Below are 288,358 nucleotides of genomic sequence, written 5' to 3' on the forward strand. Positions count from 1 at the left end.
AATATTTTATCATGCTTATGTGGATCAAAACAAAGAACATTGAAATCAGCACCGGTTGTCCCTTTTCTCTGTTTTTTTTTTTTTTTTTTTTTTTTTTTAAACAACAGCCTATCTGTTAGTTAATCGTCATTCCTGTGATATTCCAGAAGTTGATTTTTTCTATTTTCTGTCTACGGCTGAAAAGGGAAGTGTAGATTTTTTAGTAATATTATACGTAAAGATTATTAAACCACGTATATACAGTATATCTTATCATATAGGTATACAGCGAATGTTGATGCCACGCAAAATGGTTATTGCTATTAACGGAACGCTGGTTTGCTGAAAGACGCACAATATGCTGCCATGATCAGGTCTGCAAACGACCTCTTCGGCAATACAAAGCGTTGCTTGTCTCCGCCTATTCTGGCTTCAACCTCTCAGCCTACTCGCTCGCTACAACGTCTACTGGTTCCATCGTATCTTTCCTCACCCCCTCTCTTTATCTATCTATCTATCTATCTATCTATCTATCTATCTATCTATCTATCTATCTATCTACCTATCTATTCATATAGCTCTTCAACTCTCACTTTATCTTTCTTTCTTTTTTCTTTCTTTTTCTCGTTTACTTCACCTAATCCATGATACGTGCGACATACCCTTAAAAAAGCCAATTGTACAGATGATATAAGTGTTATATCAAACTGCACCAAAAGGCAAATATGTCAATACAAAAAATTGTTAACTTTTTCAGCTTTGGTGTTTGTTTGTTTTTCACTCCTTGATAACTATACCTCATAAACAAGTAACCACACGAGTTCGGTATGTTAAAAGACTGAACAAGAAGCTCCGTTAACCGAGTGTCGTTATATAGTCCATAGTTCATTGTTCATGTTTCATCATTTTGTCTGTGGAAGGGCAATCGACACGTCATTATAGGTAATGCTCCTCATGAGACACATTTGACAGTGATTTGCCATCAGAGAAATCTACTGAATCGGCACCGCCCCCTTCGAATTTGCGTCAACAACGGTAGGGACGGTGGTGGCAGATGCCTGTGGCGCCATTATGGTATTTTGCTGTACTGCCGATGGATAGGGGGCATACTGGGTCATGTGAGGAACTTGAACCCCACTGCTGCCCGCAGCGTAGACGACGGCGGTGTAGCTGGGTGGTGGCGCCATGTTGGTAGCAGTGGGCTGAGTCGGGTAGCCCACTGCACCCTGCTGGGTGGCTGACGTGGAAGTGGTAGTGGTGGTGTTCACATTTCCGCTAATGGCGGCAACAGTTTGGCGGCCTGTCCTCCTCACTTTCCTATTCTTCGAAGAGCAGACAGCTGATATTAGGATCAGGATGAAACTAAAGGCAACGAGCGAGCTCACCACGATGACAGCAATCAACCATCCCTCCATACTTTCTTCCACTGGAAATATAAATAAAATCTTTCTCAAAATAAGAAGCAAACGGAAAGAGCCAAAACAAAAAACAAAAAAGAAAACAAACGTAAGAACCATGTTATGGCCGTTGGTTTTCCAGTGTTTACATGATTCTTCTAACTGATATTTTCCCCGAATGTTACACTTCAATCATAATTATGTTCACATCCTGCCATCGATATCATGGTGTTCCACAGGCCACGTGTAAGAACAAAGACCATAGTTGTAGTTTCTCACTGTCTTTTTTTGTGACAAACAGGAGAAATAAATTTTCGTTACACATTGTCAAAGGACTTCCGCTCATCACTCTCATTGTCAATACCCAGAACGAGTCTTGGGATACGAAACGGTCTATACTCTACACACGTTTACGTAGATTTGAACCGTCCTCATCTAACAATTCGCTACGCTTGGAAAGCAAATATGTACTTTTTGAAGTAAGATATTATCAGTTGTTACTGAACAGTTGTCAACATCATTGTTTAAACCACTTCGTTGTTATAACATTTTATTCATTCAAATGTTGCCCTGTGCTACAGTTAGTATAGTTGGATCGAATAATGACTACTTACTAGATGGCGAAGCTCCTTACCTTCATAATAACTGCACTCCACTCCAACGTCCTGACTATGATCGCACGTGTTGATATTCCACTCGGAGTCCCTCACGCAGGATGACAGCTGCGACTCGTACCCATAGCAACCAGGGTCGCTCAAGTGGATGGGTCCGAAACCTGGCGAAGTTGTCACCTTATAAGAGCTGACGGATTCATACCCAAGCTGCCGGCAGACGACTTCCGCATCGTTGTAGCTCCAAGACTCGTCGCAAACGGTGCCCCATTGGGATCTGTGATAGATTTCAACTCGACCCGATCTCGACGTTGCACCGCCAACCAGACGCACGTCTCCTTCGCTAGCTGATCAGACGTAATACAAAGCGACGGAAAACAGACGTTAAGCGATTAGCAATATACCAGTAAAGTATACTGTAATGGGTGTAGTAGCTAATGATCAGTAGTTGCTTATCTTAACGGTAACACTTTGTTTCTAACCCATGCATGCATGGTACGTGTGTTCTACAATTCCATTTTACAAGTAAAACAGTAACATGCAGAAAATATCATAAAGCATTTTTTCAATGCTAAACTAGCATGATTATCTGTATTCAAACCGAAATTACGTTACGGTTCTGCCCAAGTATGGTTGTCATTGAGCATGCGAGCAGAAAATGTAAAAAACGATTGTAGACGAAGCTGATAAGCACCTGTAGTGCGTAAGTATTTTCATATCCCTTACTTGTTCGCCATCTTTCCTAAATCCCTCTACGTCTGCACATTGTCAACTCTTTGACAATTAAAGAAATAAGCTGATTATACGCGGTTACCATAAGCACAGAGTTAATGCTGATACTATTCTATGCATTGTTTGTTTATGTAGAGGTTATGGAGGTAGATTGCCAGAAAAAAAAAAGACAAACTGACGTATGTTTAAGAAGTCGGATATTTAATGAAGTGATGTCACACTAAAAGTGATTGGTAAGCGAACTCTAGAAACGTACCGAATAAGTCGGGAGCTGGAATAACGTATTCCTCGCACTCGACATCGACATCCTGGTAGTGTGTGCAATCGTAAACGTTGCCCCACCCAGTGCTAGGGCAGTCTGTGAGCTCCTCCTCGGACCCCAAGCAGCCTAGGTAGGACAGGTGGATTGGCCCATCTCCATCTTGGACGGTGTTGTAGAGGTAGGAGACGCCCTGGTAGCCGAGCTGGCGGCAAGTGACTTCCTCCTCTGTGCTATCCCATCCATAGTTGCAGATGGTGCCCCACTGAGAGCCATGGTAGATTTCGACTCTTCCTTTGTAAGCCTTCGAGCCGTCTTCCACACGAATCTCCCCTTCGGAGGCTGTACGTCATAGATATGTCGATATTTCAGTGCCATTTCATATCTTATTTTCAGAGGATTTCACAATTCCGCCACTGACATAACTGAGCTAACTTTGGCTTAGCAACATTTCGAGAAAATGTTAAAAATTTTATTTACCCGAGCGAATAACGTCCACTAGAATATTGGCCCTGATAGCGCGATATGGCATTTGGATAAACGTTACGGCCAAAAGAAGTGACAGTGCTACCCAGTATTTGATGTGTATTGTTATTCTTGTGCTGACTTTTCTTGATCTTGAATAACAAATATAAATAAACATAGACATGTGTACAATGATTTTTCGTGGTTTCGAGAGTTTTTTTCTCTCTCTTCTCTTCTCTAAGCGAGGAGTCAAAGTCGCTCAGATCTCAGTATTAATGTTGTGTGGGAAAAAATGGGTTATAACCAAGCCTTTGAACGTTTACTTTCTATTACCTTCATGAGTGCATATGACTCCTGCGTCTTCGCTGTGGCTGCAGTCGTTGGTTCCCCACGAGTTGCTATTGCAGTCGGTCAGTCTGTCCTCGTCTCCCGTACAGAAAACGTTATCAAGAAGAATGGGCGTAGCCCCGGACGCTTGTCCGAAATAAGCACTTGACTCAGCGCTGACGGCATCATGATATCCTAGTTGTCTGCAAACAACCTGGGCGTCCTCAATATCCCAGTAGTCGTCGCACACGACCCCCCACACGCCATCATGGAAGATCTCGACCCGCCCCTGGTGGTTGCCCTTGCCGTTTACCAAACGCACTCGCCCCTCCTCTGCGGTGTTGCCGATAAAGCGGGTGAATGAGAGGTAGGGGAGGGGTGAGGGAGGTGGAGAAATAACAAAGTACAGCAGCCAGATAAATATTAATCGGCCGAACCCGATTTGAACATCTTCCTCTCCATGGCTTTTTAGGGACACACTTCACACATGCAAAGTCGACAATAACACACACGGACACACACACACACACACCAGTCACGCACCGCACACACTCACATATATGTACTGGGAAGACACACATACGGAATTTGCACCAAATTCTTTGTCAATCGTTCAAATACATTATTTCAGTAAAGCGTTGCTGGTTTTCCGAGAGAATTCTTTTCATTATGCAGTGTCTTAATACCGGAAATGGACGGTATCATAATACCAATCCCTAGCTGCAACGCATTTCAACAAAGATTATTCATGTTCCACGTATTTCTCGTGCTTCACGTTGCACTGCTTTTTCTTTAATTATTGTGATAATTATTACTGTATTTGGGAATTTTTTGAACTTGACGAATGCTAAAAAAAAGACCCCGTAAACAATAAAAAGCAAAACAAAACTGAAATTTCTATCAATTTCATTATCAAAGAATTATCTCTCTTCATGTCTTGATCATTCTTGTGAATGTTTGATTGCGTGAGAATTAATGTATTCGCATGCATATAATATATGCGTATGTGTGTGCGTGTGTGTGTTTATGCAATACATAAAATACAAGACATAAAATTCTATCTAACTAAAATAAATTGAAGAATAGAAATGCGCTCGAATCAATTCGCAGAGTACTCACCAGGATCTGAACATCTCACTCCCGCATCTTCAGAATGTTGGCAGTTATGATCGCCCCACCCCCAGAAATCGCAGTCGGCCAGTTCTACTTCGCTACCGGTACAGTCCACGTTGTCCATGAAGATGGGCTGGTCGTCCTCTCCGCCGCCGAAACGCGCGCTACTGGTGGCTTCTTCAGCCTCTTCATAGCCTAGCTGCCGACAAACCACCCGCGCGTCATTCATACCCCATGCGTCGTCACAGACGGTGCCCCACACGGAATTGTGAAAAATCTCTACCCTTCCTTCGCTGTCCTCACTACCGTCCACTAGACGAATACTGCCCTCTGTCATATAAAGGACATAAAATAATCATCGATGATACGATGACGAAAATATTACAGCATTCATCACTATTACAATTTCCACAACCTGTCTGCGCTAATATTTGCGATGATATTATCACCATTGATTACATACTGTTGTTATAATCAGTACATAACCATTAAAATCATTTTATTCTGATCTTTTTATTGTGATTACTATTAAATTTAGTTTATCTGTACCAGTAATATGTGTAATGTGGCTTTTTATGATTAGCAGCCAAATAATTGATGGCATAAAATCAGAGAATAAGGGGCTTTGAATATCATGTAAACTGCTATTGACTTTATCCTAGATAAACATAATCAAACATGAATTGAGGTATAAACATGATATTTTCTATGACTTTGACCACTTAGCTTTAATGTTTCAAATAGATACACGAATTTGGCTGTGAGAAGAAAAAGAAAACGTTTTACCAAATTTGGCTGCAAAATAGACAGAGCTTGACCAAGAAGACGACTTAAAACCCTCGAGCGGCATCTTGCTTAGATAATCTCTACTGAACAGAAAGCATTTACTTCCCTTTTCAGGACGAGAAAAACACACACAAAATAATTAATGTATGTATACTCGATACATCCGATCGGGCACCGAAACATATATTATAATCTTTTAAATAATGGTGGTCCCGGCTCAAAGCTATCGTCGAGCATTGTATATTTTTATTATCTATCTCTATATTTGTTTGTGCATATTATGTAACAAATATGAAATACTCTACAATCTGCACACGCACATACACACACAAAAAAAAAACAATAATTAGGGATAAAAAAAGGAAACATTACAGAGTGAAAGATGGTGATTTTCCTAGTATATGATGCTTGTCTGTTTGATACTTCATACACTTAATCCACTTTATCCATGATACAGTCACTCTCGCATATGGTTACGAAAGCCTGTCCTGCTCGCGAAACGCAAGAAAATGCCCGAATTGTTTAGTAGCCTACAATTACACCAACAATAGTGTCGAGCTCACCTAGTTCGGCCTGCACCGCTCCTATAAAGAGGATCAAGATTAAGAAGGCTCTGAAAATCTTCGCCATTTTTTATGTTAGCTTCTTTCAGTACTCTCCAGAACTGGAACTGGACTGTTCAGACCTCAACAAGAACTGATGTGGTAGGAGGAGATTTTTCGCTATGATACGTTAACAACCGGAGGGGGGGGGGGGGATTGTTTCAACGCAGAGTTAATAATTTTTCAGCATGCGCACATCACTATAAATATCTAATCACTTACGTGCCGCTATTTATGATTGTACCCGCGTACCGCGATAACCTTTTAGACTTTTGGATTTACGTATTTCTCATGAACGTATGAATTCAACGTCTGGTACTTGTTCTCTAACGATGATGGCTTCTTTTCGAAGTATTTCGAGCCATTTCGTTTATACTTGCAAGTTACAGTGAGTAAAACCGCTTGCCAGTGAGTGCCATAATTTCTGCAAATTATAAACTTTTTGGCATCGAAATAAAGTTGTTTTTTTTAAAAAGAGAGAGATATACACAAATCGTCTAACAAGACAAATGGAATATACAGGACCAAATATTGCTCGCTTAGCTACCAGTAGTCTGCTTTGTGCGTAACAAAAAAGGAAGAAGAAGAAGAAGAAGAAGAAGAAGAAGAAAAGAAGAAAAACAACAGATTATGGAGCAGCTCGCTTGTCCTAAGTTAATCATTTATTTTTCGCGTCCAATGTCCCGAGGAAAATGTCGCAGCATCCATAAACCGCTATCGACAGCCTTTTGGACCTTGGAATATGCTTATCATTATCTTATACATAATTATAATATCCAAAGTTGCTGAGCAACGCATGGCTGGGTACTAATACTGAATATGTCGTAAAGTAGCTTGTCATATATATAATGCACTCACGGTTTTGTAGGAGTCAGTCAGCCTCCTAGGAACATGACAATACATGTATTTACATTTACAATTTCATGACCTTATATAAAATATTCATTATGATACAATATTCCATAACTACGACAACACTTGGAAACATTTATTCTTACTCAATGTGATAGACTTTTGACACACTATTTATGATAATTGTGGGGAAAAAACAAATGCGGAAACTTCCGCTGGTATATCAGTACAAGGCAGTATTTCAGCAAACAGAATTACCTTATTTAACTTAATGGGGTGCTATAAACATATTGCAGTCAAATAACCGATACGTTCGTCGAGATTTTCTTTACTACACAATGAGCACATATATAATTATTAATTATATCCATGTATACAGTATAAAATGATCATTTACCTAAAGCCGCCTGAAGCTACAATTGGAAATGTATATTGCAAATGTTATGGCTAAACCATACCCCTTCGAGTCAGTTCTCGATAATGTTATGAATATGACAATATTTTATACCGATCGGATTTGAGGAACCACTTGACCGAACGAATATAAATTGGAATAAAATTCAACGACTTACACCCTTTACCTCATGTAATTAAACAAGTTCGCATCGCCATAATAATAGCATATACCATATACCTCTTTTTTTCGATATTAATGAAGTTGATGAATTGCTAACAGAAAGTAAAGTACAAAGAAATGCAGACTGTATCATTATACTTAAAGACAGCAGTGTTGTTAAAATTGATATTATGTAACGATAGCTCGTTATTCCGAATGTTCGTAGATCCGGAAAAAAGAAGAAGAAAGAAATAAGGTTTGTAATTCCAAAGTTTTGTTATTACACACCTTCTTTTCATTTTTTCGTATTAACAAACCTTCGGAATAACGAAGAATATTTCATTTTCAGAAGTACGAACCTTCGAAATAACGCAAGAAAAAAATGTTCGAATTTTTTTTTTCTTTGAAGTAGCGAATATAATACATACGCATACGAATTTTGTGTGTTTCAGAAAAACGAACCTTCGCAATAACGAACCTTATTTAATTTTTGGATAAACGAACCTCCGGAATAACGAATATCACCTGTAATATCACGTTTAATACATCAGTGGCGGATCCAGGGGGGAATGCACCGGGCATGCGCGCCCTACACCCCCCCCCCCTTCTTTATTTTCTTTAACAAAAGAAATAAAAAGACAAAATTGGGGGTGCGTGCGCCTCCTCCCCTTTAATTTTGTAAAGGCGCCTCCTCTTTTTGGAATTCCTTGATCCGCCCCTGATACATGCACTTCTTTTTATAGCATTGAATGTGATAATTCAGATTATTGTATATTTCTTCGATTTTTGGTGCTTTGGGAGCAATAAATACTCTTATGATGAGTATCATACTCGAAGACCCCTGCCCTACACGCATGTACTAATGACAACTATGTGATCCTTGTTTACCCTTGAAAGATGAAGTTAAAGGTGTTATCTATAAGACATAGAAAAAAATGTCAATACAACAACGTGGCTTATGAAATAATCATAAATGGCGATCAATTTACTGGAATGCAAGTGAAGTTAGCTCGTCAAATTCAATTCAAACTACATGTTATACCTTACCTTATAGAATACTATAATGTGTGTGTGTGGTATTCATGATTCTGAAATGTAACGAAATCTCACGATGTACCTTTATCTGTAACCTTTGGAATTCACATTAGAGAACTTAAGAAAGTAAAGTGCAGTATATATCTTTATTTCATGCCAATCATTTTCATATTTGCCACAAAGGAAAATCAAGTCAACATTCACTATTCGTTATGGTTGAATTTTTTCTCGGTCAACACATGGGGGCGCTATTCATTACACTATAAAGAAATACACGTATATGAGACCTATGATGTATTTTTTGGATAGGTACATAATATTGGTATCACATTTCATATTTCCATAATATTGGAATTTTTAGTTGGGTGCAGATAAAATATGATAAACAAATGATACTACAGGCAAAACTTGTGTGAAGATGACACAAAATAGAAGAGAAGTGTTTGGAAAATGCTGTATTTTCAATTATTTCTATTATTCTAATAAAAATAAAAGAGAAGTGTTTGGAAAATGCTGTATTTTCAATTACAATGTATTTCTATGACTCTAATATCACATAAAAGACAAGGGAAATAATAAAAAGACCATTTCAGGGTAATTCAAGGTCATGATTACTTCACATTTTGGTCCTTCAGCAAATTACAGCGAAGAAAACCCCCACTAAATCCATTATTATATTGCTAGTTGAAATTGGAACAGAAGAACATGCAAAATCTGACGGACATGGTTTGTCAGTTTACTGCTGCCATGGCAACCAGCAATATTGGACATAGTTAAATTAAAATTATATCCAACTGTTCGCAAAAAATTTAGGAAAAGTCACCAAATTTGGTTGAAATTGGATACAGAGCGTAAGAGTGGCAAATGAAAATATGGTAGGGGGCACAATGTGTCCCCCCCCCCCCCCCCCCCGGGCTTTATAGGGCTAACTGTCACTGCATCAATGATATTCTGTATTGATAATATAAATATGAAAATGATCATGTCAAAAGTGATCATGATAATGTTGATAGTGATTTTAATGATAACATAAAAATATAAATGATGGGTGATGATAGAAAAAAGACGCACAGTAACTGTCTTTAGTGTACTGTCATTATTTCTATCATTATCATCGCACACATTTTAGAAAATGATAATGTTTACCATGAGCAAACAAATTAAATGGCGCTGGCAAAACACGTCACACAACCAACGGTACACTTTGAAGAAGGACAAATGAGCCACGCAGTTCTCCGTCACAAAGAAAATACTGAATGTTTACTCTGTCAATAAAACATTCTAATATCAATATCAAATATCAGTAAATCTGGAAACAAAACTGCAGTGCACACACTTACATAGAATTGAACAAGAATCATATTATTTACAATCGAGGACAGGCTATAATCATGTATATAGAGCGCCTCCCAAAAATGGCCATCTTCTAGTAATACATTGTATTTACAATAAAAATGAACCCTTACCAAAGATACCATCGCTTCCATGATTATACAATTACCATACAAATGACCATGATATACAGGGTTATGCAACGTACCCACAAATGTCTCCTCTTACGTAAAATCATTCGCCACATAAAATCACCAGGATTGTATATTTCATACACACGAACGTTCCGAACAGTAGTGCCATAATTTCGCCAGACATAATCTCAGTCCTATATTATATTCGCACTCGCTACTAAACACAAATCTGCAAGAGTGCTATGATACTCCCAGCCTAAAATGAAGCAGAGAAGGGCATGGAAGATGAAATGTTGAGACAAATACACGATGGATAAGACCATAAAGGTTAAAATTTATGTTCAACTGTGCATAATCTTCACTTTGGCTCGAGCGGGGATATTATTCGTTTTGATGGCATCGACTTCTTCGTGAATTATCCCATTACTCAAAAACAGCGAATTAAAACATGTAGAGTGACCTCATTCTTTTACGAACGATATTTGAATAATATCCAATATACATACCAATCTTTCAAAAGAATGTCTCCTATGCTGAAAGATATATTAATTCTTCCCTTAACAAAAAAAAAAAAGGCAAAAGAGAATGGTGAAAGGTCAAATACTAATTGCAGGATGACTCAGGAAGAAATGTCAGTTTGACAGTCGCGAAAAGAGCTATTGCTGATTAATCAATGAATAAATAAATGAATAAATAAGTGACAAAATATGAACAGATTTTTAAGATAAAGTTAGTAAATACATGAAACATTGCATAAATCAATAAATATGGAGATACTTGGAAAGATAAATTTGTCATACCAATTTTGGTCTATTACCTAATTGTAGTGAAGTATTGAAAAAAAAAAGGGAGCTGATTTCTCTTCTTTGTCTCAAACCTTATAAGCTAGGAATGCAAGGTTGTTACCCGTGCTCAACTTGGGAGCTACACATTAACAAATTGTACACTTGACAGTTATCATGGTTATATTCATGGACTGTGGACACACACAAAAAAAAAAGAACTATAAAGGGCGTTTCTTCTATTTCTTTTTCTTTTCTTCTTCTCCTTTTAGCACAGTGAGCAATTCATGATTTACAAAGTACGCACACATTCAGTAGGCCTGTCAACGGTTGTGGCAAACTATTTGTATAATCTGTATATTTCTCTCTCACTCAACAGCATCTTGTGGTAGTGACCGTATAATACTGCAGGCTATTGCCAGTGCTTTCTAAGGATCCTCGCAACACCATTTATACCAGCCTGTCATTTTGTGGTCGTAATTCTTGGCAACTACTAGCATGGGAAAACCTTGCAGTGATAGCGACAGAATGGAGAGTGACAAAGCTGAAAAAAAAAAATAATGACTTCATAGAATCAAGAATTCAATTTTATGACAAAAAAGACCCAAAATGATGACAGTGAAAAATGATGAAAAGAAAACCGATCGTGAGCGATAAGTTGTTTACAGCAAGTGACAAGAGTGATAGTATAAGTTGAATAATACAAAAAGTGATGCAATAGAAAGTTATTGTAACAGGAATAATCAGTGATAGCAATTAGAGGGGTTGGTATAGTGGATCCAAGTAATGCGTTAGTAAAGAAATTAAATCATAACGACAGCAAAAGAAGAGCAATGGAAGCAGGAGAAGAAAGAGTGACAGTTCCAAAAAAAAAATCAGAGAGATAGCGCAAAAGTATCAATCACGTTAGTGTACATTATGCTTAGCAAGACAATACTGGGAACAGGAAAATGAGGACACAGGAAAATGATAGTCAAATACGGAGAAGAACACACTCGAAAGCTTACAAGCTTGAGGCTGCAAAGTTTGGTTTCATGGAAGAAGTTGGTTAGATTTTATGCACCTAAATGGCACTCCTTTTGTTACCTCAAAGCTGAATATCTGCAAAGCGAGAATTTATTTATTTATTTATTTATTTATTTATTTATTTATTTATTTATTTATTTATTTATTTATTTATTTATCTATCTATTTATTTATTTATTTATTTATTTATTTATTCATTCATTCATTCGTTCATTCATTCTTTATCTATTTATTTATTCATTTATTCTGCTTACACAACAAAATCCCCTCCCAGGTGCTGCATAATTCACTTTTCTTTCTTCGTGAAGGCATGGACAAAAGTGATAATTACTCGTTATTCAAGATTGAGAGATGCACAGGGAAATCATAGTGACCCCTACCACACACACCCATACTTTTGTCAACAAAATCCATATTACTTCATCAAGTAAACTCTGTCACTGCATGTACAGGTCAAGTAAAACATTAGTCTTAATCATATAATAAATCCCATTTCATTCAATTTACCATTTATCATATTATATTACCACCTTCATCTAATATTCAAGCAGTAATCAATCAAGTCTTCATCAAAATACTTTTCAGGGCATCACAAATAGCAACTTGTTAGATAAATATTCAGTCGAGTCCCGATACCAGTAAAGATGTTTCTATCATTTTCTTGCTTTTTTCCCCTGCTTTTGATAAACGACGTTCCGAATTTATTCACCATTATGTTTCTGTTGTTGTTGTTGTTGTTGTTGTTGCTGTTTTGTTTTGTTTTTGCCATATTGCTTCCTTCTCAGCAAGTCAACTAGCAAACATGGCACTCAAACAGACCAGTCTCTGGTATACATGGACATAATACTATTCGGTCTAAGTATTATGTGATTGTGTATGTTTGTTTGTATGTTTTATGTGTGTGTGTGTGTGTGTGGACCTGTATGTGTATGTGCCTGTGTCTGATTACTCTTTGTTTTCTAGGGTCCAACATCTTTCTGTACTAAAGACCCAACGGAGAGAGAAAGGTCATGAGGGTCGAAGTACAATCATTCCAAACAGTACTTGAGCTTTGAAGCTACAACAGATCGCTCAGCTGTGACGCAGGTCTACTTCATGGGTGCACGTGATGTCGCGATGCTAAATGTAGAGACGCCTACTTCATGTGTGCATGTGTGCATGTGATGCTTAATGTTAGTAGAACCAGCAAGGCATAAAGGACGCATGGGGTAATTTAGTAAAGCAATCATTTGAGCATAACAGCCTGATTCAAAATACTGATAAAGTATTTACCAAGTTGATATTGGAAGGAATTGTACAACAAACAAAAAAAATAACAAGGATTCAATATACTGAACACTTGTCACAGAGACATTCCTTCAGCTATGAAAAGTGATGCCATGTCTATGCACTGTTTTATCAGAAGATAGCCACCAATATTTTTCAGTATTGTCACTTTCTCTTAGTTTTTTTTTTTCATATTGGCAAACACCAGATGAATCTTAATATTCTAAAAACAAAAAATATGGCTCATCATTCTGTTCATAAATACCATGATACAACCGTCAATCCCACATAAGCTTACATGATTCATCACAATGCAATACCATATTCATCAAATTGTTTTCATGGAATTTCCACTCCTGATTCATTCTCAACCTCAAAAATATACATCAGTTCTTGCATTACACTTCCTTTATCACGATCAAATAGTATTCAAAGTTCATCATGCCTTCTATAGTAAAGCTAGAGGTCCACTCGTTTCATTAATTTGTTTCCCCCTCCTTTCTAACATGTGGGATACATGCGGACATTCAGTGAGTGTAAATGATTAGTTCTTTCTTTGTATGATTTTTAAAGCACCTGTTCAAAGATATAATACTTGTGTATTAATTGATTTGGGTTTTCAAAATGTCAAATGTGTTTCAGAAGGGCAGGCAAATGCAGCAAAATAATATATCTCACCGCAACATGGACTTCCCGTGCCCTGTACATGGGTGCAACCTTCACAAATGCTACGTCATGCACTTGGGACATTCACCTTCATACTCTTATCACGATATGATTTTGTCGAGTCACACTTCCCTGTGGTCAGAAAAGAGATGTGCAAAGATATATTAAGTGGGTGTTATTACCACTTCCCACTGAATTGACACTCAGATATTCAGTAACTGCACACCCCAAAAATGACATCACAGCTATTACAAGGCTGAAACCACCCATCGACTAGACCAAGCTGTTATGTAAGCATATATATATATATATATAGATACACACATACGATGATATGTAAACGGGTCCTAACATTATTGCTTGTGATGTTTGCTAATAGCATGATATTTGTGATGTTGGCAGCAAAACATCAATGGCACACATCATTACTAAGACCAACTTTAACTTCAAAAATAAAATGGACCATCCATTCTGGACACTACCATATGCGATTTCACAGAGGAAAGCATGAAGAATTATTATCCTTCAAAAAATGTTTGCCAACCTTCAACCTCTACATGAAGATGACTAAATCATTAGGTTGTCCACATTAAGCCCCTCAATTATGTATGAGGTATGCGAATATTGGAGCAATAACTTGTGACACATCAACATTCCGTCTCTCTGCAGGAATAGATCAAATTTTGGTGTGCGATGAAGTTTAAGTAACCAGTACGTCAGGAAATGATCATCACTGCAAATGACAGCCACATTTCAAGTTCTCAGGTAATCAGGACTTGAAATTAAAAATTAAAAAATAAAAAATCCCAAGTATCAAGCAGTCCTGGAAATAAAATGCTGTGCAGAGTTTAAACCATGTGGATAAATACATACACTCTTTGCAAAGTCAAGTACATTCATAGCAAACTTTTTCTCATAGAGAGATTTAATGAAACATGTTGACATGCTTCAAGCACTGAGGAATGGACTCATACCACAACACTACAAAAGAGAAAGAAAATTACAAAATGTCTGAAACTACCCATCATGATTTATCATTTCAAACATAACACTTTCAAGAGTGTGCTATATGGCATGCCATATTTCTTCTTTTTTTTCCAATGCTTTTGTCTACCTACATAACAATTCTCCATCACAAAGGTGACTATGATAAACCTTTCGTTTATAAACCACTCTTTCCTACATACTTCCTTTGATTCCAATTATTTACTCTGCCAAACAGACTGCCTTAAGAATAATCAACTAAGTAGTTACTTGTAGCTTCATCCAATCCAAGCATGTGATAGAATACAAATATAAAAGTTTAATAGCAAGTGCCACATATATTTTGTCAAGCCATGATTGGAGGGAGAGGGGAGTTACAAGAACTCTGATCTTTGACAGAAGTTATGTGTAATATTTTGGCTACAACTTACTCTCAGAACTTACTGTATAGCTATTGTTGGTAAGTGCATAGTGCCCAAATAGTAATAAAACTCCTCATATTTACATGGACATGTACACTATATACACTCTATGAATTAATTCAGCTGATATGAAACAAGCAATGGTACTTTCAAATTCATACAGGCAATAAGAGCCATAAGGTACTGGACATAAAGTCCACAGTCAGCAAAAAAACAGGACATCTTACTGAAGAACATGCGATTGTAAAGTATGGTAATATGTCACAATATTTTAAAGATATAGCATTCATTCGACTCTGAAACACTGGTCATGTCAGGTTTCTGTATCGCTTTGGTCAGACAGAATCATTTGTCAAACAAGAACATCAAAAAAATCAATCAAACAGAAGAACCTCACGGGTTTGAAATTGCCATTTGTCATGAACATATTCATCCCACTTCCTCTGCGCATTAATATCAACAGTCCAACAGGAAGGTGTAGATTACATACCAAATATAGCTATAATTCAACAGCATGATGTACCACTAAAATTTTCAAAAGATGAGGATAATGTGTATTGCCATGATAAATATTAAACTACTAAGCCAAACACGGATATTTCAGGTACAGAAAGAACACTAGCTCAAGTACAGGATTACAGGGTAACACAAATATCAGCCATATTTGGGACAACTCATGGGGGAAAAATAGCAATTATAGTAGCACATTTATATAAATTTTTCTTACTTTACACTTGTTGTACAGGATCTGCAAAAAAGGAATGTACTTTTGAAATCTTTAACAGCAGAGTATATATCTAAGGAAGGAGAGAACACTCTCTCATATGAAATTACTATCAAACCCAAAGTATAGCTTTGGAAATCGAAGCAGAAGTTTGCAAATCTTTGATATTCTTTTTTGATCATATAAAGATAACATACATTCACACATATGACTGATTGTTCCAGGAAATATTGCAGACCTTTGCATTTCTTTCTGAATTATGTGCTTAAAGACATTACAAAGCAAGTAAGGTTCAAACAAGAAATCATTTTGAAACCATTATTTTTTGTTTAAATCACAATTTTTTTCGTTTCATTTTTTAATTCTAAATACAGGTACAACTTGTCTAAATTGTCTCTAGAAATCATATAAACAGAAGTGGATGTAAAAGCTTATTCTGGGAGCACCTGGTTAAGTGCTATTGCTGTTATTTGACTAAAACCTAATTGTATGTATCAGTTGTCTGCTACGTACCCTGCTGATGTACCAGACAATTTCTCCCTTGGGGTTGTGATGAATCATGCAAGTTACCATTACTGCCTCAAATTGCCCAAATTGTGATTTTGGTTTAAGTACAAGTATGACATCATGAAAAAAAAATATCCATGACAATAAGGGAAAGGTGTGCCAATGTTGCATAGAACTATGAAGCAATATTGTGACATTTCCTCTTTGCTATTTCAGCATGTGATGAAAAAAAAAAAGAAGAAGAAATGTAATTCTTGGTCACACAGGGACAAAACGATGTCTTGTTCAAGTCATCGAATCTCTTGGCAAAAACATACTGCATCAGATATAAAGAAGTTTTACAAAAAATGATGTTCTTCTTAGTCCCAGGGCAAAATGATGTTTTGTTTAAGTAGCAGGGTGTTTTGGCAAAACCACAGTACAAACACTGCATGCCAGATGTTAAGCCAGTGTATGCATTTCAATTGAATATACATAGAGAGTGGCTAACAAATACTAGTGTGTATGCAAGCAAAAAACTCTGAATTGATAGCTTAGTATTTACTCACAGCAAATAAATCAGTCTGATTGCCATATTGTGTATTATTGTCCATAATATGCTGGCCTAGAGAGGTAGTTCATTCTTGAGACCCATGCAGGCAATGATTGTTACTAAATACTGTATGCTAAGGGCAAATTACTACAGACCACAGTACTCCGATTCCATTGGAGAAAAATAAATCTGTCAGGTAATCACGCACACATTGAATATCATTTAACTTTTCAATCCTTTCTGCAAAGCACTGCTACCAAGAAATGTAACATTTTCAATAAGACCATTTTCCACATTTATACCTCCGCCACATAATAATATGTAACCAATGATAACCAGTTTTAGAATTACTGAATTATCATGGTAGGCAGAGCAGGCAGCAAAGAAAAACAACAAATGTCAGGTTGAACCACTGTACCTATCCTTCCTAAAAGTAAGTTTGACATGATGTTGTCCACTACAAATTCTCACTTTACAGAGATGACAAGACTTTACATTTGTGCATATCCCTATGATTTTCTAAAACTTTTTTTTTTCTATTTGTTTCCTTTCACAAGGATGCAAAGAGCTTGGTTTCACGTGTTTCCAAAAATATATCCATCACTCAAATCAAGATGAGAATCTCTTAAATGAACACATTCGGAATGAACTCATGCTAAGCTTCCACAGTATCTAACGGGCAATGGACTTTGTGTCGCTCTACGCATTACATTCGTAGACGAGAAATGGGTCCCAGAACATTTTTGATGCCCTCATCATTGTGTTATAGAAAAAAAAAATAAAGTGAAGCAAAGCAGACGATTGGAACTATGGAGTGACCTCGCTAATCTCCATTGCACAAAGGTTTAACCTGTTGAGGATGAGTCCCGAGTATACTCGGGCAAGTGTCTATGGAAAACGTGTGTTGCACCAAAATCTGCCTGTCCACAACGAGTTAATTTTGCTACATCTACATCACCCCCAAACAGGGCACTACCCATCACAGCTAGGCAAGGCTTGCCTAGATGGTCACAAAACCGATCATCTTCATGAGGGAGGACAGAGAAAAGTGCATAATAACTACAATAATTTCAGCTTTTACACGATCCTTTCGGACCACATTTTGGGACTTCAGAATACTTTACAACATTTGACCTCTACTACCCGAGTCACAGCAAATTGACGCGACCCTAAGGTGCACTAACTTCCACTCCCCGGGTAGGACTCCCGGGAAACCAAGCAGTAACAATGGGCCGCAAGAAGATCTCTCCCCTCTCCTACATCTTTGTACACCTGAATGATGCCATTCGCCTCTTTTCCCAAGGGACACACTGTTGTCTACTCATCACACATATATTTCCAACAAGTAGACAAGTCTGCAAGTCATGAAACTGTTCCCTACGGACTGATAATGAATCAATATTAACTTCTTGAAGGGAGGAAAACAGGAAATTTTTGTCTCAAACTGGACTGAAAGGGAAACGCATCTTAACGTTTCACTACATCGATCCATCTGCAAACAAGACAATTAAACAAGTACAAAAGGAAAACAAACTTTTCAAGATATAGATTCTAAAGTGATTCCATCATTTTAAACTGCATGGGTTTGCATACGTTTTTCACTATGACGACGTTCTTGCCGTACTCAAGGAACATACAAACAGATGTGGTATGTAGTAATGATGCAGAAAAGGTCAAACTGCATAAATAATTCTGATACCAGTAATCAATTACCCCAAAACTGGGATTTTTTCAGCACATTAGCAGATCAAAAAAAAAAAAAAGGTCGGCATTTCAGTCATTTTTGGATGTGGCCAGCATTACAAAGATTCTTGCGGCAGTCAGAATGTTACCAGCATTGGCAATCTCAAGCTATAAGGTTGGGTTAGACTACGACATTCATTCCTGATTGCAACGGATTTAGTGCTCGACTGTATTTGCAGTGCTCTCCATGTTACCAAATTACTGTGCTTTTCTTCAGCCTCAGTAAATTACATTATGTCCGTCCATCTCTACTGATGGCTATGCAATGGATACAATGGTAATCTCTGCAACTGGGCATGAAAGAAACTTGACCGTGAGCAGCAGCATCTGCCAAAAGAGAAGCAATGACTACAATGACAGAACCATTAAATTTTGTTTTAAGTACATGATCGCCTTTAAGTCATCTTCCAATACAGAGGGTAAAAACACCTGCTTTTAGTTGAGCATAAAAATTCAAACAATTTGGACAATTTCAAAAAACAAAACAAAACAAACACCACCTGTTAGTGAACCTGTACATTTCATCAGTGAAGAACTGGAAGAGCGTGAACATTTCATCGACTCTGTACAGATTTTCAGCCCTTCTAGTTCCAAACTAACAAGGTCAGAGTAGGACCAGACGTCTATAGTAGACCTACATCGTGAGTGAACACCACTTACTCTGCAGAGATGTGATGGAATGGCAACATGACCTGTCACTCAGTCCTGCCCATTACTCATCACATGCCCTCTGCCCTTATCACTCTTGTCGGAGCACAGGGAGAGTCTATCCAAACAAATTTCTCATGTTCCTCCTTGACAACAACCCTTATACAGCAAGAAGGTGCACACATGTATGTCGTTCAGTAATGCAAGGCACAATCTCGCCATCTCCACCAAAACTTTCTCTTCCTTCCTTGCTGTCATACTCCCACTGATTATTTCTTTCTATCCAGTACAAACCTCCCTGATAAGCAGCCAAATTTGAATTTTTACAGGCCGAGTCTGAGGTGACAGTCTTCTTTTCTAACCATTTAATTACATAAAGAGCATAAAATTCACACTCCAATACTGCTGCAGATTCTTCTTCGTCTTCGTAGTGTAGCACTGGTCCTGGACTCGACCGAAAAGGAAAAAGGAAAATTTGGTCCAAAAGAGTAGTCCCCGATTGACCCCCGACCCTTGACCCTCGACCCTCAGCTCTCCCTCATTCTGCCGCTGAGGCTGCGGCGGCTGCAGCCACTGGTACGGCCACGGGTGGGGCTGCCGCTGCCTCTGAGCTGGTGCCCGCCTGGTTGGCCTTGTGCTCAGAGTGAAGGGAGGTGAGAATCTCACCCATGCCTCCTAACCGCTGCATGGCAATGACAGCAGCTCCAACAGCCTGCAGACAAGGGAGGGAGAGATCAAGATTGAACTCCAAGATAACAGACAGTGCAGTTATTAACCCGTTGAGGACAAGTCCCGGGTATACTCGGGCAAGTGTCTATGGGAAATGCATGTTGTAGCAAAATCAGCCCGTCCTCAACAGGTTAAAATTTGTTTTTATGTAAAGGGACCAAAGAAAGAGAGAAACAAAGAAATATCGACCTGTAGTTTTCTTTGCATCAAAGCAGAAATTATAAAACAAAAGTTCCATTGCATTGCACACTAGAATGATTGGGAAATGTCTGTATTTAATGGTGAAATAATCAACATGCCACAGTTCTTTCTATCTAAAAAATATATCAAAAAAATAAGAGGACCAAAAAAGAAATAAAGATTTTTCTTATGTGCATGCTGGAATCTTTTGAATATCTCTGTATACATGTATTGTGTGATAATTACTAGTAAAATGCCCATGATTCATGCCCTCTCAAAATATGCACAAATGGGATTACTTTGCACATCCACAAACAAAGAGTCAAAATTTATACCTTTAGTGATTTTAAACAAATGTAACTCTTTTTTGAAAGAGTCCTCTTTTGTTAAATCATTACCACTCTGGTGTGATTTGATGCTATCAGTTTCCGATATTGAATTTGTTTTTAAAAAGCAAGCCTACACTTAGTAAAGAGATTGATTTTTGTGTCCACGCCCATGGTAGATTTGTGAGGTGATTTTATTTGCTGTGTGGTCGTGACCAAACTGTGTTCACGAAAACATACTGAAACTTTGCAATTCTTTGACTTTCATAATATTTGTCCAACCAGAATAAACCAGTCAATTTTCTGAATTACTCTTCCTGACCATATTTTTTTTTTTTCATTTCTTATATCAAGCCAAAGTCAAATTTTGTTAATCTACATTTTATCGGTCCCATACCTTGAGTTTCCTGCGGGCATTGAATTCCTGCATCTTTTCCAGTGTGCTCGGTATGTGCTTGGTGTTGGCTGCGCTGTTCTTCTCCCTGACCCATGGATGCTGCATGGCTGCAGCTGCTGTTAGCCTCTTCTTGGGGTCTAGCTTCAGCAACGAACTGATGAAATCCTGACGGAAAGACAAGCATCACACACAAATGCTGTGTAACACTGAGTCCAGTTTGAGGAATGTAAGCTGCATGGCCCTACATGATACCAGATTGGCCCTACATCATACCAGATTTTCTGATACTCTGTAAATATGATGCTTTTAGAAAATTAGGATTAAAAACTAATCATGATTGAGGCTTTAAAAAAAAGTCACAGAGTTCACCACATTCAGTAATTCCCACTGTGAGTAGTATCAAAATAATGCATTCAGTTAATGGTTAGTTAGTAAGGTACTAATTGTTCACAGATCCGTTGATAATGATGATATTATTCTCAAATTTTTGATGCCAAAATATATATTTTTTTAATTGCACTTAAGCATCATCATACAGCTCATTTAGCAAAGTTTGGACATTTCTGAAATTGAGCCACCACAATATCAAACAATATCTTTAATGTCTAATCTAAAGTCAAAGATCAAAACTCAGACGGTAATATGCACACGATCCTGTGAGTAACCATGTTTTCAGCAATATGGTTCTGGAGTTGTGGAATAGTCTGCCACAATATTTTCACATCTGTTAAACCTTTTGCAAAAAGACATAACAGCTAGCTACTGTCTAGAATTGCTTTATTTCTTTGTTCACATATTATGTTTTTCCCCACAAGCAAACTGCTCAGAGTCCTTGCTAGTCTACATTTTAGGGAATTTAACCAACATGAAGTTATATGTTGTTGGACTGCAGTCAGCAAAGTGCTAGAAAAACATCTCCACAAGTTTGTGTCCACTGATATATTAAGCATGGTCATTATTATGCACACAGCACTGCACCTTTGATGATTTCATTTCAAACCACATCAGAGAATCATTTATTAAGAATCCTGTTTATTAATAGTCTTCTAATACTTCATTTACCCTTGGCAAAAATAAAATGTCTATGATTAAAAACATTAAGACGCTCACAATACAAGTCTTGACAAACTACTGATGACTTATAGTGAGAACATTAGCAGAGTTTGGCACATTACTTCACTCTGCTCAACATGATATACTGTAAAAGTGAAAATTTTTGCGGTGCTGAAATTTTTGCGCATTTTGCGCAACCAGGAACAAAAGCAAAAATAAAAGCACACAAATATTTTTGCTTGCCATATGTTTCAGTAGTTGATGTCTTGATTCCACGGAATTAAAAACACGTGAAACTCTTCTTACCCAGCAGAGTGCACTTTTACAGTGTTCTGTATTTGCTTTGTTTAAATCAGCTTAGCAGTAGATGGATGCACAAATGCACGACCCTTCAACAACCAACCGACATTTTCAGTTATTGAGAACTGCTATCCATTAAAAAATAAAAAAGAATGGACATGCTCTCCATAACGCGAAAAGTGGGTCACTACCCCTCAGACGAATGCTGAGTTGTACCTTGGCGCTCTGCGAGATGTCGTCCCACCATGGTGAAATGAATGCGTAGTCCGCCTTCAAGATCTTCTTGTACACGGCCGTGTCACCCCTGTCATCGTAGAATGGCTCAAAGCCGCACAGGAGGATGTATGTGATGACGCCAACACTCCACATGTCCACGGCCTCGCTGTAAGGCTTACCTGTCAGAACCTCTGGTGCTGTAATCAGAATGAAAAATGGGAACACTGTCAATACTAACCAATGATATTCCAGGGAAATCATGTTTCAGATATTATCAGCTTGTTGTCCGACGTGTAAATTAGCACCTTCATTTTTTTCTGTGCATTGTCTGTCTGAGAATGATAAATCTTAATCTAATCGGCACATAGTCAGGACAGGAAACAAATTGACAGCAATTTGTAAATTTGAGACAAACATGAGCTTGCATCTTCTAAAGTGTGTGGCCACTTTATTCAGGAATAACGTGAATGTCACATTCTTTAACATTTTGCAAAACCACCACAGACTATTATTCATGAACAACAAAGACGGGATTGTAATTTGCTGTGTAATCTTACCCAGAAAACATACACAGTAATACTAAAGTAAGGTGGTCAGAGAGTATGTGTGTCATGCCATCCTGTGTCAATATGCCTACCAGTATTCAAAAACTAAAAAGAATTCTCTCTGAGCATAGTTGAGAGATGAGAGGTTGCTCCAAGTAGTCTTGCATTGAAATTACAAACATTTTATCTCCCATCAAATCATTCTTTCTTCTATTTATGTTGTGACTTCACAAATTGTGTATTCCTTTCTCATTAAAATTATTATAACAATTTTACTCAGTTTGAGGAGAACTTGTTCCTTTTCAACTGAAGTCCCTCTTACCTTCTCATGAAATGTGTTGTCTTCTTTTTCTAATTCGCACAGCATATAAAACGCATAACATGCTATTACCCAATGGCCAGATGAAATGGCTTACAGCTCAAGTATCAAAAAAGAAAGAAAGAAAGAAATAAGAGCTGGCTTGCTGTTGTCCATTACTCACTATTCTCTTGAATTATGCAGAACTAGAAGCTTTTAGCATCCCTATAAACCGAAAAAGAAGAAAAAAAGGAAAAATTTGCTGGGTATTGGCATCATGATTTACGAGTGCCTCACCGCAGTAGCCGGGTGTGCCGCAGACGGTCTTCATCGTGACATCCTGGTCAACGATCTTGGAGAGACCAAAGTCCGCTAGCTTGAGGGGAGCCTCCTCGCTCATGTCAGCATACAGCAAATTCTCTGGCTTCAGATCTCTGTGCACTATACCATTACTGTGCAGGTACTGCAGAAAGTAAATGAGAGAAGAAAGGGGGAAAAAAGATTGAGTGAGACAAATTTATTTTGCATAGTATCACATACGTATATTGCTTGCATGAGAGTTTGGATATGAATGTGTGGGTGTGTGGTTCTGCATAATGAATTTTCTACATCAATCTGTATAAACCCGTGCAGTAATTTCGGTTATGGTATATGCCAAGGACATTTTCTGCATTTGTTCTTAAATTCTACTGTAAGTTTCCCAAGCTTTCAAAAACATTACAAACATTTCTACACACAATCTATGCCATTAATGCCAACATGGATATATCATGCATATAGTGCATACATTTTCCACCATATTTCTGAGTGTGCATGTCTACAAAGAAGAGTTAACTTTGAAAGGATAGTGATGAGTTAAAAGAGCACTTTCAATTAAGAAACAACAATCATAACTTTGTGCGGTGATAAAGTGATTATGCTCTACAGTCTATTACACAGCAGAAGGTACAGAAGTAACAAGGTACATATAGTACATGTAGCTGCCATGCACTTACAGGCTGTAGATATGCCACACATGTACTCGGTATGCGTCGAGGTATTCTTAACATCAGCACTGTGCATTTATACGCTGAGCCTTGTCACATTATGCAAATGACTGAAAATAATATTGATTTTCTTGAAACAAAGCCTAAAGCATTTAACCACCAGAGAAGCAATTACAAGTACATCAAATACATTATGCAATCCACTTGCAACGCACTGTACCCCACATTTGCATGCCGCTGTCTGTGTTGGCGAAAATGTATACAAAGAAAAGCATGATCACAAGCACACATTCACGCAAACAAAAAGACGATACATCTCTCTCTTTCAGAGTAGGCACATCACTGACTGAACAAACTGCCAAAATGATGAATGCAGACTGTCAAGAATGAAGACATCACAGATATATATATTCCCCCCCCCCCCCCCCCCCCCCCCCGCATCCCGCTGGTTTCCCTGCTCCTGTCTGTAACATTTCACATATTCAATGCCTGCCTCCAGGCTACAGCTTCACTCAACCAATGGTTGGTGAGCAGACACACACGCTATAAAGTGTAGCATTGCTGGTCACTGACCGGCTAGAATTGGCCATGCGGTGGGCGCGGACCACACAGACATAATTGATTGTCTACTTCTTCTCCAGTTATTTGCTCATTATACCAACCTCAGTCAATCTTGATGATTCCATTAATTTGTCTCTCCAAATGGGAGTGGTCTCTTCGTTTTTTGTCCTCAGACTATAACAAGCAACACTTGTTTCAATTTTGATGAGTGTTTCGTGTCTTGTCCACGCGAGGGGGGGGGGGGGAAAGAAAATCCCACGGGTAGACAGCAGAACATATCAATAGAATATCGGGAATATACAACAAGGCATGTGCCGTGACGAGCAAGCTAATTCACTGAGTGTAGGGTAGACGGTCGCTATTCAATGAAGATTAAGGCTGTCTTGGCAAAAAGTGCCAATGCTGAAGAGGCTACTCTGGGTTAATATGACTACACTATCTGTATCATAATCATCATCTTCTTTGTAAGACACAATGTGCCTAGCTGATTCAGCTTGGTGACTATTGCTAGTAACCTAGGACGAGACACGTGAAGGGTCATCATCATTTGCTTGTTTTGTTGTGTGGGTATATAGGGTGGACCACTTCACCATGTTAGCATCCTGTTCTTTGCAAGAAAGTAAAGTGCAATCTTTTACATGCAGGAGTAATGACTCCCTTACTTACAGGTCATCCATGTATTGTTCTATCTGAGGGACAGAGTGTTCTTGCCTCTTTACTAGTGGGGATGTCATGATTAGGGGACCTACGCACAGCATTGCTCAGCTAGACTCATTGGGAATCAAACCCAGGTCTCCTCCATTTCCTGCAACTTCAGTTTTAATTCAATTTTCATTTACTTTTGTAATGCCTAGTATTGTTAACTTCACATATTTTTCTTTGTTACAACATTGTATTGATATTGTGTTATTTTGTGTATGAAAATATCTTGCATTGTTGGAAATGAAATAAACGAAATGAAATGAAATTCACTTGCAAGGCAGGATCTTTGAGGTGCCACCCACTGAGCAATATCACCACCCATTATTATGACTACTAAGATTGGTTCTGATGATGATGATGATGATGATGATGATGATGACTTGTCAATACTGTATCAGAAAGTAAAATACCAGCACTTTGAATGAGCCCATAATGGGATAAACAATAAGAGCATGGTGCTTACAGAGGGAGATGTACACTAAATCCCATTGTATGCCACGCTCACGTCAAAAGACCAAGGAGCAAACAAAAATTTGATTAGGACATGAAGAACTGGAAGTACATTCATAACATGAAAGAAAGGAACAAAAGCAGAAGGCTAAACAGATAGAAACACAGAAGGACAAAAATAACAAGTACACAGTAATGTAGAAAAAATAGGGAAAATATACAGAAAAAAAGTTCATATAAATATACATTAAAAAAAACTGAAGAAGAAAAAGAGGAGGCAAAAGAAGAATAAAGAAAAAAGACAGAGCAGCAAGTTCTGAGGCAATGTTTAGCTCCACTTACTGCTACGGCTTGGCAGATTTCCCTCACGCACTTGGCAGCGTCCCTCTCGCTGTAGAAGCCGCGCTGGACTATTCTCTCAAAAAGCTCTCCCCCTGTCACCAGCTCCAGCACTATGTACAGGTTCATGGTGTCTTCATAGATGTTGATCAGCTTTATCTGGAAAGGGACAGAAAATCGAACAGCAGATAGAATATCAACATCTGAATTGCAGTGGAGATGAATACTTGCCAAAAGCTGAACGGATCATTTTGCTCAAAGACCATTCATCAGTTCCAATTGGATTTCATTCCACATCTGTCCTTCATCTGGAATGCCAAAATAATCAATTCTTTTCAAGGCCAAACCAGCAAAGATTTCTACAAACAAAGTTTGTTTTGAATGTTAGTGGTAACAAAAAGCAAAAATAAAATATAAATATAGACGACTTTGAGCACCACCATTCCAATATCAAGAAAGTTATGGCTAGTCAAATTTCAGGCGAACCTCAGGATTCTGCAAACAAAGTTGCCTTTATTTACGTGACAGTGACATCACTCGCATACATATGCTGAAGTTAGTTTATTTATGAAATGTCATTCATGCTGCACTTTCTCAAGAGATGAATTGAATTTCCTTCATGACTCCACTGCCAGTATATCAAGGGCATGATGTTATTTCCTCCTCGAGTTGATGATTCAATAATATTTACATCAGATTCCACACCTCATTAGATGAGAATCAGAAATATCGCTGCAAAAACTGTTTGAGAGAACTGTCACTTACAACGTTGTACTGTACTTACAGGGACATTTTATGTCAAGTCTCTGAATAGATCCACGTATACATTCTTTTTTAAACATTCTTTAAAAAGAAAAGAAAAGAAGAAACCTTCCCCCCGCTCTGATCATTGAAACTTCCTAATAAAGTGTGTGTGTGTGTGTGTGTGTGTGTGTGTGTGTGTGTGTGTCAAGAAAATCCCACATTGTTGTGTGAATACATCTCTATCTACCACTATTTGTATAATGCCTTCACACAGGCAGGGAAGGGCATTTTTGACACAGAACTTGTGTAATAATCATCACTAGACCCACACATACAATGCACATGACATCTCTATTGTATATGGGGCACTATCACATACAGAAATATACTGTGTGCTTTTCATCGCACACACACACACACACACACACATACACACACACACACACGCACACACACCATGCACATGCTTTTATGTCACAGGTTTACACTGTCAATGTGTAGTTAGGTATCTCAGTATGTAATTCCGTTTCAACAGCATGTAGTAACTCCCTGACAAGATGTATGGTACAATGTATATCATAAATCATGATGTTTAGTGCCCTTGGGAGTCAAATGGAGAGGGCACATTACATGAAACCGTCACATGCTACACAAATACTTACTGTATAAGGTGTTATTTTTACGAAGGGTTTAATTTGTACAAATTTCACAAATCATTGTTGGAAAATGTCACCATGTGCAAAGGGTAATAGTGCACTTAGGATAGCCTTGGTGTTAATTTGCGAAAATGTGTGTGATATCCTCATTGGAGAAAATATCCTTAAGCAAAAAAATATCGGCTTATACAGTATCTACAGGATCTATGAGTACTGGCAGTATAATGCAAAATTTAGGGAAGTAAAATGCATCAATAATTAAATACAGAAAAGATCTCCTAATCTGAAAGATATCTTTAAGGTCATTATACTACCAACTGCTATTCACAGAGAGCGATGGCTACAGACAAAGACTATTTGTATGTGCATGACACTTACATGTACCTAGCCTGAAATATCTCACACCAAACCTCTGGGGTTTCATCTTTCTCTCTCTTTTCTTGTATTTATCCTTTTCTTTCTATCTATTCATCTATCTCTTTCTGTGTGTCTCTGTCTCTCTGTTCCTCTGTCTTTGCTATCGCTTCTCTTTTGGCCGCTACAGCCCCATATAATGCAGGGTCACGTAATGGTACGTGGCCGACTACATCCTGCCGTGCAGCTGCCCCCAGGCGACGAGCCCCACAAGGATGTTCAGCAGGCAGCACTGTCGAGGCAGCAATCATAACAAGACGGACGGAAGCACCCAAGACCTTCACTCCCCCCCCCCCCCCCCCCGCCCGTTTAACCCTATAGGGACTACTATTCCACAATATTTGTAACATATATGCAGAATAGTGGTCTCTGGTAACAAGAGGGTTAATGGTGACTTTCCTCTATTGGTACTAATAGGGTATTATCTGCACACCTCAGTCAAGAATCGAGCAGTTCAGTTCTGAATGGCGCAGAGCCATCGGCTTGACCTCTATCGCTGGTCACTTACACATGGCCACTGGATCTATCAATGGCTGACTGCACATTATCCAGCATCATGAAAACAGTATCAACAATATCATCTTCCATTGATATTCCATAACAATTCTCTGAATAAAAAAAAAAGGGGGAACATAACAGCAGGTACATTTACTGTTCTCTCTAATGTAGAAGAAACTTTGCACAGCTACATAAAGAAAACATTTCTTATCATAATGGTGCTCTAGCTGGCAGGTACGCCACTTACTTTCATTCACCTCAATGCTTTGTCAGGTACAAATCTGAGTTTATACAGGAGCATTGCTAAATGTGGTTATATTAAGATTATCATAGAACAGGACTGATTTTTTTTTACGATGACGACGCACGCAAACATGATCTGTGGAATGACAATGAGCTTGCCCATACATAAATCTTTTATGTTTAGTTGAGAACAAGAATATCTGATGATAACTGTTATCAATGATATTTATTTTTTCCCTATCAGCCATTTAATGTAGACAATATCACATCAAATGTGCAAAGGTAAAAGCCATTAAGGACAGTGGCATGAACACACAACTACAATCATACAATCTGAATGGTTTCATATCTTCAGCAGATAGCAAAGCCATGGTGATTTAGATCAAGTGTATTTAGAGTGACAATCATATTTCTCTAGGCACAACGGGGAAATAAAGGAATATTGTAAGCATATTGTCAGCTGAGAGCAAGAAGGGCGCTATCGGGTTCAAAGATTTTTGTGTAAATAAAAACGAGAAAATAAGTTTTCATGAAACGAAACATTTATTTAAGCAAAAGTGGGTAGATTAACCCATTTATGAGCATTGTTTCAAATACTGGGTAAAAGAGCCCCCCCCCCCTTTGGTTTCGATTTTTAACTTTTACAGAAAATAAAGTAATTTAAATTGACACCATAGTGTAGATGAGATTGAGCTCTACCGTGTGATATCAATAATTCAATACCCCAGAATTGTGATAACGGCCTTCTGTTTCTCAGCCGACGATGCTTCATCACCTTCACAAACTTAACTAATAAATGTTGTCATTGTAAGAAAGGAAAACAGGGGCCCGTTGCATAAAAGTTACTATTATTGTAACTTTGCCATTCAATGGTAACTTCCATGGAATTCTTGATTTTGATTGGTTGTTCAGTATTGTTGCCAGGTACTTACCACTGGATGGCAAAGTTACCATAATAGTAACTTTTATGCAACGGGGTCCTGGTGGCACAAAATGTGGACAGGAATTGTTCCCCTGACCACTGAGATAAAAGCAAGCTGTGAGACCAGAACTAATGACATGTCTCTTGCCAAGATTATAAGGCTGTATAAAATATTTCGATCAGTTTTTAGAAGCATTAGTTTTATTTTTAACTGCTGAAATTTTCATTTTGTTCACTAGATTTTTAATGGAATTATGTTTCTTCATATCCCATGTTGTATTTCTCTCTTTCTGTTTCTCAGTGTGGTCCCTCTCTCTACTTTTCATATTCATACAAACCTCTTAGACTTCCAAATCTCTTACTGTACCCGCCATATATTTAGCGAGTCGTGAATCGCAACTTCCTGATGATTTTACAAGTGGTTTAATTCGCAACTTTGGAGTACTGTACTGAACGGAGAAATGTATACATGTATGTCACATTCATATCGGGATCAGAGTCAGTATTTTTGCGTGTCTTTAATTTTGCAAATAGCACCAGACTCGCAAAATTCATGAAAATACAGACTTCATGAAATATTCACCGCACACAGTAATTCAGCTGCCTAGCTATCATTGGCCTCTCTCCCAAGCACTATAAAGACATGGTCTGCTGCCAAATTTATGACTATTCCAAGGAATGCATGATCGATCAAAGAAGTGAATATGGCAAATATTGTTTGGTAGAGGCGAATTCAGTCAAGGTAACTGGCAAACCTAGCTGGAGCTGGCAGTTTTTCCTCAGACCTTCATGTAGCAACAGCAGCTTTTGTCTTGTGTTTGACCCTGGCATCTCTTGAGATGAAAGGAAATGGCAGCTCCTGAATTCAAATTGTGGTGTGTTGTCCATTAATGGAATCTATACTAGCTTTTCTTGAACATTCATCCCCAAGCATCCCCACCCTTTCCTCTCCCTCCCTCTCTCCCCCTCTTTCCTTGTCTTTCTCTCTATCTCCCCCCCCCCCCCCTCTCTCTAAATACCCTGTTCATGCTTTCATTTTCAAGCAGTCACATTAACAAGCTCAACAACATGATACTGTATTTGAGGTACCAAGCATACCAAGCATGTCAAAATGCACATGCAGGTTTCCCAGTTCAAGGGGAGCCTTTCACGGAATGACATATTTCATCCACAAGAATGGTACTCATAAGGTTTCTATCTCCTCCCCCTCCCCCATCCCCCCTCCTCCCCCCCCCCCCTCCCCCCCCCCCCTGGTGTTGTTTCTATTGCTTACTCCTACCAAGTCTCCCTCTCTTTGCATCCTCTTTATCTCTCGTAGCCTTGGACTCCCTCGGCGTAGAGCCAACTCGTCTGAGCGCATAATCAAGTACACTGGCTTGGAGAGACACCACTTCTCCTGCTTTTTGTTATCTTTCCATCTTCATCTCTCCCTGTCTCTCTCTCTCTCTCCCTCTCTCTATCTATCTCTTTCTCTCTATCTACATGTACCTATCTCTCTCTCTCTCTCTCTTAGTCTTTCCAAGTCTGAATCCCCTCTTTTTAATGCTATCACTGAATGCTCAACTCCTCCTTTTACATGTAATGTCAGCTCCTTTACAATTTCATTTTGTACAACTTATATCAAAGATCTCACAGTCAAAATGATTTGGATTTTAAGAAATTAAGATATCATCTCACTCTGACATTTTCCATACATGTTACATGTTTACCATTTTGCTTTTCTCTCTCTTCTCTCTCTCTCTCTCTCTCTCTCTCTCTCCCTCTTATCTGAATTGTAAACATTCCGACTTATATATCTACTTATCAATATACCTATCATTTTCCTTCCTTTTAATTAATTTGTTAAGATTTCATACATTTATACAGGAATTTAAAGCATTCTATGTCTGGAAAATGAGACAACCCCCCCCCCCTTTAAGATACTTAAAAAATGCATTTCTTATTACTATTTTTGCCAAAGGCAGTATCTCAAATTATGCATTTCACAGTGATGTCTTCACATACTGAAATACTGACACAGTAATCATTGCTGTGTGTGCTTTTTTCAAGGCAATTCAAAATAATCTAATTCTGGATTTAAAAAAAAAATTAAAAATTAGAAATGCCGGCTAACATAAAGGGTACTTACGATAAAACGGGATTGGGCACACTTTGAAATAGGACACAGACCAGCCAAAGGGTCAAACATGTGATTTGTGTGTACAGCTAAAATACCCAATACAAACTGCTTTTGCTAATTGGTCCATTCATGACCTCTCAATGAGTCAGAAAGTTTGAAAGGAAAAAATGATCTGAGAAATAATACGACTTCGCAGAGTATATTACTATCTGAGCAATACCCTCCCTTTCTCTTTCCCTTCATCACTGTTCATAATGTCCTGCCTATACACTCTAAAAAAAGAAATGGTGAATCCAACATTTCATATGTTGTCTGAATGTCACTCTTTGAACCTTGCATAAAAGTAAAATTTGATACTCAAAATGATGCATTTTACATTTCATTTGTTTAAAGGGTACACTCGAAAAGATGAAAAATTGTACATCCAATTTTTTGAATGTTATATTTAACATTTATTAAAAGGTTCTGGGAGTGCCAACATTAAAAATGTTGATAACTAATATTTCTTTTTTTAGAGTGTAAATACATAGCTCTTGTATCCCATTGCCATCACTACGAATGATGATAAGATATCTTCATGGAGGTGTGCCTCTTTAACCACTATTAAGATCTCATCAAAACTGATACCACTGCATCTGTATAAACCAAGGGGTGTTGATTCCAACGGGAGCAACTTATCACACTGAACTGTGAGCGTTGATGCTCCAATGTCTACAGGGATGACCTAACTCTTCTTCTCCTCCTCCTCTTTTTTAATTCCCCAAGAACTGTATTAATAAGAGGAGGAAGAGAGGATGGGGCAAGTGAGTGTCTGGTGTAATTACATTGTAGATGGAACTGCAAACACGGTCTGATGGAGATTAATGGTTTTAATCCTAAGTACGTTGGGGACTTTGGGGAATTCTTATGACCTAGGGGAGAAGGTGTGTGTCGAAAGGTGATTGGAGAATTGTTGTTTATGAAAATATGCCTCTGTCTAGATTGATTCACGGGCAATTAAGTGCAAATTTTCTGGGGTGTTATGTTTAATATTACATTGTCTTATCTTTTTATGTGAAATAAGCATGTTTTCACATTTTCACCCAACAATCTGTCCCTTTTTTGTCACCTGAAAATACTGCAAAAGTGGAGAGATCTGAATAATTAGTTTTCATGCTTGGCTAACTTTACTGAACTTCACCTATTTACAATTTCTCAAATAACATTTCGCATGAAAAAATTAAATGATTTCCAAAATTTTTGCATTATGCTTATTTTCCCTATAGTTTAGTCTAGCTCTAAATCTATAAAAGATTCGAACTCAAAACTAACTATTCTCAGTCAACAGTACACAGTGGTCTGGAAATCTGTTATCAGTTGACCTCTTTATGTACTTGTTTCACTCATGCCTATAAAATGTATTTCCTTGTTTGTGCAAGGATGCATTTCTTTATATTCAATAGCCAATGACAAATTTCCTTCTTTACATAATATCAATTCAGCTAAAAGTGTACATGATTCCTAGAAATCTGACTGATTTCTGGAAAAAAAAAAACCATTGTTTCGCCAGTACAATAAAACACAAGTATTTGCTGGATGTGCACATGCTGGAGTGAAAAATGATCTGCATTGTATTCTGTTACCCAAACAAACAATTACATGTTAATTTTGATTTAAAAATGGCATTATCATGTGTAGGATACATCAGAGACAAATTGGGGGGAAAAAAGGTCACCATAAAAGATGAAACTGAACAGGAAGAGGATCTGGGATATATGCAACAGAATAATGGAACTTTTGAAATTACATGTATGTCCTAATGGTGGCATTATCATTAGAAATGTTTATTAAAAAGCATAGTTGATACAGTCCTTGTGACAATAACAGTAAAAAGGAGAGTTTTCTGTGATACTTGCATGGGTAGTAGCTCCACATCACATGAAATCCGACTGATGTGCCATCTATACCTGGCTATTAGAGAAGGTGTTTGCCAAAATGGAATAACTGAGCCATCTAGCAAAGAACTGAAAATCCATTTTTCATTGGCTGAGAAGTAGAGACATGCTTTTAATACCATTGACCGGAATAATGATATTCATAATGATGACAGTGTTGATGATGATAATATGAATAATAATGATAACAGTGACACTAACAATACTTTAGCTAATAATCACACTAAAATTGATGATGTGATGATGAAAATGACTATAATGATAATCTTCACCTTCATTACAGCTATACTGTACATCAATTAATCACTGATGTCAATATGGTCTTATTTATCCAAGGCAGCCTCATCAGTTTCAAGATCATTCTCCCAAGGGACACGTCATTACACCAGAAAGACAAGATGCCTAATTAAACACCTGTTATTAGGATGGATATGGCGGGCAAAACACCTCGTTCAAGGGTGAACATGCCAGACACAACAATAAGGTAACAACCCCAAGTCTTCGTGTCAAGCAGTGCTAAGTCTTTACATGTGGTACCATATACCACACACCTCTTTCCGTGTTAAAGTAAATGAACCATGACGATGTTATGTCTTCTAAATGACATTCTGTCCGTCGTCGACAATGTGTCCCTTATTACAGGATGGTATGCTACAATTGTACCTAGGAGCGGCATTCAAGAGTGTCTTAAAGTGGCCGGAAGGGCACCACATGAAAAGATGATTATCATAAGCAAAAGTGTGCGCAGGCAGAGCCATCGAGCGACACTGGAACCTGCAGAGTACGTTAAGTAGGGACAAGTGCATCGTGGTACACCTGTGCTTGCTTTCACTGTACACAGCCAACACTTGCATGGCTTGGATCCAGAACATCTTTAAGCTGGCTGTAGCAAAGGGAGCGATGCTGTTGCTGCATTCACAGCATAATCCTCTCGTCACGAACTTCCTGCTATTGTGAAAACCAACCATGCAAAAAAAAAAAAAAGGGGGAAAAAAAAAGAAAACCCCAATACAAAATCAATATGCAGCTTTCAACACAGCACTTTCACACCAACTCAGAGCACAATACCCCCCTCCCCCCCCCCCATCCCCTTTGGAGTCAATTCTCAGGACCCTTGTGCATGCAAATATGTTATTAGCACTGATTGCTATCCAAGCCATCCTTCATTCATGCAAAATTGATTTCCTTTGTGACAAAGACCTTGACCTTTCTGATACCATCAAATAAAAACATGGTTCCTCCATTAACCTCCTTCCTTCTCTCTCCCTCCCTCTCTCTATTTCTTTCACCCATTCACTCTCTCTTTCTCTATCTTGCAACACTATGTGGTTTCTAAACACTCGATACAGTAAAATCAGACATTTTCGAGAATTTCGCGAGGAGCCATGATTCATGAAAGTAAAATGCATGAGAATGTGTTTGTCTACACAATGCATTGAAAGCCAATTATGGTAATTTGTGAAAGTTTCATGCCAGGAAAAAGGCTGTCAGCTCCAATTCGCAAAAGTCTCATGCTACATATGTTTCTGGTTTTCCAGTATCAGCTAAATTCTGTCCCCCTCCTCCCACAAAAATAAAAGAAAACTTTTCTACCAATATTCCTCCTGTGATATCTGACAGACACTGCTTTCACACCTGTCCTGATATCAATCCACTCATTTTGCCTATGCCAATTTTTTTAACAACCCCAAGTGTTCAATGATGGAAAGGTGGTAAGCTCTAATTTGGGCCTTTTGCACAATTTTTAGCAACAGCAGGCCATCCTGTAATACTCAACTGTGATTGGTTAATTTGAACAAATTGCTTTTTTTTATGTTAGTTTATAACAGTTGAATAGTTCCATCTTCCAAAGCTCTGATTTCTAATAGATATTATTTCTTCTCATTCTCCTTTGGTAATTAATTGGACTTATTAATTTGGTAACCAAACATAATACTCCATTTATCTCTGTCTCCACTATCATAAATCACATTGGAATTTCCAGGCTACAACTGTTACTGCTAATAGAAGTGGTAGGAAACTGTTTCACCCCATTTCCCTTCCTAACTTCTCTTAGTACTGAAATAAATGAGGATCCATGGTGAGCAGCCATAAGCTAAAAGGACATAACTTGAAATGTCATTTATTTCAGGCACAATTCCTTGAGAAGTACTTTTTTTTTAAAGTGTTTTGCTCATTGAGTGTACAGTGCCCTAGAGCATGTGGGTAAAATGAGAATTTTCACAATTTTTTTTTTGGGGGGTGGGAAATTTTGGATTTGACTTCTCGCATCCCAATATGAGAGAAAGTGATACCTACATGTATATCTTCTCCTGCTATACTGGTTTACTTTGATGTTAGAAAATACTACTCTAGGTACAAACACTAGGTTTGTAACAAGAAAAACAAACAAAAACAAACAAACCAAACCCAGCATATAAAATATCAAGCTGCCTCTAGAGATAATGAGTTTTTATACATGAGAACCCTCTCTTTAATACAGAATATACTCTCTTTTTTCTAAACATGTTTGGGTCTTTTTCACACACACAAAAATAGGCCTGATTTTCAAGATGGTTCCCTTTGCTTTGAAGTACCGACAAAAAAGCACATAAAAGATGCAAGACTCATATAGAGAAAGAGAGAGATGAAGAGGGAGGGGAGATGGGGGAAAGGAGAGAGAAAGATAGGACGAGAAGAAAGACAGGGAGAGAAGAATAATGTCAACACTTGACAAATTCCCTATGGATTGATGCCCTGCATTACATTCAGTGCACAGACTCTCTTTCACTCTATACTGTCCTCTGACACTGTGTGTGTGTTTAAAAAAATGTTGTGTGTGTGTGTGTGTGCGTGTGTGTCACATTACATTCTGATAAATTACAGACCAGTTTAATACTGGCCACCAATGCTAATAGAGATCTATGCTATTCGGATATATGGATATAAACATCCGAATAGCATCCATGATATGCAGCGGCAATAGCACGGCAGGCTTGTTTCGTATTTCCTCAGATGCAAAACACGAGGGCATGTTTGTCCTTCTTTTCTCTTTCATTTTTTTTTCCATCGACACAAACACATAAGAAATACAGACTTAAAAGATGCCCACTAGAATGACCTGCAGTCCATCAAGTCTTGTTCCTGAACTAGGTTGATCGTCTCAACTCCACGTGACCTTTCTAGATCAAAACTGACACTATAAGGCAGTGACTTCATGCAGCATCATTCTGCTTTCAAATTATCTAGAAGCTTACATTATAATAGAGAGAGACATGACATAATTATGGTGCATTGATATTTATGGCAAAAAGTATAGGGATAATGTGCTAAAATGCCTACAACTGTACCATGCCAATCACAAGCTAAAGAACACTTGCATATTATATGCTTCATTGCATTTACATGTACACAAAGAAAATTGATACATAAATTACAGTACTGCACTCATGAGCTCCAGAAATGGAGAACACACACACACACACACACACACACACAAAACAACAACAACATTAATCTGTGGCCACTCAGTGCAGTACATCAACAACAAACAAATATCAAATTTAAGATTCACTTCCAGACACAACACATTTTGTGCACTTTGTAGTTTCCTGTTATGTGACTGTGGAAGAGGGGAATTTCCTGACTGATCCTAGTTTAAGATATATGCGGACGGTCACCATTGTCAATCTTTCTTTTTTTTTTATCTATTTAAAATCTATTTTGGGGTTTTGTTATCACACCTAAATAATAATAACTCAATATGTTTCTCCTTTAAAAGTAAAGAAAAAGCAACAACAAAGTTTCCAGCTGCAAAATGAACAACATACTATTACTGCATGTGAGAATACAAGCACTGTTTCCTTTAAAACTAAGGGTAACATAAAGCTTCACGTGGATTTCAGAAATGACTTACACATGCATGGTACGGTGTCACACCATTTTTTTCCACTGTGTCATATGACTATTGTAACCATGTACTGCTTTGCACCGAGGGGTATATGTATATTGTGCATTCAAAACTAATTCTAGCCCTTGTTAGAATTGCTGCAGGGAGGAAGTAATAAATGGCCTACATGTACCTTTCAATAAGTCAAGGTCACTTTTCAGCCCGACTGCATTAATCTTGTTGACAGATAACGATACAATCGAAACAATGGAGAATTATCTGGTTGTATTCTGATGAAAACATGTTAACCTTATGGAAATTGGGGATTCATCAAAATTTCATGAAAAACAGATACTGATCACACATGCAGTGTGCATGAGGGAGTGAGGTGCAGAATGTCATTACGTCATGAACATTACAACCTGACTGTATTTTGTGCAAAAGAAAAAAAAAAACCGCAAAATCTACCCAAAATGAAAGAAAAAAAAAAAACCTGACAGTCATGAAGGACTATGCCTTCCAGGAAAAAGTGTTTGAGTAATGATTAACTTTGTGCACTGCTCTAAAATTAGACATATATAGACTCCATTATTTCACTGCTAAAATAAAAAGCCACCAATGTGCACAATGAATGTTGAGCTGTGTGATGACATCATTAAATTTGCAATCAGCAAACATAAATGTGCTTAGTACGTATATTTCCTCTGATTTTTGCAAACTCATTCTGATTTTCACTGAAACTGAAATAAACTCACTCAAATAAATATAGGGATTTGTCTTCTTTAACAGATGTGAGTGCTTTGATTGCGTATGTATGTATGTATGTATGTATGCATGTTTATCTATACTAATACCTAAATTTTAAACATACAGTGTCCTACAAAGAAAAAGCTATCAAATGCTTTGTGTGTATCTTTAAACCATTCCATATGGGAACCTGGCGGCCTGTGTATTAAGTCTATGGGGATTTCAGAATTCAGTATGGAACAGGTTAATGTCAGTGTTTTGATAAAAGTGGTACTGTATGACAATGCTGAATACAAAATATGACAAAAACTGCCAGCAAAGCTCTGGCGAAAATTCTTTCACAGGAAATTTCGAGGAGTTTCCGTAGCACGAAGGTCAACGTGCTCGTGTCAGGGTAAGATGAAGTAGGTCTGCTGCTTGACGAAAAGCTGGCTGGGAAATAATCACTTTGCAAGGACATCTGGAACCCAAACAAAGTGGCAAACTGGCAGCCAAATACCACTCTCGCCAAACTAAACATGGGTAATTGCAGTAATTGACTGGCTAAATCGGTTATCACTGAAATATGCTAGGCATCCCTCACCCCCCCCCCCCCCCCAGTAAAAGCATGAAACCAAAAACAAAACAGAAACAAGTCTGGCACTCAATCAGTAGCGAAGTCCCCGCGCCATCCGAACAAAGTGATTTTCCGCGAAAATGACGCACCTCGGAAAGAGTGGTATGAAAGTACTCAAGAAGCAACTTGAAAGCCCAGAGCTTTGGCTGATTGCAGAATAGATGATAGATAAATCACCCCATATTGGAAAACATCATCCTATTCACCTGTCCTCCGATTGCCCATGAAGCTGCATTTTAGTGAGACCATAGTCTTTCCTCTCCCACTTCTCAGACCCTGACGAATGACGAGCAATGCAGTCTTTTTCAGATTCAAGCCATCCTTAAAGGTTTTCACTTGCTTAGGCTGACGTCAAAAAAAAAAAAAAAAAAATCTTATCAATCACATGTAATAAGATTTCTAATTTGATATTTCTGTTCTTATTCAAATAACAATGGAAACCAGACATCACCATCTATCATGACATATATACTAAATAGAGCAGCATTTTTCTTCAAGTGACCTTTATGTGAAGCATTAATCATACTTCACTCATTTCTGACAGACTTCAAATGAGGATAGGATTAAACAATGCAGTTAAAAGTTTGGTGTATTGCTTGGGCATACTTCAAAAAAAAAAAAGAGACAAATATATGCAAATTTTGTGCTCATGCTACATTTGGCACACCTGTTTTCCTCATATACTGAGAAATAAAAACATTTATTAGTTAATAAATATTATTTATTTCTGGTCAGTTTTCCTGCTTGCATTTGTTAAATAGAAATATTGATCCAAATGAAATCCTTGTATTGCCATCATCTAAATTTTCTGACAATAACATGCCTGAACAAAACCTCAACAATTCTACGACGATCAACCCATTTTTGTTCTCAATTTCCTCATATAATTCTCCCTGTATCTCAATTTTCATGCTTTTGGAAGAAGGAAAAAATGTTTTACCCATATCTATTTCATATGTATCTAGACTAGTCAAAGGATAAGGTATCCAATATGGAATTCAAGCAGACCAAGCATTGGCACCTCTCACTGCCTATTGGATTGGTGCAAACAATCTTATAAAATTGGTAAACTTAATGAAAGCTCCACATTTACCAAGAAAAGAAAAACAACTTTTCACTGGCAGTGCAACTTGATGAATAATGAGTGGCACAGTTGTGACATGTTGTTATTAACCTTAAAGCAGTCATGAATATATGCAACTCACGGTAAACTGTCGTAATGAAAAGTCACTTTTCTTTGCCATTAGAAGTTTTCAATGTCACTCATAACACTTAGAAAATAAATAAGAATTCTCATTCATAAAATACAACTTGTGTATCCTGTTTGCAAACTGCTTTATGAATATTCCACCAGAATATAATGCTGATCAGAGTTTAAAGAAATTATGCGCTTTTTGCCTAGACATACGCTCACATGCAGTCAAAGCTCCTATAAACAGGGTCTGCATTTCTGTTTTCCTTCGCTTTGAAATCTGATTGATTTTCAGGCTCTGAAATGTCAGAGTAAGTTGGCTCAAATGTCAACTACATACGTAGCTCGGATCTCCCTTATTCAGCTGTGGTTATCTGACATTACTAAACATACCTACACGTATGCACTCCTATGATGCACATGTACATTCTTGAGTGTATGCCTTAGAATATCACTGCTACATTGTACAATGCATATCTATCTGCAGTTAAAACATACACCTGTTTATCCTTCTCTTCATAGATAACAATAAATCTTCTGCTCAAATTGTGATGTTATGTGATTTACATGTATGCCAAAGTAGCTAGGCATCAGGTTATATCTATGCCAGTTGCCTATTCTTTCCAGGAGTAGCATTATGCAAGTTGACAATTGAACATATCATGACTGGCTCATGTAAAACCCATTTAATTTTGATTAGTGAGCCAATGCAGAGAGGCATGTAGCGTACATGAACACCTCCTGTTAATGTCCTGCAGTGAATGTACGAATTGAGCTTGGGAGGGAAACTGCGCCCACCCTGGAGGCTTAATCAGACCCCCTCTTTCCACCCACAATATACACCACTCACACGGTGGCATTCCGCATCCAGAGTTGCGGTCAGTTCTAATGCATACTGCACAAACCCAAACACAGGCAGTATGCACAGGCACAGGCAGTGTGCCTCTCACGTCGCTATATCCATTCAAACTCATACACACCTCCCTTTCCCAGTCCCCCATTTAAACACAACCAGCTATTTTAAGCATCATATCTTGGCCAAATCTAATGGGTCGGAAGAGATGCAAGGCTTCTGAAAGGTAAACAGGCTGATCCTAACCCCGAACTTTCCTACGATTATGCAGACTAAACACATTCAAAGATCATTCCTACATCCAGAATGTCATTCAAATACACGCTGGTAAATCTTTATTCTCAGGAGCTATACTGTACATGTTCTACTCTCGTATACATTGTAGTTTGCTGTTCATTCATGCACCCTTTATCTCACAGCTGCATTAGGATTGTAACCTTATTAGTGTTGTAAAAATGGTTATATTGAATGACAGACTTGCTTAACCCAAGTCTTTGTTGAACGTTCTTGAACCTCAAATGTACTTTCTACTGGTTACTTTTGATTGGCTGCATGCTGGATTCCTTTCTCTGCCAATTGAAAACTATAGCCAAAGAATAGATATTGCCTGAACCCCTTAGTCCTTATTACGCTTCTTCACACACACACTAAAAAGGCACAAATGAAATTGCAATTAATATCATGTTTTGTGTTTTCCACACTCTAGTTGACATTCACAGACAAGAATAAAAAAATAAAAAATTGTGATCAAAATCTAATTGGTTCACAAAGTCGATTGCAAATCAAATCGTTAAAGGTGAAAGCGAGGTCAAACTGCACATGGGCGAGTCTTGGAGTTTGACATGACTTTGACCTGACTGCACATCCTGCACACCTTGCATTATGGGATATAAAAAACAAGTGTGATTTCGTACAGCAAATCATTCACATTTCACATCGGAAATCATTGTGACTTTTCAGAAACATCATACTTTTAATGGTGCATGAATTGCGATATGAATCTCACTAGTAGTCACAACTGGTATGTCGACATAACATATAGAACACATGTCTTCTGTTTTTGTTTTTGTTTTTTGCATCACAATTTGAATTGAGATCCAAACAATTGTGAATATGGGTGGCTAGGTGAAAGAATCTATTGTGTCAACAGGGCCTTTCCCTTGGACAAAAGGCACATTGCTATGTATATTGAAGTGGGTTGGCAATTTAGAAAAATTTCAAGATTGGACGGATTGAAGAATGCTGATTAAAAAAAAAAAAAAAAGAAAAAAAAAAGAATAGAGGGTTAAAGCTCCCATTCCTGGGTTTATAAGGGGTTATCAGGAGAAGTGGATCCTGGTTGCGAGACTTCAAACATTTTATCACACACATTTAAATCTACATCTAGATTTGATATGCATACCATATTTAATATGCATACCATACCTGCTTTAGTTGACAACATGAATTGTGCAAGATATAATTTGCAAACTAGATACTTATGACCTTTAAAAAGGGCATATCAGATGCAAATAGAAATTCCATTGACAATGTAGATATACTGTGTAGCTTTATCTATTCTTTTCAAATGTGATGTACATGAGCATAACATAAGGTATACATGTACATGCGCATACCTATACCATGTAGGCAGGATGAATAATGCCTCCAGCACCCTTCGGGCAGAGGCATAAAAATCCATACTGTCTCTAGGTTAGTTCATGTCCTCAACACAAGTGATTGCTCTGTGACAAGATAAATGTTCTCTGCACACAAAAGTTGCAATAGATACCAAAATCGCAGGTCGTGGAAAAATGGCTGCCTACTTGTAGGAACCAATTGATTGTGCATATTACACAGCAGTCAGTGTGGTTAAATCAACATACCATACAATGTATAATAATCTGCTAAAAGTTTTTCACACACAACCATCCATTTGACAAGTTTAAATCCAAACGTTAGGAATTTTACAATTGTTTAACACTTCAAAGTCATGAAATTGTTTTTATTGAAACTGATAGACAAATTGCCCTACATTGATATATATACATCTGCATAAATAGGTTTCACTCTTAGCCCCAACAACCCATCATATCAGCACAACGGGGTAAGGGGTCAATGTCATTCACCTGGACGGATTATCAGCGATACGATAACATTTATATTGACAACTTGGAACACAACCAACACACATGCACAAAATGACTGATTGGCAATGACATCAGAACATGGAAAATCAAAAAGGCATGCATTTGCTGTGTAAAAAAAAAAAAGCATGAATTTTCTGTGTGAAAAATGACACTTGATATTGTAACAACTGGATCTGTTTCAGGTTTCTCTCCTCATAATGTGCTCTGGTAACATGCTTACATGTATTTTCCATGGGAAATGTGCCAAGTTTGATTCAGGCTTTTATTTTTGTTGTAAAATGATCTTGTTCCATCTATGCCATTCTTCAGGTTTCTATTCACTTTGCAGGCCTATTAATTAGCATGTATCATCAAATAGTCACAGTACAAATTCAAACATACAGATACCTTTATGTACACATTTTGGGCAATGACCTTTTCACACACATCACGAATGTATCTAATTCTCACTGAAATTCCAAACTTTGAGAATCACTGAAACTGAGCATCATGAAAATTGACTATTCACCCATCCCCCCCCCCCACAAACAAATAAATCAATTAAACAATGAATAAGCTACACTGTATAACACCTTTAGGGGGTGCCCACATTCCAAAAAGTTATGTTTTGCAAGCAACAGTGAAATCCAGGAGCCAGCCCAACCCAACAGCACATTATGAGGGAAAGTTCACCTATTCTGTAGTATCACTGCGGATTGGCAGAACACAATTACAAACATAGACAATGCCCCAAAGTGTCTCCACTTTATCAAATCATAAACTGTTGTGTTAAGAACATTAAGCACTAATTCTTCTCAGATTACAAATATTCTATAATTACTGAGGAGCAGTCCCTTTTTCCCTAGATGGGAAATCATCAGAAAAGCAGAAGGGTTGAAGAAATATCAATGTGTCCTTATTGCAGAGTTGATGTCCATATGGCTCTGTAGAGATGTTTTTAAGAACATCAGTACTATGAGACTGTATGTGATGAACAGAACAAATATTGGAAGAAGGAAGCTTCTCTATTGTCATTGGTCATTATCATCTTTCTTCTCTGTTAGAATGGCATGTTACAACAACTTTCAGTTGAAACAAAGATAGTGCTCACTGTACGTTCTCAATATAAGATACTGTATGTTAGCTGCAGCAAATAAAGTCCTACAGAAATGTAGTAATTTGAGGGAGCGCCAATGATATCTTTAAAAAAAAGTTAAGAGGAGAAATGCTGTGTACATTTTAAGTTTCCATCAAAGGGACCATAGATCCACATCAATAATTAACTATGAATTAAGACTGCTTTAGCTATTAATAAAACAGAGAAAACATAATAGTCCACTACTGTAAAATACTCTCAGTTTTAACTACCATGGTACATTTAAATGACACTTCCCTTGCCTTGGTACATGTACTTGCTTGTAATCAATGGGCTACAAACTACATAAAAATGTTATATAGAAAATTTAATAGAATTGACATTAAGATGTTGAAATTGCTGTCTTTCTTGCCCCTGCCCGCCCCCCCCCCCCAAAAAAAAAATAAACAAAACACAGTCAAATATCTCAGCTCCTTGGGGTCAAGTTGGATGTGAGGTGGGACCACTTCACCAGGTTAAACATCCTGCTCTTTGTGAAGAATAAATGAAGCCATTTTGTCACGTGCATGAGTTGTGACTCCCTCACACACACAGGACCTCCATTTAACGTCCTATCCGAGGGACAGAGTGTTTTGCCTCTTACTAAAAGGAGAGGGATGATCACATACAACATTGCTCAGTTAGACTTGGGAATTGAACCCAGGTCCTTTGGATCTGGAGGCAGACGTGCTACCAACTGAGCCAAATCACTGCTCTCTGTCTATCTGTCACTTTCTATCTCTATCTCTGCTTTCAATAATGCATTATGTTTGAGCAAGAGAACCATATGATTTTCACCTGCATGTAAACTCATACTGAGACTGTGATAGAAATTTGCTTATTCTCAGCTGAGAATCAGAAGGACACAGTTGTATTCGAAGTTCTGAGCATAGATAAGAACAAAACAATCAATTTTCATGAAACAAAAAGTTTACTTAGTCAAAAGTGGGTAGATTTCAAAGCACTGTTCCAAATATCGGGTAAAGTAGTGCCCTTGTGGTTTTGATTTTTAAAGTTTTACTAAAAATGAAAATGATTTAAAATTGACACCATTATGTAGAGGAGATCAAGCTCTACAACATGATACCAGTAAAAAAAAAAAAAAAGAAAAAAAAAAGCAATAGCGCCTTTCTGGTTCTCACCTAACTTTATGATACTACATAGTCTTTTTCCCTTGTGCTATCTACAGTAGATATTGAATGACAGCAGTCTTCACAATAATGACGTTCCGGACAAATATTATACAACAGCATATAATGCAGGTGGAATATGATAACAATGGATAACTTATGACACAATGTGCAAGGTTGCTTGATATTTTGCACATGTCTTTTATATAATTGACTGCCTAATTGTCATTGAGAAATGTTGAACACAATTCCTGGATAACGCAGGTAGAATATGATAACAACGGATAACCTATGACACAATGTGCAAGGTTGCTTGACATTTTGCACAAAATGTCTTTCATATAATTGACTGCCTAATTGTCATTGAGAAATGTTGAACACAATTCCTGGATTAGATGATGTGGTTCAAATTTGTTCCCTTTCTGATATTTTAGTGAATTGATAATCTTTAGGAATTCTCCTTGAATACATAAGAATACTATATTTTTTTCACATTTTGCATTTAATCTGCTCATTTATTGATACCTACAATGGGAACCGACTACGGATGTGCAAGTCAAGTCAGAAGAAACTATATCATCTTCCTGATTTTAAACACCTACAACAGAAAATGAAACACCCTACAAGCTCTACTTAAAACTAAATCGTCATTCAATTTTGGTAATTTGAACAATGCATGTTTCCACTTTTTCTGCTGCATTATGCTGGTTTAAACATCTACATACTGAGTGTGCAGAGACACGGAATCATAAGATATTATCAAATGTATGCTTATACCAGAAAAACATTAAAAAAACGATTGAATGCGTACTAACTGTACACATTCCGTCAAGATTTTCCCATTATACACACACATACATACACACACAGTGCACAGACACACACACACACACATACTCACTCGCCACCTGACTGCATAAGGGAATATCAAGCAGCAATTCAAAGGTGGAATCACCTGGGCGTACATCCCCATGCCGCAATGTGTGTGTCGACCCATTGGGCACGCATTATGACGAGAACATTGGCTCACTCTTAAGTGTCTCTCTTCCCTCTTCTCTTCAGTTCTCCATCCCTCCATCTCTCCCTCTCTTTCTCCACACACCCTAGTTACGTTCAGAGAATCGGTGCATTTAAAATGCAGCTCAGGGCTGGAGCCTAACTTCACTTTCCATTCATGACGGTGACCCTCCCTTGGGACCGTGTCTCTGCCATTCATTCGGTGCTTTAAAACTCAACGAGAGAAAAAGAAAACACCTGAAGATCACACAATGCAGGACCGTATGGCTGCTAAGAGAAAAATTGGCTAGTTTGATACGTACAAGGCTCCCGCAGAAGCAGGTGCATCCTGCCATGCTGGTTTTCAGTCCTGTTTCTTCCGCTTTCACCTTGATCTGATCTCGTAAAGTTAAGGTACAGATCACCTGAAGACTGGACCTTTACTTCTATGTGCACAGTCACAGGTTACACAGCTTATGAATTTACAAAAGTACTGTCACATTTCCACTGACTGTAACAACCACATTTATACTTAGTGTAAAATGAAAAGCAGTGTCTGACCTCTGTTGAAAAACCTACTGCAAAACATCACATCATTCATGCTTTATCTGTGTCTTCCAACGTCACTGGTAATCTTGATTTAAAGGCACATATTGGATCTTTTCATAAAATGTGAAGGAGGGCAAAAAGGAAGGTTATAAGAATGACTGCAAAACTTACAAACCACAGCAAGCACCAAACGTCACGTATCCAAAACCAGTCACATACAGAACCAAGAACATATATCACAATCTGAAACATCAGAATGCATCTCTTAAGGAGCAAGCAACAAATCACCGAAATAAGGTTGTCTATTTGATTATAAAGTTAGATATTATTATGGTTATCAATGGATTACATGTACATGAATGTATGTGAGCAGTATGTGTACATGTATGTATACATGTATGTGTTTGGCACACTATAGACAGGCTTGGGAGGAGAATCTGTAGACCCATGACATAAAATTTCTTCCTCTTCAAGCTCTTTGATTTACAAAAAGGTGGAGAGGTATAAAAAAGACAAAAAGAAATGTTTCAAAGCTACCCTTACATGCAGATACATGTATTTCAGCATGAAAAACACAACATGTGTCAATACTTTTATAAAGAACGGTTTGTGGAAATTGAAAGAACTTTGGCATGGAAAATTTGGATATCACTGAAATAAACATGTAGCTATCAATTTTCAGAATCAGTGTTTCATACTGCACCCTTACTGCCAGTCTGAAAAGAAAAACAAAACAAAAGTTCCACAAAATTGAAATTCATGGACTTGGCAGAGAATACAACATACCCTAAAGAAGTGAAACTCAATCTACTTTAAATATATCACATCCTGATAAGATTCCTTTTTCAATTATTCAACACGGGCACAGACACCTCGGCAGGAACAAAGTAGGCATCTGTATTACATCTTGCGGAGTAGGACCCTACGATGATGACGACGGTGGCACGGTCAAATATGCCATTCTCCTCGGGCAGATGTCGAGTCCATTACCTTCCCCCGGTCCTAAAGGTCCGCAGGTACACACAAGGACAACCCTCTGAAGAATCAATTTTGCATGAGTGCTATCCATAAATATGCCAGTGCCATTTTTCACGAAAAATTGTCCACACCCTATCCATCCTCCCCTGCATTGCTACCGTCTTCCTCTCCCTCTCTTCTCTTTTGCTCTTTTTCACTCTTTCTTTCCTTTCATCTGCAATGTTTATCTTTCTGCCCCTCCTCCCTTCACCCATGGCTTCTTCATTCATTCCTTCATGCCATCTTTTTACAATGAACTAACAACAAAATTTGTATGTTTTTTAAATGAATCACCTGCACAAGTAATGAAAATAAAAAGATCTTTGTTCTCCAGCTTCTCCACCTACCGTAAACGTGGAAATTTTGGTGGTGTTGAGATTTTCTCGCATCCAGAAACTAGCACGAAAATAAAAGCATGTGAATACAACGTACTTTTGCTTGCCATATATATGTCCCAGTAGTTGATGTCTTGATTCCATGGAATTAAAAACACCTCTTGCCTGGTTAAGCGCAAAAAATTAGTCACACGAAAGTATATACCTTTACAGTATTTCAATCTGTTAATCTCTTGCCCTCCCTCCTTCTGGGCTTCATCATTATTGTCACCATGCTACCAATTCTTGCCTATATTCTAGGTACTATGAACTACGATATCACATTTGCATGTTCACATCTTTTCACCTCTTTCCCTATTTGTTTCTTCTCTCTTTCTTTCTTCCTCTCTTCCTCTTTCTTTATCTATTTATCAATCCATCTGTCCATCTCTTGGCCCTCCTTTCTTGACTTCAGCATTTGTATGAATTGAAAAACATCCCTTGCTTTTTATACTCTTTGATAAACAGAAACATTCATTCTCATTTCAGTTTCTGATTTCTATATCTTTCTCCCCCATCCTAATTGTCATTGTAATATATCTCCCTTCCGGTAATATCCTTCTGCAGCTTCCTCAATCCCTCTGGCACAAATGCACACACACACACACATACACACAAACATGTTCCATCTTCTGTCATTTTGTCAGTCTGGTATTTCAAAGCATCATATACCCATGCATCACAGAAAAATATTCTTGCCATCCCAGAATTCATACTCATTCGTTACCTTGAAGCGCCATGAAAAATGCATCACAGAGCTGAAAGGCAATCCATTTTTCCCCCTTCTTTCTCTCTCTCAACTTGCCCCAAATTCCACGCTCCATCACTTCTTCTGTCTCCGGCTCTTTTGCTTTCTTTATTTGCATCTCATCTCAGACTACCAGCATGTCAGGTCATTCTATCTATTTCTCCATTTTAATATTTCTGTTTCCTTAATTATTCACAGTTTTTCATCTCCCCCTTTAAGGAAATAGGTTTGCTCTTTAAACTTTTTTTTTCTCTGTATGATAGGGATGCACAATAAATGTCTTCTCCTCGTCATACTTATAGATAAGCTGCTCTACTCAAATTCGAGTTAGCATGCCCTACTGTTTCTTAGCCTCCATGCACACAATGATGTACAACTGTCAGACACATTCTGCTGCATTAGTAGACACAATGATGGACTTCTCGAAGCATAAATGATGTCCATACCTCGAAGGTAAGAAAAGTCCTTTAAAAGTCAGACTGGAATACATCCCTAAAGCCATGGGAAAGAATAGGAGTATGTCAACACCACACTTAATGGCATGCTTCCTAATACCACAAAATGAAACTGGGAAGGAAGGGTGTGTAGGTTTGCTTTCCAGACAATACTCCTGTAACATACATGCTTCCCTATGGCAACACAGCAAGGCAGCACTATAACTCCTGGAGTCATTTGCTAAATTCTGTGGTAATTCACTTCAGGGAGGGATTTAATGAGGAAAAATGTTATGGGAATCAAAGCTACATCTAAAAATCAAAAAAGGAATTGGGATAACATGGGATCCATGTATAAACATAATTATATCAATCTGAAAGGTCGGGTTATTCATCTGATGTAGCTACACTCACACGTACCTTTTCAGTGCATGTGAACAGTGCTGGATTAGCTGAGAATGATGTTGTCCACATTGAATTTGTGCCTTGTTGCATGAAATCTACAAGAGATGTGAATTGTCTTGTATGACAGAATCAACTTGCCATTACATGGTAAGCGTCAGGTATTGCAATCATCTATTGCTTTATCTTATACAGAGTTATGACCTAAATGTAATGTCGTTACAATCATGTTACCACACTTATGGAGAATGTCTGTCACTTTGGAAATGTCAAAAACATGATTTAAGAGTAAGCTGCATTTCCAGCAGTCACACAATGCTGAGACAGCTTGGAACAAGTGCCTAGGTAATTGGATTACATGAGAAAATGCCATGACAGGCGATTGCATCAAGGTTTTATACTTCCTTGGTTGCTGAATCATTCATTATCTTAATACGGAAACGCAAACTCATTTGACAGTGGATTCTTGGATGTAAGAAATTCCAGATCTTCTTTTTCCCCATACAGCAACATCTAAGTTTTAATAATAATGTGGTCATCAAGCAGTTGCCACGACGTTCTTTTGTCCAGAATTAAATGGCTGCATCATTCATGTGCAGAAGTACGTAATGAGGTGTAGTTTTGAAAGGAAATCTGATTGCTTCTCCCTCTCTCCTTCCACTTTCTATCTTCGACCTTGTTTCTTCATTCTACAAAGGCCACAATTATCACCTTGCATTCCCCTAACTTGCATGTATTACACTTAGATAGCTGATGATGGTGGTGATAATGATAATGATTATATGATAATCAACAATGCTTTAATACATAGCACATTTATAACACATAGTGTATGTTCCAATGTGCTCAATCCATGATTTTTTGTAGTCATTTTTTTTAAATGAATTTAATGGGAATTATCTGCATTTAATATATATTACAAATGAAATACAGTCATTCCTTTTTATTTTCAAGACAATAAAACATACAGTGTGTACATCCGAACATAACTGAGATATACGTGTACAGATTGAAGATAAGAATAAGAGAACACGTCAATTGGGAACCACTCGGGATATGGTAGTGAATCAAATGATCTGACTGAATTAAGGTGCATGTATTGGGAGTGTGAATGCAGAAGACTGTCGTCATAAGCATATAGCTTGAAGGTACGACAGCCTTAGAAGAGAGAGAGAAAAAAAAAAAGAGTAAGTCATAAGTCAAGTGCTTTCAGTATGAACTGATAAGGAGCTAATATTCTTAACTTCTATCATGCTCCACACAAATATCAAATACAGAAAAATTGTGTTATGCATCTCGCTCAGATTTTGCCAAAACAAAGCCAGGGGGGAAAAAAAAAAAAACCTCTCGACATGTCTTTTGTATACTCTCCTCATTTTTTACACTTCAGTGCTAAAATATTTATTCCCAATTCTCTGCGTAATTTCGAGCCAAGATCGATCACCACTCTGCTAGCTTTCTATCCCTGCACTGGATGCGGTGCAAAGATTTTCAATCAAGGAAAGAGTTACAGTCTTGAAAGGGCTGGCAGGTGCATATTACTAACATGTCCCAAAAATGGTGTCGGGTTAGAGTGAGGGGAACAATTTCACTGTCTGCATTTCAACCACAGCACATTTCATCATTTTGTATGTTTTCTGCTACCTGTCTTTCAATTGGATTAAGACTGGCACAGCTAAGAGTGAGATACCAATTCTGGCTCCTGAATAGTGTAGCCAATGTAACTGCTTCAAATTGATTGGCACAAATCTTAAATTGCTTTCCTTCCCTTGTAGGATTATGCCTGTCTCCTTCCCAACAGTTTGTTTGTTTGTTTGTTTGTTTTTTAATGGCAAGACTCATCACAATAAATCATGAGATGTTTTTACTTTCCTTTTTGCTTTTAAACAAGTGCTATGGGGGAATAAAGCTATTCAGTGTGTAAAGGTGTTCAAAAATGTCAAAGGAACTTACCTAACTGAAAATACAAGCATGTGATACTAGCAAATATAATGAAAGCCTGCGTAAATATATTGCATAATTAAACTGCAATAAGAAATCATTCATTCTAGCTATGGGGATTGACCTAGTTAGTTTGTCTGTTGATTCCAATTTTCACATTCACAGAAGATCATCAGTGCAAACTAGGATTTCCTTTACCACTGGATTATCATGACTTGCAATCTGTACTGGCAATTGATTCCTCCAAACAATGATTATCAGGAAGTATTTACTGTTTATCGCATGCAATGCCAGCTACAATAACGCATGTTTTAGTGGTAATGTTACAGGAATAGCGATCAATGAACATGAGGTCTTAAAAAGCTGTGGTTTCCAGTCTCATACTGTCCTTTGCATACCTTTAAAGTTTCAGGTCATTCATGATCATAATGTAATTGGTGTTTGGTTTTGTTTGTTCATTTGTTTGTTTGTTTGTTTGTTTTTTGGGGTGTCCTTTCTTATCCTATACTTTGTAATGCATATATTTCAACTATAATAAGAATGAGAATTTTTGATTGCCAAAGTTTCCCAACGATGTGGTATTTTCTCAAGCACCTCCAACTGATTTTAGCTGCACCATCCCTTTAAACTTTGATGGAATAGGCTGGAGCACAGTCAAGGAACACACTGCATTCTGCAAACCGGAGATGTTTGAAAATGATCCATCACTCTATGCCGATAAATTAACATTCCAGGGCTGTGCACCGCCACCACGGGGAAAGTATACAAACAGAGTGGTGTATCGTTTACGCCAGGTGAGCATCCAGCGTGGGATTGATCAGAGTGCGGCGTCAAAACAGATGACTTGGTCACCAGTCAGCTTCCGTTGTTTACATTGATCACTCACCCACAGTATATTCCGACTGTAAATATTACATCCACTGCATGCCTGGAGAATTTGTCCCCAGGAAAAGCAGCAGATTTTGATGAGTAGGATTTATCAAATTATAGCATGAGTACTCATTAAATGCTCCAGCAAAATCTTATTGATACAAGCAAAGCCAAAATTGTAATTTGAAAATCTGTCAATCATCAATTCACCCATCGTATCTGAAGAGGAACACACACAAGAGTTGTCTCTGTCACATGATTCTGACACTGCTCATTATGTAGTGACATTCCTGATGAATTTTGTATGATGTATACGCCCGTCAATGATCTCGTGTCTTTTCGCAATGTTCACATGTTTGTAAAACTACTGTAAACCTTACAACAGACCAAGGAAATTAATAAATCCATTGCATAGATTTTATAACAATTTAAACAACTGTTTGGTGTGCCTGTAGGAAAAAGGATTTATCAGAACAAAAAGACAACATGCAGTCACCTTTTGGGGGGCATTAATGGATCGACATGTTACTTGTTTATCCATTTGTACGAATTTCAAAGTAGCTTGTTCTCATGTCACAATTACTATTGTCATGAATATAATGCATTAATGCATAGTGGGTATGGCCTGTTCGGCCCACGCTGGAGCAGAGGATCGATGGATCAAGACTGGGGGGGATGGCACTCAAGGCGAGGGGAAGAATAAAGTTTTGTTTGTTGCTTAGAGGACAACTTCACCTCCATTAACATAAGGATGGAGAGAATGTAGCAATATTTTTAGTAGTAGAACACATCATTGAAAGTTTGAGGAAAATCGGACAATCCGTTCAAAAGTTATGAATTTTTGAAGTTTTTGTGCAGTCACCGCTGGATGAGAAGACTAATGCAGTGTATGATGTCACATGCGTACAACAATATAAGGAAAATATAAAGAGAATTTCACAAAATTTCATCTTTTGAAAAAAGTACACATTCCCTTGACTCGTTACTGACATACCGAATGATGTTATGGGTAATATCATTCCCATTGCCTTTAGAAAGAGGCAAGTCAGGTGCTCTTTTATTATGCGAAAAAAGTGAAAATATGTTGAATTTTCTTTACATTTTCTTTATACTGTTGTACTCGTATGACATCACGAGCCTTAGTAGTCTCCTCATCCAGTGGTTCCAACTCAAAAGTTTTAAAAATTCATAACTTTTTCATCGATTGTCCAATTTTCCTCAAACTTTCACTGATGTGTTCTACTAATATTGCTGCATTCTCTCAATCCTTATGTTTATGAAGGTGAGTAATTTGTTTGTTGTCATAAAATATGTGTGACACGTTGTTGTGCCGTATCGCCAATACGTTTCCTGATCTAGTATATCTAACACAGTCTCAATTTAAAAATTCTTGGTCTCTACAAGCAGTCAGAAATGACAGCATTCAAGTTTTGTTTAGTATTTCTTTTTCCTTTTTTCATGCATCAGGTATCTCCAAATAGCATCTCAGTGATCAAAAGGATCTAATTTACACTGTACATGATTTTATTGAAGCACTGACACATCAGCTAGGTACCAGACCATATGCTACATTCAGCCTTGTCCTATCCAACACTCTTTGTGTTGTCTGCTAATGGGGGACTGTCTTGCCTGTAGCATACTAACAGTACATCAGAGCCTGATGAGCTGTTACGTAATACATCATGTGATACAGTGTATGGCAGATCAGTGAAAAGTTCATTGTACTTTGCAGAGTCCTGTACCGATAGAGATCATGTAGTTGGATGTAGGCTATGTTGTGTGCCTTTGGGTACACAATCATGCGCATCCTGTATTGAACAACAGATTTTTGTATGCTGTTTGCAAAGTGCAATGTGTCACACTTCCAACACTCAAGGAAGTCTGCATCAGGAATCCCAGCGCATGTTTGGTGTCCAGTTTTATCTACGATTCCCTTTCCCCTTCACTTCTATCCTCTATCTCTACAAAGCGTCAGCAAGGCATTTGCTTCATGTACAATGCACGGTATTCCATCCTTGTTTTGCGAAGACAACACAGCGCTACTTCAACACAGTTCACTGACCATTCTTTTGGGTTAATTGACCGAGGTACTGACAAATGCCACATGAAAGAAAAACAGTTCATAATCCACACAGGATATTCTATTTCCTTGTGGAGAACAGCACTGTTTGAATTACAGCAAACAGATTGACTTTATAGAAAGAAAAAGGGCCACAAAAAAAAAAGATATAAAGAAAGAGAGAAATGGAAAGAAAGAGGAGGATTTTTTTCCACTCCTTCGTACTTTTTATTTTGCTCACTTCGTGCTTGCCTGGGCGTGTCCATTTCTGCGCAACGGGATTTGCAAATAGGGAGGGTGTACGGTTCTATTGTCGTGAGCATACTGTTCAAAGAAAGTAGGCCAATATTGTCATTATATAATATGTGTTTTTCAGGTCTCAATCCTTTATCTCACAGAGAACCATGAAGATTGCCTCCACATACACATCTACTGTATGCAGGCTGCAAGTGCCAAAGTTTGCATACATATCTATTATTCAGCAGCCTATTGAGCTGATTGATTCAATCACAGCCCACAGTGCTACACATCCCCACACTGCAGTCACCTGAAATCTTATTTCACATCCCCGAGATGAAATTCACTTTCTGGACGATGGCAGCATGAATCTTGGCATTTGTATCATCTTGCACTGTGGAAATCCTGAACGGGGCAGACATATTCTCTCATGTCGAGAAATATATCAATAACAGCAATATAACAGCATTCAAATATCACCCTAGATAGATTACTTTGTGGAATGGGAAAAAGTGTCAAATTGAAATAATTAAACAGTTGCAACACACACCCACACACAAATATTATATGACATTTACCCTTACAGCAATTTACACATCTCTGTCTTTGTTTTCTTTTTTATTCATCTTTCTAATTTTTCCTACACAAACAAATGTCTGTATATGACTCTTGATCCAGAGTAATGTTATATTGGAGCTTCATTTGAATCCTATTGAGTAGGAATTTAGTACTTTTACATAGGAGGTTGTGTGAAGACTGAATGATTCTGAAGTCAGTACATGAAATCAGCCAGGAAGATCTGAAGAAAAATATCTTTTTCAACGGTTGTAATCTTTTTCATAAAGATACAATGAATAATAGCATTGATTTAATGATAATAATCATGATGATTATCATTATGATGATGATAGTAAACAACAGAAGGTAATGATAATAATTCCTCCATACAAATTTGAGCACACAGTGGTCTGTATGCATGTAAACAAAATTCAAGATAGCACAATGCAGCTCTCTTCTCCACTTTCAAAGGACTATGACTATTCATTCATAAAAAGGAGATCCACCCCTCCCCCCCCCCCCAAAAAAAAGAAGCAATTTCAGCCATTCTGATTCTAAATGATGGCTCATTCTGTATTCAAAACAGTAACAAATTTCATTCATATGCCCACTGAACAGGAGAGAAGGAAAATTGAACCAAATTGAATCTTTGCAAGAGGAATGCATGCACAGGATGACAAATTATTTCTCAAAGTGGGGGAAGGGGAGGTACATGTAATGTGACATCTCTCACACCATCTGGCAGGGACATCGCAAATGTCAGAAATTTTAATGTTTAATACAAGGGCTACTCGTGTCAGTCTGGGACCCCGTTTACAGTGCGAGGCTCGGCCGCGGCCAAGCCCGCCTTCATTTCAGTGTAAACGCGCAAAAGGCCAAATGCGGGGCCAAAATTGGCCGCGCATTTGGCCATGCTCTGGAGGTGGTCTCGACCGCGGCTCGGCCGCGGCCGAGCCCGGCCTTTTCTCAGCGTAAACGCAAACTGGGCCAAATGCGCGGCCAATTTTAGTCTCGCTTTCAGACCCTCTGCCCGTACTATTTTGCTATTCAGGATATTAACCCCCTCAACGTCGAAAACTAGTATAGTTTAAGGTGGTTTTGTCCTGCGACGGATTTTTCCTTCGGTAAAGGCCTTTGCCCGAACGGTGACTTCATTGCCATGGAATCCAGTTGGCAAAGGGTCTGAAAACCAGACTATACCAAATTGCGTTTGTTTACAAGCAGAGCGCCACTATGACAAAATATTGAAAGGTTTGAATTAAAAGTGCGGCCAAGCCCGGCAGTGTAAACGGACAAAATTGCAGGGCTCGGCCCCGCAATTGAGGCTGGGCTAGGCTGGGCTCGGTCGCGGCTCAGCCCAGCCCCGCACTGTAAATGGGGTCAAAGATTTCGAAGGTGGAAAAAGTTGTGATATTTTGGCTTCAGTTGCTAGGCCACTGTACCAAATGCAACTCAAAACACTCCTGGGAAAATCTTGCAACAGAATGCATTTTTCTAACCTTTTGTCTAAGTTCACATGATGTCTGTGACAATTTGCTTACATCAGGAAAAAAAACCAATTATGATTTCTGTCAGCTGGACTACAACTGAACTTTAATACATCATAAATTTTAAACTGAAGTTTAGGCATGTATGTCATTGTTTAAGTATTCAAGAAAAGGTGAATTAACTCTTCACTCATTTCAAGGTTCTCTAAGAAACCTAAACCAATCTATTTCAAATCCTTGCATAATAAACTGGCAAACTGTATGTTGTAAACAGACAAGGCTGTTGCCTTTTTGTCTACAGTGTATATCCATGTTACATATGTTATATCCTAAATCTAGAAATGGTATAAAACACAATGTTCAATAGAATTTTAGAGCTGATATTAGTATCTTTTTTAATCAATATCAGGCCATTCAGTTGAAAATCAACAAAGTTTCAATGGTATGAGCATTCATTATATGACCTTCATATGTTTATATAGATCTCTGTCCTGCGTTGAATGCGTTACCCCCAAATTTTTCATTTCGGCGAAATTCTAATTGCTTCTGTGAAGCAATTTTGGGGCCAAGTTATCTTTGAAGTGATCATCAGATTCTAAAAGAACATATTGCATTGGGGGTAATGCACATTGGAAACAGAAATTAAGGCAACATCCCTGAAATGTACCCTTCTACTGTAGAAATGCCCATATGATCATCAACATACTGTATGATGGTATACTATTTACAATGTGTACTGTATATCTACAGGCCCGGTCCCACTGCACTTACGGATGCAAAGAGGATGTAAAGCGTACAAAAAATCTTGCCATCCGTTGGAAAACGCTACAAATCCGCTGTGTACCCATCGCATACATGTTTCATCCGCTCTATCCATCGAGCATCCGTCCACTGTGATTTCATCCACGCAAAAAGTTTTAAGCTGCTTAAAACTTTTAGAACGGATGAACTTTCCGCTGTGTACGATGTAAATCCGCGACATATGAGCAACAAACGTTGTATGTCCGTGCGGCATCCCTTAAATGTCCGCTGCATCCTCTCTGCATCCTCTGGGCATCCTCGCAACTCACATCCGCTGTAGCTAAAAATGGAGAGAGGGAGGAAAGATATGGTACGTGGAACGTCTTTACATCGTTAATAGCACGTTAATAGAAAGGATGTAAGCGTATGCATCTCGTATATAAAGCATTTCGAAAGCATCCCCTCTGCATCCACTCTGCATCCGCTCTGCATCCACTCTGCATCCGCTTTTTCTGCAATGCGTCCGTTTTGCAATTATCTCCGGTAACCCCTTCGGAGCTGTCATCCCCTTCCATCCGCTTTCATCCGCTAGGCTTCCGATGAACATCCGTTTAACATCCCCGCTACATACTACCCACGTCCGTTCTATTTCCGTTCTGTTACCGCCAATTTTCGCCAATTTTGTCAATTTCTGGAGCGGATGAAAGCGGATGAAGCCATCCCCGAAATTTTGCTCGTCCGCTGTGTCCTTTCTGCATACGCTCTGTGTCCGTCGGCCAGTGGGAACGGGCCTTAAAGGTTATTTAAGTGCTTGTGTGTGTTGGAGAGAGACAGTGAGATTATGCTGGAGAGCATGATAAATGTTCTATTCATATTGGATCTCATTCAACATCATAGGTTTTACATCGTGTTAGTTGATGCAAGCCTTTCCTTATTTTCCCTCAATTAGATTCATAGGCAATAGGACATTATTGGTCTGCCTTGCATACCAGCCACAACATGCACAATTAAACCACATGCTAAATACCACTTAACCACTCAACCAAGGATCAGTGCACTTCAGGGGGGTGTTTCATCAACGCTTGTCAGCGCCGACAACTGTCGGCGCTGACCAATTTCAGCAAAATCCTTGGTTTTGATTGGCTGAGATGCTCTGGTCACTGACTGTTACTATGGTGATTCAAGTTGTCGGCGCCGACAAACGTTGATGAAACACCCCCCTGATTTACACTGCTTTGCAAATTCTAGAATTTGCAAAGTCACAGATCCTGCATTCCATATTGAATGTGCCTTTAATATCTGGAATTGTAAAATAATTATAATTTTTTGGGGAAAAAAAATGCAATGTTATACTTTATATTGCCTTCTGTTATTCTAGTGAGGGTCACAGTTTTGTAACTGAACAAAGTTATTTATGCCATAATGCATCCTTTTTTATGTCAATTTCACGAGTCGGGAGCGATTTGTGAATTTAACAACAGGTGAAATAGAAGATTGGTATAGTATTGGTCAAGGTGAGAATTCAGCTTTTACTTTTTGTGAGATACTTAGAAACCACTTTGATTTCCACATACTAGTGCAACTGTAAATGCAATATGTACATAACTAACTCCATCTATCACTGTACCCCCTGATCACGAATTTAACCACCTCGCGAAATTGTCCTGAAGTCCCATTTCGCCAAAAAACAGAAAACAAAAACAAATAGACTCACTAAATATGGCATATACAGCAGTTTAAATGGTCACTGCATTTATAATACTGTTGGCCTTTAGTGTCTACCTAGGGAGAAATTCCAATTACCGGATTAAATGCCAGCTACTGGTGCATATTTAGTAGGAAGGGGGAGGGGATGTGGAGAGGGAAATTATTGGATTATGCTCTGTCATGCAGCTGGGAAGGACAAGTGTGGGTAAGTTATGGGGTAGTCCATTTAAAGGGAAACTCAACCTTGTACTTGTGCTGTCATTATCAAAATGTGTGTCCACACGACGAATCTTAACCTCGAGGTTACGAAACCTCGAGGTAAAGCTTCTGCCACCCCGTAACTACGAGTGGGTCCCACTCGTTACCACAAAACCGGAAGTTTCAGCCCACACTGCTAACAAGACGTCTATTTATTCTTTAGTCCAACCCTGTCGGACTCGCTTACAGGTACTCTTGTTCTCTGTCATGGTATGCAGAGATAGCACTGCACTGATGACTTTATGCCTTTATGAAGATATTCGTCGAAAACATTTTTTTTTTTAGCCTCGGAGAAGAATATAGAATACAGTAGCGAGTTCGACGTGTTCAGTTTCAGAGATCAAGCGCATGGGAAGAAAAGATGATGTTGTTGTGTCGTGCATCATAGGTTTTTCACGTGTAGTGTATTTGTGGTGTACGTTGGGAGGTTGACCCGGAAGCAGAGGGAAATTGTGGGGGCTGGAGTTTACGGCGAGGTCACTCTTAACTTCGAGTTCGTTGTTTTTTGTGTCCACACGGTGCTTAACTACGAGTGGGGACCCCCTGCGGCTCGTGGTTAGAGCGCTAACCATAAGATTTCTCGTGGCTCGAAACATAGAGCAAACCTCGAGGTTTGCTAACTACAAGTGCGTCTTCACAGTCCCTAACTACAAGCTCTAACCTCGAAGTTACCTAACTTCGAGCAGAGAGTAACTTATTATGAAATAAAGTGCAAGACCTTTCTGTGCCACTCATGATAGTGGCTTTCAGTTTATTCCTTTCCCTAGGGGGCACTGCTGAAAGGTTTGGTACCTCATGTGAAACAGGTCAAGCTTTTCATAGTGTGAAACTGCTTTTAAATTTAATGGCCATTCATGGTAGGTCACACTTGCATCTGCAGTGCAGCTATAAGGTTTTCATATATTCTGCACAATCTTGCAATATTTGGAGGTTATTTCATTTAAAGGAACAGATGATTTTACTGTACAGTGTATGCACAGTTTTAAAGGAAAAATAGGACTTAGCATGTTTGACAAGTACAGTATTCATCGCATAATCGGGCATCTGATAATCGGGAACCTCGCTTAAATGACATACACTTCCCAGAAACATTTCCAATGCACGTTATTTTCACTGGATAATCGGGCGGGGACCTCTGATAAACGGGACAACTTTTCTTCAAGCGATCTTTGATTTTGTTGATATTTTACACAAAAAAATATACCAAAATACCACAACAATATTTCAAAGATTCCCTGTCAGTTGTCGTTTACATCAAACTTACAAAGCAAGCTTCGGACTGGTGTGTTTTGACCTCCGTCCATCCAGTACATGTACATTTCAGCTCGCTGCCCGCCTTCGCTTTTCTGTACATGTGTATATATGGCGAGCTAGATCGCTACAACACATGTACAGTGCAGTGATCGCAGGCAAGTAAACAATCAAGCCGTGATGATTGAATGATTGAAGGACTTTTCATTGACGTTCCCACATCAGTTCTGGGTAATCATTTCCCATGGTTGTGGATATGCATTTATACACACCCTACGTGTCCAAGAATTCTACGAATGTTTAAGAAAGTGCTAGCTTTTAATCCACATATTTTGTGTTCGAAGAGAGGTTGACAGCAGAAGAACCCGGTTGCGCATTGCGAGAATGCAGGGACAGCTAGAGGGTCGCGCCGAGGGGTAGCGTGGTTGTGTATTCATGTACATGTACAGTACGTCAGTATGCATGTGTGTGTGTGTGCACTATATAATGTACATGTCGTATGCCGTTAGTGTATGGTGAGTGCTCATCGCGTAATTGGGCACCCCGCTTAAAGGGGCCGTGTTTGCTACTCCCAACCTGTCCCGATTATGCGATGAATACTGTATTCACATTCTCATTTGTCATACCTTAAATGCAGTCTAGGTAACAAAAATGATAATAAAAATTGTCCATGGTACTTGTTCGGTATATATCAGATCAACAATTTCAACGCATAGTTTGTCTTCAAAATTATGTGGATAAAGGCATGTCCTCTATTTTAGCCCATCTACAATGTAAATGACAACATGCCCTGCAGATTGCTTTAATCAGAAACCATACCATGAAAGGTCTTTCAGTGTGAATGTGTCCAACTAGTTTAAAGATCTCAGCTGCATTCATAACAACATGAGAAACCATCAGGCATGTTGATGATTTAGTCATTATGCTTTAGAAGAGGTAATTTTAGGGTGCAGATACAGTTAAAGGGCCTGTCAGGCTCGACATCATTGCTATCATCACACCTATTGTGATTGCTGGATAATTCACTTAATAATTAAATGACTGAGCTTCAACCAACCTTGAAATTGTAGAGGGCAAGCTTTCGTCCTCTCCTGAGGACTTTCTCAAGCCTTATGCAGTGTTGTCTTGCTGCCGTTGCCAGTCTTTATTAATCACTGTCCACCATATATTGGTGAAAGGGTATAGCCCGAGTCTCTGTTGAGAGCTGGATTGACCCTTCTGATCCAAAGTGCTTCCTTTATTTTTCTTTTTAACCAGTTGCTTTCAAAGTCAATGATACGTGCCTCATCCCATTCAATGTTGTGTCCTGTGTTGTAAGAGTGCTCAGCTATCGCCGAGTGTGATGGATTGTTTAGTCTCAGTCCCCAGCCGATGAAAGTTTTTAGTATCAATTCACTTAATATTCTCGCAATCCTGATCATGGTTTCATTGCTTTAATTTCCCATTTCCACCATTTTTTTCCCATTTTTTTTAATCAAGGAATTTCTACACTGCCTGCATGGTCATCGCAGCATGGGTGAAATTAGGAAACTATAATTCTCTGTCACTCCTGATCTAGAAATGGAGAGAAATCTGATCTGCATTTCCATGTTTTGATTTAATGCATATCATGTGCAGCACTCATGGCCTACACTGTACTTCGATACAATCAAATTGAATATGATTTTGATAAGATGATGTATCTACACAGTATCGAGCTAAGGAGGCACATATGTGTCTGCAGAATGAAGAAAATACTGCATATACACTCTACAACAAGTTGCCCAGCTTATAAAACATTACTCATCACTCCTCACAATAGAAACCACTAATGTCAAAACAATGGCAACTCATCATTTATCCTGAATTAGCCTTCAGGTTTAATGCTATTGTAGGTCGCCTATTACCTCAACAGATGCAAATGGCTGCATGGAGTTTCACGCAAGAGAACGGGCAGAGTAAGAAATCTCATCGCATCATATGCATCAAGACGTTGCTGCTTAGCATCATAATTGGTCGCCACGGCATCGGGGGAAAAGCAGGCATAATATTTTGAGTAACGCTAGTCCATCAGATACTTTACTATAGAGTCAGTGGGAGCAGGGTACTCAGTGAGCCTTTCCTTTCTTGTTTTTGTTGTTGTTGTTGCTGCATCTTTTGTGATGTAGGAGAGAGAGAAGGAATATGACTGGTATGCATAGTCTGGGAATACAAACAAGCAACAGCCGACACAATTGCATACATTTTTTTTTTCTTGGGTAAAGGTGGTCAAAAAATAGATAAGGCTTATGCGAAGATGGACTGTCCATGAACGATATCTAGGTCAACCGCTGAGGATGATAATACGGGAAAGGGTAGGGATGATTGCATCTTTAAGAAACAAGAGCCATGATTTCCATGATAGCAAAGTCAAAGAGAGGAGGAGCCTGAGCTACTGCAAAAACTGTGATACATATATTCGGTATGAGGAATTTCATCTCACCCATGGCTACGCTCCCCACATGTTGCATAGGGAATGAGATGGTGAGGAACGGGGAATTACACGCCAGACTGAGCATCACTCACATTACCTGCGAGGAGCGCCTCTACGAGACGCTCGAATGCGGATCGCGGCGGAGCATGTTTGCTCCATGAATTTATGTGTCTTTTCCATTACATTTTCCATACATCTTTTCTTTCCTTTTCTTTTTTTTTTGCTATCAAGTTTCATACTTGCAATGTATGTATTGAAAGGATAATGAATGATTACTAAGAGTGATTTCTATGGAAATTCAAAAAACCATAGCCAAGCCAATGAATTGCCCTACTGTAAATGAAGAAGCAAATTCTTTTCTGCTAGGTAAGAGCATGTGTACACATGGACATGTAGATGAAATATCAAGAATCAAGGAAAAGGGTTCAATCTAAAATGCTCTTGAATTTGATGAGTGTTAATTTGGATAGTGCAGAGTAACTGATGATTGGAAGGTATGTGAGGAAAAAAATCAATAAAGATTAGATTAGCTGTTATGGTTGACATTAACACATTTTCAATGTCAGTAAAAGAAAAAAAAAGGAAAATTTGATTGAAGGGTCACAGACAAAGAAGTTGCATTTCTGGATGATTTCCAATACTAAGTATTGTAATATCTGCATGCTCATAAACACTGGAGATCTGTACATATGGACACATTCTGGTTTACACCGTACCATAGGGGTACAGTATACACTTGTACAAGTACATATAGAGCTGAATCCTGTATAGAGATATCTGCATCAATATAACAGGGTTGTGAAATAGTATGTACCAGAAAAAAAAAAATAATTTCAGAGTGTTTATTTGTTAATGTTCCTATAAAGATTATATCACAAACACACAAGATCATCAAAATCTGGGTATTTATGTCGAGTGTCTAAAAGTAATTCATTGGCATATTAAGTGTGTCACACTCATGTACATGTGTCTGATGTTTATTGGAGTTCTACTTTATATGTGGTCGTGAACGAGAAGCAAGCTTTCACAATTTTAGCAGTTCAGGTTTATGAGCTTTTCACAATGGTTTTTTGACTCTTCAATACAACAATCTTGTTCACAAGTCCCTCGTGTATGCATAAATCCCAACATATGAAAACTCGTCTTGAGGACCTGGAAGTCAAAACTAGATCTCTACACTCCTGTGTGACTTATTGTACACTACACCCAGGAATCTGTGACCCAATTTCCTTTCTTTCTTCTTCTTTTTTCCTTTCTTTCTTCTCCCTTTCCCTTTCCTTAGAGCTGCAATCTGATTAAGAGGAGCTTAAATTCTTTAAACTGGTTATTTATCTGAGATACCTAGTATTTCCTGTTTTTGGACAATCAAATTGACCTGTAATGCACTCAGATCCTTTTCTTAAGTAGATATTCCTTTGAGGGTCTGTCTGATTTCCTTTACGGATTCTATCCATAATATACTTTGGAAACGCTGGGTCAACAAGGATTGACAAGGATACCATTTATACAAGAGTTGGTATAGGCACCAGGTAAGTCAGTGATCCTAGAAGAATGTAATTTTGACCCTGGCAAATAAACATGGTCAATGCAGCTTGAGAGGGCACTATAAAAGTGATACAAAAGCTGTTTACTGTTGTGAGGTCTGAGTTGTATCTATGCCTTGTGAAACAAGGAAGGGTTATTTCTGTAATACAGAGAATGCTATGCACAAAACCTTAAAAATGAAGTCAGGTACAGAGATGGTACAGGAACGTTGAAGTACAATATCGAGCTTAACATTTGAATGCCAACATGTAAAGTCAATCCTTCATATTGCATATCAGATGCAAATTTATGCTCTTACCTGCAAAGTTGGGTTTTTTTTTCACAACTGTAGCATATCAATTTTTGTAATCATGCGTTTTGAAAAAAGTAAAGTCAGTGTAATAGAATAATTGATCAAGTGTCATGACATTCAACATCATTATCACATTGTCACTATCACTAGTACTGTTATTTATTGCTAATTACACCCTCAATGTTGTATCCACATACTGTAGAGAATATACACATGTGTATTTACATAATTTTTAAAAGTCAAGATTGAAAGAATTCAAAGGATATGATTCACATTACCTGCACTGAGTATTCCTTTTCAATCCACAAATACAAAATACATATACCGTAATGAGGACCATAGATTTTGTATTAAAGCTTTGACTACTGTCAACTATACTTGCATGCTCTCAAATCTACTTCCCACTGAATAAAATCTGAACCCTCTTACGACCTTTGCAGAGCATGTTCAAGCGGTACATTACACCTGGCATTGCAATCAGTCTACTACGTGGTGCAAATGGGGCACGCATAATTCATTATCCCCTAAATTTACCAGATGTTGAGTCCCCCCACCCCCACCCCCCATGGGTAATTTATAAATACCCCACAAATTCCGCCATGTATTTCGTTCCGAGCTGGGCTGTTGCATCCAGCCGGCCTTGAACACTCTCATCAGTCAGCATTTAGCGACACATATCTTCTTAATTAAATGACACCCCGGCTAAATCGATACCATATATACTCATCAAGCCTCGAGAGAAATGAGACAACTCAATCACACATTAAAAAGTGTGATATATGGTCGATTAAACGCTGTCAGTCCACACAATGCCAATCGTGAAATACAGCAGCTGATGGTAGAACGTGCTGCTGTCATATCACACCACTATCATGTGACGTTCATTTCATTTCGACTCTCACCTGGGAAGTGGCTTTTGTCACGAGTGTTGTTTTTGTTTTCGTTTTTAACAGGTTGTTTACACAGCTTAAACCACGCTGAAAGGAAAAAGATGATGTCAATTCTTCAAAACAATTCACTTGTTATGTCTTTTACGGATCTTGAAGGAAGCATCCATGTGTACGTAATTTGCAAGTGTGGTGTTTTTAAAACGAATTGCATAATTCATGTCCGTGACTGTACACTGTACGAACACATTCAGTATCAGCATCATCAGCACTGACACCAGCAGCATAGTCATCAGGCTCATTCACACTCAAGATTTATCAGATCTTGGATTGCACTGCAAAATTCGAGTGTATATGTCATTGCTTGCACATTCTACCCATTTTCCGTGATTTATGTCGTACGATCACTTCACTTTGGCCTTCACAATTCTCCTTTTACTTTCAGTGATTTTGGTAGTATAGAGACAAAGTCGCTGTAGATTGATAGTATTATTACTTTCTGAATATAGATCTGACTATCACTTTCACAATTTTGTTTTCTTATTTCTATGTCCAGTACTATATATCCAAAGAGGAATTGCACCTTATTTGCTGACTTATTCTGAGATACAACCATGCTGTATGCATCGTATGTTTCTCATTTACATTTTATGCTTTTCATTTGTGTATAGCCGTTAAAAGTAAAAGGCTCATAGGATACTCACAATGTGTGCATGCTTTATGGTCCATAAAACACTGACTTCTGCTGTGAAGACCTTTGTATCACCCTTTAATAGTGTACAAAAGGGAGAAAGAAAGAAAAATATGTTTTTGTAAAAATGTTACAAAGTGACATCATTTATCTTTATACTGTATCTTAATCACTAAAAATGCACTCATACCAACAAGAATCTATTTTACCATTCCAAATTTCCAATTTTGTTTTGTAGTTCACATGTTTTACTTTTATTTGGATTACAGTACTACTGGAAATGTTTGCCAATAACAGTACCATCATTATTTAGAACCAGTAGCCTTTCTGGCCTATCATATCTACCAGCAATCCGTGCAGACAAGAAGACACTCAAAAAATAGGAGGTGCAGTTTACTTCCTTTGCAATTTTGTGATGTAATTCCTCTGCAAATGACATCATTATCATAATATAAACAATTTGAAAACAATACAATGGCTTTTTTCTCACATGAACACCTGTTTATAGCATTCGGTGTGTTTTCTTTTTCTTTATTTTGCATCATACAACACAAGTGATTCTTCTATTTAAATGGGATTTTTGTGCATTCACTGAAAACAAAAATAATTGCAGCAGAAAGACAAAAACATGCACCAATTTTTCATTTACCAGATATAATCTTGGGGGGGGGGGAGGGGCATAACCAACAGAAATCACTTTGAATACAATGCACAGATGTTGTCATAAAGGAGGTTGCTAATAAAAGAATTTTGGGAAGTCACACAAAAATCTAGATCTCTTCCCTACAATTGAGAATCCACTGTTTTGTCAAACCTGGCTGGCCAGAAGAAAACCCCTGAGATACTACACAAGGACACAATTCTGATTTCCCAGAAAATGGATGTAGATTTATTTTTCTCGGGAGGTCATATTGTGAGTTCTCTTTAGGTAACATGAAGAGGCACAGTATAGTCATGACTTCATTAACCTGTTGAGGACGAGTCCCCAAGTACAATGTTTACTCGGGCAAAACGCCTATGGGAAATGCCTGTTGTAGCAAAATCAAACCGCCCTCAACGGTTTAAAAACCTGTCACTTTGACTTTGATTAATGGTCACAGCTGTCCCATGATCAAGCCCTGTGGCATTTCCCTTATTGTATAAAATTACATTTCATAACAAACAATGAAAGTTTGCATCTGTACACATTACTGTCAATAAGGCCATTTTACTGTTCACCCAATATAAACTACATGTACATGCCAGATTACAAATGTGCATGGCTCAGATACTGGGTACCCCTTGTGTTACATTTGGGGCAAAATATGAACTTTGTTTGAAATCTAAAAACACTGTGTTACCATGATCAACACATCTCACAATGTGTACCTATGAATTTTCAGACCTACAGCACTTTGCATTTCCAAGTTATCAGCCATTACGAACACCCCAGTTACCATGCGTTGCAATGGAAAGTAATGGTCACACTCATAACTTAGTGTCCTGTTAAGCCACATTATTATTTTGGTAAATTCATTCAGACCTATAAATGAATCATTAAAACCTTTCAAAACTCTGTTACTAACCAAAATGTCACAGAACATGTACAAGTTAATCAAATATTCCCTATTATTGGAAGGAGAGGATGTCATTCTGCACATATGATTTGTTCATAACATTTCATGTCCACACTGGACACCAATGACAAGAATATTGTTGATTCATTCAGAAAATTAATGAAACCATATAAAGAGGTTGCATTATTTTTCATTTACGTTCATTACTCTTTGGACTTAGGCTGAATTGTTCAATATATTCAATGTTTTTTAAAACTTAAGTCCAGCTTAATGTAGGTGATTCGCTCTTAACACATGGACACCAAAAAAATATGAAAGAGAAAATAGGTGTATTTCAATGATTGTGATTCACTGATTTGCTTCATTTCTCTCACGTTTGTAATTCAAGTTGTTTCCAACACTCTATCAAAACTTAGGAACAATAATTGTATGAATTGTGCTGTTAGTGTCCACTATCTTTTTTTCTTCACCCTTGGACACCAAGCGTTATGAGCATAATCACTCTTTTCTGCAGGCCCCACCCATGCATTGGAATTCCTAATTGTTCAGAAAGTGCTGTCATGAGAAACTTCTTTCTCTTACCAATTCATCACTTATTACTCTTTGCCATACTCTCTCCCTTTAGAAAGGGACAAGGAGACAAATATTTTAGAATTTCACATGACAATTTTTCTTATAAACTATAGCATAAATTACCCCATAATCATCTGCAATTTTGGGGAAAAATGCTAAAGATGGTTTCTGTAGGTTCTTTGAGTAATTTATGTTGACAGACAAGTAATTTTTTATTTTGGAAAACAACAATCATTTTAGTACAACATTTTTTTTTTTGTCCGTGACCTATTAGGGTACCCAGTATCTGAGCCATGCACAAATTCATAGGCCTACACTTTAAACGAATGTAATCTTTCTTATAATTTACATTTCAAAAACATGAGGTGATACTTACTGATTTCTTTACTTTCTTCACAGCAAATGGTCTGTTTGTTCCATTTTCAAAACATTTGTACACCACAGAAGTTGCTCCCCTACCACAGAAAGAAAACAAAACAACAGAATTTTGTAAATATCAACATATTAGTATAAAATTTTTTATGTGGATTTAAAAGATATCTAGAAATACGATATATACTGACAAGATATGACAGATCACCCAGATTATAACCCCTACATCATAGGCTATCAAATTTGTGCTCATCAGGAAAGCTCTTTCAATCTATTGAACTCTTCAAACTCTGTCATTAACAGCACTGGGCTAATTCCCTTTACCTGAGGGTAAGAGTTGTACCTGGTACTTGCAACTTTGCAAGCTCACTCAAGTGTAACAATGCTTTGACAGTAAGTCCAACAGGAAGATCATGGTGGCACAATGTGATGGGCTATGGGATTAGGTAGTCCCTCATTACTGACAGTTTCCAGGCACCTTGCTAATGGGGGGGGGGGCACTCCAGTGGATGTGCCAACCATCGATCACAGGAAATGTGGAAAGAGTTAAATGACCCAAATAGAATAATTACTCATTCAATGGCTGAGCAAGACATTGGAATTATCTGCAACTTTGCTACATTGCCAAACTCACATCACAGGGATTTCAAATCCCTCTATCCAAATGTCGGTCAGGAAACTGTACTCGATTCTGATTGTGATTTTATGTCACTTTTTGACAGTTTTCTCAGGCATTACACACTCTAAAGGAAAAAAAAAAACCATGATTAAATAATGACCAATCCAAATATCTTCCATAATTAAACAAAACACTTTTGGACATAAATAAAAAAAGAACAGTGACAAACAATGTTCATTCATTGAATTTCGATGAATCACTTGAGCATTGCCAAATTTTATATTCTGATACATCTAGGCTCAAACTGACGCAAATTATGAATCAATCCATTATGTCTCATTAACAGCAAGATTTATCTTGCTGTTAATAAGCATTAAGCATTCTGACGATATTTCATAACTCATGATATTAATTACTGCACACAATATCTCACCATAGATGATCCCTTTGTGCTCGAATCAACCCACTCAATGATTTCTAGATGCAATGAGGTTACTTGCAAGTTTACTTCAATTGACTGAATTCCTCAAAGGACAAGTTCACCTTCAGTATGTGAATTGAGAGACTGTTGCAATATACAACTGTATATAACGCATTAGTGAAAGTTTAGGGGAAATCAGACAAACCATTCAAAAGTTCTGAATCTTTTAAGTTTCTGCATAGTAACTGCTGGATGAGAAGACTACTACAGTGTATGATGTCACTTGCATCTCTAGAACAATGACATATAGAGGTATAAGGAAAATATAAAGAGAATTCAGTCATTTTCACCAAATTTCATTTGTTTGACTCACTACTGTACTGACCTACGTTGAGGGTGATAATATTCCCCATGCCTTCTTTATAGGAAAAAAAAAAAGTGAAAATATGTTGAATTTTCTTGATACATTTTCTGTGGTAGTCTTCTCCTCATCCAGCGATGGCAGCATAGTACAGCATTGAAACTTTAAAAATTCCTACTTTTGAATGGATTGTCCGATTTTCCTCAAACTTTCACTGATATGTTACACCATATTTGCCGCATTCTCTCAGTCCTTAGTGGCTTATGTATTTGAAGGTCAACTTGTATTTTGATTACTGTAAAAGTGGATATTTTCGCGCGACTAATTTTTCGCGCTAGGCCGGGTCAGAAGAGTTTCACGTGTTTTTTATTCCGCGGAATCAAGATATCACGCACAGAAACGTATGGCAAGCAAAAATATTCGCGTGTTTTTATTTTCGCGCTAGTTTCTGGTTGCGCGAAATGCGCGAAAATTTCAACACCGCGAAAATTTCCACTTTTACAGTAAATGTATTAAGTGTATTTCATCTTTCTCTTTGTGTGTTTGTGTGTGTGACAGTGTATGTGTGTGTGGTACTTGTAGGTAGGGTTGGACCTACTACTAATCGACCGCCTAATGTTTATTTGCTTGATAAGAATATTTAACACTGAAATTCACGTAAAAAACTTGACCTACGTGATTGAGAAAATCCAGCTCTATCAAATGCCGTTGTTCCCTTTTCGATTCAAAGTTTCAGTGCAAAAATATCGCCGACGAACTTGCGTGGCCTCGTTTCAGCTCCCCGCGGTAAATCGCGTTTTTAGGATCGACCGCTGATTTTGCATTGACAATGCACGTAAACCGAGTTGTATTGAACACCGTGTTGTACGAAGCTTTTTAGAAGCCTTTTAGAAACTTCCATAGACATTACATTGTGCTGTCATTACGATTCGGTGAAAATATTCATTCGAAATTTTGTCCTTGATTAAAACCATTAATGAACAGTGAATTATCGCGTTTTCCCACACCATCCTCATCTACATTCAAAGCCAATCCATTTTTATGTGCTTTGCGCGCAGAAAAGTGCGTACTAAGTGTTCAGTGCGCGAATTATACGCGGTCGGTTTCAATAAGGGTGGTCGATATGTAGTAGGGCTACTATACCATCTGCCATTCAAACAGAAGGAGTATTTATAATTTAGTGAGAAAAAGATAGACTCTACCACTCACCTCATTGTAAATATATATATATATATATTTTTTTTTTTTTTATACAGAACAAATGAGATATTGCTTCATGCATTAGACTCTAACTCTACTCTAGTCTCTAGTCTAGTCCAGGTTGCTGCTCGTTGAGGTTTACATTCAGCAGTAGTGAATAATATTAATGAATTTGTTATTTCATGCTATTAAGGTTCAACTTTTACCTCTTTGATTTCAGTGTAATACTTCTTTAAATAAAATTACTAACGTTAGCTTGGCTCTTGAGGACTACTGGGTTGAGGTTATTGAATTTCAGTATGGGGACATGCACATAAAACTCTATAAAATTTTCTCCTGTCCTGGTTTACCTCGAATTCTCAGCGTCAAGTAGGCCTATGGAGATTATTACGTAGACACTCTATCTACCCTTGGGTCAGAAGTTTTATACAAAATCTTCATGCTTACTTACCTGCCAAGTTCAATGTCAATAGTGTACATGGCTTCAAACTCCGAGTAGGGTCGGGGAGATATCTGTGATGGAGTACACCTCTGCGTGCCGGCGTTCGACGCCCTTACAGCTGAGTACGCTTGGTCGCGACTCCCTCCGTCGGGCGTCGGTTTATCTTTATTTACCGGCATGATGGTACAGAGAAGCTAAAAATTATCGCAATGGGTCTAAATAATACGATGCCACCAGTGTATTCGAAACCTTGCTGCAAACTTGAAGAGTAATCCAAAAGTAAACCACGGAAAGTCGAAAATCTGACTATATTATGCCAGTTGTGTACCTGACGGTGAAAATCCGCAGAGCGCAGTGGTTGCTAGAGGGAGTATGTCCGCATTGGATCGGCCTGGTTGTGGCTTCATTTACCGTACGTTACGAAGAACGGCGACAGCGTACCGAGAAATGCGGCTTTCTATTTGACACAATCACTCACATCGCTGAAAGGGGTGCCCGTGTGTAGCGGCATGCTACGCTCGTCAGCAGCCAGCGTGGTCGTGGGATGTTGACGAGGATTTGTGTATTTATTATGCGGCCGATCATGTTGTCATGATCGACTGCAGGGGTATGGAAAGCTACATGTGCAACCCACATTTTAATAACTCGCGAAGTACTGGTACACTATTCAAGAGTACCGAAGTGATTATGTCAAAGTCTTGGGAATATATAGTGATAGCAAATGGGGGTGGAACCAGCAGGTATTTGCGTGCATACCCGGGCAAGTTGATGATGTTTAGAACCAGTTTCCATGGCAATGAATGGCTATGACATCACACTGTGGTAGTCTGTTGGTACGCCTGTTATGTTGTTTGTTTGTTTGTGTTTTTTTTTTTTAAACCATGCATGGGCCGGCGCCACGTTTTCAAAAGGAGGGGGGGGGGGCAAGGGGTCCACTTCCGGATTTCACGAGCTAAGAAGCAAAAAAAAAAAAAAAAAAAAAAAAAAAAAAAGGTCCTCAGCGCAAAATCAACAGCCTTACCGCGCTCAAAGGTTTCATTCTATTTTTTTTTCTACACTGCAAAAAGTCCGGTGTTAAATAGTGAACACCGAGCTGGTGTTAAATTTTCGGTGCTCATTTATGGTGTTAAATTAACACCTACGGGTGTCATTTCCAAATTTTAAACTGTTTTTTGAAGAGTTTCTTAGTAACTGCACTTCTTGTTGATTTTTAATTTAAACAAGACGATCAAGAATTTTACATTGAAATACTAGCTTTTTGAAAAAATGTGAAAATAAATTTACACCAAAGTAACACCAGCTGGTGTGGTCTCTTATTGAAGCTGGACGGGTGTTAAACCATTGATATTAACACCAACAAATATCAAATCAACACCATGTGGTGTCATTTTTGAATTAACACCAGTACAGTGTCAAAATAACACAAGGTACAGTGTCAAATGAACACCACGAAGTGTCAGGTGAACAAATTTCAACACCATCACAGTGTATTTTTAACACCTGTGGGTGTGGTCCTTTATTGAAGTTTGATCAGTGTTAGATTTAACACCCGTGGTGTTAAATCTAACACCGATGTTTTTACAGTGTATATACTGCCACTTCCTAAAAAAAGTATGGGGGCCCAAAGTGGTGACACCCTATGATTCCTATGAATATAAGGGTGAAAAAAAAAGTGGGGGGGGGGGGCGAGCCCCCTGGGCCCCGGTTCCGCCCGCCCTGAAAACATTCAGACACTAGATTTAAATGGCATCTTGACTGGCTTTTGAAGAAGTGGTGTATTATGATTAGCGATAAGTTTGTATACCGTCCCGAATGTGATGTTGTCACCTGCTGTGTACTGTATTACTTTACTATGCTTGCAAACTCAACGAAGCACCTTATGGTTCAATATATTACATCAAGAGCTTTTCTTTCTTTTTATTCCGTCAACAGGAATTCATGTCAGTCGAGATTGCAAGATATAGTCTAAATTAACTTTGCGATTGTGTTTGTGACAAAAATAAAACTACTTGTCCGACAATTTCAGGCCGGATTAGCATTCGTCACTGTGTATGGGCATCCATTTCTGTATACTAGAAATATTGCGTTTATTTTGTAAGCTGTATTCTAAGGACAGTACATTCCTAGAGCCCTATACAGTATAAATACAACTGCATCATTAAGTTTTCTGTCATTACTCATTAACCCTTTGTGTGCTTATATCAGTATCATAGTGCACGCCGACTGTCATAAAACATAAAACCCCGTTATAGCGATATCATACAAACTCTCTAAAGTCATAGCCGGCAGAACGGGGGGGGGGGGGCATACAAAGGAATACACAAGGTGTCATCACTTTAGGCCCCACTTTTTTCTTTTTTTTTTTTCTTTTTTGGCAAACCCGGAAGTGGAAGGGGAGAGATGAGCTGAGAACCCTTTTCTTTCTTTTCTTTTTTTTTTTTTTGTGCTTGTTATGTATAGCTCATGCAAACCAGGAAGTGGGCACCCCCACTTTTGAAAACGCTCCGCCGGCCATGAAAGTCCCTTGTAGCTGACACTTAAAAGATAACATTTACAGAAATGTGTGACATGAGAATCAATAATGTCCACAAAATAAACCATGAACAATGCCGAAAGCTTATGATAAAGAAAATTTACCATATCGTTTTTAGATTTCTTCACTTCTTTTACTATGATAGGCCTAACGTCATTATAAAAGGTAGATCAAGAAAGGGACTCGAGTTTGGTAATAAAAAAGAAAGAAAGAAAAATTAATACTTGTTCGTAGCAATATGTATCCTATGAACTGATAAGATATGAATAATAAAAGTTGAGTTGGTTTTGAATCCATGGTGATAGTATAGTTATCAAATAAAACTATATATGACAGCCGCCATTACAATGGGGAAAAATCAAACTAATGGACCTTTAAAGTCTTTAAATATGAAGTTTAAGCATTGATAGTTGTATCATTCCGAAATTAAGAAGAATTGAATTGCATTTCACTAACATACAAAAACACACACACACAAAAAAAAGGTTTGTCCCTGCTTTCTTGCTCCTGAATGTGGTTAGGCCTAATGATTTTGCAACATAATATGCTGCATGCTTAAACGATTTTAAACGCAAATGAGATGAGCAGACAATGACAAAAAATAGTAATAGTCAAAACGGTATATATATCGCCTCAAGAAACATCCTACATTAGAATTAATAATTGTTCGAAGTTATCTAATATGTTGAAATTAACATGAATGAGAAGTTGAATTGAAATTTAATGCCGGTAGTTGTTTTTAGATTTAGGTCTAGACCGTTGGTCTACTAGCGAGTATACACTACTGATCAACCAGAAAGAAAAAAATTTGGTGCCCGTAGAGCTTACCATAACTAAATACCGGCTTTTTTCCTCACGGTACGGTTATTGCTACACCCTTGTAATAGAGGAATGAAGCCGATATCATACGCACAGTGATAGCACGCACCTGCGTTACAAGGGCTTCCCAGTACGTGGTAAATCTCTGATTGCAAACATGGCGACTACCAGGGACGCCGTAGCTAAGAAGTCGTCTAGCAGCGATAATATAATGCTAGATCTACAAAACCAGCTTCGCACAGCTAAGATCAATGTCCCTGACTTATCAACCCTTGCTCAAAAAGGAGAGGAAAAGGTAAGCATTGAAATTTGAGTGGTTAGGCCACCGGGACCTCGTGTATTAGATGCCATATCGGCAGTTTAAATCATAAACCTTCGTCCTAACTTCGTCCGTACAAAGCTTACGAGCGTACGGTAGCTCTTGTTGGTCGCTGTATTCATGGGGGGGGGGGGGGGGGGGGGGGGGGAGACCTATCTAGAAACAGAAAAAGGCTTTGAGACCGGAATTGGAAGATCGGTCTGTATCTTGTTGTGTTGGCAATGCCAATGGGGCGGGGATATGTTTACGGAATGTATACGGTATCACCTCTTATAGAGAGCAATAAAAATATTAAGTAAAAAACAAATGATAAAAGATTCCTCTGGACAGACCGACGAGACGATTTTTTTTTTTTTTTTTTTTTTGTCTACAACATGCTGTCTGTCATTGCGCTTCGCACGGGGCGGCACCGGCGTCTTAAAGGGAAGATAAACCCCAAGAGCAATGTGGATTGAGTGAAAGCAGCAACATTAGTAGGGTAAGGGCACCAGTATTCGGTCAGGCACCGGTATTCGGTCACTTATCACTAGTCACCAGCCAGTAAGTTCAACTGTCACAACACACGCAAATCACACTAATTCACATACTTGCACACTCATTCACAACAGGAAACTCCCTTAGCCCCCTCCAAAAATCCATCCAAAACCCCAAATTTTACCGTCAAAAGTGCAGAATCGGCGCTACTTTCCAAAAGCGCGCGCGGATAAGGCCCAGTTTTAAGAGTACGGGTCGCCGAAAAAGCGCTAAAAATCGAGAAATATGCCGTTCTCTCGCGGGATTTTTCGCTTATCGCAAGCTTGGAGTGTAATGGTATCCCCAAAAACGCAAAAGAAAAACAAAATGTCCGTACGTGCCGATACAGTGTCCCAATGTACAAGGGTTGAATGCAAGTGCCGAGGACCCAGTATTCGGTCACCAACGGTCGCCGCAACTTCCCCGATGCAGTTTTGCGCCAACAAGGTAGCGCGCGCGCGCGTTTTTCAGCTGCCTTGAACACGCATTGACTTTGAACGCGCACATCGCGTGACCGAATACTGGAGCCGATGACCGTATACTGGGAACTTTTCAAGGTGAAATATTTCGCGATTTTGTGCAATTCTGTGAGATATTTAACGAAATGAAAGTTGAGATTAAAGAAATTTGATATATTTCACATACATTGCTGTAGATCTGATGTATGTATGTATTATTTTAGTTTAAAAAATATTGCAAAAAAGCTTAAGTGACCGAATACTGGGGATGTTACCCTAGAACACATCAGTGAAAGTTTGAAGAAAATCGGACAATCGATGCAAAAGTTATGAATTTTTAAAGTTTTGGTGTTGGAACCGCTGGACGAGGAGACTACTAGAGGTTATGACGTATGAGTGGACAACAATACCAAGAAAATATAAAGAAAAATCTACAAAAATCCATTTTTCATTAAAATTACAAATTCCATCAACTTGATATTGACATATGTTAGGGGTAGCAATTATTCCCCCTGCTTTCTGAAAGAGGTTGGTCCCTTGCTCTTTCATAATTCTAGAAAAGTGAATTTTTGTTGAATTTGTTGAATTTCCTTTATATTTTCTTTGTATTGTTGTCCACTCATACGTCATATCCTCTAGTAGTCTCCTCATCCAGCGGTTTGAACACCAAAACTTTAAAAATTCATAACTTTTGCATCGATTGTCCGATTTTCCTCAAACTTTCACTGATGTGTTCTACTAATGTTGCTGCTTTCACTCAATCCACATTGCTTTTTGGGTTTACCTTCCCTTTAAAGCACGGGAAATAGGCATAGTGTTGATAGCGCCAAGTTTCACCATACATTTTACCGGTAGGCCCTACGTGATGAACGTGATACCACATTGGCACATAACTTACACTGCGATGCGAACTACCAAAACAAACGGGGGCCGGGCTACCCTAGCCCCTACTCACATTTTTCAAAGTGAGGGGGCTGACTTTTTGTCTTGCCGAAGATGCCCACAAGAAAGTCGATTGTCATGGCACGGACTTTGATTCGTTTTTTGCTATGAATGATGATGGCCACATTTTCTGATTGGTGCCACTTCCGGGGCGAGAGGTGGACACGTTATTCGTTAACATCAATCGGCTGATCACAAAACAATGTTAGACTAGAGTAGAGCCTGCCCTAGTTAACGTTTTATGGTGTCACTTCTGAGGTTAATCGCGATCGGCTGACAAGCAAAAAGAAAACAACTAAGAGTAGTATTCTGAAATCCTTCCTAGGAAGAAATGTCGTCCTATATAACGTGTAGTCGCATTAAGTCGCCACTGCTGTAAAGTCGCCAGACATTCACATCTCACGTAGATCGCGATTCTATTAGTCAGGATTTTTTCCTAAGTCGTATTGTAAAAATCTTCCTCTCAGAAGTTTCTTCCTGTTAAAGGACAAGTTCACCTTCATTAACATAAGGATTGAGAGAATGTAGCAATATTAGTAGAACACATCATTGAAAGTTTGAGGAAAATCGGACAATCCGTTCAAAAGTTATGAATTTTTGAAGTTTTTGTGCAGTCACCACTGGATGAGAAGACTACTGCAGTGTATGATGTCACATGCGTACAACAATATAAGGAAAATATAAAGAGAATTTCACAAAATTTCATCTTTTGAAAAAAGTACACATTCCCTTGACTCGTTACTGACATATGTTATGGGTAATATTATTCACATTGCCTTTAGAAAGAGGCAAGTCAAGTGCTCTTTTGTTATGCGAAAAAAGTGAAAATATGTTGAATTTTCTCTACATTTTCTTTATACTGTTGTACTCATATGACATCACGAGCCGTAGTAGTCTCCTCATCCAGCGGTTCCAACACAAAAACTTAAAAAAAAACATAACTTTTGCATCGATTGTCCAATTTTCCCCAAACTTTCACTGATGTGTTCTACTAATATTGCTGCATTCTCTTAATCCTTATGTTAACTCTTTATGTGCCATGGTGGAAACTCCCTGTGTGCCACGTTATTCTGAGACACGAAGATAGTCATGCTTTGAGAAAGAATTCTACTTTTCCAATTTGTATAACTTCTACGAATTTCTGTTAAGGTTGACATAAGTAATAGTAAGCAAAGTTAAGGAGGAATGCCAAACATTGCTTCGATATAAATTGAATAAGAAATCTATTTTCAATTTGTCTTTTGAATGACCAGTTGCTACATTACTTTAAAGGCATGACTTTTGCACATAAAATCGTGACAGAAACTTGCAATGTACACGCAAATCTGTAGTTGGGAACACCGCTTAAAAATAGTCAATCACCACATAGAATGCAAGCTGTATGTGAGAGGAACAAAAGCGCGAGAAACGCTTTCATTGTTCCGTGGGATTAGCGATTTATCAATCGGTTTTGGCGGCTTTGTGTGTTGAGCAGAATATGCGAAGTTGGCACGACGTCGACTGAGTCGGTCGTGCGAACGTGGCATATAAAGAGTTAATGAAGGTGAACTTGTCCTTTAAAGCCTGTTCTAATTTTTTTTTCCTAATTTAGGAAGAAACGTAGAAAGGGGCGGCAGGAGTATGCAAGTGGGGATGAGATATGCAAATTTCTGATTTAGGAAGAGGTTGGTATTCTAGAATGTACTTAGGAAAGAATTTTAGGAAGATATAGGAAAGCCCCACCCCTGTCCGATACATTGTTAAGAATAGCAAGCTGCAAACATTGTGATAGGCACACTTGTCATTCACTGCGCACACATGTACTTTGATATGCGAAATGAGCGTGAAAAAGGGGACATGCCACGGACGTGGGTGGGGATAAGATTGACCTAATTTGCATTAAGAAGTTCCTAGGAAGAAACTTTGGAATACCAATTCTGTTTTTCCTAGGCACTTCTTAAGTTTCTGACTTACACTGTAGGAAGAAACTTAGGAAGATTTTCAGAATACCACCCCAGGGCTTTATTAAAAAAAAAAAAAAAAAGTCTCACCCTGCCTATGAAATCCTTGATACTATTTTCTGTAAGAAATAAAAAAGTTAGGGGGGGGGGGGCAATTGTGAATTAGTCTACGGTCATCCGAATCATCGTATAAACTATGATATAGAGTCTAGACCCTCTTAGCCTGACCAGACCGCTGTGCAGTCTGACATCTGTTAGTGTTTTACGTCGTATACGACCGTCGCTTTTGATGGCAAAATCACATAAAAATGTCTTTTATTTTGTTTGATTTCACCAAAAAGGTGATTTTTACCACTCACCTACATTGTATTTTGCTGATGGTTGAGTTGAATTTGGTGTTTTGTTGGTATCCAGACCTTTCAATTGTTGAATTCTGCTAGAGAATGTGATCCTTATATCATTTCAACAGTTCAAGGTCAAGATCACATGTTAAGGTGTCTTTCTAGGTCAAGTTTGTGGCCAAATCAGGCTATTTGGGACATTTTTTAATGACCTCATTAGGTTTCTCACATCCTTCCGCTGAATATGTGGATTCCTATTTGCTCTAATTCCCGTAACAATTGGTCCTGGCCAAAAGTGGTGCCCCCATGCCCCAATATTGCTTGTTTCCAATATGGCCGCCATCCTGTTTGCATCCAAGGTGCTGAATCAGGTTACACTTGCAGAGGGTAATATCACCTGCATGATCAGGTTACAACTCTCTGCCAGTGTAGCCTCCTGCTGAAATTGGTTTAGATCTTATGTTCTAAACCCTCGATATCTTTCAAGCCAGGGCAGCATCTGCATCTTCAGTGAAGCACACAGATCTCCACAACTAAACTGGATGGACATCCTGAGGTCAGACCAGCGTTCTGATAGGTGCACAGCCACTGTATGCGATCATCAAAGTCCTCCAATGGCAATATCTAAACAGTTTTGAATAGGTTTAAGACAAGCTGGTCGCTATGTGATGGGTGCATTGCACATCGAGGACAGGATGCACAACATGATAGGGAAGCTTCTTTGTGACTCGGGGTGGGCTGCAATCCTTTCTCAGGCAGAGGTTCTGAATTATCTGGTCTTGTTCAGTCTGCACACAGTGCAGTGAGCACCATATCAAGTGTGCGCAGCATGCCCAACTGTAGGACCTGTATGTCCTACAGTGTGAGCTCTACAGGCAAATATACTCCCCAGCTGTGTCCAAGCACCTCGGAATGTTAATGAACTCTAAATGTCGCCATGAATGATGTATTATGGCATACCCAATATGTACATTTGTACAGTTTCCTTAAATGATGTTATACCTGTAGAACATATCCTTATGGCATCACCTGGGGATATGCCATATAATGGTACCAAGTACAATTGTATATCCTTAATGGTATTACCGTATACAATGTATAACTATTTCTTAGGGAGATCTTACACCAGTTGGAAAATGGCAACAAAATATCATTATCCTGATTTACAATAAGAAATTCACTTAAACAATTAATGTCAGATTTGATTGTATTTAGTAGTGATCTCTTTATACACATGTAGTACTTTCAAATTCACCTCCCTCAATTTTGAAAACCTATAGCAAAACAGATATATTCAATGAAACAAAAGTTGTACGTCCAATTGATTTCCAAACTTTCTTCCATTCCAATATTCTGCAAGAGATTGACAGTTGAGAACAGGGTAATCTTCAGCATTTCCCACATTTGGCACTGCATGACACTTCCTTGTGTGTAAAGAAATGGGAAAAATGGAAAAATCAAAAAAAAATGTTTATGTATTTTATATGGAATCAGTTCCCGTCTGTTGTTTTCCAAGGCAGAAATAAAATCTTGCAGTGTTCTTGTTTCCTATTTTTCCCTCTCATCATGAAGTAAATATGGAATGTGTTGATCAGAGTTGGTGTGATGTCAGAAAATGTGAGGCTGTATAGCAGGTGGCCTTCAATAATTTTTATTTCACATTATATTGACATAACAGACTGTAACTCACCAAGATGACTCTTGAAATGTTTTGAAAACCTTCTGCTTGATTCCACATGAGTGGATGATTATCAACTGTCTTTCATCTCGTGTGAAAGCATTGTTTCTCTTCAAAAGACAGCGTGTCAATTAATCTGCACGTACAGTTGGTGCTCTATACAAGACATTCTAACCCACCTCCACCTTCAGACATCCGTAAGCGTTGTGGTGTATAGAGCGGGATCTTAACATCTCTCATGAAGCGAGACTTTTCTTTTCTTTTCTTTTCTCTTCCCCACTAACAAATAAGCTCAGCAGGAAACATAGAAGGGCAATTCCGCAGTTAGGTGGACACGACATGGATAAAAGAAATGTGCCTCTTTATCTTACTCTTTAATTTAGGCATCAACTTATGCCATGGATGTTCACCAATCATTATGGTCTTTCAAATTCAGTAGATTTTATTTTTCGTATTCACTGGTTTTGCGAGATCTAAAACCATCATTTAAAATGTACATGTGGAACTGGGGACGTTGAAATTCACTTAAATGCAAATTACAGTGGGTTCCTTTGAAAATTTTTCCTCAAAGTTTTGCTAAGGGGTAAAAGATGAATACAATTCAATACTCCAGAAGTCATGTGACATTTTGTCAATTACAAAAGCGTGAAATGACCAGCAGAATTATTCCGGACAAATGTAACGTTACTAACCGTAACGTTACTAACCATGCTTTTGGGGGTCTAGCTAATAAATTTTCAGTCGAACTGCTAAAAATATTTGCATGAACATTTGTCATGATGCAATAATTGAAATTAATGCAGCACTTTGTTTGAAGTGACTTGCATTTTTGCACACTTTTTGTTACAAGACGTTGATTTTTTTGTCATGTCCTTTTTTCATAACGTTACTAACCAGCCCTTTTAGTTGCCATAGCAATTCTAATATCTATTGGATTGTATTCATTCTTTTTTATATCATAAACCCGGGAAGGATGAACATATTTTTAACATGATTTTGACTTAAAATGAATAAATGGTGATTTAGTAGTAAAAACAAATATCTAAATTTGTTTAAATGTAACGTTACTAACCGCGGAATTGCCCAGAAGCATCCGCACATACTGTTTTATTTTCCATCACATGCTCTTAACATTGGAATTTTCATGTACACATTTTGCCTGTGAAAGAATTACCAACAACTTTTCAACACACTACATGTTCAAAACAAACTATTTGGTTCATACATAATTCACTCGGCAGAGTGATTTATACTTATTACTGTCCACGTACTGGAACAGTTTTCGCTAAAGATACAAGTACATTGTATGTTTACAAGACTGCAAACAGTAGAATGATTTGCCCCTTACCAAATCAGACTTCATCTCTTCAAATGACTTCAAACATAAATCAGAGTCATTCTTCTTAAATTCTCTCTTTTTTATTCCTAGTTATTAGTTAAGAGAGGCTCAGGAAACTCAGAAGATAGATAATGAAGTGCAGTGATACTTGAGTACTAGTTCTGAAGAAGAGAGAGACAGAGAGATGGGGACAGACAGACTGACAGACACAATATATGAGAACATGAAGGGAATCTAGGAAAAAAATATTTTCAGGGCATCATGTTTTGAAATGTCTAGTCAATGTCAAAAATAACTTGATGTGCCATCACTAACAGTAAGTTGGTTCAAATCTGTTTGTCACACTTCTGAAGATTGAACCTGTACAGCTCTGTTCAAGCACATTTTTTTTTTTTTTTAGAAGTGTAATGGCAAATACTCATACATGTCCGCTGTATCATACTTCTTTTTCAGCTTGTCGAGAAATTCTTGTCAGAAAGTGTAGAGGTGAAAGGAGAAACTGGTGAAGTCCTTCAAAGTCAGCTATATATTGGTAAGTATTGCGCTCCATGCAACATTACTTCAATTTGTGCTATCGTCGCTTCTTCTTGTGGATACTAATTCCATTATCTAGTAAATATAAAAACTGCGTTTATGTACATTGTAGAACAAAATCAATGTCTTAATTGCTGCCCAGCTTGCTATCTTATCGAAAAGAGTGTATCAATGACAGCCCCAGTTTTCAATACATTTGCTGTAGTCTCTGACTGTCTGTCTGTCTGTATTCTCCTTGTCTTAATAATTTATTAACAAGTGAGAAGAAATATTACCTCATTATGTCTTCTTCTTTTTCTTCTTTCTTTTAAAAATACCTTATAGCTGCTTTCTGGGGATTCCATGATGTCATCAAAGGTTTGCTAGAAGGGGGAGCAGACATAAATTTTCAAAACAAGAACACATTGTGGACACCACTTCACGCTGCAGCATTCCAGGAGCATGGCAAGGTGACCTTTTACATTAGTGAAGTCAGTAGGCTTTCCCATAGGAAGACTAATTGATGGTATCGTTGTTGATAGAGCAAGTTCAAAATTAATGGTGTATTCTGGTGGGGTTTTGGTTTTTTTTTTTTTATATTTAGACATTCTTTTGAACTATATCATAGACATATTATTGAATTTATAACTACGAATTACAGACATTCTTTTAGCTATGTAGAATTGTAGACGGTCTTCTGAATAGTTCGATGGTTACATTCACATTCATTTTGAGTAGTACAGTATCACTGAGAAAGATCCTCAAAGCTCCTGAATGTGCACCATAGTTCCTGCAGCCATAAGGAAATCTTCATAGAGACTGTGTCATGGTAGTTCAGAATGATTCTATAATATGGAGGAATAAAGAACAGATGTTTTTAAAAGCCATCACACTTATCTGTTCAGTTGTTATGGTAACAATCCAGCTATTTTTACCACTAAATGATAGATATAAACAAGTGTACTGCACAAGGAACATTGATGCATTCACGTGACATGGTATTTTCCAAGATATTGCTCTCAGGGAAAATAGAAAGTTGTGATACGAACTGTGAACATTCCACAACCAACTCTACAAAACTGAGTGTGGATGGATCTGTTTTGGCACCATACTAAACCTTATTTCTTGTTTTGTGTTGATTTGTTTTTCTTGTTCTCAAGGTGGTCATGCTATTGCTTCAAGAAGGAGCCCAGCCAGAATTACCAGACAGAGATGGAAGGTTGGTTCTTTAATTCCGATTCGTTGTGGGTGACATACTGTGTGAATGATATTGAGAGTATTGTGAAACAGTACAAGTCAACATACATTTCCAGTGCATGGTTTCTTTCACTCTTGTCCACTTAAAAAGTTAGTGTAGGAGCAAATAGTCAGATTACCATGGTGCTGCTTACCTTTTCTTTAGGAATACGCCACCTCAAAATGCATCTATGGAGCACTTCACTGAGCTTTAAAAATAATGATCAGTACGTGTAGGGACAGGCGCGGCGCTAGGGTGCAATTAACTTGCCAAAAGCTTATGACCTCGAAGCCTCAGTTGCAAAAAGTAGACAGCTTGTGTGCGTAAAACCGCTGGGGAAGTGTTGCAGGACAATCGCAATATCTCACCTCAAAGCCATCAAATGATTAAATCTATACAGCAAACTGAAGAAGAAACTATTCTCTAACTCGTAATGTTAGTTATTTGGGGTTTTATTGAGGATAAACGTGTGAAAATAATGTCGAAACTTAGCTTCCAAAACAGAAAATTTGGTCTCAAAACAAGTGTTATTTTCTCACATTTTCCTTCATTGCACAAAAATGAAACTTCGGTATATGACTTATGGTAGTATATCCATGCTGCTCTCCAAATATCTTTTCTGTATCATTTGGCGCACAGCTATGTCTGGAAAAAATCGAGATCACTGTCACTTGTGACCCACGTAAAATCCATGGCGTAAGGAATACGCAGTCCGATGTATTGGTTTTTGTGCTGCTTGAAACAGTTGAAGCACAAAGCAGGGTTCCTCTCTTGCCCACTCACCACCCTGCTGACCGAAAATCGACCTCTGTCGCATTGCGCCGAGCCTGACACCGCTGATTGGCTAAGCGTGCACTCACCAGTAGAAAACGCATGCGCAGGAGGATGATCTAGTTGTGCATGTCCAGTATCTTCTCTTAAAGTTGGTTGTCTTTTTGCTCTTATTTTTACCTAACTACTAATTGCACAAACACGAGACTTCGCAGGTAGTGAGTCTGGTATATACAGACTAGTAATATGTTGATCAAATGCATATTCATGCAGGCGCAGACTTGTGTCGGGAAAAAATCGTAACCCTTTCCCACAGTCGACTCAAGCAGAAAAATACACATATCTCGAAAGATACATCAGCGTTTTCGCCCAAAAATCATATGAAGGATGATATATTCATATTTGATGTATGTGTGAAGTTTCAAGGGATTTGGTGGTAAAATAAGGGAGATACGAGGAGGTGAACTTTCGAGATTTTTTGTCCTTCCCTCCGCACAGCGCTTCGATGACCGTTAAGAATTCAAAAGCTTTGGCCTCTTATCAGTGAGTTAATTGCACCGTAGCACCGGGGCTGGGGAAGAGAAACTCTTAGTAAGTTCGATATGTACACCATTAATCAAAAATGCCAGGGAGAGTAATAGTCGCCATTCCAGTACCTATCTCATCCACTATTTTTTGCTACAACTGTCATGAATAGAGTGCCAAAACAAACACCAAGTATGTTTTTGCAAGGGAACTGTGATGCTGGTTGAGTTGTTGTTCACGTCCTGGTGACCTCCCAATGACCTTTCCCCAGTATTCATTACCTTCACAGCCATTCATCATACTTAATAATAGTCAAGGTCCTGGAGAATTGCAATTAGGCACAATGCTAAAACTCTCTGTTTACTCACCCAAGACAAGTCATAGAATGAGGCTATGCATGGGTTCTGTCAAAAAAAAAACAACATTGCATGGCAAAACTGGAAGACATAATTTTTCCACTGTAAACTGCAGACTATATCAAGTAAAGATAATGTACCAACTGTATGCTTTATGTTGTTTTTCTAGTACCGGTATATCTTGAAGGACATGTCTTTTTTTTTATGAACAAAAAAATGCAATTCCTGTTTTTAGGCCTATTGCTTCAACTGTGTAAGGAATGAGCATGTGAAGACAGTATATTTTTGTAGTGTTCAATTTATGAATGATTATTGTGGCAACTGCACATTTTGTTTTTCCGGTGGAAAATACAATGTAACTTGAAATATACATGTGCATTGTTCTTGTTACCCCCTTGACTGCTGCAGAACTGCCACAGACTTTGCCTCAGCATCCAACAAGATATGGGCTCATTTTGCTGCTCTTGGCTGCCCTCGCACATCCAAACAAGATTTGATCTCAAAGGGAATCATTAAAAAGGTATGTGGTGGTAAAAGAGGCATACATTTCCAATTTTTTAAGAGCAGCAAGTCCACATGGGAAGTATCACTTTGGCAAAAGAAAAAGCAAATGCAGAGATACTGTCAGTGAGAATTGAGTTGATCATGTACAGGCCAATATGCATGTGTTTCTAATTTCTCTGTGCATGTGTTGGTTAATAGAGCCAACACAGTGCTCCCAATTACCAACAAAGATTTTACTCCTGAATATTCCGTTAATCATCTGGATTATTGGTTTGTGAATGGTTTAATAGTGATGCATTGAAAACAGAAGGAACACACATGATTATCATCATCTGATGAGTAGCAAACAAGCTGTTGAATATTATGCGTGTGGTAGGGCGGAGGAGGGGTGCATAGTTCTTACAGCGTGGTCAAAGACTGACAGTTATTGCTGACCATGATACAGAAAAGTAATGACAACAACAGAACAAGGCGTTGAGGTAGTGGTACCCCAAAGACACTCATTTAAACTCCTATACACACAAGGCCACAAAATGCACCCCACCATACATAATACATTTTGCAACTACGGATATCCATCTATGTTCTTCACGACAGGTTTCCACAGGTGGTAGTCGCCCGGGCAGTGGGTCACGTCCAGGGAGCGGCTCCAGGCCTGACAGTGGCACACGGGTGATGTCTGGAATCAGGATGGTGAGTGATGCTCAGACCCCTTACAACTCACTTCTATCGAGAACAATTACATCATCCCTAAACATCTACATTTTCAAACCTGAATAAATGCACTGTACTTATGTCTTGGATGCATAAACGCTAGCAATTGCTTGTGCTAGCCTTTTGCTTGAATCTGTATCCATAAAAGCAAGCAATTGCTTGCAAGCAAAAGCTTTTGCTAGCAAGCACAAGCAATTGCTTAGAGACCAAGTATTTGCTTAAAACCCGGACCTTTTGCTTGTTCTTGCCAGCAATTGCTTACGATTTTCTAAGCAAACAATGGGAATGTACAGTGGTTAGCACACAAAATGTCATGAGAAACAGGTAGGATGTCTGACATCTGTGGAGAGCAAGGAGACCTCTCTCCACGTGCGACCTGGCACATCTGGGCTACTTTAAGCAGCGATGGGAATCGGCCAGTGCGTGTGTTTGTATTGATGTGTGTGTGCATCAGTGTGTGTGCATATATGAGTGTCATTTCATAGCTCCCTTGCTATGTCAGGAAATGTTTCCGCACACACACGCCCTTTCAAATACATGCTGTCACACCCGCCTTTGTTCTTGTGTTCGCACAGGCGTGACGTCCCTTTTGTTGAAAACGTAAGCAATTGCTTGTGCAGGACAAGCAAAAGGTATAAGCACAATCAAAAGATTATGCATATGGATTTAAGCAGTTGCTTGAGCTAGACCTTTTGCTAGACAAGCTTGTGCTTTTGCTTGAAGCAATTGCTTACAAGCAATTGCTAGTTTTATGCATTTGGCCCAGTGATACAGTATGATGTTATAAATGTCAGAATAGGATATAAAGAATGACATACAGTGTATTATGTACTGACATCATAGCTTGAGCTATGTTTATGCCATGGATAACTTAGGAGGGAAACATTGTAATGTATTTGCAAAAAGTGTGACAAGTTGTGTGGATATTTACTATTATCCCTGGGGGCAGTATAATGATTCCGCTGTGGTAGCACCTTCTGGCTTCACCACCATTACAGGGCACACCCTTCTCTGAAAATAACTTACTAAGCCAGGTAACAGTTGTAGTGAAAAAAAAAAAAAAGTAAAGTTGGAACCAGATATATGAGGGGTGACATACAAAGTAGGTTTTTAGAGAGAACAAATGTACAATGTTAAATAAGATGACCTTCTTGTTCCCATATCGTCAATATTTTCATCATAAGCAGTAGTGTACCAAACAGTATTTAAAGTGTTCCCAGATGGTGAAGTAGGTATATGTTTCAGCAGGAGATTGACCTAGTTTGAAGTTAAAGTGCATCAACCAATCACCACCCCCCCCCCCAAAAAAAAAAAAAGAAGAAGAAGAAATAATTAAAAATAAATCTCACGCTGATACATTCTTAAACTTTGTCTTGAATTATAACAGTTTGTAATCAACCTCCTACTGATACATTCTTAAAATGCATTTTCTCCTCTTGTAGGCATCATACTCGAGGCCTGAGTCGGCATATGCAATCAGGCAGGATCCATTCTCGAAGCAGAAGAATAACTGTGAGTGAAAAAGACAAAATCTAAATATATTACTCTTGGATAATCATTGACAGGCAATATTGAAATTGGTTGTCTTGCTGTTCTGCGTTTGAGCTCTGCATGGCACATTGCATTCAGCACTGGTAGGTTTACTAGAGGACTCGTACATCTCTTTGTATAAACAAAGAAACTACATAGTATGAGTAGTATGGAGGATGTCATGACATGCAAAAGCCAGTGCTTGTGTGTTCAAACTTTTCAGAGTGCTGGGACCCATCATCAAGCCCAGTAAAGCAACAAAATAATCTATCTGATTTGTTGGAACCAGCTTACTTCCAAAGTGCATTGCTCATTGCTTTAAAAAAAAAAAAAATGCAAGACTAAGTAATTGTTCCATCACCAGGCCTAATAGACCTGAGGTAGTTTGTTTTACTGTAGTTGAGGTTGGCCACAGACCATTTTTCATGCTGCTAATGATGTTCACATGGTGACTGAATCAGATATGACTCAAGACTTGCTTTACATAAAGTCTTGTAACAAGTTATGAGCCAGAATCCTCCCTGGGTTGATGTGTACATTAGACAGAAATTTAACTGAATGCTGAAATCCTATAATTTATTTCGGATTTACCTTCAGTATAAGATGTCGCTCTCATTTCGCTGTGCATATGGTATTTCGTTCATTCACACCTCCAAAGACCAGCATTTTGCTTCCATCGATAGCTTCGCTATTCCTCTGTTCTGAGTTCTATCGTTTTATCAGCCTGAGATTTCTCCAACTTGTCTGATTCCACAGCATCTCAAATGGCTGCATTGCTCGGCGGGGACATCCTCGCTGATGAAGACTCCACTTCTCAGGCCAGACAGGCAGACGGACAACCGGCCTTCTCTGTCTGGAGGACATGAACCCTATGGGTGGGACTGAGAATGTACACACCTTTCTCTGTTTCTCCTTCATGTAACACTTTTGTCCCTGGCCCATAGGCATCATTCACCAAAGCATGGTACTATGCACAGTTGCAAGAGAGATGGTGTGAACAGCATGTGAGGTCAAAGGGTGCTGCAGAAGATAGCATTATGTATTAGCACATCACATACATTTCGTGTTGTCATCCTCACTGTTGTGTCCACTGATATGACTGTCATGCTATTTGCACAATAGGAAGTGAAATAAAACCAACGACTTGGAAGTCGCAAGATTGAGATATGAATTTCATCCTCACAGCATCAGGTAATTGTTAGGAAAATCAACATGTGTTTCACACTGTATTAACTGTTCTTGTCACTTTAATGAAGACAAATAATTATGGTACACTGTTCTGTGACAGAAGAGGATTTATACCCTCCCTAGGACAGACTACAGACCTTCAAACCATTATGAATTTGGAAGAAAGACTCCTAGCTTCTGACCGTGTTGGTCCTTGTTGCAGATGTCAGATTTCTCCTCTCTACGGGGGGCATGCAATAATGCACTTTTATGCAAAGCATGAGAGTGTTGTAAATTTCCCACAAATTATCTTCCTAATTACACACTCGGATAGGATTGAAAATCTGAAATTACAGGATAAGAAACATTGAAGGATATACCCTCCCTACCCACTATGTAGTTCTGCTATAGCAGTGAGAGACAAGACGGCGTTTTCAGGTTTCTCAGGAAGTGAAGTCTAGCGGAAAACCAGCTTTCACAGCTTTGTTCTACAGAATGTCAGTTTTCTGATACATTTTTGCTTGTCATGAGAAGGCAGTCTCTTTGCCAGTGCTAAACGCGAGAGCTGGCTGGCTACCATTCAGCAGAAATCTATGAGCCGCTGAGTTCTGCTATTTCTGCGGACAAATCATGGTGCCGTCCAAATATGTCAGGGTATGCATTACAGAGCAGAGGGTTCACTCATAGAACTCTAGCAATATCGATGTCAGCATTTCACCATCTTAACAGCATTTTGGAGCTGCTTTTAGATATGATACACAGTAGATTATTGTTCATAATTCATATTGATTGCCCTACATGCCTTGATTTTTTGCTGTTTGAGATTTGTAGTTTATGGTGATGCCAGCAATATGAATGTACATAATGGATCAGCTTTGGAAATGTGGACACATCTTATTGTAAAACCACCAGGCAAGTTCTGAGCAGATATCTAGGAAGGGGCTGCACTTCTACAACTTATAAAAGATATTTTAATAATAGCAAACTTATTTGTGATAAAACACACAGTTATCCTTGTTTACTTGCATGAGTCTAGCAAAACAGAAGGAAATCTGTGCTTTTAATGTTAATGTGATCTTACCTTGTGTACAAGAAAGTCATGCCAACCTCACTAAATGAATATCACAAGTCTGTATTGGACTAGGGAGGTGGACATACATGTACCATGATACTTATTCTCAGCAGAATGCATGCCAAACGTACAGTTGAACAGGCATTTCTGTACTGGTTCGAATATTCTTATGTCGGAGCACTGTGGATGAGACTTTGGACTATCTTATGGCGGTCCCTGATTTAAATCCTGCCCAGCATGTACATCCTTTGACAAGATGTTTTATCTGCTATGTCTCTCTTGATCTATTTTTATAAATTTGTGGTACTTAAAGCAATGCTGTCAATCACTTTACTTAGTACATTGTGGTCATTGTCATTGAAAAACAAAACTGCTGTGGCTGTTGGATGTGACAAACTTTGATACCTTGAAATCATTCTCTTGTGTAAGACTTTTTTTAAAAGAAATACATGAGAAGGGTAAATTCAATTTCCTTGTATTCATTCTTGTTAATATCTTCGTATCTATATCTATTAACTGGAGTGAAGAGATGTGAAATACTGTTTTCTTGTAAGCATATCTGTCTTTGAAGACAGTGCTTCTGTCACTTTGTGTAGCGTAAGTTTCAGGATATGTGCAATTTATGTAACAAAAATTGTATCAAAGGACCGCAATCTCTGGTTTTGTGTGAACGTAAATAGAATTTGATGCAGTACGTGTTGAAATACTCTCATGCAAATGTTGTTGCACCGTTAAATGCTATGTCTGTTCTACGGAAAAGCTTAATTAATTCAGCCCTGACTTTGCAGGTCAAAGTCACAGAGGATTCCAAAGATATATGTGACCCGCCACAACAAAAGGATCCGAAAGTCGCCAAGAATGACGGATGAAGTCAGAACATCAAAATCGGTCAAAACCATCCAATTTCTGTTTGTGGCATAATTTTGCTGTCTAATGTTTCGTCTATCAACTGCCGAAATTTTGAAGCTGAATGATCCAAGGAAAGGCAAGAAATTAGTGTTTTTCTGGGCCATGATGTTCTGACTTTCAACAGAACAGAACGGGTCTGAAGATTTGGATTTAGCACCACAGATAGACTCCGCCCGTAGCAACGAGGGAGTGATCGTATTGGTCAGTGCATTGCATCCAGGTTACCAATTGGTTGTGTGTGGACCACTGGCGCTAAGCTTGAATGAATATCGTGGAGGTAGCTATTGTCAAGAGGTGAAAATTGGAATACCTTCCCTGATTACGATTGTGTCGGAAAGAAAACTTTGCAGGCAGTTTTCTCAAAGCGCTGATTTTCTAGACCACTCAACATGGTCTCATAAAATCGACAATATCTCCACAACCAAGTACTTTTATGAGTTGTATTATAAATGAAATGATAGCGGAAGAGTAAGGGAATAATGTCAAGTAATTTTCAAAAAATCAACCTCCCTCAACTTCCGGATCGTTTTGTTGTAGCGGGTCACATATGAGGGCAACCTACCATCAATTCTTCACCACTGGTTGTCATCTTGTGTGAATGGTAATTCTGTATACACCATTATTAGCGAGTCTGATTTTTTGCGAATCGGGACTTCCCGACAATTTTACGAGTGGTTAAGTTTGCGATCGTGGAGTACTGTACTGAATAGAGAAATGTATGAGTGCATGTTACATTCGTGTCGGGATCACAGTCAATAATTTTGAGTGTCTTTAGATTTGCGAATGGCAACTGATGTGCGAAACTTCTGAAAATAAAACCCTCACGAAATATTTGGCGACTACACAGAAGGTGTCATGTGCAAGGCATCATGGGAGATCTCCTACAAACATGTGATCATTTAAAGGTGGAAAATGATGTTTCATGCATTGACCTTTTTTTTCCAATGTGCAGATTAAGTCTTCAGCCAGTGCCAGTTTGCTGATTCTTCTGATCAAGACTTATTTGGAACTGATTGTTTGTCAAGTCCAGAAACAAAACAAAACAAAGTAAAACAGATATAACTTTTAAGCAGGAAGAGAAGCACATGCACAGGGGTGCTTGGGCATGACCTCAACAATGGAATCTGTCATGTTTAGGATGTGATCTACATTTGTAGATAGGCAATGAGCACAAGTCTGTGCAACCTGTGAAAATATGTGAATGTAGCATTGTGCTGTATGCAAGTACACATGAGTATATTACTCCGGTGTTGCGCATGAAATGTGGTATGTGAATGAGTAGAAATACAGCTATAAATCTCTGATGTCTAAATGTCTCCATAATGTGATATGTGCACATTGGAAATCTAGGCATCTGGAGACATAGAGTGGCATGAGCAGTGGCATTGATGAGACATAGCATTTGCAAATTTCATCTCCAAATAAAATCAAGCAGTGCAGTTTAGTGTACGCCACAAGCTGTTCGGATGTCCATATTTCACAGACAGTGCCATGTGGTGATCAGATTGGCTCTGGAAAAAGGGCTGCTAATCTGACACTCATAATCATCGTCAAAATTGTAACAGTTTCAGGCTTCAAGTAGAAACATCCCAGACTTGATTCCAAATCTTCTCACACCTGTGGGAAACCGTGAACAAGACAGCATTACACACATGCAGATGATATTTCAGAGTTAGGGTCTATCTGAGTGACCAAGTAGTTCTGGTTTTATACTCTGCTACAATAGTTTTTGTTGACAGAAGTAAAAATCTCCCATTTGTGAGGTTTAGGATCCATTTGCTCTCAAGGCATGATTTGTACTATATTCTAGATGCGAGAACAGCAATCGTGCAAATGCATAATATAACAAAGCACAACATGGATTACATTGAGAATGAACGATGTACGGTTCTGGTTGTACCATGTGTGATGTAGTTTTTCAATCTCTGAAGATAGCTTTGTTAGTGTTTGTATATATTTTTTTTTTGCCAAAGACGGAAGTTTTAATTGATCAATCATCAATGTATAAGTTGAATACAGAAATCTATGTAGGATTATATGTATCTTATGCAAAATATGTTCATAATTTGTCGGCCACTAGTCAATCATATTGGTGTCCTTAGATGTAGGAACCCCGTCTGATTATGTTTTGGGGTTTTTTTGGTCAAATGGGAAGTTCCCTCAAAGTATGCCTTATCTGGTTTTTGTTCACAAAACACTCAAGAAAATTATCCTTTATGTACAGTATACGATTGTAAATAATATATAAGAAGAGTTCTTTATTTCAATATGACTTGTACCATATTTAAGTGCATAAAAAGCAAAAGATCTTCAGATCTCCTGAATGGAATCTTTTGCAAAGTCACGGTGCAAGGTTTTATTTTATGATCTCATAATGGAACCTACAGTGTATCTAAGTGTCTGGGAATAAATGTTAAACAGGATCCTTGGGGCCTAATATCTCCATCCCTGTTACACACTGTGAGATTAATGTACCGTTAATGTAAAACATTTGATACTAGGGATGTCAAGGAATTTTCCTAAAGGCACGTTATCTGCTATCTGCAAAGCAATCGGCTAACTACATGCTTCATTTTTGCCATGCTTCTTAGTTGGTGAATAGGAAAACAAGAAAATAGTGTTGAGCTGTACATTCCAATGATTGGTTAAATTTGGTGCGATGAATGCTGCATGCACATTATCTTTTTATGTCTTTTTTTTAATTGCATGCAGCTTTTATTTTTAACCATGTGACTGCAACTTTTCATGTGCTGCATGAGTTTGCCTTGATGAAATGCATTTTTTTTTTTGGGTGGGGGCGGGTCTAAAATGATACTTCAAATGATGTAATTATCAAATCAAGGGGAAAAAAAAGCAAATGCATCTATCCTATTCACAAGAGTATCCCAATGCATAAAAGGGAAGTGATAAATATTTCTAGGCCATCTTCTGTGGAGATGTGAATTTTTGCAACAATGATCACTATCCCTGTGCGCGATATATGCACATGTACATCCATTGCTGGTAGCTGCAGGCTCATTTTTCACTCGTGCCTTTTGACGCAGGTTTTGTTGATAGGTGTAATGTAAAATGGAGAAATTGGAATGAGAGATTAGTTTGCTATCCATTGATTATCACATCTGTGAATCATTTCACTTCATGTGTATGATTGCTGAAATCTTTGCCCCTCTTGTTTGGTTGTGTGTTTCTGCTGATGTGTACAAGAAACACAATCATTCTATTCGTCTTCATACATTGGGGAGTCAGTCTTTGTGTGTGCGTATTTTCTGCCATGTCTCAGGCTAAGTGTGTAAATTATTTTTATTTCCATAGCTATTTTGAAACAAGAAAAACAAATGTGAGTAGTGAGAGCAGTATTCCTCTTCAAGTTTTCATCTTTTTGTCTGTCAGATTTGCTACCCACATGTGGAAAGATTTTCTGAAATTGAAATCAGTTGACTTCATGGGGACACGGTATACTGTCCTTCCATCATATACAATGTATGTGTAAAACACACACACACACACATATGCATACATGTTATATATATATATATATATATATATATATATATATATATATATATATATATATATATATATTATATACATATATATACATATACATATATATATACATATATATACATATATATATATATATATATATATATATACTCCTAGATGGGTCATTTGGAAGACATTTCCATTTGTTTTATATGCAAATTTATTAATACATGTTCAATGGCAGTTTACGCAATGGAGACACGAAAATTGTCTCCTTAATGACCAGTTGTCTCCCTAATGAAGACACTTCCCCCCAATATGTCTCCCTAAGGTGCCAACTAGGGATATATATATATATATATATATATATATATATATACATATATATACATATACATATATATATATATATATACATATATATACATATACATATATATATATATATATATATATATAATATATATATATATATATATATATATATATATATATATACATATATATACATATATATATATACATATATATACATATATTATATATATATATATATATATATATATATATATATATATATATATATCCCTAGTTGGCACCTTAGGGAGACATATTGGGGGGAAGTGTCTTCATTAGGGAGACAACTGGTCATTAAGGAGACAATTTTCGTGTCTCCATTGCGTAAACTGCCATTGAACATGTAATAATAAATTTGCATATAAAACAAATGGAAATGTCTTCCAAATGACCCATCTAGGAGTATATATATATATATATATATGCATACATTAAAAAGAAGAGAAAAAGATACTGTTAAAGTGGAAATTATCGCTCATTTTGCGCAACCAGAAACTTGTGCGCAAATAAAAGCACTTGAGTATTACAGTGGAAACCTGGTATATCCAGATCCTTGGGACCAATACAATTTGTTCTTTAAATCAGATACAATGTATGTTGTTATGGCAGTAGTCAATAAGCAATGCAGAACAAAGGAGATAATTTCATTGAACCAGAGAAATTAGTTTGTTATTTCAGTAAAAAAAAAAAAAAAAAGTTACATGTATATTGGATATCTTTGTAGCGAGTTTCTACACGACTGTATTTCTTACTATACATTCCGGTAGTTTATGTCATGATTTCATGAAATTAAAAACACGTAAAACTCATCTCGTCTGCCCAAGCATGAAAAATTACTAGCATGAAGATATCCACTTTTACAGCAGACAGATGGATAATTAGATATGCTGATACAGTCAAAACCTGTCTATAGTGGCCACCCAAGGGAGATGAAAAAGGTGGCTGCTATAAGGCAGGTTTGACTGATTATATATTCATCTACCCATCTGTCTACATAATGTGAACACATATCTTCAAAATATGTGTATGTGTGCGAGTTTGGAAGCCTTGGATATGATAGTGTGAGAGAGGAGCATGTTGGTAAACTCTCGGCAGAGGTGAAGCAGATGTTTTTCCCTAGAAGACAGCCAGCCCAAGTAGGAGAGACGGAACCACTGGGTCATTTCATCAGTATGATACAATAGCCCAGATAGGCTGATGAAGTGCTTCAGGAACAGCTTTCTGTCAGTTTTGCAACTTTGCCATATGGAGACACTTAGCACCACTCTCCGACGATGCCGAGGATAGTCTCGCTCATACAGACTGTAGTGACATAAACATCCTTTTTTTTCCCCCTTTTTCTAAACTAATGCTGTGCTCATGCGCTCACTTGCCATTCTGTCGCTATTTCATTTGCGTATGGTTCTCCAAAAAAAAAATTAGATGCAGAAGATCCATCGTTTTGCTTGTTTTTCATTTGAAATCGAACAAAAATTAATAAAAAATTGATGAAAAGTAAACTTGCGAGGGAATAACAACCTCACCTTTTTGCACATGACTGTTTCTAATAATTTTTCTAGTAATTATGACTTTGTTATGAATCTGTTTAAAGTTCCATCACTTGTACAAGTTCGAGTCCAGATTTTAGTGAACATTCTGTCATTCCATTCATTTGCTCTTACACTAAGGCTACCTATGAAAGGCAAGTTGAATAAGAGGTGGAATTGCCCAAACTGTCACAATGAAATCAATATTGATACTTGGCACGACACTGGGTGCTATTGGGATCTCAGCTACGTGTACATACATTTTTGTTCAGATGTTCCTTCCACTAATTGTGCACATTTAAAACAAGGCCATGTACTGTCATGGGTAACTAATTGAATCTTGAATGTTCCATCATCAAGCATACATGTAACTACTGGCTTCTCACTTGTTACATGCAGCAGGGCCGGCAGAACCAGGGGAAGGGTGGAGGGGGCTGAGGTATAAAAAAGTTAGCTGATAAAACCTGTAAGTGGCAGAAGTTGCTGTTGAAGGCCCTTGTTTTCAAATGTATTTATTTTTTGCTTGTCAGTTGATGAAACCCTGAATTGGTACAAGAAATATAAAGCCCCTCCCCCCCCCCCCCCCCCAACTTTTCAAAACATGGCACTGATCATGTACAGTAGACCATTTTGGTAATGTATACCCACTTGTATTCTAATTCTATGCATGATTGATTTTGTTCATAAAAGTTGCCCTTAACCACACAGCTCGACAGAGTCTTGCTCTATCTAGCAACAACTATGTGATTTCCTGCCTAGATGGAACTTAGTGGGAGGTAACAGGTGAATGAAATCCTTTGTTCCTGGGCCGTAGGAAAAGAATGAATTGAAATGAATTTTGATACATAAACAGAAATGGTCTTTGGAAATCATCTTGTCTAAATAGAATGAAAGCATTTTATGATAGTAAGATTTAGTAGTCTTATCTTGCAGTGTCAGTCCTGCTGAAAATTGGGGGACTGATTGCAGTGCTTGCTTTTCTGAAAACTCGGGAGTGCACATCACTGAAGGCTGCAGAGACGAGGCAGGCTGGGCGACACAGGTTGGAACACAAAACTACACCATAATGATAATGCAATGGGCAGTGCAGCGAAGTATTCTGGAAAAGACATTTTTATTTACTTTGCAACACACTTCTAGAACGCACCATTGTTGCACTACATGGGGTACACTGAAAACAGACAGTCATTCCGTTTCTGCATAATTTCACATTTCAAAACATGACTACATGTACTTACCGATTTTCTCCTCTTCCTCTCTCTCTCTTTCTCTCTCTCTCACACACACACTTGGAGGGTGCTCTAATGTAATCATAATTTTCATTTCATTCTTATTCTGATTTAAATCATGACATACAAAAAAAAACATGTGAGTTTTACGTGATTAACCCTCATTTCTGCCCCAACTACAGTGACTAAATTCTGGATAAAAGACATGTACGAATATCTTATTTTATAAAAAAAAAAAAAGATCTCTGCCTACAGTCAGATCTATACTCAAAAATTGGCAGAACAATAATACTAACAATAAAAACATAGTGGAAAAACAAAATAAGCTCACTCAGTTGTTCAAAATCTCTCTCCTGGTGCTAATGTATGCCAGAGGAAATGCAAATGGTGACAGCCTTCATGATTTTCAGTAAATTAGAACAAAAACGGTTATTTTTTGATGTAGCACTGTGCAGTACATGTTGTACCTGTTTGCTTCTGAGCACGTGATTTTACACTAATTTTTTTTTTCTTTTTTTCTTTTTTGTAATGGTGGTGGGTGTATTGTGCGTGCTTTCTATACATCAATGGCCATACTGACGGAGTGGCATGTAGTAAATTAGGCTGGAGTAATTAAAGCTATGCTCTTGTTTCCCCTTTCTTTACTTTCCTGGCAAAGAGAAAATAAAATCTTCTTTTGGGAACTGTAGACCAGGAGAAATAGCACAACTTTGTGGCTTATCAAAATTCTTCTCTCTTCATAGCAAACATATCCTTCAAATTCAGAGCAACTCACAGATAAAGGGTGTACATGATGTAGGCACCTCCGACCCAATTTTGAAAGGAGATGTATACAAACTCCCTGCCTGAGGAAAGATCTGGGAAAACTTTTGTCTCCCCAGAGCCACACCTCCATAAAAAAAGGAGAAAAGAACAGAAACAATGCAGAATGACATTTAGCTACGTACCTTACATATACCTGCTAAGAATGGGATTGTCTATACATTGTAGACACTCGTTCAAAGCGGATTGCAAACACACTGGCAGGAAAAAAAAAAAAATTGTCATATCATTGATATCTGTGAAGAATTAGTTTGTATAGATGGCTGGTACTCTTATAGTAACTTCAAAGCTGTTATGATCAAATGAAATAAAAAAAACGGCAACAACTTTGACATAATACTGTGCATGTATTCAGGAAGGGAAAAAAAAAAGCAAAACTAAAGAGGCAGCAATGTAAAGAACCTGAGCTTTAAATTAATCACTCTCAGGTAGTTGTGTTTGGCAACAGCAAGACGGTTAGTGTAATTGAGGAGTTCTTTTAGTCCAAACCTGCTGCCTTCTTTTACGTAAAGAGTGATTTGCAATACTTGACAAGCTCTGGAGAAGTAAATACAGAACTATTTGAAATAATGGTACACATTGTAGTAATGAAACATTTCTCAAAAAATCTGAGCTGAACAAGCCACAGGCGTAATGGGAAACATCAATACCAATTATTATATTGTGCTGAGGACATTGACAAAAAGATGTTTGAAGAGCCGGGAAGGCAAGTTGATTCGCTGTGCGAAAATTGAATCTCACACTGTACACTGTGGCCATATGGCAACAAAAATACTGATAACATTTACATTATAATGATGGTCAACTGCAAACCTGTTTTCTCGTAAACTTGGTCCATAGCAAGCCTTCAAACATGATGCAATGTGTAGTAGTTTAATTTTGATAGTCCAATATATGATAAGATATTTTAGGAAATTGTTTGAATGTAAATTTGGAAAGTTTTTTTTCTTTTATTTCCCTCAGCCTTTAGGCTCTAACCCTCTAAATCCAAAAAACTGCATTCTGTAATTTGGTGCTGTATCTGTTTATTACAATTCGTAAGGGAGAGTAAAAAATAAATAAATAAATTTTTAAAAAAATCTTGTTGGTTAAAATTTATGAAACTATGACCTCCCCTTTGTATTGCATCATACAACAAAAGAAGGACTAAGGTGACTAGTAATTGTCAGCAAGTGTTTAACCCAACACACTGCGCTATGCAAATGGATAAATGGGACTCTTTGAATTTCATATATGATTGCTTGTTTTGGTTTAAGAATTTGCAAATTGTTTGAAATCCATGACTTAATTCTTAGATTGGCCAACATATATGAGAAGATTAAAGTTTGTGTGTTTCTCTCTGAACTTGGCAAATCTTTTGATTATTGTTTTGTCTAAATGATTTGTGCAGATTTAATAGATTGAACCAGTTCCATCCTGATGTTCCTTCAACATAGGATGGGCAGTCAAATTTCAGAGGGCCAATTAAATGAGGACCAGGGTCCCGTTTCATAAAACTTGTTATCAGTGACAACTGCCACATTTCTATGACAAATTTGCTCTCAGCCAATCTGATGCAAGGATTTCAGTAGCTTATAACAACTATGACAACTTGTCACTGACAACAAGTTTTATGAAATTGGTCCCAGGTGATAACTTCGGCAGCAAAATTGCCCAATGACCAGATGAGTTAACCAGAATTCTAGCTCTTGCCCTCAGTGCTAGTTTATCTTGCATCTATTAAAAATTTTGTCCCCTTTCACATGACATACCTCTCTGACTTCAATATCCGGTGTGTATAGTTTACAATGCAACGTGTCACAGAACAAGGTGCCCTTGGGGTAAAAAGACTCCGTGAGAACCTGCACACCTCAAGAGCATGTCTAAAGATAAGAGCATTAGTGTCATTTTCCTTGTTCAGAGACAACTTGAACACTGGGCAACTTAACTAGACATGAGAAAGAAAAACAAAATACAATACAAACCATCTATGCTGTATTCAATCTGCAAGATGTCAACTATACACATGGTTTGTGCTCTCCAACAAAACAAAAAAAAATAGTAAAAAGAAAAGGAGAGAAATAGATACAAATAAAAAACAGATAATGTGACTGAATGCAGTCAGTGTCCCAAAACATCTTTTTTTTTTTCTTTTTTTCAGACAAGGCAGACAAAACAGAAATATGTTGGAAGATTTCAGATACATCGTAATGACTGGCATTGTCCTTCGGGACGCATACTAGTCATGACTGGCCACAAAAGGAAAATTTCCAGAGACAGAGAGATGGACAGACAAACCATTTTCAGTCTGAACAAATAGCACTTGCATTTGCACTAGGTTGCACACGTGTCTTCTCGTTACAGGGGTGTTTTGCTACATACATACCCTGCTGAAAAGACTTGAAACGATATCAAGGGGGAAAAAAAATGTTCTCTATAAAGGCAGAATGAGGTGTAACTTGCACAGACAAAACACAATAGTTTTATAAAAACTGACGAAGCACCTCGTAAATCAAATAACAAGGATGAGGTAACGATCTAAAATGCATAACAGAGTCTGGTCCTTGGTAATGTTAAATATCTCATACAAAATAATGGAATACAAAGGAAAAAATGTAAAAAAACAAAAACAAAAAGAAAATGTGTTGGTAGACTCCTTCGGTATAATGGCAAGACATGTGATGTTGCAATGGATCAAAAATGTAACAAACTATATGAACTACACATAGAATATTGACGTTCAGCTAGACATACGTATTTAAAACCTGTGCAACTACGTATAAAGTCTACAAAATACTTTTAAACAACAACACAATAACCCAACAGAATTCTAAACGTAGGAAAATCATAAAAGGCTGCAGTATACTACACGTAGTATTCATCATGCTTGTGTAGCTAAGACACGCGCAAGCACACAAGATAAAAGTCTTTGCGTTTTGTGCTTTGACAATGAGCAGAGAAATCATGTGAAGGGATGCACAGACGGATCTAGAGACCGGTGAGACTGGTGAACGTAGCAGATGTACCAATATGAGCCATCGTGGTTTTGCTTCTTGCACTTTTGGGCATTTCACACATAATATTCACTGTCGATCGTAAGTTGACCAAAATAGTGGAGAATTCATTATGGCCTCCTTTCCAGGCTGGTAAAAAGATCATACTACACTGTCAAAGACAAATAAAATATTAAGTAAATAAAACATACAGTGGCGAACATCTGTGTGCAACAAATGTATTGTTCAGTGCCCATAAACATACAATTTCCTCATAAGCTTTCAAGAAAAACAGACTAGCATAGTTAAACTTAAAGCTTCATATACCATTAGACATACAAGTAACACTTCTACAGGAGCACAATGACATACATGTACATAAACACACATGTACATGTATACTTAGTTTAAACTTTAACATTATCATTCTACCAGTAGGTGTATGTAGCATGTCTATTACAGCTAAAACATGATATTTCTTCATGTCACTAACACTTACACTCATACACAGTGTACATGTACATGTAAATAACTTATAAAAATGCCAGCATTTTTACATTATAATAGAGCAAAAGGCATAAAGTCTCTGCATGTATGTACATCATCAATGGCACAAACACATACCGTGTGTGCTTTGCATAAGGACACATATTCATATATATTTGCAATCCTCTCTTGCTTCCTATTTTTGCTTTCTAAAATAAATGAGTTTATGTATCTCTCTCTCTCTCTCTATAATCTAATTTCATATAAAACATACTCTAGCTACACACGAGATTCTCTGGGAAGAAAAATAGGATTTCCTTTCAAAAAAACAAAAATAGACTTGCTTCTGAGTTTCTATACCGACTGTTCAAAATACAGAGCGCCACTCGGTACTCGGCAGAAAAGTTTGCAAATGACGACAGGACAGAAATGTCTTGAAATGTGAATTAGTCTCTGGGTGCACTGGCCATTTCAGTTTGGTTTTTAAAATACATAATTTATGAGCAAAATTCTTCCCACTGTGATCTTCAGTGCCTGCTGGCCCTAACACATTGTTGCATTCCCTCATGAAGCACAGCTTTGCGGGAAAAGCTATTGCGTGGCATGTCATGGAGACATACAACCAAATAACTGCACAAACACGCTCTGGAACTGCCCAAAGCATCATCTTCTGGGGCAACTCCAAATTGCATAGCAACTACCCACAAACACTAGAGCCAACACGTTCGTGTAACATAACCTTCACCTCCCAGGCAGTACATGCTAATAGTTCTGGAATGCAACAGATTGTGGGGTATTTGACACTTGACCGAAACACCTACAAAACAACCGAGGTTGAGGCCTAATCAATTACCCTCCCCACCTTCACAAAGCACACCACACTTTATGCTACAAACTTTGAACATCAATACATTCACATGAGTTCACGTACAGTACAAACATTGTCAAACGCAATACTGGAAAAATTCGCCTGACTGACATATTCTTTGATGGATTCATTGTAGAACTGCACATCTTTCGGTGAACCTTGAGAACATTACCACTCTAGGGATAAAACTGGCACTTTAGGAGTAAACTGGTCCGGCATGCATGTTACAAGTCTTTTGTTGGATAAAGTGCTAGTGAATTTTTTTTTTTTCCCCTGCAAGTATCAACAATGAAAAAAGAAGAAGATATAAATGATGGCAAACATTCAAATTCCAGTGTGTAGATAAATACTTTGTATTCAATCTGTCCTAATAACACAACAATGTTCACAAATTCCACGAACAGCTGGAACGAAGGAAGCACAAAACTAGAACATAGAATTGCTGGCATGGCTGATTACAGCAGTACCCAAAATGAATTGCACTCATTTTATATCTTTTTTTTTTCCTTTTTTTTTCAATTGCCAGTTGTGCAAGTCACCTTTCCCCTTTACCATGTACACATGAAAAAAAAATATAACCATAGGCGCGTTCAAGCGCTCTCCTAAAGCGACCTGTACCATACCGTACCCGCGCCAGAGGAGCCTTCGAATGCTCCTAAAGTCTACCATACCAAACTGTCCCGAGCCAAAACTGGACAATTTCCCGATGTGCTCCAAAAGAGTACCAACAGTTCGTGCGTGAGAATGTGCATATATAATGCACATACATCATAATGCAAAGCGCTCATTTTGTTTGTTTGGGACAGCTGTAAGTAGTTCAAGCACACCAGACGAATGATCCTCTTGCTACACAATGCATGACCTCTTCTAAAAATAACTCATAAGGTACGTTTCTCAACAGAGCGCTTGAACACTCCAAAATTGGCACAGTACAGTATAGTACACTTTAGATCAGTTCGCTTTGGTTCGCTTTAGAGCGCTCGAACGCAGCCAATGTGATAATGCTGTACCACACACACATACAGTGACAACAAAGAAGCAATTCTGGCATGATATCAAGCTTTTGTCCCTCGTAAAACTGACAGTGGTAGCTTGCAGAGAAAGCTGGAATGGTCCACAATCTCTGGATGCATTTTTAAAGAATGCATGTATTTAAGCACCATGTCAAAATGGGGCTATTGTAGTTAGCACAAATGGTAAAATCCAACAGTGTAATTGTTGATATGGTTTTACTGTACATGTAAAGGAGAGCATGGACCCTATGATGATAAAGATAATTGAAGAACAGTGGAAGAAATGGATCCTCAAACCTTGCAGCGGAAATGCCGAGTTAACAGGAAATGGAACCACACCATTTTTTAAGGGTTTTGTGATGCACAGTACACTTCAAATACACATAGCTTTGAGTTTGTAGGATCGAGTATCATTTCTGTCATGAAGACTCTTTGCTTTTATCTCTTATGATTTATATATCAGGAGTCAATCAATATGATCACTTATTCACTCATGTGTAACAGCAACATCTGTGTCATTCACATTTCTACCAGATTTTAATACAATTGTTCTTTTTGCCTGTACGGGTCTTGTAGCAGTAAGTCTTGTATTCAAACACAAAGAGTCATACAAAGAGTCATTAAATACCAGTGTATCAAATACACTGTTGACATATTGCGAAAATGATACCAAGTAGTAGCAAAAGGAGAGTTGTAGCAATTCTACAACCCCCCCCCCCATGCAACTTTGTTACCAAGCACTCCCTACTTTGAAAAAGATATCAAAAGCTGTTTTGACATATGTCACTTTATACAGTCTTAATTCTAAAGATGTCAATATTTCTTCAATGTTTGGACCTCATTGTTGCAAGGTTTTCAAGTTGGCAGCACACCCAGAATTACTAAGACAACCATACCTTGGTCGCTTGACCGCTGCTACAATGCACTTACTTCAGCACATGATGGCGATAGAAACATAGCAACAACAGCAGACACATACTATCGTTTGGATGACGTGCATATACCCAGAGTGAAGTGATATTCCATTCTCTGAGGGCTTCAATCACTGGACAGGAAAGGTCAAAGGAATGTATGGAAAAACCACTGATCTCCATAGGAAGTATGTAGATATCTCATTGGCCAATCGCTTTGAAGCCACCATGCCGCCATCTTACCACGCGCAATGCCCATACACTTGTGTACAGAGCTCACAACATCAAGTGATCTTTGTGTCGGTCTCTCCTGGAAAATGCTTTCAAGTACCCATAGAGTGTGCCTGGCAAGATGGTGGGGCAGCGGCTTCACTTGTTTGTACAGCGCGAATGGGACGATGAGATATCCAGATACTTTCTACAGAGATCAGTGGGTAAAACAAATGGACAAACTGAACCTTTTGTAGCAAAGAACGAAAAAGGAGATGAAACACTATGCTTCGACCAGGCATGCATGTTCTGCACATGTGTGACAGACACTGTCGTACCAGGATTACCCTTTATACCAGGATTACCCCTACCAGGATTACCCTTACCAGAATAACCCACAACATAAAGGACTTGGTATCAAAGGCACCGGCCTCATGGTGAAACTTTGATTCCTTCAAAGCCAAAATATTTTTTTCCAGATTGTGCAAGCAATGTGAAAAAGTAACCATCCCGACCAAATGCCACCCATGTCCAAGCAACAGAAGTAATAAAGCGTGAGGGTTGCAAGTTTTGTCAAGTCATTCGAGCTGTGCTTGTCAATCTTTCCAGAAAGCCAATCATTTAGCCTTTATCAATGACAACTGCTTCTGCAAAACTGATTTTGCCTTAAACAAATATCCACATATTTTCTGCACTTTCTACACTGTACGCAAGCCAACATTCAGAGGTCCCGTCATCCTTTCTTCTGTTGGTTTCATTTACGTTTTATGAAAGTTGAATTGGACACACTAATGAACAGGTTTCAACGTGGAAAAAAGAAGGTGAGAGATAACCTCATAAACTGCATATTTGCATGACAAAGTTTGTCATGGAGACAAAAGAGTCCCTAAAATGCTTGTGCATGACATCGTGGAAAAAAAAGCACCACCTTTGAGACATGAACTTTTTAAAAGGCTACAGTGCAATATGCTACCATGTGACATAGCTGCCAATGGTATCTTACTATTGGAGAGATAATGGTGAGTCTAGGGCATACACTACCTACTACTTAGCATTACCACTGGACGATCCAACAAAATACATATGGCAGGCAGCCAGTGATAGAAATACCATTTGTGATCTGGGTACTTGTGCTTACTTACAATCATTGCTCTGTGAGTCTTTAAACAGTGCCACAGCACACGCATGTGCTCACAATACAATTAAGGATTACAGATGCAAGCCAGAAGCGAGCGTGAACCCCCACGAGGGGTGCGGCAAAAGGAGTTTTCCCACGTCGAAAAGCAACGACACCATTCGCCACATTGCCCCGGAACCTTTTCCGCCGACACCCCCCACCGAGCGAGAGTGCGCTCACCGCGACATGAAGTGGTTGAGCATGGTGCGAATCTTGGCGAACGTCGGCCGTTTGTGGGCGTTGATGTCCCAGCAGTCCTTCATGACTTTGTACATGTAGTCCGGGCAGCCTTCCGGGGACTCCATCCTGTAGCCTTTTTCTACGTAAGCCACCACTTCAGACAAGGGCTGGGTGTAAAGCAGGGAAAGGATAAAAAAGATGGGAGGGGGGGGGGATAATTTGGGGGAAATAAGAGTGATACATGTACCAAACTTACTAATCTACGAACAGTCAATGATAATACAAAATTTCAAACAAGGCAAACGTTTAGATGCTGTTTCAATGAATTGAAACCCAGTAGCACAGAGTATCTTATCTATAATGGAATGTAAACTTTTTGTTCATTGCATGAATGAAGAATCATTCATTATTTGTTTTATACAACACCTCAGATATAGATGAGCCTTGTCCAAGCCAAGGCCTGAATGAAATTGCAACCCTCTCTAGGGGAAGACCAGCATGGTAAAACTGGTCAATTATTGCCTGTGTTATGGATTTTCCTGTGTGCATGATTGTTGAATGGGAGCAACACAACGGCAACACAACCATCAAATTTGTTTTTTGGGGCATTCCATGTAATACTCCACAGATTTCTGCCACAATATTAAAGAGCTTTTCCAGGACTAGGTCAAGAAATAATCACACTAAATGTAACTCGGAACATCTGTAGTTCATACTGACAGATAAGGAATGAGTTTAATAGGAGACCAGAAGTTAGAAAAATCAGATTTTTGTTTGGTTCTTTGTTTGCTGCAGTTTTGTTGTGCATTTGTTTGTTTGTTTGTTTGTTTCAGGGAAGAGGGCTAGTCTTCGTAGTTTAAGAACTTGTCAAATATCCTTACCACTCTTGGATATGGCACTCTGCCAAAGGAATACAGCTCCCATAGAAGGATTCCGTAGCTCCACACGTCAGACATGGAAGAAAACTCCTAATCACAAACACAATAGAAGGGGAAACACGATTACAAAATTGCAACAGAATACAAAATTATAATGGAAAAAAGAAGAAATCATTCCAAGAGCACTATTACTACCGCTTACCAATCCTGTTGCCTTTGAGCTTTTAAAGGGTCGCCATTTTGTTTCATTACATTTTTGCATGTTTGTGCATTTGCACTCTCTCTTGCAAATTTGATCTGTTTTCCCCTCATAGATGGAACAGTTTTGGCATTGCTTGCTCAATCCACAGGTAGTTCAATAGGTCAGTCTGTAGTGGATGCCTTATACTGAAATTCACTGGGTCGAAAACTTATGGTGTCATGGCATACACCTTGAGCTCTGTTCATTCGTTCTATGAACGGAAACACTGGAACTCACAATATAGAAAGCATTTATCGTGTGTGTACGAGTGCACACACAAAAAAATTTCTCTTCATGAAATGGCAAAAGAGCCAATATGGGGAAAAATAGTGAAATTGCAGCATTTCCCTTGACCTTTGACCCATAGCCTAAACCTTTTCCTATGGAATCGCTGTGCAGTAGTACATTTCAATACCACTTTCTATTACAAGGATACATTTAGTCCTTTCTAAAGCATGGAGAAAATAGTGTAATTTCAGCACTAAATACAATTGTAGTAAGACTTTAGCATTTCAACCTGAACTTTGACCCTCAACCTTTTACCTAATGACTCAAAACTTCCAAAGAGAAGCACTGTCAGGCAATACATTGTATATGTACTAAGTTTCATGGAGATACCTTGAGGTATTTTGAGATAAGGAGGAAAAAAAAAAGTGAAATCTTTAGCATTTTCAGCTGGCCTCTGACCCCATGGCATGTAACTTTCCCTAGAAAATCTTTATCTGGTAATACATGTATACAGTAAGTTTGATGAAAATACTTTTAGACATTCTGGAGATACATGCATGGGAGAAATAATGCAATTTTAGAATTTAACCTTCACTTAACGACCTTTGACCATAAGCATGTGCGACTACAAGTTGATAGGCACAGCTTCGTTCACTCATACATACATAGGCCAAGTTTCATTTGGATACCTCAAACGGTTCTTAATTTAATATAAAGTCCACAAAATTGATTTCAGATGAATGGATGGATGGACAACACAAAAGCATAATCCTCTGGCGACACTTCCTGGCGGAGGGATAGAAATATCTTATTATAACCTACTCTTAAATGAACAGAGCCTGAAATTCATTTAAATTTACTGTCCTACATGTGTACATTTCCCTTCAAATTTCTACCAAAAATTTGAGCAAACTCCTGGCAGGCACTTCTCGGCCTTCTTATGCAAACTTCTTTTCTTAATATTCCACATTCCGCAAGATGAAGCCGAAACGACGCGCCCACCTTCTTGCGCAGTGCTTCCGGCGAGGTCCACTTGATGGGGAACTTGCCCCCTTCCTGGTTAAGGGTGGCCTCCTGGGACAGGCCAAAGTCGGAGACCTTGGCCACGTCCTGCTCCGACACCAGGATGTTGCGGGCCGCGAGGTCCCGATGCACAAACTTCTGCTCCTCTAGGTAGGCCATGCCATTGCACACGTCACTGGCAGATAATGTGAAACAGATGAAATGATTATTACCTCTGCCAGGGAAAGATGAGGTTTAGCGATCATCGGGGTTGGTCTGTCTGTTTGCAAAATAACTCAAAAAGTTGTGAACGGATTTGAATGAAACTTGCAGGAAAAGTCGATAATGACACAGGGGAACAGATGAATCAATTTTGGTAGTGACCCAGGAATTTTTATAAGGTGTTTTTGAAGGATTTTTGCTCTTTTGGCATATAAGGTCAATGAACTTGGGAGTTCTAGCTGCGCGTACTGGAGGCTTACATATGCGCACTAAGTGTGTGCTCTGCTCAGGCAAGGCACAGCACAGCTGGAGTCGGATGACATTACAAAAGGCTTCTATATTGGAAAATTTTATCCGTGTATGGGTGGTTCCAATTGTTGGCTTGGCAGAGTTCTGCGCTCTCCAAGTGCTTTTCTAGATGTGTAAATTCATGTGATTTATCAGAAATATCACAATACTGAATCACGCAAAATGTGCACACATACATACTTACAATGTATATTTATCATCACCTGGCAAAGCACATAATAAAGCATATTATACAAATAATGACTGCTATTAGGGGCACAGTTAAAATTATGGGCCCAAGGTGATGGTTATGGTTTTCACATCACCGAGGGCCTACATAATATTAACTGCGCCCCAAATATCAAGCAGTCATTATTTGTTTTATATACCGAAAATATAGATTCCGAAATATAGATACCGAAAATATAGATTCTAGTCTCTTTTACAGCACTCATAATCAATGTTGATCGACAGCGCGGCGGTCATATCATTGGTGCGTACATGAGTGATCATCTATATGACAATGTGTACATACAGCTGAACAGTGTACGGGGTTGCGACTGGCTCCAAACATATTTACAGGGCACAGTGACCGCTAGTCTCTTTTACAGCACGCTGATCGAATGCGCGGCGGTCGTATCATTGGTGCGTACATATGAGCGATCTATGTGTACGGGGTCGCGACTGTCTCCAAACCTATTTACAGGGCACAGTTGATTTACTGTGCCCCGGTACCGGGCACAGTAGATCAAAAATGGGGCACAGCTATTTTCATGACTCCGCTTTTAACCAATCAGATGAGAGGATTCTATATATGAGGTATATAATATACAATTGTGCATGCAATATCATGCACTCATTGTAATAGTACATAGACCTCTTGATCTGCATGCATTTTCATAGGCCCCACTAGAGCTACACTGTATTATCGATTTGTTCCCCATGCCAAAATCAACAGTAGGTCCTATGGGGCACGGCCATGCCCTACATGATCATGTGATGCAGTCTAATCACTCACAATGCATTTCGTACTTATTTACTATATCCATACATGTACATGCATGTACATACACTAGCACATTAGAAAATAATATCAAATGTTCTAGCACTTTGATACATAGATACGTATTGGTATGTATTGAATTTCTTGAAAAATACAAAACAAATATTGTACGTGTTCCTTTCAAGTTTAGATGTGCTTTTATAGCCATCCTGTTGTTGTTTTTTTATTAGTTCCTTTTGTCCATACACACTGAAGATACATGTACATTTCTGTTTTGAAGACATAAAGAGAATACAAAAAAAAAAAATCTAAGGCGTCATCTAACTCACTTTCTATTTCTGAAAGTCAGCCATAAAAGCAATTAGCCCATATAATTCTGTAACTGATGACAACTGACATTAAAGGAGATGGCTAGTAACTGATCAGTAGGAATCAGTGGGAATGCTGGGGGATGATTGTTCCAATCCTTGTGGCATTCATTTAAGAGTACATTATATATCTATTGTGTGAAAATTATTTGCTTCAGAATGGTCTCATATTTAAGTAATGTGCAGTTCAGTGTTTCCAGGTTAGCATGCCTGTACAGTGACTGCGCGATCATTAACGGGGCCATTAACAATCGCCCCAAAAATCAACTTTGTAATTTCAACTCTGCCTCAGGCACTTGACACAGATTTCACTACAAATATTAAATCCACGCTTCACAATACTTTGTTAAATCAAAGTGCATTCTAGCCTGAGAAAAAAAAAATATGTGTGGTCAAACAATTCCAAGGATATACTTCAATCTAATTTTGCCACCACTCTCTCTGAGGTGCAAATCGACCATACCAAACCCTTGAATAGGTTGTCCGGTCTGTTTTCATTGATATCTCACCTGGCGAATTTGAGTAGATGTCTCGGCGTTATTACATTGCGACCTCTCGATCTTAAGTAGTCAACCAGATTGCCCTGAAAGAGAAAATACCAGTTGATCTTGGATAGCCATCCACAACTGACCCTTCCTTTTGTCATTAGCAGACAAAGAAAGAAAGAAACAGGAACTGCTCCATAGCATGCCACTTGTAATTAGTCAGGCACTGCTATGTTCAAGTACCTTGTACACATTGTTCTTGTACATTGTACAAAAATGAACAATTTCCTCATTTCTGTGCAATCAATTTCTGAATGTTATAGCTATTAAAGGAAACCAAAACCAAAAGAGCAATGTGGATTGACTGAAAGCAGCGACATTAGAAGAACACATCAGTGAAAGTTTGAGGAAAATCGGAAAACTGATGCAAAAGTTATTAATTTTTAAAGTTTTGGTGTTGTAATGACTGGATAAGGAGACTACTAGGATTCATGATGTCATGTGTGGACAACAATATAAAGAAAATATAATGAGAAGTCCACAAAAATTCATTTTTCATGGAAATTACACATTCCATCAACTTGACACTGACATGTTACGTGTAGTAATTATTCCCCCTGCTTTCTTGGAAAGCGGTTAGTCAGTGCTCTTTCATTATGCTGGAAAAGTGAAAGCATGTTGAATTTTCTTTAAACTGTTGTCCACACATATGTCATAAACTTAAGTAGTCTCCTTCTCCAGTGGTTCCAACACCAAAACTTTAAAAATTCATAACTTTTGCATCGATTGTCCGATTTTCCTCAAACTTTCACTGATGTGCTATACTAATGTTGCTGCTTTCACTCAATCCACACTTCTCTTTGGGTTTTGGTTTCCTTTAAGATATCAAAGTCAAGAATTCAGAGACTCTGCACAAGTTTACATGCTGGATGCTGTTAAGTACACAGTTCCTCTTACTACCATTAGTGACTACAATGTGTATCATCATCAGTCTCATGCCTTCACTCACTTCCAATACATAGTTCAATTTTGAAGAAATACTGTGCAATTTACTGTTGCTGCTGTCATTTTTCTATTCTCTTCTTCTCTGTGTAATGATTTACATTTTCATATTAAAGGAAAACATCAGCATGCATGTATGCTGCCAATGTCTTTATTCTCAATTATAAAGGGTGTAAGGATTATGAGCCTTGGCACAAGCACGTGCCCATAAGTGTTGATGGAAAACAGGCTCTGATTGGCATCATATTTCACACTTCGAGTGTGGTGCCTCTTATTTGCATCTAATAGTTCCTTCAATGAATATGTTTTACTTCCTTCTACCATTAATCTTAGGTACAAGTGAAAGGATACGCCCAGATAAACAAGTGCACTTACCAAAAAGCACAAACAACAAACAAGTTTTGAAACCAATGGTGTTATAAAATGATTGAGGAAATGTTATAAGAAGTAAGTTCAATGAGTTTTGCTTTGAAAATGCAATATTTGGGTTCTCTCTTTTTAAATACTATTTCATTACAGTCTATCTTCCATTCTGTGCCTTTACATCATATCCACTCACCTTTGACATAAATTCCAGCACAATGTACAGAGGATTTCCCAAAACAACACCTAAGAGTTGAACCAAGTTTGGGTGTTTTAATGTCCTGAAAGAAAAAGCAAATGAATAAAGTATAAATTAAGTAGTTAGGGAAATAGTGCTGATATAAAAGTGACAGGGTCTTGTCGTGCACTCAGATGAAACTATATGTTATATATGATAACCACCTGCAATGCATACTAAGGATTCTAATTTTTTGCAATCACTATCACGTAAACATAGTGACAATCTCAATTACAATCACAATTACAATTATAATCATTATTACAATTAAAAATAGTAATCGTGGATAGTCACGTTCAAAATTGCAATCCCTATCACTTCATCAGAATAAGAATCACAATCATTTATCACAATCACAAACAAAATCACAATCACAATCAAAGTTACAATCACAATCACATACGATCAGGATAACGACCATGAGCATGACCGCGACTGCAACCGCAACCATAACCATAACCTTAACCAAAACCTCAACTACAACCAAAACCAAAACCACAACCACAACCACAACCACAACCACAACCACAACCACAACCACAACCACAACCACAACCACAACCACAACCACAATCACAATCACAATCACAATCACAATCACAATCACAACCACAACCACAACCACAACCACAACCACAACCACAACCACAACCACAACCACCATCACCATCACCATCACCATCACCATCACCATCACCATCACCATCACCATCACAATCACAATCACAATCACAATCACAATCACCATCACCATCACAATCACAATCACAATCACAATCACAACCACAATCATGATCACCTGTCTATCATAATCAGAATCACAAGTGCAATGACAACTACCCCATGCTTCCAGTCAAAACATCTGCCTACGGTGGCATTTATGCTCAATTTGCAAAGGTAGAATCAGCGTTTTAAAACGTCGATCCAAAACGCCATTCACAGGGTATCGCTTATGCTCAATTTTTGCACGCTGAAGAAAAAGCCGATACAAGCTAACATGCACTGTGCACTGTTGAAAGAAATACTATTAACCCCTATTGTAGCAAGCTGTTCAGCGTATGCAATGTTGTGTAATGCTTCCCCACTGAACATGATTAGATAGAATCAGCGATCGTAAACATCTTTTTGTGAATCTTTGAAACAGCATTTATAGCACAGAGAGTCGGAACGTAACCATGTTTTGCACTACTGTAAAAGTGGATAAATTTCGCGTGATTAATTTTTCGTGCTCTGCCAGATAAGAAGAGTTTCGCACGTTTATAATTCCGCAGAATCAAGACGTCAACTACTGGAACATACGGCAGGTAAAAATATTCACGGACTTTTATTTTCGCAAAAGTTTCTCATTGCTGAAATGCACAAAAATTTCCACTTTTACAGTAATCATGGTTCACAACACTGATTATGGCCAAAAAAAAGCTTCACACAAACACACCCCAAGAGATTCTTGCCCCCTGGGTACTCACGTCATGACGGATGCCTCTGCTAGGAATGCCTGTGCTGCTGTACTGTTGTCTTTCACTTGCTTGATGGCTACTTTCTTGCCTTGGTATGTCCCCTCCAATACATCTGTATTTCAAAAAATATACATATACAAGTATATGCTTCTCTTTCCCAACTCACGAATGCATCTCTTGTAAGAGGATGTAGGGTGCGGTTCTATGGACATGTACATGTAAACAAATGCAAATACTCACATAGAGTATGCTTTCGTGTCATTTTTTTAAATAATTGCAAAAATAATCATTATCATTAATAAATAATAATAATAATTTAATAACAAGCAAAAGCAAAAGGGGAGAACAACAAGCTGTAGAGAGACCATATACAAGATATAATCATTAATGTCTTCTACTCACACACAAATGAATTAAGCAAAAAATCTTTGCAGATTGCTCACATTATCTCTTCGGGACCCTCATTTTAGTCCTGATTCAGGGAAAATTGACAAACTTTGCTGAGAATCTATGACAGTTCATATGCAACAGAATATATTTCACATTACACACATGTATCACTGCACATTACAGTATATCAAGGAGTTATCAGACACTATAACTCCTTGAGTATATACAACCATGTCCCATGCAGCATAATTTGCCATATAATTTTACATATACAGTACCTCCCGTTCTATTTTTAATAATGCAATTGCATCCCCAGTGCTTACAGGAACTTACCTCCAAAGTTTCCAGCACCAATGCAGCCTCCAATGATAATGTCTCTTTTGTTTATGGCCCAGCCACCTAATGCAGAGACATGATGAAAAAAAAAAAAAAAATGAAGTACAGAAAAACACAAAAATGAGCAATTTGTGGGCTTGCTTTAAAATCATTCTATGGTCTTTAACACAAACTGATACTCACTATGACAAAATTGGAAGACACCATTCATAAAATAATCATAATACAATGTACCAGCAAATATTGCGCAAAATAAATGAGTGTAAGGATTCTCGTAGTAACATCAGTAGCTCAGGATCATTCAGATTTTGTTGAAGTACATTAAATTTGTCATATTTCAGGGGAAAATCCACACAGTAATTTACTGTATGGATTTTCTCCTAAAACATGACAAATTTAGGAGCATATTTTCTTATCTGTACCTTTGATGTTGGACACAGGCAATATTCAAAAAAAGTGAATCTTATGCAGTCAGTGCACATTGATGATATGCACATGCACTTGATTCTAATATTTCACACTATCCACAAAGAAGCTTTCAAAAAGAGATCATTTGGTATCAAAGGGTCCAAATGTCCAATATGTTAAAGAGGATTTAAAGTATGTGAATTTGACGACAATGCCCGAAACTAACAACATCATTCTGCAATGGTTATCATCCCATTGAATAATAAAATTAATTCACTCATTCATCCATCCATTTATTCATTTTTTCATTCATTCATTCATTCACATATGGATTCACTGAGCCTTTTACATTTTCAATACACTTTAAACAAAAAGGACACTTTCTGCTGCTAGAAGTTCAACAGAACTCAGGATGCTGATTTGACATATTATAATTGTCTTCTGTTAAGTTGACTGCACACATTACTTTCAATGTTTCTCTAGCCAACACTTTAAATTTGCACATCTATTTCTTCTTCTCACCCTCTCTTTTTCTCCTCTCTCTCTCTCTCCTTTTGACTTTCACTGGCATGTCCCTCTCAAGCAATGTACATTGGCGGGTTTGAAGAGAAACTAAAGTTTCTTTAGTTTAGTTTCTTTTAGTTTCTCTTCAAACCCGCCAATGTACATTGCTTGAGAGGGACATGCCAGTGACAGTCAAAAGCATTTTAATTGTGCTGACCAACAATAACACTAACAATAACACTCAAACAATAGTCAACTTCATTAGTTTCAAATTTCGGTTGTTTTGCTGCCCCGCCTCCTTAGTTTTGATTTCCCTCAAGACTTGCAGTCATTTACATGTATGAGACAAAGCATCACATGTAACGAAGGAAGAAATTTGATACAAGGAAATGCACGGATGGTATTCTTAAGACGGAATGGAACTCAGTCAGTCTCGCAACAGAAAGTAAATTTCCACTGCAGGAATATAAAATCTCTCGTAGTTCTCATCACAGTCAAACATGTATTCATATGCAATACTAAGAAATTTCCATTAGTGTTTATAGTTGTAGGGGAAGATGTGTGGGTATCTTTTTTCATTTGCTCCTTTCTCGCTTAGTTGGACAGCAGCAAGAAGCTCATCATTGGAGAGTGTCAATTTACATGTATGCCTTGACATGGAGTAATGACAGTAATAATGATAACAATGATTAAAGTAGAAAAATAGTAACATATGACAATATCAATAATGCTAATGACACTAATGCTAATGATAATGATAGCAACTGCAATATAACTATCATTATCACCAATGCAATCACCATCATTATTCTCATTATCATTCTCATTATTGTCAGGAATGCTACTAATGTTGTGAAATACACCATTGTAACACTGCTACAATTTCCCTCCTAAAATGTTTTCCATCTCCAATTCTTTTCTTTTTGAATGTGAACAAGCCTCCACAACAATTTCTACATCTTAGCAAGTCTATTCACAAAGTATCAATTGGAGATAGACTTGTCATAGTCAAATCAGACCCCCCCCCCCCCCCCCCCCCGCTTGCCCCTCTAAGGTGGGGCTCTACATGTATCCACTACCAATTTTGGTGCAGAATTTAGATACATCACTGGGGCCGCAGCATGAACGGAACAGACTCACTCTGTATGAATGCCTCCGAGTCCACGGAGAGGTTGAGTTGTCCACCCTTCTTTGGTAAGGCCTTGATCAGTCGTACACAGAGTCCGTCAGCCTTGGCTTGGTAGTGCTGGGAAAGCAATGTGCATGAGGATTGACAAAGGGACGGGTTAATTTGCCATTTTTGAAGGAGAACTCTGGATGATTTTCATACTTTTGCATTTGAACATCTAGAAATTGGTTAGGCCTATACTGGATACAGAGTTACAAAATTTATAATGATTGGGATAAGGAATAAGAATACTTTCAAAATTCATAGCAAATCACAGTGAACAAGGATGACGTCATATATCCCAAAACAAAGCAAAGTGGTCCTAATAAAAGGTGAGTTCCATGTTTTATTATGACCTCTTTGTTTTTGGATATCTTAGCCATTTCAAAACTGATTTTCATCAGACAAACTTTTAATTCCCCTTAGAATTGTATGCTCTTTACTATTTCATATACGTGGGTTCTAATGATCTCGCAAAAAAAAAAAAAAAATTAAAATCTGAATCCCTATTTTAACCAAAACTATACCATCCCTTTAAAAAGCGAGACCTTGATTACCGTCCTACAGTATACGGTAGATCTTTGAGATCCCCCTCCCTCTCCCCCCCCCCCCCCCCCACACACACATGAAAAGAGGATGTCAAGAGAATTGTACGTAGGGCAGTGACTAGGTACTTGGTTTTGGTGATGGGGTGAGATTTGTACCGCATCACCTGTGCAATGGTCCCTTGACTGAAAGGTCCACACAAATAAAGAACAGGCCATTCTGATGAGACAATGGCCCATGAAATTAATCACAGGTATTTCATATTCCATCCAGAATGACTCTCAACGAAATTATTATCACCACTGCTCTCTAATATCAGAGATTAACACATGCAGACAAGGGTTACTCCAGCTAAAAAAGAAAAAAGAAAAGAAAAGAAAAAGAAGGAAAGCAGTGATGTGGAATTATGAGGCAGTGTGCTGATAATCTACCACCCCCTCACCTCGACAAGTTTGGTTGGATTCTCGAAGTATTCCTCACTGTCGATGGTCAGCTTGTTCTTCTGGTAGATGACCCGGTAGTGCTCGATCTTACCCTGGTAGGACACACACAGCGTGTAGTCCCCGGGATAGTTGGTGCTCTCGCGGACCAGAAACAGCCCATCCTCTCGTGGTCTCAAGAGGTCCTCCGCTTGTTCACGTGTGATCTTGCCATGGAACCATCTTGGTGAGAAGAGCAGTGTCAGAAACAAAAGATGTTTGTACTCCAGTACACAGATTCACCTAAATGTTCCTATTCCATGCATAGGTTTGCGCTATGACAAATGTTACAGAGGGTATGGCAAGGAGTGTGTCTGGGGCAAAGGAAGGGTTTGACGTGGGTCAGTCTGTGATTTGCAAGTCCTGAAATACTGCATCTTTATAACATGAATGGCAACACTCAACTCATTGGTCATGACATAACATCATCAAGTGCATTTGAAGAGTTAAAATCACAATACCGGTAATTATAGAGCGGCACTGTAGGAGAAAAAAACAAAACAAAACCCAAACATGATGATGCATTCTCGGCGAATCCTCAATTCTACCTGTCATATAAATTTCTTTTTTTCCCATGCAGCCAAATGAAGAGTAAAAAAAATTATATCATACCAATTATCGCAAATCCATCAGTATGCCCTGGCTTAAGCCACAGCCCACATGGCACAGAGTTTCAACTTTCCTATAGGATGCCTTTTAGATGGCCTCGTGAACCCTGTCCCCTCAAGACTTTTGTAGAGGGTATGTATTTCCTAGCAGTACTCACGGCATCGTCTGCAGCTTCACACCTTCCCGCTTCCTGACGTAGTTAGCTGGAATCATGCCCTCCATTCCCCTCTCATTCTTTGCCTTGTACCAATTTGGATCCTGATTGGGCAATGTTTGGGGGGGGGAGGGAGGAGAGAGAGAAGAGAAGAAAGAACATTTGTAAGTTTGCAAATCTGGGTTAATAAAAATACACAAAAATAAAACGACAGGTGCAATTTCCCTAACCAACAATGAAAAATCACCACAAGGGAAGGATTTGACAAAATTGTAACCCTAAAAATATTTGTAACTGGAGTAGCATTATTATATTCTATCAAAGACTGATAGCGTGAGGAAACACGGGTGGTCCAATTGAACTGATGTTCTTTCGTTGCCCACTGGAGTACATTCGGAAACCACAAATAGCACCTGTCAGTGAATATGAGAATCAAAGTGTACGCTCACATTAGTAATGGTCTACACTGTACTTCAGTTAAGATTCTTTGGTGGTGCATTTACTCGCACAGCAATACGTGATAAAGATGTACATAATTGGTTACGGGGGATCTCGAATATATCCAACCCAGGCCAACCTTTCTATTCTATGGTTTTCCCACGCTACTTGGTCTTTAAGGTGGGTTGTTGCCGACAGAGAGGGGAGAGAAAGGTAAGGTACATGTACCTGCATAGTAAATGCTCTTTGACAGACAACGAAGTATCATCACATTATGATGTATTTAAGATATGACACCACTGAGTGACATTTAAATCCATGCTAAAATGACAGCCACCACAACCGGTCCTATTCAACACACACACACACACACACACATACACTTTAATAGACACAACATAAAATATACCAAATGAAATCTGAGTTTCATGTTAATTGGACCCTACACAGAATTTGGATATTACATATTTTCCTTCACATCAATAACAATACAGCTCACATGAGATAAGAGACAGGGCATGCAACTGACAATTGTGGATCCTTTTTTTTTCCCTCAGGAAAGCTGCATCAAACTTATCCAAACAAAGTAGAGTTCCTCTGCCATGTGCAATCACACACAAATAGACAAAAGAAATCACAAATAAGAGGTGAAAACTCAATAGGTTAAACTAAAAAAAAAAAAATAGCAGCCATTCAAAAGTGTTTGATGGTGTACTTCAAATTTACAGGTTAGCAGGGTTGTTTGATCCACAGCAAAAGAATTTGCATTCCTGACCTTTTTGCTTCTAATTATTATTGACAAAAATGAGATTTAACCTCTGAAAGTAGTCATTTTACAGTGCAGGGTAAGCTGAAAGTAACCAGTTCCTTTTGCTAAAATGGGACCATTTTTTTTTTTTTGTTACTGATGCACACTACAGGACTTCTTTGCAGGCAAGCTTTGCAACAATACAAGACTCTACAGTTCTCTTTCATCTGATCTGCCTGACGCACATTACCAGAATAGGGAGCACAAATGCTCCGATGCACACAAGACATGCACACCTCCCCCCCCCCTCCCCCACCCTCCATCTGAGGTGATCCTGTTGCCATGGCAACGGAGGTCAAGGAGGCTGAATTGGAAGCTCCAGTGCAAGCACCAACTTTTCCACTGCCTCTGTCACTGTTCCACACACATGAACTAAAGTGTACAAGTCTCGGAAGCAGGCTGCACTGCTCAAAGGAAGAGCAGAAAAGCAAGAGCTCTATAAACAGCAAGCTTTCTGGATTTGTCTTCAGACAGCCATGTCATTGTCACTTACATAAAACTCATGTCTCATGTCTCTCATCATGTCTCATGATGAGCTGCATCCAGTCATTAAAGTTAAACTCAATTCTAACATTCATTTCCACTATATCAGAGAAACTTGACAAATGAGCATGATAGAAGTTTCAAGAAAATGTGATGTCAATATGCTAGAAAAGTCATGAAATATATATTTGTGAAGTCATTTTGGGTACAGCTGCATTACATAATTTTGATGGTTTTCTATCACCTCACTTATATCTCCTATTGCCTTGTAGGGTGCCTACACAAATCTTTACTCAATTTCCTGATTGAACAGAAACCAAGCACAAAAAACCACACAATGCAACACACATATCCTTCATACTGAAGTATTCTGGAGTTGTAATAATTGTAAGAATGACGATTAACATACATGTAGAAGAGGGAATTGTAATTATCAAATCATCAACCACGAATATGATTTCTATGACATCTTTGGTGTAGGCCTACAATCCAATGAGAAAATTTCAAAGCAATGATATCAGCTTCAAATGAGGCTGCAACCAATGGCACTGTTTAGGAGAAAAGTATAGTAATTTAAACATTATTTTGATCTTATGTCCACATTTACTAGATACCCATGTACATGTACCATTGTTTGTCTAATTCAGTTTATGTGTATCAGAGTCAACTTACAGACTTGGATTGGAAGTTTATTTATACATAATTCTTACTATATAGAAATGAGAAGGGACTACATTGTACCAATACATCTAAAGTACACTTGATAGGCATGATGCTGATGTGCCATTGTAGTTGGTGATACCATTTTTTTAATAGTAAAATCCAGCTATTTCTTTGATTTTACGCTTCTTAATATAGCAAGTACACACACACACAAGCAATTCTCAAGTCATTGCACTTTTTTAGATACATGAACATTCCTGAATTTGACCTAGATATTTGACAATTGACCTAATTCCATTTGATACTTTTGGGGTGGTAATAAATGCAATGCTTCATGCACAGATCACCCTGAGCCCATACTGTAAAACCACAAATTTTTGCGTGCATGAAATTTTCATGAATTTTGTGAGGAGCCAAGATTCATGATGTTCAAATGAAATGCATGCGAAAGTCTTTGCCTACACAATGCATTGAATGCCAACAGCGATTCGGGAAAGTTTCCTGCCCTGTGAAAAAGGCCGCCGGCTCCAAATCCTGAAAGTTTCACGCCACGAATATTTCTGGTTTTACAGTTTAACTGAAGCCGGCATACAGTACCTTGGTGGCCTTGATGATGGTAATGACCTCTCCTTTCCTGAATGAGAGGTCATCCGCCGTGGCCCCTCTGAAGTCGAACCGGGCCATACACTCGGTCCCTGGCAACCACGACATGCCCCCTGCATTGGACTGTGACAGAAAGAAGATTGAGCACGATGGTGAGGTGTCTAGCTCTGACACAGGGTACCACTCAAAAACAATGTTTTATATAAACTATTCTTTAATGGATCTACATAATGCAAATTAAATGCATGTTGACTTGATTTACAATACCCTAAACATCACTTTATGTAGTCAAATGACTAAAAAAAGTGCTGTATACGTATTTCAGTATTTTCCTACTAGTACTACTTCAATCTTCAGATTGCTTGGATACGCCCATTAAAAAAAAAAAAGAACTTCCAAACCAAGATTCTGCCAGTGACATATCTTCTATTAATCACAGCTTTAAAAGCACTTTCACAAACAAAAGATATCAGAATGGACTTTTCCCTAGACTGAGCAAAACATGTTTACATTCAGAATAATAGGATTATCAATACACATGGCAATCTTGGTTTGGAAGAGTTTTTGTGGGCGTATCCAAGTAATCTGAGGGGAAAAAAAATGGTACCGGTAGTAATATTACTACAAAATATATGGCACACACTCAGTATTTAGATATCTTTTGGCCACGTAACTGATGATCAGAGTATTATGAATAAAGTCAACATGCCTAGATGCGCATTGCTTTAGATAGAATATTATGAATAAAGTCAACATGCATAGCAATGAATTAAATGTTTATCTTGGAATTACATACTTGCAAACCAAGAGATGAGCAGCAAAACTGTCTTTACACATCATACACTGAACATTATACTCACATAGTTAGTGCTGCATATAGAGTACCCCCAGTTTACCAAGTTATTCCTTTCAAGAGTATCCTGCTTCCTTCACAAATGCTACACACAGTAATCTCATGGCTAATATCCAGTTTGCCTGAAAGGCTTGCTAGATAAAAAAAAATGAGACTAAAATTACTTCCACGTTTTGGTCTGCAGTTAAACAAACACCATGCAGTCTTCTGATGACCATAATGGCAGATTCAAGTACTGGGATGCAATATCACGCTGGCTGCTCTCCATTCATCATATCCTTGTGCTGCACACATGTACAGAAAATATCACTTGAATTTCCTTCTGCTGTATACTGAATACCAAAGTATCATCCTATTGTCATAAGTTGCCACAATACAATACAAGGATTGGATGTAATGATACAATATCATTACTTTCAAATGTGTGGCTGTCACATCTTGCAGTAATGCTTAAAGATAATATAAAGTTTTGGTATTACCTCAAAAGTTTCCCTGAATTTCCTTGTCTTAGTTTGTGTTTCAGGTTAAAGTACCTTTCATATAACTAACACTGTGAGACTTACTCGCCCCAAAGTGCTCTCATGTCTTAGTAATCATGCAAGAATGGTTTCGTACCAGAGCCGCCGCCGTACGGCGGCGGCAAGGTAGTACACGTATTGTGCGAAACCATTATTGCATGATATCTGCGACCAGCAGCGTGCAGCCCCATACGCATACTGTGTAGCTAACTGCGACCAGCAGCCCCACACGCATAGCTAAATGGGGCTTCGCATTGTAGCTCTCAGGATCATGACAGATTTAGTATCGCGGGTAAATATCAACTTAAAATCCAAAAATTTCTTCAATTTGAAGACTTACCAGTTAAGTTGAAGTATTGAAAACAGGCTTTGGGCAACGTTTGGTTTTGCCAATAGTCCCTTTCTGTTCGAATTGATGACTGAATGTGACTCGGTCGAGAGGACCTTGGGAGAGCTACACTGAATTGACGGCCAGCGCATGCGCACACAAACATCTTATCCGTTCATGGATTTGAAATTTGTTCGCATGTGATGTGTGCGTATGCGCTGGCCGTAGTAATCAGTGTATGTAGCTCTCCCAAGGTCTTCTCGACAGAGTCACATTCAGTCATCAATTCGACCAGAAAGGGACTATTGGCAGAACCAAACGTTGCTCGAAGCCTGTTTTCAAGACTTCAACTTAATTGGTAAGTCTTCAAATTGAAGAATTTTGCGGATTTTAAGTTGATATTTACCCGCGATACTAAATCTGTCATGATCCTGAATGCTACAATGCGAAGCCCCATTACGCTATGCGTATGGGGCTGCTGGTCGCAGTTAATTGCATGATTACTAAGAAATGAGAGCACTTTGGGGCGAGTAAGTCTCACAGTGTTAGTTATATGATAGATACTTTAACCTGAAACACGGAAATTCAGGGAAATTTTTGAGGTACCAAAACTTTTTATTATCTTTAAGAAGTGTATAAGTTATATGTTTGCTGTGTTTTTATCTGAACAAATTTTAGAGTCGGCTGATATTCATTAAATCAAGGACATGAAAATTCATTGCCATTGTCATAAGTTGCCACAAAGAGTTTCTTAATATCTGATATCTTGCAGAATCACAATACAAGAATTGGATGTAATGATACAATATCATTACTTTCAAATGTGTGGCTGTCACATCTTGCAGTAATGCTTAGGAAGTGTATATTAAAGTTATATGTTTGCTGTCTTTTTATCTGAACAATTTTTAGAGCCAGCTGATATTCATTAAATCAAGGACATGAAGATGCATCGCCTCCTGTAAACACAATGCAAAGTACATGCACATCACCTACAAGGTGGGTATTTGCTCTATTGAATAACTCTTCTCTTGAAAGGGGCTAATACTCAACAAATTTTATATTTCCTTTTTTCAGATGGCAACTTGATTTTCTTTTTTTACAAGCCCCAATTCACAAAATGCACAATGTACAGCCTAAGGACTGCTAGCCTCATGTAATCATCTCCGTTTCAGATCTGCATTGAAATAATAATAATAATAATAACAATACATACAATTTCTATAGCGCCATTCTCCACTTTGATTAAATGCTCAAGGCGCTTTAAATATCATCAATCTGATAATTTCGCTTTTATTGTGTGAATCTTACTGTACTGGGAAAATCTGTTCAATACATTGAGTCTATTTAGGAACATGAAAATAACCTTGAGCACTGCTAGACTCAAACTGCAGGACTATTATTGCTCTGATATAGCTCTTTCTTCTTCTTCTCCTTCTTCTTCTTCTTCTTCTTCTTCTTCTTCTTCTTCTTCTTTCCACTTTACATTTCCTTTGCTATACTGCAGAGAGGGTCAAATCTAGGAAAATTGACAGAGGAGTGAAAAAAAATAAAAACTAATCAGCTAGCCCAGTTCCATTCTATGAAAGTGTAGTTTCCATGGCATTGTCAAATGTTTGCCATCTGACCTCTTCTCTGAACACACAGAACTAGGATTCCCCATTTCCTGTTCAGCTGCCATGCTGATCGTGGCAAATTCGTAGCAAATCCTGCAAATTCAAAATAACAAAGGACAATTTCTAAACTTCTCCCTGTGCATACTGCAGTTATATTATCACCTTTCTCTTCGTCATTTTTTTAAAGCACATAAAAAAAAGAATACCGTATTATTTCAACAACAACAAAAAAAGAAATCACAGCAATTTAAAGGTCACAAGCTCTTTTCTCTGATTGCAGCCTTTAAACTTCATCCACATGCATTTTTGGACAAACAGCAGGTGAGGTTGCTCTGAAGGTAATGATACCTACAATGTAGGTTCTAAAGAGATATCAGTTTACTTTCTTCTGTGTGGGTTTGCTTTTCTTCTTATTCAGGGAGATATACGCTGGAGAAGTCTTGTTCTGGATGACTGAAATTACAGCCAGTGCAGTATCAACACACACATGTGTCCATCCATGCACACATAGAGTGTGTACTAGTGCATATAGTGGAGTGGTGATGAAATGACAAAGAGCTTGGCAAAAAAGGTGACCATCCTACACTTGTACATACATCATGTTCCACATGCTACCACCATATTTCAGTTTCTTGAAACCCTTTGAGCACTCAGAAAAGTGCAAAGGATCAATGGTTCTCAGAACTCTATCTACCTATTTATACAGCAGTTTTTCTTTTTCTTTTTTCATTTTTACATGGTTTATTTAGAGGGACCATTCTGAAATGGAGAAAATATGCACTGTTCTGAAAATTGGAAAAAATCAGTGATGTCTATGTATGAAAAAAAAAATGTCAACACAACATATTACACTTTAATCCAGTCCTCCATTATTTTGCCACAGACCAGTTTTTGTCAGTAGTACTAGTAGTTTGTGAAGAAGCATAACCATGTATATTTTGATTAGGAATTTTGTTTCCGCATGGATGTTTCCCACTTCTCTTTCTATCGACAAATGCGTATTTCTGCGGTCATATTCACACTTTAGTGTTCTTGGGTTGTTAACAAAATATCGCTCATGAATGCATTGTATTTGTCTCCAAATACAATGAAATTTCCTTATTGCCCTTAATCGCGGTTTATCACAAATTTACACTAATCTATACTCTGAGGCACAGGCTTTTGGCAATTAAGATTTTTTGACAAAATGAGATACATGTACCTGTATTGAATTTGATAAATTACAAACATACAAGTGTATAGTGTTTTATCTCCATCTACCTGCATATCAGCAGTGCATACTATTTTGAGCATCCTTTTTAAAAGATTTTCAACCATGTGTGCAAATTTCTACCAAATGGCATGCGTACGTTTCAGCACTTCTAGTGTATACTGGGTTACAGTTCAAATAATACTTTTAAAGAGGGAAATGATTATAGTTTCCTGAATTTTCCCCAGAGCTGATCACTGGCAGTGTATGTTATAGGGTTGTACCAGGAAACATTCCAGCTGAGACATGACAGTTAAAGGGATGGTACAGTTGAAATGGTTAGAAGGGAATTCAATTATTAACTTTTTGGGAGATAATTTGAAAACACAAGTAACGCTACATATAAAATTTTAAAGGGCATACTTCTAAGAGTTCCAATCTAATTTTTTTGTTGGTGTTGTTGAAAATTGGTTTTGAAACTGCTAAGATATATATCCAGAAACAAAGAGGTAATAAAGATGGGACCCACCTTTTATTAGGATAGACCACTTTAGTTTTTTTTTTTTTTTTAAGTTGTTTTTGGATATCTCTGCCATCTCAAAAGTGATTTTTGTTGATCAAATAAACCTTTAATTCCTCTTTACTTCTTAATTTTTCATATAAGTGGTTTCTCATCGTCTCACAAAAAGTTAAAACCTGAATCCCCATCTCAACCAAAACTATATCATCATAGTGTTTCCTAAAATCGGTGAACTGGCAGCTGAACTTCATGATGTACAGGACAGTCTTGAGCTGTTTGTATTTTTTATTCATCTAAAAGCCAAACCAAATATTCTACATTACATCCACAAGGAACCATATGGTTTGTTGACTGAGACAGCAAGTTCATTCTCCTTTGAGGATGTACAACACTGGTATAAACGTAATCTATTTTTTTTTTTTAAATCTAGCCAGATGGTCTCTGCTTTGTGCCACGCAAGCATGTCAGAACAATGCAACCCTAGATACCACACAAAGCATTAATGAAACTCGCGCCTATACATGTAAGTGTCACTGGCTTACATCCACGAATCAGAGCTATGAGGAAATGCAGATACGCAGCGTTACTCATATCCTGTGCACAGTTAAAGTACAGAAGATCATATGGTCCCAGGTATTGAGCATGAGCATGTAACAAAATAGCAGCCATTAAACATGTATCCTGATTAAGAAGCTACATCGTATCACTTTCAGATTCTGCAGAGCTTAATTTCTTTACATACTACCCCAGAAAGGCATCTGGTGCCAATATTTCCGCAAATTGTAGATGATTTATAAATTTATGTAGTTGTATGCAATAAGAGCAGTTTCCTCGTGCATCAACACAAACACAATTCACGGTAGAAAATTCCAAACTTCTTTCAGTGATCTCGTTACAAATTCGACAACTGCATGCCCATTTCCTTATAAATATGCGAGATTCCTCGAAAAAGGCTTGTGACTTGTTTGCCTCTCATACACTCATCTCAAGCTGGAATAATTCAGTTTTTGTTGGTGGTTCCCAAAGAATGACTTTACATTTCTGCATATATATGACATTCTTAACGACGCACTCCTTGATGACAAGAAAAACAATATAATGCATTGCTAATGGAAGATATGTTAGAAATTAAGAAATAAATGAATGAAATCATTGAAAGGTTATCACTGTGGATACATGTCAGTACTATTTATAGTTATATGTTTGGAACCACTTCCTTATAGGAAATTGAAACATACACGTGTACGCAAGACACGCAAACGTTTTGACAATCAATTGACATTGCCCTTCATTGACGTATTGATACATTGTAAACACTGATTATTTAGTGTTTGAGTAATAGCCACGATAAAAGATTACGGGCATGATATGTGTACATACTCAGGCGAAATTCACATTAATCAACAACCTCCTGATTGCTAGTCAGGCGTCGTATCCAATACCTAGTGATGGTTGTTGTCCTTTGTAAATTAAATACACCATAGCAAAAGGTACTGCATAATTATTCAATATAAATAAAAAAGAAAAAAAAATCAGCATATTCAAAGAATCATAGTTCTAATTGAACACTGTAGTCCATCAGAGATTGAGTGTTGTGCAATTGTAGTCTAGAGGCACTCAATTAGCAATGTTTCCACTTGAAAATTATGGCTGTACGGTCCTGCATAACAGTCTGAGTTCCTGATAAATTGTGTTTAAATGCATACAATGTACATATTGTAAAGATGAAGCTATTGAAAAATTGGCATTTATAATTATATAGACAAATGCTGCTGCCATATATGTTACTTCAAAAATGTGAAATCTTCTTTTAAAACTGGATTTTACCTTTATCCCATATAGATAATAGTGTCAGAATAATCATTTATTGTGCATTGTTAGTGCTATACCATGGTATGTAATTTGTTAAAAGTGACAGCATACATTATGTAGTAAAATCTCAATGTTGTGTGCTGCATGGAGTATCTCTTTATCATGCACTTTAAATTGAATATTTTCATACTGCTCAGTCAGGAGATTTGGACAATCTCAGGAAGTTAGTTCCCAAAGGCATAACACAGTGCTCATCTTGAAGGGTTCCCATCTAGCACTCTAGTTTAGAATCCAAGGGGAAATAATATCATCAATGCCCAATATAAAAAAGCACTAGCTACAATTTCTGAATTGTATAGATTTACATTTTTTGTTTAACTTTGATAGCAATCGCACTCGTAGCCAGTTCACGCTTAAGGCGCTGCCATAGACAATTTTACATTGCAATCGCACAGGACGAGGGTCACCTCTCACGCTATGTGGCAGCCAAGCATTTACAGTACATACCGCTAATATACTGCATAAAACCAAAAAAGGACAGTTTAATACTATGGGGCAGTTTAGCACCATAGGGCAGTTCAGGGACTATGAGGCAATAGGCAATTGTCAAATTTATGCCCCCCCCCCCCCCCCAGATTTCAACCAATCAGAATCTAACAACACAAAACTGCAAATATGTTCAATAATATCATCTTTAAAGGACAAGTTCACCTTCATAGACATGTGGGTTGAGTGAATGCAGCAATATTAGTAGAACACATCAGTGAGAGTTTGAGCAAAATCGGACAATCTGTTAAAAAGTTATGAATTTTTGAAGTTTCTGCTCAGTCACAGCTGGATGAAAAGACTACTATAGCTTGTGATGTCACATGAGTACAACGATACAAAGAAAGAATTAAGAAAATTCAACATATTTCCATTTCTCTCGCATAACAAAAGAACACTCGACTTCTCTCTTTCAGAAGGCAAGGGGAATAATATTACCCTTAAGATACGTCAGTAGCAAGTCGAAGAAATGTGCACTTTATTCAAAAAGTAAAATTTTGTGAAACTCTCTTTTTATATTCCTTATATAGTTGTACGCATGTGACATCATACACTGTAGTAGTCTTCTCTTCCAGCAGTGACTACGCAGATACTTAAAATATTCGTAACTTTTGAACGGATTGTCCAATTTTCCTCAAACTTTCACTGATGTGTTCTACTAATATTGCTGCATTCTCTCAATCCATATGTATATGAAGGTGGACTTGTCCTTTAAGAGCAGGCTCATGAATTACGGATATCAATCACCCGGCAACAGTCAAAGTAAATTGTAAATCTCTGCAGCGGAATTAGTAAAACTTATACACACGTCATCCACTATGACTCAAATTTGGATCTTTCAATACTTTCTTCAAGACTGAGAATAAAGTTCAATGATTTACTGATACCATGGGAAGTGATACAAGGCTCCCAGTGAATGTCACCTTTACAAAAGTAGAAATATTTTTATAAGGTACACCAAATCCGGTCATTGAACAATTTAAAGGACAAGTTCACCTTCATTAACCTAAGGATTGAGACAATGTAGCAATATTAGTAGAACATATCATTGAAAGTTTGAGGAAAATCGGACAATCCGTTCAAAAGTTATGAATTTTTGAAGTTTTTGTGCAGTCACCGCTGGATGAGAAGACTACTGCAGTGTATGATGTCACATGCGTACAACAATATAAGGAAAATATAAAGAGAATTTCACAAAATTTCATCTTTTGAAAAAAGTACACATTCCCTTGACTCGTTACTGACATATGTTATGGGTAATATTATTCCCATCGCCTTTAGAAAGAGGCAAGTCAAGAGCTCTTTTATTATGCCAAAAAAGTGAAAATATGTTGAATTTTCTTTACATTTTCTTTATACTGTTGTACTCATATGACATCACGAGCCTTAGTGGTCTCCTCATCCAGCGGTTCTAACACAAAAATTTTAAAAATTCATAACTTTTGCATCGATTGTCCAATTTTCCTCAAACTTTCACTGATGTTTTCTACTAATATTGCTGCATTCTCTCAATCCTTATCTTTATGAAGGTGGACTTGTCCTTTAAAGATGAAAGAAACTGATATGCAACTTTATAACCCTCCTAATTGGTATTTCACGATTGCTATTATGACTTCTTGTCGTAAGGGTATGTTTTCATTTGGTGGAGTTGATTGTGTATTAAGTAAACAATGCAATATATAGGATTTCAAGTCTGGAGTGATAATGGTGTACATAAAACCAAACAAGTGCTTCTGGAGTGTGGCAAGATATATCAAAAATATTTTTATTTCATTTAGATAACAAATCTATGACTGGGAGGGGGGGGGGGGACAAAAGGTCCAGAAGAATAGTCTGGGATTCAAGACCACGTATGGACAAGCCAGATGCCACACAATCTAACTTTGGTCACAGATTACTTTTTCAGGCCCTCAACTATCTTAAAAGGGAAATTTACCCAAAATACACTGTATGCATGTATGAGGAGTATGTGAATGCAAAATTATTTGCTGTAATTTAGTAGAACATCCCAGTGAAGGTTGAGATGGTTCTTTCAAAGTTGTGAACAAAATAAAGAGAATTGAACATATTTTCATTACGAAAGAGCACTTGTCTTACCTCTCTCAAAGAAGGCAGGTAGAATAATCCTATCCTTGACATTATATGTTGGTAACAAGTACAGGGAATGTGCTCTTTTTCATGAAAATATCACATTTCATGTAATCATCTTTTATTTCTTCAAATTGATGCCCTACTGTAACATCACAAATTGTTGAAGTCTTCTTAATAAATCCAGCAATGACAGCACATGGATTTCATCAAAACTTGAATTCATAACATTTGAACAGATTGTATGACTTTCCTTAAACTTCAAATGATGGGTTCTTTAATAATACCAAGTACTGTAAAACGAGGAATGTTCATGTGCATCTTAATTTCGCGAGCGCCAAGATTCGCAAAATTAAAATGCACGTGAAAGTTCTTGTCTACACTATATGCATTGAATGCCAGTGGCAGTTCGCGAAAATTTCATGCTGCAAAAAAGGCCGTAGGCTCTAATTCGCAAAAAAAAATCATGCCGCGAATATAATTTTAATTATCATATTTTACAGTAATTTGAATTCACAGATTTATGCAGAATGTCCATTGGCTGAGTGAAAAAAAGGGGAGGGGTGAGGTTTCACCTCCCTGGTGAAACACTCACAGGCACAAAATCTGCATCAGAAAGAGCAAAGGCAGCCAGGAACGGAGACTAATCAGGTAAATACCCATCACAACACGGACTGGAGACCAAAAATATTATTGCACTTGAGGGAACAGAAACTTCGCCCTGAGTTCAGAGTCAAGATCTTCTGCATACCATATGGATGGGACGGACACGGCATCTACACACACACACATGTACAGTACATCCAGTTAATGTCAACCTCGGATTTGCGCTAACCTCTGTACATGACGACACGTTGTGGGATTAGCAACAGCCCTGCAAATCTCTACTGTTATCTGAATACAGACACCTACATTGTAGGTCGGTACACCCAAATCAACATACCTTGGCTTCCTCTATAAAGTTTTGAGTGCCTCTCTCTGAAAATCAGCCAGTCTATAATAATCATCTAAATTAGTGATATCATGGATCACTTCACAAACGGAGACAGCAGACCTTTGCAATACACATGAAATAAAAAAATAAAAAAAACTTACCGCTAACAACAATCAGCAGTATCAAACAATAAACCAAACCTACAAATTACCCAAAATACTGTATGATACCATCAGAGTGAAACAGGAATTACAGATCATGTAAATATTGACATGAGATTCCTGTGGTTACTATAAAAAAAAAAAGAGAAAACAAAGAAAACAAAGAATGAGTAGGAATGTGATAGCATCCAAAGAATGGAGTGCAAAGTAAGGGCATCCTGTAGATTGTGATGGACCACAGGGGGATGGTCGGCACTTACATTTGACATGCTGGTCAAGGCACCCTGGCGATATCACCACCGCATCCAACCTCCCAACAGGCTCTGCCTCTTGTCCTCTGACCCGTCCACGAGTCCTGGGGCCACCGAAAGCACGACCCAATCATAGGCTGGATGGCTCCGCTGGCTGTGGGCCCACCCCCTCCACTCCTCTCTGTCCCCCAAAAGAGCTGCAAAAGATGAGCCTCAACGATGTCCCTCGGACTGCCTAGCCTGACGGGCTCTGCGCAGCGCTCATCCAGATGATCAGCGTGGATGTGGGACTGGCTGGGGTGGGGGAAAGGTAGGGTGGGGTAGGGTGGACAGGGGATAAACAAAAGAGATGGAGTTGATTACGTGGGTAGTACGAAGGACTTACTGCCCGGGTGTCCATTCCCATTAAGTTACGCATCAAACTTCATCATATCTCCCACGGCGAGTTCACTCAGTGCATCATCATCACCGAGCTCCCAGAGGTAAACTCGCCTTTCCCCTAGATACCACTCACACAAAAAAAAAAATAGAAAAGAAAAAAGAGGTACCATGGATGAAGGTATGGGTTCATTGCTTTTATATCCTCTTACGTTCTCTTGGCTTCTTCCTCAGAAGTATTTGTGACAGTTTACACATGGACCGTTTACACATGGACCGTTTACACATGGACTGTTTACACATGGACCGTTTCTCCCTTTAATCCCTCATATCGCCAGTCATTATTCTCAATGCCAGAGTTTTGATCCCCTCATACTTCACTAAATGCATACTGGAATGCCATGTAAAGACATTTGATAGTGTATAGCACCCAAATGCTGCCAGTTGCTGCAAGGTCTATACTATCATACAGCAAAGTTAGAACGATAAATAGCTTTTGAAACTTGCCATTGCCAGACCGGCTTATTAAGATCTCTGCTGGCACACCCGCAGTGTCTGGTAGTTAATATGCCGCTTCATCAAATTAACTCACTGTGGCAATGTCCATTTGTCACTGTAGGCAACAATCAATATGGCTATTTAACGACTAGGATTTGGATATATTGATTTATTTTGTTCTTATTGCTAGTGGCATGCATTATTAAGTGGTTACACTGATTACCAAGGGGATAATACAAATGTACATGATTTGCTTCCTGCTATTAAATGACTACAAGACGTTTAGTGTAGATGGCATACACGTGTAGAAACATGTCAAATTCTGTGATTCAGAGCTCAGGAATGTTACAATCTATGCACTAGCAGTAGATATAACAGTGAAAATAGGCATTTGTCCATGACTGCTAAATTACACTTTGTACCTTAATTAGTACAACTCAGTATTATATGCAATCTGTTACAGATTAGTTAGAGTATGAATGTTAAATACAGTGTATGTTTGCATGATACACACTTACAATACACATAGAGTGAAAAGGAAGTACAAAAGGCTCTGCATACAAGGACTCGAACATGGATATTTTTATCTTTTCTGTGCAGGGCAGTCCATTCAATGACAGGTTTAAGCATCCTGCAGTTTGTGCAAAATGTACAGTATGCAATATCCAAAAGGATACACAGCATTTAATCAAAGGCTACTATCATGTATTAAAGTTAGCACCTGAGAGCATCTAGAACCCTAGAGCTTCTGGGGACTGCACTCTCCGTCAGAGGCCCAAAAGATTTCACCCATGTGGATTCACATACGTACGGTAATATCAAGAGCTTCTCCCATGCAGCACAATAACATTTCATGAACAGATTGTGGATCACCAGTAGTGAATGTGGTCTATGACACAGCAATTAAATACTCCATGGATTTAATCACAGCCTAAACCATGGACTGCTTACCAAGTACAGTGTATATACTGAATGAATGGCAATTTGCATTTGCTGCTAAACTCCTCTGATACCACAATCAAGCTTATTCATAATCTGAATTAAATGTGCAAGCACTAACATGTTACTAAAAAAAACAAAAAACAAAAAAAAACAAAAAAAAAAACATACAAACATACAATGGGAACAGATACCTGTACATAGTACATGTACACACAAAAGATGCACAAATGTACATTGTACATAATGAAATCTTTCTTCTTCTTCTTCTTTCTTTTTTTTTTTAAGTTCAAGAAGAATTTGAAAATCAGTTACACTGTACAGCATTAGTTCATCAATGCACTTGACTACAAGGGACAGGCTGCTTTGACAGACACAACATGATTTGCAACCCCTCATTTGCACAACGGCACAAGTGGCCACTTGAGAGAAAATACTCGGTGATGTATGTACCTATTTGCATACAATCTCATCACTGCAAACTGAATGAGATATTATATGAAAACACTTCGACAAAAACTGAACATGCCTTTCTCCATATATGATGGAACACATTGCAAACTAAACCACTCATGTCCAGGTGAAAGTGCATACAGTACATAGCAAGTTGTCCAACAAAAGAGGATTAATGAGATATTCACTGGAAAAACAAAACACAAATCAGAGTATTTAACAAGGTACAACAGTCCTGACAGAATTATGTCTTTTACTTTCATACCACAGTACAACATTTGTACTTCTTTGAAGTGTTAAAGGAAACTGATTTGTGCAACATTGCATTACAGATGTGTGAGTTAAAGGGATCGTATAGTTTTGGTTGAGACCTAACATTTTTTTTGGTGAGATAATTAGAAACCTCTTATGAAATATGAAAGAGCATGTAATTCCATGAGGAATTCAATGTTTATTTGATGAAAATTGGTTTTGAAATGGCTGGGATATCCAAAACAGAGCAATTCTAATGAAGTGTGGGACCCACACTTTATTACAAAAGCTTTGTTTTACTTTGTTTTTGGATGTTTCAATCATTCCAAAACCCATTTTCATCAAATAAACTTTGAATTCCTCTTAAAATGGTATGCTCTGTACTATTTCATAAGTGTTTTCTTGGTATCTTGCAAAAACTTAAAAGCCCAATTCTCATCTCCACCAATACTGTACCATCCCTTTAAAGCCCCATAGATTAGTTCATCACTGAATGTGACAGCCATAACTATACAAATATGCGGGCTATAGTGTGGCTATCTCCTGCAAGACACCTAAATACTGGTAAATGAAAGTTTTTTTATAGCACATACACACCGACGCACAGGAGGAGGTGCAAAGTATGTTACCAAATGATTGCATGAAAACAACTAGAAAAGCACTCTGAGAGTGCAGAACTAAAAATTTCAGGATCACTACCAAAATTTAATCATCTGCAAATTCCTTGTCTCATATATTCAACCTTTCCTGCAAGTTTCATCCAAACCTGTGCACAACTTTTTGAGTTATTTTGCACACAGACAAACAAACAAACAAACAAAGAGTAATGAAAACATTACCTCCTCCCTTGGCAGAGGTAAAGAGGGGCCTAATTGGAAGACGATACACTTCACATTTGGGTTTTTTATACAAATGGGATTTTTACAGGGGTATGGTACAAAATTGCACTGGTTAATCACTTTAGTAAATGACAAGTACAGGGTTAGGTACACATAATTTGTATTATACATGTAGGCCTACCCTAGAATACTATAATTTTCAATTATATTGCAGATCAGAAAACAATGGCCAGGAATGTATAGAGTGCTGTATAAAGCATCAAGGAACCACCACACTATATCTATAGCAGTCGTGCATACTTACAGTTGCTGTGTGCACTTGTGTCCTGAATATGTAAGATTCATATTGCAGTCAAGTGAGCATAACCACAGATATATGCACACATGTGTATCAAGTAGCATACAATGCAGATCCAGTGCAAAGCTGAATGGCTATCAAACTTTTAATTTGAGACTGTCTTGTACTGTGAATGTGCTATAACACTTGTTACCTCCGCTAAGGGAGGAGGTTATGTTTTCGTTACCGTTTGTTTGTTTGTTTGTCCGTGTGCAAAATAACTCAAAAAGTTGTTAACGGATTTGGATGAAACTTGCAGGGAAGGCTGAGAATGACACAAGGAAAAGATGATTAAATTTTGGTAGTGATCGGGAAATTTTTATGGATTTTATGAGGGATTTTCGATATTTTGGCAGGTAGGGTCAATGAACTTGGGAGTTCAAGCTGTGCATTTTTTAGGTTTTCATAGGCGAACTAAAGTGCGTGCTGTAATCTCTGCTAGGGTGAGGCGCCAGGGCTCGACACTAACGGTGGCCCGGTGGCCCGGGGCCACCAAAAATGAAAGTCGGGCCACCAAATTTCAGAAAAGGGCAAATTTGGTGGCCCACCTCGGGCCACCAAAATTTATTGAAAAGTGTGTCAATAAATTTGTAACTTTTTGCGCCGGAAATGCATAAATGCTTGAAGTGAGTGTGCGACTTATAAAAAAAAAAAAAATGGACCTTTATCAATTTTTTTTTTTCGGGCCACCAAATTTTTTTCTCGGGCCACCAAAAATTTGAAATTGATAATTTTGGTGGCCCCATCGGGCCACCGAAAAATAAGTTAGTGTCGAGCCTTGGGCGCGCCGCACAGCTGAGGGTTTATGAAGTAACAAAGGCTTCTATATCAGGAAATCAGGCGATTTTTCAGCATGCATACGTATGGGTGGAAATCACTGATCTCTATGGAAGAGCAAGATCATCGGTGGAAAGTAGCTACTTGGCGGAGGTCTGTGCTCTCGGAGTGGTTTTCTAGTTTTTGTCTGATTTTTTTTTTTTTTTTCATGATGACCAATATTGAAAGTTTCACAAGGATGACTCCCCTAAAAACATAATTTCTAAGTAACAGGGGAATTCCCTGATGAAGAAATGAAAATTTTTAAAAATGTGGTGATCTTTAAAATCTTGAAATGACAACACGATATGCTCACACTCAACAAGTCTCCCATGCACTGTATACATACATACCACGTCACCTTACCAGATAAAATGTCTGTGTATCAAACTGACTACAGTCTTGGCTAAGTCTTGAAAGCAAAATTCTGAGCAGATCCTGTAATGTTGCTTCCTGATGACTTTGTGTGTAATGCATGATTTGCAATGAATATGGAACACAGATAAACTGTATCTCTCAGATTTCAAGGCAAGCATTCACTTAATGTCCAAGGAATTTGATAGAAGATAAAAGTCTGGAAACTATTTTACCCCAACATTTTTATTTTCCACAAGAAACGTTAATTGCATTGATCACAGAAATGTCACTGTTAGAGGAAAGAGAGAGAAGTCAATGCAACAAACAGTTGTAGTTCTAGAGACATTTTGTGGGGGTTTCTTTGGTTTTTTTTTTTTTTTTTTGCAGCGGGGGGGGGGGGGGAGGAGAAAAAACATGAACCCTGGAAAGGAAGAGGGTATTGGATGTGGAAATGCGTAGACAAGAAAAGGGAGTGAAAACAAATCATGCTTCGCATGGGAAATCAATGAGTCACTGATATCTCCATCTGAACTAACTAGTGGGTCCACTGCAGACAGTATGGATTGAAGCCAAAAGCATACTTAACCAGAAAAATCAGAACTGTTAATCTCATACACTCCACTCAAATGGAGACTCTTAGTAAAACCATTTGAAGCAAATTAACAAAACAGAATCTTGGTTAAAAAAAAAAAAAAATCTTTCAGTTTGCAAGACAAAACAATGAGCAATATTGCTCACTGTTTCTTGTTTGTAGAAGAATAGTTTAAGCCAAATATTTGGTCAAAAAATATTTCAGTTATCATGGCAATGCTTCATTAAGCACCTGCAAGATGCACTTTGCACCTCACAAGATTGCTGAAATATGTCAGCCTTTTTGTTTGTAATCAATAAAAACTGTTTTTGAATACATGGCAGATGTTCTTCTCTCAACAAAACCATTTCTATCATACTGCTTCCTGTGTCTGACAAACACAATCATTATTTTGTACATCATATATCTTGCACCTTTGTGCAATCATGTGTCCAAAAATTCAATCCCATTCATCTTTGAAAGAATGTGGGAAGTGCCTTAATCCCTAGGGTTTTGCAATTTAGGGCTTACCAACTTACCACACACTATACTTCAAAACTTACTGTATGAACCCGCTGAACAAAGTACCACATGATAAATCTAAAAGTTAACCATCACATTACCGGTATATAACATGTAAATCTTCAAAATCTATACAAAGCCTAGAAGTCTTTGTACATGTATCAGAGAGAGAAAAAAAAAACTCTTGGATAACAAATTGATGTTCATATCAATATTGCTTTCTAAAAACAAATGTTGATAGAATGGGTCCTATCACATGGTTGACTTTAGCCCTAAAGAGCGGCATATCATAATCATTATATAAAATTACATCACAAAATTACAGCAGTCGCAGAATATCATGTAGGCACCACAGTATTTGAACGAGCCATGATATACTGTATGCAATTAGATACGTGTAACAGATACGTCTAAAAATACCACAGAGACACCAACATGCGCATACCTAGGAAATGTGAATGCCCTTACGATAATGTAGCCATACATGTACGCTCTCCCCTCCGTTACATACATGTATGTAGTACGTGTCAAAAACCAGGAAGTTTTATCAATGAGAAGAGTGATGTAGAAAGAATGGTTTTGTGGGAGTGAAAACGTGTGTGTGTGCGTGTGTGTGTTTGTGTGTGTGTGTGTGTGTGTGTGTGTGCGCGTGCGTGTGTGTGTGCTACATAGAGAATGGCTGTATGAGAGAGTTGGGAGAGATATATGTAGAAAGAATGAGAGAGAGAGACAAATACTGAAAGTGCAATTCTTCTCTACTTTCAAGTTGTCTTTCACAAGTACCTGACATAGAATCACACAGGCTTTAGGAGTTTCATCACGGTCCAATGTGAAATTAAGAAAGATATGGTTTCTTAATGTCTTTCATGTCTCACAATATGGAAGATTTTAGTACTGGTCACAATGACAAAATTTACAAATTCGATGTCATGTGGCGATTACGACATCAGCGCAACTCACAAAATCTCCTACCGACCAGAAAAGCTCTCCACTAGAAACCAAAGAGAGTGTTGAGTTGATGACATCATCACCTCATCATTCTATCAAATTTGAAAAATTATGCAGTTGCCACCAGAATCAGTATGCTGTGATTTTAAACATTCAATGAAAAACTAAAATACCCACGACTTTTCTCTAAACATGGGTTTGATTTTCATATTTTTGTAAGAACTCTGCCCTTCAGTCTATCTGATCTACCCTACTTACAATGTATCACTATCCGTGATAACACTAGTCAGCAAAAGATCGCAATGTCTGAGATAAAGTTTAAGATCGCAAAGTCTCCACAAAGTTTGCTCATCCCTTCACACTGGCAGCCATCAAACTTCTTGATGTGTTTTAGTTCGGAAGTTTGGATCACTGGCGCGCATGAGCAAAAGAAGAAAGAGTGTGCCGTATGAAAGCTAGTGATTGTGATGTACAACAATGCACACACGTACATCACAATGGTGGTGTGCTTTGGAGGCTCCATCTGCAAACAGACGGTGGACTGGTCACATGACAAACTTCGTGTAGTTTGAGTTGCTAGCATTTACACTGCCCGAAGATCAATAAGACATCGGTAGGGGTCCTGGAAATTTCCTTCGTTTAAGTGGTATATGGGCAAATTCGTGAGAAGTTTTGCAAGAAGTTTTTGTAAAGTTTGCAGTCATGCTGGCAAAACTTCCAAGATCTTAAAGATCGCCATCTTAAACTTTGTGATCGTTTGCCAGTGTGACCACGGCTATTGAATGGTTAATTGAATCTGGAGAGGAATTGACTCAAAAGGTGGAGAGGGAGGAGATGAAGAATGGAAGAGGGAGAAGAGACTCAGAGCTCCTTGAAGACCTGTCATTAGTTATTATAGACTATGTCCTTTTTACAGTTCTTGACAGTGACATCGTCTATACTTCCTGACACTTTCCACAGTTCAGAACACTGTCCCAAGGTTCTGGTCAAGGTTCTGGTTCAATGGCCATACAGATGGATACTGTCCAGAGCTGGACATTCATTGTCCATGGAGTACACTGTCCATAGAGAACTACACAGCTTGTAGAGCTGAACATTGTCCACTGGGCTGGACACTTTATTTCATGTGCAATTTCCATTGGTGGTTGATGGAAAAGACACACAAAAAAAGTCTGCAGACTTAGAATTCAAACTACAGAAGAAAAAGTAAAGATGGTACAGAAAATGACACAGAGTCATCTCTCCTTTGCTCACACATTGTGAAGAGCTGATGAGACACTGGGGAAATTTCAAATGTTGCATCATCGCGAGGGGACATATTATATTGCACCCAAATGTCAAAATGCCAATGACACTCAGAAGCCTGAATGTAACAAGTTCATTCCTTTTTGTTTAGTACTGCCACGCAGCTCTCTTAGTATGCATACCCTTCTTAAATGTATTATGATTACAAGAACATCTGTAAGTTCGTGAAGTACATTGTACTACATTGATATGTTTCATGCATAATCACTGCTGTTTTTCATTTAAAAAAAAAAACAACAACAAAGAAGCATGAATTTCATCTTGGCACCTGTCTGCTGAAACATTTGGCAACGCGAATCAACATTTCAAAATTGATAAGATATTCTAAAATTACTTTATTCTGGTACATAAACTCAAACTAAGAAGTTTCATGAAACTTGCAAACATGTATAACTGCATATGAAAATGGATATTGTAAAAGAACAATTTTCAGATTGTAATGCCACAACAAATCATACTCATGCTACAGTTGTTCAAAGTCTCCATCCAGACAATGCTCCAGACATTTTATAACATCTGCTGAGGTTGTATTTTATTATACTGTGGTATGAAAAGAAAAAAAAAAAATATTTTCCACTTGCTCACAGCAAATAAAAATAAAGATAGAGATTAAGAAAAAAAAAATCACTTGTGGGTGATTATAGATTTATCACACCTGCCTTGACAAGCAACATCATGACTTCACCAATTATTGTTGTCCAAAATGCACATAAAAATGATCAAATTACACAAATTTATGAAGGGATTGGAGACTATCCAAGGATGAGAGATGTATAAAAGGTATACAATGTAGGCATGAGCAAAGACAATGCAATTGATGTTGGAAAGGACATTTGCTTGCTGACTTGGGTAATTGGAAAGTATCCAATTATAAAATCTTGCTTGCCCCCCCCCCCCCAAAAAAAAGGCAATAAAAGCCCTTATTGGTAATATAAGTCAGTGTTTTTTTGTTGTTTTTTTTTTTTACATTTGCTGCTTTGAAAAGGGAGAAACTAAATTGATGATTCACTTGCCCAATGGGGAAATCATTGCAGAATTTGCAGTTGCTCCATAATATCATTTCATTTAAATATCCAATGTAATCCCCCTTTTTTTTTTTTTTTGGTATTTGAAGGCAGTTTGATAAAGGCGCTACATGAACTAGAGCAAGAACATTATCATATGAAAAAAAAAGAAAAAAAAAACCTGTGATACAGCTCAAGCAGAGCTGATCTGTTCTTCGAGGGAGGAGTGTGAGATATCAAATTTGACAGCATCTACAGGGACGTCAAATATGATCCATTCAAGAAGTGTCATGGCATTTCGCTGCAAAAACTTTGCAAATGGGGGCTTCCTGTAGAGTCCCAAATGCCAGTGCGCATCTACAGATTCTCCTGTATACCAGGAGAGTCAAGCAAATAGATTATCTGGATTTTTTTTTTTTTTTTGATGAATGATCTGTCTTGTGAAACAAGAGGCCTCCATATTGATTTGTGAGATGCTCAAAATTCGAACAGACACTGTACACATAGAACAACATATGAAGCAAACTATAAAGTTTTAATTGCTACCTCCTTTCTTCTCTCTTTGTGACATAAAATCAGTGAATTACAATGTAGAATCGATGAAGAAATTTAAGAGTTCGGGGTGATCAATTAGATGCAGTTGTGAAGCACAAAAAGAGTGTTATTGGCTACAGTTAACTGCATTCATGAATTAATCCTCAAAATATGATAATATCACTTAAATTTCCCCTCATTTCTTTGCATTTCATGATTGACTGCAACTTCCAGTTGCCTTCCAAACACAGCACACTACTGTACGAGCTGAAATTTTCGCGTACATATATTTTCGCGAATTGCTACTTGGAGGACATTTTCGCGTGTTGTTAATTTCGCGGATGCGACGGTCTATCACAAACTGAACTTACTTACATTGTATTTGCGCGTTATTTTCACGTGTTGTTATTTTTGCGGTTCAAAGGCGATTCGCAAAATTCGTGAAAATAAAACCACCGCGAAAATTTCAGCTCGTACAGAATCAAGCAAATTCATAACATGTGACATACAAACCATACAAGTTTTCATTGTGGCTTGCACATAACAAGCCTTATATTTATAGTGTTGTTGTTGTTGTTGATTTCACAATTCTATGCCATGTGGGCTGTTGTGAATAGAGTACAATCAATCACAAAGAATGGCGTGTTTCCTCTTAATAATTCCACACAGCTAGGAAGTAATGAGAGTCTAAAGTTTCACTGTAAGGTTTTAACAAATATTGTATTAATAGCAAAAAAGACACTTTCGAATCAGATGAAGTACAATAAATGGCCACTTTACCATAGACTGGAGAGTAGCTTTCAAAACCAATGACAATGAAGGTCAAACTTTTGCAAGGGTAGGGGTCTACATTTTCATGGAAGAAATTTGCTCCATGAAAGGGGGCAATTTGTTAGGATTTTGGTAAACCAATTTTGATCAGTTTTTCAGAGGAGTTTAATAATTTGTTAGTTCTGTGATATGAATTAAACCAGCAAAATTTTGTGCAATTTGGTGACATCTTGGTCGAAGACTATCATAGTTGTATGTGCTCAAAGGCAGACTTTGCAGTTTGGAAATCATCCATGTGACACAGGATATTTTTTGCTTTAAATGCCATATGTCTATCTCTTTTGAAAACATCACAAACACCTCCTTGGTTGAAGAATGATGTCTCCCAACATCATTTATATGAAATCTTACAGAACTACACCTAAAAGTAAAAAAAAAAAAGAAGAAGAAAGAAATGAAAAACTAACTCCATATCACTTGAAAATATGTTCCCCTTTTGTACAGAGAAAAACGGTTGGAATTCATCGGAAATCTACACAATTCATTCCTTTCTATAATAATGACGTTTCCAGTTTTATAATTCTGAGGAAAGGTCTTTCATATCAATCACTGACCTGTACAATGTACCAGCTTATGAAAAGAATCTAATATTCAGGGCTGCAAAAGGGACACATGAACTTTAAGCAAGGGAAATTTCTTGTGATTGTATCTACTAATTTGATCAGGTTTAATCAGTTCTATCCTTGGTATGATGGAAAAAAAAAAGCACTAAGGAAGTTGATGAGATGATGCTGATGGTATCACAAATTACGTCAGAAACATGTGTCCTATTTTTACATCTGAAGCAATAATGAAACAATGCACACACTGCTAAACACATCATGTTCTGGGGTAATTTTGCTGCAAGAATTACCAATCATTGTCTTAATCAGTACAGTTGAATGTATGCTCTGAATTTTACAGCCTATCCTAGATTTGAGAAGGATTTGAGGAGATAGGTAAATTGCAAAATCTTCACAAATTCAGAAAGACATTACAAAAAAATTTGCCAATATGAGACAGAACATATAAACTTCAATCTTCTAGAATGTATAATTGCAAATTTAAGGATCAAATTTACACTGAGAATTCTGAATCCTTTTGAGAAATTTGCACCTAAAATAAACAATGATATACACTGTATGGCCAAAATAGGGCTCAAGTAGGAGAAAAGTTTTTTTTTTTCTACCATACCTTACATTATACCAGCAATGAACTGTATGAAACTATAATAACAACATACATGTGTACAGCATCAAACCACCACATTATGGTTCTGGAAAATGTGTAGGGTAATCATATCAACAGTGTAAGATTTTATCATTTTGGGTGATGTCCATGATTCTGAAGTTTTGCTAATCTGAAAAGGAAATACAGTTTGTTATTCCAAAACACACAAATTCCCTATACTTGGATGCTTATTAATCCAAAAATGAAATACTGTAAAAGTGGAAATTTTCACGGTGTTGAAATTTTCACGCATTTCGTGCAATCCGAAACCAGCGCAAAAATAAAAGCATGCAAATATTTTTGCTTGCCATACTCATATATTCCAGCAGTTGATGTCTGGATTCCATGGCATTAAAAACACGTGAAACTCTTCTTACCCAGCCGAGCACAAAAAATTAGTCGCGCAAAAATATCCAATTTTACAGTAGGGTTCATGAATCTGGATATTTGTGGCACTGTTCCGAAGGCTTGTTTATCCAAACATGATATACATGTAAGGTTTGTTAAATATTCCAAAGGTTTATTAATCAGAAAATGGACAGAAGGTGTGTACAATAACAAACCTTCAGAATTACGAACTTTATTTCATTTTCGATTAATAGGAAACTTTCGGAACAAAACTTTGGAATATTTAGCAATTCTTTGGAAGTGCAAACCTTATTTCATTTTCAGATTTGTAAGCTTTTGGAATAATAAACTGTAACCATTATTTCATCCCAGGAAATAAGCATGGGAACAAAAAAGCAACACATACTTCATGAAAGATGTTGTACATGTTCCAGAGTACAGTGTACATACATTGTAGATCTGGGCCCCACTTTATCAAAATATATTATAATTGAGTATAAATTTCCTTACGATACAGGCTGCCATAGACTTATGAGAGAAATCAACTATATAATCAATTATAACTCTTCATATAAAACAGAGCCCAGTACTGTTAAAAAGAGTGGGTGAGAGAGAGAGAGAGAGAGACAGTACCCTATACTGCCAAATTTGAGCTGTTTCAATCCATTTGAACAACAAAATATGCAAGAGCTCTACAAGCGATTGTTGGCAAGAAGTTTTCCTGTTCATAAAAAAACACATGAAACTGTTAAAGTGTAATTACTATGAAATTGTAAAGTGTAATTTCTATAAAATTGTAACCACATGATAAACAAATGAATGTAATCACTATGGAAATATCACTTGGCCATAACTTCACAGGAAACCCAACACTGTATGTAGTAAGTATACATTTTTCCTAAATTGCAAAATTCATAAGGCAACATCTTGGGAAGTACTTTCTATTCATCACAACAAAAATGAAAACTGACGGATCTGAAACAGAAATTTGAAGGATCAAATGAAAAAAAAAAAAAAAAATCTGTTACAAAATGGCTCAGTTTGTACATACTTCTTGCAGATGCAATGTTGCCAAACACAAACAACAAGGAGATTGTGTTATTTCAGAGCGTAGTAATATCACTTTCTGAAAAAATACTTGAAAATATTGTCATAATCTTTTTTTTTTAAATACTAAAATAAATCTATCATTTTTCATTGCATCTTTCTCAGATCCATTCAGAAATATGAGAAGTTTCACTTTTGAAGATATGTGTTTTCTCCATGCGAATAGTAAACAATTAACAGTATGGAGCACTTTAATATAGTGCTAATTTTAGAAGGAACTCATCGTGGTTTATGAACAACCACATGTATTCCACTTTCGACACCCATGTAATATGATTTGTGCTTTGTTTTGGAATGCCTAATACCTGAATATCACACCAAGTTGGCATTTGTCGAGAAAAAAAAAATACATTTGAAAACAGTGTGATAAATTCATGCAAAATAGACACTGATGACATACATGATATTTGTAGGACACATTCAAGCATACATTGGTTATCAAAAGTCAAATATGGTCGGCCTTTAAAAATAAGGGAAAAGACAAAAGTATTATACACAAAGGAGATGAGCTGAGAAGAATGTTAAGAATGAGAAAAGTGGGTGTCATGATGAAAAGATACACAGACTGATAGACAGAATGATACATATCAATATCAAGAGGGAGAGAGAGAGAAAAATTAATAGTTTTATGTGAAAAGATGGAATACATGGCCCAGGGCATGAAAACAACAAAGTACTGTATTTGAAAACTGAAAATTGAAACACCAATGGCCACAATTAATCTGATGAAGTAGAATGTAAATATGCAAGATACACTGTATCTTAGTCTACGTCAGTTCATAATATTAAAATGACTAAAATAATAAAAATGATGATAATTATAATTACAATAATAATAATAATGATAATAATAATAATAATAATAATAATAATAATAATAATAACAATAATAATAATAATAATGATAATGATAATAATAATAATAATAATAACAATAATAATAATAAGAAGAAGAAGAAGAAGATGGAAAAAAAAAGTTCAGATGGAGGCAGTTTTAAACAAGATATTTTGCAGATTTTCTAAAGCATACCGGTACATGTACAAATGTAGCTGTCATCAGTTGTACCAGGGAGGTGTTAGAAAAGGAGAGACAACTCCTGCTCTCCTTTGAAGGATGCGCGGCACCGCCGAGAAGTTATGCGCTTAACTACAGGTGGAAATCAGGTGCTTTGACAAAAGAGAGCATCAATAATCGGGACTAGCGCTCTCGCATCTAGAAATACTTGCCCCTACTGCATTTCGCTCTCTCTCTTTCAATGTGATGGCAACAATGAATTTGTGTACCTTGAGTTGGAGCAGCGAATCAAAATGCAGTGTAAAACTGACAATTTTAACAGCAAATAGTTTAAAAGCACGCTGGAGCACGCTTTGGTGGAGTACTTTATTTGAAAGATCAAAATATCCCATATTAAAGTATAGAAAACTAACATGCGGAAATGTGCGCACTATAGAAAAATATTAGGTTTTTAAGAGGGCCTAATTTTCATTTCATTTCGATTTGCGCATTACGAAGAAACTAGAAATACATGTTTATAATATTGAATTCTTTCCTAAACTACTCTTAATCAATTCGAGTATTTCATTTAAATCTTTACTTGGAAATAAAGCTTGTATTTCAACGAAAGGTGAAATGCATTCTTCGTCTCCGAACTTCGCCTTGCAACTAGAGCGGTGCAGAGCATGACTTCAAAGCATATAGTGGAATGCTAGACATCCCATTGTAATGCTTTGAACCCAAACATGTGTTTGCATGAATTACGAAGAGTTGTCTCTCCTTTTCTAACACCTCCCTGGTTGTACTCATAATGGGTTCTTTGAATGGCTTTGCGTGGCTTCCTGGTCTGTGGACACATGGCATACAGTACTACGGACAGTTAAACAATACGATCTGCAAACAGGTGACACTGATACATTGTGTCTCCACATTCAAATGCAATGGAAACAAACTGTGTCTTCATTACAAATTACAACTGTCTGTATTCCCCACTGCTGGGTTATTTGTCAATCATATTCTAAAGTACACTTGTCTTGGGAGGTTCCTTTTCAGACGATGGGTTATTATCCAAACAAAACCAAAAGAGAGTCTGTGCTCAAATGTGGGACAGTGACCAAATAAAACTTACACAAGTACCTTGCACTGAAAAACAAAAATAGTCATTTCAAAAGAAGGCAGACAAAAAATAATGCAACAGCAAACACAAAATTTGTGCAAATACATGTACCAAGAAAAAAAGAAGAAGAATCGGGACAATTTGGATGACAGGAAGTTAGTGATCCTGTGTGTTTCTAAAGATAGCAAGCACTTGTCACATGACAGTGACATTGTCTGCATAGTGTGGTCATTTATCAAAATGCAAAATATCACTTATTTTTCTCTTTTGAGAATCATGTAATGATTCTGCTCAAGATTATAAACCTTTATATAGGGCTGTTAATGTTGTAATGACACACAGTGACAGCCAGTGCCACAAAGAAATGAAAGATTAAAACTATAGTTGGTGTGACCTTGAATGTACAGAGAAAATGAAGAAATTTCAGGTCAAATTCCTCTTTATAAGAGCACATTACCACATGTAGGGTTCAAGCAGATTGTATAGATGTATGATAAATGTTCATCCAATCAGAACCACATTTCATGGACTTGCAAGCTTACACAACATGACAGTTCTTGTTAAATACATTGTCTTTTTCTTTAATTTTTTTTTTCTCCTTAGAATTTAGGACAAGATATCAAATGTGTCAGTAAACTTAGGAAATTTTTGTATTTGATTCTCTACAATGATACAATAAAAACAAATTAACCCAGGTAGCATGGCATTAAATTTGCGCCATGGCCATGTATGGTGTGACTGCACAGTGCGTACTCGTAACAATTTCCTGTACCAGGAACTTGGCTATACTGTACACTGAGAACTGGTGCCAGTTACTTAATAGCCATACTGTACACTATCTCAACTGGAGTCTGCAGTGTTTTTGTGTGTGCTACGAAATTCACATGCATGGCATCAAAAACTTACCCAGATCTTCAATTTCTCAACTTGCAATTCTCTACCTATCTTTAAATACACACAAAAAAGTGTTTGCTAAGCAGAATGACTAACAATGAAGTACAATAGATGTATTTGTGTAGCACAATGACTAACAATGAAATATCTATCTCTCTCAAAACACACAATTATGTTGAACATAATGCTCTGAAATTAACAACTTCAAAAGGAGTGGTATGCACTTTTAATGCCTAGTGTTCCTCACGTACAGAAAAAAACATTAGTGGTTATATTGTTTTTCTTTTTCTGAACAAGGAAACCACTAAAGCTACTTGATAAATAACATCATTCAGAAATTTATGGTGATATATGGACACAAAACATGGATATTTTAAAAAGGAAATTCTTCTCTAGCTCGGGACAATTGTCAAATGTTGTATCAATGCCAAACTAGCAACAATGTGAATTCATAGAAATGTATTTCTCAGAAATCTGTGCTGATGTAGATGACTGGCATATCAGGATATGATACATTGTATTCATCAGAAAAAATATGACTAACGTTGTTGATGAACAGAAATGTACACATGGCTTTTAAAAACTCTCATCTTTGGAGAATCTATGGAGTAAACAACCAATGCTACAAATTATGGGTACTATTATACACTGTGGGAATTCACAATTTTCAGAATATGTAAAATGCACTCCATCAGGTAAAGTAGACTTCAGAAAGACAGTTTTCTTCTTCTTCTTCTTCTTCTTCTTCTTCTTCTTTTTTGTCTTAGTACCAAATTGTGGTAGTCTTCACAGAAAAATTCTTCACAAAAAAGGGGCCAGCTGTTTCAGTCATTTTTCCATCATCCATTCACAAAAGTTGATACATAAGATGGACAATCATAATACAAACCAATGTACCCTCGGAAAGAAGAATCAAATCAAATGTTTGTTTGTTTGTTTGTTCGTTTTCCATTTGTGAAGATGGCTGGGTAGCCCATATTCAGGGCTCTATGTTAAGCTGGTCTTCCATGGGGTCCAGTTGGATGTGAGGTGGGACCACTTCACTGGGTTTTAAACACCCTGCTCTTTGCGATGAATGAATGAATGAAGCGGGTTCTTTTACGTGCATGAGTTGTTACTCTCTCATACACGTGCTTATAGGATTGTGATGACCAAGGATACTGTCAGTATCTATGACACAAATTGAAATGAAGCAAAGATGCTGTCTCACCATGACTCTCCAGTTGGATGATAAATAAAAACAAGTATTTTCTGACAACGAACACCTTGAGAAATGGTAACACCAACATCTTCATGTGTTTGCTTGTTTGATTTTACTCTACAGCAGGAAAAAAAAAAATCATCATCATGAGAAGCATAGGACAGAGCTTCCCTTTAAAGCTAAACAGGACTTGAATTCATATGCCAGTTACACAGCAGTCATTAGTGACTAAAAACCAACATGTCATCTGTCTAATGTACATTGTATGCTATACAGTCAACCTTGCCTAAAGTCGAATCTATTTGGACTGAAGAAATAGCTTCAACTTAGAGAATTTTTGAGGATTAAAATCAATAGAATATAAAGAGAAGAGGACTTGAAAAGACCTTTGACTTAAATGCGAGGTCGACTTAAACAAGGTCGACTGTACTTAATGCTGCCATTTAACCCTACCTTTCTACTGAAATTGCTAATATACTACAAGATCACCTTTCTATCAATTGGCTATCTACAATGCTTGGGAAACGAGAAATCCAGTGCAAGTATGCATTGACTGGGTCCTCAAAAGGTCAGTTTTGTCTTGCAAAAGATGCACTCCTGCAAGTTGGGACCTTTCAAGAAGCATCACTTTAATCTGCTGATGATGTGCTACATCTTATCATGCAAATTCTCATCGAACAGTTGATAAACTTTAGTGAAGCCACTTCATATTTTTTGTAAAATTATTCAAGCTTACATCCATTTCAATAGAAAAAGGAGAAGTTTTAAAAGAAAAAGGTCTCGCACGTTGCCAATTCATTTTTGTTTGTTTCATTTTGCTTGATTCTCTTTAAAGCAAATTTCTACAAATTCAATGTAACGCTCATACATTGTTTTCTGCAACTTGAAACAATCCACCTTACCATAGAAAATCTATGCTTCAGAAATACCATCTGATTTTTGCTAAACAAATTTCCTACTTGATTTGTGAGTTTGGTCTGATATCAAGAAGTGTCTCAAATTGTGCAGTCATACATGGTTTCAGTTCCGATGAAGATATGACTGTCTCCTCTGGTCCAATATGATGCTGTGTCAGAACACCATATAAAGCCCAAATTCACATCCTGTTCAAGCTGGCTTTAAAGGGATCGTATAGTTTTGGTTGAGACCTAATTTCAGGTTTCTAACACTTTTTGGTGAGATAATGAGGAACATCTTACAAAATATGAAAGAGCATGTAATTCCACGAGGAATGCAACGTTTATTTGATGAAAATTGGTTTTGAAATGGCCGAGATATCCAAAACAGAACAATTCTAATAAGTGTGGGACCCACACTTTATTACGACCGCTTTGTTTTACCAAGGAGGTTCTCTCATACCTCCTTGGTTTTACTTTGTTTTTGGATGTTTCAGTCCTTCCAAACCCGATTTTCATCAAACTTTGAATTCCTCTTAAAATGGTTAGCTCTGTACATGGAGCTACTAGCTCCATGCTCTGTACTATTTCATAAGTGTTTTCTTGGTATCTCGCAAAAAGTTAAAAGCCCAATTCTCATCTCCACCAATACGGTACCATCCCTTTAAGAAGCAGAAAAAAATAATATACAGAAAACTGCAAAGTTTTCATGAAAAGTTGTATGGAACTTCAAAGTTTCATTACTGTTTCACAAATCATTAATCTGAGCAGCAGTCATAGATGGAATTGAAGGAGGTTATGGCGTAATCACAACACCCCCATTGACTGTGATACATGGCATCATAAGACTTTCAAACCTGCACACATTTCATCAAATTGATAATCTAATTTCTGGTAAATGGTGACTTTTACAAGGAAAGCATACACTGTGTGGTTGCTGAGTAATAATCATCCGAAACCTGATTTTCATGTTATAATAAATTCTTTTTGTGTTCAACCAAATAGGTGAGCTGTGAGGCAACAACTGAACATCACCTCTTCATCAACTCTGCAAGCGTGGTTGCAACGAACATAACTACAGGTATTCCCAGAAGACATCTTCAACAAATTTTCATGATTTCCTTATATACTCAATTTTGATGACACTTCTACCTTTATATTTATTGAGTTTATCATATCTATCACAATAAAAGTGAACTTGAACATAGGATGGAATTGCACTTACATCCAATGATATCAAGCATAGAGTATAATCATCGACAAGCCCCTGTATGAAAACATATATTACCCAATGTCGCAGATGTACTGCATCTTCACTGCAGCTCCATGTGTGTGTGTTTGTGTGTGTGTGTGTGTGCTAGGTTCAGCATTGTGTGGTTCAATGACACATGCTGCTATAGCTTACAATGGCAAGGGATGAAACTTCATTCACTCATGAGAGTGAAGGTCACTCTCAAGAGTATAAACCACTGAAAACTAAGTATGTATTGTACAAAATCATAACTCGCTAGCTTCCTAGCTTTACATTATACAAAGAAATGTTGGCAAATCGTTCTCAAAGAAAGATAAAAAAAGAGAATGATACTACAGGATGATGAATGCATTTATTATACATTTTATAAGAAATTACATCTTTTGTCTGCAAGTCAAGGCTATCATCCTTTTTGACTCTCCTATGACAGGTGATGATGCTCCAAATGCAGAGCACACTTTGTATCTTTTTTTCTATCTATGAGTAGGGTGTCTGGAGCATTTTTGTAACTTTTGAAATTCTGTGAAAAACGAATTGTGAACTATTTTATATGAAAGAGAATTATATCATTAAGACATATTTCAAATTTCATGGCGAAATTATGTTTCTATCTCGAGAAATTCAACTTTCAAATCACAGCAATATTACCCCCTTTTTTAATGAGCACGCATGAAAATGTGTCCAAATCATGTTTGCAAACAACGCCGAAAAAGGAAAATCGGATAATGAGCGTACAGCGGTAAGAAAATACACGTAATAAGTGCAGAAGCCACTCCCCCTTGTGTTGTCATACCCTGTGTGAGCTGCGTGCGTATGTACGTGCTCAGTATTCAGTCTACATTCGATTCGCAGGTACCATATTGAGCGCCCTACATACCTACATTGTACGAACTCTGCGTATGCACAGGCATAGCCCCGACGGTAAAATTCGGGGAGCAGAGAGCATCGCGATTGTCAGCCAGGAGAGCCGGCGTGGCGAGCGTGGTTCGAAGAAAATGCAGTCGATTGTCAAGAGCAGGTGCACGCAGCTCGCGTGAAATGTACAAGCTACAACCTTTACAGCCACAGGCTTGGAATTGATGCCACATTACTACTATTTGTACATGCATAGATGGCCAAATGAGAGTCTTCCGAAATTTTTTTGCACGCCCTTTTTGTCGATCGGGTATTCGTAATACACCGCTACCACAGTAATGTTAGTTAGGCCTATTAAAGCGGACATGTATTCACAATCGACTTCTCAGTGCCACTAGTGACTCGAGCATCGCAAGTGCACTTTTGAAATATAGATCTTCTAAATAAACAACGATAAGATTATAACCAATCCACATGTAAACTAATAATAGCAGATAGAAATTTAGTAGAGTCTGGTTGTTCTGCGTTTTCAAACTGATTAGCCAAGACGTACGTGATTTGTGAGCATGACTATATCCAATATGTAGAGGTATACTGTACAGAGTGGTGATATGTGTGATATGTGTTGAAGAGCTATCGCAAGCGACAGCTCAGTTTGCTGCAGCTGCTCACTGATCAGACGAACCTTGTGATAAGCACGTACGTATGTACATACACAGCACACACACACCCAGAGGTAGCTCTCTGCAAGCTGCATCAGGTGTGCACTGAATGCACACGCGATCCAACACACCTTTGGATGGCACTGTTGTAACACATGTGACATGTTACTGTAAGTCAAATCATACATGAGCGGCTTGCATTACTCGTAGTCGTACGATTCATTGGGTGATAACATACAATTTCTTTTAGCTTCTGTACTCTCGAGTCTTGGTCCTTCTGATCATCTCTTAAATCCAGAGGAGTTGCACATCTATTAAATTATGGTGGAGCTCAACACATTCTGTGTTAACTTCATAATTTAGGAACATGCGCGTACGTACAAGGACAAAGTACACCACACTACACAGCACTCTTCTAAATCGAAACCACATCACATCACAGGTAACTCAGTACATGGGACTGGTGTGAAACTATGAGGATATATCGCAATTTAAGTAAGAAATATGAAACACAAAAGCGACGAATATTGACAAAAATACAGAGAAGAACGAAATAAAGAACAATATGGACACGAACCTGATAATTTGGTGTCGAAAATGTCCTGTCAATTACTGTTAATAAGCCGGAAATATCCTTGCTAAGTCCCACCAACAGATCCACTCGTCTTCCGTCCAACTAAACTAAGCCCACATAATATTCCACCCAAGAACAAAAGTTAGTGTATCCGTAAAACGTCGGTACGGAAGTAAACTTTGTGTCGAGAGAGCGGTTAACAAAGTGGCTGCAAGTCAAGTGTGCTACACCATGTAAACAGAATGTAAAATCAGTGGCGGATTCGGGGGGGGGGGGGTGACCCCTCTTTATTTTTTGTTAAAACAAAAGAAATAACAAGAAAAAATGAAGGGCGCGTGCGCCCCCTTTAATTTTGTATAGAAATGCGCCTCGCCTTTACGGAATTCCCGGATCCGCCCCTGAAAACGACGATTTTGTCAACAACAACAAAAAAAAAAAAAAAAAAAAATCATTTTGATGGGAATTAAATTTTTGTGCAAGATATTGATTCCTGAATTTTAGGGTACAGGCCTACTTGGTATTTGCTAGAATAATCCTATTGTAATAATAGATGTCAATAACAATAGTTACGACAAGAGAAAATATCTTCGGAATAACGTTAGGGCTTAAAAGTACCGGTGAGATTCATTCATTCATTCATCCATTTTTAAGAAAAAGAATTCAGCATATTGTTGTTGTTGTTGTTGTTGTTGTTGTTGTTTTCAAGCATAATGAACAGAGCACTTGAACTACATCTTTGAAAAAAAAAAGGCAGCGGTGTAATCTTACCCATAAGAGGCGTATCATAATTCTTATGTAAGTAACAAGAATTTATACTGTTTTTTGTTATGACGTATGAAATGTTCTTCACATTGCATTTAGATTACGAACATCATCATTCGTTTTATATTTTCTTATCATTGCCCTATCCCATGACATTAGTCTTTCTATCCAGAGATGACCGCACTTAGATTTATTCAAAACCTTGAAAAATCTCAACTTTTTGATTCATTGTCAGATTTTCCTCAAACTTCACTGATGTGTTGTATCTCCTAACATTTCTACATTTACTGAATCTTATGCATTAAGTGTTGGTAATGGGTTGACTTCCTCATTACGTCAGTAATCATTTCGAGAATTTTTTTTTTTTTTTTTTTTTTTGTTGATTCAAGTTCCATATTCCACATTCCATATTCAGGTTTCATGTTCCATTTGATTTCGGAGTAAAATATGTATAACACAACATTAAATTTTAGACATAATTTCGCAAAATGTATAAGGACATCATTGTAATATAATGATGCGTGTAAATATGAGGAACCTATATTACTAAAAAGCAATGCTTGTAGGATAGGTTCCAAAGAAATAATATAAGCGTTTAGTACAACATGCTAATTACGAAAAATGACGAAGCACGTACAAGCGAAAATCGGTATGTCGAAATTATAAAAAAAAAAACTCTACGGAATGTACAAAATAGTTTATGATGTTCAAGGTAAAACTCAGGGATTCTGACTGCTCCATAAAATTGCACTATTGGTCAAAGAAATGTGGTCAAATGAAGTCACCCGAGCGGGGCATCATTGTGAATAAGAACAGATATATCAAATGGTCACGGCAAGTAACTATATACATAGGATTTTAAAAAAATGGCTTTTAGATTTTGCTTAAAGGAACTTAGAGAACTTGATTGCAGCCGAACAGAATCTAACTCATTCCAGAAAGAAGGACCGGTAGAAGTAATTGTCTTAAGGGCTAAAACTGTACGAACGGGGGAAAAGTGATAAGATCCACTGTGTCTTGTAGGGTAATTATGAATTTCACTGTTTTTAACATAACATTGAGGAAAATAAACTAGGAAGATCGCCAATGCTCAACTTATACATAAAAATTCCAACGTGATACAAATACAAATCAGAAACTTTTAGTAATTTACTGGAAACAAACAATGCATTTGTATGATCAAAAAAATGTGCACGATTTATAATCCGTAAGGCCGTTTTCTGAATCAAAAATAACGAATCGATTTTAGTCTTAGAGCAATTCCCCCAGGCCAATATTCCGTAATTTAAGTAAGGTATAATAATAGAGTTGAATAGAGGGAATGCAATATTGGATTGGGGTAGAGTTACTTCAATTTGTGAATAAATCCAACGTTTTTACACAATAACTTACATAAATAATCAATATGAACCTTCCAAGAAAGATTACTATCAATATAAATACCTAAAAATTTTGTTGAATCTATTTGATTTAACTGCAAACCATTCACTAATACTGAACCTGGAAGAAACTTTATTGTATTACTAAAGACCATTTGTAATTAGTCTTGTTTATATTGAGCGTTAATTTATTCGCCTGAATTCATTCAAATACCAGTTGCAGTTCGTTATTCACAGAGTCAAGCAACACATAAGGATCTGAGTGAGAATAAAAAAGACTTGTGTCATCTGCAAACAGAAGAAAAAACAGCAGAGGATGAGTTGCGAAAGTCATTAATATAAAGAATAAATAAAAGAGGATTTAAGAGGGAGCCCTGAGGAACGCCACAGCAAATCGAACTTATTTCTGAGTCATGGTTATTCACTGTAACAAACTGAGTTCTTTCGGTAAGATAACTTCTGAACCACTCCAAGGCCTTTCCACGAATGCCGTAATGATTTAATTTGTACAAAAGTATATTACGTGGTCTATTGTGTCAAAGGCCTTGGAGTAGTCCAGAAACAGGCCGACTGTATGCGACTTTGAGTCTATAGTTTTCGCAACTTTCTCTACAAGTAATAATATAGCATGAGTGGTTGCATGTTTTTTCCGAAATCCGAATTGATTATCAGCTAAAATATCACATTCATTTAAGAATTTAAGTAAACGATTATAAACCACCTTCTCGAGTATTTTAGAAAAGGAAGACAGTAATGATATTGGTCGATTATTTCCCAACTCATCCTCTCTACCTTTCTTATAGATCGGTAGAACTTTGGCAATTTTCATTTGAGTGGGCACGATGCCAGTAAGTAAAGACAAATTCAAAATGTGGACTAATGCTGAAAGAATTTCATTTATAATACATTTTATGAGATGATTAGAAAACCCATGGCGACCTGCACTCTTCTTAGGGGAAAGGAAATTAACAATATCTAAGACCTCTGCTTCAAGTACAGGGAGAAAAAATCAAGACTGAAGATTGGAATTTAGTAGATATGAGTGGAAAGGTCTGTGTGCAGATGAAATGTTGCGTGCCAAGTTTGGACCAATGTTAACAAAAAAAAAAAGAACTAAATGCTTCCGCAATTTCTCCATCATCTGTTATATTCTTGCCTTCACAGACAATCTTATAATATTATTACACTTTTATTTTGATGTTTGTGAATTACATTATCAATTATACACCAAGTAGATTTTACATCTGACTTATGCTGTTCAAACAAGGAACAAAAAAAAAAAAATCCGTTTTCGCTTTACGTAACGGGGATGTAAGGGTATTCCGATACTTAATGTACTTTGATTTATTCAAAGCTGTATTATATGATTTGTATCTTATCTGTAAATAAGAGCATTTTTCTTGTTTATGGATCTGAGTAAGGCTTTAGTTATCCAAGGTGAACATGGAACTGTTTTATAATTTCCTCTTTGATTTCTCAATGGAAAATGTGAGTGAAATAAGGGTAACAATGAGTGTTCATAAATCTATCATACGCACCGTTCGGGTCAATGGAATCAAAAAATTCATTCCATTCCATTGTGGATAAACTATGTTTAAACAGCTGAATATCATAATAAGAAAATATTCTTGTTTGCGATGAATTATTACACATCTTTTGTTTCTGTGATTCATCCAGGTATAACAGGATTTGTAGAAACTATAACGGGAAAATGATCTGATATGTCTGTTACAACAATACATTGATCAACATAAGTGTGATTGTTTGAGAATACATTATCAATCAGTGTTGCGGAAGCTCCACATAATCTTGTTGGCTTGGTAATACAAGGAGTGAGAAAGGATGATACCATGGTATTTAGAAAATCAAGTGTTTGTGGCTTTTCACAATCGAGTAAGTCTAAATTAAATTCGCCCACTATATAACTGTGTTTGTTGCGGAGATAGGGCGAATCTAAAATAAATTCAAGGATTGACATAAAATCAGAATGATTACAGTTCGGTGGCATATAAATTTCTCCTATTAAGACATTCTTACCGTCTGGCATACTTATATCAATAAAGATACTTTCAATTGAATCCGACATATAATTCAACTGGGTTATACCATTTCAAATGTCAAGTCATTCTTCACATAAAATGCCACACCTCCACCCCTTTTACAAACTCTATTATTTGTGACCAGTGTATAACCGTCTAATAATTGTACTAGAGAAGTGAAGTTCTCGGTCATCCAGGTTTCACATAACCCCAAAACTGAGAGTTTTACATTCAAAGTATCAAAGAAAAAAAATTTAATTGATCAATGTTTTTAATCAAACTCCTTATGTTATGGTGCAAAACTGAAAAAGTATAATACTCCGTTTTAAAAGACTTAAGCTTTGCTACATGTTGGGGTAATATATAACTAGATGTTCTTGGCTTCTGGTGAGAAAAAATATCATGGTTATCATGAATAAAATCAAGATCAGGCATATCAGCATTAAGAGTTTCGATATCTTCAATTCCATTACATACATGCTTTTCAGCATTCCACTTCTAAATCGATATTTTGTTGTTCAGTTCAGTTCAGTTCAGTTTTTATTTCTGCATTTCAATCAATACAAATCAACAAATCAACAAAATACTTACATAGTCATTTACACAGCTAATATTCGTAACGTTTGGATCTTACATACATTTTCTCCTTTTTTTTTTCAAGAACGAATATCATATATGAAAGGAAGCAAAAGGAAATGATAAAAATGAAATGCAGGGGACCATCATCATAAGCTAAGCTTGACGAGGAAGATGGCCCCAGGTAAAGAGATACATAAAGAAATTGTGAAATATGGATTCTGCTAGAAACGTTGGCAAGAAACAAAAATAGAAATGTTAAAGAAAAGTTAACATTTCTCATGCTTCCTGGCATAATGATTGAAAGATCACCATTTCAAATTGGATGACTTGATGCAAATAATATGAGAACATATTATTGTGTTTTTATTCTATTTATTGTTTTTTTAACAGAAAAGATATTTCGACGCAGTGTGAAAGATATACTTGTGAGACATCTTTTCTGATTTGGAGGATCACGTCCACGAGTCTTTGTCACTCTCTCATAGAATGAAATAAAAGCACAGAACGATGATATTCCAGAACTTTGTACCCCTTCCCCTCCCCCATTAAAGAAGCTGTCACTGTTTTTGTTCATTCATTCTGAATATGATAAAGAGGAGTTTCTCTTTATAAATGGTCAAAACAACCTTGTGAGACCAAGAGAAAGGTTATACCAAAGTCAAATAAATGGATTTGCAACATCAAATAAGACTGTATCAAGAAACATGAAATGAACATCACTATCATGGTAATATACCAGCTATACATGACCGGTAAGAGAACTGCCTCGAGAAGGACGCTATGTCGCGTGATGGCGTAGGTGATAAATCAACACTTTTTATGTTATAGTTAATCCGCTTGCTTATATCAAGGAATCATTTTGGAATGATAAATAACTAAAGGTAAATGATTTATACCTATTCCGGCTGGGACAATTCATGTTTAAATACAAACATGAAAATATATAATCAAATCTATTGTCGCAACGACAATCTATTATCCTTACTCGACGTTCCAGTGAATATTTACCTCTATTAAGAATAATTCTTGCTCAAAATACAATTTTGTTTCATTGTAAAATGCCCTCAGATTCTGCAACAGTCTTTATGACTCTGCCCCCTTCAAATCAAAACTGAAAAAAAAAAATAACCTTGTCATCCTTTTAAAGATACTCAAATAAAAATTAGCCTTTTTGTGATATTAACTAAAAATGCCATTTTATTTTTCAGTCCGGGTTTTATCAGTTGGCAAATTTTCATTTAACCGTATCTTGGGGTGATTTTTCGAAAAAACAAACAAACAAACAAACAAACAAACAAACAAACTGTTGTAGACCACTCGTTTTTGTTTCCCTTTCATTTTATGCCTATATCTTTAATTGGTTTGTTGTTTTCCTGCCGGTCAAATTCCGTCCTTGTTTTCGTTCTTGTCCTTGTTATAAATCCTTTCTCTCTGTCCCTTTCGTATGATGTCATGATATCAAGATTTTCACAGAAAATGACTGATCTTAAAATGCCCTTTCTTATCTTCCATGCAGAGTAATTCACAGAATTTACGAGATTTGCTTGTCTTATGGATTTCTCTTTTCCATATATATACAATTAAGCAATCTGATCTCGATTGCTTACTTTGTTTACTTATCGAAATAAAGACAAAATTACTCTGATTGTATTTTTATGTATTATTGAAATTTGTGATATTTTAAATTCTTTATTGATGTAAGTATTAACTATATGTTTATCACTCTCTATTTTTTTATTTTATGAAAATAAGATTATTTGAATTAAATTGAAATGAATTCTTGAGATGATGCTAACGCTGAGCACTTTGATGTGAACGCTTGATCCACACTTTAACGAAGATTTGGCTTTATGATGTATTCGGTCATAGGAGGGAAATAAAACCCAAATTTATGTGGATTGAGTGAATGGAGCAATATCATGAGTAGAACATATCAGTGACGTTTGAGGAAAATCGGGCAATCCATGCATTGAAAAGATATGAATTTGTAAATTTTCGATGCAACCAACCCTGGATGAATGAGAACACTAATCCGGTCAAGTGTGGAAAACGATACTTGTAAGAAAATGCATATACAAAGAGAATTCCACTTTTCATTTACAGGTGCACATACATTCCTTTGACTTGTAACTGGTAGTGGTAGCAACAAAAAAACAACAACAACAACAACAACAACAACAACAACAAACAACCAAACAAACAAACAACCAAACAAACAAACTTTAGAATTTCTTAATTTTTTAACGGATTTCCGGACTTTCCTCAAACTTTCACTATTGTGTTCCACTGATATTGTTGCTTTCCCTCCATTCACATAATCGTTTCACGGGCAATTACCCCCGTAGCCTAAATATTAGGTTAGGGTTGGGATTTAGAGTTATATTTGGGCTAGGGTTAGGATTAGGTTCAGGATTATTATTATTAGGGTTAGAGCCAGGGAGGGGTCCGGGGTAATTGCCCAGGGGTAATTGCCCTAGACCCCACTATATAAGTATCTGAGTTTCATTCTCCTTTTACAATACGTCTAGATGTGGTCGTTTCACGGACACCTTAAAAAATATGAGAACCAGGTTCACGCTTACTCGCGTGTCAGCTATCTTCATTCATGTGTTGAAGAAAAATCCTTCTTCGCGCAGTCTCAGAAATTATTGTTAGCAAACATATTTTCATCATGAACGTGGTCTTAGCTGTGAAGCAATATGTTGCTAAGATGATAGAAGAAAGTGGGCCGGGAATGAAGGTCCTTCTTATGGATAGAGAAACGGTGAGTAACTGTGTGCTTGTGTCAAACTTCGTATGAGTGAGACTGTGAATCTGTTTATTCGCAGATGAGCATTTGCTCAGTCCTATATACTGTAACTTGCGTAAGCGGACACCCCTCTTCTTCTTCTTCTTCTTCTTCTTCTTCTTGGTATTTTTGCATTGGTAATAACGTTAGTTAAGGTAGTTATAGTAGTCTGCTTCCTTTAACCTTGAAGATTCTTGCAGAACTTGGTGACAGTGTGTGACTTAGGGGTAGGGTGCATGTGCCAATAATTTGCAGGATGCAAGTGAAAACTGCCTCGAAATTAGCTGCTGCTGGCAGTGCTGCTGCCTTCAATTCCGTCAGCAGCAGACGAAAGGTGTTGCCTGAGTGAGCTGAGACTGAGGATATTTCTAGAGCCTGGAGGCCGTCACCACAGAAGTGGCAGTGGTCATGACATTGTTTGGGACAGGAGGGCATACATAACATTCCAAAACCTAACTGTTCTAGGAAAGAATGAGTTTTACTTCTACTTATGGTGCTGAGTCCGGGATTGAGGGATGAGGTAACCTTTGGATGGATGGATGTTCACACCTCTGGATGGTATGGTCTGGTGGATTTGGTGATGAAAGCCTCACAGTTGAACGGTAAGTTTAAATTACAAATGCAAACTGGGTATGGATCTCTTGTAGAACATTACAACTACAAGACGGATTTGTTCATGTTGCTGTTTTTGTAGTGATGTCCATCCCAGCTCCTGCAGCATTAATTCAGATGTGTCTAATTAATAGTAAATATAGGCCTACACTTGATGTATTCCAGTATTGGTTAAGGGTGTATGTGGCTGTGGCTGCCCTCTGCTGGATCATCTCATTATCTTTTTGATATTTCTTGCAGTTAATGCAAATGGATCCCATATGGAGTCATGAGTGAGGCATATTCCACTAGAGAGGTCGGACCAGTGTTCTGTATGCTGTGGCTTTAAGTTTTAGTGAGTTGAGGTGTAGATTTCTTCTCAGGAAAGTGAAGGTGTTGTTAGCCTTTTGGCAGACATTGTTAACATGCTTCTTCCAGTTCAGGTTGGATGTTATTGTGACGTTGAGGTACTTTCTGGCTTCCGCAGGGGTCAGGATTGAGTTGTTGAGTTTGTACTGATGTACTATCCATTTTCTCTTCCTAGTGACTGATATCATTTCACACTTATTGGAGTTCAGCTCCATCATCAATTTGTCTGTCCATTCACCGAGCTTGTCAAGATCTTGTTGTAGCTGTTTGGTATCATCACGTGAGTGGATCGTAAGATAGACAATGGCATTGCCAGCAAACATATGGACCTTTGACCTAAAAGTTGGTCTGGCAAGTCATTTATGAAGTATAGGAAGAAACACAGACCGAGTACGAACCCCTGCGGCACTCCAGAATCTATGTGGACTTGTCCATCAAGAAGTACCTGCTGCTTTTGGTTCTTCAGAAAGCTGGTGATCCAACGGTGGCTGCGTCCTCTAACTCCATTGTAGTCAATCTTCTGAAGGAGACGTTGGTGGCCGACCTTGTCAAAAGCCTTGCTGAAGTCCAGCACCAGGATATCTGTCTGCTTTCTATCTTGTAGATTGTTCGTCAGGTCACTCACCAATCCCAGCAACTGGAGCTCACATGATCACTGTTGTCTGAAGCCATGCTGGAGTGGGTACAGGATATCTTGGTGGTTTCCATGTGCCATGATGTTGCTTGCTAGGATGTGCTCCATCAGCTTACAGGAGATGCATTTAAGGGAGATGGGCCTGTAGTTGCTTGGATCAGCTCTATCTCCTTTCTTGTGTAGATTGGCACTATGTCTGCATGTCTCCAATCATCTGGGATCTTCCCAGAGTTGTATGACTTCCTGAAGATGTCGCACAGGCAAGGTGTTTTGGTTTTTCGACAGCTCCTTCAGTACTCGTGGAGTAATCCCATCAGGACCACATCAGGACTGTTACAGTACATTAACTTGGCATGATGAAACAATCTCATATTGATAAAATTCTGTGTTTTGGCAGATACTTGTAAAAACATGGCCACTTCATTGTGAATAGCCTTGTATGTCTTCACGTACATTTCCTGCACCATTGTAGGTCTTTCAATAAGTGTCACTATTCCTGATATTAAAGTATGAATGGCCTGCAGGGTAGCATACTCCTTTCGTATCCTCTTTTCTCTTTTTTATGTCTTTGCTGCTCTGCATCAATGTTTTGTTTTTTTAATCTTGTGTATTGTAAATGACGACTTTTGCAGATTAGTTTTGTCACCATGGTCTATGCTCAGTCGGAAATCCTGCAGAAGGAGGTCTACCTGTTTGAGCGATTGGACTCCAGTAACAGGGAGGTCATGAAACACCTTCGATGCATCTGCTTCGTTCGGCCAAAAAAGGTTAGTATCCCTTTTCCACTTGTTCACCACCATCTGGTACTGTGCCTGTGGCAGGCATTGGTGTCATATGCGTAGCTCTCCAATTGCGTCAATTTTCTGCAGTTGGAAGAAAGCTTTTGCTGCTGATCTAGATTTTGTTTTTAGTTTGGGGCTTTTTCTTTCTTTTTTTCTTTTTGTTTGTTTGTTTGTTTATTTGTTTGTTTGTTTGTTTGTTTGTTTGTTTGTTTATTTGTTTGGTTGTTTTTGCATAACTGTTTAGACTATGAAGAAGTGGGAGACATTTGTTGTTTTCTTCTGCTTCATTTGCCTTGATTTTTACAGTCATTGTGTCTTTGATTTATACAGTTTCCTGCTAAAAAGTTAAAGCTCTTCTGTCTTCAATTTTCTCTCCATATCTTTGGTAATTTTCCAACATTGGCAACTGTACAGGATTGACCACTCATTGCATGCTTTCATGATATGAAATTTGGTAGACCCTGTATGTGTGTTCCTTTTATTTTTCATTACGTGTTTCACTTTGTCACACAGTTTCTTTCACTTTCATTTTTATGCCTCCGCCACGAAGTGGTGCCGGAGGCATTATGTTTTCGGGTTGTCCGTCCGTCCGTCCTTCCGTCCGTCCGTAATGAATTTTGTGGACAAGGTAACTATCAAAACCTGTTGAGGTATCCTAATGAAACTTGGCATGTATGTGTATTGGGGGATGAAGTTGTGCCTATCAACTTTTGGGTGCACATGCTCAAGGTCAAAGGTCAAAAGGTCAAGGTCAAATACATAAAATTTCACTATTTCCACCATATCTATTGAATGCCTGAAGATATTTTCTTGAAACTTAGTGTATACATGTATTACCCAATTAAGATTCTCTGGTGAAAGTTTGGGTCATGAGGTCAAAGGTCAAAAGGTCAGGGTCAAATACATAAAATTTCACTATTTCTACCATATCTATTGAATGCCTGAAGATATTTTCTTGAAACTTAGTGTATACATGTATTACCCAATTAAGATTCTCTGGTGAAAGTTTGGGTCATGAGGTTAAAGGTCAAAGGTCAAAAGGTCAAGTAGAAATATTAAAACTTCATTTTTTTTTCTCCATACCTTTGAAAATTGTTCAAGGTATCTTCATGGAACATAGTATATACATATACTGACTGGAAGTGATTATCTAGAGAATGTAGGGTTCATGGGTTCAAAGGTCAGGGGTCAAAGGTCAAGTGCAACACTTCAAAATTTTACTATTTCCCTCCTATCATGCAATGCCAGCAGGGTTATTTTTTTTTTTTACACTTGGTGTATGCATACATGTGTAACCTAATAGAAATTCTCTGGAAAGTTTTTTTTTTCTTCCTTTTTTGCCTCAAAGGTCAAAAGGTCAAAGATCAAGTGAAAGTGCTGAACTAACTTTTTCCTCCATATCTCGGAAGTGGCTCAAGTTTTCTTGAAACATAGTACATATTATGCATGTTCTACCTGAAAGTGATTATCTTCTGAATTTTAGGGTCAAGGAACAGATGAAAATGGTAACAATTTACTATTCAATTCAGAAATTGCACTTTTTCTCCACACCTGTACCTTGAAAATTACTCAATGCCTAAATGTATGGATGGGTCAAAGTCGAGTTAAAGTCCTTAAATCCCTAGATACATGCTCTCCTATTCATCCAATTAAACCTAGGTCAAGGAAGATGAACATTTAACACATTTGTGACAAATTTGTCATTTCAATATTTTGCCAATTGTTTGTGAAAATGTAATCACACATTGTCCACATGTACTATCTAGACCTATTAGGAAAATCATGCATTATGGCGGAGGCATACCAGTCGCCAAAGCGACATTTCTAGTTCTCTTTATAGTTTTTTTTTTAACCATACTGTCATCGTCATTAGAAATGAATGTTATTCACAAATAGGTACCCAATTCATTGCTTATCTAGTAATTACATGACGTAGCAAAATAATAGTTCTTTTGCTGTAGCATATCCAAAAAATCTAAAATTCCAAACATATTGATAAATTCTCCTTTTAACATAATGCCGCAAGAATGCATCATTTAATGCTTTCATGCTGGTAATCTTGCTTTCTTTTTATCAATGTTTAGGTCTAATTCTTTGTTTTTTCTTTCCTTTACTATATTTATGCAATAGAATGGTTTGCACTGTCATTTACAAAAGTTACAGCTAGGATACTATCTTCTCAATCATATTTTTATACCATCTTAATCTTGGATGGGTGTTGAAGCCATTTTCACTGTCAAGATGTAAAAAAGTAAAAGAATCAAATATTTTTGTCTGATGCCCCTTTTAGTCAGCTTGTTGTTTAATACTGAGAGTCTCGTCCAGCCGTAATGCTGCTGTTCTTACAAGAGATTTTTGATAATTTTCAAAATCGTCTCCATCTACCTACATCATTGAAAGGGATGGCATAGTTTTGGTTGAGATTAGGCTTCAGGTTTTTAACTTTTTTTTGTAAGATAATAAGATAAACCATTTATAACATATGAAAGAGCATACAATTCTAAGAGAAATTCAAAGCTTATTTGATGAAAATCAGTTCTGAAATGGCTGAGATATTCAAAAACCAAAAAGCAACCACCCAAAAGTGGTCCCTATAAAAGATGGGTCCCATCTTACTAGCTGTCATTTGATTTGATGCATCCACTGTGGGAGCATATTCATTTGTCCAAAACCTTTGATTTTGTCATGCATTTGGGTACTTAGGTGTTGGTATTAGTAGCATTTATCAATCTATCATTGAGCTTTATTACATTCAGTTTGTGTTTGTCCATCTGAATCTGTGGATTTTGCTTCAACATATTTGGATTATCCCCTTGAGTCAATCAAATAAAGGATTTCTTCACCCATTATGAAGTTTCATCCGTCAAGCAGGGATGTGTTCTTCCGTTGTTTCTGTAACACAACAGTTCTCTTTCTCTCATTTCTCTTTCTGCTTTCATAAAGTTTTGCAGCACCTCAAATCTATTTTTATTGTATTATAGAGACAAAAAAAAAACAACTTTGGATTTCAGTTCATGGTTACTGAGCAGGAGATCTGCTGAAACTTTGAGTGGTTCTTTGAGTACTAAGTATTTTCAATTTTCCTTTCTAAGAACATACTACAGGAATACAGTCGCAGGCACATATTGCTCATACCACCGACTTTGCAGAATTCTGTGCCTGCCTGTTGCTAGCTTTTCCAGACAATGCAGCAATATACAGTAGAAGGCATTTCTTTCATTCTGAAAATAGATCTTATTCCCACCGAACATTTTTCATTTCATATGTTTTCATATGTCTGTCTTCTTTACAGATTTTATATACATGATATCTGCCAAGAAAGCAATTCGTTCGTGTACCAACTGCAGGCATGAAGTGTATGGTGGCATTACTGGAATTTCCACAATCATGATGCATATGTACAGATAGTGAATGGTCACAAGATGCATAAATGATGATATGACATGAAAGATAAGATGCTCTGTTCACAGAGTGGATCCAATGGAAGCCGTGTGAATAGAGTATTTCATCTTTCACGGAATGGGTTAATTGTTGAAATGGCACAAATAAAAACCATTCACTATTTGTTTTATAGAACACTCTGGACATGAATAGATGTGATCCAAGCCAAGGCCAAAGTATAGCAGCAATAACAATGATGGTGTGAAACTGAGAGAGTACTGAGGAGCCATTGCAATAATGTCGATGAAACTAGTATCCTAAATTGCTCAACAACAACTGCACATTTGATGGTGAGTGTGTGCAATGGTACTGTTTAGCGAGTGTCATGAGTTGAGCATTTGACCTTCTAGGTAGCAAGAATCATTTTAGATGTCATATATGCTATATAACAGGTATAATATCATATTTTTGTAATCACGAAAGGATTGAAATGCATGAAACTATATCAATGTACAACTCTTTCCATTATCTGTTTAGTTGATTACTGTACTATCTGATTTATCTCCTTTTACAGGAAAATATAGATCTGTTGTGTAAAGAACTTCGGAATCCCAAGTATGCTGTGTACTTCATATGTAAGTAAAATCTGTTCAGAAGAATTTTGCATGCTTTTCATCCTTTTCATGAGCACTGTGCTCTTTTTCTGGTAGAGTCCAATTGTATGGTATCCAATTTGATATCCACTGAATTTCTGTCAAAACCAGAACATGTACAAACTTAATGTACATTGCGTGTAAATTGCAAATGCAGAGTGAATTTACAGTACGCTTTCATGTCAAGCTATAATTACCATGGCATAGTCTTTCAGTGGCTTACTTTATGTGATTGAGGATAATCGGGTTTCTGTCAACAAGAACGTGAAATGACTGGCTCAGATACCCATTTGATCAGTTTAGAGTAATAAGGGACGTAATGAAGTATCCATTAGGAATGGCAAAGGTGTTAACTCTGGACTAAGTCTGCTGCATTAATGACAGTACCAATAGCAGTGGGTAGTTAAAGGCCATTAGTACTCTCAAGGGACGATATTGTTGCGCAAAACTAACTACTAATATTCTATTCTTCATTGTAATTTACATCCTCCCTATCATGATCAGTAAGAGTTTTTATTTGTTTGTTTGTGTTTTCATGCTTATGCAATAGACTTCAGTAATGTTGTCAGCAAAAGTGATGTGAAAGCCTTGGCAGAGGCTGATGAGCAGGAAGTGGTCAGGGAAGTGCAGGTATGAAACAGATCATTTGTTTTTATTTTTCTGTTCATTTTGGGTATCTAAAGTTGAAGGTATTTCTCACATGTGTTTGTAACTTCATACTGCAGAAGTCCTAACAGAATCATCAGTTCATGAGTAATGGACAGGTCTTTTGTATTTGTTGTTGTTTTTTTTAGCTCAGTCTGAACAAAATGACTCAAGTGAGCTATTGCGATTGTTCACCATATGGCATCTGTGTAACATGCATCGTGCATTAATTTTTACACATAATCAATTTTCATCTTCTCGAAAATTGGCAGTTGGATTTGAACAAACGTGGCAGAAATCATCAGTGAGGAGAGGGATTATAGTTTTTACAAAATGTGGTAGTGCACCTAGGGGGCTCCTAAAGTTGGGCTTGAATACCTAAAATTAGGAGGGTGTTCCCAAGGGACCTGCAGCAAAACCTAATTCGCTTGATATCCCTCAGATGGGGTCCTGTAAAAGTGAAGGGTATGTGTTGCTCAGGTTAGCACTAGAACCATGGGTCTCTTGTTTTGTTTTCCATTTGTTTTGTTTTTCTTTGGCATGTTTTAAATTATGATATGAAAAATGTATGAACATATTAGAAAGATGAAATATGAGAACATTGTATGTGCATCTGTGTGTGTTTTGTCCAAGAGTACCTGTATGTACATATGTATGCTATCATTATAGTACTATTATGCCTGTATATAATGGTTTAAATAGACACTGAAGTGCACATTGTCACTGAAGTGATGTAGCAGGTACAAGATATGTGAAACCTTTGGAACATCTTTCATTTCATGACAGGAGTTTTATGGAGACTACATTGCCATCAGCCCTCATGTGTTCTCTTTCAATTTAACAGGATCAGCAAGAGTGAGTATGAGGTTGCAATGAAGTATGACAAATGATTATACTTGAATTGAATGAGAGAAATGACTATTCCCAGCAGATCAATCACTGTTGTTGACCCTTCTGAATTACACAAGAACAAGACTGTTCTGCTGGGAGTCATTTGCATTATATATGATTCATTTGTATACACATACGTTAGATGATTTGAAATGGAAGTAAAGGAAGATAAATTTGAAGCATATTCAAACCATTCAGATCATTGTTCAAAATGGTCATCTTGAAATGGTTTCATTCATGTCACTGCATTGAATTTTGGAAAGTGATTCCATAGTTAATGAGCATTGGTATAAATTGGTCATTGTAAACAACAAACCATGATTGCTCTTTCACAGTGGATAGATGAGCTGATAGACAGACAGACAGATAGATAGATAGATAAATAGACAGATAGATAGATAGATAGATAGACCGACAGACAGGCAGACAGATAGATAGATAGATAAATGATAGACAGATAGATAGAAAGATAGATAGACAGACAGACAGACAGATAGATAGAGAGATGGATAGATAGATAGATAGACAGAAAGATGAATAGATAGATGTCTAAAATATTGTTTGCAAGAATTTTTTGTGAGCAACGAATGTTGTGTTTATCAGATGGAAGTGACAAGCAAATTTGTTTGATATTCTGACATATATTCTGATTTCTCTTCCCCTTCATGCATGTTCATCTGTGAATACATCTCTCTTTTTTTATGTGTTTGTTTATGTCCCCACATCTCTGTTCATTTCCTTTTTACTCTCTTTATCTCCTCTTTCTTATCTCTCACCCATCTTGGATCAGGGCATGAGATGGGAGCCAAGGGTTCTCGACAGAGTCTGTGCTGGTCTCACGGCATTGCTGCTCTCCCTCAAGAAGTGTCCGATGATACGGTACCAGAACTCTTCTGAGATGGCCAAGAGGCTTGCAGAGACAGTCAAGGTAAATTGTACAGTATTCTTTTACAACTATTTATAATATTTCTCTATCTCTTTTTCTCTCTCTGCAATCTGTTCATCTATCTATCTATTTGTCTATCAATCTATCTATCTCCTTTGAGTGTGTGTGTGTGTGTGTTTTAGATTCTGTTGTGAACTTGTATGAAAAGTATAATCATAAAGGTTGATTGGCATATCATTTGGTATTTGCAACTGATTGACAAATTGCCCTACATCAAAGTACATGTAGGGCAATTTGTCAATCATTTGCAATAAAGATATCTGAATGGAAGAATTTCATGACTTTGAATCATTTGGTATTTCTTGCCATTGTGTGTGTGTGTGTGTGTGTGTGTGTTGTGTAGTATAGTGTAAAATGGGTTCTCCTTTCTGCCTAACATCTGTCAGTGTTCTATCCCATCTGTTGGTCATTATCAGTCATCAGAGATTTTCCTGAAAATCGTTGTAGACAAGGTCAGCAAAAGTGATATGAGTGAAATATTAGCACATAGGGAAAGGGTTTGAAGATGCCTAATTCTTCAAGAAATCACTCCACAACTGTCAGCTCTGTGTCAAATCAATCACTGCCAAATACAAATGTGGAATTAGTCTTCAAGCTGTCATCTCAAAATTCCATATTATTGTTTTAAAAATCCTGCATCATGTCATTGTATGCCTGATGAATATGTTGTGAATAATATTTCTTGCTTTCTTCTCTTCTCTTTACATTATCCACAGCAAGTCATCTCAAAGGATGCAGGATTGTTTGACTTCAAGAGGACAGATGTGGCTCCAGTTCTCTTGATTCTCGACAGGAGAGGGGACGCTGTAACGCCTCTTCTCAATCAGGTTTGTTAAAGGCTCCGTGATTTCTCAACAGAGCCCTGTCCCTCGAGTTTGTCTCGGGGCATAGCACTGTTGAGAAATCATCTCAGTGCAAATAGTTTTAACCATTCCCCTTTGAAGCAGTTGATATTTGTATACTGTATGTCCCTTGTCAAGCTTACAATTCAATCCAACACAAAGGGAGAAATGTGAAAAAAAAAATAGATATTGTAGAAGTGGAAGAAGCTAAATACTCTTCAGATGATATTCTGTGAGATTGTGTCTATGCACTTTGCATAGTTACCAAGACAATAAACAAGTAAACAAGCAAACTCTTATCTTCCTGTGCGCAGTGGACATATGAGGCCATGGTTCACGAACTTCTGGGAATACGGAACAAGCGCATTGATCTGTCCCAAGTCCCGGACATCAGCAAAGATCTCCAGGAGGTGGTACTCTCAGCTGAACAGGATGAATTCTATGCCAATGTGAGTTGACACTTCACACAACATTGCTGGCCTAATCTCGTGTTGGGGGCACTGTGGCATATTGGATAAGACTCCTGACTCCCAATCAGAGAACCTGGCTTTGATTCCCGCCCAGTGCGTACGTCCTTAGACGAGATGTTTTTACCCACCATGTCCCTCTCAACCCAGGTGTATAATGGCACCTGGCAGTGCTAGGGTAATAATAATGGCAGGGACCTCTGGTAGAGCTGTGGCAACCCTGAAGAGGTTACCGTGGATAAATAAGAGCATATTATTATTATCATTAGGCTTTGAACCCGCAACCATTTTGACGGCAAGGTGCATAGAAGTATGAACTCGCTGACTATTGTGACAGTCCCTGTAAAATTTCTCACCCCACAGAACCTGTACAACAACTATGGAGAGATCTGCACACGGATCAAAGAACTGATGGAGGAATTCCAGAAGAAGTCACAGAGCCAGAAGAAGATTGAATCCATTGCAGACATGAAGGTCAGCAAACTTTTGTTGTGGTGTGTGTGGGTTTCCATCCAGTTTTCTGTCTGTTGCTGTGTTGCTGGGAGGGATTATTCAGGGCCCATCTCCTACAGCACTTTCCAATGATTACAACTTTGAATGATTGCAGTCACTATGGTGTCAGATGGCAACAGCCAAATCAATCATTAACATTTTAGTATTTGCTTTGATACAGCTTTGCCTGTGAACATTGTTAAGTTGGCAATATCGTTAAGTTGTCTAGGAATATGAGAAGGGACATTGCCCTTGAGAGATTTTGACTCAGTCCACAGAAATATGTGCTGGCAGGGAATGTTGTGTTATCCCAAAGTGAACAATGAAGCAGAGATGTTGTCCATAATTATTTGGGGAAAGAAGTGTGGTGGCAATGTGCCACATGGGACAATCAAAGTACAGGAATGTGAAGTCAAAGGAGAAAGCCAGAAATTACATTGTATATTGATGTAAAAACAGACAGGTTGCCACACTCAACAAACTCATTGAATTCACCCAACACCCTCCCTATTTCTGCCTTTCTCTTATCAATATGAAGGACTTTATATTCATGTGCCCATATTTTATTCTTTGTCTTGTGTGAAAAAGGCTTTTGTGGAGAACTATCCTCAGTTCAAGAAGATGTCGGGCACAGTGACCAAGCATGTGACAGTGGTGCAGGAGCTCTCTCGCCAGGTTCGCCAGTTCAGCCTAATGGAGGTGTCTGAGGTGGAACAGGAGCTAGCCTGTCAGGGTGACCACAATGAGGCCCTCAAGGTGATGATGATGATGGTGATGGTGATGATGATGATGATGATGATGATGATGATGATGATGATGATGATGATGATGATGATGATGATGATGATGATGAACAGCATTTATATAGTGCCATTTCTCTGTAAAGAGCATTCAACTTGGCTCCCAGTGTTGCTAGAAATCAGGTCAAATTTGAAGGTATCATGTTTGCTACAATTCCTTAGTTGAATTTGTAGAGTTCCACAGATGTTGAGTAACTGAAGAGAAGGCTGTATCCCCTCGTGTTTCAGGCAGAGGTCAAGGCTACCTTGATAGTTCCTTCTTTTGCAAGACCTTATGACAGCATCCCCCCTCCTCCACCTTGTTTTGCAAGCTCTTTCAAATTCAGTAAAATTTTAGGTGAAATGTTAAATTTGGGTCGAAGCTCCCTTCCAGGAAAGAATTCAGAACAAGCAAAAATTATATTGACTCTTGGATGGGGGTGTCTTAAAGAATGTTCCATCCGTGGGTTGAAATGCTATTGAGGGACATTCTAAATCCAGAGACAAAGTCAAGAGACCTATAAGCTTCCCAAAATACATGTAGCATGATTTGAAACCCTGAGGTTAGAGTGTCCATGTTGTCATGTCAGTTGGTCTATGAACTTGTAATGTAACACTTACCTCCAACTTTTCTTGATAGCAATATTTGCAGCATTGCCATAGAGCCCAAAGCTTTGACAGTGCACAAATGCAGCCCTATTGTCCCTTTCATGCACCTCATTTTCATAATAAATTCTCAAATGTGCATGCACTATTATCATTCACACTGCTTCCTTAAATGTTTTCATTGTTTACATCTGAAATGGTTAGATGGTACAATTTTAGCGTAACTGATAATGGCATAGAATAATTTATGCCCTTGATGGCACTAAAAGATGTCACCAGCATATCTTTTGATGTCATTTGCCATTTTCTTAGGCCAAGATGTCCCACCATGAGAAAATATGACAGAATATTCTGCCTTTAGGAGAACTATGGAAATGGTTCACCATCAAGTGATCTTGTTTTATCTAGTCAGGAACTAGTATTTGACTGACCTTTTTAACATGGAAACATGTTTTGTGGATTCCCTATCATATCCGTGAGCACTAAAGGTTCCTTCCATTCCTGTCTTTTGCAACTTGATTCAATAAAAGTTTATTTGTCTTTGATTTACTTGCACTTAAATGCTTATCAAGACAAAAACAAACAAACTCTCATTTGATTGCAGAAGATACAAAGCTTGCTCAGCAATGACAAAGTGAGGGATATTGATGCCTGTCGGCTGGTAGCGCTGTATGGCCTGCGGTACGAACGTCATAGCAACAACAACTTTGTCGGTCTGATGGAGATGTTGCGGAGGAGAGGAGCGAGCGAGAAGAACAGAAGGGTAGGCTACGTGGTTGACACACCTCATTAGATCAAATTCAAATCAATGCTATGTAATTAAATCAAAATCAAAATCTTGATGTGCAATGTATTCAATATAGTAAGTTTTTGCATGTAGCGCATTGTAAACATCGATAATTATCAGGATAAAGCTTATATGTCATTCACGGGTCTAGGGCAATTACCCCCTGGGCAATTACCCCGGACCCTTCCCCTGTCCCTAATCCTAATCCTAATCCTGAAACTAATCCTAACCATAACCCAAACTCCTAACACTAAACCTAACCCTAACCCTAATCTTAACTCTAACCTTACCACTAACCAGTGTTTAGCTGGGGGGTAATTGCCCTCTGGGGGTAATTGCCCGGATACGGTCATTCACAGATAAATGTTGTGTTGGAGCATAGTACAATGGACATTGTCATCAATTTTTACGTTGGCATAAGTACAATCAATTCAATCTACAACGTTGACCAAAACATCAATCTTTGATTTGAATGTCACTTGAGAAAGAAGTTGTAGATGTGGCAACCAAGACTCCAAGAAATTAAATGGATTTCAGTGAAGTTTGATGCCCTGGAATTACAACAACAACATCAGCAACAGCAACAAAAGATGGTTGTATTTCCATGCTTAGATGATCTTGTGTTATTCGGTGTAGTTGAGTTGAAATTGTGAGCATATCTACCTTTTTATTTTTGCCAAGATTAGGTAGGTTGTGTAACTTTATTCCATATCGGTCTGGCCAATGTCCATTTTTCATCCAAAACACTCTGCTAGATGCATATCAAGGATATTATACTGTTGCACAAATACAGAGAAACACAGAGGAAGTAATTTCCTTGATACACACAAGGTAAATGATGTTCTGGATAGTCTTTGAGAACAAAGCAAATGTTTCAAGGTTCCCAGCAAGTGCTGTATAAAGTGACTTCCTGAGATGACTTGTGTCATTTCTCTTAGAATATCGTCTGGGGTTCAAGATTGCTTTGATCCCTTGCTCTGATATCATGAATTGCATGTAGAACTGTTGCTCTGTGTACATTCTGCAGAACTTATTCTTTTCCTATTGTGAGAGGACAAGTCTATTTGTAAGTTTTTTTTTTTTTCTTGTCCATTTATCACAGCTTGTGAAGGCTATTGTCCAGTATGGTGGGGAGAAGCTGCGAGGGACAGACCTTTTCGGCCAGGACAATCCCATGGCAAGAACAAGAAGATTCTTCAAGGGTCTGAAGGTAAGAACCAATTAGAAAGGACTGGTAAGACAGCTAACAGGCTAACAGACCACAGATGTAGCTTTTGTCAAAAAACAAGCAAACAAACAAAAACATAAGTATTAGTCACTAGTGCTGTACTATGAAGTTGTTCCTAAAGTTGAATCACAGTCATTATCATCTCCTTTTCACTCAAAATCAGTCCTTACCAATAAATCTAAATCACTTTGGAATGTGTGCATTTAACATGGATTTTCTGTGATAACCATTTCTTGATAACCACAGCACCTTATGCATACTGCATTGTGAATTTTATTGCGCACTGCTTCCCCAAGTCACACGTTTGTATGTGTCACAAACCATCTGTTGTTCAGATACTGGCGTTGTATTGAACAAAAAAAAAAATTTGTTCTATGAATCAAGCTAATAACAATATCGTTTTATCATCTGGAATTAATTGCCTTTTGTTTTACACTAAAATATTCTCCCATGGGAGAACATGCTAGAATGTTCTGCCACAGGGAGAACATTACCAAAAGTTCATTGTCATAAAATAATCATCATCCCAATGTTTATCCAACCCCTGACTGGTTCTTGACTGTTAAACCCATATAATATTTCCCATGGTACCATTAAGTGAACACTCGTACGCTATTCATATGTGAAATGTTCAACTGTGTAAGCCAGTTGTCATCACATTAAAGGATTACTTATCCTCGGTGTTTTTTTCAGGATGTTGAAAACATCTACACCCAGCACAGACCACTGGTCTATGAAACGGTGGATCAGCTCATCAAAGGGAGACTAAAGGAAGGAGCATATCCCTACCTGGGAAGCAGCCAGCTGAGAGATAAGTAAGGGAAAGACAAAGAAGATAGAACCATCAGCCGTTCAAGATGTTGACCTGTATAACTCTGTAATATATGTGACCTTGCACCACAAAACAAACAAAAAGTCGCACCCCTTGATTTTAAGTGAGGACTCAAAAAAGGTGAAACGAGTCAACCAAGTCAATATTAAGTTTTGCATATTTTCTGAAAGAGCTACCCTTCTTCTACATTATTCTTAAGTTTGGGATCATAAAATGAATGTGAAAGTGCATCTGGAGCAATTTTTCTACAACCCTTTTTTGTAGAGTACTGAGATCAGGAATGTCTTAGAGGCTACTTTTAATTTCTTGATAATCCTTTGCACACTCTTCACTTTCATGTCTGATAACTTTTGAATGGATAATGCTACTGCTTTGAAAGTTGGCATTAATCATGGACAGAATGTGTTAATAGAGCATGCTCAATTTCAACTTAATCTGATAATCCCTTCATTGTTGTTTACATCCTGGTTTTGTCCCATTCATCGTACAGCTAGCACGGTTTGGTAAAGATTAAGCGCTTGAATAGACAGATAGACCCTGTACTTCAGAGCCCTTTTTCTCGGTTCACACTTGTCCATAGTGTGTGCTTTCTTTCTAATATTTAGATAGGTTAGGAGAGTCCATTTCAATTGAGCTATACATCATTGTAAAGCTTAGAGTCTGCTCTTTCAGAATCTGTCCTTAACTAAAAATCCATGTCTGACAACTTTTTGTTGGTTTTGTGATGCAGGGTCACATATTTGACCCTTTCTGTGCTGATGAATCAAATGTGCACAAATTTCACACACAAACCTATGGACCAGAAATAAACTTGGCGCACAGAGGGTGAAAAACTTCTTGTCACTTTTTGTGAATTGACTCAAGGTTTATATTGAGCATGCCTACTGTAAGCAGTGAGATTAAGATCTGAACCTAAACATTGCAACAAATCTGTTTCTGTTTCCAATGTAGGAATATTCCACATGTGTCAAGGGCTGTTGTATTTCACTTAATTTTCATGAATTGCTGTAAAAAAAATAAGAAAAAATGGGCAGAAAAGATGTTTTTTCCCCTTGCCATTGAATGAGAGTCACTTACTTCAGATGTAGGCATGCAATCTCATCAGTCCCCATAAATAAAATGTAATGTGATCCCAAAGTAGATCATCAATTCAAATTTGTTTGACAAGTGCACAAAGTTAGATATTCCAGAGAGAGAGTAATGCATTTTAGCATTGGTCTTATATGTGTTAAGATGTTGGACACTTGCGTATACATCATTCAATTTCCAAAAAAATCTCACACTTGGATATCATCTGGCATCAGGACACTGCCAAGGGGTATTTCATTGTTTCATCTCCAAAGGTTTTTGAATGAGTGTGACAAAGAGGATTTTCAAAAAATGTTCCACAAATTCAAAAGCAAAATGTAGGATGGGAACTGTTTTGGATGGGACTTGTATTGATGTGCAGCAATAGTTACGGAAATTTCTTCTTCTTCTTCTAAAGGTTTGTTTGTTTCTTTTTTAAACAAAGGGTTATACACTTCATATTGTTAATGATTGAAGGTAAGGGTGAAATGATTGAATATATTAAAGCTAATTCTAAAAAAGGAACATTATATGTAATGTGATTTCCATAGTGATTTTTGTTGTTTCTGTTTTTAATCATTGGTCATGCAAGTCTGAACGATTTTCCCTCTGTAGGCCACAGGACGTGCTGGTCTTCATGATCGGAGGAATCACCTACGAAGAGTGTCTTGCCATCTACAACTTCAACCGAGCCACACCGGGCGTGAAGGTCATTCTAGGAGGGACGACAGTGCATAACATGGAGAGGTGAGTGGACAGAATCCTCAGTCTGAGCTCTTGACCGATATCTCTAGCAGCACATGGAATGGAATTATGGATGTTATACTTTTTGCTTGCAGATATTTTCATGAATGAGGAGGTCATAGACATTTTCACATGATGTTGTTTTCGCAAATTCACTCCAAGGCTATTGTAAATACACTATTATCCTAGCGCATGGCAAGATTTTTGCATGTTGTTAAATTCGCATTCCAGCTGTGATTAGCAAAATTCACGAATAACCCTCAAGAAAATAACAGCTTATACAGTAGATCCATGTGTTGTATAGTACAGAAACATATGAAAATAGGGCTTGTGGTTTTGTTAAGTATTAGCTACAGAGAACAAGTCAAAGACTTTGGGTATATGTCATGTCTAACATAGCCTGTCTATGTTGTCCAATATTAGGTAACTAGTCAAAATTAGTTTGATAGCATACAACAGTGTTCACACTGACTAAATCACTGTTTCTGATGGTACAATTCATTGATTACATATCATGAAAGTGATTCCACATGTTTTTGTTTTTGTTTTTTAATTTCTTGCCCATGTAATGCTCACCTAATGCATCATGTAGCAGAAGAATCAAACTTCTCTATCAAAAGTCTCAGATTCGGACTTACACCTGACACCGTCACTAACTCTGGTGCTGACTCTGACTATGACTATAACTATGACTATGACTATGACTGAATGTGACAATGACTATGACTGTGACTGTGACTACGACTATGACTATGACTGTGACTATGACTATGACTATGACTATAACTGTGACTGTGACTGTGACTATGACTATGATTATGACTCTCCAGACTGAAATTGGCCCTCACACATTCATGCAAAGTGAGAGGTACCTCAGAAATGAATTAATTCTTAAATCATGCTTAGTGCATCTGTGATGAATAGCACATTGAATCATGATGTATGTTTTTCACTTTCTTGTGTAAATTGACTTGTTAGAGATGACTTCTACTTGAGGTACCTAATGCTCATGTCACAAAGTGTATGTCAGTATATTATAGAATAATGGTCTTCATTTAATTCTTGCTTTGCTCACCAGTTTCCTGGAAGAGGTGTCATCCACGGGGATAGAGTCTCCATATTGAGGAGGTTGAGGTGTCTGTTGCCACGGGAGACCAGAAACCTGGATTTACTTTAATACATTGACTCAATGAATACTTAATACACAGTATTTGATTCCAACTCATGATACATTGTAAATTTGTGGCATACAGTTATGACGCATATCCTCGTCATATTCTCGAGTCTATAGACCAAATGTGATTTATTCATTTTATTTTTATTTTTATGCCTCCGCCAACGAAGTGGCCGGAGGCATTATGTTTTCGGGTCGTCCGTCCGTCCGTACATCCGTACTTCCGTACGTCCGTACGTCCGTCCGTCCCGTTTTGTTTTTGTCGATATCTCAAGAACCGTGTGGTGGTTTTGCATCAAACTTGGTATGAGGGTATATCCTTGGGGGATGATACTTTGTGTGGATTTTAGGGTCACAGGGTCAAAGGTCAAAGGTCACAGGTTATTTTGTGAAAAAAAAATTGAAATTTCATGTTTTTCTCCATATCTCGCAAATGGTTCAAGGTATCTTCATGGAACTTAGTATATATGCTTGTACCGATGGGCAGTGATTATCTAGGGAAGTTGGGGGTCATGGGTCAAAGGTCAGGGGTCAAAGGTCAAGGTCAACTCCTCAAAATATAACTACTTTCCTTATATTTATGCAGTGCCTGAAGGATTTTTTTAAAACTTGATGTATGCATGTATAACCCAATATATATTCTGTGGGAAGTTTCTTGCCAAAAGGTCAAAGGTCAAAAGGTCAAAGGTCAAGTGAAAGTGCTAAATTGCACTTTTTCCTCCATATCTCAAAAATAACTCAAGGTATTGTCATGAAACTTACATATTTATGCATGTTCTACCTAACAGTGATTCTCTTTGGAACTGTGGGGTCAAAGGTCAAAGGCCAGGTTTCGATAATACTATTTTACCATTTGATACTGAAATTATACTTTTTCTCAATACCTTGAAAATTACTCAATGCATAAACTTGTAAAAGGGTCAAAAGTCAAGTGAAAATCATCAGTTCCCCCAAATACCTGCACTCTTGATGTTTTAATCATTCATCCAATTGAACCTAGTTCTAGGAAAGTGAACATTCAGCACATTTGTGGCAAACCTGTCATTTTAATATTTTGCCAATTGTGTGAAACTGTCATCACACATTGTCAAGACATTGTACTATAGACCTATTAGGAGAACCATGTATTATGGCGGAGGCATACACCAGTCGCCGTAGCGACATTTCTAGTTTCTAATTTTTTTTTTAGTCATGTAGTAATACAATATTTTTGACACTCCATTTTTTGTCACCATGTAAATGGTAAAAATTGTGATGTAAATGTAGGGACCAATGAAGGGAATATTTTTCAGTTCCAAACCTGCAGTTTGCATGCATTGTCATGAGAAAATAAATATAGAATTAATTTTCAGTAAGTTTTTTTTCCTCAACTAGCAGACCATTTTTCAGTGACCTTTTTCAGTATACATCTGAACTCAACTGCAGAGTGATGGAGAGAGCAAGAGAAAGAGCAAGTCAAAGAGTGCAATGACTCAAGAAAAGACATTGATCAAATCCATTATTTTAAAAAGTACTTATGTCTGCATCCTCTGTGCAGTCATATGTATATTTTGTGTTTTCCCTCCATACACGAGTAATATCTGGGCTTCATAAAAGATAACTTTTGTCCCTTACATGTGCAATGGGTTGCAGCTTATCCAATCCCTAGCCCTGTGACATCTGTGACATGAGAAAATTCTGAGCAATTGTATTTCTTTTTTTTTTCTTTTTTTTTAATAATTATTATTTTATATTTTGCTTCATAGCAACTTTTTAATGAGCCAATCTGAAATACCAGTAAAACATGTATGCCTGCACTTGAGTTCTTCTACTTTTTCTCTTTTTTTTTTCTTTCTTTTTTTTTTTTTTTTTGATGTGTGCCAATCACACTTAATTTTCATAGCTCACTTGAGTTCTTCTTTTTTTTCTTTTTTCTTTTTTTGATGTGTGCCACTCACACTTAATGTTCCTAGCTATTTTATTGAATGTTGTTTTCTTTTGAAGAAATATTAATTTCTGTTAGAGGCATGCATTTATCATACACAACTGATTCACATATATGACTGAGAAATATGGAGTCTCTGTGTACACACACTCCTTTCTCCTTCATGACTGCCGTGTCATGTGAAAAATATCCATTACAGATACTGGTACATGACTGATTGAACTACCATATTTGTGAAAGATTTATGTACTAGAAATGTAGTATCATTATGTGGTGTATATACTTATTTAATGTTGTGTAAATAGTTACATACTTAAAATGTATATTGAAGAATATATGTTGTATATTACTCATGTCTGAATTCATTTTTGCAAGATGTCATATCCCCATTTAATGCATGAATACTGTAAGATTCATCATGTGATGTGGAAAATTGATTATGGACGTAAATTACATTTCATTGCAGCAAGAATTACACATATACTCTCCTCTCTGATTCCTATACATGGAGTTTCAAATACACTGTTGAAAGTGATTATATAACTATTAATGCATCAAATCCTAGGAAAATTCCTTTTTTTTTAACTGCCATCTCCTGCTAATTACATTGGTTACAGATTTTTACTGCACATCTTATCTTGTGGAAGAACGAGATGGAACTGGGCAAATTCATTAGATTTGCATAACATTTTTCTGACAAACTTTCCAGTTGGACACAGAAACACTAATTTTATGTGTATCTCCTGTGTTACCAAAGGATCAGGTATAGACTTAGCAGTTTAGAGACTTGTGATGATGATGTAATGGTATATGACCAAAATATGCCTCAGATGAACGAGGAATTTTTATTCTACCTTATGAAATACTAGCAATGCATGATATAATTTGTCATAGAATGATGATGCAGCAACAAACTACACACACACACAAAAAAAAGTGGTTTCAAAACTGAACAGGAAACAGCAATAAATGAAACAATGCCAGCTTTGCTGCACAAAGATGAATTCAACAGCATCTGGCAGTGTCTCATGACAGCTATACGTTTACTTTCATTTTGGCTCATTTTGTTTTGTGTTTCATCAGTTTACAGGAAGTAACAGCTTGCTGTTAATACACTTACACTGTACATGATGAAACATATATATGTTAAAACATGGCTGTTCAAACCTTTCTTGCATTGAAGAAAAAGAATTTAGAGATACCATATATGTCATATGTGATTATAAAATTTGATCAAGAATAACTGCAAATTATGCATGTTACCCCTCAAGTATACTGGCAAATTCCACAGATTATTTCGTATTCTCCATAAAGGATATTTTTTGTTTGTGTTTTTTTTTTTCACTATTTTTGTTTTTGTTTTTGGAGAGCAGCATAAGATGTGAACGTAAAAAGGTACACATTATCCACAAGAGGCTGTGAATGCTTCCGAATGTATCACTGTTGAGAGCAACCATGCAGTTGAAAGTTGTTGTTGTTGGGTTTTTTTTGCATGCCCTGCACAATTATGTATTCATGCCTCTAAACATTCCATCGCTCAATACTTGTGTTTCGCAGATCACATATAAAATTGTCACTCTCTTTGGCTTGTGCACTCACAGGCAGAAAGTTTTCAGCATTTCCCTTTTCTGTTCTCACGGTTAAGCATTTTATTGTAGTCACCAATGCGCCGTAAGTCAGAAAGTATTGAGGGGGGAAACTTGAGATAGAAAAATCACTGTTTACAGGTGGATACAGACGAATGTTCTCTGGTGTACATTCCATTTTTGTTGAGGGGGATGTGTGCATTTTTAAAGTACTACATCACCTCTGACACGGCTCTTCGTGTTGGAGATAGAAATATAATTTGCCTGGTAGCAAAAAACAAAAACAAAAAACAAAAAACAAAAACATGAGACAGGCTGCTGTTAGCTATTCAATGTTCATACCATCAAACACAGGCTCCAGAATAAGTACAGAAGAGTGATGAAAAAAAAAAAAGAAGGTTAAGAAATCTGACACATGACCCGTAATCACGCAAGAGGTTCACTTTGGAGAAGTAGCATCTAAACTTTCTGTTTCCTCAGATAGGAAGCAGCACCTTTTTCTAGGTGATTTTTGCTAACAGGAATCAAGATCCCAGCAGAGAAAGGAGAAGAAGAGTCACTGTATAGCTGACACCACTTGTGTTTAGAATATTTCTCATGAGTGTGACGAGGACGGTGTTTGTCATGACACGTGATTTATTTGCTCAACATCTTCTGAGAAACACAAGTACAAATTGTACTAAACATGCTTTACCATTGGCCCATCTGTAGCCAAATGTGACCCATTTTGGTTACAGTTCCAAAGAGAATGTTTTCACTTAGCTGCACATGACGTGATTGTGCGTTTTAATTAATCAAGTCAGACACATGGAAGATTATTGAATAGTTCGAGCAGAGTATCTCAGATCATTAACATGAAGCATAATATAACAGTCATCTCTCAGATATAGCTTTAGGTAAACCACCATCATAATTACCTGAGAGGCATCACAAATTGCCAAGTGAACTCTCGCCAAATACCGTACTTGGTACATTGTACATGTAGGCCTAAGCTGACAAATTTCTTGGCTTGGTATACATTGAGATAATTCTAATCCAAATGTTTTCAAGTGCATTGCATGAAATTAAAAGCAAATATATATCAACAAGTTATGACACATTTGTATTTGGTATCATGTTGTTAGAGTGTGACTGTGTGCTGTACAGTAAGTGGGCTATGCTGTGTGTGCATGTTTGAATGGTTGTATGTTTATGGGAAATTGTGTACATTTTGAGGGACTTTAATAATGATGAAGCATTTAGACAGTTAATGTCTTGAAAGTACAAATTGCTTACAGGCATGAAGGCATATGTGCACATAATTAGTCATATGCTTTATGTCTGAACATGGAGCTACAATATAACTCATAATGTGGCTCCATGGTCTGATAAGTATTAAAATTTGAGGATAACATGCAGAGTTCAAGTACATTTATTTTACCGGTACGTACCTATACATCAATCAGGAATGATGTGTTTAATGGAAAAAAAAAAAGTGCATAGTATAGTTATGCATGTAGACCTGTGTGAATTAATCTTATTCTAGTATTACTTTTGCTATGGGTTAGACTCATGTATGGTACCATATTTAACTAACCACCATCATCCACAAAGAAGTTCAGGAAAAAACAAAACATATTTGTTGCCTGAAGGTTTCAAAACATATATGGGAGCTGTGCAAGTGTATACATTTTCACTTAACCATGTTTCTTATCAAATTAATATGTCAAATGTATTTATCACATTCTTAAATTAAAAAAAAAAAAAAGAAGAAGAACAAGAACAAGAAGAAAGAAAGAAACAATATACCGGTACAAATATTGGATACATGCATTGTTTATTGGTTTTAGTTATATACCCTCAACAAGACAAGTCAACAAAGTTATCAAGAAAACCTACCTTCATTGAAAGTGAAAGTATATGGTGTGAGAAGAAAAAAAGATAAAACAAATTATAATACATTGTAGAATTCAATTAACCATCTCTTCCATAACGTGGATAACCCATGTTACGTGTATATGTATATGTAGGCTCCTACAGCTTCAGGCTACCTACGGGCAGGCGTACGGCTGCAAACCGAGATTTTTTTTATTGTTATTATTACTGTTTTAACGGTACCATACATTTGCATGCGAAAGGGAATCCACGTAGAAATCGCAATGTAGCTCCACGTATTAGCTTGTACAGTGTACGTACCGTACAGACGGCCACCCACGCTAGCTAGCATAGGATAGGATAGAGTCACTGCACAACAAGTGCGCAAACAGAACCTCGCAGACGTCAGGGATCGGTCTACTCTAGCTAGTCGAGGTGGGGCGAAGGCAAGACAAGAAACTTATTCACCGCGCTATTTCCTATTGTACCACGAAAGGAAGCTACAGAGAAATCTCCTGAGAAGATTGTGGTTGTTAACAAATAGATCTAGAACCCTTACGTAAGTCTGGAAATTATTTCCTTTCCGACCGAAAATGGTGTCCAACGGTGTTGCGAGAGGGAGGCCAGGGCGTACTCCACAACTTCTGACCCTGGGACTGCTCGTCGTTATATGCATTTTAGCATTCAATTACTGGAATGTTTCGTCCCGAAGTCGTCTTCTGCAAAGACAAGTACAAGAGATGACAGTCACGTTGGAAGAGTTGGCAATGAAAAAGGTGAATGAGTTCAATGACCAATGACTAGACTTTCAGTAAAATTTTACTGCCCGAAAGTAAATTTATCCTAATCTATCACTCGGTATCACTCACTGCAGTAGTGCACTGTCAGTGTCACCACACTGTCTGTCGTCACTGCACTGTGTTTACACAGCCTAATGGGGCTATGGTGGGAGCATTTCATGAAGCATTTTGTCCGACAACTTTGTCGGACATCTGCAGGGGGGCATTTCATGAAGGAACTTGTCGGATAAAATGTCCGACAAGTCAATTATATCCGACAAGTTCAGAGAAATCAGCCGATCAGACAAAAGAATTTCTCAAAACTTGTCAGATATAATTGACTTGTCGGATACTTGTCTGATTTGTCGGATATTTTATCCGACAAGTTCCTTCATGAAATGCCCCCCCCCCCCCTCGACATAGGCCTATTTGCTCTTGGTCAATCAGATGCAAGAATTTCAGTAGCTTTTAACAGTTTGACAGACAAAATATCTGACAAAACACTTCTTCATGAAATGCCCCCAGATGTGGCATGTGGCCATCTATTGGCCAGCCAGAAATCAAGTGAATTAGTTCTAGTGACACTGCTCAGTAATGACTAATGTCCAATGTTTCAAAGACATGCGGAACATTGTGTGTAAATATGATAAAATGACAGTAGACTAGGTTTCCTGCCCGAACGGGAGTGGGGAATTAACTTTCAAAATGAATTAGAAGTAGCTCTATGGTCTAATCAAATTAATGCACCGAAACAATTGAGCAATACCAGACAAATATAAGTTTTGACCATGCTAATGCAGAGACTCCAACGTTCAACTCTCCCGCTTTCGACGGGAGATCTCCCGCCGAAACCCCATTTTTGCAAAATCTCCTGTTCTCCCGCTTGAGATTTAATTTCTCCCACTTGAAATGATTTCTTACTTATTGCCGTCGTATGTTGAAAAATAAGTCTTAGATAGCATGAAAGAGCATCTAACGTTAGACCCTAGAGCTTCCAGGGCCCTCAAGCAGGCCCAGAACCCCGGCCGCAAGGAACTTCGCGCTTGTGATGTGCGCAAAGCGCACATCAAATTGGAGTCTCCTGTTTGCTAGGGGTGTCAGGCGGGAGAATCTCCAGATCAGAAGGTGCTTGGGGTTGGAGTCTCTGCTAATGACATGGATAATCTACCCAGTATCACTACAGTTTAGGTCTAAAAATTAGAATTGCGAGCAACAAACAGTAGGGTATCGGTATATGATCAGGTTACTGTGACATGGCTTGTGCAAAGGTCGTTGTTAGAGTAAAAACATGCACATTGTATTGTGATTCTGCTCATGATAGATCAGGAATGTTGTGTAACACATCATCCAAGGCTGAAGATGTCCAAATGTACAAGAAAACTTGAGAAAAACAACAACTGCCAAATAAACAAATGATGTATATAGTTGGGGCACCACCTATCGACAGGGCACCTTCCCATCGACACCCTGCGTATCATGGCTGTTTGCGTATAGAACGAAAAAGTACGCGCGGGATTAAGTGTCATTAGCTATAAAAACAATAAAAACAAAGAAACGAAAATCAAACTCAAACAAACCAAGCTAAAAATTACACATCCGATCAGTAACGACGCATGGCTGTGAAATTCACGTGTATTACCTATGGCCTGTGAAATTCACGTGTATTACCTATGCTGTGAAATTCACGTGTATACCTATGGAGGAGAGGGGGTGCCGATCGCAAGGTTCCCTTTTTAGCTGCGCGAAGAAAACGGAACGCACGCACTAAAATTGCGCTATTTTAAAACGGAGATTCATAATCAATGAGACGGTCACGACATTCAAAACTGCAGTATTTATGGCATATTTGAGGTAAGAATTAGGCGGATTTGTATTATATTTTTAGAATAAACAAGCTACAGATCCTTAGGGTGTCGATACGTGGTACCCCCAACCCTACATGTAAAACTCTTTTGTTTTTGTTTTTTGTTGTTTTGTATGCTTGTTTTTTTGGTTGTTGTTATTGCTGTTTGCTTTTGGCTTTGAAATGCGAAGCTCCTTTGAGAAAATGTCCAGCTCCATGACAAGACAGCTTGTGCTAAATTATGCAGCACTCTCTAATGATGACAATTAATATGGGCAACCTACAGTATGTACAATGAAAAGCCAGTTTAATGTGAACTGTGATAATCTCAAGTAATACAAATGTATGACTCATAATTGTATTCCAACCTCAAGAAGCTGTATTAATACTCCTTTGGGGAATGTTTTGTTTGGATTACAGGTGAATTGTGTTTTACTTTGAGTTATTACCACTTTGAAAGAAGCAAACACATTGAAACTGAAAGGAAGTGTTTGCTTCCTTCAGTGAGAACTGTGGTGTATGTACATTATTTGTATCTTACTCAAGTCATTCGTCGTGTAATACAGAGAAATAGCTACAATGTACAGTATCATTCATCATAGTCAATCCTCTACAAATTCTGCATTTTATGTTCTGTTTTGTCGGTTCATTTGTGGGACTATAATGGCATGTTTCTGATAAACACCCGATGCAGGTACACTTGGAGAAGCGCAGTGAAGCACTTCAGAGTCAGATCGGCGATGCCAACAAAGTAAACTCTCTACTCAAGACAGAGAAAGAGTCGTGCGCGCAGGAGCGGGACCAGATCAACCGCGGCAAAGACGAGCTCATGAACCAAGTGGGGTCCCTCATGAAGGAGAAGCAGACAGCACAGTCATCACTGGTAGGTAGAACGCAACACATTTTAATGGGCAGTCGGTCTCACAGTGATGCAAAATCAGCTCTTGTGCGATTGTTGTAAAAACTCTAGGTCTCGCGGTGCCTGAAAGTTGATTTCTAGAAACCAACTTTCAAGGTATCAGATATTCTCCTGTTATTGTCATACTGTTTTCTCAGCAAATGTAAGGTGACATGGCAAGGTTTGAACTAAAAAAAAATAAATAAATGAAAAAAAGCATGGGGTAATGAAGACAAAAATTGCACATGGTCTTTAGGGGATAAATACACGATCTCTCAATAAAGAAGTGTTTGTTCCTGTTGCCACATGCTTGACTCAGAGTGTGTTGACTCATGCCACATTGAACAAAGCTATTTACTGCTTCATGTATGGGCTTACTGCAAATCATCCATGAATAATTTTTTTTTTTTTTTTTTTTTTTTTTTTTTTGATGGCTGTTTTCCCCTGAATACAGGGCATGTTTGCTCAGAGTAAACTTCAGTTTGAAAATCCCACTGACAAACTGCATGGTAGAGTAATTATTTGTAGTGTGTGTGTGTTGTCCACTGATAGTGTATTGTACGAAATGATTTGCAGAGCTGTGTATATTATATGGTATCATACATTGTAGTCATTTTCAGTAATGATAATGATTATGATGACTTTAGTAATAAGCATTAGTGATAAGATTGTATCTGTGGAGTGTCTGACAGATATCACTGCCTTTCCAAGCAATTTGTAACTAGAGGAGCACTCTGAGAGCACAGACCTCTGCCAAGCTGCTATTTTCCACCTATGATCTTGTTTTTCCACAGAGATCAGTTATTTCTACCCTTACGTATGCATGCTGAAAATCGCCCCATTTCCCAATACTATAATAGAAACCTTTTGTTACGTCGTCAATGCAAGCTGCACGGCGCGCTTGCCCTGGACCAGAAACTAGAGCATGCACTCCAGTGCACAAAACCTCAAAAATGAAAAAACCTCAGCTTGAACTTTCAAGTTCATTGACCCTACCTGCCAGAATATTGAAAATCCTTCATAAAATCCATAGAAATTCCCAGATTACTACCAAAATTAAATCATCTGTTACTTGTATCATTCTCAACCTTACCTGCAAGTTTCATCCCAATCCATCCAAAACTTTTTGAGTAACATGTATTTTGCACACGGTTAAACAAACAAACCAACCAACCAATGGTAATGAAAACATAACCTCCTCCCTTGGCTAGTAACTACCGGGTAGTAATAATGAGATATACATTGTAATGAAAGAGACAGAGCAATGAAAGGCACTTGAATACATCAGCTTGATTGAATTAATGATAGAGAACATGCCATGATCTGCCATTTGATGGATAATACCATGCTGCTGCCACTAGCATTTCAATTAGATACAATTGATTATCTAGCAAAGAAATGTTTTGTTTGGGTTTTTTTGTTTCTTTGTATTTTTCTCTTTTTTTTTGGGGGGGGGAGGGGGTTGAGCTTTAGAGTGCAGACATTGCAGATATAGAAGGGAGTTGTTTCTATTGTTGTTCTGACAAATTGAAAGGGTCTTTTGAGTGCAGTGGACATTTCTCTGTGTCCTTCATGCATTATTGTACATGATAAAGTTCCTGGAGCAATCCAAGTTGATACGTGTACGTATTATGCATCCCTTAGGTTGCTCTCTATAGTCCTGTATGAACAATACACTACAATGCAATACAAGGGGATCTGATTTCGTGTAGCGGTAAACAAAAGGCAAAGCAGAGGTCTGTTTGATTTTTCTAAATGAAACAGACCTCTAGAGCAATATTGTCGGTTACACCTTTTTGACATTGAATGAAAATCAGTCAGGTTAGATTTCATGTACCGGTAAATGTTTGTAACATCCCAAACAACAAAGGAAATGTCATATCACTTGTATAATTCAAATAAAACTAGGGGAAGAAAAACAATTTGCAGTGAAAAATGTACACAAATGTTTGAAGAAACGCCTTGCAGTTGATTTATGTTGAGTCCATCTATATACAGCTGTACTGGATATTTTGTTCTTTGTATACACTTGTCTGTTGTTGTTGTGGTTTTTTTTTTCCATGTTAGCACTGTGCAGTGGTATAGAACTTTCAAGTTTTTAACAGTGACTATCTGACATGTACTATCTACAATGTCTGATGCTGCTGTGTACAATTGCAGTAACATGTACAGTAATGTAAACTACATGTACGTACGATAGATTGTAAGGTTTCACCAAAGTGAAAAGGATGCAACATATTATGGTGTCATCCGAATGCAGGGTCCACAGTGCTTGCATGTATGCAGAAATGTGAACATGTGTAAATATTTACTATTACAGCTTGGATGGATACTGTATTTATTTGTATGTGTCTCCACTGTTGAATTAAAACAAGACATTTAGGAGTCGTTTATTAAATTCAGTGATTGCCACTGCTTATAGTACACCAATTCACGAGTGATGCTCGTGATGATCACATTGGTTGCGAAGAAGAAACATCAGGCAGCAAAGAATTGCCCCAATTTGCTCATCGACGTGATAGATTTGGTTGTTGGGGAAATACTGTATGATTTAGGGATCATACATTTTTTTTTTCATCGATTATTATTATTAATTTTTTTCTTCTTCTTCTTTAATAGCTGGTTAAAATATTGCCTGTTGCTGACACTTTCCAGATGTATGATTGCCAGTAGTCTGTAGACATAAAATGTGAACAACTTTGGAGGAGAAGTATACAATTGTATGATATAATTGCAGTTTTGCCAGTTTAGGTATTGTTACCATTATATTTTTTTCTTCTTCTTCTTCTTTCTTCCTTCCTTCCAGGAAAACTTTAGGAGTAATGCTTCACATTCAATACAGCTACTTATGGAAATGAAAGGTAAGTACTTTTTGAATGCCTTTTTGATCAATTTGTGTGTGTTTGTTTAATCATTGCATTCTGATAAGTTTATAAATGTGTTTCTAACGTGGTTGAATGAAACACTGAAAAGTACTTGTACAACTGCTTGGTCTCATGGAAAGTTTGGTATGGCATCTCTGTTAAGTCTTTGGTGTAGCTGTGTGCCCATTTGTGTGGTTTTTTTTTTTTTTCTTTCTTTCTTGCATTGAAATTCTGTGCGTTAAGAACAGTCATGTTTAACCTGTTTACTCAAATTCTCAAATATTTTGGTCTGACTTGGTGTCAAATTGTACAGGTCTCATGCACGTCCCAAATACATAGCAGTACTTGGAGCCCAGATTATTGCATGTAGTACTTGCATAAAGTACACAGTGTAGTTGTTACAAACAAAAACAATAAAATGTCTGGGAGCTTCAGGCAAGTGGTGCTGTTTTCAGTATATAAAATTTCTCCCAAAGGCATGCACAGGATTCAAATATATTGGTGAAGCAATTGATTGTTATAAGGGAAGTTTTATGATTTATGTATTGTAAGCCTACTCTGTAGTTCAGTTCACTCTACAATGTATACATTATTTGAAGCCTTGATGCATGTCATTGTAAATCTCCAGTGTCATGAATTTATGGCTATCATTTGGGAGAGTTGTGTTAAAGATGTATTCATCTTGAGTCTGAAGCTAGAGAAGCTGAACCAATTTTGTGCAGGTTTAGAGTGAATGTACATTGTACATCCAAAGTAACCGAAGTTTTATGGCTGCACATTGTACACTGTATCTTACAGTAAATGTAGCTGTGGTTCAGATTTCAAATCATATATTGATCTGCAGCCACCTGGTACCCTGCATGTATTCGCATAGATGTTGTGTATTTTGTGATATTAATTGGATATTCACCAAACACTTTTCACTGATAAATCAACATGTACAATTGTAAACATACACATTTGCTTTGCAAGCAGCAAAGTCTAATTGTTCAACTGCAGGAAAAAGAAAAAAAAAATCAGCCTCAATTTCCATTTCCCATACATGGTGTCTTGTTAAGAGAGAGAGAGAAAAAAAAAATTGTTCAGAAGAATGGTGCACATCACAGGGACGATAGACGACTTTGAATAGCACTAATATTGTGCATGGTAATTGGGCATTGTTAGGACTCCAGCTCTCCCGCCAAAATACCATTTTTACAAAATCTCCCATTCTCCTGCTCAGGCAGTGTGTATTCTCACAACAACAAAAAAAAAGAAAAAAAAGTGTTTTCCTTTGCCTAAAGATTTAGCTGTAGATTTACACAAAACAGCTTTGATAAGTACAGTGTAGCAAGCAGCAATGCGACAGTGTAATTGCACGCTTCCTACTGTAACCACTAACCACTGATGGTGACTGTACGCGTGTGTACATGACATTACTGCATCATTCATGCACTATCCTCAAGGACAGTCACTGGCATTGCAAGTATGTGGATGCACATTTGGATCCCGGCCACATGCTACTCCGTGCTTGTGACGTGCATTTCATGTACTCATTTATGACTATTTTGTATAATCTCCAGTGTTGAAGATGATCCATGTGGGAGAAGCTCCTGTCTAGGAGATGCTTAGGGTTGGAGTCTCTCTATTGTTTTAGTGCTCACACACATGTACATGTACCTCCTCTCAGTTGTAAGCACCAGCCTTCACATCTCCACAAATTCAATGCATGGACAAAAAAAAGAGTATCTCCTTCTCATACCAATTAAGGAAAAAGCAACAATGCAGAATGTATGAATTCAACATTTAAGCTTTGTTATGGAAAAAAAAGGAAGAAAGAAAATGACGTATGTGGGTGGATGAAGGTGGATGAAGGTGCTTCCATAAGGTATTCATAAAGTATTTCAAAGTTTTAAAATATTTCAAATCTTGGCATATCTGGTACTGCCAATAATAGGCTCTCAAGCACTCAGTGATAATTCACGCAAATATAACTCATATGTCCATATCTTCACCCCTCTGCGTACAAATGTAATGATCTCTTGCTTTCAACATAACAATGGTTTTGAATATAAGCGACAAAATTGATGCAACAGGCCAGGAATCTTCAAATAGCAACATTTGACGAGTTATGAAAACTTTTCTACCATTTTATAGGATCTTGCAAATCATTTAATTTGAATCTTAAAGTAGCTATGTGATAAAATCGCTTATGTTGTTAGTGCCATTCTGCTCATGAAAACTGTGTCATATTATCATGAGTTGTTCCAAAGAATTAGTTATACACGTACAATTTATTGTAGCTCTGTCAAAGAGGATGGGTGAAGCATGTTATCCTTTATTCTAAGCTTAAATGTAGGCCTACAGTACATGTCTACTTAGAAAAACTCTTTCAAGTATTGGTATTTTTATTTTGGAGAAACTGTTAGATTAGGAACACTTTATGCCAGATTATGATATCATGTTATGAAACCGTCTTGAATGAAACACTGGTTTAGCACTAATACTGGAATTGTCATTGTAGTGATTGAAACTTTAAAGGTCCTGTTTACCTTTGGGAGCAGTGATTTTAAAATGTTCAAGGTATCACATTTGATGCATTATATGTGTAGGTCAATTATATCACAAAACATCCTTAGCTTCCTACCATATGAAAAATTCGCAATAAATCCTAAAATATTATAAGGAGATATCACTGTTCTTCTCAATAAACCATAACTGTAGACAATTAGTCTGGAAACATTTTCATTATAACTATTGTTCACAATTTGTGTATTCATCAATACTTTGCATTGATTATACTGATTCAAATTTTTAAACTGATTGTTTCTATTCCTAACACATTTTAGAACTATTTTGAAGCACTACTGCTGGGTTTTTGTTTCATCTGTGAATGGTAAATTATGCCTTTAATGATACTAACCTGATTTCATTCAGGAATGTTTGTGAATCTGCCATTTTTGTTTTCTTGCTTTTTCTAGAAGTTAACTTGGGCTTCAGTATAGATATCTTTGCAGGTAATTATAATGTCGCAAAACTTCTCGCCTTCCTTATAAAAGTGTATTTTTATGCTCACCTCTCGCACAATGCCATTTCATCTTCACCCCTTCCCCCTCCCTCCTTCTCCCCCCCCCCCCCCCATCCCCCAGCCAAGTACGAAGCCCTGCGGTCAGAGCACGAGAAGATTGGGGAGGTGACGCGCATGGAGTCAGCCAAACAGGAGCACACCATCCAGGACCTCCAGCAGGAGACACGGAGGAACTACCAGGCGATCCAAGTGTACGAACAGCAGAAGCAGGAGCTGAGCCTGACCATAGGGGAGCTGCGCAACCAGGTGGCGATGCTCCAGGACCAGTGCGGGGCTGCCAGGCAGCAGCAGCAGCAACAACAACTACAGCAACAGCAGCAGCAGCAGGTGAGAGGGCAAAGGTCAACTGACTTGTCACACCCATCCCATCTATTAAATATGTATTGATGCATGTGCTCCCTTTTAGTTGAAGCTCCTTTTCTGTGTTCAAAGCAAATTTAGTGCATTTTGAGTGGAATGAAATAAACAAGAGCTGTGAAAGCTTCCATTAAAATTGCACAAAAATGTCAACAACAAAAAACTGAAATTGCATCTCACACATTTCATATTGTTAACAGTTATATTGGTCGCAGTCGCATTGTATGCAAATGCATTAAATTCATGAGGTGACGATGTTATATCACAGCTTTCTGACTGGCTTGCGTACAGATCTGCGCAAGATTCTTTGTATTATGAAATCATTATGCAATTTTTTGTGCTCATTTTTGGCTTTTTTTTTTCTAGATTGTAATATTACCTTCACTGTTCATTTGTTGAATGTTATTCCCCCAAGTCAAAAAAAAAAAAAAAATTGATCATTAAATGGAGTTCCCCTTTAATGAAGAATCAAAAGAAAAAAAGAAAAACTTTAAAATGTGATGATCTCCAATACAATGCCCTTCATTGACAGGACAAAGCTATTAGCCAAACGTTATATTCATGAATGGCAGTAAACATGTCATAGTTTGTATTGAAATGCTGACTTGCTTATCAATTAAAGAAGATTACTAGTAGTTTAACCTTCTCTGTTACTCTGTTTTGTGCTGGGTTTTTTTTTTTTCCTTTCTGCATGTGTGTGTTGTTGTTTTTTGATTACATTGCAGCTGATAATCTCCTAGTGGCCTTTGGATAGTATTTTAAAAGAATTAGATCGATGAGCTGTCCCCCAAGAGACAGATAATGATGCATAACTTGGCAACTGTTTCAGCAATGGCAGCCACACTTGGGTGATAGAAGCACTAGGGGTATCTTCATGTTATGGTGTTGTCGGAGGTCATGTATGCTTTTTTTTGACAAATAACTTCACATAAGTTGCTTGGATTACAACCCAACTTGGGTCATAGATGCACTTGGGGTACCTTCATGTAATGGTGCCATAAGAGGTCACATGATAAGGTCAAAGGTCATTTGAGGTCATACGTTTAAGTTTACTTGCAAGACTCTCTTATCACGCGTAACTCAGCACATGTTGCTACAATGGCAATCAAACTTGGGTGATGGTAGATGTCTCTTGGGAAGTTGAAGGTTACCACAAGGTCAAAGGTCACAGACAGGGGTCAACGAACTTTTAGGGCCCAATGTTAAGTTTTTAGGGCGCATTTCGTTTATGGCTCATAACTTTTGATCCCTTTGTCCGTTTGTGACCAAACTTGGATGGAAGATGTCCCTTGGGGAGGTGAAGGTCGTCACAAGGTCAAAGGTCACAGACAGGGGTCAACAAACTTTTAGGGCCCAATGTTAAGTTTTTAGGGTGCATTTTGTTTATGGCTAATAACTTTTGATCCCTGTGTCCGTTTGTGACCAAACTTGGACGGTAGATGTCCCTTTGGGAGTTAAAGGTCTTCACAAGGTCAAAGGTCATAAGCAGGTCAGTTAACTTCTGGGAGTTATAAAGAATATTAATTCCTTGTACGCGAATGGGCGAGATACAATTTGGCACTTGCCTTGTTTTTTTATCATGCTGCTTATGATTTATTACAGGAACCTGTTTCTGTGTTCTGACTCATACAGATTTATATTTTTCTTTTTGTCGAAGTCCTGGAAAGTTTGAGCTTTGGTCGTTTCTCTTTTTTGAGTTACAATAATCTTGCTTGCTTCTCCCCACCCCTCTGACCCACCCTCCTAGGTTTGTTCTCCTACGAGGGTTTACTTTCAGATGAAACTGCAGTCAACCTTGCTTTAGTCGACTTCGCATAAGTTAAATAATCACGTGAAGTCATAGCTCTTCTCTTTATATTCAATTGATTTTAATCCCTCATTTGTCAAATTTTCTCTAAGTCAAAGCTATTTCTTCAGTCCAAGTAGACTGGACTTTGAGAAGGTTGACTGTATCCCTCATTTAAACATGGGTAGCTTTTAGATCCTCTCTTTATGCATGTAGTTGTAGTTTTGCATTGTTCACTTACCAATTTGATGGCATTGCATTCAGTTTTTAACAGCATTCTGTCAAAAAACCATCATGCTTTTTAGTTAACAGTAATGTAGGCTGCATTGTCTATTCATGCCATTTTTCTTGTGTTTAGATCATGTTTTGGTGGGTTTGTTTTTGTTTTGTTTTTTTTTCTCAGTTGTCTGTCATGGTTGGTTTTTGGCAATTAAAGACAATCTGTCATGTGTCACATATTGTATGCTTTGCTATTTTTGGCTTGGAAACTTGCAAGTTGGCAGCTATTCGTGTGTCATGACTTTGTGTCCATAGATGGGTGTGCAACAACCCCAAGGCATGTATGGTATGCAACAGGTGATAAACCAACAGCAAATACAGGTAGGTTTCAAATGTGGTGGGGAGGGGGGGAGCCTTACATATAATGCACTTAAAAATGGAATTCACAGACTTTGACAGATGGAAGAAAAAAATCAAATGAACAAAGTTTATGAAAGATTCATTGAAGTCAGACAAAATTTTTCATTTTCTCTGAGATAATAGTGATCCTTTTTAGAAACATCAGTATTAAGCGCTATATAAATGTTATTCATTATCATTATGATTATCCTTTCATTTTCATGTTTGCTTAATGTCACTCTGTTCCAAAATATCAGCTTAAATATGGCATGGATTTCCTCTTTAAGTGTAAACGCGAAGAATGATATTTCTTCTTTTTTTTTCAGAAAGGTCTAGATTGTAGCTCTCAAGAACTACACAAAATATTTGCACGATTTCAGCAGTGATGGCAAATATTTACAGCCTCTTTTTGCACATTTCCTTGGGATGACCTTTAATAGCTTGTCCCCAAATTGCAAAAGGGCACATGTGTTTGTTCTGTTAGAAACCAAATTGCAGCCTTTTGCCAGTATCTTAGCAGAATTTTTTACTTTAGCTGTACCCCTTGGCCAAGATACTAGCCCATGCCTGTCCAAGCAGTTCCAGTCCCATGAAATTTATAGTCCACAGCATGACAAAATACACCCTCAGTATCCCCTTCGCTTTTTGTTGCCCAATGTTGACTCAGTAATGTGCTTGATGTTTTGACTATGTGTACGTAGCATGATCGTATGTTTGTGCATTGAGATGACACTGTCGGCCTGTGCATGAAGAGTTTCTGATGTCACCATCCGAGTTTGTCGCGATGCAAATCACTTTTAATCCATCCCAGCTCGAGTCGTTGGCGTGGTGAAATCAGAGAAGGATGATTCATCATCCAGATGGAATGTCTTGTCAAAACAAAGGAAAGGGGGGGGGGGAAGAAAAAAGGATAGATTGCTGAAACATACCATACAATGTACAACAGTATGATAACCATAATGTGTATTCACAAATTCTGTGCTAACTGTGAATATTGCAAGTAACAGTACAAGTTAGTATTGCATAATTGATTCTGTAATGGGCAGCAGATAGTGTTAGGAGGAATTAAAAGGCAATGTCACGCCATATTGGGAGTTTATGTCCTCACCTCAAAACTCTCCAAATGGCCCTTACACATAACTATTACAAGTTTACAAATCATTTTTTGTTTGTTTGGGGGGGGGGGGGAATTAGAAGAAGACACATAACCAAGCATTTTTCACACATAATGCACAATGTGTATATTTGGTATAAATACCTTTAAAAAAAGTTTTTCAAGGGTTGATGACAGTAGTGAAACAGGGACTGTAGGAACAATCGCTGACATTCATATTTTCATACTTGATAATGCAGCGAGCCATACCACCAAGTATCATTGTATGATTACAGAATCGTACAATAGGGTTACATCAAATAAGAGAACTGTTGTGTGTAATAATGATAAGAATAACATTGGTAATGATAATAATGATAAAAATAACGATAATGGGTTATTATTATCATCATTACTAATACTACTACTTCTGCTAGTGTAATTGCTACATGTATCACTATTACTAAAGTCAGTTCTTATAAACACATACCATAAGAGCGTCTATGCGTGTATATAAAAATGGAAATCATAAAAAATGTCAATGTTCATAAGCACTAACAAACTTAACAATCTTGAAAAAGACTTGTATTTGGTGACACACTTGTCCACGAAACCTATTTATTCACCCACTGTAAATTTTCAGTCGTCCAAAACAGACTCAGGATCATCTCTAACAAGCCATCTGTGTTTAATATGTTTACTTCATCAAGCTGATGCTTACTGTTAACCTATAACTGACATGCTTTATCTCCATACTGACATCATTAACCCATAGAGTCTCAGAAACCATATTTCTATTTTTGATGATGTATTTCTTTAATGATCTTTTTTTTTTTTTTTTTTTTTTTTACTCGTCATTGGTATTTTTTCTGAAGAAAAAATAAAAAAAAAAATAGTTTTCCTTTGACCCCTTTATTGTTCATACAAATATATAATTTTGTTTGCAGAATCATTCTAAAAAGCCTTTTATTTGCTACATTTAGAACTGATTCTGTAATGGACAACATATTCTGGAAGGTTAAAGTGCTTGTCTCTTTCTCAAATTAGCAATTTTTTAATCATTTTTTTTCTAAATTTATATCTAATGAATTTAATCAGTTTCAAAATCTTTCACTGATAACTAATAGGGCGGGCTGCAAAAAGCACAGAATCTTTGGAAATTCATGGATATTGTGATTTTTGTCTGCTTCCCCCCCCCCCCCTTTTTTTTTACAAGCCAAAAAAAAAAAGAGGCTGCAGTTAGTAGTTACGACTCGCCAAGAATCATGGCTCAAATTTTCTTCAGCATTGTGTCGAAGTAGATTTATGCCAAGGTTAAAAGTAGAGTTATGGTACCTACAACAACAATGACAGAATCTGAATATATACAACTTGGATATCATGATGACTTTACAGATGAAAGATTGTTAACTTTTTTAACACCTAGTATCTGCTCTAAAGACTCTGAAAAAAGGTTGCAGACTTAGTGCCTGCCCGTTTGCTCCGTCACTCACATTTTAAACGTTTTTTCGTCCACCTTTGTCCTGCATCAGGACCCGAATGCTCAACTAGACCCCAGCAACAGTTGCAGAGGCAACAGGAATATTACCAGCAGAAACAGGAGGAGCAGCGGTACCAGCAACAGTTGATGGAGCGGGAGCAACTGCAGCAGCAACAGCAGCAGCAGTTGCAGCAACAGGGTTCCAGCAGCCACAGGCAAATGACGGCCACCTCATGTACAACGAAAATAACGACCAACGTGATAATAATATCCAGCCCCAGGAGGGTGCAATGTGAGTCAGGCAGTGCAACTACATTGTTCATTAACTTCTGGATTTTTGTGTCTTTTCCTCAGTTTTAAAGTGACATAGATATTTGTATGTACAGTATCTATATTTGTCTATCTTTCTATCTATCTATATATATATATATATATATATATATATATATATATATATATATATATATATATCTGTCTATCTATCTGTATGTATATGCACACATACATGCAGCAAGCAGGAATCTTTTTTGTTTGTTTTTGTGTATTGTCAGTTTTTTGTTTTGATGGTAGTTCAAATATAGACGAGTGAAATCTACACATTCTCTTATCTTTAAATGTGAATGGTCAATGCTTTTTATAGTAATTTAATTCATTTTTTTTTCCTCTGTAAATTACTCAGTCATTCATAATAAGCTATGTGACAAGTCTCAAGCATTCTGAACGTACCATTTGCTCATTAGCACATCTGTGTCAAGTGTAGGGCAAAGTTGTGGTATCGGATTCAGAGGACTCCTGTCTGTTTACGTATACAGTCAAACCTGCCTTAGCGGCCACCTCTCTATGGCGGCCACTTGCTTATAGCGGCCACTGAAAAATTCCCCCGCACAAATTGGTGTATTATGGACCCTTTATATAGCGGCCACCTGCCTAACGCAGCCAGCAGCCACTCATTTTGTGTCCCATGGTGAATATCTAACTGTGTATAGCAGCCACCGGTACGAACAGAGCAGTTCCTCAGGTCCAAATGTTGTTTTTTGTTTGTTTGGGTTTTTCTTTTAAATCAAAAGAACAGAAGCAGCAAAGAAATAAAAATAAAATGGAGTGAATTGTACAACCAAAATCCCCATAATAGCTGGACATGCAAACTTATTTGTTGGTTGTTGTTGTTGTCATTTTAAAGAATAAGATGAGGTATTTTCTGCTATTATAAAATGCAAGTATTGAAATTCAAAATGGCCACCAACCTGTCTTTAGCGGCCACTTGTGTTGTTTCCCTTGGGTGGCCGCTATAGACAGGTTTGACTGTATTTATGAAAGAGCCTGTGTCATCATCCCAGTCATAAATCTGTCACGTGCATAGGAAGCAAAATAAACATTGAAATCAAGTGAGATATTGCAGGCTGCGATTTCTGTGGGTCAAATTCATCTCTGTGTCCAACTTTCCATCCTGTAAATTCTGTTCTTTACCCTTGGTACACGTAACATCTTCCGTTTTTCCATTTCACCTTCTGTTGAACTCTGCAGTGCTCCGGAAGGAAACCAGATTGAACAGCCAGGTGTGTATTGCAGCAGGAGTGTAAATGTGGGCAATGCTTCTCTCTGTCACTCAGCTCCCTTGACATCAGAAAGCTGATGTCAGGGTGATTGGTCACAGTGTGCAATGCGTCCTTTTTTTTTATAGAACTTGATGAGAGCCTGCTGGCCTTGTATGTTTCTCACCACTCATCTTTCACTGAATGGAAAATGTTCCTGCGAGAGGGAGCGTTATGCCATGTGCAGACTATATTGACTCATTTTTTTTTATTTTTTTTTATTTTTTTTTTTTGGGGGGGGAGGATGGGTTAAGGGGACTTGATGGGCTAGCTGTGAGATAACCTCATGAGATTAGCTGGTATTTGAGTGAGTAAGAACAAAGGTTGAGGAGGTCCCATTCGAGTTTTGGTCGGTCATTCAATTGCATCTGTAAATCGTTGTTTTTGTCACATGGCTGTGAAGTAAAGTACCAAATGGTGTTACATATCACCAAGAAAAAGGGATTCAACACAGAAGCAAATTTACACAAAGAAAAACATAAAAAATACATTAATGCTTCCAGTGTATCGTGTCTATGAAATGAAAGATGTTGCATCTGTAGATCATAATTTTTGTCACATGACTGTGAAGTAAAGTACCGAATGGTGTTCATATCACCAAGAAAAAGGGATTCAACACAGAAGCAAATTTACACAAAGAAAAACATTAGAAATACATAAATGCTTCCAGTGTATTTTGTCTATGAAATGAAATATGTGTCAATCTCTTTTGACATTAAAAACATTGTGATGACTATATTTGCGTTCTGAATTTGGCCCAAACCTTCAACAGTCAAGCAGCAGCAGGATCCAGGCCCCATCCAGATGGAGGCAAATGCGGACAACCGCCGGGAGCCAGAGAACCCCCAGATGTTCCCTGAGCGCGAGCAGGAGCAGGGAGACGGGAGAGAGGGGAAGAGGGCCAGGGTGGTCCCCAGGAGCCAGCAGCAGACCAGGGGCAGCAGGACAGGGAAGCGGAGGCTGGCGAGGAGGGAGGGGAAGCGGGCGGAGATGCCGGAGCAGGAGAGGGAGAGGAGGGCAATGGCGTGGGCCAACAGGAGCCGGATGAGGGGCAAGCAGGGGTACGTGAGCAGTGTCATTGTGTTGATGTAGAGGGTTTGACAGCCTTGCTCCTGGCTGGCTGATGTTGGGCCCCGTGCCCTAACCACTGTACTCGTGTCCTTTATCAAGGCAAAATTTTGTAGCAGCATTGCCAAAAAAAAAAAGCAGTATCGAGGAGGACCAACCCTATTCTATCTGGGCTATTTGAGACCAAGTTTTTACTGAGGGGGGGTCAATTTGACCCCCCCTTCAGATCTCGGCCGCCGATCGCGCGATCGCCGCAAACTTTTGCCTGAACATAGAGCTGGATGTCAACTACAAGATTACATGGTCATACAATAGAAAAATGTTGATTTTATATTTTTTAATAAATTGATTATGCAAATTAATGCATGAAATCATATTTTCACCTATAACTCCATCAAAAAGACTGAAGGATTATAAAATTTTTGTGTCAGAGTTCCTCAAGACACATCAAACAATTTTCTTGCACAAAAATAGCGCAATCAAAATCATTTTCTTTTGTTTTTTATTGTTTTGTTAATTTCTTATGTATTTTATTGTTTTTTGATCTTTTGTTTACTATTTTTTTTTCAAAATTTGTTTGAGGCACTTTTTCAAGCTTATCTACATTAGAATTGATTTATTTCAATGGTTAAAAGTTGAAATAATCTAATTAATATCAATTAAACAAAAAAACAGTTTGCATTGGATTTGCACACGAAATCATGAATTCGAGCAGTTTTCGGGTTGACATGCATATGCAAAACATTGCATAACTTCAGAACGGTGTACCCAGACGTCCCAAATTTGGTCTCAAAATATGCGGGAGACTTCAATGAAAAAAGTCATGAAACGACGCGGCAAAATCTTTGCACGTTGCGGAATCGTGGCGCGAAACATCGAGGGGAGGGGGTCAATTTGACCCCCCTCCCCCAGTTAGAATAGGGTTAACATGGTCCCTGAAATGAGTGTGGGTCATTGATACCACCCATAAATTTCAGTTGTACGTAGCAAAGTGTCATGTGCAAGTAATGTGGGAGAAGATTCAAATAATGTGAGATTGCCATAGCCTGTATCTGAGACTCTCATCCCCATGCTGTCTTTGTTTGGTTTTCACTATTATGTCATGTCTTGGATCTACACACAAATAGTAAAAGTGGGATTTTTGTGTAGTCTTGATAGGAGTCTATTGTAGAGTTGTGTGTCTCAAGTGTATCAAGAATCTTTGCAGACCTACCCGCTACTTTGGGACACAATTCAATGCAGATGAACCAGACCAGTTTAAAAGATTGCCTCGGTCATCAATATCACAAGTTCCTACTTCAGCACCAGACCAAGTGACCTTGTGATAGTTTGTAGGACAAGAGGAATAGATAATGCTTCTGATACCAAGATGTCTCCAACCCCCCCCCCCCCCTTCAAATAATTGCACCCTTTTGATATTTAAGGTTCAATCTGACTTTAAATGAGTAGATCGACTCACAGGATGTTTCTTCCCTCGTCCATACCGCAGGAACCCGATCAGGACCAGGAACCAGGAAGTGACCTGAGCGAGGTGGACAATGGCGAGGACAGGCAGAACGGCGGGGAGGAGGTGGACCAAGGCCAGGTGCAGGCCCCAGACCAAGGTGAGTCTTGAGAGGTCACGCCCAAAACTTGAACAGGGTTCCCCTCACCCCACCCCCCCCCCCCCCTTTGGTTAGCTTCTCTTGGTATGATTTGCATGCACTTTACTCGTGCACCAGTATTTTCTAAACAGAATCTCTCTCTTTAAATTTGCACCCGTGCATCTTCTTGGTGAAAAAGAAGTTTCAAAGGTTGATACATGTTACAATGTAGTAGGCACTGCATGCTTGGTGTCATGAGTTTATTTTGTTGTTGTTTCCATGCATGCAATGGTTTGGGGATGTAACAATGCTACTTTTTTAAAGTACCGGGTACTTCTTCCTTCATGCAAAGTAAAAAGCAAAAAAAATAAATAAATTAAAAATAAAAAATAAAGTCATATGCACAGTACTTTTTACACCTTTCCTTCTCCTTACAAGCCTGTCATTGCAATTGATACGATTATTTCATAAGCTCAATGTCGTTGGAGGAAACAGGTGGTAGGTGTTCAGTCATTTACTACGCAACATGATTTTATATGTCTTAAGGCATGTGAGGTAGAGGAGATTCAAAGTAATGTTTCCTCCACTGGCAAATCAGTACTTTGAATTATAAAAACAACAACACCAAATAGATGAGGGCATAAAAAAAAAAATTCAGACAAACAATAAAGTCTTTACCATGTGAGCATTAATATATTGTCATTCTTAACATATGAAAAACACATAGGCACTTAAAATGTTGGTGTCTTCCTCTTTTTTTTGGGGGGGGGGGGGGAGGAGAAGGGACAGTTGCCACTTTCACTGCACTGAGTTTTGAAAGACCAATTTTCCCTGCTAGACATTTTTCTCCTTCGACATTCTGTAAAGCAACTTCAGTGCTGCATTCAATGTTGAGCAAATTAGCGGCAATCCCTGCCTTTATTGTGTGTGATTGTGGCTGCCTCTCTTCACCGTAACAGAATCTGACATTGAGGCTGTCCACCAAGAGATATGAGTGTATCTTGTAATTGGAGCACAAGCCGGTTTCTCCCGTTTCGAGCCGTAGAAGCCTGCTATACCTCGGGCTTCCTAACAAGCTTCCAGAAACGTTCTCCAGATGCACTGCTGTAGTCTAGTATCAGTGAAGCCATCACTGTAGGGGATCCCCTGCATGACATCTTGGCCCAGTGAGAACTGCAAAACTAACAGAGATATATGCATTGACACTGATTGGCATAGTTCAGACTTTGCCGGCTCACGTCCACAAGGGGTGCAAAAATTACCCCATGCCACCATAGTGGTATGTGTACCGCTGGTACCACCCAGTGAGACACTAGGTACAATGTACACTATCTACCTTCACATTGATAGTACACCTGACCTCACAGACACAAACACACAGCTTTTTCTTTTGAAGTGATCTACACACAAAAACTGCTGACCTCTTTTTGTGTAGTTGTGGCATTTTGGTGTTGTTGTCATTTTTTTCTGTTATGTTCTGTAATTGCAGGTTGGCAATAATGCATTGTGTAGTGTATTTATATCTTTTGTGACCTTGACTACAAAGTTGTACAGATCACTTGCCAGGTCAATTTTCTTTGATTCAGAGGAAATCCCATTCCAAATGCTCCAATACATATCAACAATGCTCTCTCTCTCCCTCCCCCCCCCCCCATGTATTCTGTATAGCATGGTATTTTGCTGTTTCTTTGTGAGCTTTCAGTTCCACACATTTTTCCCCTCCTTTTTTTTTTTCATGGCTGCCTGTACGTTGTAAGAGTATTCATATGATCAAGGAGGTTCAAGAGAATGGAGTCACAACTGTCGTATTTCCTTTGAAGTCACGTTCGATGCCGCCACTCGAAAGTATTTGAAGCATGTGGCAAACTGGATCTGCCGCGCAGATAGGAAGACAATTGACTCATGTCTCATTGCATAATCATCAGCCACTTTCTAACGAAAATATGTCTTTGTGATGGTAATTACTTTTCGCCATCCCTACTTATAAAAGATAGGTGGTATATAATGGTAAAGACACGGGGATGCGCGAATAGAAATTGCGCAAAAAATGATGAAATGAAAATGAAAATTACTCGACTGGCCGTGCCCGGCCACTAATCTGATATATCTATTAATATAGAATTATACTCGAAGATTATTCCATATCAGTTTTATTTGGAGGAATTAAGTGGAAAAGTGATAAAACCGGCTTTCCGGGAGGGTACAGTTTTAAACACTTTCACATGATACAGCTCTGATTTACACTTTTGCACATATTTCTTGAAGGGATTGACCTTTGTTTAATGAGCTTTATCATTAAGTGAGATTTCGTTTCATTTAATAGATAAACAAGCAAAATATAGCCAACATTAAGTTCCCGTTCAAAATGAATCTTCAGATTGCTCAGCAAGACGGCGGCATCAAACCCCGCCACCAAAGGCACAGATGCACCTGTGGAATTCTTTTGTACATCAATAGAAAAGTGACAACAGTTTGAATAATTACAGCCAGTTGGAACTCCATCTCTTAAACCTCCTTGATATGATAGACACTGCAGTGCAGCTAGTGATGGATTATAGTGTTGGGATATTATGTAGTAGATTTCTGACAGTGCATTCATCTAGAAACTGTTCACCCCTGGAGATTTTGATAACAGCATACAATATTTTGATAACAGCAACTGTCTTACTGGGCATCCCATTTCTATTCTATCTGGAATAGAATGAATGAAGGATATAAAAATATACACAAGTTTTTTTCTAAATTCTTCACATTCAAGTTATTAAAGATTTGAGAGATAAAGACATGTGCTGAAACATAGTGATACAATTAAAGTCCTCAGACTTGCCCCATGTGTAGTGAGAAGCACATATCTAACTACAGTACAGATCTTGCTGCCAAACACTCGAGTGTTGGTGGTATGTTTATCACCTGTTAAGATTGAAACAACTCAAAGTCATTTGCGTCAGCCATCATTACACGTTTAACGACAGTTGCATGTGCAGATCGCCTCGAAGCAGACCTCTGCATATAGATCCCAGGACATGGCAGTGCCATTTCATTCAATAGTGATGAAAGCATTGGATGACACACTCACATGACCAGAATAAGGGTATCCACTGTGTTGAATTTCATCCACTAATATCCATGAGCTTCCTGTTGTTGTTGTTGTTGTTATTACTGTGATTGTCTACTGGTGTTGTAGTGGTGATTGTGAATGTTGCTGTGGTAATTTCTATTGCTGCTGCCGTTGCTGTTGCTGTTGCTGTTGTTGTGTCTTTGTCATTCTACCTGATATCGCAATCGGCGAGCTGCGTGTAGTAGCCCAGAGGCAACGACACCACTCTCTTGCTCTCATGCTCCTAACCCCAGGTGACGAGGAGGAGGAGGACGAGAGTAGTTTGTCTCAGGTTGACAAGGTGGACGACAAGAATGGTGTTAGGGAGGAGATTGAACTCCAGGAAGAAGAGCAAGATGCGAGAATTGATGCAGCGGAGATAGATCAGGAAGATGAAGGTACAACCCCTTCAGTTCCTTTTTGTTTTTGCTTTGATTTGTTATGTTTTTTACCCGCCTCCCCAGAGATCAACGTGCTGCTGCAACTGCCCCGCCCTTCTAGACCCGGAAAACTAACCGCATATATATTAAACTGCATCATTGTCACTGCCTCCTGTGTTCTGTGTTCATGCCTTCGGAATGGTGTCTCTAGATTTCCTGTGTTTCACTCCCTCATGTACATTAACTTGACTTGACAACCTGTTAAAACTAACTTCATCTGTAGACGACACACATGATTCACACCACCATTTACAGGATTTGTTGTGGTGGTGGGTTTTTGTTTTGTTTTTTCTCCAGATTATGTAAAGTTAGTTGGGGCAAGCTCAGTAGGCCTTAGAACATCTGTAGGAGTGTATCAGTACTAACATAATTTCATCTTGTATGCATGCCTTGATCAAGTCATCTTTGAAACACTGTTACAAGCATTTTGTATCCCTTCTTGCCTGCATTTTCCCCATAGCTGTATCCAGTGTCTTGGTTATCTCTCTTTTTTCCATTCCCCACCCCTTCTTTCCCCTAATTTGTTTTATCACATTTGTCACATTTCCCATATTGCTTATAATGCATTTATCTGGATATTTGTTGGACTTCCATTTGTCTTTTTTGTTTTTATTCAGAGTTGATGTTCATACTTGTACCTGAGCAGAATGGCACACATTAGCTTTTGCAATCACTCACCGTTCACTGTGCTTGAACTTATTTCCATATTTATTTTTTTCTTGAAATCTGATGACTAGATTTGACCAAACAAGGCAAGAGTCATTAACCCTAAAAAGACTGGGCTATTTTGGTAGCTCGAAAGACTGGGGGGGGCCTAAAGGGCCCCCCCTTAAGATCTCGGCCGTGGATCGCGCGATCGCCGCGGAAATTTGCACAATGGTAGTGTGCGATGTAATCTACAAGATCGTATATTTAAATTTTACAAAACCGTCTTCTTTTATTTTATTTTGATTAATTATGCTAATTTATGCAAGAAATCAGACTCTTTGATCTAAATCAGTAAATAAAGCTCGAAAAGTGCTCATTTTTGGTGTAATTATTCTTTGTGGCATTCTTAGCAAATGCACTTGAAAAAAAATTCGGTATCAAAATTAATTTCTTATTTATTTTATTGTTTTATGAATTTCTTATGTATTTCCTTGTTTTTTCGACCTTTTGTTTTTCTTGTTTTTTTTTACAAAATTTGTGGCAGACCCTTTTTGAAGCATAATACTCCTAAAACAAATTAATTTTAGCCATTGAGAGTAAAAATAAGCATATTTGCATGAACCATGTGAAAAAACTCAATTTGCATTGACTTTGTACGCAAAATCACATTTTTGAGCCATTTTCGGCCTCACGTACATGTACAAAAAGTTATGTAACTTCAGAACCGTACCCCCGGGCGTCACAAATTTGGTGTCAAAATGTGCGGGAAACTCGAAAGAAAAATGTCATAGAGCATCGCGGCGAGAGCATTGCGCGTTGCCGAGTAATCGCGTGAAATGTCGAGGGGGGGGCCTTTTAGGCCCCCCCCCCAGTCTTTTTAGGGTTAATGAAGGAGGGATCATAGTTTGTACAAATGGTGATGGTTCCCGCAGGAGGGCCCCCTAGTATGGGGCCCAAATATTACCCCAAATTAGCAAATTTGTACAAATTTTCGGGAAATCCTAGGGCTAGATCTTTATCAAATAAGGCAGTAATCATCAATGGAGGCAAGAGTTTACAGTTTGGTACAACTAGTGGTTGTGTCCGGGGGGCTCCGATAGGACCCACATACCTCACATTAGGAGGGTGTTGTCCAAGGGGCCTGCAGTAATTCCTGAATCTGAGGATTTTCGAAATACTTTGCCCTCGGGCGGAGTGCCATGAAAGCAAAATGCACTGCTCCGATGAGTGCTAGACCAACATGTCTCTTGTTTCTTTGTCTTATTCTTTAAATCAGTTTCCCATGTGAGTGGCATTGCAGTAGTGTTCTGTGTTGTAAAGTCATTTCCCTAATGCTCTGTTACTACTGTTTGTATTCAGTGATATATATATATATATATATATATATATATAAACTATCATCCATTTGTCCATATGTAACTACACCCCACCTTGTGCATGAAAATTCCTTGAGGAGTCAAAGAATAGCCGTGTACAAGTGTAGGTATGTCTTCATGTATATACATGTATGTTTCCCCCCCCCCCTTTTTTTTTTTTTTTGGTCACAATCCATATTTATACATGTTTTCATGTTCCCCATGTATGGGGTTTTCTGTCAATTTGGTGTAGACAGAATTTGATGGCAATTTGATAGAAGTGTGATTGTCAGAGGGGTACATAGTTTTGTTTGACTTTTCTTCCTGCTCTCGACCCACTAAGCATCACACATCTCTGCATGTTGTACCTGGAAATCCAATCCCTGAAAGATGATTATCAGTATAAACATTATGAGATGATGTATGAGCAATGTAGGAGTGTGCTTGGTCAATCCATGGTCTAACTGCATTGATATACACTCTATGCATCCCTCTTTTTTTTTTTTTTTTTTTTGTCTTGCACGAGTTCTAGTATTTCCTGAATACATGTATATGGCAAGAAATGTGTTACTATTTTTTCAACCTCTAGTCAGGGCTCCACACTAACTTTTATTTTTGGTGGCCCAAAGGCAAACATCCGACCTTTTTTGGTGGCCCGATCAGGCCACCAAATTCTTCATTTCTGAAATTTTGGTGGTCCGACATGCATTTTTGGTGGCCCTGTGCCACCGGGCCACCGTTTGTGTTGAGCCCTGCTCTAGTATATGAATGGGATATGAATCACATCTTTATTTCTTCATTTGTATCTACAGAATTTGTATTCATATAATTTTTGCACCAATTTTCATCATCATTATTATACAGTATCATCACTCCCCTGTAGCTTAGAGTTGACTCTGTTTACTTGAAGCAAAGACACATAATCGCACACCCCATCATACCATACAGTCTGTGCATATATACACACATGATAGGTATGCAGTATCTTCTCCTACTCAACTGCATTACACAAGAATACTGAAGAATGCACCACATCTTCATTTGCTTTTTTTTTTTTTCTCACTGTAGAATAGTTTTAAGTGACGTTTCGTTACCACAGTGTATTTTGCTTGCCCCATCCAGTAGTTCATTTGCCAGGTACCAGTTTCTACCAAATGCCAGAATTTGTTTTATTTCTCCTCTGCAGAAATCTCCCTCGTCTGTGTATGTAAAAGCCTAAATTGTATTGTCTTGTACTTTGATGATGGAACATATGTCAGCTTTCTTTATTTTTATTCAATTTCAGTGAAAATTCAAAATCTTTGATGATACACAAAGATTGGACAGAATCCACTTATACGTGTCATTTATGAAAATGTGTATATTAAACAGAGTGTTTATCCATGTTGTTTATTCTTACCAAATAGAGCTCTTGCCAGCTAGAGCTCACTTCTATGGAGCAGAGATCTGTGTCGTGATAAAATGTTTCATCGCTAGGGCGACGAAACTTTGTATCTCAAATTGTAGTGTCGTGATAAAATGTTTCGTCGCTGGGGTGACAAAACTTTGTATCGCAAATTGTGGTGAAAATTTTTGGGGGGGATTAATTTTCAAATAATCAGTTTGGTGATGTCTTGTTCAAATCCCAGCTGTCTTACCCCAAAAATGAAGCCATCACGGCCTGTCAAAGGAAAGGCAATCCCATCTGTTGTAGGTAGTGCTTTGGCTGTTTTTTTTCCTGAAAATTTGACATTTTTTAGATTGAAGGTTTTGTCACCCCAAGAGCAGTTTGTGTTTATACTGGTCATCATTCAGTGAAGACCCACAAAAACTTGAGCCTTATGGGCATGGTTCGAAGACAGCAACAGTAAATTTGGGGACTGTCATTTGAAAACGGTGATTTAAAGTCTCTACTTATCTCGTTAGTATTGATATTGACGTCTCTTCTTCCTCCTTTGCTGAAGTGTATGTGCAACAGAAATGAACTTGCTGATTTCCTTGCACTCGTAAACCAAGCTTTGAATGTTGTGCAGTATCTTGTGTGACGTCCTACATGTACACATTTTCATTCCATGTGCAATTTGAGAGGTATAAGAATGACATGCTACTTAAATTCATTTTCAGTGCATGGATGTTTTAGAGATGCTACTGCAGCTACATTATAAATGCAGGACAATGTCTGGCAGAGTGAGTTAAATAGTCCTGAATCAAGCTTTGGAAGGATATAAGGGGTAAAGTAAAAGGGGTGATGATGAGGGGCAATTCTCCCATATGTGACACTGTAAGGTGATTGGAAAGTTAAATAACAGCAATATAGCCCCAACAGTTTATACAATATTGTTTCCTTGAGTTTTGAGTTGTCAACTGTGTTTAAGAATGCAAAATGCTTTGCACTTCTCAGCCATCATATGTGCCTGTTGCTACTATTTTTCTTTTGTTTTATATGATTGTCTGCCTTTTGATGGAAATGCTCCATTTGCTTGATTGTTTTCTTCAATGATTTGCTTGCTTTTATTTTTCATGAGCTCTAATGTGTTTTCCTTCCTTTTGATCCTTTGCTTGTTGCTTAACAACCGTGCTTGGCGCATCACCACCCTCCTGTTTTGTGTCGATGTTTGTGGCACACACCCCATGACGCAATTTAACTGTCCGATAGATGGAGGTGGGCAAGATGAGTATGGGGTTGGCAGGGAGGATGAGATGGAGGTCCAGATGGCTGAGGGGGAGCAGGATGATGAAGCAAAGCAGTACGAGGACGATGACGTTGACTACCAGGGGGCGGAGGAGGAGGAGGAAGAGGAGATGGACCAAGGCATGGAGGTTAGGGATGGGGATGATGCGGAAGACCAGAATCCTGCGAATGGAGGGGACTATGACCAGGTGGACAATGTCGGGGAAGAAGTGGCTGCAGGCCAGTATGAGGCAGGCGACGATGAGCAGGAGGATGGTGGGGTCAAGGACGAGGAGTACAATGCCGACCAGAACTGGGACAATGGTGCGGGAGAGGAAGGAGAAGATGTTCAGGATGCTGCTGGACAAGACAACTATGGGGCAGCCAATGGGGAACTGGAGGAGGGGGCCGACGGGAACGACGATGACGATGATGACGAAGAGGATGATGACTACAGTATGGATGGGATGGAGGAGGTTGAGAATAACATGGAGGATGTCGACAATGGACTCATGGAAGAGGATGTTGCCGATGACGCCGAGATCCGCGACTCAATTGGAAGAGACTTGAAGGAGCACTACAACTACCAAGGTGACTGGCGTATTCAGCTGAACGCTGTTGACCAGAGTGGTATCCTGGCATATGGTTGAGTCTTTTTCTGTGTGCAGGTTTCTTCCGCTGCACACCTACTAACACTCTTACTCTGCTCAAACACTTACAACACGCGGGGCATGTGTGATATCGCGTGTTCCACCTTCTGACATTTCTAACGTTGATGTATTATTTCTCTACCCCCTCTGGAAGACTTGCAGTGGAGTTATACACATGTATGTTCCCATCATATCTTTCTCCCAAAGATGATGGGCTCCTGTCTTCCACCAGTTCTTAACCACACTGTCCAGCGTTCTCATCATCATACATAGAATTTCATGTGATATGTTCAGCTCTTTTGGGACATTCACAAAATGTTGTCTTCTGTGCCTGTGTAATTGTCACTGATCTTATATATCACACAGTGTTGATTACATGTACATACTATATGTCGTAACATGTTTCTTCCTGTGTATGTAGTTAGAGTATTTTGATGTGTTCCTTGTGTTGATACTATCACACAGGCAAACAGCTCATTTCAGTCACATTCATAGTAGTGACCCATCACAGTTTGTTTGTGTCTTTTCTATGTATAAAATTGTCTTCTGGCCTCTGTAATTGTCAATAATGTTACACGTCACACATTGTTGATTACATACCATGTGTTGTAACATGAATCTTCCTGTGTATGTAGCAAGAGTGTGTTTTTATGTGTTTGTGTGTTAATATCATCATACAGTGTACAGCTCATTGCAATCATGTTAAATAACATTGTTAGTGACCCATCACAGTTTGTATGTCTTTTATATGTATTGTTGTAACCCTCCAGTATTCTTTCTGTATAAACATTGTGATTTCTTAATACTTCAAAAGATGATAACGATGATAGTGGTAATGATAATCATTTTAACACACTCCATATCTGCATTTGCATAGTAATATGAGTAATGATAAAATGTCATTTACTATAGTCAGCCTGAAAATAGAGTGTTGGTACTGTAGGTGTTTTTATTACAGCTTAGTTACATATGTATGTCAAGGGAAGTCCGAGTGAAAATGTCGAACGGTGTCTGAAACATGTTGAAGGGGTTGAATGTATTTGCCGTGGATCGTCACTGCAGGACCTACTTCTTGTTTAGTGATTGATGAGAGCACTTGTTATCAGTTTGGCACTTCACACAGGGTATAGTTTCCCTTTTTAGAATGAGGTACTAGTACTAGACATGGTTTGGATTGAATTGCATGGAAAAGAAGTGAATATTTGGTTTGTCTCCCTGTTGTACACCACATTTCACATGAAATGTGATGGAAAGTACCAGTACTGCTCTGCACAGTCACCTTATCGCAGCCTACACTTATCAATCTCCTGATACCTGTATTTTGGAGGGATGTGTGTGTGTGTGTGGGGGGGGGGGGGGGATATTCAGAAACTATGTAGCGAGTGTTGATTAGACCAGCCTGGAATAGAGAAAGGACAGTGGTATACATGTACATGTACCACTTGTTGTTATCATGATACGTGGTGTGCCCTCTTTATTCTGTCAGCGGAATGGTTGCACAATTCTAATATCACAATTTCATCATAGTCTCCTGTGATATCAAATCACGTAACCCTCAAAGTTGCTCTGTACACATTTAATGTGCATCATTTTCTTCCTAATAGCAGAGTTATCTCATATTTCCTCATTGTAGAATAGATCTATTCAAGAGATCTTTCTCCACAGCTGCCATGTTAGTCCTTTTTTAATACAATACAAAAAGGAAAGCAAAATTGTATTATACATTCATATGACTGTAAATGTGGAAACACCACTTTTTGGAAAGTGGTTTGTGCATTTTTGCTCTTTGATACCTCGGCGAATATACAGACAAGTACTTATTTTGCGTACTGTACACAATAGTTCATACTCGAGTATTAAGTGTACTTTGTAGACAAACAAAGCACAAAACTAGTTGGAGCATAACAAATTGTAAACATGTCAATTTCGTTATTGCATTTTTGCAGACGCAATTTGTGTGATCTCTACTAATGCTGTTGTAATAGCAATGTCATCTTAAATATGAAATTGTTTGGCATTGCCATCCACACTGTGAGGAAATTTCTTTTTGTGTGAATTAACTTGCAGTAGGGTAAACTCCCCCATGTTTCTATATGTATTCTAACTCTCTTCTTGATGTGGCATTATGTAATATCAATCAGTTACTGGATTAAACAGTTATACTCATGGTTGCATTGTTGTGATAATTTGTCCGGTGATTTGTCTTCAAAAAGTAGCCACTCTCATTTGTTTTGCGCTGGCCATCATGACAGTGATAGCGGTATGAGAGAATCTCTGCATGATCCCTAGTGCTTAGAAGGTAGTCAATATTGTAGATGGTCAGCGCGTTGTCAACACATCAAGAAACCCAGATAAACTCATGTGTCTTTCCATATGTTGTAGCTTGTAGCTTTGACCTGCACGTAGCATGGTGTGCTAATCATTAACTATTCATTATCCTTCTTTACATTCTTCAACTGGTTTTCGCTGCACATGTTTGCATGTCTGTGTTCACAGAGGTGATGGTCAATGAAGAATAACATTTTGTTCTTCTTTATTTTCCTTTCATTATTTTGCTGTTACCTAACCTGCCCAAACACTAAGAGCACAGATTACATTTGTACTTCTAATCTGTTTTAATTAATAGCTGAGAAAGATGCGTTGTGTGCATACTACATGTATGTATTCCACTCACCCGTTCATTCCTTTAACACAGCTGCCGAACCTCCCTGATTCTTCAAGAGTCTTCCTGAAAACTTTCAATGTTTTGTGGGGTTTTTTTTGTAGTATAAATATCTAGATGATAAGAGGCTATCAAAATCTCCCTTATTGATTTGGGAATTATTTTTGCCCATTGTGTTGTATGTAACACCCAAGGATCTAACCTAACACCTCTTTGGAATCTCTCGTGAGTTTGATGTGTGGATGTCGGCAGCCCTGCTTTAGCATTCTTTCTTCTGGAGCTGTGTGCCTGGGAGAAAATGATAGTTTGGTTATCATTCAACTGTTTCATCCTTTTGTCATTCTGTAATCAGGTGAAGAAGATGAAGTGGATGAGGAAGACGCAAGAGTAAACGACGAAGCGGTAAGAATTTTTGACAAAGGGACCTTTGCCTGACAATTATCCACACTGAGCAAGGATAAAGTTCCCAAATAGCAGAAGCATTTCTCGAACAAATATTGTGGCTCAGCTCATTAAGCTTTAAAAAAAAAAAAAAATTGAAACAAAAAATCTAAGTGTAGTAGTTCAGTTTTGGTATCATTGCTAGGTTTGTTTGTTTTTTCTTTTCCAAATGGAAAAAACATAGCCTGTTTACAAAAGCAATGCAACAAAATGTGAGGGAATAGCTTAGTATCATACTTTCAAATTATCAAGTACCCTCTTCTGTTTTATGTCATAGAGCAAAATTTCAATTTTGCTGCCAGTTGGTGTTGTGATGGTCAAGGATGAGACTTTGGTGGTGGTACAAACTGCAATGACACTTTAAAGGCATTATTTACCATTTGCAGATGAAACAAAAACTCATCTTCTGTGCTTCAGAATAGTTGTAAAATGTGAGTTCGAGATAGAAACAACCAATGTAAAAATGTTAATCAGTATAATCAATGTTAAGTACTGTTAAATATATATACAAAATGTGAACAGTAGTTACAATGGAATTGTTTCTAGTATAAACCGTCTACAGTTATGGTTTAATGAGAAAAATAGTGATATCTCCTTATAATTTATGCTTTAGTGCTAAATTTTAATATGATGGGATGATTGCAATACAACTGACCTACACATAAGCATCAAATGTGATAAATCACTACTCCCAATGGTAAACAATGCCTTTAAATTATGCTGTGGAAGTGAATATTCAACTTGCAATTTGAATTTCATTGAATCTGAGTCTTGAATTATATTGAACAGGAAAACAGACAATAGTCTGTGAAGCTATACAATGTACGGTAATTCAGAGCAGGATATGTGTGTGTTAGACCTGATGCTCTGTGTAAAGCAATGCAAAATACAGAAATTTCAAGCAGGATACCTGTGCATAAACCCCTTGTCCATTATTTAATAATCAAGATGGAGACTCATCATTGTCAATATCCACTCTAATAACACTTATTATGCATTTATTTTATGACTTTTGTCTTTGTTCAGGGGGAGGTTCGAGTAGTGGATGAGGATAATGGTAAGATTCTTTCTTCTTTATTATATTTCATTTGTAGAAACAATGGGGGTGTCATGTTTTACTTAAAGCTGTAATGTGATTTCATTTAAGTTGATTTGTGAGAGGGTATACTCTACATTCTGGTTGCTGGTGTCAGTCGTATGTCACAACCTAACAAATTTATGCATCTGCACATTCTTTGTAAAGTAGAGAAACCCCTTTGAAGTGGACAACAATTAAGACATGTTACTCATCAATTATGATACCTTTTGTACTCAGTCCTGTGAATGACATGAGACAAAAATGAAATAAGTACTAAGCTTCATACTGGGCATTATTATCCCATTCAAGATGAAACTTGTTTCAGCTACACAACAAATGTGCAAAGACATCATGAAGTTGAAGCTCACACTTTCTGCAGATCACACTGCAGTCAGCATACGTTTCTTTGTGCCCACGATGATTTAGATGTAGCACCCACTTTTTGCAAAATAGCAGTGTCGGAGTATAAGATGTTTCACCCCTATGACTTCTCACGGGTAAAGCTTGTACTCCTGTACCAAGTTCATGACCAGAATAACCGTGTACTTGTGGGAATAAGAGAAATCTTACATTTTCTCAATCATATTCGCCAATGTTCTACTGCAATAACTTTCTCAATCACTTTTGGGAGCTGTCATGGCTCAGTGGGCGAGACCATGGACACTCGTTCTTGAGGTCACCTGTTCAAATCTAATGGGTAGCAATGGGAGTGCTCAAATGGACAACACACTTTACCCTTGGGGCCTGGTCTTACATATCAGGGCACATCAAACCATCAATCCACTGGTTTTCTACCTGTGAACGTGTAACTGCTGCCTTGGCGGGTGCATGAAAATAATCCAAACCCTGAGGATATTATTTTCAAAATTTGTTTTTTGACAGGTGAGGAGAATCAGGGGGGTGAGGAGGAGGAGCCGGATGTTGGAATACCACCGGTGCCAAGGGAGGACAACAGGTTGCTATAGGACACGCATCGTCACTCAGTGACACCATTACCGATCGATCTACACCTTGCCTGAAATCCTTTTTTCTTCAACTTTGTGTTTCTGACATCAATTCGGTGGAACCTGGGAGCAAAAAGAAAAGAAAATCCCGCACTCAATCTGCCATCTACACGTGTAAAAGCCGGAAGATGCGAACAATATTGCTTCCGAGGCGAGACGGTTTTAGGAATGAATGTAACATTTTTTAGTGAGTGTGCTGAAAATTGTACAGCCAGTCTTTATGTGTAGTACACTTACAGATACATTCATGCTCACCAGGAGATTTGGAGACCAATAGAGAGAAATCAATTGATTGCTATTAAATGAATTGCCTAAGGACTGTCTCTTAAATCCTTCCACAGGCCAATAAAGTCTAATTTATCAACTCACGGAGAGTTCAAGGCAGACTCAAAATTACATTTTGGTTTCAGAGTCTGCTGAAGGTGATGATGTAAAAATTATGGTAATGTTAGCAGCATGTGATGGATGCTTGTTAAAACATATGTGAATGATTTTTTATTAAGATAAAGTACAGAAAAACAAATGCAATTCTTGTATAAAATAATGAAGTTTGAAGTATGAAAACAATATGAACATGTTAAATGTAAATTGTGCGATTCTTTCTAAACATATGGCATTTTGGTTAATTTCTTTTTTTTTTTTCCTATTATCGAGTTTGGAGGTTTGGCGATTCTTTTCTGTGTTGTGATGTTTGAATTAAGAAGATATGAATGACAATAATGACTAGAATGTTGATGTGCTGCGGAAATGATATGTTGGTGCAATGCTGTCAATATTGATTCAGTTTTAGTTGCAGCCAATATGTTCAAAGTTGATTCTTTTTTTTCCTGACAATTTCTGATGTATATAATATAATTAAAGATAGAAAACCAGGATACAGCTTTTGCAAGTCTTTCCAACTCTGCGTAGTTGACATCCTGTATTATTTTTCTACCCAATTTTGTAGTTTGAGAAGCTTGTCATTCTATGATGGTGTAATATCAATATAGCCCTACTCCAGATTATTATTTTTTTCTATTTTGAAACTCTTATTTGATATTATTCATTAACATATTATGATACCATTGCATAGTTTGTAGTTGTGAACAATTATTTAATGATTGATGTATTTAAACGATTTGCAAAAATTTGAATTTTCTCAATTCACTTGTGACTTAACTTCTTGAAGTGTAGGGAAGAATTAATGGCAGCACTTTTTTTAAAATCTCCCTTTATCACACTTTTTTTTAAATCTCTGAGATGTAGTAATTGCTGTCATTATCATGAGATGAATAGTATAATCTTGGTTATAGGTGTTGCTGGAAGTATTAGAATAGATTTTTGTTCCCTCTCGTTCTATCTCTCTCTCTCTGTCTGTGTCTGTCTATCTCTGTCTCTTTGTCTGTCTGTAAGTCTGTCTCTCTATTGCAAGTTTGCAATCTTTGATAGAATCTGGCACAGGTTGGGCATATTGCATGGCCTACAACTGTATTTATACGGCCAGATGAATGAACTTCTTCAGAGGTCAACCACTCCTTTCAAAATCTACCTAGCATGAAGGAATTTTTCAAGAGATGACAAATTCAAACTTCACCCCAGTTATCCCAGACTGACACCATTGCCTGTGTTGCGTGTTTGGGCCAAATAAATGTATGTGGATGTTAGAATTTAATTTGCGGATTTTTTTCCAAGTAGTTTGGTTATCACTAAATACTTTATCATAGCCTGAAGGAAAAAAAAGGAAAAATGAAAATACTTGTGCCTGTATGCCACTTACACTTTATCTGCGCAGTGTGGGACTGTATAGACATACCTTCTTTTTTTTTCCTTCTTTTTTCTTTTTGATAAGATCAATATTTAATGATGAATGTAAATCTTGTGTGAAAAGACACACACACAAGAAAAAAAAAGTTGTGTGAATGTGAAAGAAAGATGCATTTGGGATGTCAAGCAGCATTTGTGCGTATGTGTGGTGGTGTACAGGGGATCATTTCGAAAGCCTCTATCATACAGTGTGTGCAATTTAGTGAATCAAGTTATCTCCAAGCTTACTTCTTAGTGTGATTTTGTTTGTCACTCATTGGAAATTGGGACTAAATTATTCTTTATTAAGCAGCAGAATGAGTAATGTAACCATTGTCACACACATTACAAACACTGTAGCTTTTTTCTCCTCTTTATTTCATGAGGCTATTTTGTACATATTCATATTTTCTGTTGTTTTTTTCTTTTGTCATGATCTTCACAAATGCGATATGTACGAGGAAAAATGTCTGAATTTCTGTTTGTATATTTTGGTATTTGAGCCAGTGTTCTCATTGTTTTTTTGGTTTTCTGTCTTTCAAGGCATGCATCGATGACATAGAATGATTTTGATTTGAATCTATTGACTTGACATGCAGATCCATGCAGAAGTAACCAGCCGTCATTCTGACTTTTATAGAGCAGAGGGTGAATTTGTTCTGGCTGTATTATATTATTCTTCTGTGTCGTACAAGTGCACATCGGCCTTTGATTTCCTAGTCCCAGTTGCACATGTCACCGGAAATCTCACAGCACCACAAGAGCACACTAGCCCAAAATGCGCATGGCATCCAATCTGCCCTTGGCTCTGGTGCGTTGCAGTGTACATAGGTTGTAGATATTTAGATATTATGGGAATAGTGACGTTTTTGTCACACGTGCATGCCGCCCAGCAGCTGTAGAACTCTTGGACAGGTGCATCCATTGCACATTTATAGAATTGATCAATCATTGGCAGTGCCATCCTTTGGTGAAAGAGCATTGTGAAGAATGTACGATATTGTACAGACAGTTTTCAGTTGCAGCCTGTACATATAATCTTAAGAATATAAGTATATGAATTAACCCTGAAAGCACCCTGGTAGATACTTGTATGGGGGCTGGTGACAATGATTGCTCTCATCCACAGCGTCGAGTCTTTCTTTTTCTGAGATGAGAGAAATGAAGTAACTGCGTACCGGAAGTGGTCAGAAGCCACGCCGATTCCTCCTACTGTCGATCTGCACAGATGTATATGATTCATTAAAGCATTACGTGACCATTGCACGTGAAGCTGACCATAGCACTCCCAACAGTTAGTGAGCAGTCATGTACATGGCACTCAGGGAAATGGGAGAATATATTATTGTGTTGATGGTCAAATGATGCATTTACTCTATCACCCCCCCCCCCCACACCATTCTCTCAAATTAGTTTTGTTCCGATTTCTTACATTATCGGTGATATGCTACCTGCATTTCATTTGCATAATTCGATCACTTCAGAAATGTCATTATCAGAAAAAAAAATTTAAAAATCAAAGTTCACAGTCTCTATGATACAGAAATTTCAAAGCTTAGGTATCGTTTTGTTTATTTTCTTTGAGGGAGTTTATCAAACTCTTTATATGGTATAGGTGATGATAATAATGTGGAAACTGCCAGCTTTGTAGCACACTTGAAATTAAATACTGATCAACCGATCATTGCGCTGCACATACAGAAGTGAATTAGTCTCAACAAATTCAAGAGAGTATACTCATGCTTGCTAGCTTCAAGCACAACACGAGCTGCTTGGTTTTCAACCCCCTGAAGTTTAGTAGCAAAACTATTCTTTAAAGAATATTCAGGTTATCATTAGAGTTGGTAATTATGGTTAGAAGTCACTTTCCATGCACATACAGTAGCATTTCACACTCTCATATAACATGTATAGTAATGATATTGTTAAAACACTTCTTGTGATAATGTGGTAGGAAGCAGAGTCTTTATACATTTGTATAAAGTAGATACATAGTAGTGAATTTGGATTCTAGTCATGTGTGTCTTTTTCCTGCTCACGCAAATGACCACATTTGATATACAAATGTCACATTTTTATACATTTATATCATACTTTGCTGTGCGCTGCACGTGCAAACAAAATAGATGAAAGAATAAATAACTGTGTGTGAAGATTGTGCTACCAAAAGCGGTGGATGTGAGTTGTGTCGGTGTGAAGGCATATTTGTTTCATGTCTTGGCTGTGCATATTAACTAGTTTAAGCTCCTTCCTTCGTGTCGTTCTGTCACTGTGCATTGTAGACAGAAAAATCCATCCGTTCAGAGGAGTTTGATAACATTTATTACTTTGACAGTTCTCCAAGGCAGAGAGAAGCCCGTGATAGATACCAGGTACCGCTGAAGGGGACGCTTAACCACTGTCCCTATGGACGTGCTGGGTGAGGTACCTCACCCTCCCTGATTACATCTGATTTACAGTCCTAGATTGGCAAATTTAAATCTAGATAGTAAAATTAGCATCTGATAAATACAGTGTGCTGACCAGCTGTTTGAAATATCAAAGATTTTGGTGGAATTATCATGGAAAAAGACGCAGCTGCCAGCTCGTCAGTTTGCTAATAACACGCTTATACTACTACTGGTAGAGATTATTACAACTTCAATCTCTAGTCAGAGTGTTGATGTAACATCTAATTTATCATGTAGAATGCCTAGAGAAAAAAAAATATATATATTTGGTTTGTTTAGTCGTATGAAGAAGTGCTTTACGTGCCTTTGTCGCTTGATTGGATTACTTGAGATAACTAGAGTAATTAATCCTGCAGTTGTTACATTTTCACTTCCTGCAAGCACTGTTTGTTTCCTGTGTTAATTCCAATGTCAGTTTTTGTGGGCTGTCTATGGTTTATGTCTTGAATCATTTACTACCCCTGCAAATGGCATCCATGTCATATAAGCCGTGAAGGGAACACATTATCACATTGAAATATTCAGAAGTTGAATGTGATTGTGTGATGTAGATACATCGTAAGAGTATATTTTGGAAACTTTTACATTATTTGTTTATGGCCGGTGCCATGTTTTCAAAAGTGGGGCACAACTTCTGATGCCACTTCTGAGTTTCTTCAGCTGACAAGCAAAAAAAAAAAATAAAACTGCGCTCGAAGGTTTCATTCTATTCTTTTGTAGTGCCACTTCCGGTGTAAAAAAAAAAAGTGGGGGGGAGGGGCCAAAGTGGTGACACCCTATGTATGCCTATGTACGGGTGCAAAAAAAGTGGGGGGGCCGAGGGCCCCCCCCCCCCCCCAAGTCCAGTTAAACTGGGAATCACAAAACACTTGTATGACTGGTGAGGTCCTTAATTTTTGCTATCTTTGAACTCTGCTCTTGAGATAGCTGCCACCACATTCCACAAGCATTGCTTGCTGTATGTTCATGACTGATGCTACAAGCAAATGATTCCTTGTGTGTTTCTCTTTTTTTGTACGAAGAACCTTTGTAGAAATATTTTTTTGTCACAAAATTCATGGCATTTCATCATTCATCCCCTCCATTTTGGGATGAACCATGAAGAAATACCAATAAGTTTGAGTCCTAGTACTTTTCATGTCCCGCTATTTAAAGTTTGTGTGGCATGTCTGATCATTTTTGGTGAGGAGGCAGTGCTAAATTGGTTTCTGTAATAGAGGAACAAATTAATTTCACAACTTTGTCAAGTGCGGGAGACAATTTTGCTCTCAAGATTACTTTGAAGTAGTGGAATTACCATGTCATAACAAGTGGGGGTTTTTTTCCCCAGTGCATTTGCATAACATGTTAGTTCACTTTTCTTTAGTTTCTTCTAGTTTTACTGATGTGTAAGAAGAAGAAGAAAAAACAGTTATTGGACAATTTTAAGCAGATGCAATTAATCAGTAGAATGAATGTGTTTGTCATTTACTCATACCATCCCTGTCACTATATTTCATTTCATTTCATTTCATTTCATTTGGCAGAATATAAAACAATGTACAAGAAACAAGAAACAAATACATGCCAGGACTCCTAAGAAGCAAATTTATGCTTGTGACTGGAGCCCTCAAACCAAAAAGGATAAAATACTGTACATACAATCACCCAGCACTTTTTGTGATATGGACTAATACACATATAATATATAATATATTCTAACTTGATTAACATTTGCTGCTTTCAAGGCAGAAGTACAAGCTGAACCTTTCAGTCTATTTCGATCTCATTCTGAAGTGACATATAAGTTTGGCAGTATAGTGGTAATATTTGTCATCTACAAAGCTAGCTCTCATAACTTATGCCATTCTAGTGAATTCCTTTCTTTTTATGACCTTTTTTCCCCCTTTAGATGCATAGGCTGACTCCTTTTGTTTCCATGTGTAAATCAGATATGACATATGGAAAAATGAAAGCAATACTATCATATTCAAAAGTCACATAAACAAAGGAGACAGTTGGTATTTCTCTGACCTTGAATATATATCTCTCTTTTTTCGGACTCAAGATCCCTATTTTTTCATCACACCCGAGGGACAGGGTTCCCTTGTGTAGAGTAAAGTTGAGAGAAAATGCAGCACTTTTTTTGTATTCACTTCCTACTTCATGTTGCAATTGATGAATAAAAAAAAAAGAGAGGGTGATCTTTTGCTAATAGACAATGTGCAGATTATTGTAATTCTTTACACTGACGTAAAAGTGTTCAAGGTGTAATACTTGCCAGTGTGATGATATGTGTGCATGTGTGATTTGAACAACCACTGCACAGACACATACACGTGTATCTTGTGTGAATGTCTTGGTGATGAAAGCATGTCTACAGACACAATTAGGTGATTCTGTTATCGATGGAAATTAAGTAAATTATGAAGATGTCTCAGGTACATTTGAACACACAGATGCAAAAAAAAAAAAAAAGGAAGAATATATATGAAGAGTTTGTTTGCAAAAACCGTCAAGTCCATTTTTGAAGATTTTGAAGCAAGGTCTCTGTCATAAAGTACAAAATAATACCTTTTAAATGATGTATTGGTCACTACATATAAAGGTACATTTTTGAAGTTATGGTCAAAAGAAGCAAAAATTTTCTTATTATTCTCTTTATTTTTCTTGACCTTTAATCGCAAATATCTCCATTTGGCAAATATGGACTTATCGGTTTTTTCGAACTCTTCATATATATATATATATATATATATATATATATATATATATATTGTACATATTTTTAATCACGCTCATAAATGCAGCAAACAATTCTGATCATTCAACCTTGTTGCTTTACCTCCCAGGAAAAATTGTTATTTAAACATAAACTTCTCTCTCACTGTGCCTCGTGTAGTGAGGCCTAACATATTAAATAGCAAACACTACACACATAGCACACACATACACACACACAAACAAACAAACAAACAGCAGTGCTTTTTAGCAATTCTTGCTGACAAGACACATGATTTGTAATGGTAAATGGCAATGTGAAAACAGTGCAATGCAATTCACTTTTTCTTAGAAACCAAACGACCCCTACAAACAGAATTAAAGATGAATATATACATAACAGCATGGTTATTATCATCATCATCATCATCATTCAAAATATACATGTCTATCATGACATTTTGGGGTCGCAAACAATAAGTATGTCCTCACTGTAAAGAAACTATTCTACACTTGTCAAACTCACAAGAAAAAAGAGACAGACAACTGTATGGGAAAGTTGATTTAATACTCGTATTTCATATAGAAATCTGCAAGTTTAACAGCTTTCACATGATTTCACATAGCCATGTACAATGTAGGTAGTGGCAACAATACTCGACTGTGGGCCACAAAATCACAGCCAACAAAGTGCAGTGGAAACATGGAAGGCATAGGGAGGTGTATTTGGGACTGGCAATGTTGGTTCATCGTACACTTTGCAACTTGACAGTAAAAAAAAACAAAAACAAACAAACAAAACAAAACAAAACAAAAGAATAATACCGTTCAGTGGAACACATGTTCCACTGAGACCACAGAAAGAAGTTGACTGATCACTTGTCATTAACACCAAGTCTGCGCTGCGTGAGGCATGGACTGAAAGTCATTCAGTGTGAATACAGTACAGATTTCCACATCAAATCATACATTTGGGGTGTAGTATAACTGGAAGCCATGTGGTGGTTGCTATGATCATTGTGGAACTTCATGTCGATTCAAGTCAATTCAATTCATTTCTATTTAAAACTAAAGACCAAACATATATCTGGGATGACATACATCATTGTAACATAGAAATACACGAATTACATATGATTTTTTTTTTTTTTTCAGGCCCCTTAGGAAGCCAGGATTGTGAAACCTGATCCAAAATTAATGCACTAAAACCTGGTGTACAAGACATGCCTTTATGCACCTTGTACTGGTGGTTTATCCTTCAGTTTTCTGTTTTGAGAAAGAAAGAGAAAGAAAGAATGAAAAAGATGTGCTGTTTACTATTATATGGAAAATGCACTGAATAAATTAAATACAGTCTGGCACTCTAAACAATGATATTGTTCATGTAGCAAAAACTTATTTTCAACTGTTTTTGTTCATCTCGACTTGCAATTCTGATTAGCCTTCAGATTTTTCAACACCATAAAGATTTTCAGGAAAGTGTCATCTAAACACGTTTTACACAGAAAACCCGTGTAGATCAGAACAAAGAAAGCTGGTTCTTTTAGAATTAGGTCTGAATAACGTATCTCAGTGACTTGTTTAAGTTGTTTGAAAGGACTAAATGATACCAATGTCTGCACAAAAGAAAAATAATAATTACTACAGGCACAAAATCATCTACATCAGACAAATTCACTCAACGTCTATAGTGTTTTGCGCAGTAGATGAACTTTTTCCTTGTTTCAGCAGACCTGAGCATCATTCTAAGACTGGGGGGGGGGGGGGGGGAACCAACCCAAATCTGTTCCCCTGGTACATTTTTCGATGTCTTACGCAATATGTGCCATTCTGCTTTCATAACAGTTCTTCATTCCAAACATCACCCAAAACCGAAGACCCTTTATAAAGCAGGTTCACTCCTGTGTGGCATCACAACGACCCACAAACACTGATGAGAAGCCATGCTTGTCCCATCACCTAGCAACCTGACAATTTCCTCGACGCAAGGCTGTGGATACCAAGGCTGCCGTCTGCTCTACATAAGCCTGCCTGCTGCACTGTCTCAGTGTAGTCAGGACACCTTATAGGTGGGTTTTATATCAACTGCACTTGGTCTGAAAAGTTTATCACTGGATGGTGCATTCAGATGGACGCACAGATTCTCTCGATGGAGCCAGGGTTGCTTTCAGACAGAAGCTTGAGATGCAGTTTCCCCTCCTCACTTTTGGCTGGGTTTAAAGAAACAAAGAGAATGGGGGGGGGGGGGGGAGGGTATATAAATCATCAATCACACAGAAAATAAAATCAGCTGCAATATCTTACTGTGCTGTTGGTTGTTTCATTGATGAGACTGTCATCCAAATGGCCGGATGGCCGTGGGCTTTAGAGCGCATACCTGCATATAAATGTTACGTGCAACTAGCTAGCCAGATATTTGAGACTTGAATCACCTACAGCTGGCGGGTTCACCCCATAAAAGGATGACATTCCATCCAAGGAGAACTAATTCATCAAAGTCCCTTCAAGACACAGACATTTCACTAGGTTTGGCCAGAAAGGCCTTTGAAGGCTCAGAACTAACCTAAACTTTCAGCTTAAGTCTTTTATGCCACAACATTGCTTCCTAAAACACAAAGATACCTGGCACAAAATAATGACAAAAAGAATAGCTTCCCTATATTCACAAGATGTAAAGTCTGTTTCAATCCTCTACTATAAACAGCAAACAAACAAGAAAAAGAAGAAAAAAGCCAAATCTGAAAAGAGAACGTTGCAGACACTGGGCCATAAGTCAAACCAAAAGAGAATTGAAATTAACCCCAAAATTTGATACATGGATTTACAATCTGTTACAAGTCTCTTACACTACCAGCTAAGTGAGGAGCATGAAGTTCCCCATAAACCCTTTGAGTGGTTTGAGTGCAGATTAGCACAGAAAACCCTATAGCCTTGTACACACTGTCCAAACTTCCTGGCACAGAGAGGGTTAATTGAATAACAATGATGGCATGACAAGAGTGTCACCTACTATACTTTGCTATATCTGAAACCTTGCTACAGCTGGGGCTTTAATCTTCACTGAGCACCGACAAATTTTACCACAAGCAAGAAGCGCGGTCATTGGGCTCACCTTCATCGAACTGTATCCAGTTCTTGCTAATGTAATATTGCATGCAACTCTCAAACTCCTTGTCACTGTAGTTTTCTACGTAGACAGGAACAAATGGATCCAACCATTCAAAGCCCTGGACAAAAAGAAAAAATACAGCAACTGTATGAACAAAAATGAATAAGAAATGAATACAAAAATAACATCACTTAAAATGATAATGATGAAAATAACAATTATACTACTACTATCACAAGTCATCACTACCATTATTGAATGCAATCCTCTGGTCTTTTGCTCTTCCATATCTACGTCATATGCAAAATGTATCTTAAATGGTTCCAAAGTATCATTCTTTGTACATGTTAGAATTCTGATTTCATGTCAGTTTATATTTATATAAACATTTATAATGATTGGTGTTGTGCATTTGAACATAAATGCCTGTGGACTGCAAACCTCTTCTTTCTTTTTTTTTTCCTTTTTTTTTTTTTTTTGGGGGGGGGGGGGGGTCAAGTTAAGATGGAATACCACATTACAACATAAATCATAAAAGATTTGACCCTGAGAATTTCCACACAGACTCCAAGAAAACTGACATGGGGCAAAAACAATAAGCACAATTAAAGGAGATCCCTCATAGATACCCAGCATGGCAAACATGAGATGCCACGGAATGGAAGACTTCTCACCACAATCACATGATAGGATATGGGTTATGTCGTCGCCGTTGAATTCAGAAGAAATCCAAGAGTACAGCCAAATACATGGCAAGCCTTCTTTTTCTTTTCCGGGAGGTTTCAAAATTATCACCAATGACCATGTAGTGTGAGGAGAATGCACAAAATGCTCATATCGAACTTACTTCCTTCTGGAGCAGATAGAGTGGCTTGAAGTCTTCCTTCGGCATCTTGTAGGAGTTATGCTGATCCACAGTGGTGATGATTGCTCCATTTGTCTGTAGTAACAATAGTGAGGAATGATGCAGTACCATCGTATAGATTATTGTAACTCTTTGTTTCTTGGTATGTCACAACAACAAATCAACGCTCTACAACGTCTTCAAAACTCTGCCGCAAGATTACTGACCTATAGTAGGAAAACTGCTCACATTACACCAGTGTTACGTTCTCTCCACTGGCTTCCTGTTGAAAAGCAAATCATTTTCAAAATTGCTCTTTTTGTTTATCATGTGGTTCACTCAACTGCACCCGAGTATCTCCAGAATTCTTTATATTGTTGTAACCCTCCTCGCAGACTTCGATCCTCTACTTCCTTTTCATTTCAGATATCTAAAGTTAAGCATTCATGGGGAACTCATTCTTTCTCCCACATTGGACCAAAAGTTTGGAAAGATATCCCTGTCACTGTTCGCCAGTCATCCTATGTGGAATCATTTACAACATCTCTAAAAACATATCTGTTTAAAGGTAGAGAATCCCATTTGCATGCCTGAAATGAAGAGTTGTATAAACACAGTGGTATGTTGAAGAGAGTATCATTTTAGAAACTCCCATAAAGTATTGAAAGTGGAAGGTAACATTTAGTACATTTTTATTGACCGTTAGATTTTGAATTGAATTCTTTTCGCGGCTCACCGTAAATTCCAGTACATTAATAGGCTACCTTTGCAGACCCATGCACTGCATGTGTGTCCATCATGTATATTTTGTGAATAAAGTTCATCAAAACTTACAAACATTTCTATATGCATTCTTGCCACACACTCTATATGTTATTACATCAGCTCATATACTTATAGATTTGTGTTTATAGATAAAAAAATACAGAAGACTGCAACAAAAAGGCTTAAGTGTGGCTGACACACAGAACTACTGAGTAGTTGAGTTTTGTGCATTATTCAAATTGTAGATAACTGTTGACTTCCAAATTTCTAAGCAGTGGCCTAAACAAGTCCCCTGCGGTTCATATTTAATGTTTTGCTGCATTTTGGGAGTTCTGTAAAAGGTATCCCCTACCTTTAATATGTTGTAGGAAACAAAAAAAGTGAAGATGTTATATAATTCCTTTTCTTCTTCTTCTTCTTTCTTTCTTTCTTTCTTTTCCTAACCTTAAGACTAAAAGCGCCATGAGCATCTTTTTGATGGACTGTTGCGCTATAGAAGTATATATTATTATTATTATCATTATTATTATTATTATTATTATTATTATTATTATTATTATTATTATTATCATTATTATTATTATTATTATTATTATTATTATCATTATTATTATTATTATTATTATTATTATTATTATTATTATTATTATTATCATTATTATTATTATTATTATTATTATTATTATCATTATTGTTACTATTATTACTATCATCATCATCATCATCATGTACAAAGAGAAAAGCACTATGTTTTAGTGCCATACATAGTGCAGTCCATCAATTCTTTACAGTCTTATTCAACTGGCACAACTAAGTACGATGATTAGTCACAGTGAATAAGCAATATCAGTGAAACTAATGCATGTGAAATTTTGGACATACTAAAAAAATGACTTGTGTTTATTTTCCTGTAAGTCGTTCCTCCAAAACTGACAATTTAAAATCAAATTCTGGACAATCACAAGAATGTGTACTGTAAATGAGGAACAGTTTGTGGTAGGGACATTTTTCTTTCTTTTCTTTTCTTTTTTTTTTTTTTGTAAATGACAGCTCTTTCCTGAACTACTGCTAAAATACTAACACCTGAAAATTTCTGGAGATATAAAATGTTGTACAAAAAAGAAAAATGCTCATTTGAAGTTTACTGAAATTGAAAAAGTAATCGCAAGAAAGTTTCCACTTTTACAGAATTGAAGTGGAGAGTGATGGTGGAAACAATTCCATTAATTGGCTGCACTCACCCAGTTCCCTTTCAGTGCTTTCTTGAAGTGATGGTGCATTGTTAATTCTCTGACTGGGATCTGAAACAAAAGAGAACACAGATGACTGAAAACATGAATGACAGTACCGCATACCTCATTGCCATCTTGAAATATAATATAAGCATAGTCACAAGACTGTAATCATACTAATGGAAATCTATTGAAATATGTAGTTATCAGATTCCATCATATTTACATACCTTTGATAGGATTCAAAGTGATTCTTCTTGAAAACCAAAAACAAGGCCTTCCGAGACCAATAAACCCCTTCGGCAAAGATATTACGATTCAGTAAAACTTTGCAACTGATTGACAAATTGCCGGATATCAACGTATAAATAAATAAGTCGATGAAGGGCAATTTGTCAATCAGTTGCAATGAAAACATCTAGACGGAAGAATTTCGGTCAAATTTGCAATAAATCAAATACATTCCAGTGACATTATAAAACTTGCCACAAATTAAATACATTCCAGTGACATTAAAGATGATGAGAAAACCAAAGAAGGGAAGAAAAAAAATATTTGTGTTGTATGAAATAAGACAGGACCAACACAAGTTTTCCATATCAACATTGTAATCATTCAAAACAAATAAAGGTATTTACCATCAAAGGGTGTTGTGTTACTTTTAAGTGCACATGCACTTTGCACTTCGGTGAAAATCAAGGATAATTTGACCATCCTGAACAGATATAAATCTATACATTAGGGGAGATGTCATTCCCTGAGAAAGAGTCTGTTGTAATCTCTTTCTCATCTCGACAACACTGAACAGGAGAGTTTGTGAGACTCCATCACAGAATGGGCACTACTCACTATGTATCCGCCAGGCTTCCTGATGTTGGTCACGTCGGCAAAAAGGCCGTTCACACTATGGATGGCGAGGATCAGGCGATACTGTCCAGAGCCACTCTGCTGCTGGAGCTCCTTGAGGACGACGCCAATCACATCGGTGGCATTCTTTGGACGATTCAGTCCCTGCAATGACAAATAACACTAGCAAACATAATGTGTGATTGACAGAAAAATGCACCCAAAACAACAACAATAATAGAGTGATTAACATACAAAGATGAGAAATGCATATGAATTGACTGGCTGAAGGTAAACATGGAATTGATGTTAAATTTGACATTTTTTAATTTCATCGGAGGCTTCTACGTATCCAAATCATTGCACAGGTTGGCAGAACACCAGAACAAGGCTGTCACTCTGCCATGGTCATGCATGGCACTACAGTGTCACATCTTGCGTGTCTTTTAGAGAGTGAAAGTCAGTTCAGCTTTTTAAAACAACCATACTTGCAGTTGAAAAATTAATGATGACATCTACATGTCTTGGATTTTAAAAAGAACACCTGGAAACCTTGCCAAAGTAACCAATCACGGGACACTCCTTCCATCAAAAACAATATACATTGTTCACCTGAATGCTTCAAAAGAGAAATGACAAATCAAGAACATTTTCAACGGGCGAGTCAGCAGATGAAGACGACTTACTTGGTCTACTACAGCAAGGAGCGGTTGTCCCTTCTCTGTCTGTTCTCGTTTACTCCATTCATATCTGTCACTTGTCTTGAGCTGCAAAAAACAAACAGCAGTACCATGGTAACAATTCTGAGAGAAAGGTACACGTTGACTTCAAAAATAAAATTGTTTGCAATGGTGAGTGTAGTGACAATTATGTTGCAAGCTCTCTTCCATCATTTTGCAGCTACAGAAAGGACTAACAAAGGAAGTAAAAGTAATTGGAATTGTAGTCAAGGAGGGAATGGAAAAGGAATACGAAGGGATGAATTTGGTCTCCTTAACATTCAAATTAAACATTTAAAAAAATCACTTCCCCTTACTATGATGCCTTGTGTGTTTGAATATAAAACACCCTCTTCCAAACAGATACTCAGTAAATTACTAAAGAGTGGACTACCTCCACTCTACTCCAAAGCTGTACTTACTGGGCTTTTTTAATTTCCCTGCAGACCTCCCCCCCCCAAAAAAAAACAAACAAACAAACAAACAAACAAACAAACAAACAAACAAACAAACAAGCAAACAAACAACAAACAAACAAACAAACAAACAAACAACTTTATAAACCTTTAAAAAAAAAAAACTATCAAGCACAACAATCAAATATCCTGTTCAAATACCATGCTAGCTAATCCGTTTGTCGAAACTTCACAGAATATGAATAAGTACGACAATGTAGACTCCATCCATCTCGCTGTTGAACAGACCTGCTTGAGAAAGTTCTCGTTCCTGGACCTGAAGTGCTTGAGCCAGTCTGTGGACAAGGCAGGCTGGTCATACATCCCCTCATGAGACACAGAGTCAAGGAAGTCCCACTTGTTGTTCACATTCCACGCATTGGCTGTCAGACAAGCGTAAGGAACAATCAATACACAGGCAGAGAGAAAGAGAGAGCAGGGGACAAGAGAGAAAAAGAGGGGAGAAAAAAGTGACACAGAGTTTACAATGAGTCAAATATTCTACAAAGTAAAAGTTCTACCATTTATAACCTGAAGCCTCCTTATAGCATGATTCTTTATCTATTTTCATGTTTTTGCATTAATTTTGAGGAAATTAGCCCACTGACATATTTGAAAATGTCATTTGGGAGAGCCTATAGAAAAAAGTGAGCTAAAATGTATATGCAAACATTATATCACATGTACTGCATCAGCTAAAAAACTTTCACTTTATCATTACCACTTTATTTCCATCATTCTCATTTGCATCATCAAACCAACCACAGCCACAAATGGTACACAATTCCCACCAAATCTGCCATTGCTGGTGTCGGTATAATTTCATCATCATCATCATCATCAGCAACAACATCAAAATCAACATCAACATCAACATCAACATCATCATCATCATCACTGCAAACGCTGGGCAAATGCCCTCTGTCACACTCTCTTGTTAGTGTCTCTTCTAGTTTGATAAGACGGTCACTGCCTCGGACATGGTCATACGTTGTTGCTGTAGTTGTTGTTTTCTTCATCTAAAGTCTACATACCTGAGGGGACGTGGACAATGAGGTAGCCCTGGTTGTGACAGAAGTGAAGGAGGTGGTTCAGGCACACAGTCTTCCCGCTGCCCTTCCGGCCATACAGGACGTACTTGACCGGCGGGTTGGTGAAGTCCGTTCGGCGCAGGTGATCAATGATCTCCACCGCCGGCTTTCGCACCATGAGGGAGGCTTCTTGGAAGGGCCTGATCTGTGTTGGAGAGAGAAAGACAATGAGACGGACGGACGGACAGACAGACAGACAGACAGAGAGTGAGAGAGAATATGGTTCTGTTCCAGATTCATTACAAGTCCTACATCTGCAAGCATGGCAGAAACAAGACTTACAGTACAATTAGTATGCATGAGATAGCAACTATATGAGCAAGCACAGTTCCACTCAGTATAATGAAATTTACAATGAAGATACAGCATATGCACTCGTTTTCCTTTACTGTTTTGATTATAGAGGATGAATTGTCCCTTTTATGGCAGTTTATCTTGCTAATTAGACATTTATTTCATTCCAAAGAGAGGCCATTTGGAAACTTCAACACTAGTAGGAATAATTCTGTACATAAATGTTGATAGAAATGATTGACTACTTAGCACTTCACTTACTTAAATACTTATGTTTGATGATAAAGGCAATAATCTCATGAACGCCACAATAGAATTATGTGAAAAACAGTTCCCACGAGATAGGTCCATAAAGTATAGTTGTAACCAAATACAGATGAAAAGGCATGGGAATATGTAAGTAAATAAATAGGCATGTATACAAAGCACTATCATACATGACAGACGTACCAATTTCAGCCATCTTGAAGACATACCCACAGGGAACAGGGTCTCCACATCTTTCCTTGGGATGGTGTAAAACTGACCGATGTGGCTGGCATTGTGGTTCACCTTTTGGAACAGATTTGATAGATCCCCAAAAATGGTGATTTGAGGACAATATTTAACAGCACTTCTGATAGTATACATCTTTTGGCTCTTTACACACAAAAATTCCTTAATACTTTGGCACCTGATTGATTTTGTTGAAAGATGAAAAATTTGAGTGAACTACACTATAGTATCGAAGTGAACTTGATGCTAGTCTTGAAACATTGGCACCACCAGTGACACTAAAATGGCATGATGAAGAGATATTGGAAGGAGGGGGAGAGTTCCATCTATTTACCACAAAGGTACCCGTTCACTTTTTTTTTTCTTTGTACAATGAACTCGGGGTAGGTTCAAGGGCTACATCCGTGATAATCATCAATTCCTCGAGCTAAAGTTTACACGATGAATGACCAAGATATAAAAACATTGCCTTGCTTCTATGCTTTCATTCATGATAGTAAACTCACTGGATTGCTCTCAGCTGTCCTGAAGTCCTCCCTCTGTCCCTGGGGTGGGGCCGAGAGGGCGGGATCCTGGAGAGGCGGGGTGTCCGTTGGCCCAGGAGGAAATGTGGTAGATGACAGGCATTTCACACCTCTCCTCTAGAGGGGAATCGGGGAAAGGGCAAAATTTTTCATTCCTGGCTCACATTCAAGATTAAGAGAACACAGGGTAACATATAGATCGGACATATATACTGGAATATAACATCATTGGTTCTAGCAGGAGTAACATTTCACTTCTTGATTCTGAGCATTTTATCACTTAAAATATTGATGAAAGGAAATGGAAAAGAAGAGTAAATTTTGTCTCTATTTGAACTGAAAGGAACATAGATTCTGACCTATGCAACTTAATCACATGCACTGTAACTCCAACAAGATCAAGAAATACGGCAAACAATCATTAATCTTCATCTAAACTGGTTTGAAATGGAACAATTTCAGAAACTACTTTTATAAGTCGATGCTTTTAAAAGTTGATTCTATGTTCTGTGCTGAAGAAAGACAGCAAAGAAATTCAGTTTTGACTTCCTGAAACAATTCTATTTCATTTTACCACGTTTTTGGTCTAATGTTCTTGACAGGATGTGTCCTAAAACCACCAAATTTCACTTGCAGCAGCATTACCTTATGTATCTGGAGATTAGCTATCATATTATATGATACAGGCAATTACAAAAACCCAATATTGTACTAGAAAGCCATACATGATTGCACTTTAAATACACATAATCATTACAATATTCTGAAAAATCGACAAGCAAGAAACAACAAAATTACAGTCTAGTACAGAATACTTAAACCATGTACCGATACTCACATAAATAGTAGTGGTCAGCATTCTTGTCATAGCCGGATACATTATGATCTTACCTGAAAAAAAAAAAAAAAAAAAAAAATGAATTACCTGTAATTCTCACTGCAGTTTTATGTGGTACTCAAGACTGCATATTGATACTTTATACATGCAAGTTGCTAAGATATCAAGCAGGTAATCCACAATACCAAATGTGGCAATGCATGCTCAGGAATGGCAAACTACTATCATATCAACACCCATAAGTGTGCTTGTTAGTAATCTTTCTAATGACCTTACAAAATGGCCGCAATATGCTACACATACTAGAACCCCGTTGTCTATACTTACATTGAATACAATATACTGAAAAACCAGAAATATTTGCTTACATTTTACTTTCGTGAATTTCACAAGAGCCAAGATTTGCAAAATTGAAATGCACGTGCGCAAGTTCCTGTAGGAAACCTATATACACTATAATATATGCTGTATGCATTGAATGCCAGTGGCAGTTCACAAAAAAAATTCATAATCATGCTGTGAAAAAGGCCGTCAGCTCAAATTTGTATTAAATATCTTGCTTTACAGTTATGTATACGTATATGACTACTGTGAGCAAAACACTGATTTTATATTCAATTTCCTAAGAGAGGGGGAGGGAGAGAGAGAAAGCGGCAGGGGGGTGGGGGAGCAGAGGTCACCACCCGCACCCAAAGTTTACAAACTGCAATGCATTCTCTCCCATTCTGATACTGGACAATTTTGAAAATTCACTGGGAGTCAAAATCAAAATACAGTAACTTCAGGACAGATCACCGATATAGGCTTTAGATCTGAGCGTTCAAAATACCGGCACCTACCTAGCTATCTAACATTACCATGATTACTAATGTCCACGTTTGTACGTATAAATGCCGAGAATTGTTTTCCCTTAGTCCCACATGCATTATTATTTGCACGCTTTAGTGTGACCATGGAGCTACGTAGCTCCATGGTGTGACTGGGAGCCGGTGGGTTGTTTGTGAACGCATTTTCATGTGATAAAGACATTAATCACGACTCCCAGAAACAAGTTAAATTATATTGCATTGTCATCCTCACCTCTCTTGGGCAGCTACATAAACACTTCAAACACTGAACAAATGTAACGTCGGTTCAACCTCTCTAAATCGGCAAATTTTGCAGATACGGAACACACCATCAACACCTAGTTATAGTTTCACCGGTCCGTTACCGCTATCGCACTGCACTTGCACTGTGAATGTCCCGTGTGTGTCTGGTTAGCTGGTACGTGGGGTGGCGCCGATCCCGAACATGATATCCCACACGTGTACGTACAGCTCCACTGCACGGTCGGTTGATGGGATCACCTCTCTGATGGGATCATGAGGAGAGGGTACGCGCGTAATGTACTAGTATTGTAGATGTACTGCAGTAGAAAATTGCCAATAAAAATATTGTTTCTGGAAGAATTCCTAGAAATGAAAGATTTTGTACCCATTGCAATGAGGATAAAATTTATGATGAATTTCATTATCTTTTTTTTTTTCAGTGCTGCCTCTTGAGTGAACAGCGAAAGAAACACTTAAAAAGATATTACTGGAAATATACTGGAAATATACTCTACCTCCAGTTATAACCTCCAGTTAAAACTCCACAGGAGGTGTTTGGGAGGTCTACTTATCCAAAATCCAAGACCCAAATACTATAACGATAGATCAATATAATAATGAGAAAAAGAAGACCGAGTCCTTCCTACTTAAACCAAGTTTTGTAGTAATATAATGACACATGTTTAGACGACTAGTATCTATTTCATCCTTTTCTTAGTTACTACATAAGCATTTTATAGGCTATCCCTTCTTTGTTGTAACTTGTTTGTCTTCTCACTCTCCCCTCTTCCTCTCCATTTCGCCTCCTCTCGCTCTCGTCTCAATTTCATTCTTTTTTTCACTTATGGTATATCATTTTCGTACATCCTTGAGGTTTTTTTTTTCCTTTTCTCTTTTTTTTTTTTCTCAATTATAGGCCTATGTCACTCGTTTTTCTTTCATTATTGTTAATTTGTATAAGTACATTGCAGGGGCGGATGCAGGAATTCCGTAAAGGGGAGGCGCCTCAACAAAATTAAACGAGGGCGCACGCCCCCTCCCCCAATCTTTTTCTTATTTCTTTTGTTCTAACAAAAAAATAAAGAGGGGCCGCGCGCCCGGTGCGTCCCCCCCCCCCCCCTTTCCGCACTGCATTGTCATCAGTTTTGTGCGTCTTTCTAGCTCTTTCGTTTTCCCCTCCATTACTCCTCTCTCTTTTGATCTCTCTCTCTCTCTCTCTCTCTCTCTCTCTCTCTCTCTCTCTCGTCATATTTTCCTTCCTTTGCATGTTCACTACACCGTGTATTTATTATATATTTCTGTATTTTTTCAATATTTTCATCAATCGTATTTCACTCTTGTTCACTTTATTACAGTTGTTTTGTACATCTTTTAAAGTTATTTGCAACTCTGTTTGTCTTACTGTATTGATAGTGTAAAAATTGTTTTTACATTGGATTCCGATGCCTATTGTATGGGTTGTTGAGTATAACAAACTTTCAAACTTTCAAAACTTTCAAGATTACATAACTATTTGTGTACATATACACGACTCATCTCACCGGGACCGCAAGGATGTGACAGAGCCACGGTCGGAAGCCAAGACCTATTTGATTTGATTTGATTTGATTTCTGCATTTGTCACAAAGTATATACAACATAACAAACAATCTTCCAGTGTACCAATCAGATCATGACCAACACAAAACGAAAACAAGATATACATTATACGTGAGTTATAATCAAACACAAACAAAAGGAAAATCATTGATTATTCAATCGAATTATTCCAAACAAAATGCTGGAGACAGTCATCTAAAGCTGAAGGCTGATTTTGATGACGTTCTCTGAAAATGCATAAAGTACTAGTAGCTTATATTTCGTTACAAATCATTTAATACATACTATTGTATAACGGAATATGTAGGCCTACAAAATGCATCCGTGCAAAAGTGAGTTAGGGTGCAGGTGTGGACGTGCAGTTTTGTTGTTTTGTTGTTGTTAAGGCTGTTTAGATCTTACCTTAGTGAATGATTATCCACTTACCCCATACAAGTGATTTGATCGCCATCATTAAAGAGCTTTAAAAAACAAACAAACAAACAAACAAACAAAAACAGAACTGAGTGATACAATGTATCTCATTGAGTGACAGGGAACATAAATAGATGACGTTTGTGGTGAAATAGGCTAAATGAGGCATTCGTTTATACGCATTAATGACATTGATACAACTATGTATTAGAAATCATGTGATTTTGTTTCGGGGGCTGCAACCCCCAACCTTTTTGTAGGTCTGCTTAAAGGGATGGTGCAGTATTGGTGGAGATGAGAATTGGGCATTTAATATTTTGCGAGATACCAAGAAAACACTTATGAAATAGTACAGAGCATACGAGGAATTCAAAGTTTATTTGATAAAAATCGGGTTTGGAATGGCTGAAACATCAAAAAATAAAGTAAAGCAAAGCGATCGTAATAAAAGGTGGGTCCCACACTTTATTAGAATCGCTCTGTTTTGGATATCTCAGCCATTTCAAAAACAATTTTCATCAACCATTAATAAATGTTGAATTCCTCATGGAATCACATGCTCTTTCATATTTCATAAGAGGTTTCTCATTATCTCACACACACAAAAAAAAAATATTAGTAACCTGAAATTAGGTCTCAACCAAAACTATACGATCCCTTTAAAGAGAGGTGAGAGAGGTATACCATCACGGCAGCGCCGCCCCACCCCCCATCATACCGTTCTTTAAAAAGATAAAGAAAAGTAAAAACAAATAAAAACAATTTTCAGCGCCCCTTGTGTTATATCATATATGACTTATCTGTCTGACCAATTAATCGTATCATATATCTTGAAATCATAATACACGCTGTATAGGCTTGTGCCCCCCAAACCATCATTTTCGTCACCACTGTAATGGTTGTTTTTGTTTTTGCTATTGTTGTTGTTGCTGCTGCTTATCGGCCCTATTAATTTCTGATTGTTTTAAGGAGCCCTGTTCATTGGATACAGCAACACTCCTGTGTTTCTTCACACCTTGTTATAGGCAATGTGTGATGCTAATGAACAGAACAGTATATGTATATATATATATATATATATATATATATATTTTTTTTTTTTTGGAGAAGTGACTGTTTTGCTCCTGAATAGGCCATTGAACGCTGAACCTGGGTATTCAGCTGATATCAAAGGATAGTCTCAAACCAGTAACGAAAGTTTAGCAGGCCGTTCATTCGCATTCGCTCGCCGTGTGACCATGGCGACGTCTTCACAACGTCTGAATTTGAGCCGGGTCTCCGGTGTCGTGGGGAAATCAAACAAATTCAATGTATTTGGAGACCTTTTCTATAGTCTTCAGCAAGTTTCGCAGAAGCCTAAGCGACGTCTCCAGAACGTCTTCATCAGTTGCGGCAACGTCGCGGCGTCGTCGCGGCAACTATTGGCTGCGACGTACTTCTCCGAGACAGCTGGAGACCATACAACTGATGAGGCTGAGGAGACGTTGCGGCGAAGATGTGATATCTCCGGATCGCGGAGACACTGATCGACCCACTTTAGATAGAGGAGACCTGCGCACGTGACTACATGAGCTCTTGTAGAAATCGTGCTGGCATCATGATTTCAAGAGTAGCAGGGGCCGCGGAAGCGGGGGCTGGGGGGGGGGGGGGGGCTGCCCCCCCCCCCCCACACACACACACACACTTTTGGTTCGTCAAAAAAAAAAAAAAAAAAAAACGGGAAAAAATCGGAACAAAAACTCACAACACTCATGAATTTCAATTCCCAAAGATTCCGCCCTTAGATTCTTAGATTCTTATAGATTCTTAGATTCTTAGATTAGGGGGGGTCTTGACCTTGCCACCCCCCTTCCCCCCGGTCCCGCAGCTCCCCCCCCCCCCCCCCCACACTGAAAAACGTTCCGCGGCCCCTGAGTAGCCTTGGTCAAGTCAGGTAGGCTCCCCCTATATCTGGTCAAGAAGGAGGATGAGGAAGTTTCAATGAAGTTGGTCAGTTGATGCTATAGATAGAGAAGATGAGGAAGACGATTCCAGCAGCAATCCGAAGATAAAACAATGTAGGTTGTTTTCACCTTGTCAAAAGACGTCGAGTCGGACGTGACCCTGAAGGCGCCTTCTTGGTATAGAGTGCAGGCCCTTGCGCAACCGGGGCCGTGAAGGGGGGAGGGGGCTCCACTTTTTCACTTGAGAAAACCATGCAAACATCAATTTTTTTTTTCTCTCTCTCTCTCTCTCTCTTGTTTCTTGTGTTTGTTCATTACATTTATTGCATTGTTTTGTTTTGTTTTTTCATTGATTTTTTATTGATCAAATTAACAGGATTACAAATACATCACATCAAAATTCGAGATAATAAAAATACTACTAATAATTTCCCGGTATATAGGCATAATAAACGGCACCTATCATGCCTATATACCGGGAAATGGTGTGTTGACAGATATCACGAAAATGTCATGCGTCACACAATGGGATAACAATGCAATAAATAATTATTATTATTATTATTTATTGCATTGTTATCCCCTTGTGTGACGCATGACATTTTCGTGATATCTGTCAACACACAATTTCCCGGTATTAGGCATGATAGGTGCCTTGTATTGTCAGTGAGCGATATTCACACCCATCCGATAAACTGTTACACAGTGAAGACAACACACGGAACAATTTGCGACAGATTCCACGATTTAAAAGCCAAAACAATTCTCCTCCATATAACGTATACATACAGATAGGTATCAGGAGTAAAAAGTTAGGAGTCAAATAAAAACACCGCAGGAGCAAAAAAAAAAAACACAAACAAACAAACAAACAATGGACTGACATTTCGGTTAAAGACCTTTATCAAAGGTCTTTGACTTATTTGGGTTTTTACTCTTGATATCTACATATTTTATTTATTACACACCGACGCAGAACTTTCATATTTCGATTATGTATAATTATGTATGTACATATATATATATATATATTGTTATTATTATTATTATTATTATTATTATTATTATTATTATTATTATTATTATTATTATTATTATTATTATTATTATTATATTGTTTTACTGATTGACATTATTCTTAAAATTCCACCCAAAGTGTGCATCAGATCGTTGAATTTCAGTTTTAATAATGCAAAAGCTCAGTCGTGTGGGAGGGAGACACCCTCTCAGGCCTCCCTCTGTGTCAACGTAGTGAGTAGAGAATGAACAACCACATTGATCAGCTACAGCCCTACACTGTCCCTGAATATTACTTTTCTTACTTTTTGATTGACAACGTCAAAAATATTCCACCGAATTTTGTGCACCATCGTTGGATTTCACTTCTACATATGCAGATTTTCTCTCGTCTTGGACGGAGATAACCCCATCCCATACGCATACCTTTCCCCCTTTGGTCAGTCTCTACTTGGTACAAAGTCAAGACACACATGCGGAGAAAGAGGCGACAGATAACCACATTAGCCCATTCACAGTGCGTGAGTTGGCTCAGTCGGTATATAGCAAGACTGCCTCACGATCCTAAGGACCCGGGTTCGAACCCGAGTCTGGACTGAGCAAGTGTCGTGTGTAATCATACATACCGTCCCCTCTAGCAAGAGGCAAAACACTCTGTCCCTCGGATAGGACATAAAATGGAGGTCCCGTGTGTGAGAGAGAGAGTCACAACTCATGCACGTAAAAGATACCGCTTCATTCATTCATCGCAAAGAGCAGTGTGTTTTCATTCATCGCAAAGAGCAGTGTGTTTAACCCGGTGAGTGGTCAAGTCTGAAATCCAACTGGACCACATGGAAGACCAGCTTAACGTAGCTGAAAATGGGATATCCAGCCATCTTCTCAGATGGAAATGAACAAACAAACAAACAAACAAAATTGCTTTGCATGAAGTCTTTATTTTTGTTTTTACTTTCGATTGACAATTTTTCCAATGTTCCCCTGAAAGCGTTCACAACCAGATCGTTGAATTTCTGTTTTTAAAAATGCTAAAAGCTTCTCGGCGTTTGGGAGGGGATATAGGCCTACCCCCTTCCACACCCTCCCACTTCGATCTGTCCATCTCCGTAGACTTGCACTGGGAGACTTACATAGTAAAGACGCATATCACGAAAAGAGGGATGATAGCTATCCCATCACATGACCCTTTTCCTGATTATTACTTTTTCTTACTTTCTGATTGACAATTCTCCAAATATTTAACCACGAAGTTTGCACCAGATCGTTGGATTTCTCTTCTAAAAATGCAAAATCTCAGGCCTAGTCTATGGGAGGGCCCGAGATTTTTGACCCCCTCCCCCACGGCCTACCCTTTTGGTCAATCTCCGTTGATTTGGTATTCACATTGAAGACACACACGGAAAAAAAAAAAAGAGGTGACAGATACCACATTAGCCACTCAAATTGCCTCTTTTCCATGAATTTTCTTATTTTTAGATTGACAATTTTCTAAATATTCCAAGTCGTTGAATTTCAGTTCTAGAAGTGCCAAAGCTCCCTCGTTTGGGAGGGCCCGGGATACCCCTCCCTCAACATCGCAATGACCTTGAAATCACCCCTCCCCTTGACCTTGATAACGTTCCGCGGTCCCCCGAGATCCCTGTAGGGACCGTGGGCAGGTGGGCCCCGGACTCAGACCAGGGGTATGGGTCGAGCTGACCGAAAGATCTTATGGTCGGGGATGTAATTCCGAGGAAACGTACGTCTGGCTTCACGGAATCGATCCCCTCCTACATAGATAATATTATGTCTACGGAGCTGGCTATATAGGAGGAGCCGCGAGGGCTGTAAAAGTCAGAAGATAATTTAAGGAAAAAAAATCCTCCGGACAGACGGATTAATATTTCTGTCTTGGTTTTCAGTTGACCTCAAATTGAGGTCATGCCTTTAGAGTACCACCCCCCCCCCCCCCCCCCTTGGTTCTGCCATGGTGCCGGTGCATTGTACCAAGCACCCTGCCAGCTCCGTGAAGCTCCTTTGCATAACCACACTTGGTACCAGCACGTTGGGCGCAGGTGCACATGGTTTAGTACTCGGAGCTAGCTGTCTGCTTTTTCGTGGTGCACTTGCTCGTGTCAACCAGGGATCGGAGGTGGTGACAGCCGCGAGCGAGCGTCCTACCAATATGTTGTGCGCATGCGCATGAAACCTTGCACTCGCGACGTGCCTCCAAAACATGGCTGCACTCAGGGCTCCGATGGATATCTGCCAGCAGCGCGTTCCCCAAGCTACACTTGTTCATCGGAATACCTCCAGTTTGAGCTATTTCTGCGTTGTTCTTTTCACTTGCACTACTGAGTAGCTGAGACACGCGTACTTTACACCCTTTACTTCGTTTCGACCGAGGTAATTATCTAGTTTAAGCGAGATTTTTAACGTTTAGTAGAGCTCGTCAAACTAACACACAGTAGGCCTATCTCGACTCGACTAGGGCACCGTATAGGCCGTACGCCCGTAGTGAAAGCGTAGGCCATCGACCACTGACGACTGTGCTGTTTCTGTGAGACTGGGATTAGAAACTAGTAATAGAGTTCTAGAAATAAAAGCTGGGCATGAATAGTCATTACCTGTAATATACTTGATAACTTTACTTAGGCCCACTTTAATCCAGCAGCGATGATGTTGGGCAATAAAACCTGTTCATTGATCAAAATTCCGTGGCATGGCAATGGGAAACCTGGCAATGTATCGTCGCCGGTCACATGAACCGACGCGACGAATCACTCAATTTTGGGTCAAATTTTCGATTTTGAGATTTTCACTCATTTCGATAGTAGACATTCCATACTACATATTCTGAAATTCTCAGTGTGTAATTCGGTGTAATTTTTACGTAGTTATCACTTTTGTAGAAGTATGTAATTCCATTTGTGAAAATTATTTGTTTTCCCCATAGGCATAGACGCATGTGTTAAACAATCAGGCGATTCGACGGTTCGGTGACCGCGCGTACTAGTACGCGCGGTCACCGAACCAACGAATCAGTGCGCATTGACTTGCATGTAGTTTTTCAGATTCAACAGTTCATTGACCGCGCGCACTGTGCGCGTACTACAATGTATGTAATACATGCATTGACAATAACAACGCTCAGTGTACATCATCACTACATGTACGTATGGACACACATGGAAAATGACAACGTTCTTTGCAGACCGAAAATACATGCATGCAGCTCTTTGACGATTTCCCGCTTATTTGTTAACAATACAATTCGATAAAAACTTCACAAGTTAGAGCAAGAATTGAAGTCTGATGTACTACAAAAATAATTGGAAATTAGACATGAAAGTGTAGCAACCATAAGTCAAAAATGGGTTAACTTCAAACGCGATTTTCTCGAATTGTCATTCTTACGCAAACCTGCCTGAGGGATTCATCGATTCGTGTGACCGGCGACGGTATAACAGTTAATTTACATTCATTTTCCCCCCATTTTCCGAGGGTTTGTCGAGTTTAGTGTGGTGTGTGGGGGAAAGGACAGGGTGTTCAAGAAGAATATCATCATACATTCATAGACCTAGGGCCTACACCTTTCAGGCCATTGTATGTACTGTATGGTAACTCTACTACACATCGTCATCGACCACCCTTTTTGAAACCGACCACCTAGTTTTTGGCGCACAGAACGCTTAGTACGTACGCACTGCACTGCGCGCAGAGCACATGGGATGAAAATGTATTAAATTTAGGAGCCTACTAAACTTTATTCACTTTGGCTTTGACTGTTGATGAGGATGTGTGGGAAAATGAAAATTCACTGTTCATTTGTATGGTTTAAATAAAGGACAAAATTTTGAATGAATATTTTAACCGAATCGTAATGTAATGTCAATGCATTTTCTAGAAAGCTTCGTACAACACAGTGTTCAATACAACTCGGTTTGTGTGCATTGTCAATAGACTCTACAAAAAAAGCGGTCGATCTAAAAAAGGAGCAGCATCGCGGGGAGCTGAAAAGAGGGCACTCAAGTTCGACGGCATTATTTTTGCACTGAAACTTCGAATTGAAAAGGGAACAACAGCATTTGATAGTGCTGGATTTTCTCATGTAGGTCAAGTTTTTACATGAATTTCAGTGTTGAATATTCTTATCAGGCAAATAAAAATTAGGCGGTCGATGAGGAAAGCAAGTGGCCCTTGATTCGACATTTTAAGTTGCGTAATCAAAATAGCGTGCATGATCCATACGCTTGCGCTGCGATCATCGTTCGAACGCCTGTACTATTGTTCGGCACCGGGTGACCGTGGTTCAACATTCGCGACGTACGGCCCCGTGCGCTCGCCCTGCCTATGTGAACGTATTAGCGCGCGTGCGAAACTGTATACATAGTACATGGCACGGTATCGCACTACAAGAGCGCAGTACAGTTGAACCTCTATTATCCGGCCTCCCTTTATCCGGATCTCTCTATTATACGGACGCAATCTCGCCGTGATTTTTTTTTTTTTTTTTTTATAATTACGGGAGGAAAGGGGGATTCCCAACTCCTTGAGAACTCCTACACAAACACACATGAATTACATATTACTTCCAACATGATCAACGTACATTACATCAAATTTCCTTCCATATTGCTTACCCTCAGACATTTTAACATCCCCAGATGTAACAATGAAAAGGTTGCAGTATACACATTACTACATGTGGTACTACAATGGGCTACATCAGTACATGTGTATGTATATGTACATGTATGTATTAAAGCATTGAGTCTCCCGTATCCGGCCAAATCCCTTATCCGGATGAGCCCCGATCCCGACTTATCCGGATACGAGAGGTTCAACTGTACTCCATGTACTCCACACGCTTTGTGAGAGATTCAACGCATACACAACACGTTGACGAACCATGGTGATACCGCAAATTCTGGCACGGATGGAATGCAAAATATAAATTATATTGCGTAAACGCTCAAGTTACCTCAGAAACAGCTGCCATCATGACTGTAGGTATATACACCCTGTACAGATTCAATGCAGATAAATGGACTAGTAATTTCGAAACTTGAAATGAAACGAGTCTATATGTGTTGCTGTGCAACTTTACTTACCCGTTAAAAGTTGTACTTACGCAGGCGCGGTGGAGCACCCCAATTTGCATCTCATTATCGCCCCGTTCTATTTGAATTTCCAACGGGCATCCACGGCTGCCCGAAACTGTGTGCATGAAAAAGTCAAATCTTTACCTTCTCCTTGTGCCGCTATGTGTGCCGCTAGTAAACTCAAACTTCCCACACTATCTAAGTTTTTAAAAATCTTCCTTTTGATGAAAAAATTATGAAATTTGCTGCACTAGAATTTGAGATATTTAAGCGTTTTGAAAATCACCTCTCGCAAAACATGCTCTCTGTTTTTTTCTGACTGGACTATGGCCGGGCTCCAATGTGTCCGAAATTGGCAACATAAGTTTATCAGACCTCAATCCATATATGGTGAAAGTTTTCCCTTGGTTCCACCTGTACTTTTTGAGAAATCAACATGTTTCTACAGGGTTTGGAATAGAATATTGTAGGAAGCGAAACAATTGAAAATGATGTCATTTCTTTTCCCGTAATATTGGGCATGCGTGGTACGTGAGATTCAGGATTTCCTGCTCATTGTTGGTTTGCATGTGACGCAGTCAATTTTGCTGAGTGTCGCATGGTGGTGACTGCTGAGCTGCTGCCGTGCACGCTGCATGCAGCAAAGCGTTGTGTGTGCTGTGACATGCAACGCTACAGTCACGCGATTATATATACATGGGACCGACCTGTACACTTTGCGTTCGTGTCATTTTTGACATCACCTTCTGTTTTTTTTTTCCGACACAACCATGGCCGGGAATATTACGGTATGACATTTAAAATGCAAGCAGATAAATAAATTTCGGTGTACTTTGTTCGAATGGCGCTTTGGTTCCGCAATCACACTTCGTGAATTTTATGATGATTTTCGAGGCATATTTTTGGTAATTTTGCTCGCCAGGTTTTCGCTAAAATTTCACATTTTATCATTGTCAAATCCTTTAATATGTTATATGTGCATATTCGGACATGTTTTCAAATTCAAACTAACTCAATTTCAATCCGAAAATAGGTTTCCTTAAATTGTTATTAGCTTGAGAAGTTGTTTACTTTGTCTCAACTACGTGAGTACATGTTGTTTACTTTATGCAAATGAGGCTCGGCTGCCGATGGATTTCTGCGAGATAATTAGGGTGCTCCACCGCGCCTGTACGTAGTGTACCCGTTGAACTGCTTATGCGAGTTGACCTGGGAGGGTCGCGACAATGATTTTGGGGGTCCGGCGACGTGGCCCACTGTTGTGCTCTTTGGAACACGTGTGGAGGTAGTTGCATAGTTTGAACTTCGCACTTGATATGGGCCATTTTTGTTCCCGCCGAACGAGTTCGAGCAGGGGACTATGAAACGGGCTCCGTACGTGTGTGTGTCCGTGCGTCCGTGCGTCCGTCCGTCCGTGTGTGCGTCTGTGTGTGATCAAAATGTTCAATTTGCTACTTCTCTGTCATTTATGAGCCAATTTTGATTCTGTTTGCTTTATATGATAACACTACATGGGAGCTTTAAAACTTCTACACAGAATTTCAGTTGTGACCTTTGACCTTGACCTTTGACCTATATTGTACATTTTGCTACAAAATGCTAAGTACTCCTTCGCCATTTCTAACCCGATTTCGATTCCATTTGCTTTATGTGATGGCACTAGGTGAGGGCTTCAAAACTTCTACACAGAATTTTGACCTTTGACTTCTTTGACCTTTGACCTTGATTTTTGACCTATATTGTACATTTTGCTACAAAATGCTACTCCTTCACCATTTCTAACCCAGTTTCGATTCCGTTTGCTTTATATGATGGCACTAGTTGAGGGCTTCAAAACTTCTACACAGAATTTTGACCTTTGACTTCTTTGACCTTTGACCTTGATTTTTGACCTATATTGTGCATTTTGCTACAAAATGCTACTCCTTCGCCATTTCTAACCCGATTTCGATTCCGTTTGCTTTATGTGATAGCACTAGGTGAGAACTTCAAAACTTCTACACAGAATTTTGACCTTTGTCTTTGACCTTTGACCTTGATTTTTGACATATATTGTACATTGGCTACAAAATGCTACTCCTTCACCATTTCTAACCCAATTTCGATTCCATTTGCTTTATGTGATGGCACTAGGTGAGGGCTTCAAAACTTCTACACAGAATTTTGACCTTTGACTTCTTTGACCTTTGACCTTGATTTTTTACCTATATTGCACATTTTGTTACAAAATGCTACTTCCGGCGGGGACATATATTACGCACCGCGTAATTTCTACTTTTCCTTGTTTATTCATGAATTTCAGTTAATTTTTATTTGTATGAGTCGTCTATTCATGGAACCCTGTCGAATCAAGGGCCACTTGCTTTAGTAGGACCAACTACATGTATACTTTAGAGACTAGACTCTAGTCTCTAAAGTAAGTGTCCCAGTTTGTGGCCGCATAAGGGTTTTTCAACTTTGAAACACAAACTTGCTAATTGCTTTAAAGGGACTGTACAGTACTGGTTGAGGTGGGGATTCATGTTTTGAACATTCCTAAGTGAGATAATGAGAAACCTCTTATGAAATACGAAAGAGCATGTAATTTTATGAAGGATTCAAGGTTTATTTGATGAAAATTGGTTTTCAAATGGCGTGATGTACAATTCCTATGTGATACGCGCATGCTCCGCGATCTTCTGCTGAACGCCTTCATTTGGCTCGTGAACATTGCGTAAGCGCCAAGTCCCATTGCGAAAGCATGTGAAAAGGGCTGGCGCGCGTGCACTGAACACGAATAGGGATTGCAGTGTTACTGTTGTCTTTCTTATGTTTTTTGTATTTTTTCGATCGTAACATCCACTTCCAGAAAAAAAAAAATGGCGGCCCACATCGGCTTGCGAATGTTCTATTTCTATGCGAGGACATGTATTCAAAATCCATGAACATTGGGAAAATTACAAAAAATCCAGTTTCTTAGACCCCTTGTTCCGTAATTGTACCAAAAATGAAATTTTTGATGTGAGATGTCGTCATTTAGGTCAGAATATTTGACTTTGATTGAAGATTTTGCCCATGTCATCGGTTGATATTCGTAGATTAGCAGTGTGTTAGTGAATGTGTGGTATACATGTACAGTATAGAGTGTGTCGCTGTGTCCAGCGTTATGTTACCAAATACAGCTGTATGCTGTAGTGGCCGCGAACAGGTGCCTGGCCGTGAACTGGGACAGTTACTCTATACTCCATTACTCGTACACTCTTGTACTTGTTAACCTCGGGCAGGGGGAGGGGTGCTGTAAATTAACCAGTAACAGCGCCCCGATGACTTTACTGTACATGCAGTTTTGTTAAGTAGTTCTAACTAATAGCAATGATTTGCAACACTTGCAACTCTTTTGATCATTCATCGTTCAAATGCAACTAAACGTCGGATATTGTAATAGCATATGGTTCTAAATATCATAAATGGCTATGTATCCCTGACTATTAGTTACCTCCGAGAACAAGTTGAACTGCCATGATCTTGAAACGATCTCCGGGATACTCATTCTCGACCGATTCACTATTTTAGTAAGAATCACAGAAGGAATTATTCAATTGTGCAAATTAGTATTTCCTGGGGTTTTTTTCCATACATACGCATACAGGTATAATAATGTGTGCTACATTTTATCCACACTTTCTGTCATGATCGTCAACAACTGGGCTGTTCACGCATGCACCCTGTAACCAGTTCAACAATACCAAGTGTTCAAGGACTAAAACTTTTAAGCTCAAGTAAAATTTTTCACCGGGCTCTTATAGCAGATCATATTTTAGATCGATCCCCTCGCTAATGACTATAAGTATCTTATCTAACATTACGGCTACAAATTTTAGTATAAAACTGTGTAACTGACGTGTTAAGAGCCATATCAGGAGATAATAGATACATCAAAAACGATAGGGATGCCCTGCAACCCTAACATGTAAGTGCTGTGGTTGCTGGTGTGGTTATACATGTACTAATACTTAGTGTAAACTAGTTCAGATTGATTTGTAAACAAGATCATAGCTTTATGAAATTTATTGAATTTACAGAGGTTGCTGTGCTGTGATGTGATGACATATTCAGGAGGACTACTGTAAATGTTGGGCCGAGTCATTCCACTAGCTCTTAAGTCTTGCCTCTATTTCACAAATCGATGACGTGGCAGTTGCGAAGAAAATATTTCCTAACAGCAGGGCTCCACACTAACTTTTATTTTTGGTGGCCCAAAGGCAAACATCCGACCTTTTTTGGTGGCCCAATCAGGCCACCAAATACTTCATTTCTGAAATTTTGGTGGCCCGACGTGCGTTTTTGGTGGCACCGGGCCACCGTTAGTGTCGAGCCCTGCTAACAGTAACATCAAGCAGAGAATATTGTTTGTCCAGTTTCATACTGTGGCGTCTGGACTTCCTGTGAGCTGAGTGAAAAAGATCATATTGAGTTATGTTGAGTATCATACATTCCAGTCAAATATATTTAAAAACCTCAATCATATTGACACTCCTCTTGCGCTTAGACATGATGAGCAAGAGTTGGTAATTTGAGATACACAAGGCATTCACGATATGACAAATTCCTAAAGCTTTGGTAAAGACTGGAATCACTTTAGTTGTACTTCTCTGCACACTCTTTAATTTCCTCTTCTATCCCTGGGGTTTAGTCTATATACCACTACTGGCACTAGGGAGAGGAGGGCTAGACATGTACAGTATAGCTAGATGCTAGATGTCACGTGATAGTACGGTCAGTAGTTTTTTCCCCTCGTTTGTTGATGATAATCGGGTGCTGAGATATCAAAAAGCAACTTAGTAAAACAGAGTGGTCCTATTAAAAGCTGGGTCCCACCTTTTATTAAGACCTCTTTGTTTTTATTTCAGCCCTTTCAAAACCAATTTTCATCAAGTAAACTTTGAATTCCTCTTATAATTGTATGCTCTTTCATATTTCAGATGGGGTTTTGCATTATCTCTCAAAAAAGTCGGAAACCTGAAGCCCCTTCTCAACCAAAACTATATCATCCGTTTAATACCCGCAGTGGGCCCCACAAGGATTTGGCTCTTTAATGATATAGTTCCTCACTATGTGGTGCACTTGTCTCTTACAGCAAATGTACAAAACTGCAATGGTCAGGGAGAGAACTTCAAATCACTGATACCGTCACCATGGCTACCGCATCATCAGTGACTCCAGAGAGCCTGCGCAAGCGGTTTGGAGGGCTGACTAACACACAGGACAGCATCCAGACCCTGTCATACTGGATCATCCATCACAAAAACCACTATCGGCAAATTGTGGATTCTTGGCTGGATGTCATCAAAGAGTGTAAGTCCAATTTTTCTGTTATTGAACAGTAAAAATCCCCCCCCCCCCCCACCCGGAAAAAAAGAAGAAAAAAGATATTTTACAAATTTACTCATCTCAAATTGTATCTTTTGGTTACAGCATGGACCTACTACACATGGACTAGAAACGAAGGTCTTTCCCTGATCCAATCATCACCACTGCCACCTGATTATGTGCATCTTAATGTGTACATTCAGATGTTTGGACAATGACGATTGTGCAATCATGCATCACACTGACAAAAGAACTGTTTCCCTCATTGCAGTCCAATTTTGCTGAGGTACCTTTTCAGGCTCAACTGCCTGTGTATAAACACCAATGAAAGGGAGCAGCAAACCCGAAACATGACAGTTTTCTTGGGCAACATCACAAAACTGAAAATTACTGCAGTGGACACTTGTGGACAAGCATGTAACATGGCTTAATGATAGGACATACATGTCATCTACGGTTACTGTCCATGTTAACTCTGCAACAATGTGCGAAAAATTTGGAAAATTAGATTACAAATCACAACCCACCAGCCAAAATAATTGCTTTCTCTTGTAAAGTACGCGCATCTCGCACTTGAAATTACTTGAGCGATTATTCCCCAATGTACACTACAAGTGCACATGCATTTTTCTTGATTTAAGAGAATAAGCCAGTTCGGGGTTCCACTTTGAGCATGAGCAGAAAAAGGTCATCAGTACCGGCAGAGCATGTTGGTTTTTTATTCACTGAGATAAGCATCTGTGATGTAATGATTATTCAAGTGATCATTATGAGTGGTGCTTGCTAGCACATCCACCTGACAGCAAATGCGGTATTTGACAATATCAATAGAAAAAGATTGTTAATACATTCAATGCGAAATAATGAAATGGATGCTTTCCAAAGTGCTAATTGATGGATCATTCTGGTCACCTGGTCTACGCAAGTTCATTCTTTCTTTGAACATGACTGATGAATTCCATAAATTGTTACGTCGGGGAAATACCTTCTCTCGCTTGAAAACTCGTGGAGTGCCTAATCAACTGAGAAAGAAGAAAGGTCATTTGTACCGATGTGCCCATGAGCTAACCCCGAACTGGCTTATTGTTTACGCATGTAGTTTTTAGATTTCTCAAAGCGTCGTCATGTTTTTATCCAGGCTGCCTGTCGGCGGTGATGATAAGATCAAAGCAGGAAAGCATGTTTAAAATGCTTTTGTGCCACTTTCAACAGAAACAGGTGCATGAATTAATTAACGAGCGATGAAAGTCCATTTGTAGTAGTTCCATTGTTACAGTATAGGTGACTGAGAGCTGTATTTCACATCTTCTTCTTTTTTTTTTTTAATTCCAGAGTTGTGTTTGTGTGTTTTAATGGTAAGATCAAACAGCCATTATGTACCAAAGTGGAAAATCAAGTTATTCTTCTTTTTTTTTAATAAACCATGAAGTGTCGTCGGAGGAATTACATTTCAGGTTGCCTGTCCATCCTTCTATCTTTCCATCCTTCTGTCCTTCCATCCGTCCGTAATCAATTTTGTGGACAGCGTAACATCAAAACTGTTTGAGGTATAACATCCTAATGAAACTTAACATCAGTATGTAAAGTAGACAAAGTTGTGCCTATCAACTTTTGGATACACATGCACAAGGTCACTATTTCCCCATTATCTCAGCAGTGCCTTGGATCTTGATAAAGATTCTCTAGGAAAAGTTTTGTGTCATGGGGTCAAAGGTCAAGTGAAAATGCTAAAATTTCACTTTTTTCTCCCTATCAGAAATGGCTCAAGGTACATGTACTTTTATGAAACTTAGTCCATATGAATATACTGCTTGACAGTAATTATCTTAGGAATTATGGAGTCAAAGGTCAAGGGTCAAAGTTCAGGTTAAAATGTGTAATTCTAGTTAATTCTGAAATAACACTGTTTCTCCATACCTTGGAGATTACTCAATGCATAAACTTAATCAAAATATGGTGTGGGTATATTATATGGGTTGCCTGCACAATGATTCTTTAAAGACTCATTGTGCAGGTAATGCACAAATAGCGAAAGATTTGGCCATTGGTTCAAAGGTCAAGTGAAAATGCTTAAGTGTCATAATGTTTTTTCCATATTTTGCATGCAGCTCAAAGGATTGCTATGAAAATGGATGTTTCCAGTTACTGATTATTTGAAGAATTGTTGGGCATGGGGTCAAAGGGCAAGGGTCGAGCGTCAAGTAAAAATGCTCAAATTCCCAAACACTCATCCTCTTCAACAATTTAGCCATTCGTCCAATGAAACATTGCTCAAGGAAAGTAAACACCCAATACATTTGTGACAAGCATGTCATTTCAATTTTTTGCCAATATGTGTAACACATTGTCATTGTCATTGTTGAGATATACTCGAGACCTATTGGGAGAACCATGTGAGCAGAGGCATACAGCTTGTACCAGTCGCCTATGGCGACATTTTACATTGAAGTTTGTTTGAAGATTGTTCGTAGCAGAGATGGATAAAAATGTTTAAATCCTTTTTGTTTGAATATTCCTATGCAAGAAGACATCACATACACTATGACATCTTTATGTGTATCAAGCCTGTGAAATTTAAAGGGAAGATAAACCCCAAGAGCAATGTGGATTGAGTGAAAGCAGCAACATTAGTAGAACACATCAGTGAAAGTTTGAAGAAAATCGGACAATCGATGCAAAAGTTATGAATTTTTAAAGTTTTGGTGTTGGAACCGCTGGACGAGGAGACTACTAGAGGTTATGACGTATGAGTGGACAACAATACCGAGAAAATATAAAGAAAATTCTACAAAAATCCATTTTTCATGAAAATTACAAATTCCATCAACTTGATATTGACATATGTTAGGGGTAGCAATTATTCCCCCTGCTTTCTGAAAGAGGTTGGTCCATTGCTCTTTCATAATTCTAGAAAAGTGAATTTTTGTTGAATTTCCTTTATATTTTCTTTGTATTGCTGTCCACTCATACGTCATATCCTGTAGTAGTCTCCTCATCCAGCGGTTTCACCACCAAAACTTTAGAAATTCATAACTTTTGCATCGATTGTCCGATTTTCCTCAAACTTTCACTGATGTGTTCTACTAATGTTGCTGCTTTCACTCAATCCACATTGCTTTTTGGGTTTACCTTCCCTTTAAGGCGCAGCACTGGCATTTCACACCACGGTGCAGGCTATTTAGAGCAGAAAATTACTGAGATGCTGGTTCAATATAATCATAAATCTAATGCCAAACTCTCTTTTGTTTCCTTGTGTAGGGTTTGATGTCTATAAAATCATTTCTAGACTGTCTGGAAAGATACTGGTGTGGTTTAAACTTAAATTTAATTGTCATTATACAGTTCAGAACCAGGCAGATTTACAGAATTGATGGACTTGGGGAAAAAAGAAATCAACAACAACAACAAAACCTCATGGCTTCTAACTCAAATTTCACGATAGTCTTAACTCTTTACAAGAACCTTTCTTCATCTTAAAACCTTATCCATAGCAGAAAATGGGTATAAACTGAATGAAAATCCCTCTTATTATCTTCCTCAGTTTCCATTCGGTTATGCTTAGGACTCCTCCAGCATGAAGTAGGATACTGTCATGTTCTAATTCCACCTAAATTTGAGCTTTGAGGAAATCCAGCTTTCATTTCACTGTAAACGCGCAAAAGGCCAAATGTGGGGTCAAAATCGGCCACGCATTTGGCCAAGCTCTGGAGGTAGTCTCGGCTGCGGCTCTGCTGCAGCCGAGCCCGGCCGAGCCCGGCCTTTTCTCACTGTAAACGCAAACTTGGCCAAATGCGGTACCAAATTTAGTCTGGCTTCCAGACCCTCTGCCCGTACTATTTCGCTATTCAGGATATTAACCCCTCAACATCGAAAACTAGTATAGTTTAAGGTGGTTTTGTCCTGCAAAGGATTTTTCCTTCAGCAAAGGCCTTTGCCAAACGGCAACTTCGTCGCCACGGAATCCAGTTGGCAAAGGGTCTGGAAACCAGACTATACCAAATTGCGTTTGTTTACAAGCAGAGCGCCACTAGGACAAAATATTGAAAGGTTTGAACTAAAAGCCCAGGCCGAGCCCGGCACTGTAGACGGACAGAATTGTGGGGCTCGGCCGCGGCTCGGCTCAGCCCTGCACTGTAAACGGGGTCTTATGGTGCATTTATCAACTCTTTTTCTCAGCAGAAACAGGTTTTCCAAACGGCTTTCAGGGAATTTTTACGAGATGATAAACGCAAAGCTGTTTTGAAAGCCTTTTCGGAAAGCCTTTTCGAAAGCCGCAAATTTGTGCTTTCCGAAACAGGTTTCCTAAACGGGTTTCCAGAAACCTGTTTCTAGAAGCCTTTTGAAGCGAGATAAACACAAAGCTGTTTTGAAATGGCTTTGTACTGCAGTTACGAACCATGCATGCCTTATATGACCTCTTCTCGGGTCAAATTGCGCAATGCAGCTGTGCAGTGACAGGCCAGTTATCGTGTTCGCGAACAGTTGATAAACGCAACAATTTTGGAAGCCGTTTCTAAAGGGCTTTGGAAACGGCTTTTGAAAGCCGTTTAAACAGGGGAAAGATGATAAACGCAGCCTTAGATTGTGTTTTTTTTCGGGGGGGGGGGGGCTGATATCTGTTTTATCATTTTTTTAGACAGCTTTCTACAATACAGTGTATAATGCTTTTCATGTACTAGTATTCCATCCAAATTCAATTTCACAAGAATTACCCACATATTTAGAGTGGTAGTCATGTTGTGATTTCTCTAGATAAATTTTGATCATGTTGCGTTTGTTTTGTTTGTTTTTCCATTTGCAGCATCCTCTTCTTCCACCAAGCTCACCCTCCTGTATCTTGTGAATGATGTGATCCAGAACAGCAAACGGAAAGGGACCACTGTCTTTGTGGATGCCTTTAAGAATGTCCTGGAAGAAGCAGCTTCGATTTGCAAGTAAGTCCCTGAAATTGAGGCTCTTTGAAAAATTCTTGATATTCATTTTAGTCAAAATCTAGTCTTGCTTAAGGTCTCAGGACCAAACGACTGACAAAGAAAGTCAACTCCATTGTTAGCGTCTTCTGAATTGAACTTTTTATTCTCCCTGTGCAATGGACATGGATTGTTTTGGGTTTTTTTGTTTTTTGTTTGCATTGAGGTTGTTCAGAGAGAAAATAGAATATTTGTCATTTACAGATTTAAAGCAGTGGTATATTGTCTGACCAACGTATATATGAGACCCGCTACAACAAAAGGATCAAAAAGTCCGGGGAGGAAAATTTTCTGAAAATGGCATGAAATTATTCCCTTACTCTTCTACTTTAATTTCATATATAGCACAACTCATAAGATTACTTGATTGAGGAGATATCGATGATTTTATTAGCGCATGTCAAGTGGTTGTGGGAATCAGAGTTTCGAGAAAAATGCCTTCAAAGTTTTCGTTCCGACGCTATCATGATCAAGGGGAGGCGAAACAGTTTTCACCGCTTGACAATAGAAGGTATGCTTCTAGCGACCTCTGTGATGTTCATTCAAGCTTAGCGCAAGCGGTCTACCCACGACCAATCAGTAATCAGGATGCCCAGCACTGACCAATAAGATCACTCCCTCGTTGCTAGGGGCGGAGTCTAGCTGCGGTGCTAAATCCAAACCTTCGGACATGATTCTATTACGCTGAAGGTCGGACAATCATGGCCCAGAAAAATGCTGATTTCTTAGCTTTCCGTTGATCATTTAGCTTCGAAATTTCGGCAGATGATAGACAAAACATTAGACTACAAAATTATGCCGAAAGCAGAAATCCGATTGTTTTGATCAATTTTGATGATGTGACTTCAAACTCGATTTCTCGGCTCAGCTGTCAGCAACTTTAGGATCCTTTTGTTGTAGCGGGCCATATGGAATATGCCAGTCACTTTGAATTTTTTTTTTTTTTTTAAATTTCAAAACATTTACTGGTACAGTGTGACAGAGCTCACATCATTTGGATTGTGATTTTGATCTTCATTTCAGTTTTATAGAAGCTGCATAAAAGTGTACATGCAGGCAAGACTCCTTTTCAGACACATTGATATATGTTATTATTCCATATAGCAGAGCAGGTATAAGGCACCGATAATAAGAAGTACAGGGTCACTGTGTTGGGGTAACCAACTGCGAATGGAATAGTTACAGCAAAAACTTAAAGGAAGGAACATGATGAGGAAATTTCCTCTAGTATTGTGTAAATCTTTCCACGGTCTACTCCTCAAAGTAAAGTATCTGCTTGTTTACAATGTCATTTCTGTAGAGAAATCAGTTATTAATACAGTCTTTGCCTAAGAGCAAAATGTATTCAAGTCTGGAGCAAGTTGCAAGTTTGATTTTTTTTTTTTTTCAGTATTGATAACTGAATCACTATACCAAGCAGATGTACAAATGCACATTCATTTGCTGTGATATTTTCTTAGGGAAGATGCCATCAAGAAGAATGTCTTGCGGCTCTTCAAAATCTGGGGAGAGAGAAAAGTGTATGAACTTGACTTTTGTGACAAGCTTAATGCAGCAACAGGTAAGCAACTGCTTCAGCCTTGTTTCTTCAGGGGCTTCATTGTGTGATTAGAAGTTCTTGTACTTCACATCATGGGGCACAACCAGTACATGTATCTAGGGCTTCAGTGTGGTCTTCGACAGTAGTAAACAGGCATGCAGTACTCCACTGTAAATCATCATGAGTATTTCTATTTTTTGTTATTCACTCTTTCCCTCTGCAGATTTAACAGTTCTTTTCCATGTCCTTTCATGCAGTACTTTGTATAATTTGTCAATGTAGGAGCTAGTCAAAGCCTTTCTGTGCATGAAGTGGGTTTGCTAACCAAAATGAAAAACTTAGCAGTCTGATAAATGTTTTGACCTAACTAAGAAAGACAGCAGTTTATAGCATACCATACCTCACCATTTCTTACAGATCTATGAATAGTTACCATATGTCTTCATGTATACATTTGCACTTTGAAGTCTGAGAGAGTGTACACGTATGTGGTGCTCGCCCATGCTTGCAAAGAATGTTCATATTTTGTTAATGAGCTATACTGCCTTTTGGATTTCTAGTCCAGAAACATGAACTGTACTGTGGTAGTTGTGAGCAAATCAGTTGGCTTTGTTTATCTTCCCTGTTAGACAGTTTCGTGGTACCCATGAGTATATGTATGTATCCTTCTGTTACAGTTACCCGTATGTGTGTGCGTACACTTCTGTCACATGATTTTCCTGACTGGCTCTTGTCAGAATAAAAGGACAGCAGCATTCTTTTTGTATCTTTTCTTTATTATTGAAAAAAAAAATTAACATTGCATGTTAAAATGTAATACGGTATCATATCTTCATTCGAACGCTAGATGTGTGCTCTGCAAATCTGTCATTGTATGTGCATGAGCAAGAGAATTAAGAAGCAAGATGGTGTGCATATTAAATGTTTTCATCTATCAAATTTTATATGTATATGGGATTTTTTTTTTTTAAGAGAAAATCGTAATACACATATCACTATTTGCCCTCTGGAGTTTGCACCTTGTGATTCTTTTTGTTTTTTAATTCTTTCTTTCTTTCTTTTTAATGAAAGCACCAGTAAGTACTTCCAATGCCTTCATAATGTACATGTTTCTCTCTTTTTCCTAGCTGTTTCCAAGAAACCTCCAAAGCCAAAAGTGGATGCAAAATTCCTGGAAGAATTTCAGGTATGAACTAATTGTGTGACTAATGTATTGTATGTCATGGTATATTTTGTAGTGTTTGTACATTCATGGATTTCACAACTGGACTGATAGTCACGAATTGAACATTTCGAAAAGATATTTCCACCCGTAACACAAATGACCTACTGTCTTCAAGGAAGGAAAACTCTAAAATTTCCTCCAAAAAAAAAACAAAATGAGCTCACATAAGGTGCAGTGTAATGGTTATGTCACTGGTACATTATCAATCACCCATATTCAGGCACTACATTTTCCTCACTTCTTGGTTTGTACGTATTGAAACAACTAACATATGTTTGTGTGTTAACAGTAATTGATAGTATTAGTACTGATGCCCTGACATATCCCATTTGCAGACATTATGTGCACTTCCCATGACATTCTAGCCTTGTATTGTGCTTCAGTCAATGCAACGAATGCTGTAAAAAGCTAAATCATGCCATAATTCAAGTATGCAGAAGGGAATTTCCTTTGTCATTTATGCATTAATTCCCCCGAAAGATTATTCTCACCCCCAGTCACTTTCAATTCCTGTGTTGCTTTTAGTCATACCTGTGTCTTGTTGAGCATAAATTTTGTGTTGATATTTACAGAAAGCTAACAAACGGTTGATGTGGGATCCTCAGATATGTACATTGTAATTTATGTCCGAGATATTTTACTGCAGTATTTTGCTGCAGTATTTTGCCTATACCTCATTCCACGGGTTTCATTCGTCCCTTATACCTCCCAGCCAGAGGAGGTGCCAGACGCCATCGAGGAAATCACAACTTTCCAGGATGAGGTGGAGTTCAAGTTCAAACAGCTGTCCAACATGAATCTCGATGTCACCAGTGTGGACACGATATCGCAGCTGAAAGGTATGCGTATGATTGTACAACTACTGTAAAAGTGGACCTTTTCGCATGGGTAAATCTTTCGTGCTTAGTCAGGTGAGGTGAATTCCATATTTTCAATATCGTGGACAGTCACAACAATTGAGTGAGCACTTCAAACAGCTCACCACTGCCATGGCAGTTAAGAGCTTTGGCAGCATATACAGTGCTCACCCATTAATCCGGAACCGCTTTAGCGGGAACCCCGCTTAAGTGCAACAAAACTTGATGAAACAAATTTTTCATGTGGTATTTCCACCACTTAATCAAAACCATGAACTGCTTTGTTGGGACAAATCTGGCTGAAACACTTCCATTGTTCGCCATTGATGTCTGAAATTAGTTAAGTAAATCCTTAGAGATAATTGCAGGGATTTTATTTCCGTACCAGAAGGATTATTTTCTCACCAGATCCCGATAGATTATGGCAACTGTAATCTAAACATTTGCCGCTAGGCAGTGTGACGTAGCGCAGAGGTGGTCATCTTATCGAGCGTCGTCAGCGTACTGCTCGTGTACTGTACGCCTTCATTGTGATATGGAGAGTCACCTTCCCTGCATGCGGCTCATGCTCTCAGGGTTCATGCATAGTATGTGTGTGTGTGTGTGCTTGTGTGTGACAAGGGAGCATGAATATGAGAAAAATGTGTTCATACGATTATCGCAATCAGTGTCGTCATAATGTGCATGCTGTTTACATGTTACAGCAGCATGTGGAAGTTAGCATAGCTGCCTCTTTCTATGCATTAATAGGGTCTACAGGCATCGTGACTTTATGTACCTTGAACTCTAAAAAAAGGGTTATTTTGTGGATCAAATGAATGAAGGTTTGTCCCAATGAAGCATTTGCCAAAATTATGAGACTGCTATGTCTTATCGCTGTTTTGTGTCTGTGTGTCGTAGCGCGCGTATACCTGCTGCTGTGGTTATCGGCGGGTTTGATAACTGCATGGTTTAGTGTAATGCCCACATACTGGGCTTCATGTTGTGATGTTTACACGGGCCAATATCAACCACCGCTTAAGCGGGAGCACTGCTTAAACGGGAGAAAAACTTGTCTCCCGACCCCTCCCGATTAAGCGGTGAGCACTGTACTTCGGAAAATGGTAACTGGTTTGCATTGTGACAGCAAAATTATGACACACTGCAAATTTTGTTGCCCACTCTGTTTCTACTCTAAGTCGTCCCTTGCATCACCACACATCAGCTACCTATAAAGGTGGATGATGGATCACCAGGCATTACCTTGCATCACCCTCTACACGATGTGTTTCTACTGAGGAAAATTATGAGGTGTTACCCACATCACTGCGCATCACCTCTAATTTCTATCATTCAGTGGAAACACACCCCAAGTGCTTGTAGTTATGTGAATACAATGTATGTATGGAAAATATGACTGAATTCATTCCCTCCTCCCAACTCCTCAACACAGACCGAGCGGGTGGGAAGCGCTTCTCCCAGCAGTTTGAGGATGCAGCTGACAGGCTGGAGGACTTTGTGACCGCCCTGGAGAAGGAGGTTGAGCTGAGGAAGCAGCTTGTGGATATGCTGGAGAAGAGTGAAATCTTCTACGAAGCTCAGATGGGGGAGGCCAAAATCGTTGCAAATGTGAGCATTTATTTACTTTAATTCGACTAGGGATCTCTGCCCCTACCCCAAGAGGATGCTAGGGGCATTATGTTTTGGGGTTGTCTGTTTGGCTGGCTGGCCATCGTTCCATCCATGGGTTCATTACAGATTTCATCAACAGGTGAAAGGAAAACCTTGTGACATATTTCTGTAATGCATTTATCAGGTGTGCAACATGAGATATGTTTTTCTTGTGTAGATTTTGAGAATAACTTTCACAGTCAAAGGTCATTGAACTTTGGCTGACAGTGTCAATTTCTAGCCTTGACTTCAAGTGACAATGTGTAATGTTAATTTGAGGTGATAGGAAGGATTGAAATAAACAGACACTTTATTCAACACAAGTGGCGTAGGTTAAAGGTCAAAGATCACATCAAGGTTGAAAAAAAAACAACAACAACAAAAAATCTCTGATAAGTTCAGATTGAAATATGGTTAATGGTCATATGATTTGGCAGGAATGAAAGATATAAACAAACACTTTTATTGTTGAAATGACATTGCAAGCACAGATGTTCAGTTCATTTGTTATTTAATTTTAACTTAAAAAAGTATATATATATATATATATATATATATATATATATATATACATATATAGATATTATTTCAACCACTAGTTACTGCTTGGAATATGTGATGGGAATGTAATTTTGTGAAAAGGATAGGAATTGATTTGAATTTATATTTGTCACCCAAAGGGCTCAAAGGGAAATCCTCAAAGCCCATGGTTGATGGACTGTACCTAAATGTGATTGAAAGGCCATACCTTTAGGTTGTATGTAGTGGTCAGCTGACTGCATGCTGCAGTTAAAATTGTCTCTTAACCCCTGTTTCCATTGCATGCATAGCTTTCAGATAACCCTTTGTCGCAGTGTGTCAAAATGCTGGCCCACTGTCATATCAATATGTATTGTAGAGCACTCTTGTTGACAGTATATATGCGTAATAACATGCAGATTTCTCGCTCACTGTGCTGTGTAATCTTTGTTAAGACCGAGATGTGTTTTTTCAGATGGATTTGATGTCAAATGGTAAATCTGCAAAGATTTTTCTGATTGTGCAATGTGTTCATTCATACAAGTATGTACAGGTATGTCACCTATCCTACTGTTTAATTTTTTTTTTACTTACTCTCTAAGCTTTCATATTTCTGTGCGATTCCCTGCATCTTCCATCTCAGGCTTACAAGAACTTTGGCACACGAGTGACAAGCCTCAAGAAAAGGCTTGACGACTACAAGAAGGTCCTCCCAGAGATGGATTTGAGTCCACTTCCATCACCCTCTTCCGATGCCCCCTCGCCAGGTATGGAAGAAGTTTTGATCCGAGTATCAACATCCCACTGCAGAATAAAAACAATAAAGGATTGATTCCTCTATTGTTACTTCCTTGAAGCCTCAAGAGTACACCAGCATAAGTTTTCTTAAAAGGTTGTAAATAATTAATAAAAAGTAGATCTATAGCAAGCCACGTCATGCAGCTTGAATTGACCAAAGCTTCATATAAGAAATGACATGTCTATACACTCAAGATGAATTTTTTTTTCATACATTTGTACATACCATAACAAGACTATTAAGTGTTTTGATTAACCCTATTCTAACTGGGCTATTTGAGACCAAGTTTTTACTGGGGGGGGGGGGGGGTCAATTTGACCCCCCCTTCAGATCTCGGCCGCCGATCGCGCGATCGCCGCAAAATTTTGCCTGAACATAGAGCCGGATGTCAACTACAAGATTACATGGTCATACAATAGAAAAATTTTGATTTCATATTTTTTAATAAATTAATTATGCAAATTAACACATGAAATCATGTTTTCACCTATAACTCCATCAAAAAGACTGAAGGATTATTACATTTTTGTGTCAAAGTTCCTCAAGACACATCAAACAATTTTCTTGTAAAAAAATAGTGCAATCAAAATCATTTTCTTTTGTTTTTTATTGTTTTGTTAATTTCTTATGTATTTTATTGTTTTTTCGATCTTTTGTTTTCTATTGTTTTTTTGCCAAAATTTGTTGGAGGCACTTTTTCAAGCTTATCTACATTAGAGTTGATTTATTTCAATGGCTAAAAGTTGAAATAATCTAATTTATATCAATTCAACAAAAAAAGACAGTTTGCATTGGATTTGCACACGAAATCATGAATTTGAGCGGTTTTCGGGTTGACATGCATATGATGCACCACGCGCTACCCCGGGGTATCGTAGTAACCCGGGGTACCACGTTGTGTAGCGCCATCTCACGTTCACTCGAGTACAACCGCAGAGTTACTGCGTTACGTATGCGCACTGTACTGACCCGTGGTACGGTGCGATACTCAGTATAGCGCTTCATGCACTGACTACACGCACTATTATAATAGCCCGCTAGCTGTGCCAAAGTTACGATCTCGTAGACGTAGTTTCGATCCCGTAATTTTGTAAGCTTTGTGCACTTTGTGCCGAACAAAATATCCTTTCGCAATTAGGATCAAGCTGCAAAAATGCCAGCAGGTGATGGGGGCTATGCCGCACTGAAAGGAAAGGGCCGGAAAAGAAGGAAAATTTCCAGAGAGGAGAGGCTGGAAAAAGTTGGGGAAGGAAGGGGCCGCCGATGTTCTGGAGGTGTTTCAGAAGGCCAGTGACGCCGGGGATAAGGCGGAGGCAGATGGCATTATTATGACCCTGCTGGCTCAGGGATTAAGTGAGAAAACTACAGGATGAAGAGGGTTTTTTTTACAAGAATAATGGCCATAATTGAATGTTGAAGAATTAATCACACACAAAAAAATTAATTTCCCACTTTTTGGTAACCCAGGGTACAGCCCTAAAAAAAAAAAAAAAATAATTCAACAAAATGGCCGATTTTTTTCTGGTACCCCAGGGTACCATTTATGTCATCATATGCAAAACATTGCATAACTTCAGAACGGTGTATCCGGACATCACAAATTTGGTCTCAAAATATGCGGGAGACTCAAATGAAAAAAGTCGTGGAACGACGCGGCAAAATCTTTGCGCGTTGCGAAATCGTGGCGCGAAACGTCGAGGGGGGGGTCAATTTGACCCCCCCCCCCCCCCAGTTAGAATAGGGTTAATCGTATGGAAAGCACTTTGTTCTCTGTTTCAATGACTTGCTGCAATAAGTGACTTGCACAATATTTCTGACAAGTTTGCATTTCTTTACAACATTGTTTTATTCAGAAGTGTTGGACATGTTTGTGTTTGTTTGTGTATGTGTTTTTTGCTTGTTTGTTTTTGTTTTGTTTTTGTTTGTGTTTTTTAGGCCTTGCAGTCTTTCACCACAAGTGGTCATCCTTGTAAAAAAAGAAAGAAAGAAAGAAAGAGAAAAAAAAACATGTTGTTACTGACTGCTTTATTTCATTCCCTGCTTTTAAAGAAGCATTGCAGGGTGATTCAAACCCACTTACCCTGGTATTCACTTGTCCTTGGCAAGTGAAACTGCTGGCAGGCGAGTACGGGAAATTAGGCACGTGACTGTTCAAAGTATGGGGCCTTATCTCAAAAGTCCATTCGTGGAAGTGTTCAAAATATCGTCTTTTAATGCCCTGCATTTTACCCTTCTGAGCGTTTGTTGATCTCGCTTGGCGTCTTGGTTTCCTAGGGGCCACCCCACCACAGGAAGCTGACGGTGTCAACAGAGACCTGGAGGACATGGAGCTCTCCGAAGAAGAGGATGCTGGGGGACAAGGGAAAATCATTGGTAAAAAAAAAAAAAAAATCTTTTGCTGAGAATCAACTTCAGAGAGATTGCTGTTTTAAGACCTATTCATAAACCAGGGGGCATTTCATGAAGCATTTTGTCAGACATTTTTGCAGACATACTGTTGAAAGACAAACTAATGAAATCCTTGCATCTGATTGGCTTCGAGCAAATTTATCAGAAAAAAAAAAAAACTCTGACAGAATGCCAACTGGTATTTTTTCTTCATCAAGATTAAGAGAATAAATCTTTGAAATTTAATTTTTGTTTTTAGATATATTAATTTTTGTGATTTATCATGTGTAGTTTTCTGATTTCTTAACCAAAACAAACAAACAAACAAACAAACAAAAACAAAAACAAAAACAATTTCCTGCAAAGTATGTCTCTTGGTCTGCAAAAGTTGGCAGCCAAGATAAAGATTTTTTACAGAGCATTCCTAAACTGCATGGGCAAATTTCCTCTTGATATAAACTCAAAGTTTTTTTTTCGGGGAGGGGCATTGTAAACAAAGTGGCTTTCAGAACTGAAACATAGACAACATGGGAGTCACAGTCTTTTCTACATGCAAAGTGAATGGTGCTTGACCCTGTTGAAATCACTTTGCACCAAGAGAGATGCCTTGCTGTAGCATCATTTGTGTTTGTAATCCACATTGATATATCTATAAAGAGTTTTAGCTCAGCCTTCACACTTTAGCTGGAGCAAGTTTTTGTTTAGATGCCAATTTGCGAGGAGGATACTGACCCATGCTTTGAAATTACTTAGTTATTATTTTTTTTTTGGGGTTATTACCATTATTATTATTATTGTTTTGTTTTTCTTTTTTTTTTTCTTTTCCTGTTCCCATCAACCAGAGGCAAGACATCCTTTCATGCACAGTGTTTGTAGTCTTTAACTTGATATGTGACTTGTATCAATTTTCCAGCTGCTGTTCCCACAAAGTCAACGAGGCATTCACAGGCTCTAGGGAAGAAAACTTCTTTGAATTCAAGTAAGTCCAGCCAAGTGACTATTTTTATGCCTCTGCCACACAGTGTTGCCGGAAGCATTATTTTTAATTGATTTCTTCTTGTTTCGAATTCAATGAGCTTGATCTATTTTCTATTTTAAAGAAAACTGTTCAATGCCATACATTTTTATTTTTAAATTAATATCCTAACTTTAAAAAGGAGAATGTCTTGGTCACTTGATGCAAAATTTGTCACTGGCTACATAATATTAATTTTTAATTTATGTAAACTGTATGTAACATATATGACTTGATATTCACAGGTACAGTTGTTCAAAGTTTGTGTTTCCCTTTTAGAACTTTGAAAATTAGATTCTTTTTTAAACTGGCATATTGTAGAGTTAGGTAAATAATAGAACTTTCCTTTGAATAATAAAGCTGGAAGCTCCTTTATGATGGGTACAACAATACTAAAGATTTCCAGTGAATTTATTCAGACCCTGAAAAAAAAAAATCCAACCTCTATTCTCTGTGCAAAAGGGGAGCATATTCCTGAGTGACCTGAGGTTAGTTTTTTATTTTATTATTTTTTTAATCAGACATAGAGGGTGTGTACAGTTCTGGTTGAGGTGAGGATTTAGCTTTTAACGTTTTGCGAGATATTCAGAAACCTCTTATGAAATATGAAATATGAAATATGCATGTAATTTTAAGAAGGATTCAACGTTTATTGGTGTGCATTGCATTACTGTAAAAGATGTCCTTGTGTGCATATTATTGTGCAGTTGTCAGGTATTGTTAGCTGATTTGATTTTCCTCATATGTTCATTATTGAAGCAAGGGTGCTGTAATGACAGGAAGAAATCCAATCTGTTGAAATAGATATTCTGACAAATGACGGACCTATTGAGCGCTTTCAGTGGCTTTATTTGTCTTGGTTTTTTTTGTGTGTGTGTTTTTGCAGGAGCCATGTCGAAAGCAACCAAACGGCATGCTGTGGCAGATAGGGCAGCCCCTGGTCAGAAGATTTCAGTCATAGCCAGCAGTCCCACTTTTGCTACAGCTCCCACGTCTGTTGGGGAAAAAATACCTTCCCTGTCTCCAAATGTACCTGTTCAGACTCCTTACAGTAGCTCCTTTGACTTCCAGCCTGCCTCCCAAGGTCAAAATGTTGTGACAAGTCAGGCACCTCAAACCAGTCAGCAGGTGTACACGCCAAGTATGACCCCAGGCTACACCCCTCAGGTCTCCACATCCTACCAGCCTCCGACTACAGGTGCCTACGACCCTACTGCTGGGATGACCTATACCCCTGTGGCCTCAGCTGTTTACAATCCCACATCAACCACAACCTTCAACAGTGCAGATTCAACTGGATACAGCTCAACAACAAGTGCTTACACACCACCAGCAACGCAGTACAACCCTGGGGTGACGGATGCATACGTGCCATCTGCACCAGCGGAGTCGACCACTTTTGTGTCTGCTGCTTCTACCGTTTCATCAGTATTTGCTCCTACAGGTGTACCAAGCGTTACTACTTATGCACCTACAGCACCTGACGTGACACCACAATATACCCCAACAGTGTCATCTGTTCCACCAGCATACACCCCAACAGAGTCCACAGCTGTGCCACCATATACTCCGACCGCACCAGCTGTGGCACCAGTGTATCCTGCAACAGGCTCGTCTGTGTCGACTGCATACACGCCTGCAGTATCAACAACATATAATCCAGCAGCTCCCAGCCAATATAACCCTGGAACAGCAACTGATTATGGCCCATCTTCACCATCCACATATAATCCAGCAACTGCTTCTTCTTACAACACTGGAAACTCAGCAACATACGCATCGTCTGCAAATCCGTCGTATAGCCAAACGGAGTCTACAAACTACAGTCCTGTGGCATCCTCTGCATACACCCCTCCTGTTACTTCTGCTGGAAGCTCTATGTCATATTCCTCTCCAACAGTTTCATCATACACGACTACAGAAACACCATCAATGTACAACCCTTCATACTCTGCACCCTACAACCCCACACCCACAACAGATGTACTGCAGCCCCAACCCACAACATATCCAAATACATATGGTGGTGCAGACTCAACACAAAATGCTTATGAGCCCTCAGGTGATGCATTTGATTACAGGAATACTCAGAGACCACCTGCATCCGAGTACAAATTTGGCCAGCCACAAGATGAGGAGGTGATGCGCTCAGGAACGCCATTGAGAGATGAGAACTCGCCACAGGAAGAGTCACATACGGAAGTGGAACCAGCAGGTGGCATGGCATCATTGACACCTGCCCCATCAGAGCCACCTCCAGTTCCTCAGGCAGTACCACCAGTGCTACCAGTAGACATGCCTCCAGCAGAACCAAGAATCCTGGGCTCCAATTTTCTGCAGAATGCTGCCCCATCTCTTGCAGCCAACCCAATGCAATTTCTCACCAAGCTGATAAGCAGTAGGAGCATTCCAGGAGAACCTCCCAGATTGTCCAATTTCTTTAGCAACCTTGGTACTGTTGCACCAGCACCAGGGATTGCCATAGAGTCTGACAGTGAAAGGGATGTGGAATCGCCCCCGCCACCTCCCCCACCAGTAAAGAAGGCGTTGCCAAGAATTTTAGTGGATGATAAGACTCCAGGGAAGCGTGTTACTTCAACCAATGCTTTTGGTCGCAGGAGAGTTGAAGTTGACAGGCAGAGTGAACCTGAGGAGGACGAGATGGATGTGGACCCGGAGGTTGAGGAGAAACTTCAGAAAGCTAACCAAGCTTTTGGCATTGGACACCTAATGACACAGCTGGCTGGAAATCAAGAAGAAGAGGAGGAAGAGGAGGAGGGAGAGGATGGAGACATACCAGAGGAGGACGATGAGATGTTTTTAGGGACCAATGTGTCACCAATTGCTGTAGCATCTGCTAAATCACCTTTTATGCCATCAAATGCCCAAACTGCAATGGTTTCCAGTAAGTATTCTGAGCCACATGGAAAACCAGGTGGGTCAAGTACAAGAGTTGTGCCAAAGGTCTCGTCAGCCCCATGGATACCCATCAACCAAAGCCCAGTAAGATTATTGAAAGCAGATCTGGAATCAGCAGGCACATCATCACCATCACCACCGCCACCTCCTCCTCCACCGCCTCCTCCACCCCCACAGGCTGCTGCACCTCTGCCACTTGACGCACAGATAGTGACATCACTTCCTTTTGCAGCTATGCTGCCCCCTCCTCCACCTCCAGCTGCAAAAGAGCCGCCCCCACAACCGGAGCCGATACAGCAAAGAACCACATGTACCCCCTCGCCCATTGAAGCAGTACCCTATACAAGACAGTTGTCAAATACTTCTGTGAGTAGTGATGAATTGTCCAGTGAGTCACAGCCAATAATGACTATAGGCAGTGGAAGTATCCAACCGCATAATTTTAAAGTGGAGCCTGTACCTGTAGTTAATCAGCTGTCAAATCCATCCCCAAGGCCCCCTCCTGCTGCCCAGCCAATTCGTTCAATCATCAGTGGTAAGCCTGTAGAAGGGCAGAGAATCAGTGTAGTAGGCCAACATTCATATGAACCCCCAAGTGGACCACAGCCGGTGCCAGTCCTCGGACATTCACCAAGAGTCCGAGGGCGTTTCCCTGGGCCACCACCTGGCCCCCCACCACCAACGGCCAGACAGCTCTCAGGGTCAGGCATCCGAGCTCCAGGCCCACCCCCGGGTCCTCCTCCAGTCAGTGCCAAAAGAATGCCCAGTCAGGAGTCTTCGGAATCTCTACCCCCCGTTTCACCTCAGCAGTCATTACCTCCTCAACCAACAAGTCCTGTTTTGCAACCTCCAAATCCTGTTTTGCAACCAACGAGTCCTGTTTTGCAACCTCCAAATCCTGTTTTGCAACCAACAAGTCCTGTTTTGCAACCTCCAAATCCTGGTTTGCAACCAACAAGTCCTGTTTTGCAACCTCCAAATCCTGTTTTGCAACCAACAAGTCCTGTTTTGCAACCTCTACATCCTGTTTTACAACCCCCTAGTCCTGTTTTACAACCCCCAAGTTCTGTTTTACGACCCCAGAGTCCTGTTTTACAATCCCAGCCGTCTAACGTCACAAGCCCAATGCCGCACCATCAGCAGGACCCTATGACAGTCAACCGCATACCAACCCTGGTCTCACCCACAACTCTCGCTCCAAAGATGCACGTCAATCCGGCTCCAGAGCCAGTCCCACCTTTCCCACATTCGAACATTAAACCTCTGAAATCAATTCTCAAGCGATCGGAGCCAGCACCCATTTCTGAACCACCCTCCCCAATCAGAAATATGAATATGTCCGTCTCCCGTGATGCAATCCACAAGATTCCAGAGCAGCAAAACCTTATCACAATACCAGTTGTTGGCGGGTCCAGAGGAGTAGGAGGAGGTGACGAAGGTGACATGAACGAACAATTTCAGGAGAGGCGTCCTTTCCACAGCAACCATCCCAGGCCCTACAATGCAAATCGATACAATAGGAGCCCAAGCAGGGACCAAGAGGAGCCGCAGTTTATCCAGATGGACTATGGGCATGGGAAAATATCTGCAAGTACCATGTCCATTCAGACTCTGAACCGAGAACGTCTCACATACCAAGAGAAATACAGGCCTGACCAGTTTCAGCCTGAGCAAAACTATGACGATAACCAGCCTCCACGGCGCTTTGATCATCACCATCGCTCCAATCAGGAGTTTCGGCATAGGGGGCGAGGTGCTGGGCGCGGTGCCGGGCGCGGTGCCGGGCGCGGTGGCAGGCGTGGCCATTTCAGACCCAACTTTAGGGGTCATTCACCTCAATTTCGGCCCAGGCAAACATTCTTTTACTAACAGTGAGGAATTTGGAGTTTATCTCCTTCCATTTGTTTCTAGTTTGTGTGTGTACAATATTTTGTCGAATATCAACACTATACATGTGTACCACATACATATTATGTACTTTGTTATTAAAGTACTTCGGTTACAATTGGTTTCGATGTTTTGCATCTTGTTCGATACAGTGACAAGGATGAATCTTCACAGTTGTTCACAATTATTACTAAGCCATTGCTGAATATTGTGACAAACATTGGCTTTATAGAGAAACACTTGAATGTTGAGTTTGTTATTGAAAAGTTCTGATGTTCTTCTTTGCAACTTTGCCCATGATAATTACGCTTGATCTTCATTGAGAGCCTATTCCACGTATGAGAACTGTGTGAATATTAGTATTCAAGTGACAAGTTTAACAGCTATATGAGCAGAAAGAACAAAATTGAATTGAGTTGAATAACAACACAGTTGTTGATCCTGCACAATATCATTTGTTAGCAGATTTATGTGGCTGAACAAGAGTGATAGTACTGTCAGCACTGGCATTATGACTTCGGACTTCTTTACAGTATAGTACTTGTCCATCTTGAATTTATTCACTGATCATAAATAGATCGTGCACTGGGGGGGGGGGTCTATTGAAAGAAAATTTGAACTCTAGTAATGACTTCAGTGCACCTGTGCATTAGCTGCCATTGGTACAAAAAAATGTTATAAACCTCTCCTTCACAAAGATTATACTTGCATCAGCCATTTTGTGTTGCTACATTGTGTACCGTATAAGATTTATATATATATATATATATATATATATATATATATATATATATATATGTGCCTCTGTTGGAGATAAGAGAATTGCTTGTTTATAACATTTTGATAAATTTCTGTTATTTTAGATATGTTCTGCTTGGATTTTTGTCTTTTGAAAGTGTCCAAGTCAATCTGTGCAGGAACAGCACTAAGTTGCATATCACAAGCAGTTTTATGTCCATGCTGTCTATTAGATAAGAATGGTTGTCAGAAAGTGACAGTAATTTCAGTTGTAATAATGCTGCCCACATGCATGCAAATATATTTTCCACCTTCTTGATAGGGAAGGTATGTGGGTAGGCACATCTGTTGTCCTAACCATTGCAGTCCATTTTAAGTTTTCAGTTGCCATGCCCCGTTTCTGGCCTTTCTGTGTTCCCCTTTAACCCGTTGAGGACGGTTTGATTTTGCTACAACACGCCTTTCCCATAGACACCTGCCCGAGTATACTTGGGACTCGTCCTCAACGGGTTAATGTGACACATCACTGGGTAACGTAAAGAGGTTAATGATTAACTCTTACATTGGGTTTGAAGTCTTTTTATGTTTCAGTCAGTCTGTTACAATGAAAAATTCGAATTTTCAGAGCATTCAGCCTTGCGCCAGGGCCCTTCACATTTGTTTAACCATACTGACGTGTACTACGCAATTGGGCACAGTGAGATTTGTGTAACACGGAAAATTGTGTTGTACAGAGAGCATTTTCAATGTTGAATGCATACAATTACAGATGTTTTGGATTGGAGTATTTAGCCAGAAATGGTTTTACTTGTGAGGTCAAGCCAAACATTATGGAGGGATTCATTCATTCTTCTGATTTTTTTTTTCTGTCTTCTCAAAGCTATCCTAGTCTCAACTCATATGTTTCTATCTAAAAAAAGATCTGAAATTAATCACGGCGGCATATACTCTCCCCCCCCCCCCTTTTCTTTTTCCGTGAAGGGTTCAAGTAAATGTGAAAAGCCAGGACAAGAATGCTGAGCATTTAGTAGATATGAAAGGATCATGCGGGAGCTTGTGAGAGGTGCATCTAATTATGTTGTTGTTCATTATAATATAGACAGGGCTCAACACAAACTTTTTCTGTGGTTCGAGCCACTAATATCTCTATTTCAAATAAAAGGAACCTTAACCGATCCATTTCCGATCCTACTTGCCCAGTCAGGTCACCAAAAGATAAACTTTTTAGAAATTTAGTGGCCTGATTTCAATGTTTATGGTGGCCCAAGGCCACCAGGCTGCTTACTGATATCAGGCCCTAGTAAAGGCGAGCTGGTGGCCTGGTATCAATTATTTGGTGTCCCAGGGCCCTCGGGCCGCTGCTGATATCAGGCCCTAGTATAGGCAAGCAGCAGTTAAATGAGATGATACAATCATTCCAAATATGTAGCATTCTTATACAACACATACACTTCGAGGCATAATGTCATGTTAAAAGAATTAGTCCGCATACTAAAAAGACCGTTTTGTCAGCTTATGCCCTGTCAGAGTTTTCATGGTGTCAGGATACTGGCGCCTTTCTGGGAAGAATTTTATATTATTTTGTTGTTGTTGTTGTTGTTGTTGCTGTTGTTTAAAGAAGTGAAGAGCATGTGGTTCTCTCAAGGAATTGATCATGAAACCGATGAATCTCATAAATGTGAAATGTTTGCATGGTCTTATAGCAGTATATGCCCTTTTGAAATATTGTGGAATTTAAAGTCTTCAAGTGGCTGTACGCCAAAATGCCTTTAAAAAAAGAATCCTCGTGTTGATGTACATGTTCACGTATTTGATTCTACCCATGCATAAGCATTTCAAACTCTTTAAGCTGTATTTGAAGGATCTGCTAGTGCAGGAATTTTTTAGAATAGTTTTGGCATTTACAGTATTGATGACCTTTTAAAGTGATTTATGCAGTCTACACAGCATTTTCCTGGAATATGTTCACAAAATCATGCAAAATTGAACTTCTGCATGAGTTCTTGTTTTTTGCCTATGGAGCTAAGGGGAGATCTGGACTACAGTATTTGAAAGTGTTGATTTTGGCATATTTTTTGGTATTTTTTTCTGCCACTTTTTTTGCCAAGTCAGTATGATCGAGGTCAACTGTATATTTCCTACTTTTTTTCTTTTTTTTGTCAGACACATCATGTCTGTGTGCTGTAAAGAATGCCATCTTGTTTTTCTGTCAATATTAAAGGTAATATGGCACAACCGTATGCATCTCTCATGTATGGTGTCACATTGTCTGTAGTTTCATACAGCCACACGATGGCATAGGGTCAAGCGAATTATTTCCTGCATGGCCCTTGTAGACCTGTCCCCACTGACCGCCAGCCCACCCAGAAATGATGTCTGTAGTGACACTACTCCATAGCATGACAGGATTTAATGATATGAAGAAAGTCATTGCTTAATTGATTAATTAATTGGCGCTGCTTATATGTTGGGACTAATTTACCAGTGCAAATTTCGTTTGAGTGTTTTTTTGTATGTTGCTGTTTTTTTCTTATCAAATTTTGGCTGTGGTTTAAATATGAAAAGACTGCAGAGTTTCAGGTGTATAGAGGGTTAATGATTGAGCATTTGCATGTCTCTTGGGGCTGTATTGCTATTCATGATATGAGAAAGCATGCTGTGCTTTGATTACAGGTGTCAAAAATCTCATTTTCTCTTTCTCCCCCCCCCCCCCCCTTTTTTTTTTTTTTTTTTTGTTCTTGGTACAATGGAACCTTATTATACCAAGGACCTGAATACCTTTACAATTAGCTTGTTAAATCAAGGGGTTTTTTCACCATATTAGGGCACAAAATCACACAAAAAAATGTATGATCTGCAAAATTACCTTGTTATAAACTTATGAACATTCTTTTCAAATAGATTTTCTGTTGACAGCCATGCTGTTCAAATCATTGAATGCGTGCAGCAAAGGATTACAGAATACACATCTACAGCTGTATGACTGTAGTAGAATATACTGTACTGTAGTGATGACATTTTGGTAGATTGTATCAAAACCACATTCCAATCAAAGTCATTCATACATTTGCTGGACATACCAATATTGCTTCAGATATTGCGGGCAGTTGTGGCAAAATATTCAGATTGGAAGGGAATTTGTGTACATCACCTTGAACTATACTGGAACACACACACATGCTGATCATGAGCTGAGAATTGAGTGGACTTGTGACGAAAATAAGATCTCTGGTAGAAGACAATTGTAGTTTGAATAGATGACAAGTAAAAAGAATATCAAAACAATTTATAGTCCTATTAATGACACTGACATGTAGAGGAAGTCCTAACATATAGTGGAGTAGCAAATTATTCACATCCACTATAATTGCTTTGTTGCATCAATATTTTGTATATTCGATCACAAATTTAAAATGACTACAGAAGATTGCACTAGAAAAGGTTTGGTTTGTGTTATGCTGTCTTTGAAATAAGTAGGTTTCAGAGTGGAGTTTCAAAATATACACAATTCTCTTAATTTTTATCATCTGGTGAGCATGGTGGAAAAAAACTGATTTTCATCATAGAAAGTTAATATTTTTTGTCACTCTTAAATGAACAAATGGCAAATCATAATTGGGCTTCTAAGTCACCCATACAGATTAGTAGCAGTGCATTTATGTTTTTGACAATGAACTTTGAATGAGATTTAATTTCACTTCAGACAAATTTTCATTTGTGAAAGCCTTGGTAATGAATTTAAAGAAAGCTGTATAGTACGTAAGTGCAATATGCAAAATGACAGATGCTCTTGAAGCTCAAAGTGTGCAATCCCAGAAACAAGATACATTATACTTCTCTTGTTTCATGCTGTATCCTTTTAGTACAAGTTTATTATTCATTGTTGGTGTTTAATAAGGGTGAGGACAATAATTATTTTCTTTCATTTGAGCCATTTATTGTTCATATGTGATTGTACAGTATGCAGGGGCGGATCCAGGGATTCCGTAAAGAGGGGGCGCGTTTACAAAATTAAAGGGGGGGCGCACGCACCCCTCCCCCATTTTTTCTTTTTATTTCTTTTGTTTCAACAAAAAATAAAGGGGGGGGGGGGGCGTGCGCCGGTTGCGGTTCTCCCTGGATCCGCCACTGGTATGTCCCCCCAAAAAAAAATTACAATCAGATTTTTGCATTGATAATACCCAATATGATTAAACTGTCTAAATGCTACTTTAGGGTCTTAAAATATAACATCTTAGCTCTATTTTTGCAGAAAAACCCATTCGAACTGGTTAAGTGGTCACAGAGAAATGTGGATTGTTGTAAAGCATGTCATGAGTCTGATTCTTCCAAGTTTAGCACTCCCATGCTCTTGTGTGTGAATACAATAGACAGAACTTGGAGGGAAGAGATTCCTGACATCCTCTACAAAATTCCTCATTTCTCTTTGACCACTGAAGCAAGTCGAATGGGGTTTTCTGTAAGATGTTGGCAATGAGTTATAGTTTCATACTCTGAAATTGTATTTGGACTGATTCACTATTCTCAAAGCTATCATTGTGGAGGGTAACGTAATTTTTGGGGGGACATTCGGTATGTTTCAGTCACCAAATATTCAAAACCTCATAATTCCTAGAATGCTAATTCTCAAATTGCCAACACATTTTAGAAGATCTTCTCTCTTCTTCTTCGTTTTCTTCTTCTTCTTCTTCTTCTTCTTCTTCTTCTTCTCTCTTCTTCTTCTTCTTCTTCTTCTTCTTCTTCTTCTTCTTCTTCTTCTTCTTCTTCTTCTTCTTCTTCTTCTTCTTCTTCTTCTTCTTCTTCTTCTTCTTCTTCTTCTTCTTCTTCTTCTTCTTCTTCTTCTTCTTCTTCTTCTTCTTCTTCTTCTTCTTCTTCTTCTTGGCCAAAGCTAATTTTTGACAGAAATTCATCAACCTATACATAAATTTGTCCTAGCAATACTCTCGTGTTAATTTGGGAATAGACCCAAAGGTAACTTCCTAAAATTTAAATGATCATTTATCGCTTCAAATGAAATATTTTTCCGTTATAATTTGTGTTTTATTTTGTGTGTGGGTTTCTTTTCTTTTTCCCCAAGAAAGAGAGTTAAATTTGGTTCATACAGGAGGGATTACTGCAAATAATAAGCAGGTATGCGTGGATACAGCATGGAATACAGCAAGGTACTAGTGTGAATGTAAAGACGAGTGTTTTAATGCTTTCTCTTTGTTTCAACATTAAACTCATGAACTTATGAGAGTACATTAATGTAAAGGTACGTTTTCAAAGTTCGATGTAGTGGCGGATCCAGGAATTCTGTAAGGGGGGGGGGCAGAAAAAAACAATTCTGGTGCCACTTCTGGGTTTCAAGAGCTGACCAGTAAAACACACACACACAAAAAAAAAACGAAAAACAAATAAACAAAAACTCTCACTCCCTCCCCCTCACCCCCCTCCCAAAAAAGTTGGGACTTCAGCGCAATTTTCCGGTGCAAAATTAAAGGGGTCACTCTTTATTTCTTTATTAAAAAAAAAAACAAAAAAAACCCAGTGAAATAAGGGATATCTCGGCAGACGATTGAAATCGATATTAAAGGGTGTCTCGTCATTGAGGCTTCATAACTAGCATTCACTAAGTTCAAATCATTTGAATATTCCGTTGCCTTCCCGGCAAAAGAGCCTTTGGCCTGCACGCTCGAAAATCACAAATCAATGATATATTACATCACACGAAAGATCTATCAAAATGATCGAATAATGTCACAAACCAAAATTTGATTTTTTTTTTTTAATCGAAATTTCATGCTAGGGCTTATTGTAACGATCATACGCTGTATAGCTTGACAAAAGAAGGAATTTAGACGTGTTTATCAGTACAAGTAACGGATATCCAAGTGAGGTTTGTGAATGTAACGTTAGATTCTGACACTAACGCAAGATGGTGACATAATAGCGACCTTTAGAACTGCGACGCGAACGCTGTGACGACGCAGCCTCCCGGGTTGGACAATGGAAACGACTGTCTAGTGCATGTCCAGAACACCCCCCCCCCCTCCCTTATGAACGTCGTCTTTGCGTTCGCGTCGCAGATCTAAAGCTCGCTGTTGTATTAGCAACCCGTACCGACATATGAGTGCGATCAGAATCCGAGAAATCCGACGGAGCAAAAGTTTGGGTTTTGTTAGTTTTCTTTTTTTTTCCCCACAATTACAAACTAATGAAATTCTCGCTAGCTTCCCTCCGAGGCCCTCAGTACATGTATCAGTTGGGTCTCAAAGAATCCCCTTGTAATTCCCAGAAGGTGGTTACCACCGTCATTGCGTTACTTTAATTTTTTTTTTCTGTGATTTGTCTCCTTTCGTTCTGGACAAAATGTCAATTTCTTTGTCTTCAGCTTACGAGGATGTGGAGGTTTGTCGTGTACATGTATAATGTTGTTCCCTTTGTGCTATACCACAGAACGAGTCTTGTTGTAAACGCTGCTAAATTGTGTAGGTATACTGAAGAGTATTCCAACAGGCTTACGTAAAAGCACTCAGATATCCAACAGCGGCACTTAATGCAGCTCCTTAATGTAAGGGAATTTTTCGTAAGTCAGAAGTAACGACCACCAATTTATGATGTCATGTAACGTGCATTTCATTCCTTTTATCAAATCACATATTGCGAAGCGGAGTTTCAGACATACTCTAATTATGAGAAAACAGTGAGAAAACTGATTGTTACAATAATCGATGATTAATTGTATTCCAAAATAACGATAATGTCACACTGTACCAATGTTTATAAGTTTTATGCAGGGGCGGATCCAGGGAGGACCGCAACCGGCGCACGCCCCCTTTATTTTGTGTTGAAACAAAAGAAATTAAAAAGAAAAAAATGGGGGGAGGGGTGCGTGCGCCCCCCCCCCCCTTTAATTTTGTAAACACGCCCCCTCTTTACGGAATTCCTGGATCCGCCCCTGTTATGTGCAGCTGTATACTGTAGTTACATTTACTTAACTAGCATCATTATCACCATTTTCACGACAGTTTCGCCCGTCTCTACAATATGGCGCCAACTAAACAGGTCTTTACTCTGACAAAACATGCAGGTGAATTATATTTTTTAGTGATTGGTTGAAAAAGCTTCACGTGATTATGCATTTTCGACTATTTCAGAATGTTGGTCTGTTTTCTAAGACACTCCATGGTACTGTGTGTATTTCTTGGAAAATGACGCCATTGTTTCTGACGACATTCTCCAAATGCAGTTGTGCGCTATTTGTGACGATGTCGCAAAGGGAATGCGACATCGCAAAGCAATTTTGACATCGCGCGCTGCTTCGTACGGTAACTCTGTGAAATGTAATAAAGCAGTTGTGACATCAGAAAGCAATTCTGATATCGCCGCTGCTTCGTACGGTTACTTTATGAAATGGCACAAAGCAATGTGACATCGCGTCCTGCTACAGTCACTATGGGATTCCTCTACAACATCGCATCCATCACACGACTTCTCACCTCAACTTTTTTTTTCCTTTTGTTTAAATTTTGTATCCTAACTATGCAGCTAATATAGGCATAGTTTGCCTAAATTCGAGTTTCTGGTGAAAACTACGGGCATCGGTGCCTCCAGAAGTGCTATTCTCTGAGGTTCTGCATGCCGCTCAAGAAGCCCGTAAACCTTGGAAAAATAGAACAGAAAGAAATAACTCTAACACTATAGATCAAGTCGCTTTTGTCACATTTGATACCGAATATCCATTGAGAAATATATCATTTTTCAAAATAATTTGTCACCCTGGCAACGGGGGAAGACATAGGAGAATAAGTAGGACTTCCATTGCAATTGAACAATTCCAAATCTATAAATGTAGTCATTTTCCTTACATTTTAGTTTAGTATAATTAAGAATATTATATTCTTTTTGTAATTCGTTACCATGGCAACGGAAGAAGACGTCACAGTTCTTAAGGGCTCAATATCCAAATCTGCTTAGAATGATTTGTGTTAGAGTCTACATGTGTGACTTTTTCCCCCTTTTAGACAAATTCTAACAATTGTTTTACTCTGCCGTTGGGCTATTCATTGATATGAATACAACAGAACTGGCAAATTGTAAGAACCCTTTTACGCCCTTCAACATGATCAAAGGATTTAGATATAAATCCATTTGTTCCACAAGTCAGGAATGCTGCCGACTAAACGGTTATTGAGAGTGATTAACAATCATTACAGAACAGTTTCGTGTTCCCATTGTAAGAGTTCCTGCGTGCCAAGTGCATTAACAAGAAGTTAGTGAGAAAAAAAAAAATCCGTCGATTTGCGAAAAACTTCCCGTCCAAACTAACACAAACTTGCCCACTCAAAATCGCACCCAAATATTGTAGTGTCTACATGTGCAAATACGCCGAAACGAAAGGACTTTTTTTTTTCCTCACGCCAAATTCGACGTTTTACCGAAGTGGAACAATCAGAAGACAACCTGCATAAAGAAATCCCCACGAAGTATAGAATTACAGAACAATCATGATGTAGGCATGGTTGATGATACACTTCTACAAGTCATTAAATATGGAGATACACACTTGTCTTACAAGACACGTGTGATACAAATTCGATCACAATCATTTTCATCGATAGTAATCGTGTGTGCATGTACGTTGTATTACGCATATAAACGGATATCACCAATATTTAAGTATTTGAAAATCAACAACATTAATGATAATGTGTCGAGAAAAGTCCGTACCTCATATAAGCATCCATTGCATAATTTGATACGCTAATATAGAGTTTGGTTGATGAATGGTGAATATGAATGTATGCTGCGTATTACGCTCTCGATGGAACAGCTATCAGTAACGATTTTTTCATTTCTCTTTTTAAAGTTCTATGTCCAGATCTTTAATGTTATCGGGTTTTTTTTTTTTTTTCGGTGATGATCTCATTTTTGCATCATACATACCACGGTATGCATTCTGCCATGCAGACATTTCAAACATAACCCGCTAATTTGAATCATGTTTACCATAATTGATGTCGGCATGCGTGGCATTATACTTCAATCGAGGTGTGTGATGTATATCTATGTTGTTTTCTGTGCATAAGCGGTTGTGTTTCATGGACAAAGATCAAGTAGGGTTATTAGTTTGGTTGCGTAATGATGATGCACTGTAACATGCTTTTGTTTTGGGAATTTTCGGCGAAGTTCCGTTCGCCTATCACGTGCATAGATAGTCATGAATGAGCAATTTTTTTTTGTGTGTGTGTGTGTTGCGAGTGACTTTTGTGGTATAATTCCGATACGAGAAAATGCTTTCGAGACAATGATTTCATTCCGCTCCATACAGAGAACATAACAAAATGTATACGCACACTATGGAAAAAAAAAACTTTTATGGAATTTTTGGAGGAATGAAATATCTTCCCCCCCCCCCTTCCTTTTGGAGTTAGGTGGTCCTATAAGCCAGTTCGTAATTAGCTCATGTACGCGTTGGTACAAATTACCTTTCTTTTATATTCTCAGTTGGTTAGGCACTTCACTCGTTTTCAAAGCGACATGTTAAATGCATAAGCTTGCCCGACGTAACAATGTATGGAATTCATATTCAAACGAAGAATGAACTTCCGTTTAAACCAGGTGACCAGAATGGCCAATTGACATTTCAGGAGGCATCCATTTCGTTGTTTTGTATTGAATGCATGAACAATATTTTCTTTCAATATTGCCAAATGCCATGCAGGCTTGCTGTCAGGTGGATGTGCTGGCAAGCACCATCTAGTCTACATCAATATAAGGATATATGAATAAGCATCACATCACAGATGCTTATCTCAGTGAATTAACAAACCAAAATGCCTGTTGTCACAAATGACCTTTTTCTGCTCATGCGCAAAGTGGAACTACAGTTGTACGAACTGGTCTGTTGGAATGCTCTTTGACCCTCAAATAGAAGGAAACTGCATTCATAATTAGTATCTATAGGCTTTAATAAATCAACTCGGAAGCAATCCATTACCTTTACATTGTAAACAATAACATAGATTCATGTATGCCCTGGATGAGTTACATATAGGTTTGGAACTGAGAAGATGGCATGTAAAGTTTCCTCCTAAACTTTAATTTTGTTTCCATATCTTCTAGTTATTCAAGTCACTGCAGTATTTCATTTTCTGTTGAAAGTAATCCGATGGATGGAGGTTTTTAGGATGTCTTTTTTCCCCCATATGGGATCGAACCTCATTTCTTATGAACTTCGAGCAAGGTACATACATGTATGCAACAAAATAATGCATCGATCGAATAACATCTCAATGATGTTGCGAATAGCACACGGCTCATTCCAGTAGCGGATCGGGGGGCGCACCGGGCGCGCACTCCCTCTTTATTTTTGTTTTAACAGAAGAAATAAAGAGAAAAATGGAGATGGGGGCTCTTGCGCCCCCTTTAATTTTGAAAAGGCACCTCCCCTTTATGGAAATCCAGGATCCGCCCCTGGCTCATTCATTGTGTTAACCTTCATAAGCGAATCCTTTCAATTTCCATCATTGTATAGTCGCATCTGTAACGAAGGGATTTTATCATTGAAGAATGCGTGTTATACAGGTTCTTATCACTTTTTTAATGTTCTCTAGCTTCCCAACAAACTTTAGGACAAGCCCTTGCTTATAAGCCATCGCCTCAAGCTACTTATACACCCTGATAGGCGATTTCTGCTGCGATTTCTGCTGCGATTTCTGCTGCGATTTCTGCTGCGATTTCTGCTACGATTTCTTGCAGTAACTTACCATACACGCATACTATCGCATATAATGACATTGATCAGACTTAACTGGTGTGAAAGATTGCAATGCTTCGACGAGGAAGCCTCACAACTTGTGAAATCCGCTTCGGGGCTTTGAATTGGAAGAATCTTTGCCCACCGATGTAAGCTAATTGGAAACGGGGTATTTTTACCATACAACCTTCAAAAGCTGCTATGTATAGGTATAGAGGTATACATAGCAAAAGTCAGAACATGCTTGTGAAGTCAAGTTACACCAAGACTGGGGCGTAGTGCAGAATAAAAACATATTGCACAGCGTGAGAGCCGCTATTTCATAAAACCTCAGTCTTAAAAATAATAACAATAATACAAATATTTATTTTCAAAACATCCGTAAGTTCATCAACATGAAAAAAGATACAAATACTGTCAAGATATCAATCGATATGTTGTAAAGAATTTCCTCCAAGTGATGACTGTAAAATCAGTGAAAAGTCTCAGCAATATAGTATGGTCATGATGGTGGAAAGAAGACAGTGGCCGATAGGTTGATTCACCGTTTCAGTTAAAATTTTTTTATTCATTTGGTATTTGCATATACACCTGTACAATGTACCTTTCCTTCAAGTTCCTTCGTGTAATCCTCCACCTCCCCGTCTCAAGAGGTGTACCGTTTATAACATCTCTTAAACATTAAAACAAAAACAAAAAACACACATTCCCGGTGCTGCAAACTGTGGATTAAGGTAGAGCCTTTTAAACCTGATGGTTAATGATATAGTGTAATATCCTTCTCGATTCTGTGACTGGATAGTTTACGTCGGTATTACATACTTCCATTTAGGGCACAAGCTAGTATGTAAGAATTATGATATGAGTATTTCGAATGGGCAGTTTAACATTTTGCTAGACTTTATATAAAACAAAATAGTTGGTATTTGAGTGCAAATCGACGTCGTAATGTCTTGCACTGTTTCAGTTTAAGACGTGAGAGTTTTCTGATATTGGTTGGTTGGTTTGTTTGTTTGTTGTTTGTTTTTGTTTTTTGTTTTTTACTGGTGTTGCATCAATGTTACACATATCCCCCCACACCTCGGTTGGCAAGTCGTCACAGTGTAAACTAAATGCATTGTACTTTCTCATGAAAGTGATGTTTGGGGGTTGTCGGTGTTTGTTTTTGTTTTTGTTTCGTACATTGTGTTGCCATTGGGCAAAAAGTATTATGTTATTGTGTATCCGTTGATTTTTGTTCTGTGGTCGATAGATTCCATGTGTTTTGCATGTACTCATATTTTTCTTGTGCGATTATCACACTGTGACTAAGAAAACAGAGGTTATTCTGTTCCACGGTGCAATATGTATATAACGCAGTAACTGACACAAAAGGTTTTGAAAGAAATTGATAACCAAATTGTACTTATTTTCTACCGTTATGTTCACTGAATGTACATATTAAAGAAATTTTCCCGTTTTATATTTGTGTAACTGGTCGGTTTACGTTTGTTGTACACATGTAAATAGATAATGTCGATGATATTTTTGTATAAAAATACACACCTTTGCCAATTCAGCTGCGTATCTGCAAGTTTCCATTACTTTGTTGATGCACGTTAGAGTGGTGTTATCGTGTGTTTTACAATCAGCGATTTTATGATGTTGGAAATGTGAGAACAAGTGATTATAATGTGAGGATGACAGAGGTATGGTGAATAGGGATGACAAAGAAGAGAAGTAGTGTTATTCTGTGAAAATCATTGAACCAAAATGACAAATTTTAGCGTATAAGTAGGCCCTACCTTTCCTATACAACCGAAGAGGCATGAGGGAAGGAGGGGGGGGGGGGAACAGAAGAATGACACCATTACGACAAAACAACAACAAAAGTAGGGTCGGAATGAAATTAGGGATGATCCTAATTCTCACCCCCCCCCCCCCAAAAAAAAAAAATGTATCAAAAACATAAAACATGATATAATCATAATTTCAGTGAAACAGCATAAAGACAGCTTGCACGAGACTATACATGCATCAAGTATTAAAACAAAACAAATGTACATGTACATAATTATATGTATAATTGTACATGCTACGGGGCCGATGAACGGGTGGTTCTCATGAGTGATCTTATTCATTCTGCAGACACATGTATGGATCTCTGGAGAGGGGGAAAATAGCCCAAGAAAAAAGAGGAATACAAGTGATCAAACAGACAATAGTTTATGGTTGCTCTTCCACTACAGCAAAACACAAATCAGGCCTAATGTGGTTGGGATCAAAATGTCTAAAGAGTGTTCCATATCATATAAACATATAATGAATAGCCAGTGAATTCCTCATCAAGGCTAGCATGCTCTCTTCAAATCTGTATTTTACTATATATTCTGTGTTATGTTTTGTGTGTGTGTGTGTGTGTGTTTTCTTGTAGTACATGTATACGTTACGTCACAAAATGTTAGTCTTCTCATTCAGCGATGGCGGCACCGCCGCAACTTTGAAGCTTCAATAAATTTTGAACGGATTATCCAATTTTCCTCAAAC

At 38.2% G+C, this 288,358-nt stretch overlaps 8 protein-coding genes across 8 annotated transcripts; 4 read left to right on the forward strand and 4 right to left on the reverse strand.

The window, feature by feature from the left end:
• Positions 1-971: 971 nt before the first annotated feature.
• Positions 972-6,299, reverse strand: LOC140231148 (scavenger receptor cysteine-rich domain superfamily protein-like). Its single transcript, XM_072311298.1, has 6 exons — positions 6,233-6,299; positions 4,890-5,213; positions 3,777-4,103; positions 2,976-3,320; positions 2,011-2,334; positions 972-1,405 (listed from the first exon to the last, which is right to left on the reverse strand). Exons 1-6 carry the CDS (start codon positions 6,297-6,299, stop codon positions 972-974), a joined length of 1,821 nt encoding a protein of 606 aa, XP_072167399.1.
• A 13,550-nt stretch (positions 6,300-19,849) lies between these two features.
• LOC140230769 (calcium/calmodulin-dependent protein kinase type IV-like) lies at positions 19,850-72,976 on the reverse strand. The gene is made up of 8 exons (XM_072310908.1): positions 72,791-72,976; positions 69,743-69,821; positions 67,251-67,313; positions 26,566-26,721; positions 23,822-23,987; positions 22,682-22,878; positions 21,113-21,277; positions 19,850-20,192 (listed from the first exon to the last, which is right to left on the reverse strand). The coding sequence occupies exons 1-8, from the start codon at positions 72,958-72,960 to the stop codon at positions 20,019-20,021; spliced, it is 1,170 nt and encodes a 389-aa protein (XP_072167009.1). The 5' UTR covers positions 72,961-72,976; the 3' UTR covers positions 19,850-20,018.
• A 3,304-nt stretch (positions 72,977-76,280) lies between these two features.
• On the forward strand, positions 76,281-90,679 carry LOC140231149 (uncharacterized). The gene is made up of 8 exons (XM_072311299.1): positions 76,281-76,428; positions 84,117-84,195; positions 84,522-84,646; positions 85,337-85,395; positions 87,474-87,585; positions 88,167-88,262; positions 89,726-89,795; positions 90,570-90,679. Exons 1-8 carry the CDS (start codon positions 76,291-76,293, stop codon positions 90,677-90,679), a joined length of 789 nt encoding a protein of 262 aa, XP_072167400.1. The 5' UTR covers positions 76,281-76,290.
• Positions 90,680-108,194: 17,515 nt separating this feature from the next.
• LOC140231150 (tyrosine-protein kinase CSK-like) lies at positions 108,195-156,854 on the reverse strand. Its single transcript, XM_072311300.1, has 13 exons — positions 156,837-156,854; positions 156,072-156,170; positions 123,557-123,685; positions 120,571-120,671; positions 119,768-119,987; positions 118,752-118,857; positions 116,697-116,762; positions 115,983-116,085; positions 114,475-114,559; positions 112,938-113,011; positions 110,548-110,743; positions 109,080-109,166; positions 108,195-108,365 (listed from the first exon to the last, which is right to left on the reverse strand). Exons 1-13 carry the CDS (start codon positions 156,852-156,854, stop codon positions 108,195-108,197), a joined length of 1,455 nt encoding a protein of 484 aa, XP_072167401.1.
• A 6,594-nt stretch (positions 156,855-163,448) lies between these two features.
• Positions 163,449-181,559, forward strand: LOC140230490 (vacuolar protein sorting-associated protein 45-like). The gene is made up of 15 exons (XM_072310645.1): positions 163,449-163,591; positions 165,842-165,976; positions 169,947-170,007; positions 170,576-170,655; positions 171,457-171,525; positions 172,352-172,489; positions 173,224-173,334; positions 173,664-173,798; positions 174,180-174,290; positions 174,897-175,064; positions 176,298-176,456; positions 177,583-177,690; positions 178,402-178,523; positions 180,224-180,355; positions 181,431-181,559. The coding sequence occupies exons 1-15, from the start codon at positions 163,499-163,501 to the stop codon at positions 181,474-181,476; spliced, it is 1,668 nt and encodes a 555-aa protein (XP_072166746.1). The 5' UTR covers positions 163,449-163,498; the 3' UTR covers positions 181,477-181,559.
• A 5,741-nt stretch (positions 181,560-187,300) lies between these two features.
• Positions 187,301-219,904, forward strand: LOC140231151 (uncharacterized). The gene is given in 16 exon segments (XM_072311301.1): positions 187,301-187,666; positions 190,207-190,395; positions 193,217-193,271; positions 196,403-196,642; positions 199,019-199,084; positions 201,728-201,967; positions 202,592-202,670; positions 203,200-203,231; positions 204,040-204,211; positions 204,214-204,328; positions 205,825-205,939; positions 209,270-209,413; positions 214,094-214,738; positions 217,773-217,822; positions 218,888-218,918; positions 219,822-219,904. Coding segments are annotated over 16 exon segments (2,439 nt in total). The 5' UTR covers positions 187,301-187,483.
• Positions 219,905-227,424: 7,520 nt separating this feature from the next.
• Positions 227,425-239,294, reverse strand: LOC140230491 (small ribosomal subunit protein mS29-like). The gene is made up of 12 exons (XM_072310646.1): positions 239,168-239,294; positions 238,088-238,140; positions 237,232-237,366; positions 236,681-236,782; positions 235,880-236,081; positions 235,095-235,228; positions 234,358-234,438; positions 233,675-233,836; positions 232,835-232,894; positions 230,832-230,924; positions 229,988-230,102; positions 227,425-229,085 (listed from the first exon to the last, which is right to left on the reverse strand). Exons 2-12 carry the CDS (start codon positions 238,127-238,129, stop codon positions 229,000-229,002), a joined length of 1,212 nt encoding a protein of 403 aa, XP_072166747.1. The 5' UTR covers positions 238,130-238,140; positions 239,168-239,294; the 3' UTR covers positions 227,425-228,999.
• Positions 239,295-254,355: 15,061 nt separating this feature from the next.
• Positions 254,356-274,939, forward strand: LOC140230492 (uncharacterized). Its single transcript, XM_072310647.1, has 10 exons — positions 254,356-254,569; positions 259,386-259,518; positions 261,015-261,115; positions 262,222-262,280; positions 263,032-263,158; positions 264,609-264,784; positions 265,989-266,112; positions 268,419-268,517; positions 269,446-269,511; positions 270,434-274,939. The coding sequence occupies exons 1-10, from the start codon at positions 254,410-254,412 to the stop codon at positions 274,333-274,335; spliced, it is 4,947 nt and encodes a 1,648-aa protein (XP_072166748.1). The 5' UTR covers positions 254,356-254,409; the 3' UTR covers positions 274,336-274,939.
• Positions 274,940-288,358: the final 13,419 nt, after the last annotated feature.

The sequence above is a fragment of the Diadema setosum genome, chromosome 7, assembly GCF_964275005.1.
Source record: "Diadema setosum chromosome 7, eeDiaSeto1, whole genome shotgun sequence".
NCBI classification, from domain to species: Eukaryota; Metazoa; Echinodermata; class Echinoidea; order Diadematoida; family Diadematidae; genus Diadema; species Diadema setosum.

Bases quoted from the DNA above. Each gene is read 5' to 3' on its own strand.
- LOC140231148 (XM_072311298.1), bottom strand. From the start codon at position 6,299: ATGGCGAAGATTTTCAGAGCCTTCTTAATCTTGATCCTCTTTATAGGA. The intron at 2,335-2,975 runs GTACGTTTCTAG...ACGTCTGATCAG, and splicing joins TCCAGCTCCCGACTTATTCG to CTAGCGAAGGAGACGTGCGT. The intron at 1,406-2,010 runs GTAAGGAGCTTC...TTATATTTCCAG, and splicing joins GGAGTGCAGTTATTATGAAG to TGGAAGAAAGTATGGAGGGA.
- LOC140230492 (XM_072310647.1), top strand. From the start codon at position 254,410: ATGGCTACCGCATCATCAGTGACTCCAGAGAGCCTGCGCAAGCGGTTT. The intron at 262,281-263,031 runs GTATGAACTAAT...TATACCTCCCAG, and splicing joins AATTCCTGGAAGAATTTCAG to CCAGAGGAGGTGCCAGACGC. The intron at 263,159-264,608 runs GTATGCGTATGA...TCCTCAACACAG, and splicing joins CACGATATCGCAGCTGAAAG to ACCGAGCGGGTGGGAAGCGC.
- LOC140231150 (XM_072311300.1), bottom strand. The intron at 116,763-118,751 runs GTGAGTCTGTTC...TCTCTGCATTAG, and splicing joins CTCGGAGGCATTCATACAGA to GTGGCTGGGCCATAAACAAA. The intron at 114,560-115,982 runs GTGAGTACCCAG...TTTTTCTTTCAG, and splicing joins GCAGAGGCATCCGTCATGAC to GACATTAAAACACCCAAACT.
- LOC140230490 (XM_072310645.1), top strand. From the start codon at position 163,499: ATGAACGTGGTCTTAGCTGTGAAGCAATATGTTGCTAAGATGATAGAA. The intron at 170,656-171,456 runs GTATGAAACAGA...ATTTCATGACAG, and splicing joins AAGTGGTCAGGGAAGTGCAG to GAGTTTTATGGAGACTACAT. The intron at 177,691-178,401 runs GTAAGAACCAAT...TGTTTTTTTCAG, and splicing joins GATTCTTCAAGGGTCTGAAG to GATGTTGAAAACATCTACAC.
- LOC140231149 (XM_072311299.1), top strand. From the start codon at position 76,291: ATGGCGACTACCAGGGACGCCGTAGCTAAGAAGTCGTCTAGCAGCGAT. The intron at 85,396-87,473 runs GTTGGTTCTTTA...TGACTGCTGCAG, and splicing joins TTACCAGACAGAGATGGAAG to AACTGCCACAGACTTTGCCT. The intron at 87,586-88,166 runs GTATGTGGTGGT...TCTTCACGACAG, and splicing joins CAAAGGGAATCATTAAAAAG to GTTTCCACAGGTGGTAGTCG.
- LOC140230491 (XM_072310646.1), bottom strand. From the start codon at position 238,129: ATGTATCCGGCTATGACAAGAATGCTGACCACTACTATTTAT. The intron at 236,783-237,231 runs GTGAGTTTACTA...CTGTTCCAAAAG, and splicing joins GGACAGCTGAGAGCAATCCA to GTGAACCACAATGCCAGCCA. The intron at 236,082-236,680 runs GTACGTCTGTCA...TCTCCAACACAG, and splicing joins CTTCAAGATGGCTGAAATTG to ATCAGGCCCTTCCAAGAAGC.
- LOC140230769 (XM_072310908.1), bottom strand. From the start codon at position 72,960: ATGCCGGTAAATAAAGATAAACCGACGCCCGACGGAGGGAGTCGCGAC. The intron at 67,314-69,742 runs GTAAGTATCACC...ACACTATTAAAG, and splicing joins TGAAGAAAGTAAAGAAATCA to GGTGATACAAAGGTCTTCAC. The intron at 22,879-23,821 runs GTGAGGCACTCG...TTCTGATTACAG, and splicing joins CGGCACACCCGGCTACTGCG to CACCAGAGGTTCTGACAGGT.